Consider the following 288,358-nt stretch of genomic DNA (forward strand, 5'->3'; position numbering starts at 1 on the left):
CTGGACGGTTGGTTTAAGTGACACTCCGCTTCTCCTGGGAGGGACGTGCCACTCCAATGCCAGCTGGTAAGTAGAACTCCAAGTGGTAAGGTGGGCATGTGAGTAAAAATAAAAGGGAGATAACAATTTTTTTTTAAAGTTCCTTTTATCGTGTCTCACTCTGTGAACTGAGTGATTTTGACATTTGTGAACCACCAGAAGCCAGGAATTGCTTTCCCCCTGAACCATACATTCCAGGAATCCCCAAGAAGATAGTCTCTTTTAGAGTATCATTCGGGCCAATCTGTGTCACTTTCTGTGAAAAATCTTTTTCACAGTCTGTGAAAAAATTGAGCCTAGAAAGTAAACCACTTGCCCAACAATGTGTTACTTTTTATTTTCAGAGTAGAAAGTAGGATATAGGTGTTCTGACTCAACCATCCTGGGCCTCTTTTTAAAAAATAATTATATTGAATTTTAAGCATCTCTAAACCTTCGTTTTTCCTAGACAAGAATAATAAATACTTAACTTTATCTCAAATTTGCGGAAGTGAAGCCTAATCCTTAAAAAATGTTAATAACTGAGATAAACTTGACTAACGATGTGAAAGCATCCGTGACAGTGATGTGCATATACTTGGCTTTTAATACCTGTCTATTCTATTAGTCTTTGAATTATAATTCAGATCTTTACCTGAAAGTTCATCCATTTCCGTTGTTGCATAACTAAGGGTATTGGCTTTGGAGTGATTTGAATCTTGGCCCTGCCATACACCGTGTGATTTTGTTCATAATTGTTTAATTTCCCTAAGCCTTGGTTTCTCTGTGTACAAAATAGGAATAATAATACCTTGCATGATTGCTCTGAAGAGTAAATGTACTGGTGCTTGAAAGTGTTTAGCGCAATGCCAGACATTTGGTAAGTTCTCAATGAATATGTTATTTTATGATCTGTCCCCTCTCCTAAAAAAGCAGTAATGGACAGAGAGTGGCACCTGAGCCACCTATTGGAGTTTGAATCTTGGACCCATCACTTAACTACTTGTGCGGCCTTGGAAATGTTATTTAACTGCTCCATGCCTCAGTTCATATCCCCGTACATATGAAGACGCTCTACCTGATTTGCAGGGTCACTATGGGGAATGAATGAGTTAATACATGAAAAGTGCTTGGTACAGTGCTTGGCACAGCATAAATACTCAATAAATATTAGCTTAATATATTAGTATATTTCTTTCTATACTTAATGGCCTTACGATTTTTCTGACTTTGACGAGGAGATCCTTTCCTTTTGCTAAGGTTCAACTTTCCTTTTTGTCTATTTCTGTGTTGAGTTTGCATCTGATAACTATACCTCCAAGTCTGTCATTTCATCCCTTCCTTTCTTCTTAAGGTTAGAGGAGCCCTTTACTCAACAGTCAGAAATTAACCAATTACGCATGAAAGACATGATCAATAGTAAAGGAACAAGAAGAGTGCTGGTAATATATTAGATGTTTAGAGCAATTCTGGAAAAACAACAACAACAAAAAACTAGAGGAAATTTTAGGGGATATTAAAAAAAAAGAGTTAATGATCTAGACAGAATAGAAACTATGCTAAAATCCCTTGAAAATAGCCCAATTTTCCTGGTATAAAAAAGAAGGAATAATATAGCATCTTTCTGTTTGCCAAAAATAAGTTCTTTTATTTGTTCCTTTCTACTTTCTGTATTTTCAACAAGTAGGTCTAAAAATGCTCAGTTTGGTGTATTTCCTACTTACCCAGTCCTGTTGGTGTTAGTCCTTTGCGTCAAGTTTCCAGAGCATTGCCACCTCCCTGTCTTTGTGTGTACTGTACTCTGCTCATGGCCCTTCCCCAATTCTGCCTTGGGCAGGATGCTAGCTCTACAGAGATGTTCACCCCTCCTCTGAGGATCCCAGAGAAGAGGGGCTCTATCCCCAGCTCTGGGAATCAATCCTGACTTGCATAAGCCCAATTTGGTGCTCTCATTGTCTGCCAGTGATTGGTTTAGGCCTGGGCACATATCTTAAGTCTGGCAAGTGAAACATGAAAGGAAGTCTGCTGGGGACCCCTAGGAAATGTATCCTTGTTCTTAAAAATAAATTCAGGGAAAGAAGCAGTGCCTATTCTTTCCTGCAACCATAAGGTTTACCTAAGATTAGGAGGGCAGACAGTAGAGATGAAGATCGGTGATGTTCTAGAGCAAGAGGTTAATGCTGAAGCCACCTTACTTTGGGAATTCTTGTTATATAAGAGAACCAGATTTCCTTAATACATGATTGAGAAAAAGTAGATTTACAGTTGTACTAGAAATAAATAATACAAAAATCAATAAATAAGAAAACGAGAATAAACTCTGTTTCACGTACTTACAACTATAAACCTACTTTTTGACCACCCCCGTATTTAAGCCAAGCTGAGTTGCATGTCATCTCAGCTCTTATATGTAGCTGGAAACATCCTAGATAATATACAAGCCCTCATTCTGCTTAGACAAAGACTGAGGCCTCATACCGGCAAGTTCTACTACCTCTGTGAAGCTGCCCAGAAAGTCCCAGCTCAGAATTAGGATCTAAGAGTCCTCTCCTTTGAACTACTTTATTCACTCAATTCGCCACCCCACCCCCCGCCTCTTTCTGTAAATGCAAGACCCTATGATAACTTTTGCTATTCCCAATTTCTTAGACGCCATCTGAAAAACACAAGCACTTTGCTCTGTTGTCAGTGGTACTAGTGGGGAGGGAAAGAGAACAATTTTGGCCTTTACAGTCTGCCTGCCCATTGCTTTATATGCATATGCATGATTGGTGGTATGTTTTAATGTAAGGAGTGTAGGTTTGTTGAGTGCATTACTTACTAACTGCAGGTTTTGTGCAACTTGCTTAACCTCTCTCAACATCTGTTTTCTCTTACGCAAAATATGGTCAGTAACACCTTGGAACATTATTTTGAGGATTAAGTGGAGCAATGAGTGTAAAATGTCCAGTACATAGTAGATATTCAATGATATCATGTATGCTAGCTATCAGCATGTGTCTAGATACACAATTTTCCTTAATTTGTTTGGGATTGATGAAGAAGAATTTCATGCAGAGAGGACAGTCAGCAGTGGGCAATGGAAAAAGTAAAGAAGTAGAAAATATTTAGATGTCATCTCACTAATATTCTCATTGTTCAAATGAGGAAACAGAAGCCCAGAAACGTTCTAAGACTCACCCAGTTTTACTGCTCTTTGATGCATTTCAATGTACACAAATGAGCTTCTCACCCCAGGACATGTGATTTTGATGATTAGGGTACATCTCTTCCCCCACTTTTTCCCTTCTGCTTGCACTGAGATTTGGATCAGGTGACAAAGAGGTAGATGTCAATGTGAAATACTTTCAACATCAGCCCAAGTGAAAATGGGTAAGAGAGTAACTGCCAGGGGGATCTACAAAAAAATTACACATCAATCTATTTGAAAGACACAACATGAACACTGGGAATGTAAACTATTAGCCAAAGAGAAGACGAGAAATGGGGACCATCTCTATTCTTAGACACTATGGTAGATGTTATTAACCTCAGCAATTTGATTAATCTCATGTTCCTCATCTATAAATGGTTTTGCTCTCTACATCACATTTCCTCTGTCCTATTTGAAAAATCCTAATAAACAGGAGAGGAATTATGGAAGCAAGGAAAATAAGAATGTGAAATGTCTTGGTCACTACTAAATTAACCTTAAATCAAACACCAGCATCCCACAGGACTCTTGACTTGCTCAAGTTCATCAAACTATTGAAATTTGCTCAGAGGAATGATCATTGCTCTTTTGCAATCCAGGTGTAGATAGATATGCAGAGGAAACAATGATTAGATTTTAGTTGTGGAAACATATTCAGTCTCCTCATCCAAGGACATCTACTGTCCCCAAACTCAGAAATCATGATGTGAACTTACATCATGAGGCCAATCATTGCTAGAGTGGGGAAGGAGACCCAAGTAGGTCCTCAGTTTCCAGAGCACAAGTAGGAGTCATGACAGTTGATGTGCCTCCTTGTAAGAGAAAGGGAAGGCTGTTACTGTTGAATGAGTGAGTTGTGATACACGATAAGGCAGGTGAGCCAAGGACATGACAAAATAAAACAGTATATATACTTTAGTTAAGAAATTGGTTTCAGAAGTCAACCATGAATCTTGCCAATCTTTCATCTTCTTACTTCTCACTATCCACACCTCAGAAATACCAAAAGAAAAATGGGTGTTCCTATAATTCAGCCAATTTTCCCCGTGCTCTTTCCTGTCTTGTACTCTCCCGACTCCCATCTATATTGATGATTCTATTATCTTCCATTTTTAAAAAATATACTTTTTTTTTTCCATTTAAAACTCAACCATTTAAATTCTTCTATTTATCTAACTTTTTTTACATTTTTGCTGAATTTATTGGGGTGACGTTGGTTAATAAAATTGTATAGTTTTCAGGTGTGCAATTCCAACTTTTTCTTTACTCTTTCTTCCTGTCTTACGTAGTAGAGGTCAGAGTTCATCTATTTTGTTACAAGGAGAATTTCTCATTTAAAATGTCCTTGATAATTATAATTGCTATTACTAAGGCTTATGAGACTAAACAGATATTCACAGAGCAGCATTCAAAAATGTTTATGACAATACATTTACGAGCAAAGAATTGGAGGCAATCTGGACATCCAGCAAGGGGGAAATGGGGAAGTAAATGCTGGGAATGCTATCAGCAGTACACTGGATGTCCATGGCCCACCGTGTGTAGATCTTCAAAAGGATGGAGAAACAGGATAAACTCTAGACACAATACCATTTATGTTAATGAAATGAGTGCACCCAGAAAGATATGTATTTTATAAGGAAATATACAAATAAAATGATGCATGTCAAATAATAAAATGGGTGCATATTTGGAGGGAAGGCAATGGCAGTGGAGAAAGGGGGGAAAGGAATACATTGGTATAAAAATCAAGAGAAGATATTTGCATTTATTAGTGATGATAATGTGCCATAAATGGGACAATAATGCCGTAAGGATGGATTAACTCAACTCTATACACTTGAAGCTCCTAATAAATATATAAATAAATAGCAAAAGCAGGATTATCTATAATAAGATAATTGAGAGAGCTGAGAGATGTTTTGACCGGGTTGGTATGAATCAGAGATGCTGTTTCCATAAAGAGGCAAATGATGTGTCCTAGGAATCATACTATCTAAAGTTGGGCAAATGACAGCCCTGTGGGATGCTGGTGTTTCAGTTACTGGGTAAATTGATGTGATTGCCAACCTGATTGTCTTGCTGGCAGGGATAACTACGGAAAACCATGCAATTTGCATCATTGTAGATAGAGAGTAAATATAAGGTGTCCCCAAAATATGTATACACTTACTTTAAATATTGTAAAGGCAGTGTTTATTAAAATACATTTCATTTATAAAATTGGGCTATCAGCTGTTAAAGTGTGTATACATTTTGGGGGGACACCCTGTATGTATATCTAAGGCAAATTTTCAGCATTCTGTTAGAAATAATAATGCCTTGAATTTGTATGATATTTTATGATTTGTAAACTCAAAGCACTTCTGAGTTTACAGTCCCATTTGATTCTTTTGAAGGGGAGTGAGATGTTGTTATACATTTCACAGATGGTGACTCTGAAACACAGAGGCTCGGTTATGTCCCAGGTCACACCGTTGGTAGAAGACCTGACCTAGAAACCATGTCCTGAGAAGCTGGTATACTTCTGTTCTTTCTCCTGGTGACGCTACATAGCTGACTGGGGCCTACCCCTTTTTGCTTTGATTTCCAGGAATTTCAGAGTCAGATTTGAAGGTCTTCTGAAAGGATGATACCTGCTCTTATCATCTGCATATCTGTGGTCTTTTTTCCTTGGTCTTGAACTCCCCCCCCCCTCATTTTTTCTTATCACAATTCCTTATTGCTTAATCTTTATATTTTATCTTTATTTTATTCTATAGCCACTATAGACTACACTAAATCATTTGTTTAAAAAGTAGGAATATAAATAAATGCATGAATGTAAAAAGGGGGGACCCCCACAGCACTAAAATAAGGTGTATTTTCCTGGAAAGATCAAATGGCTGTCACTAATGAGACTGGCCACATTCAGCAAACCCCTGTGTTTGGATTATATGTATTATTTGATTGGCATTTAAAAAAAAAACTATAGTTAATAAGAGGACAACATCTACAACACTGAATTAACAAAAAGATTCTAGGTTTTGAAACTTAGTAAATCAAAGGGACCCTAGCTCAGTATTCCCTATTGCTCCCTGGATCAAGAATGGCCATCCAATGAAATCACCCGCTCTAGAGGGGTCCAGTTTCTGAGCATCAACTTAGGATAATGGGTTTGTGACTTCTGTCCTCCAATCATTATTTAGATTGCTTTTCATACTGGGTCATCTGTCCTCGACCTACTTGTCTAGCTCTATTTCCTCATTACCCCCACTTCCCACCTGGCACCTAATACAAACTTCCTTGCTGATACTCACACTGGGTCCTTTGATGGATTTCCCTTTACTATTTCTCTTTAAAGGTCCAATTTATGTCACCTCCCTAAAAAAACTCCCCTTGATTTGGGCTCCTTGTTGGTCCCATCACTCAAGCAGAAGTTCCTTCTTTATGTTTCATAGCATTTTGAGTATGCTATCATATTATAATAATTATTTATTTGTCTCTCCTGCTAGATTGCTAACTCCTTAAGTCAAGATCTATTTCATGGTCATCTAGGCCTTCCTGTGGCCTACTGTAGCACTTGGCACATAGCAGGTACTGTTTGGCTATGCAAATCAGTGCAGCTGGTTGAAAGGATGTCCAATACGTTGCCACATGCATAGGCCAACAAGACATTCTGCCAAGTCACAGCCACAGCCTGTTCAAGTGTGCCTTCCTTTGGCCTGATCTCATTCCTGTGCCAGTCGCAGCAGCTCCTTGCCTTTCTTCTTGGTCTTACTTTGGTTCTCTTTATTCTCAATTTTCCTAATGGTGAAGCTTAGCTTATCTCAAAGCCTAGATGCCTTGTTTTAAAAGTTCATTTAATTGTCACTATTTAATCAAAAACATACCATTTTTTTATCTGGCAAAAAGATGTGAATGTCAATGTGTTTATTGTACTAAAAATATTTATGTTTTTAAAAAATAAAAATATTTACACTTTATGAAATATGTCTGTGTGTACATATACACACATGTATATACAGGTGCATATATGTACATATACACACATACACACAGATATATGTATGCATATGGTATAAAATATGGTTTCTATGTTCAGCTCCTAAGTGTCCAAATTGGGCTTTGGCTGGACTTTGAAATTTCGCTCTCACAATCTGAAATAAGTTTGAACCATTTATAGAAAACCTAGAGGTAAAATCTGCTTTTAAAAATAAAGTTTATGCTTGTAATTATGCATGAGGCATTCCTTCATTGTGCAGACATTTATCAAATCCAGGAGCGGGGTAAAGCGCTGGAATGAAAAATAAATGAGACGGTGCGTGTCCTCCCAAGGCTGGCAGGGGCACGCAGGGCTGCGGCTGGATGGGGACTGAGGCCGCCCGCAGGGCTGCGCGCAGCAGGCTGAGGAGTCGGCGCTTTTCCTGCCACCAGCTGGGAGTCACTAAAGGCTTTAAAGCAGGATACGGACACAATCCCCTCTCTATTTGCACTTTAAAATCTCTCTTTCCTTCTCTGAGAAAAATGGAATAGTGGAGACATAAGCACATAGATTATTGTTAGAGCCTAGGAGTGAGGCAGTGAGGGCTTAAACTATGCCGGTGGACTAGGGATGGAGAGAAGAGAATGGATTCCATAGCTAAGAGGTAAGTCAACAAAATGGTCACTTTCATTGGGGAAGATGGAAAGGCAAAGGGCACCTGTGGGCTTCAGGCTTGGGCAGCGTTTATGGGGACAGGAACACGGGAGATCAACAGGAAATAGGAATCCAGATGCAAAAGTAACTCTCTCCTGGAAATGGTTACATTTGAAAGTTAAGGTCATTTTAGTGATGATTTAAAGGCAAGATCCTGAAAACAGCACTTTAAGCTGCACTTCTAACTGGTCAGCAAGAGAACGCATCACATTTCTGTGGTCGGGCTGCGATTTCCATAGTGAGATCCTTGGGCGTGAGGCCCAGACCAGCAGCAGTGCCTCGCAGAGCAGGCGGCGCACCCACCGCCCTGGGGCTGACCGGCGCTTGCATGCATTGCGTTTTGGGGAAGAAAGCTGTGAGTTGTTTGGAAAGAATATACATTTGCTACAGATCAGGGGGGCGGAGAAAGTGAAGCGGGGCAGTTTTATGATAGGAGCGCAGTCTGTAAGGAAGAAATATTTACTCCTTTTGATTGGTGAGGGTCAACAGTCCTGAAAGGTCATACACAGGATGTGTAAGTCTAGTGGTTGGCCCACGGAAGCCCGGAGATTGATTTAAAGCTCCAACGTGTATCCACGGCAATTAACTACTTGGTTATTCTTGTGTTCCTCACTCTGTAATTTAATTGAGAACATCTCAGAATTTTTCTCTTGTCAATAGTAATAGCTAAAATGTGTTGAGCACATTAATCATCACAACAGCTCATGGAGGTAAAAACTACTGTATGACTATGACCATTTTGCAGATAAGGAGACTGAGTCACAAGTTTCCCAAGGCCATTTGCTAGTAAGTGGTTCAAGACTGAGAACAGATCCTTACCCATTATACTCAATGTAGTAAATAGGACACCCTAATGAAAATTAAAAAGGCAAAATATATCCTGATGGACAGTGGCTCATTATTTTATTATTAAAAATTCAAGGAAAGAAAAACTCAGCATATGTTGGGCAAGAGGCAACAAGTAAGTGGCAAGCACAGCTAGTTACAGAACTATGTCATTTATACAAATTCCAACATCTCTTTGATAATTCCAGGATCGTTCATCGAACCACAGCATTTTCAAGCTTGAGGGAACTGATTGCTTTAATTACAGCCAGTTTAATTAATATTTGTCCATTTGGGGAATAGTTTGTGTTTCACTGAAGGTTACAGTATTACATATAAAGGTTGTGGATCTGCTGCCTGCTATCCATTCATGATGAGAACCAGGGATAAGTTCAGGCAGGAGCTCCAATAAACTAAAATAAATGCCCCATAAATCACACCTTTGGATAATGAAGCGTGCCCTCAGGCCCTTACTCTGAAATAACTTCTGGCTCACATAACCTCCCCTGGATCCACGCTGGGCACAAAGTATAGGCAATTAGGGTTACCAGTGGTCCTGGTTTGCCAAAGACCTGGTTTTAGTACTGAAAGTGTTATGTCCTGGGAAACCTCTCAGTACTGGGCAATGCCTTGGACCTGAGCACCTGGCTGGTTGGTGTCCCTTGCATCATAGCTTGATGTGACCCTACAGATAAAGGTGAGCCGAGTTCTGGTGAAATGCTAGGAAATATTTCTTTGGGGCCTTTGCTTTGTATTTACTGTTCTTCAGTGTTTAATTCTCATTTTCCCCTCAGCTTCCTTTGTTCTGTCTAGTTTCTGAGGCTCCCCCTCAATTCAGAGATCTGAGATCATTATTTACATTTCAAAACTCATTCATACTAGCATGTTAATTTTCCCCGTTTTGGCTTTAAACCCTTTATTCTCAATTCTGCAAGACATTTCAGGGAATGAGGGCAGGTGTGTTAGGTAATTTTGTAAGGGTAGGAATGCCCTTATGCGTGCACTCACACCAGAGTAGCACTTGATTCTTTTACGACTCTTAAGGAAGAAGAGGTTCAGAGCAGACAGGACACACCCAGCTGCCTCTCTACAGCTCTTCCTGGTCTTCACCCACCATTCCCACTCCATTCTTTCCATGCCCTGGACCCTCCTTTATGCATTATAACTACAGGCCAAGAGAGGTGCTCTCAGCCTTAAGACATGCAATCAGTGAGAACCGAAAAGGACTGAAAACTCAAGACATGAAGACCCCTATTCCTACGCACTGAGAGTTGAAGCAACAAGGCAAAATTAGTCTTGAAGGTACAGAATCAAGGAATCTCTCACACGATCAAAGACTCTTCTTGTTTCTAGTGCTGTCTGGGTGCCTTTAGAACTTTAGTTACCTCCTTGCTCTCCGAGTCTCAGAACTGAGAGTCAGGAGGAGGCAGAGTAGAGAGGACAAATGGTCCAGAATCCTGAAAAGAGTGCGTCCAAGGAGACTGACTAGATAGGAATGTGGAAGAGGGTCCTGGGGAATTTAAATTAAGAGGAAGGTGGGGAAAGTCAAAAGTTTTGGAATTCTAGCTATGAGGGTGTAGGCTATGTGGTGTTTGAAATGTGCGCTTGTAATGAAGATGATGATAGACATGGGGTATCAGACTATAACTGAAATTAGATGAGCAAAACTGTAAAGTAGGTTCAGTATATGAAAGAATCCGAAAGATAATCACTTGTGTGAGGTGCTTCTAGTTTTAAGGAAAAATGGAATATGACTATGCAGCATAGTAATCTCTGTATCAAGTTAACCTGGTTGTTTTTGTGTGATTAGAACAGTAAATTCTATTTGTGTGTGCTCTCCGTGAATTTTTATTTATGTATCATGGCCCTCTACTCACCACTTGAAGCAGCACAGTAGAAATTCCTTAGAATTTATTTTAAATACAATATATCTGTAATGCTGAGCACTTTACAAGTATGAGCTTATTTAATCCTGATGACAATCCTCTGATGTGCTATTATGAAACCCATTTTACATGTCAGAAAATGAGACAGAGGGAGGCTAAATAACATAGACAAAGTGAAACAATGAATAAATGGTGGCAGACATGGGATTTGAATGCAGGCAGTTTGTCTCCACCATCTGTGCTGTGCCCTTAATTGTGCCTATTCTAGTACTTCGTATAAATGGAATCATGCTGTGTGTCATTAATAATTGATTTTAAAATGTAATTTTACTTTTAATAGTTTGAGCTTTTCCTTGAAAATCTTCTAAATAAATTATCTGTTCAATAAATTACCATCAGAGTAACATCCAATAGAGAAGCGCCTCTCAATTGCCTTAGCAATTTCTTATTTATGTATGTATGCTTGTGTTTCATTATTTAGCCTTTTAATTGCATTTTCTTTCCTTTAAAAGTTACTTAAAATTCAAGAATGATCCTTTGAAAATGCCTCATGCGACCTGGTGTCCCACTAGGACCTAGCTCTGGCCTTACACCCAGTAGGTGCTCAATAAATACAGGGTAAGTAAATACATAATTAAATCAAACTGCCATTTGCCAACAATCCCCACTGCTTGAGTGATCAAGGATTCGGTCGGTGGTCCTGCCTACCCGTGCTGCATTTTGTCATTCCCGCTTTCTAACCTGTAACGCATAACACAGCCACGGAGCAGTGGGTGTCTGGCAGCCCGGCGCTCCCCGCGGCCGTCCCCCCGGGCCGCGGAGCGCGCACGGCAGGCCCCGGCAGGGCGAGAAAGCGTCCGGCAGGCGGAGGGGCCCTCGCCGGGCCGCGCGCCGCGTTTTTCTTACCGCACCCGCATCCCGAAGCGCTGCGGCTCGGGAGCTCCGGGGGGGCCGGAGACAGACCTGCAGCAGAGACAGGCGCGGCCGGGGGCCGGACGCCGTTTGGAAGCCGAAGGGCAGAGGCAGGAGCGCCCTCCCCGAAATCGCGGGGGTCTTATTAGCGGGAAGCTTGTCGGGGGAGGGGAGGAGAGGGTGGTCCTTTGTTTGGGGCTAGACCCTCAGTGAGGCAGAAATGGGGGACGGCGGCCTCCCCAGGCCGTGGAGCTCGTTGCGTCTCGGCCCCTGTGCGCAGAGCTGGTGCAAGTGGCACAGGGTCTGTGTCAGCTGAAGATTTGTGTAGAGGGACGCAGCAGAGGAGAAAGTATAAAAGGAAGGGACACAGGAAAAAAGGACACTGGAGGAGAAATACTCAAGAAGGGAATGGAAATAAGGAAATGGAGTTGGTGGAATTAGGCAGCAGTTCCGACAAGAGCCCAATGAGCCCTTAGCCGCGCGGCTGCTGCGCCCGTGGGACACAGGGGTGGACGACGTAGCCCTTAGTGGCCAAGAAATGAAAATGCCGCGGGGCCGGCCCTGGTGAAGCGGCGGCGCAGGGGGCGCCTGCGCGCGGGGCTCCCGACCTCCGCCTGCCGGCAGCCAAGTCCGAGGCAGAGATGGCTGCCGGGGCGGGGTCCCCGGCGGCCCCCGAGCCCGTGGCAGCGGCCGCGCCCGGGCAGGGCGGCCCTGGGGCCAGGGTGAGCGGCCGTGGCTGTGAGGAGCGGGGCCCCCGGATAAAGCGGAACTGGCCGGCGCCGGGTCCTGACCAGAGGCTCCGGGACCCCGGCGCGCAGCCCAGGAAGCGGCTGTGTGTGGCGGAGGCGGAGGGAGGCGGAGGCGGCGGCCGCGGGCAGTGCTCCCTGCACCTGCCCAAGGCCTCCGGGTACCAGGGCACTAATGGTCACTCGCTGTGCACTGCTTTATCCACCCACTAGCAGGTGCCGGGCTGCAGGAGGAGCAGGCCGGCGCCGCGGGCTCACGAAGGGATGCTGCGGGCTGTGCCTCAGCGCGCCTCCCGCTTGCACCGCTCCTGCTCCAACGCCCCCGGGCTCGGAGCCTGGGGCCCTGAGGGGGCGTGCAGCCTGGCAGCGGCCGCGACGGACGGGCGGCGTGCGCTGCTCCGCCTGCGCGCCGAGGCCGTGCGCTCCCAGGTGCTGTGCGCCGCGGAGGCCCAGGGACCCGGGGCCCAGAGGGCGGGGCCCGACAGCCGAGTGGAGCGCGCGGCCTCGCGGGCGCGCCCAGGAGGTGCACGCGGAGCGGACAGTGGCTGCGGCGCCCAGGGAGGCGTGTGCGCGCTGCTGCGCCTGCGCGCCGAGGCCGTGCGCGCGCCGAGAGGAGCTCGCGGGGGTGCGCGCCGGAGAGGCGCTGGCGCGGGGCCTGCGGCTGAGCGCACCGGTGTGGGCTCCTGCTGAGAATGCACGCGCGGCGCAAGACCGGGAGAGGCGGGGCTCACAGCGGCGCGGAGCGCGAGGCTGGAGCCTGGAGCTGGTGCGGTGCGATGCCAGCTCCGCCCCTGGCGCAGGGGCGCGCGTTCCTGGGGGCCTAGGTGCTGCTGGGCACCAGTGTTGCCAGCCAGTAAGACGTTGGCCTGTATTTCGCCAGATGGGCGGGATTTACCGTTACTGGTGCCCCTAACCTCTCTCTCTCTTCCCCCTTAGTCTGGTATGGACCAATACCCTGGTGGATTTGGGTCACACCGTGGCGACTGTCTCCAACCAATCAGCCTGGAGTCAGGATAGAGTCTGATCTGGGACTGTGGATGTCAGCATCCCCTGAATGGCTTAAGGGGCGCAGCAGCTGATCCCCTTGAGACTGCCCTGGAGACTGAGGCCCGGGACAACGCTGAGCCCTCTGGCTCAGAAGAAGAGTCCGACGATGCCCCCGTGGAGGGGGAGAACTATATTCCTGGCCCTAGTGGGCAATGGCCAGGGCCCCAGCTTGAAGAAAGGTTGGGGCATGTGAATGGTGCGCCACCTTGACTTCTGGTTGGCACACCGCTTTAGTAATATGTTTTACTATTGCCTGTACCCTTTTGGTCGACTGTTGTAGTCTCTATTGTGGCACATGGATGCAGTGTTCCCTCACTCCTCTCACAGGGCCCCCTGCGGAAGATGGCATTCCCGGAGACTGCATCAGCCTAGGATCCAGGAGACTGAGGTTCCATTCCCGGTCAGGGCACATGCCTTGATTGCAGGCTCCATCCCCAGTCAGGGCATGCAGAAGGCAGCTGATCGATCAATGACTCTCTCATCATTGATGTTTCTATCTCTCTCTCCCCCTCACCCTTCCTCTCTCTGAAATCAATATAGATATATTAAAAAAAAAAATACGATGGGGCCATGCCAAAAAAGACAAAAGAGCCAACCTGAAGGGGCTCCCACTGGCTAACTCTGGTACAACTGAAACAACACAATTAATGATGATAGTAATGAATTATAACCAATGAATAAAATAAGAATCAATGGGTCCATGCTGATATAAGTAAATCATTGAATAAACAATTAAATGAAGGGTAAGAAAAAGATATTTATTAAAGTAGAATCTAAGTAATAAGTATAGAAAGAATGATGGAAATAGAAAAATCATATTTGGCAAAAACCACAGTAATAATTGTTTTAGGCAAGAATCATCAATAGATGCCAAAATTAGCACATGACGGTATTTATATCATCTGAAAGTATCTTCCCATGAGATAATTATTAGTTACAAAAAGAAAAATAATAACATTACAGTACTAAAATCTGGCAGAAACCACTTTAACCAAGAGACCAAAGTTAGCCTCAACATTAAAGGGACAAATTGATACCATGTGCCTTCGTGATAACTCCCATGAGGTGGACACAAAATCATTTCTGCAACATTCTCACCAAAAAAAATGCATAATCTGAATTTAATCATGGGAAAACATCAATCAAACCCAAATTGAGGGATATCCTTCAAAACATAGGCCTACACTTCAAAAGTGTCAAGGTCTTAAACAAGTGGAAGGTATATAGAAATTCTTTGTACAACTTCTGCAACTTTGTGTATGTCTAAAATGATTTTGAAATAAAATGTTTAAAAAAATGCTCCCCCCTTTTTTTGTCCTTCATAAGCTTAATATTGCATAGGTAATCGGGTTGAAGATGTGTTAGCAAAGAGTGCCTGGGCTATGAATGACTAGAGAAGCTACATCAATCTGAATTGCTCCCTGAATCATGAGGAAAATTCCATTAACCTTCAACATTACAGAACAAACTTCAACCCGTGGGTGAAAAATTGATTTCAAGTTCTACCCAGATGGAATAAAGTGTAAGAGGCATTCTCTCTGAATTTAGAGGGGAAAAAATTATTGTCAACCAATTGGCCTCAATACAACTCCTTGTTAAGAGATATACTGCCTGCGAGGAGCTTGCGTGGGCACGAGTACTTGACTGGCTTAAAGTCTTCTATTTAAGTTTTCTCTATGACCATTTGTTCTTATTGTTACTGTGAATTCTGCTCGATTGTAAGGAAATCTCCGGACTGCCAGCTTGTGTCTTTGTAAGGCCCAAGGAGGTGCTCTTGGACCACGTGAGGCTGTGGCTGGTTGTATTCAGGAGTGGGGAAGGTTTTCAGCTTCCAGTACACCCCATTCCCTGTGGACCTCTCAATAATTGAGTACTGTGCTCCTTTCTCACCTCTCCCTATAGAAGAAAAAAAAGAGTCATTCTAAGTTCCTTTCTGTACTACCCTAAGCCTTATTAAGCCATCGCAGTATTGTTTTTCTGGGGGAAAAATCATTCAGTGATTTATCCATTTTAAGCAAATAGCTTCAGCAACTTCTAATCCCCCACAAGTTTCAAAGTACTTATTTTATATTTTATTTTATTTTTAAGAAACAGAGCAATGAACATTTTTTCCCTCTGTGCAACTTTTCACTTTTAGTTTGCACTTGAAATTTCACCATGATGTCTCAGGCCTGGTACTTAGGCCTGTCTTAGGCACCAAATTCAAGGAAAACCTCTCCTGAGTGGAAATGAAGCTCTTGCCCTACTGCCACTTGCTTTCTTCTCATGATCATGCTGTATGGGTGACCTGAGACCAAGTTTCAGCTCTCCTGAAGTTTTATGATCAGGGATAGAAAAGAAGAGGAATGGGCAGAAGTCACACCTACTCCAGAATTGGATCAGAGGGATAAGTTGGGGAACTCTGGTGAAGTCCTTAGAAGCATATTCTACCCACCACAATCTTGTCCCTATAGGATGATTTCTATGGTGCAAATTTTCCCTCATCCTCACTGTTCTCACATTAATGAGAGGTGAGCTTCAGCATCCCCACTGCCTAGGTGAGGAAACCAAGCTTGAGGGTGAATGACTTGCCCAGGCTACACAGCTTGTTCATATTTAGCTCGTTTTTAAAAAATCAAAGATTACAGGTAGTATGCTAGGCGCCCTGTCATCAATACCAAACCAGGTCCCAGACCTTCGCAGCTTTAATCGTATGATTGAAGTCTTTTCAATCATACCCTCCAGTTTTCTAATTTCCCTTTCACACAAATCACCCCCCCCCCACACACACACACACACTTCAAAGACTTGGGAAATGTCTAGCATCCTTGAGTCCTTTCTTACACATTTCACATCTTCTCCCATTCTAGTCTCACTCATCTAAGGGTGTCTTTGGAACGAAAATCATCCTGCCATCTCGCTAAGGGAAGAGGATTCATTGGAGGGGAGCAGAGGTAACCTTTAACTCCAGGAGTAGGCGTTTTTGTTTGGAGAACTGGCTGGCTGACTGCCTGGCATCTCTGCCAGCTGATGATACCAATCACCAATTATAAGCCCTAGAAGCTGCCAGAAACAGCGCACAGTTGGAACCTCTGCCTTGCTGGACTTGAGCACACACTCAGGGCTCACCTGGGGTTACTATATGGCACTTTAGAAACTTTCCTCAAGATTCATTTTTTCCATTAATTTAAAATTTAAAGAATCAGTGTAGGAATTGAAAATTTTGTTGGGTGATAATGGCAATGCGGTTATGTAAGAAAATATGAATGTTTTTAAAATTTTAAAAATGAATGAAGCAGGTGGGTAAAATCTTGACAATTGTTGAATCTGGGTCATGGGTAAATGGGTGTTCGTAGGACCATAGCTCCAGTACTTTTAAGTGCAGTCTTAAAATTTTTCATAACAACAATTTAGAAGAAAATAAAAAGGGGTGGCTCTTCCTTCCTTCTTTCCTTCCTTCTTTCCTTTCTTCTTTCCTTCCTTCTTTCCTTCCTTCTTTCCTTCTTTCCTTCTTTCCTTCTTTCCTTCCTTCCTTCCTTCCTTCCTTCCTTCCTTCCTTCCTTCCTTCCTTCCTTCCTTCCTTCCTTCCTTCCTTCCTTTCTTTCTTTCTTTCTTTCTTTCAGAACCAAGAGACACCCTTATTGAATGAGGGAAAGAGAGTTTTTCAGTGCAGAGACTGGTCACAGAATCTCATGTTTCCAGAGAGACTGGAAGGGCCCAAAGGCATCCATTGGCCTTAACAAGAGAGTGGTTACTAGGACCCTGGGGAGCAACGGAGGGGTGGTAGGCTGATGGTGTGTTTGGTTGGGATATGGGGGTTAGTGGGATTATATCTGGATGGAGCAGGTGGGTGGGGGCTTCTGGGAAAAGGGGGATTTTCTCATGAAGGCTGGCTCTTGGACTGAGCAGAGGGAATAAAGGAGAAGTGCCTGAGATTACACAGCAAGGAACTAGGACTGGAATCCTCAGAGATTTACAGAAATGTATGGGTTCCCCAGACAGGGTCATAATTTGTCCCTCATTCGAATGATACTTATTCCACATGCACTAGGTGAGGTCAAGGGCTGAGTGGGGGAAGAGCTAAGAAGGGAGCTTTAAGACGCATGGTCTGGCCTCTCCTCTAGGTGCTAGGCAATTTCGCTCTGGCCTCAAATGTGCACTCTATGCACACATGGCAAAGGGAGAGGCCAGCAGCAAGCTGGGCAACTACCCCAGAAGGTGACTGAAGAATTAACCAGCGGTTGCTACTCAAACATTTCCCTTTGAAGTCTCACGCCAGGCCCCAAGTAGATTATCAGTGTATTCCTCCCAGCCACACACTTCCACTTCCTAAGAGGAACACTGCAAAAGGGGTGATTCTTAAAGAAGATGTGCAGAGAAGGAAAAGTATGCTCTCCCAGGCTCCCAGGTTACTTCCCTGAGCAAGGCTGCTTTATACTGAAGACAATGGAGCCCCTTGCTCTGCTCCTGTGAGCTGAGGTAGGCTACTAACCTCTCTGAGCCTCAATTTTAATTCATCACTTGTTATTAAGTCACTTCAATTTTTAGGAAGTGCCCCAAATCTCATGAAATTCAACAAACAATGAGAAGGAGTGCAATTCCTAAAAGACTGGAAGTCTCAGTTAGGTCTCCGCCCTATTTCCTAGAACAGATATTCAACCATATCTTAAGCATTAGATGAAAAGCTGATTTTTAGGTAAAAAATGAAAAAATGTAAGAAATGTGTTGGTATTTATTATAAACAATATAATAAACAGTGACATAATATGTAATGTGGTACAATATATGACAACGTAACAATAAACTAGTATTATTATAAATAGTATTATTCTCATAGATTGTCATAATTATTAATTATAAATAAACATGTAAAATAAATATTGGTGCCCCACTACCATGATACTATTGATACCTCTGTGCACACTTAAAGAAACAGCATTTGGTAATGTGACACTCAGCCTTCCATCAGCTATTGTACTAGAACAGGCTGGGCTATGCTGTGGGAACAAATCTTACTTGCTTAATCAAGCTGTCCATCTTCCACGTCTTTCATGCCACAAGGTCTTGTGAAATGGACATCTAAAGGCATAGTTGTCAGCTTGTCACCCAAAGGGAAGAGAAACGGAAGGGTCATTTGGCTCAGACATAGAATATGTCCCTTCTACACATTAGTCCATTGTCTAGAACTAGTTACAAGTTTCCACCATGCTGCAAGGAGGGTGGGAGTGAGACTTGCCCACCCGTGAGCAGTACATTTTTCTGACACAGGTGGGTATATGGCAAAGATAGCTCCAACCTAGATCTGAATGCGAGGTCACACTGCTGGGGAAGATTAAAAAAGGCTTGGGAAAGAAGCATTGTTTTGGTTGGATCTTCTAGAACAAATAGTCTCTGGAGCAGTAGCAGGGAGTGGGGCGTGGGGAGGCACCACCCTGCAGATAAAGGAATAGCACGGAAATAATAAAGTACTAAATGTTTTAGAGATCTATTGTGCTAGAAAGGACAGGCCCTCTATCTTAATCCAATTGGAATTTTGATATATAATTTTCAACTTAAGTTTAATTAACTTAAAATTTTAATTTAAATTTTCATGTCAAAATATCTTTTGTTGGAAAACCCATCCTTTTCTTACTGATTTGAAATACCACATGTATCACATATTACCTTTTGTATACGCCTGGGAATATTTATAAATTGTCCTTTCTGTCCGTGAATCTTTCTGGCTGTGCCTTGGCCTATCCCACCCCGTTGTAGGCAGTGTTGGGCTGCACAGGATGATCGTTATGGACAGCTTAGGAAAGGTCAGGCATTGGGTTCGGGCTGAGGGTTTGAATCCAGGCTACATCCCTTGCAGATGTATGTCCATAAGGAAGTGAATTGACCCTGAGCCTCAGCTTATTCATTAAAGAGAGATAAGAATTGTCCCTAACTAACAGAATGCTCCAGAGACTAGGGAAAATACTTGTAAAGCACATACCACTCTTTAGAGCACAGCAGACCCTCAAAGAGGAGAGTTGCAATGACCATTGGGTGATAGTGGAAAGAGCAAGATCTGTAAGAGACAGAAGTAGAAGCCTAAGGACAGGGCTTTGAAGGATGCTTACGTTTAGAAGGGTGGAAGGAGAGAGAGGAACCTCTGAAGGTAATGACCCAGTGGTAGAGGAAAGGGAAGTGGCAGACCAAAGGAGGAAACGATGATTAGTCAAAGTATAAATGTTTTTTTATCAGTCTAGAAAGGTGAGTGCTGAGAAGCAGCTAGGGGTTAACATGCCACTTTTTACTTCCTTCAAGCTGACAGTTTTAGGGATATGTTTGTGCAGAAGCCAACTATATATGAGGAAGAGTGTCATCATGGTTAGCCTCGGCTGCTTGTTATGGACCTGTTTCTTTTAACTGAAACTGTGTGACATCTTCATTTGCTATGACTGCTTGCGAGAGGCCAAGGTCAATTCAAGGTCAGCAGTTGTCAATTTGAGAATCTGCCTGTTTTGTTTAACTGGAGTAGCTTAGTATCCTTTGGTTTGAATAAACTGCTTTATAACATCAATTTTAAAAAGCCGTATCATTGCAAATATAACTATATAATATTTTTCATATAAATGCTTAAAATTATTTTAAATGCTAAAACTACTGATCGAGCCCACCCACTTCTTAAAGAGCTAGATTTTCTGCCACTTCACAGCTTTTACCAGAATGAGTTTCATTGCTTACTTATCTCCATTGAGCACTATGTTTATCCCTCTGAAGAAAATGAGATCCTCTCCAGAACAATTCCACCAGCCAACCTTCTGAAGGTAGTCTGACACAGCAACATCATTGGTGGTAACTGACCAGCCCTCACGCTCACTGCATGTGCAGTTTTACTTGTGAGTTAGCTGCACTGAGGGGGGCGATGAGGCTGGAGAATCCTTTGCCATGGCTGAGAGTTTCCTTTGTGGAATGAGATTTTTGACAAAGCTAAAAATCTTTTGAGATGTGAAGCGTGAGACACCGTCTTCAAGAGTGTCATTGTGATCACGTGTAGAAAAAATTTTCCATGACAAAGAGACTTACAAGGTCACCTACTAAAGAAACAGTTAAAGATCCCATCACTTTCCTTCAGGATTCGTGGGCCCTGTCTCCCTTTGGAGTCTAGCAGACTTACAGCAGTTTCTTCAAATTAGAGGTTAAACTGGTTAAACGGGGTGGTGAAACCCAGATCCCCACTTGGCTGGCCTCCTGCCTGCCTCCAGAGCTAGCGGAACTTAGTTTGAAGATTAGCATACTTGATAATGTCTTATTTCTCTAATATTTTATGATTCTTTTAAACAAAAGAATTCCCTGCTTTGAGTTTATTAAAGCTTGAGAGAATTGTGAAGATGGAAACTAAGCCAGTGGAAAGTTTTCTATATTCAAGGCCCTATTTCTGTGCCACTACCTTCATATAGCTCTTCTTGACCTTTGGCTAAAATAAATCTCCAATATTTAATTTTCAACCTTTACACCACAGTCACCTAATGAGGCTGTTAAACATGCAATGTGAATTCCCGGGCTCTATCCCCGGAGGAACTACTGAATTGGTAGGTCTGGAGAAGAGTCTGGGATTCCGCATCTAAACTTGCATCCTAGTTGCTGCTGCTGTAATTAGGAACCACACAGAAACACTGCCATACTCTTTAAGGATGTTATTTCTTTTTTCTCTCTCTCTTTTTTTTTTTTAAATTTATCTTTATTGTTGAAAGTATTACAGATGTCCCCTTTTAGGGTGTTATTTCTTTCTAGTTCACATTACATACTACGTGAGTTGCATAATGGTCTCTGGAATGGCTAGTCTCTATCTGTCCTAGCTTACACATGTTTCCAATGAATGGACATTTCTGTGCACCAAGATTTTTTAAATTGGAAAAGGAGGTCTATGTTGATGGTGCACCACACACCAAGAAGGAAGTAGCAATAACTGTCCATCTCCCTATCCTCTCATCCCAAGGACCCAGGACAGGACCTTCTCAAGGTCCAGGATCACTTCTCCTTCAGGGTGACAGACATTGGTGACAACTCGAGCCACACGGTTAGTCATAGCATCATATGTTCCTACCAGCCATAGAGCCAGTGGAATGGCGGATGGTCTTGAGGTTGGGCGAGCCAGTCCAGAAATTATTCTACAACATGATTTATTTACTTCAGAGATTGAGACTTTCAATGCAATGATTTGTTTCTGGATTACATATTAGTCCCCACATAGAATTCAATAAATATTTGTTAAATGAATGAGAGAATAAATAAATGTCACTTTGGTCTGGGAAATCAGGCATATGAAAACTCTGAAACCAATTCCAAAATGAGTTTGGAGGGAATGACTGATTAAATGATTTATCCCCATATGTGCTGTGTTCTTTTATTTGTAAATAGAATATTGTGATGACTTTCTAGTATATATAAATTTTTTAAACCACAAAGTATTTTAAGACTCTTTGATATAAACATTATATGAACATTTTGCATTAATATCTATGCTATACATCCACATGCAAGCTCATAAAGCATAATAAGCTTGAAGATTGCTTCATTTTTTTTGGAAAAGTGTTACTTTAGCTATTAATTCATATTTCTTTAGAGGAATTAAGAACCATGTAACATACTTTTTAAAAAATATATGTCTTTTTTAAGAAATTGATTTCAGAGAGAGGTAGGGAGAGGGATAGAGATAGAAACATCGATGAGAGGGAAACATCTGTGGGCTGCCTCCTGCCCACCCCTTGCTGGGGATCGAGCCCACAACCCGGGCATGTGCCCTGACCACCTCCTGGCACATGGGACGACACTCAACCAACCAAGCCACACAGACCACGCAGTGTAACATAATTTTTAAAGCTATTTGCATCCAGCCTTGGTTTGAACCCCATTTTCACCCTAAGCTTGTTTCCTCATCTAGAAACTAAAGTTAATATCTACTTCCTAGGAGAGTTAAGGATAAAAGAATGTGTAATATTTGGGACTTGGCCTGTTATTACTTTAAGAAGCAAAGGCAGACAGACTGAAATGCCAAAATAAAATTGCTACCAAAAGATGAACTAATAAAGTCATTTTGAAATTGCTTTCGAAATTTGAATCTTAACCTTTCACGAACATACATATATACAGTGTACAAATCGTTGCACAATTGTATTCTGAAGAGCGTTACAAAGTGGAGGTAATTTTTATTGTCTCCTGCCACCTGGTGTCTTGACCAAGTTACTACAACCCATAATTGTAAAAATTGTTAAAAAACGCACAACAAGGCTTGTATTTATTAAGTATTTTTTCTGAGCCAGGCACTGTATTAAACCTTTTATACATGCTAATTATATAATAAATTAATTAAACAAATATTTACTGAGCAACTTCTATGTACCAGTAACTATTATGTATTATGTGATTTTATCATCATGACACCCGTCTAGGTAAGTTTTAATGTTCTCCACATGAGACTCAGAGACATCGTGACACACCCAAGGTCACACATACAGTCAGAGATGGAAGAATTGGCATTTAAGTCAATTTCTCTCACCGCCTCTATGGTATATAATAGTTAATCTACTCTAATTTATTTATGTAGCCATTTTTCTTTTACAAGAGGATGATGAAGAGGCTTCCAATATGACAACTTTATCAATCAATCTTTATCACCACCTACTTAGACTTTACTATCAAAACCCTTCGTGCACCGGGCAGGGTCCTTGAGCAGTATCCTCCCACTCGCGCCCCCTTTCTTTGCAGAACTGTCGCCATACATTTTACATCTAAATATATCACCCCCCCCCCCCCCGCCATACAGTGTTACAAGTTTTACTTTAAACAACCTTTTGCCTTTTGATAGAATTAAGAAGTGGAAAAAGGTGATACTTTTGTATTTACTCACCTACTTACTTTTTTTTTTTAACTCTCTTCATTCCTTCTATCTGCATTTTCTTTCTTTCATTTCTGATTCTAGTAATTTGATTCTTGCCTTTTCCCCCCCTTGGTTGCTGTAGTTAAAGGTTCATTAATTTTCTTGACCTTTAAAAAACAAACACGTTTTTGTTTTATTGATTTTCCCTACTGTTTCTTATATCTTCCTTTTCATGAATGTCCATTCTGTCTTTATTATTTCCTCCTTCTTGCTTGCTTTAGGTTTAGTTTAGTCTATTTTACGGTGTTTTAAAGTGGGAGACTAGGTCGTTGATAAGACCATTTTTGTTTTTCTAACATAGGTATTTACAGATGTGAATTTTGCTATAAGCACCACTCTAGCTCTAGCTCATAAATCTGATATATCATCTTCATTTTCACTCCTCTCCAAGTGCTTTCTAATTTCCCTTCTGATTTTTTTGACCCATTGGTTATCTGAGAGTGTTATTTGATTTCGCATACTTGTAAGTATCCCAAATTTCTTTGCTATTGATTTCTATTTTCACTCCATACTTTGTGTTATTTTTATTCTTTTGAGTGTATATTTTATGACCTAACACCTGGTGTATCCCGGGGAATGTTCCCTGTGCACTTGAGAGAATGCATCGTCTGCTGTGCTGCTGGGTGGAGAGGTCAGAGGTGTCAGGCTAGCTGGTTTATGGTATGTTCCAGTTGTGTATTTCCTTGCTAATTTTCTGCCTAGTTGTTCCATCCGTTACTGAAAGTAGAGTATTGAAGTCTTCAATTGTTATTGTTTTTGTTTTTTTAAATATCTTTATTGATTTCAGAGAGAGGAAGGGAGAGGGAGAGAGAGAGAAACATCAGTGATGAGTCATTGACCGGCTGCCTCCTGCACGCCCCTGACTGGGGGTCGAGCCCACAACCCGGGCCTGTGCCCTGACCGGGAATCCAACGGCGATCTCCTGGATCCTAGGTCGATGCTCAACCGCTGAGCCACGCCCGGCGGGGCTTCAATTGTTATTGTTGAATCGCCTGCTTCTCCCCTCTTTTCTGTCAGGTTCTGCTGTGTGTGTCTCTGTGCTCTGTTGTTGGGTTGCATATATTTCTCTGATGGATCGACCCTTTAATCACTATTGAATGTCTCTGTTTATCTCTAGCAACTATTTTTGTTTTAAAGTCTATTTATCTGATATTAGTGTAGCCACTTTACCTTTCTTACGGTGACTGTTTGCATGTTATATCTTTTCCTATCCTCTTTAATATCTTTGAATCTAATGTGTGTCTCATGTACACAGCACTTAGTTGGGCCTTATATTTTTAACTCAGTCTGACAACCTCTGCTTTTTATTTTTATTTTTACTTATTTTTTAATCCTCACTCGAGGATATTTTTTCCATTGCTTTTCAGAGAGAGAGGAAGGGAGAGAGGGAGAGAGCGAGATTGAGAGAGAGAGAGCGACATCAATGTGAGGGAGACACATCAATGTGAGGGAGACACATTAATTGGTTGCCCCCCCCCCCCCCCCGCACATGCAGCAACTGGGGCTGGGGAGGGGCCTGCAACTGAGGTACATGCCTTTGGCCGGAACTGACCCAGGGACCCTTCAGTCCGAGGGCCAATACCCCAACCACTGAGCACAACCGCCCAGGGAAACCTCTGCCTTTTAATTGTCTATCTTTTTATGCTTCTATTGAAATGATCACAGTTTTTGTTTTTTTGTTTGTTGATATGGTGAATTGCACCGATTCATTTTCAAATGTTAAACTAAACTTGCGTTTCCATGTTTAACTCCATTTGGTCATGATGTACTATCTTTCTCAATGTATCACTTTAGTATGTTTTCTAGAATTTTGTTGAGTATTTTGTGTTCATAAAGAGTATTTGTAGTCTTCCTTTCTTATAATGTCTTTATCTGATTTTAATATGAGGGTAACGCTGTCATCATACAATGAGTTGGAAAGTATTACCTTAGCTTCTGTATCTTGGTAATTTTTTAATAGAATTGGCAATATTTATTCCTTAAATATTTGGTAGAGTTCACCAGTAAAGCCACCTGAACCTGGAGTTTTCTCTGTGGGAACATTTTTAAAGTATCAATTTAATTTCTTCAATAGGTATAGGACTGTTCAGATTATCTTCTTGCTCTAAACAGAGAGTTTTCTAAACTCCTTTCACCTCTGTGAGCCTAATGCCAAGTTTGTTTATTCTTCACTTACACATAAATTTGGAGTTTGTAGACTTCTGTGTGTCATAACTATGCTGCAGATATAAACTGTCTGATTTAATTTGCTTTCCCTTTTACTCTGTTTATTTTTAAAGAGATGAGGCAGGGGATTCAGATAGATGAGGCCACTATCATCCTGCCAAAATTCAGAAGCACATTAGTCTCCTAGTGACAATGTTTCGGTCTATGTTGAAGGAGCCAGAGGAAGGGCTTTCATGGTGAAATTTTGTAACAGGAGGGACCAGACATGCACCTCCCAGGCAGGATGACTGTAGGGTCATCAGGTTTTCTTTCTGCTTCCAAGCACGAATTACCCCTTTGGTTGGGAGCAGCTCCTTGGTTTACGCGAGGGTGATCTTCTCTTTTACTTTGTTTACAGTTGTGGTTTCTAAGATATCCTTTTTCTTCCTCACTCAAGGGAAAGCAAGGGGCTCATCTGAGCTAACCAGATTCTCTGCCCCAGGAACTGCATCAGGAACAGAATCACTCAAAGAGACACAGTCAGTCGAGTCAACTTATCTGAGGGGTCTCAGTATCCCCATAAGTTGCTAAATTACCTCCTGTTCCTGGGCTTCTGGGTCTGCTTTGGTTTCTGTTGTTTCTGAGCTGTTTATTTCTTCAGTTTCTGCAGGCCATCCCATGTCTCCTAAAGTGATTATACTTCTGCTTGAATTAACCAGAGGTGATTTCAGTAGCTTGTACCCAAGCAACCCCGACTGAAAAACATGTGAGTGGGTTGAGGCGGTGGCTGTTCTTGTCTAGACGGAGGACACAGAGTACAGAAAGACTACATGGTATTTGTAAGGCTTGTCTATGCGATATGTACACCAGTTTATCAAAGATACTGGGCGGGGGAGCTTACTAAAAATGCAGATGCTCTACCCTAGGCCTAATGAATAAGAATTTCTCAGTGTAGGGTCTAGGAAATCTGAAATTTGAACACATTTCTCAGGGATTATTCTACAAAATACATTTGAGAAACATGGTATAATGGCACAGGTTTTTAAATTTGAAAAACATGAATCGGAATTATTTAAGATGTTTAAACTGAAGTTGGTCATGTAATTTCTCTGATCCTGTTTTCTCACCCACATAATGAGGGTTGTAAGACCTTGTTCATGAAACTGTTTTGAAATATTGAAATATGTATGTAAAGAATTTTCATGTTGCCTCAATAGAGAAAGTTGCATCATTTGTAGGTGTTTAGATTTCAAAATCTAATATGTCTAAGGTAAAATTTGTGTGTAGCCAAACTGTGATTGAAAATAATTTAATAATTTAATACACAATAACATATGGCCACATTTAAACATCATGTTGTGGATAAATACACTGTCTTTCAGTAAGCACACAACTGAGAATTTCCCTGATGAGTGAGAACAGGTTAGAATAGCTGAACACCATGCAATGTAGTTGGCTTGCATTTAGAAGTCTTGTTTTACAAACATACACACACAACTTTACACTCTCCTTGTTTCTCACACATGCTCTATGTCAAACAGGGGTGGATGGGTGGTAGTGTCACCCCAGAACAGGCTGATGACTGCTCTAGTGTCTGGAATATTGCTAGTTGGTGAGGCAGAGGAAGACTACATAAAGAACAGGCCCACTAGCTCTTAAATTCTACCACCCGGTAGTAGCTGCCTACACTGGTGCTCAAATTCATTGGCAAAGCAAGTCACATTGCCATGCCTAATTTCAGGTGGCTGGGGACATGCAATCTGCCTGAGTTCTTAGAAGCAGAGGGAATGAAAATACTTGTGAGTGTCGCTAGTGGTTACCACACGGGGGCCTGAACATCAATATATTTTGAAAGCTCCCTAAGTGATTTTAATATGAGTCAAAGTTGTGTACCACTGGCCTAGGGCTTATATTTTTCAACGGAAGGGAAGGAAGACTCACCTGCTCTCCGTTAGTCTCATATTAATTCGTGCAGGTTAAATGGGTGCACCATGTGACGTAAGTGGAGTTCTGTTTTACCTGTGCCTCGGGGTGGCTTTACATAGTGCAGAGAACAAATGGTCATGGGTCATTGGTGATGACCGCTGCTCACCTGAGAGGCCAGAGAGAAGTTGCCTGGATGCTTGGGAAGCAGGGAAAGGGGTAATTCACATGCTGGATGGTACAGGGAACAGATCCATGGGTTGGCTTAAAACAGTGTTCGCTAAAACAGTGCCTCGCGCATTCAAGGCTCTCAGAACACACTAGTGAACAGTAGGATCAGATTCTTAAAATTAGAAATATCCTAAACAACTCCCAAGTGAAGCATAAATCCTCTCAAAAGGGTGCTCCGATAGTGTTCATGCGCCTTGCACTTGACCGGCTCCAACGACAGAGAATTCATTGCTTACCACGACAGTCTCCTTCGTGAGACGCTCTCTATACTGAGTTGGAATTTGCTTCTTCTGTTTCTTGTTCTTTTCTCTGGAGCCAAATAGCAAATTTAATCCTTGCTCTACAAGAGAGCCCATCAAACATTTAAAGAGAATTAATATGTTACTTTAAAAATCTCATGTAGACCAAGTACCTTGTTTATTTAACTCTTCCCCAAATCATAGAATATCCTATCGAAAGAAGTCTATTAGACAATATATAACAACTCCTGAACAATGAGAGCGTCTCCAGAAAGTTCATCAAAAGCATCGGGCTTGTGTTCTGCCACCAAGCCGCTGTCTGCTACACTTTGGATTGTCTCCTTCCCTCAAAAGGTATGCGAAATCTAAGCCCCAGCCCCTGACAACTAGCGCCTCGGAATGTGGCCTTATTTGGAAACAGAGTTGTGTATGTAATCAGCTAAGTTAGGGTGAGATCATATAGGAGCAGGCTGGGCTCCTAACTCAACGAGACTGAGGCCCTCGTGAGAAGACAGCCATGTGAAGACACCAGAGACAAGACAGGAGGAAGAGTAAGAACATCATGAGATGTTCTTAGCAGAGACCGAGCTGAGGCAGCGAGCCAAAGAGAACCAAAGATCGCCCACAAACCACCAGGAGGCAGGGAGGGGCAGGGAGGGGCAGGTTTCAGAGGCAGCGTGGCTCTGCCAGCACTCTCACTTTGGACTTCCAGCCTCTAGAACTTGGACTTTCTTTCCGGAAGGAACCCACGGGATCATTCCGTGTAGTAACCAGCAAGGCAAGGGAAACCATGGAGTTCTTCCATCTAAGTATCGCCAGTCCTAAACTGAAGCCAATTTCAAACAGTCTGTGAACTAGCATGCATGCGGTCAAACACATGCTGTAGGGGATAAAGCTCGTAATCCACATATTTAGGTGTACAAATGTAACTTCCTTATCTGTCCATAACTTGATTTTTAAACAGTAGCTTTGCTGAGATATAATTTTTATGGCATTAAATTTACTTTTAGTTTTTTTTAGTTTTTTTTTTTAATCATTTTCACAAAGTTGTGCAACCATCACCATTAATTTTAGACTTTCCTCACTGCCCCCCAAAACTCCATATCCAATAACAGTCACTCCCCATTACCTCTTTACCCCAGCCCCTGGCAACCACTAATCTGCTTTCTGTTTCCATTGATTTGACTATTTGGGACATTTTATATAAATGTAATTGTGTAATAAGTGGTCTTTTGTGACTGGCTTCTTTCACTTAGTGTAATGTTTTCAAGGCTCATTCATGTAACATCTCGTTTGTTTATTTATTGTTAAGTAATATTCCATTGTATGGATATACTGTGCTTTGTTCATCCACATCAGTTGATGGACATTGAATTGCTTCCACCTTTTGGCTACCATGAACGATGCTGCTATGAACATTTGTGCACAGGTTTTTGTGTGTACATGGTTTTCATTTCTCTCGGGTGTGTGCTTAGGAATGGAATTTCTGGGTCATGTGATAAATCTGTTTAGCATCCTGAGGAGTGATAAGCTCTTTTCCACAGCAGATGCACCATTTTACATTCTCACCAGCAAAGTACAAGGGTTCCAACTGCTCCTTATTCTAACCAACCCTTGTTACAGATGTCTTATTTTAGCCATCCTCGTGGATGTGAAGTGGCATCTCATTGTGGTTTTGATTTGCATTTCTCTAATAATGTTGGATACTTTTTCATGTATTTATTGGCCATTTATTTGTATATTTTCTTTGGAGAAATGTCCATTCAAAGTCTTTGTCCATTTAAAAAACAGACTTTAGGCCCGGCCGGGTGTGGCTCAGCGGTTAAGCGTCGACCTAGGATCCAGGCGATCAGGGTTCGATTCCCGGTCAGGGCACATGCCCGGGTTTCGGGCTGCAGCTGATCAGTGACTCTCTCATCATTGATGTTTCTCTCTCTCTCTCTCTCTCTCTCTCTCTCTCTCTCCTTTCCTCTCTCTGAAATCAATAAAGATATATTTAAAAAAAAATAGACTTTATTTTTAGAGCAGCTTTAGGTTCACAAAAAAATTCAGTAGACAGTCCACAGAATTCGTGTACACTCCTTCTCCTCGCACAAACACAGACTTTCCCACTAACATCATCCTACACCAGAGTGGCACTTCTGTTACAGTCAATGAACCCACACACCTCATTATCACCCAAAGTCCACAGCTTACATTAGGGTTTGTTCTTGTTGTTTTACAGACTGTGGGTCTTTACAAATGTATAATGACATATATGTCTCATTATAGTGTCATACAGAATAGCTGCACTGCCCTTAAAATTTTTTGGTGCTCTATTGCCCCCTCCCTCCCTCCCCCTCCTGAACCCCTGGCAAACACTGATAGTACATTCTCAATAGTTTTTGCTTTTCCAGGATGTTGTATAGTTGGGATCATACATTATGCAGCCTTTTCAGAGTGGCTTCTTTCACTTAGTAATATGCATTTAAGGTTCTCCATGTTTTTTCATGACTTGATAGATCAAGCGCTGAATAGCATTCCATTGCCTGGGTGTAATTCATCCAATCGCTTTCTGAAGGAGGACGTCTTGGTTGCTGCCCCAATTTTGGCAATTATGAATAGAGCTGCCATAAACGTTTGCGGGTTTTTGTGTGGGCATAGGTTTTTAACTCCTTTGGGTAAGTAATAAGGAGCATGATTACTGGATCACATAGTAAGAGTATATTTAGTTTTGTAAGAAACTACCAACGGCCTTCCAGAGTGGCTGTACCAGTTTGCATTACCACCACCAATGAAAGGGAGCCTTTGCATATTTGTTAATCGGGCAATTTACCTTTTTATTGTTACGTTTAAGAGTTTTAAAAAGGTATATTCTGGATACAAGTCCTTTATCATTCTGACTGCTGGGCCTCCTCAAGTTTCCTAAACCTTGATACCATATCTGCATTTCTCTTGGCATCTGAGGGAAGCTTTCTCCTGTTCCAGATGCTATGCCACAGTCATGAGTTGGAGGAGCCTGTGATACTCTTCCAGGACCATATACAAAGATACCTACAGTTCTTTGTGTTCTGTGGCTCCACTTTTTTGGAAGGTGGGAAAAACTGGCTCTTAAATTAGCATGCTCTTTATAATCTTTTGATTAAGTCATAAATTTAGTGCCTTAAGTCATTCAGGTTCTTGAAGTTTAATACTCAGAAACCAGTCTTTAAAGGTCAAAGTCTTTTCTCCAACAATTGTCTCTGCCATTGGCTTAAAAATCTGTTTTATAATTTAAAAGCAAGAATTTGACTCCTTTGCTACTTGCTTCTTTGATGCTTCCAGTTGAGTTTGAATGGGAGCTGGTAATAGGATATAAGGATAAAATATTACAAGATATTATGTTGCTATATAGGAGGGGTATCCAAAAGCTCAGTCTAAACAGGTACAGACTGCACAGGTAACGAAGCTCAGTGACAGAAAGGGAGCCAAGTGTCATTCTGAAAAATGAATAGCAACTTTGCCTATCTTTCTAAATTACACTTCCAAAATTCCCAGAAAATGACAGTTTCTCAACTTAATATCAATGAAATGTGGCCACGGTGGGTCCCACTTTAATAACAGACATTTCCATGGCTACCAGGCAGGTGGTGTGGTGGGGACAGGGAAAATTATTTTAAAAAGTGATTTGCTGGGCAGGCAAATCTGTTGGTGCTCTCTTCGTTGTTCCTGACTGCATATAGTTGGAAGTTCAAACTTTTTAACCAGCATATGAAGGCCTTCAACATTTTGGGCCAGTCCTTTCTCACCCTCCTGTCTTCATCTGATGGAAACACTTTCACTCTTGTTTCTGTCATATTTTACTATGATCTGTAAATTCATGGACAAGAGAAGGTATCCTCTTAAACATTTGGATTTTTACAAAGAAAATTTACAAAACTGATTATTTTAAATATAAATTAATGACTCAAATTCTCCAGGTTTCCAGGCTAATTAGAATAAACCAGTCATTTTCCCTGCACCTGGGCAAAAATGCTTCGAATATCTATCAATTGGATTTGCAGGATGAAATCTAAGTTTCTCTCTTTCACTGTCATCTAAATTTTAAAAAAAATCAATATTCTATATAGACTTATTAAGCATTCAAAGTGGATCTGAATAAAGAGGGGAGGTTTTGAGCGATTCGTGAAGTTTTCAGAAACTCAAAAACCAATAACCACTGTCGATCAGTAACCTTTCCACCCCTTACTTACAGTATGCAGCGGTAAAGAATAGGAGAGGATTAAAAAGGGTTACATTTCAAAACGAAAGTATAAATATTAAAATGAAAAAGCCATCGAAACTGACGATGTAGATGACACTGGGAAAGAACGAATCCGGGCAGAGCAAGGAACCTGCGGAACCCTGCGGAACCCTGCGGAACCGCGTCGGGGACCCGGCCCGCTCCGCCGACTCCGGGACGGTCCACCTCCAGGAACAATTTCATTGGAGCTCCTCTGCCCACTAGCCGGCCGGCAGACCCTCTTCCGCATGCGCACGACGTGCCAACCCCGCTTGGCATTTCTCCTTGCCGGTCCCACCCCCGAATTCCAAGTTCCGATTGGTTCGTTTCACGGGACCGCCCCTTCGGCCGAGCCAATGTGGAAGCTGCCTTGGTGCTCCGCCCTCTCCTCGGGCAGCGTGCGGCGGCGCAGCTCGCGGGTCGCGGCGGCGGACGGGGATGGCTGCTGTGGCGGCGGCCGCGGGCCGGCTGTTGAGGCTCCGTGCGGCCAGGGCCGAGGGACACTGGCGTCGGCTGGGCGGCGCGGGGCGGGTGCGGGGCTTCCTGCTGCCCGCCTCGGCCGGCGGGGATGCGGCCCCGAGGCGACAGGTGGCTCACTTCACTTTCCTGCCGGACCCGGAGCCCCAGGAGTACGGTGAGCTAGGGGCTGCTCGGTGCGCTCCGCTGCACCCCGGGCACCCTCCGCGCCCTGTCTCTGGAGCCTCGCCCCGCCTTAGGGTCCGACTGTGCTTTCCTCCTGGCTTCTGTTTGGTGACTGTTTAAACTCCCCTCTGCACCATCGACGTGGGTGACAGGACACCCAGAAGTCGGCTAGGGCCCGAGGGTGCGCAGGTGGTGCGGAGGGGACGCCTCCCGCCCGCTCGCCGGCCTCCCTTCCCCAGCCCTGGCCTTAGGTGGTGCCCCAGCTTGCCCGGGGCTGGACCCCGAACTGTAGGCCGCGGTGTTTAAAAGAAAGATTTTTCTTGTTCCTTTTCTCCTTTGGCACATTAGAGAAGACGGAGGAAGTAATGGAACTGATTTTTCCCAAGGTCACAGAATAGATTCTTTGTAGAGATGGGAAAGAATCCGGGCTTCGTGCTGAGCTTGTGCGGGCGAGGCTGCGGCTTAGCCAAGGAGGGGTAATCTGGGGAAGCCGTCTAGTACCTGGGGCACGCCTCACCGGGTGACAGTTACCTGACTCACACGATCTCTTCTGCAAGTTTCATGTAATTTTCAAATGTCCAGTATCGGTTATCAGAACATCGGCAACAGAGAAAGCGGTTACTTTTTCTTTGTCTAAAAACTTCTCTCCTGCTAGAGCTGAAGTGTGTCTTTACTTGTGAATAATGAAGAATGAACATTTATTGAGGGCTTGCCCCCGGGTCAGGCACTGTGCTGAGAAGTTTATGTTCATTATCTCATTTGATGCTTAGGACAACCCAAAAGAGGTCGGTAATGTTTTAATTCCCATTTTTCAGTTAGGTTAATTGAGGTCTTGAGATAGTTTGTCCAAGGTTACACAGAGAAGATAGTGGAATTAAAATTTCCTGTAATTGTAGTTTTAATACAAATACAATCTGCGTTAATCAAAAGCACCTCCCCTATTGTATAGTTTTTATAACCTTCTTTAGAAGACATGTCCTGTGGAGTAGAAACACTATAATTGAACGGTTAAAATCTTGGCTCTAGAATCAGATTGTCCTAGGTTCTGTCTTGGCCCTGCTACCATCACTTATCCTCTGTAAGTCTCAATTTCTTCATAAGTAAGGAGTTAATAATAATACTTACTTCAGAGGGTTTTTTTATGAGGACCAAATAGAGATAATGTATATGGTATACTTAACAGTCTCTCACTACACTCAGCAATAAATGGAAACTTTAAATGATTACCATTATGCTTTAGTTATTACAGTTTTGCAGTGTTATAAGTAATGCAGATAGAAACATTTCATGCGTCTTTTTTTTTGTTTTTTTTTTTAATAAATCTTCACCCGAGGGTATTTTTTTCCCATTGCTTTTCAGAGAGAGTGGAAGGGAGAGAGAGAAACATGAATGTGAAAGAGACACATCGATTGGTTGCCTCCCTCAAGAGGCCTCACCAGGGCCGGGGATCGAGCCTGCAATTGAGGTACACTGTCCTTCGCCCGAATGGAACCCTTCAGTCCGTAGGCCGATGCTCTAACCACTGAGCAAAACTGGCTAAGGCTCATGTGTCTTTTGTGATCTGAGATTATTTCTTTAGAATGAAGTCCCAGGGATGATATTTCTGACTTGAAGAAATGGACACTTTAATGGATTGTAATGCTAGCTCAGATTTCCATTTTATACTCCCATCTGTGTGTACAAAAGCGGGATTATTGGGTGTCATGCTAAAATCACAGGTGTTCCATGACTTTGTGATTTATATTAAAAAATACATATTTAATCTTTGTTCCATTTCTGGCACAGAGCTCCTAAAACCCTTGAAATTTACTGATGGGAGCAATAAAAGTGTCTTGTTATGTTAATTTTAATTTTGCAAAGCCCCTAAGTCACTTATGGATGGGGGCTGGTCACTGGAGAAACCTACCTTGTAATTAGAGAGTGGGAACTCTTACTCCTACCTACCTGACCTCTGGGGAGGGAGAGGGACTGGAGATAGAATGAATTGTCAGAGGCCCATGATTTAATCAATTATGCTTTTGTAATGAAGCCTCCATAAACAACCCAAAGGACAGAGTTCAGAGAGCTTCAGGTTGGTGAACAGGTGGAGATTTGGGGAGAGTGGTGTGCTCAGGGAGAATGGAAGCTCCTTTTCCCTTCCTTATACCTTTCTTTATACACCTCTTCCATCTGGCTGTTCCTGAGTTCTATCCTTTTATAATAAACCAGCAATCTAGTAAGTAAACTGTTTCTCTGAGTTATGTGAGCTGCTTTAATAAATTAATTGAACCCAAGAAGGGGGTTATTTGAACCTCTGATCTTTAGCAGGGTCAGTCAGAAGCACAGGTGACAATCTGGACGTGCCATTGGCATCTGAATTGTCGAGTGGAGCAGGCTTCATTTTTAAGTAGTTTGGCTCAGTGTGGCTCCAAGAGGCTGTGCTCCTAAGTACTCTGCTCTGCTGTGTTTTGCATTTTCTTGCACATGCTTCCGTTTCTCCACCTAATACTTGGCTCCCTCTTAACCCTAGCTCAAACCTTGCTTTCTGCAAATATGCTGCTTCTTTTACGTCTCATTTGAGCAGAGTGCTAGCCTTCTCTCTCTTTTTTTTTTTAATATATTTTTATTGATTTCATAGAGAGGAAAGGAGAGGGAGAGAGAGAAACATCAATGATGAGAGAGTCATGGATCGGCTGCCTCCTGCACGCCCCTGACTGGGGATCGAGCCCGCAACCTAGGCATGTGCCCTGACCGGGAATCGAACCCCGATCGCCTGGATCCTAGGTTGACGCTCAACCGCTGAGCCACGCCCGGCCGGGCTAGCCTTCTCTTTCATTGTAATTTACCCGCCTTCAAGTTTCTTCTCTATTCACTTTTATGCGGGAACTTGATTCATAGTTTTCTCATCCCATTTTTGCCATCATTGTGGAAGATTATAGAACTTTAGAGGCAATATTGAAAAGAAGCTAAGAGTTGGGGTTCTTGAGTTGGACATGCTGAAGTCTGAGCCCCACTTTACAACTTAGCATTGTGACATCACCCAAGTTTATTAGTCTTCATAAGCTTTCTTCTCCTCATCTGTACTGCCTCAGATGTTGCTGTGAGGACTCAGTGAGATAATCCATGTAATTACCAGTGCCTGGCACCTGCCAGTCTCCCTAATTAGGGGAAATGGAAGGTAACCAGCATGGAGTAGATGCTTCATAAATATTGAACATTTGATAGTAATCGCCTCACTGAATTCTCACAGTAGCTCTGTACATTAGATATTATCTTTGTGTCATAGAGGAGGAAGCTGAATGCCAGTGGTTAAGTACCTTTCCCAAAGTCACACAGTATTAATGGCATCACAGACTCCAGGCCAGGTCTGCCTCCTGCCAGTGTGTTTGCTCCCTTCCTCACCCGGCGTTGCTCTCCAGGAACAGCACACCTGGGCCTCTTGCTGCCTCTGATTTCAGGCATTGTGTGTATGTGTAGGCTTGTGTATTTTTTTTATTCATTCATTCTACACACTTTAATTTTCTCCTGGACACCAAAGTCTATGCTAGGTGCTTAGGGATATGGAAATGAGCCTGTCTAGTAGAGGAGATGGACAAAAAGTAGCAAACAAATGCCTACTTATATCATTCCCAGTCATGATACATGAAATGTTCAGGTGCTAGGAAAAAGAATAAGAGAGACCTGGTAGGCCCCCAAGAAGAGGTAACAGTTTAACCAAGCTCTAAGCTATCAGAAAGGCTTATTCAAGGAGGTGTGGAGGGGGTGCCAGGCAGAGGGATCAACATGGGAAAAGGTCCAGAGGTGGAGGGGAACTTGGTTTGGTAGAACTGAGAAAAGACTTGAGTGGTGAACCTTGGGACAAGGGTGCAAAATGGGACTATTGAGGTGGGCAGTGATGAGATCAAGAAGGGCCTTGTGGACATGGTGAGAAATGGGCTTCTTTCGGGTACAGTCAGAGGCTTTGAAGGGTTTTGAGCAGAGGAGTAATATGACCTGCATTGCTTTTTAGGACTCTCATTATAGCAGCTTTTTCATGAATGATTTGGAGGGATGAAAAAGTACAAGTGAGAAAGCAGTACTGTGGACTGAATATTTGTGCCCCCGCCTTCATGTGTTGAAGCCCTGATCCCCTATGTGATGGTATTTGGAGATAGGGACACTAGGATGTAATTAAGTAATGAGGGTGGAGCCTTCATAAATGGGATTAGAGCCCTTATAAGAAGAGAGTTTATCTCTTTCTCCAACACGTGAGGATACAGCAAGAAGATGGCCTTCTGCAAACCAGGAAGAAGACCCTCACCAGGAACTCACCTTGGTCTGGACTTCCCAACCTCCATAACTGTGAGAAATAAATTTCTGTTGTTTAAGCCACCCAGTCTATGGTATTTTGTTATAGTATCTGGAGCTAACTAAGACAGGCTGTTAGGAGGTGGTTTTTAAGAACAGAAAAGAGATGGTGGGTTTTGGAAATAGAACACTGTAGTGCCACATTTCAAGCTATGTTTTGGAAGTAATTTATTTGGAAGTAGGATTTGATGGATTGGATGCCAGTAAGGAATAAGAGGAAGACATTCAAGGATACCTCCTCAGTTTCTGGCTCGGGCACCTGGGGAGATAGTGCTGTTTTCTAAAATGGGGAAAGTAGCATTGTGGCCATAGATATTAAGAGTTCAGTTTTGTGCTTGTTGAGTTAAAAAAGTCCAAGACACCTAAGCGGAAAACTGCTGACTGTTGGATATGTTGATGTAAGAACATCCAAGCCTGTAGATAATTTTTAATAAAAATTTATTTGATCCAAACAGGATACACCTGGAAACAAGATCTCTATAGACTGAGATAAATGCTTTGGAGAATAACAGTTTGCAGTTGCTTTTATGCATTTGAGATTAAAGAGGGAACTAAGGAAGGTTACATAAAGGTGGAGAAAACAAGATGATGATGGAAATTACAGGAGAGTTAAGACTGTGTGCTCTCTTTTGTGCTTTATAACAGCGATTTTCAACCTTTTTCATCTCATGGAACACACAAACTAATTATTAAAATTCTGTGGTGCACCAAAAATACATTATATTTTTTGCTTATCTGACAAATAATAGGTATAATTTTGATTAATTCACACCAGACAGCTATTGTCATTTTTTAAATTTCACCATGTAAGGGAAAAGAGGTCAGTGCCCCTGACTAAACAGTCAGCTATTGAATGTTTTAAAAGTTCTTGAGGAACACCAGTTGAAAATTGCTGCTTTAGAAGGAGGGGTTTGAAAGGGTAGTATTAGAAGGAGGGGGCTGAAAGGGCATTTCAAAGGTGTGTGAACCTAGGTGCAAAGAAGCAATGGACAGGACTTGCTTAAGGCAAAGATAAGCCTTTTAGTAAAGAAGTTGTAATGCCTGGGGTGTGACTACCCACCATGACCTGTCCAGTTAGGAATTTATGATCAGATTACCCTGTGAGGTTACTTTCCACAGAACCCCTTTTATTTGTCCACAGATATTAAGGTCAAGAGCTCAGAGGAGAGGTCTGGATTGTAGATATCCATTTGGGAGCCACAAGCACGTAGATGGGTTTAAAAACCATTTCGAGATTGAGTAGAGGAGGAGCCAGCAAAAGGAGGGAAGCATCATCGATTGTCATACCATGACTGAAGTTACCAGGTGTCCTGAGAGGGGCAACCTAGGGACCCTGGTCACAGTCTCTTCCACTTGAAGGGTTTCTTAGGGCCTCCCCATTTGGTTACCCCCTTGCCCTTCCTCCCCCCAGCCCTAGTACTATTTACTGTCTTCCTTTTCCTGGATATGCAATATACACTGGCACCTTAAAAAGGCATTTGTGTTTATAGATTCTTCATTTACATTTTAATACTAAATATTCTGTCCCTGATATTTGGACTCTCTGAAATTTACTACACGGGGTAGAGATTGCAACACCCCTTAATAAAGCTTAGACTAGGGTAGAGGTACATACCGGGCACATAGAAAGGGATTCCTGGAGAGTAGGGTATCTGGAGAGGTGAAAGGTTTTGTTGGGGGAAAATTTCACAGTGTGGTTAGTGGCAGTTTACACCACTGAAATAGTCCTTCATCATGCTTCCACAGGCATATACTGATGGTCACGTATGTGGTAGGTGCTATGCTAAATGCTGAGCTTTCTAAGGAATAGGATGAGGCAGTGTTGCAATACACAGGTCTCCAGCAGGGACCAGGCAGCTCAAAAGAGGTGCAGTGCTGCGCATTGGCAGAACCTTCGCTTTTCTGAAAGTAGAACCTAATTTTCCATATCATAGCTGTGTATTTATGTTTGTTCAGGGTCTAACTGCAAATACACTTCCTGTTGACATGCCCTGCTGTTGACCTTATTTATTTCTGGAGACTGCTCCTTGGGACCCGTTTGCCCCTTTTTTCTCAAGTGGCCTGGCTCTGTGGAAGGCTTCTCTCCCCCTTTAACACTACTGCCTACTGAAGAGTTATTCAGAATAACTGAATACTCCATCAGACTGTTATTGCAGTCCTCCCCCTCTCCTGCAGTCTCTTTGAATTGTGACTTTGGTATATTTTTTTCCTACTCCATTCCTTTCTCTTTAAGTGGTTGATTAACAATTTGCATATATTTATTTGTCTAGTCATTCATTCAACAAATATTTACTGAGCACCTCCTACGTCCATCCAACACTGAGCATATAGCTCCAATCAAAGGAAATAAGAATCCCTGCCCTCTTAGAGCTTACTGTGTCCCTCCACTCTGCCCACATGCCACTTTATCTTTGCAGCAGTGATGATCGCTATTCATGATGCTGTGAATAACTTTTTTAGTGGTGTTCATAGACCACCTTTTTTCTTTTTCTTTTTGAAGGTATTACCAGTGGCACAGTTTTGGTTAGATGTGCTATAGGTGTGCTTTTCTTATCATGAGGGAACACAGGCATATTTTAGCAATCGTCTTCTGTGTAACCTACAGGAGAATAAGTAGTTATAAGGAAATTAAATATTTAAAATGATCTTACCTGTGAATAACTTGTGATTTCTTCTTGACCCACTGACAAAGCATGCTACAACTTTAAAAAGAACTGAAAGTAGATGTTGCTCTATTAAAAATTGCCATTTAAGAACATGTTGATGGTTGCCAGATGGGAAGGGGGTTGGAGAGGTTGGGTGGAAAAGGTGAAGGGGTTAAGCAGTTCAAATTGGTAGTTTCAAAATAGTCATGTAGATGTAACATAAGATAGGGAATATAGTCAATAATATTGTAATAACTATATATGGTGCCGGGTAGGTACTAGAAATATTGGGCTGATTACTTAAGTTATGTAAATGTCTAATCTGGGTTGCGTACCTGAAACTAATATAATATTGTACATCAACTATAATTGAAAAATAAACTATTTCAAAATTTAAAAATGTCTGTCCTGTCTGGGTAGCTGAGTTGGTTAGAGTGTCATCCTGATACTCCAAGGTTGTTGCGGGTTCAATCCTTGGTCAGGGAACATATAAGAATCAACCACTGAATGCATAAGTTAGTGGAACAACAAGTTGCTGTTTCTCTCTCAGAAAATAAAAAAATTCAAAAAATTCTTATTTAATATTTTTAAAGCATCTAGTAGAATAGCAGTTAACCCCAAACCCTAGAAATTTGAATTTATTTGAAAAAAGTATTCAGGAGTGAAAGTTTATGTGCTCACATGGAAATATAACCTTTAAGTAGCCTTGTAAATTATTTCCATACAAGATGAGCAAATTCTTTGTGGTTATCAAGCAGTACTTTCCAAATTTACATGGTATGATTTTTATTATTCAAGTATTTGCTTTCTTCCAACTGGAAATCTGCTGAGCAGCAATTTGATAAGATATCTTGGAAACATTCAGTATTAATTTTAGTGGTCATCAGACTAGAAATAAATAACAGCTTAGATGTTTGGGCATTTTTCATCTTCCTAGGTTCTTAGCTATGAAAATCCTAATTGACAAAAATATTACTTTAGGAAATGTATGAAATAGGAGAAAGAGTGGGCATGTCATGGTGGTTGGGAAAAAATTTTACCCTAAGCCATTATCATCTGATCCTGGGCCCTAATAAACACTTTAAAGAGTTTTTATAGGCTAGAGAAGGATTTAAGGAAAGTATCTATTAAATACATCCTTAGCCTGAAGAAAAATAAATTATGAAGTGACCATGGACAGGCAGTGTAATTGTGTTTCCTTTGACACAGTTGATATAACAATATTTTCTTTAAAATATTCCTATTATCCCTACCAGGAATAAGAGTAGAAATAGGCCTTTTTTTCTGGGCAGGAGGACAACAGGGCAGATTTGATTGGGCACTGCCAAGACCTGAAGTCTTGGCATTTAGCAGTGTTGACAGGGTTAGAGAGACATCTAAGGCCAGAGCAGACAGAGAAACAGTAGGCCATGTGTCAGTACATAATGGAAGATTCAAGATATCATAGGTCAGAACCTGCCATGGAGTCTTGGAAAGAAGATGGGTTTCCAGGAAAGAAAAATGAGTGACCAGTGTCTCATGGCCAGAGGGCTGAAGGCAATAGCAGTATCTGCTGTGTCCCACCCTGGGATTAGACCTTGGATTTTGGAACACACCAGCTACTGAGGAGCACAAAGGTTAGGTGGGGCATTGGTCGGGGTAGGCAGCAGGTGTTGAAGGGACTTGACATCAGCATGACTATATGTTAAATGAAGACTGGGCCTGTGGATCAGAGAAGATTCAGGCAGAAGCCTTTCTCTGCTCTGAATAGTGGTTTTCGAGAGGAGTGGACCCAAAGTTCTAGGATGATTGTGGGCACTGGGCAGCATCAAGGCTTAAATCATAGCTCTGAAGTCATATTTTTGAATTTCAACATTTGGAACTTCATCAAATAAAGCTTAATACCTTTTAGAATAATGCCCAGGTTGAGATGAAGGACATGGACAAAGTCCAGAATCTAATAATAAATAGGTAATATTTATTCAGCACTTGCTGTGTCAGGCATTATTCTAAGTGCTTTACATGTACTAATCCATTTAACCCATTTAGGGAGATGGAGGTTGGCTTGCAGAGTTTCTGACTGGAGTAGTAAGATGATAGGAAAATCCAAGTCTCATGTATTTAGGCATGGGATTCCTGTATTCTCCAAACACCAGCAGTGCTGAGTACTAAAGTTTATTGTTAGCCTTCCTCATTGTTTTATGGTCCATGACCATTTGCTTTCATTGGCATATTTAACACATGCCACTGTGGTCACATGCATTCCTATGGCTTGTGTTCCTAACACCCCTTAGGGTATCTTCCTAGTCCACTCTCACTCTGGCTGGTAACCTTTCCTGACTTTGCGTAGCCTTTATTTATTTTCTACACATATTTGGCAACTTGATTTTATTCCTTCTTCCTTTTTTATACCTGTTTTTTAATTGTTTAATATGTGTAAAATTTGCCTGTTCAACAACCTTCTTGAAATCTGCTGCTTTTATGTCTTCCATAGAGCCATCATCACTGTAAATAATCCAATAAATTCATGTAATGTGTTCTCTATATTCCTTTCTACCTTGATTTTAATCAAGTTATAATCAACTGTTAAATGAATTATTTTTATATATTTTACTATGTATAAAATGTGACTTAAATTTTTTATTTTTACAGGACAAACTCAGAAAATGAACCTTTTCCAGGCAATAACAAGTGCCTTGGATAACTCATTGGCCAAAGATCCTACTGCAGGTAAGCTTCCTTTGTGCTTGCTTGTGGTCGCTGTGTTACTTTCGAATTGAAGATTTGGAAATGTTGGAAGTATTAGAAAAATTGGAAATATTTGTCTGGAGTTCAGTGGTTAATATATATACCTGACATTTATAAAAGACCTGACCAAATGGTTAAGGTTCAATAATCCATTTATGGTATTAACACATTTTTAATCCGCTCATTATCAGTTAGTTCTAAATGACCTCTAACATCATCAAATTAACTTTCTCCCATAGTATGTATGGTCCTGATATTATATAAACATCTTCTGGATTAATACCTACTGTGTACTCCTGTTTCTCTAGCATATAGAAAAAATGGAAAATACCACTTTGTTCAGCTATCAATTTATAAAATCAAGATTTTATTCTGTGCTTTCCTTTAGGTTATATTGTCATTCAACTTGTAAGATTTTTTTGGGGAATAACTTTATGAGTGACTTAGTCTGTATCTTATCAAGTTAAATTATTAACATAAAAAGAGTTGTTCTTCTGCTGTATGTTTTCTAAATTTGATTGGCTGAACTTCATACCTTGGACTTCCACTTGAGAATCCCTGGTTTTAAGATCAAGTAAAAAACAGGTTATTTTTTAGGAGGAAGTGAGAGCTAGGCCTTTGGACCTTGCTTTGTTTTGAATGCTATCCGAGAACGATTGATCTAGATGAATAGAGATAGGCAAGTTATTTTCCTGAAGTCCACAAAGCTGTTTAGGTGCATTCATGTGACTAGAATTTAGCACTATGCCTTCCCATTATTTTATTTTCCTTGCTTTACTACAAGCTTCTCTCAATTTACACCTGTAATATCTCTTTCTTGCACACTATGCCTCACTGTACTTGCCTCCTTTCCGTTTCACACAGTCTAAGTCACTTTCCTATTTGTGTCTGTTCTCTCAGCTTGGAATGCTTTGCCTTCCGCTCTTCTGATCCCTGACTCTCATTGTATAATATACCATGTATAAAAACACCAATGGCCAGGGACTCAGGAGCCTGGAGTGTGAGTCATAGTTCTACCTCTTGCTTTCTGACTTGGCAAGTTACTTTACTACTTATATGGATGGCCTCAATTTCTTCATTGTAAAATAAGATGAGATTTTAGAATAGTGGTTTTTTCTTAACTGGAGCTATTTTAATCCCCCTTCCTCTTCTTACATGTAATAATGCCTAGAGAGACTTTTGGCTGTTACAACTGTGTGTGTGTAGGAGGGCAACTATCATCCACTGGGTGGAGATGAGAAATATGACATGCTGCTGTATGTCTATAATTCACAGGATGGGCTGCTACAACAAAAGAATTATCCAGTCCAAAATGTTCATAATGTTGCCCTGCCAGGCGTGGCTCAGCGGTTGAGCGTTGACCTAGGATCCGGGCGATCGGGGTTCTATTCCCGGTCAGGGCACATGCCTGGGTTGTGGGCTCGAGCAACGACTCTCTCATCATTGATGCTTCCATCTCTCTCTCTCTCCCTCTCCTTTCCTCTTTCTGAAATCAATAAAGATATATTTAAAAAAACACACAAAATGTTCATAATGTCAAAATTCAGAAACTTTGATTTAGATCTATAGTCCATTTCTCTTTTCTCATTTAAAATGTAAACATTTAAATTACTTATTTCTCATTGTTACTATAATGTAGGGATTATTAAATAAAATGTGTTCTTTAAACATTGTTTTTCAGTAATATTTGGTGAAGATGTTGCCTTTGGTGGAGTCTTTAGATGTACCGTTGGCTTGCGAGACAAATATGGTAAGTTAATATTTTTATATATGAACAGTATTCATGTAGTACTTTTACTTAAAGATCTTGAGAATACAAAATATACCTGTTATATTATTGCCATATCCTTATTGTATGAATGGGCTTCTTTTCATTTCCACAGCCACTCACAGAATCCTTTGGCCTAGATTTCTCCAAATGTGCTCTAACTATAGGATCCCATTGACCTAGTTCATATTACACATATTATAGATTTCAAAATAATCTTCATTAAATGTATTGTTTATCATGTCATTCCTGGACATTTACCATGTCCAGGAATCTTTGCTGTTAATGCTACCTGCCTTAGACAATTTCGTTCCATTGCCTCTAAGTTTAAGAATCTGCCCTATTGGACTCTGTTAATAGATCTCATCTTTTATTACCTGCATTGGTCAGGGCTCTTCAGAAAATAGAAGCATTAGGCTATATCTTTATCTTTGTGTGTGTATGTATATATAGGGTGTCCCCCCAAAAATATATACACACAATGTCTGTAGATTCTGTTATTTTGAAAATGAAATGCATTTTAATAAATTCTGCCTTTATAATTACTCAAAGTGTGTGTAAAGTTTTTTGGGACACCCTGTATATGTGTGTATATATCTATATCTATCTAGAAAGAGAATAAGAGAGATGCATATGGTAAGGCACTGGCTCATGTTGCAGGAGCTGGCAAGTCTGAAATCTATAGGGCAAACCAGCAAGCTGGAAACCGGGGCACAGTTTCTATATTGTAGTCTGGAGGCTGAATTTCTTCTGTGGGAAACCTCAGTCTTTTCTCCTAAGGCCTTCATGTGGTTGGATGAAGCCCAGCCACATTATGAAGGGTAATCCTCTCTACTTAAAGTGTACTGATTTAAATGTTAATCACTTCTAAAAAATGCCTTCACAGCAATATCTAGACTGGCATTTGATTAAACAACTGGGCACCATTGCCTCACCAAGCGGATCCATGAAATGAACCATTGCATTACCTTTCTACATTTTTTATCCTGGCTGATGGGTATTTTTTGCCTGGCATGTGATCAATTCATGCCTCTTGCATTCACTCATTGTATTTGACTCAGGCTATCAGAAAGCACTGTCGCCCTTCTCATCCTTTCCACTCCCGACTTTTTATGTAGGGAATGTTTCACCCCCCTACTGTGAGGAATGCTTTGCGGTACTTTTGACCATTTATTACTTCTCTCAGTTTTATCTAATCTGGCAAAGCAGTTAAGGTTAGCGGGGAGTTGACATCTGTTCTTCTTACCTTTCACACTGCCCTGTAATGCTCCAGCGGGCTAGCAGAGTAATTGTTCCTTCTTGTTCCATTCTTCTCTGAAGAAACCGTGGCATGGTCCATCTCGCTTACCAGTTGTTCTTCTCTCTTCTCTTTAATAACAGGTTGATTTCCTGGGTCCTGTCACCCACTTTGCTTAGTTGTCTATTTCTAACAGCTGTTTAGAGTTTGAGCTAGTTGGGCCAGTCTCAACTATCTCAAACTATTTCAATTAATTCCAGCTAATTTAGATTCCTATAAACTTTAGATCTTAAAAAAATATAAAAGCCTTTATACACTTGATTTCAAAAGTTATGCATATGCATTATCTATATCTGATGTAGCTACATTGCTGAGCAATCTCTAGCCTTCACTGTTTCACCCTCCTGAGCAGGTGTGGGGTAGCAGCCATATGCTTGTTTAAGCTGGTGAGTTCTGTTGGCTTCCTGCCCAGGTTCTCTTCCTTGGTGCTCTTCTCACTGTATCCATTCTGTCTGGGGTGTTTCATCCATGTCACCTTCAGCTCACATACTAGCGACTTTGAATTTCTATCTCCAGAGCTTCAGATCTGTATATTCAGTTCTGTATATAACTGCACATCTCCACCTCAATGTTCTAGTCACTTCCAACTCAGCATTTCCAAACTCATATTTTCAAATTCATCTGAATTCATTATATCCACCCAGCAAACCCATGCCTCCCAGTACATTTTCTATCTCAGTCAGTCTACCACCATTCATTGAGTTACCTCAGCCAGAAACCAGGAGATCCTAGTCTCTTCCTTTTTTCTCATTCCCCACATCCAGTCATGTCCTACCTACAGTTTTATTTTCATAGTTTTGTCTGGAATATGGCCTGGTTTTTCTGTTTTCACTGCCCTGGAATTGCACTTTAGATTCTGTATCATTTCTGCTTGGACAGTTTCATCACTATTCTTAGTAATTACCCTCCCACCAATCCATTCTTGCCAGTGTGATCATTTGGAAACACACATTTCTTGGTGGGATATATGAAAGACTTTGCAATCTGCCCTCTGCCTACCTACCTGGCCTTATTCACTTTATTCTTAATACTTACTTCCTGGGTGTTTTCCCTAAGCCCATTGTTTCCCATCTCTCTTCCTTTCCACTTGCCATTTGAATCTCTCTCATCTGAATACCTGGTAAACTGTTTCACCTTGAGATGGGTCCTCTATAAAGCTTTCTGACCTTCAGGAAGACTCAGGCACTACTTAATCACTGCTCAGATTTTACATCTTGCAAGTTATATTGTAGTTGTCTTTCCACCAAATCTGTGCACCAGACACCTTCTTAAAGGCAACAGGTATTTAAATCATCTGTGCACTCCTAGCTCTTAACATGGTGTCGGTGACTGTGGAGTGACCCTCTGCTGTCTCACCAAGACAGTGACTTTTGGTCTCAGAAAGAGGATTGCTTATCTCCCTTTAATGATTTTTGGTTGGTCTGATTCTCTTTCTTAAAAATAAATTAAGAAATGGAGAAACTAAGTCTCTCTTGAAAAAGTCCACTGCTCTTAGAGGGTACTGCAGACTTATGTTTATATGACGGGCCTGAGCCAATGATTGGCTCTTCTGGCTGTATTGTCAGCAACTGCTGTGAATTTTCACATCAGCTTTAGGACTGTGATTCCAGGTTGATCAACAGGAACAATTGAGTCGCCACTACTGTCTCTAATGAGAGGGGTGAAGTTCAGTTTTCAGAAGCGAAGGATAAAGAAAATGGCGAAGGGAAATACATTATTAAAATAGAACTTTCTGCATATTTAAAAATAGCACTGGCTTTTAAAAAATAATCCTCTGCCCTTTTGAGTGGGAATTTTTAGCTATATGGAAACATCGTTTAGTATTTTTTTCAAAGTTAAAATAGATAATTAAAAGGTTATGCCGATATAGTTGAATACATTTCATGAGATGACATAACGAAGACATCATTAAATGACATAGCAAAGACAACGTTTTATGTGGGAGGCAAAGCGTTGAGTGCGAACGGATCACAGTCAGTAGGTGGCAGCCTACACTTTGAAATGAGACTCCCTATTGGCATTTTACCAATGTTCGGAACGGAGGAGAAGCGGTCTAAATTCCATCAGAAGGGAGAATTTGAAGACTGTGGGTTACTGACCAAATACTGTAAAGCTGAACACCACCTAATATAAAAAAGGAGTTATGAACAGGGACAGTGCTATAAAAGAGGGAGACAGAATCATACTGTGTTTCAGATAATCCAGGTGAGTGGTAAGTGTGGGGTTAGCACCACTGAACTGCTTTTCTTCTTCTTTGTCCTTTGATAGAACAAAGTAATAGGAGTGCTTTGAAAACTGAAACTGAATAGTAAAACCTCATCAACACATTGCATATCAAATGGCACTTTTAAACTTTTTAGGCAAGGAGATCCCATGATGAGGAGCAACAACTGGAACTCAGAGAATTCTAGGGAAGCAGGGGGTAGAAGAGGGCAGTCAGAGGTAGTTGATTTTAGGGTGGGTGTGATTTTTATGTTGAATACCACACATTCCTTCTTTATGTTATGAGACATGTTCCACATGTCATATACAAAACCTGTCCTCATTATTGTAATTCTCAGCACAGTAAAGTGTGCTTGTGTTTTAGTCAAATAAGACTTTGATAGGTCAGGTTCAGGGTATTTAAAAAAAAAAAATCTTTATTGATTTCAGAGAGAAGAAGGGACAGGGAGATAGAAACATCAATGATGAGAGAGTCATTGATTGGCTGCCTCCTGCACGCCCCCAACTGGGGATCGAGCCCGCAACCTGGGCCTGTGCCCTGATCGGGAATCGAACCACAATCTCCTGGGTCCTAGGTTGACGCTCAACCACTGATCCACGCCCGGCTGGGCAGGTTCAGGGTATGTTTCTATATAACATTCTGTGCTGTTAGGAACGTTGCTGGGATGTGGTTCCTAAGGCTATACTTTGGTCCACTCATTGGAGGAGACATAGGTGAGAAAAGGAATAGCAGAGGGCTTACTGAATTAGTCTCCAGGCCTAACATCCTCCTTTTCATGGATTTGATGTTTTTCCATTACTGTATCCATTCCCCTACACCACAGCTGCAGGCTGTCGTAGCAGCTTGGGAAAATGAGTATAACCACTTCTTATGCAAACATAGAAATTGTATAACCAGATACTTTAATACACTGCATTCAGGAAGGGAAACTAGGACAGGCGTGTGGAGAGGGCAAGGCTTCGTCTATAATATGCCAATATTTGGGAGTTGACTCAGCCTTGGTGTCCTCATCAGTAAAGTGACAGGAAAGGGCCAGGTGGTCCTCATGGACACACATCTAGAAAATCTTTGTGCTTTTATTTCTTTCTTAAAGTGAAACACATTTGCTTTATGCTTTGATTTCCTTTACATTTAGAGGTTTTGTAATTATAACAGCTGTTATACCATCTTAGAACCCTGGGCAACCTTAGGCATGTAATTAAATTTTCTCTTAAGACGTTTCTTTTCCAGTATAATTTGTAAGCAAAATCCTTTGACAGGTTTCTTATACTTTTACATGAATTATGAAATAACATCAACAGAAAGTAACCTTTTATTATATGTTCTGGCTGCGAAGAAAAGGTTACTTGGGTGATAATCGTGCTCTTGGGTTCAGTGTCAGGGTTCCATTGAAGAATGGCAACCTGTGACATGGGGTTTGGCCTCTGAGCAGTTGAAACTAACTTTACTGAAGAAAAAACTTATAAATTAATGACAGTTCTTCAGGGAAATAGAATACATGGTTTATTCCCCCTGTTGAATATATGCATTTATGACTTCAGAGAAGATTGAATACCGGTTATAGGTTGTAGGATATCTAACTGTTCCATAAACTAGAAGTGGAAACAGGTACCAATAAGATGGTGTAAACTTTTTTTTTCTAATATGCCTCTTAAAAAATATTTTTGAAGGGTTGCTAGTAGCTTTAGATGTTTTTCTACTTCCCCAAAGTCGAACACTTTAAATTGCTCCTGATGTTACAAGGCCCATTTGTTTTCTAAAAAGTACACAGGTGGTGTAGTTAAAGAACATGTTTAGTGTGCCCTTCTCTTTATCTCTTCTTTTTTATCTAGTTGAAGGAGTTACCCTAGAGAATGGGATAAAAACATTGGCATGTACTTCATCTATGTTAGTCCCTTATATATTACTTTGATGTCCTTTCATCAATTTTTATTCCAAAAAAACGATTTTAGAATCTACTAAAATTAGAGTTGGTATAAGTGGTCACTCTATTTAAATTTCTTTGAACATTAAAATGGTTATGCTAAGTGAAATAAGCCAGGCAGAGAAAGACAAACATCACATGATCTCCCTTATATGTGGAATTTAAAGAACTTAATAAACTGATGAACAGAATAGACTCAATGACATGGAAGCATAGATCAGACTGACAAATGTCAGAGGGATGGAGGAAGGTGGGTGGGTGGAGGGGGAGAGAGTAACCAAAGAATTTATATGCATATATGCACAACCCAAGGACACGGACAATGGTGGGAAGAGGGATGGGGAGAGGGATGGGACAGGATGGAATGGGTCATTGGGGAGAAAAAGGGACATCTGTAATATTTTAAACAAAAAAAATAAAATAAAATAAAATGAGTATCATCATAGTTGGCATGTTGATCAATAGCTTAACAAATAACATTTAAGAAAATAAGATATTTAACATATTTTGTAGAATATCAGAACTGGAGAGAAATTGAGTGGTTGTTAGCTAGGGGTGATTTGGCCCTCCTGGGAACATCTGGCTATGTCTAGAGAGAATTCTGGTTGTCATAGCTGGGGATTGCCATTTGACATGTAGTGGATACAGTCAGGGATACTGATGCAGGATGCATAGGGCAGACCTCTCCCACCAAAGAATTATCTGGTCCATAATGTCAACAGTGCCAGGGTTGAGAAACCCTGATGTAGTCTCTCTCCATGGGATGTGGAAACTGAAGTTCTGAGAGGTTAAATGTTACTAGTTTGCCCAGTGGGTAAGCCAGTTCCCGAGCTTAAGCTTCCTACTCACAGTTCTGAGCTTTTTGAACTACATTGTTTTTCCCTCTTCTATATAAATGAGCAACTCATCTATATAAAAACATGAGATATGTAAGGAATATATAGGAATTTTAATAAAACTCAAGGGTTTTGATTATTCATGGAGTAAGAAGAAGCTAGTCATCAATAAGCATATTAAAGTTTTAAAAATTCTCTTTTTGTGATTCTTTTGTGAACAAGTTTTTTGATTAGGGCACTAAGTTGTTTGGGGTAGCAGCTGCTGCTTTGACAACGTTTTTTTCCTTAGTTGATTAAGCAATAAACGTTAGAGATCTCAACAGGTGTTCTCTCTTACGTTTTAAGCATCAGTGTAATGCCCTCAATTCAGTTTTTCTCAACTTTATTTGACAATGGAAGACTTTTAGAATTATTAAATGTGTGCAGCAAGGGCTTAGGAGATAGGCTAGTATTAAAGTACACCAAGAAAAATGGGATTATAGGTCAGTATTGTCAGAAAGTATAAAACTGACTGTCGGAGGAGGGGAGCTTGCAAGGGGTGTTTCGGAGGTGAGATCCCCAGCGTAAAGAAGGCCCGCGGAGCTGACATTGAGAGAATGATTTCTTCCTTTATAGTATACAGTGCTGGTTATGTGGACCATAGCAAGCAGTGCACAGTAGCATTCTGCTGGATCATCATTACATAAGGTTACCATCGTGCAGGATGGTCGGGGTCATGGATGGGACACCGAGACCTATCAGCTCTTACCCGACACACCTAACACTGACTCATTTATTTTTTTAAACATCACAATTAAGAATTAGAAACATGAAATTATATTTTATTAAGAAAAATATATATTGAGAGAGAGTAAAAGATCTTTTGTTTCACGTTTTCACTGTCAAGTATGATATGTATCATATGTCCATTTAATATTAGGTATGATAATGCTAAGTTAGCTTCCCAAATCTGGTGCCAAGTCATATGAAAATTCTCTTTCAGACTGGTACATTTTAAAAATTTTTATTGATTTTCAGAGAGAGAAGAAGGGAGGAGGAGAGAGAGAAAAAAACATTGATGTGAGAGCAAAACATCTATTGGCTTCCTCCTGCATGCCCCCTAATGGGGATCAAGTCCACAACCAGAATATGTGCCTTGACCAGGAATTGAACCGCAACCTTTCCATGCCCGGGATGACGCCCAGCCAACTAAGCCACACTGGCCAGGGCCAGCCAGACTGGTACTTTTAATGAGGGAAGAACACACTTTTTTTCATTAGAACTTAGTTATTTCTCAACTTAAAATGTATTAGATATATTTAATTGTTTTATTTTAGACAGCTCATTTTATAGTTTTTTTCATATTGAAGCCAGTGATTTCTTTCTTTATTTTTAAAAAAATACTTTTTCTGTATTTAGAGTTGCTTATTTGATTCAAATATAATTTTGATTAAGAGGCTTTTCTTTTTAGATTTCAGAAATTATCAGAACTGGAAGGGGATCAGTGTAACAACTTTTATATAGACAGTTCAGATTGCTCGGTATCTGAATCCCTGGATTCTCCCATCCTGTTTCGTTCATCTAGAGGAAACATCACACAGTCCATTAAATTACAACTAAAGATGCTGTTCCTTCTAGAAATTGCATGCCTGATGGCCGTGGCAGCTGTCTAGTAGCTTTATGTTGACATCGTGTTCAGATATTGAGCAGATGTTGTCACTTACCTGAAATCACTTACCTGTCTCAGTGATACATATAGGTTTACATCTATATGTGTAGGTTATTACAAGCTAGACATTCTTTGCTTTAATTCTAACTTGGAATTCCACTGGGTAGCACCTTCAATATAGTTATAAAGTCACTTGATAATTGAGTTCACCAGGAAAAATGACTTCCAGTCAAATTGCGAGTAGCCAGTAAAAACAGCCTTGCATGGAAGATGGCATTCATGCCATTTGCCAGATATTTGTTGAGCGAGTCCTATGTAAAGTCTTAGAGGATTGGAGCACAGGACTTTTGTTTTCTGTTCCCGTTTAGCATGGATGAGGTTTCTCAGTTGCTTTGATTGGCAGAGGCGATGAGGGATGAGTTAGGTAAAGGCTGGCAAATGTCATGTGCTAAGGAATCACTTGGGAAGCCTGTTGGGCAAAAAATTTTCAGTTTCATAGTGAGCAGCTACACCCAAAGGCAGCTTTAGCAATGAAGTGCTTGACCTTCTGCAGTGGCATCCTGCCATCCCTCTCCCCCTGAGGTCCTCTGGCCATCAGCTAGAAGGGGTGGCATCTGGCCAACCTTAAATTAGCCAAAAGATTCCTTTTCTGTAGTTTTGGCTCCCAGACCTTCAAGCATCATTGCTAATAAAGGATTTCTCTTCATCTCAGTTTCTGGGCAGGTCGTTCATTTAACCTCATCTTTTCCTCTTCTGGTGTCTGCCGGCTTGGAGTCCAGCACAAACAAAGATAGTTGTTTCTAAGCCACAAACAAACACACACAAACACAATATTACATTCTTAATTAATCAAGATCCTATAGACTCTGAATTTGAGTATTTCGTTCTTGAAAAAGAGGAGGTTTCCTCAAAACTCAAAAGTAAACTTATATCACTTTAGGAACAAATTAATTCTTAAAAAAAGAAAGGAATACATTAAATGTCTTAAATCCATTACATCTATTTAAATCTAAATTTAACAGTGATAGAATAGACAAAAAGTTCCACAGCATTTTTAACAAATTCCTCAGTCCAATAGGTCACCTGGGTCATTTGCCTGAAGAAGGCACCTTTTCTTTTGTCAAGTAAAGGGTCTGTGGAATTTATGTCCATGGATCATTTGGCCATTCAGCTTTTAGTTATTATATATATTATATATATGTTATATATATATTTACAACTCTGCTCATAATGTTTAAGTCTTTATATAAAAAGAGAGAAGTTAGGTATCATGGAATACAATTATTGTATGAATTCTGTTTGATTAAATGGCTTCATTCACCTGGCAGTCTGCTGAAAGTGAATCAGGAGGGCAGCCAGGATCCACTGTGTGCCCCAACCTATCCAGGCAATCTGCTGAAAGTGAATCAGGAGGGCAGCCAGGATCCACTGTGTGCCCCAACCTATCCAGGCAATCTGCTGAAAGTGAATCAGGAGGCAGCCAGGATCCACTGTGTGCCCCAACCTATCCAGGCAATCTGCTGAAAGTGAATCAGGAGGGCAGCCAGGATCCACTGTGTGCCCCAACCTATCCAGGCAATCTGCTGAAAGTGAATCAGGAGGGCAGCCAGGATCCACTGTGTGCCCCAACCTATCCAGGCAGTCTGCTGAAAGTGAATTAGGAGGGCAGCCAGGATCCACTGTGTGCCCCAACCTCCCCAGGCAGTCTGCTGAAAGTAAATCAGGAGGGCAGCCAGGATCCACTGTGTGCCCCAACCTACCCAGCCTCTCCTGATTCAGATACTTGTCAGCAGAATTTGAGCCAAATAGCCTCAATGAAGCGTCTCCCTCATTCACTTCTTGCCAAATTACATTTATTTGCCCTCATATCTAGTTCACTCTATTTCTTCAGGCTTGGGGCACCTCACCACTCAAGCTTTAGTGCCCATTTCACCTAAAAATTTCAGTGAAGTAACATTTCAGTAAAATGTGTTTTCTAGGCTAGGTGATCCTTGGCTGTCAATATTCATTTTCCTCAGGGAGCAACAGCCGAGTTATAGCACTATCCTTCACTGTTTAAATTTTCTTATAGTAGTATAGTGCTGCTACTGCTGTCACTTATTTCCACCCTACATCCCATTTCTCTCAGAATAACCTGTGTTCCAGGGAATTACAGGATCAGAGGACAGACAGTGTTCTTTTTGAGAGTTGTAGATAGGTCCACGGCTTTCAGAGGGAAGGAGAGTCTAACATATCAGGATTTCCTGCTTTGTATTGTTTTCGCAGGTACCCTCTGATACTACTTTATATTTGTAGTCTCTAATAGGGCCTTTGTTTAACAGCTTGAACCTTTCCTCCCTAATTTCTGGTGGACTGCTAAAAGATTAAGTCCAATTGTTAGCATTTGATGTATTTTCTCCCTTCCAGACCACATGGTATCTATTTTTCCCTTGTGGGTCCCTTTTGTGGAAGCTTTAGGGCTTTAGCAACTTGTCACTGTTTCTCCTTGGCTGTCCTCTTCTTGCCATCATTGTGCGTGCAGCCTTAAGTGGTCTGGTGTCCATCCTCTAGAGAACAGCCAAAGGTGAGGGGTGTGGGGGCGGGGAGAAGGAAATCAAGAGGCCTGTATTAATGGTACAGTGACATGAGAATCTATGGACCCTGCCTTTTTTAACATTGTGGTATCTGGTGCTCAAGGAAACTTTAATTTTCATCAGTTCCCCCAAACCACCTCATGCATCCATAATATCTAAATAAAAACAATGGGCTAGCTATGAAAATGTAAGATTAAGACAAGCCATCTGGCTTTAGTCTCCAACTAGAGTGCTTCTCTTAAGCTCCTCTTACATATATATATTCTGGAGTTTCTGCTGCCTGGCAACTCCATCAGTTTCTGTTTGGGTCATTTTTTATAGTTTCTGTAGAACTGGAAGGTGGCCACTCAAAATAGTCCTGGGTCCATTTAAGCATGTGATATGACTGCTAGGCCAACTGCTGCAAGTGACAAAGGGATATGAAGTCAGCTATGGGTTGAGGTGCTCTCAATAGAGAAAGACTGGCATTGACTGTAACTATCGCCACATTGACCAGTGGACACAGGAAGTAGGTGATTAATATTGAAGTGTAATCTGACAGGCAGAAAAAACATCCCTGAACTTCATCTTGGGGTAAGGCACTTCTTTAGTATGTCCTGGGATTACTCAGGTTATTTTCCCTGTAACAGAGACCAATTTACTAGGCCTGGGTGCTTGCTGGAGATACTATAAGGGAAGATAGATGCCTTTCAGTTGTGTGTGTACATATGCAGGATAAGTGTTTGAAATAGGTCTCTAGACAGCGACACCAGGATTCACTTCATAGCACTGCTTTTCACCCTTGCCTGTATGTTACAGTACTGATGCTTAGGTCTCCCCTCAGAGACTCTGAGTTACTGGTCTGGGGTGTGTCCAGGTGTTGGAGTTTTAGAAGGTCCCCAGGTGATTCACATATGCAGCCAATTTTGAGAACTGCTCTAGAAGGTACTAAAATTTTTAAGATGTGGTCCCTGCCTTTAAGGAAATCCCAGTACACTTGATAGGCCAAAGCATAATTACATGGTAAGTAAAATAACAGTGTAAGAATGAAATAACATAGAACTATGTAAGAAGTGCCTGTAACTTTGCTTCTTTTATTTAGGCCAGAATTTAAATGACGGGGTGGACTAAATTGTGCACTGAGAGTTTTGATAAAAAACGACATCTGAGATTTGTGGAAAAAGAGACAATTGAACATACACATCTACTTTTCTCCAAAAACTCCACCAAAATGTCAAGGGATTTTCTTTTTGTAAAGGCTTAAATCCACAAGGATGGGAGAATGGGACTGGAGGCAACATGAACCAAGTGCTGGAAGCTGGAAGGCAAAGGGCTTAGGCTTGGAAAAATAGAACCTGGAATGGGCAGGGGGTCAGCCAAGAACCCCTGGTTTACGTCACAGAATTACCCAAAGGATCAGGAGTTGGCAACACCAAGTACCTCTGGGAATAGGGGTGAAGAGGGTTGGGGCTCTAGAATAAGGAGAATTTGTTGAAAGTCTATTTAAGAAGCCCTCAGATCTCCAACTTTTTTCTATCACCTGGCAGAATCCTGTAAGTTAATTCTTCATGGAGAGGGCAGATGTTAACCCATTTAGAGGTAAGGGGGTGCTGGGAAATGTAGCCCTTATTCTGTGTGGATATGTGCTCAGCTAAAACTTATAGTACAAGAGAGAATGAATAATGGGGGATAATTAGCAGTGAGTACTGTGCTTACGTATACAGGAATTTGCTACGTTAGTATAATAATATTAGTAACAATAATGATGTTAATGATAATAGTAGCAGCAAACTCTTACAGTGCTTTCTACATGCCCAACACACTTCTAGGAACTTTATGTGTATTAACTCCCCTAATCCTCAGAATCTTGTGACACTGGTTCTTTTATCCCATTTTGTAGATGTAGAAAGGGAGGCACTAAGGAGATACGTAACTTCTTCAAGGTTTCACACCAGAACCAGGCCTAAGACTTCATCTTTCTATGATTAAACCTGACATTGTGATTAAGTTTCAGAAAAACCTGATTTCTAATTAAAGTTGTTTAATATGTTGGCTTTGTGTTCTCTTTGGAAAAAATGATTATACTGATATATGTGCTTGGTAAATGTAAGGGATTATTACTAGTTTTATAAAGCTATTTTGTTTGTACAAATTCAAGTAACAATACAAATAATTTAACATTTGAAGTGTATTGATTTTTTTTCTCTTTAAAATGGGTTCATATACTTTTTTTTTTTTTTAAAATATATCTTTATTGATTTCCGAGAGAGGAAAGGAGAGGGAGGGAGAGAGAGAGTTAGAAACATCAGTGGTGAGAGAGTCATTGATCGAGCCCGCAACCTGGGCATGTGCCCTGACCGGGAATCGAACCCCGATCACCTGGATCCTAGGTCGACGCTCAACCGCTGAGCCACGCCCGGCTGGGCCAAATACTATTTTGAATACTGTTATAGAAGGTGGCAAATGACATAATTAAATTGGTAATTTAGAACATAACTCTGGCATGTGAGACTAAAGGCAGGGAGACCAGGATGGAGATGATTGTTGAGTCTAGAGGTTCTTAAACTTGAGCACCCATCAGAATCACCTGGAAGGCTTGCTCAATCAAAGAATCTGATTCAGTCGGTCTAAGGTGAGGGCCAAGAATTTTCACTTCTAACAAGTTTTCAGGTCTTGTTGCTGCTGGTGGTCCAAGGACCACAGTTTCAGAACCACTCTATTCTTCAGAAAGGTAAGAAGAATTTAAACCGTGGCAGTGGAGGAAAGGTGGAGCCAGGAAGAGGTAAATAGACAATCAGGGAGAACTGATAGGCTTTGTGATTCTTTGGAAGTTGAGGCAAATGGAGAGGAAAGGACCTAGGGCAATTGTCAGGAGTTAAACACTGAGTGAAAGACAGACTGAAAAGTTTCTGCTAGGTATGCAATTAGAAGGCCATTAGTGACTCGCTGACCTAAATAGAAGCATTTTCATAGAAAAGCGGGGTCAGAAATAGATTAGATGATTAAAGCTTCAAGGGAATCTGATTATCCTGTAATAGCATATAGAATATGGATGTCTTTAATTTTTTAAAAAAATTTATCTTTATTGTTGAAAGTATTACAGATATCCCCTTTTTCCCCCCATTGATCCTCTCCACCCCACATCCCCCCCCCCCACCTTCACCACACTATTGTCTGTGTCCATGGGTTATGCATATATGCATATAAGTCCTTTGATTAATCTCTCCCCACCCACTCCCCCACCACCACCTTACCACTGAGATTCATAAGTCTGTTCCACACTTCTGTGTCTCTGGATCTATTTTGTTCCTCAGTCTATTCTGTTTATTAGATTCCACATATGAGTGAGATCATGTAAAACTGAATCAGGAAGAATCAGAAAACCTCAATAGGCTAATAACAACCGATAAAATTGAAGCAGTGATAAAAAAAAACTCCCAGCAAACAAAAGCCCTGGTCCAGACGGGAGCTTTCAAATTCTTTAAGTTGTAGTGTTAGATAGTTTATTAAAAATTTTTCTTGCTTTTTGAAGTAACCTGCAGTGCTATGAACTTCCCTCTTAGGACTGCTTTCACTGTGCCCCATAGATTTTGGGTTGTTGTGTGTTCATTTTCTTTGTTTCCAAGAAGTTTTTGATTTCTTTCTTGATCTTATTGGTAACTCACTCATTGTTTAATAACATGTTATTTAGCCTCCATGTGTTTGAATGTTTTTGAGTGTTTTTACTGTAGTTGATTTCTAGTTTCATGCCCTTGTGATCTGAGATGCTTGATATCATTTCACTCTTCTTGAACTTGTAGAGACTTGTTTTGTGTCCTAACATGTGGTCTGTCTTTGAGCATGACCTATGTGCACTTGAGAGGAATGTATATTTTGCAGCTTTAGGGTGAAATGTTCTGTAAATATCAATTAAATCCATCTGATCTAGTGTGCCATTTAGTCACCATTTCTGTGTTGACTTTTTGTTTAGAAGATCTATCCAGTGAAGTCAGTGGGGTGTTAAAGTCCATGACTATGACTGTATTGCTGTTGATCTCTCCCTTAAAGTCCTTAAGGTTATTATTGATAGGTCCTTATTTATTGCCATTTTAATTCTTTATGCCTATGTTTTTCTGTTTCTTCTGATTATTACAGCAGCCCCTTTTACATTTCTTGAAATGCGTCTATTTCTACTTCTAATTACAGCAGTCCCTTTAACATTTCCTGCAGTGCTGGTTTGGTGGTGATAAACTCCTTTACCCTTTTTTTTTTTTAAATCTGGGAAGCTCTTTATTTCACCATCTTGAATGACAGCCTTTCTGGATAGAGTAGTCTTAGTTCCAGATCCTTGTTTTGCATTACCTTGAAGACTTCATGCCATTCCCTTCTCGCCTGCAGAGTTTCTGATGAGAAGTAGGCTGACAGCTTTATGGGAGCTCCTTTATAGGTAACAGATTGCTTTTCTCTTGTTGCCTTTAATATTCTCTCTTTGTCTTGAATTTTTGGCATTTTAATTATGATGTGTCTGGGCATGTACTTTGGATTCTTCTTGCTTGGAATTCTCTGTGCCTCCTGAACTCGTGTGACTTTTTCTTTCACCAGGTTTGGGCAGTTTTCTGCCATTATTTCCTCAAACAGGTTCTCTAACCTTCCCTTACTTTTGATCTCTTCTGGCATTCCTATGAGGCAAATATTGTTACCTTTCATGTTGTCCCACAGCTCCCTTAGACTCTCCTCCTATTTTTTAATTGTTTTTTCTTTTTGGATCTCTGATTGAGTGATTTTTTTTCTACCCTGTGTTCTAATTCACTGATTCGATCCTCAGCTTCCTCTGATCTGCTGTGTATTCCTTCCAATGTATTCTTTATTTCTGCTATGTCATTCTTAATTTTCTTCATAGTTTCCATATCTTTTTTCATGCTGCTGAGAATCCTTACAGTCAGTATTCTGAACTCTATATCTGATAGATTGCTTATCTCCATTTCATTTAGCTCTTTTTCTGGAGACTTTTCTTGTTCTTTCATGTGGGGCTTGTTTTTTTGTCTCCCTATTTTGACTGCCTGTTTGGGTTTGTTTCTATGTATTAGGTAGATCTGCTAGGACTCTCAGTGTTTTTGGAGGATCTCTGGTACAGGCCAATGTCAGATGCTATTTGTGACTGGCCTTGAGTACCTGGTTTGGAGCTATCAACAACCCATGGCTTGAGGTCCCTCTTTTGGGCCTGGGTGCAATTGGACTGGACCAAGCTGCACACCAAAGTCTGTTTTTCCAAGGCCCGGGTCCAGAAGCAAATCAGGCAAAGACTCAAAGCACTCTGAGGTCTGCTTCTGCCTGCAGGCTGATTAATCTGATTCTCTTAATGAGCGTCAGGCTGTAGAACCTCCTTGGGGTAGGGTGAGAGGTTTTCCAACAGGGTGAGGCAATTGCTTCCCCCTCAGGCAAAAGCTACTTGGAAGGTGTTTTCCTCTGCAGTATGGGAGAATGACTTGGCACAGGAATACAGAGGGATGCCCCCTGAGCTCTATCTCCAGAGCCCACAACCCTAGATTCTCCTCACACAGCTCCAGTCTACTCTGCCCTCCCTCTTCTGGTGCCAGAGGTGAGTAGCTGCACATGAAACTTTATGCGTTGGCTCTTTAAGAGGGTGCCTGCAGTTCCAGCTGTGTCTCCCTGGCAGACAGAAATCTGGCTGCTTTTCACAGCCAGATGTTATGTGGGCACCTTTCTCAGTTCTGGTGCTCTTGGCTGGGAAACCCATCCTGGGGTTTAGGCCCCAGAGTCCTCAGTGGGAACCCCCCACAGCTGAGATACCCCTCTGGACCTTCAGCTGCTGCCTGTGGGAGCCCAGACAGCTTTCTTGTGACTTCGCACTTCCTACAAGTCTCCACGTGGTCTCCCACTTTTCCTCCTTGGTTAGAAGGGTGCTCTCTAGCTCGTCTTCAGTTGCATTTGATTATTTAGGATGGTTTTGCTATATTTTAGTTATAATTCCAGTTTGTTCCTGGGAGAGTATCAGTGTAGCTTCCACTTAATCCAGTACCATCTTTAATCTCTCGCATTTTTAAGATTTTGAAACACTAGGTTATACTCTGTACCATTGCTCATTTTAGCTGGCTACCTGGGTTGGATCAGACTAAAGGGTTCATGCTATGCATTGTGATACCTTCTGGCTTTTCCCTTGACCGTTGGTTTAAAAGTGGATCTGACATTTAAAAACGTTTCTATATCCAGTTTATCTCAAGTGGAACTCATCCTTCTGCATATATGTATTAGTTTTACATCCATGTAGAAACCGTTTTCCTTGCATTTTGTTATGTATGGTGGCTTTCAAAGCCCTTTCTGACTGTTCGATCCTACTTATGGATGCGCAAGACAACTCAGACTTAAAACTTCAGAGTTGTCAAGTTCTTTTGGATTTACCTTGGGGTTTCTCTCACTGCTGTTCCTACTGTCACTATTATAGTTCATGTCCTCAATGCTTTTGTCCTGAATGATTATCATATTTGTGAAAAGAGTCTTTGTTCTCACTCCTTCTTACTCTAGTTCGCACTATGCATCTGAGATTAATTTTCTTGGAATACAGCTCCTGATCACAGTACTTACTTGTTTAAAACCTTCCCCATGTTTAATAGTAAAGTTCAGTTTTCTTAGCATTTAAGATCTTAGGTGAACTGGCTTTCACTTTTCTTTCCAACTTTAGTTTTTAACCCCATCTTTTGTGCTTCATCCACACTACTCACTGGTTGCACCAAAGCTTCCCTGCCTTTCTGTTTTTCTTACAGCTTCTGCCCCTCAGAACATCCTCCCTTTCCTCTCACTTGTTCTTGTCCATTTCCATATAGTGCTACATCTATAACTCATTATATTTATTCTGTCCCATATTTTACTTACATATAAAATTCATCTTCATACCTCCCACGATGCCCATATTAATCCCAGACACAGAAATTGATTGAATGAATGGAAGAATGGGAAGCTGGTTGTCTTGATTTAGTGAAAATAAAGTGATGATTCATTTAAGTGTCACAGTAAGAGTATTGTGAATCAGTGAATAACTTCTAATGGAATTTGCTAATGCTGCTGTGAGTGAGGCATTAAGGGACCTCTTCTAAGTATAGTCTATCAACTTTGTCATATCTCTTTTGATTGTTCAGAAATCTTTTTATTTTAACTTCTTTGTATTTGATTATGTCTTAGATATTTCAGTGAGCTGAATATATCCTGATTGTGAGATGTCACTATTATATTATGCTGTTTATGAGAAGCTTGTTAAGCATCGCTTGGATGACGTGTATAAGTATACATATACACACAGATATGAATTCACCCATATTTTACCTGAGCTTCATATGGTGGACAGCTGTGCTTACTCACACAGTGGTTATTAGTTAGATCTTATGAATGGATGCACTAGCCAGATTAATGATCTGTACCAGTTATTTTCTGCCTTTTGATAAATTCCATTGATGTGTTTTCTGATTCTGCTTTAGTTACTCATTGGAGTGTGAGCTGGAAAAGTTCCAGTAATGAGTCTATGGAAGTGATGCATAGGATTTGTTGGTTGTAATTGAATTTAGAGGAAGAATCATCTAACTCCAGCGTAAGAAATTATAGTACTATAAGTTATAAATATTATAAAACATTTCAAATTTAGAACAGAATGATACAATTGAATTTTCAAAACTAACTTGTTTTCTTTTTGGCCAAGCATCAATAATTTGGGGCCTTTAGACTCTGTTACTTTTAGGACTATTTAAGAATTATAGTTATGGTATTTGTGTTTAGCTCTGCCTATACGTGGGCCTTGAATTTGTTCATATATCAGTGAGACTCACAGCTATTCTAAAAAGAGCAGATACAGTTAGTGAATGATGTTTATTTTCTGGTTAAAACAGTTTTTTTTATTCATTTGAGCTTTATTTTATTAATAGCTCTTCAATTGGGACTTAGAATTGGTTTACTGTTAAATTTTTCCTGTTTACAAAGGGGAGAGCTCATTTATTTTTCATACTTTGTCATGTTGTTCCCTTTGCTTCTGAGAAAAGGGCAACAAGCTATTTAGATAGGGAAGTTTAGGCTATTTATAAAGCTAGGCAGGTTAATTTAAATTGACAGCTTGGTAATGTCCTCCTTGGTGAATGACGCACATGGGTTTTAGATGATGTTGGCGTGCTGTTTTCACTTATAGTTAGGAATTAGCTGGAGGAATTTGTGTGCTTTGGGCTTTGGTTGACGTAGGTACTTGGTACAGATACGTTTTAGGAAACATCTCATTTCCATATAAATAAAAGAGGATTAAAAAATATTTAGATGGCTTGCCCTTAAATTCCAGCTGGTATAAGGATGATGAAAATATTTCTTTTGACTTTCTGGAAAGACAACTTTGGTTATGTTTAAGCAAAGTGAAGTCATTGCAGGTTTATTCAGAAATACTTTTCATTTTTTTGGAATCATTTTTTAGTATCACCTATATGTACATTTATTTAAAGATTACATTTTTAGTGCACATTTCTCTAAACTCCAACTAATCTCTTAGTAAGTTTTATAGATAGCTTCACTTAAGAAATTTTTAAAATCACATCAATAACCTTGTCAATTTGATTTCAATGAAAGACGAGCCAAAGAGGTCATCTACCGTGACAGAACTGTGGTTCTCTTTTTAAAAGACAGTAAATATCAGTTTGATTGAAATGGTTTGTTTTTTTTAAAATATCTTTTTATTGATTTCAGAGACAGGGAGGGAGGGATAGGGAGATAGAAACATCATCAATGAGAGAGAGTCATTGATCAGTTGCTTCCTGCATCCTTCCTACAGGGGATTGAACCTGCAACCCTGGCATGTGTCCTGACTGGGAATGGAACTGGAGACCTCCTGGTACATGGGATGACACTCAGCCAACTGAGCCACACTGTCCACACTGGCTGATTGAAATGGATTTCTGTGTGTGTTTTTTTATTTTTGAGTGTCGCTTACTTCCACTCCCTCATGAAATGGGCTTTTGTTTTCTCCCTCCCTCCTACTTTGCAGACAGTGTTATGTTAAGGTCACCAGTTATCACATTTTCAGCCGTCATCTCACTTTCTATTGGTAGCATACAGCACAACTCCATTGCACTCCCTCTTAGAAATACTTTCTTCATTTGGCTTCTAGGCCAGCACATTTTCCTAGTTTTCCTGCAAACTCTTTGGCTTTTTTCTTCTTCTCAATATTGCTGATTTATTTCTCACCTCTTGTCTTTGTAACATTGGATTTTTTCTCTATGTACTCATTTAACCTCACCTAGTCCCATGTTTTTTAATGCCGTCTCTATGCGTAAGACTTTCACATATCAAAGTCAAATTAATAGCTTTATCTTAATGTCTGAAGGCATCTCAAACTTAATATCTTCAAAACTGAACTCCTGGTATCTCAACACACTTCTTTGTGGTTTTCCCTTTTTTAGTTAATGGCAACTGTCTCCTTCAAGTTGCTCAGGGCAAAAGCCTTTGAATCATCTTTAGCGTTTCTTTGACTCATACTCCACATCCATTTCATTGGCAAATCCTTTTGACTATCTTTAGACTATGTCCAAAGCCTCACACCTTTTATGCTACTATGATTCATCATCTCTTACTGGGATTATTGCGGTATCCTGTAATCAATCTTGCTGTGTCCACTCTTGCCTATTTATAGGCTGTTCATCAAATAGCAGCCAGAGGGATCCTGTTGAAATGCAATTTCAGAGAAGGGCATGATTTTGCTTATTGGCTTCCTGTCAAGTCACCTACTTGACTCATTCTCACAGTAAACCTCAGAGTGCTTACAGTGACCTACAAGGCCTTGTCCGATCTGTGCCATCTCCCCATCCCTTCCTCTTAGTTCTTCAACTTTGTCTCCTATCACTGTTTCTCTTACCCCAGACCAGATATTCTGAACTGTTTGTCTTTCCCCTGATGTGCTTAACATGTTCATACCCCAGGACCTTTGCACTAGCTGGTCCCTCTGCCTGGAACATATATTCCCTTGCCTGTATGCATGGTACACTTCCTCGCTTCCTTCAACTCTTCCTTTAAATGTCACATCTCAGTGGGTGTTTCCCCATCTTCCTATTTAAAATCACAGTAGCCCCACCTGCTCCCCTAGTCACCTAATCTCTGCTTTACTATTCTCCATAGCACCTGACATCATTTAACACACTCTCTATTTTACTAATTTATTTTGTTTTTATCTTTTTCCTGAGTGGAATGTAAGTTCCATAAGGATAGGATTTTTTTTTTTTCTTTCTTCTGTATCCTCTGCATCTAGAATAGTGTCCACACAGTATTGGGTACTTTGTGTTTGAATAAGTATGAATTTTTAGTCTTTTCAGTATCATAATTCTTCTGATACAGATAGAAAGTGAGCCTTAGGAGTTTAGTAATTTGTGGAGATGGCACTTGAACCCATATCTGTCTTGGCTATTAGTGCAATCACTGTATGTATCATTAATTTACCATTGGGTACTGTGTGTATGAACTTTACATCAGGTTAATTGCATTGTAACAGAGGAAGTCATCAGTATTATACATTCTATGTGTGCTCTTACCCTCAATCATTACCTGTTTGAGAGAAACTAGAAACAGATTTTTAATATTTAATTCATGTTGAAGCAGCTTTTCTAGATCATAGAAACATGAAGAGAGAAGTTATTTCCTCAAGCTAAGCATCTTTTGGAGTAAGAATTCTGAGAAACTCAATTCTTCTGCTTTCTAGCAGCAAAATTCTATATTTACTGAGATGAAAAATATCTGAATCCAGGGAACTAGAAGCAGCAAGGAATAAATAAGAACACTTCCTCTGGTTCAGGTATTCCATGGGTATGGATGCCAAGGTGGCAGCTGGAATATGTGTTCATTTTCTACCAGTGAATTGTTCTTCATTCAATGGAATCATAAATTTCCAGAAGTTATCAAGCAACTCACAGTCAAATAGGGAACTGATGAGGGATAGAGGTCACAGTCAGAAGGTAGTCACAGATCGTGATGAGTATGAATCATGCTTTAAGTTTTTGCAGCTGCTTTTGGAGTGCAAACTGTAGGATGTGTCTAGTTGGCATTTCCTAGCACCTGCCCTATTCGTGGTTCATATTGAAAAGGACTGATTGAGCTGAAAGTAAATTCTACGTGCCAAGAAGAACTGGTACCCCTGGATTATGGAACTGAAATATGCATCCCAGATCTGTCCTCAAACTTTAGGTCAGCTGGCCGGACTGTGGCTATTGCAGTGTCCATTCATCGAGGACCCTTAAATTAGAATTTTTCATGAAATGCTGATATTGGTTGAGAGGTGGAAAGATTTCAGATGAGAATTTAGTTATATGCTAATAACATTATGCCTTGTGGTTTCACTGGAAAGCCTGAGGTGTTTGTTTGTTTATTAGGAACAGAGGTAAACCGAATATTTGAACAGAGTCAATGCACAGATTTTGCCTTTCTTTTAGGAGCTTAGTTTCTCAATTTCTAGCCACTAGCAGCTCCAGGCTCCATTCTCTGACACCTCAGGCCAATAAGACTGTCTGTCTGTCTGAATTCTAGCTGTCTCATGTCACAGAGACTGGGGAGTCTTCTCAGAGGATTTGCCTTATAAATGTCGTGTTCCTCCATGGTGATTCATTTCCTCCAAGTGTCCAATCTCTTTCAGTTTAGGCCTTTTTGTTTAGCCTCTCCAATGCCTTTAAGTAGTTGTTTGTTATATTTTGTTCAGAGTTTATAATCATTAGATGTAGGAGGGTTACTCTGTCATTATTAAAATTAGAACCTCAATAAGTTGGGATATGTAGAGTTTTCATTATCATTTAGGTCAAAATACTCTCTAATTTTTAGTATAATTTCTTACTTGAATCATGAGTCACTTAGACATATATTCAAAATTTTTTTCTAACATAAGGATTTTCTAGTTATCTTTTTGTTAATTTTAGCTTAATTCCACCATGGTCAGAGAATATACTCTGTATGATTTTAATTCTTCAAAAATCATTGAGATTAGATTTATAACCCAGTCTATAGTTAATTAATGCCAGTGTTCTCTGTTCACCTGATTTGTATTCCTAGCTGTGAGGTGTAGTAGCTATCAATTTAGTCATGTTTATTAATGGTGTTCAAATCTTACATAGTTTTTATTTTTTTATTTTGGTGTGCTCTGTCAGTTACTGAGATTGGTATGTTAAAATTTCCCACTATATTGGGAATTTATCCATTTCTTCTTTTAATTCTGTGTTTTTTCCTATTTATTTGGAGCCCATGTTGTTATGAGTTTAAATTATGTCTTCCTTGTGAATTGAACCCTTCAAAGAATGAATTTTCCCTCTTTATCTCTGGCAATGCCTTTTCCTTTAAAGTCTACTTTGTCAGCTATTAATGTAGTGACAAGTTTCTTTGGATTGGTTTTTCATTGTATATTTTTTTCTTTCTTTTACTTACAACTTTCTGATATCTTTATTGTTTATTTTGTTTTAAGTAGTTGGGTTTTTTTTTTTAAATCCCAGTGTGACAATCTGTCTTTGAATTGTAACATTTAGATTACTTACAGTTAATATAATTATTGTTTGCATTTAAGTCAGCCATCATACTATTTTCTATTTCCTTCACCTGTCCTATGCTTTTTTCCTCCATCTCACCATTACCAGCTCATTGACTTTTTCAGTTGTACTCTGCATGACATTCTTCTCATTTCATAGTAGGATGACTTTACTTTCTTTTTTTTTTAGGAAAAGATAGAGTTTTTAATACCCCATTGTGTGAACAAGGAATTGTTGGATTTGGGATTGGAATTGCAGTCACTGGTGCCACTGCCATTGCAGAAATTCAGTTTGCAGATTATATTTACCCTGCTTTTGATCAGGTAGGAAGATTGCATTTTACTGTAATTGATCATTTTTAAGGTTAAGTCTGTGAAGTATTGAAGTCTTGCCTCCACTCTCCTACCCCCTATCATAGGAACTTTTTATTATTTTTGAGCCAGTGCATTGCAAGTTATGTTGTTATGGGCATATATTTAAAGATCTAATAAAATGGTTGAAGAAAATGGAAGGGAATGAAGGACTCATTGTGACATGTCTCTCTCTTTGCCCTCCTCAGATTGTTAATGAAGCCGCCAAGTATCGATATCGCTCTGGGGATCTTTTTAATTGTGGAAGCCTCACCATCCGTTCCCCTTGGGGCTGTGTTGGCCACGGGGCTCTCTATCATTCTCAGAGTCCTGAAGCTTTTTTTGCCCACTGCCCAGGAATCAAGGTATCCTCATTTATGCACTTTTTGATGTTTCCATTTTGGTTCATTTGGTTAATATTAACTAATACGCTTATCTAGAGGAAAGCAAACAGGATTTTTGGAATTTACATAAACTTTTTTAAAAGAGAGCTTAGTATTTTGTTTTAGATCCACTAATCCATTGCTCAGGTTTGTAGAATATTTTTTTTGAAGCAGCACCTGGCTTGACCCTGACATTAATTTCCGGCTTCCAAGAATAAGACTGAGAGCATGGTTTATTTTTCCTCTCTTTCAAAGCTCTGTTTCTTTTTACCTTAACAGATTCTGGGGTAAATTAATAAATCTACTGTTTAATTCATAGAGGGATAAGACTTTTGCTTTTAGTTTGTTTCTTTTTAAAGAAACTAAAAAAAGACTTTGTTACCTAGGTGTGCTTTTCAGTCCAGGTAAGGTAGTATTTGCTCAAACAATTAACTTTCAAGAATCTTTCTTTTATAGCCTTTCACAACAGTCTTTGGTTTCTGTAATAAGTTAGGTCTTTTACTAAAAACATTTTGCATATATTAAGTCTTAATTTTTTTTATATTATCTTCTTTTCTAGTTCTATTACTGAAGAGTTTTCTAGGGAATAATTATAAAAATTCATAGATATGTCCACCCAGGGCTGTGTGTCTGTTTTTTGATAACATGAACTGGTTGTGAACATGTATTTATGTTTTATTTTTATTTGTTTTTCTTTCTACTAGAGCAAAGTCATTAAGTTTTCTCAGTAGTGTACAGGTTGCATAATTTTTCAATGTAAACTGGGAGTAGTAAGTTGAGACAGAAGCCACATTTGATGCAACAGTTATTTTTGTGCTTAGCTGAACATTGATTTACATTTAATGTTTATGTTACCCAGTATTTTTAAGAACAGATCTTTCTTCTCAGTCCTCTACTTTCTCTACTCCCCTCCTCTTTCTCTTTTTTAATCCCAAATGAAAATGTACATATAGTACAAAATGCTAAAAATAAATACATGAATAAAGCAGATGAAGAAAATATAAGTAGTAATACAAGAGAAAGACATTGTGTTGTGCTAAGCAATGTGTTCAGCATTCTATTTACAGAAAATGAAATAGTGTCCTTCAATAAAAATGGTATGAAAATGATTTTGAAAGCCAAATACAGCTTGTTTCAAGGGAGCTTAGTTAAGCTTTTGTGATAAATTCAGGTTCGTTTTAATGGTAACTCTTTCTATGTAACTCTTGTCTTTATGCATTTATTTAACAATCATTAAAAATTACACCCAAGTTTGTGATTTGAGGCAAAATGGTGTAGAAGTTAAGAGCTTGAGCTGTGGTCCTAGTCAGAACTGGGCGAGAACCCTGGTCTAGCAAGAGACATAACCTTGGACAAGCTATTTGATCTCTTTTTTAGCTTTAGTCTGCATTTCTAAATTGGGGAAAATAATAATAGCTACCTTGTGGGGTTGCTATGAACAGCATATGAATTAGTCCCCATAGAGTTCTTAGCCCAGTTAACACATGTGCTAGTTGCTGTCATTATTATCTTCCTTATGATCACCCTCATTCTCAAGAAGACCCTGGAGCCCTTTCATGTCGACTGGAAGTGTGCAGTATCCACACTTTTCTTAAGCTTTGCAATAACTGGACATTACAGTGCCTGATCATAAATTTCAGTGGATTACTTTTTCACATAGGAAATGCAGACCATGTTTTTCATGGAAGAGGAGATTTTGATATTTAAAATTGGAGAAGAGTGTTGCACACCCTTTGAAATTAGCAGTAGAATATTAGTAGAAAATATTTCTTTATAGATAAATACAGAAAGATATTGAGAACTTTACTTTTTTGTTTTGATGAATGCTCTTTGCATAACCCTGTTATTATTATTTTTTTAATATATCTTTATTGACTTCAGAGAGAGGAAAGGAGAGGGAGAGAGAGAGATAGAAACATCAATGATGAGAGAGTCATTGATTGAGCCGGCAACCAGGGCATGTGCCCTGACAGGGAATCGAACCCCGTTCGCCTGGATCCTAGGTCGACGCTCAACCGCTGCGCCACACCCGGCCGGGCAACCCTGTTATTTTTTATGTATGTGCAAGTTTATAAGAGAAGAGCAGTTTTAGTCACCAGAATATGATAGACAGCTAATAAATGTTGAACAAGTGGAATATTTTGGGACAGTCTGTAAATTTTTATAAAAAATTCTCATTGTGCTAAAAATGCCAGATTTCTGTTTTTAAATAGTAACAATTGGTTACTTAAATATCAACCCTTCTTATAAAGTGAGTTTCCTAGGATATATTTTTACTAAAACTGTCTTTAAATAAATCTGTTTCTGCAGGTGGCTGTGCCCAGAAGCCCTTTCCAGGCCAAGGGACTTCTTTTGTCATGCATAGAGGATAAGAATCCGTGTATATTTTTTGAACCTAAAATACTTTACAGGGCAGCAGGTAAAGGTTTTCTTTATTTTATATTTGTGAATATCCTTATATTTTTGTTTTTATTTTTTTACTTGTGACTTTGGTTTATATTTACTTTGTAGAAAAAATTCTGATTTGTTCCATATTTAGTTTGTTCTCAGGTGTATATTTTATGTTAAGTTTAGGGAAAATCCATCTAGCCATTTTATATTTTGATTGTGGAAAAAAGAAGCAATGTGAATTATTTGAGAACGTAGGGACTATGGTCATTTACGTAGTAGATGCTTAGTAAATATGGGTTGAATGAAAAAGTGAATGAGCTCATTGTACTAAATGACATTAAATGCCCTTATAGCTGAAGTGTCTATATAGGTCTTCATCTAAATTAGAACACTTTTGGTAGTGAAGGAGGCACTATTGCTGTGTCATCAGGACCACATTGGGATGACGGTCTAAGGAAAACTGTGGTGTTCAGTCACCCTCCTTTTAGCTTAAAATCATGATTCTGTAAACATTCATCTGTGACTGTTTATTTATCAGTTGAAATCGGAATTTTGACATCAAATAATTTGCTTTGTCTAAAGTATATGTTGAATTCAGGAAACATGGCTTTGGCAAAGAATTATTTTCTTTGACTAGTTAAGATTAAAAATATTTTGTTTTATTGCAATGTGATTTACATACAATAAAATGCTTAGATATTAAGTGTTCAATTTGATCAATTTTTGACAGTCTTATACATCCATGTAACCACTGTGCAAAACAAGTCATAGAACATTTTCATCACTCCAGGAATGATGAATCCATTCATCTTCCCTGCCAATCCATTCTCCCTGTCCCAAACTTAGCCACTTTCTGATTGCTATTACGCTAGATTAGTTGCACATTTGGGGGCTTTATATAAATGGAATCACACTGTGTATGTTCTCTGTGTTTGGCTTCTTTTGCTCAACATAATGTTTTTGAAATTCATTCAGGTTGGTGCTTATATCAGTAGTTTATTCCTTTTTCATTGCTAAGTAGCATTCCATTGAATGAATAGATCACAGTTTGTCAGATTTTGCCTATTTTGTACAAGGTTGCTAGGGACATTGTGTGTGTGTAGCCTGTCTCAAGTCTCAGAGTTTGAGTTAAGCATGGGACATTTTTGTACATATGCTTTTGTGAATATGCTTTTATTTCTTTTGGGTAATAATTATCCAGGAATGGAGTCAGTGTGTCACAAGGTAGATGTAGATTTAGCTTTAAAGAACCTGCTGAAGAGAATTTTTCAAAGAGAGTTTTTCAAAGCTTTAAAGAACCTGCTGAAGAGTTTTCAAAGAGTTTTTCAAAGTGATTGAGCCATTTTACACTTTCATTAGAAATTTATCAGAGTTCCAGTTGCTCTTAATTTAAATATATTTTAAATTGAATCTCTATATTTTTTTAGGAACTGTATTGTGATCTGTATCCTATTATGGGATAAAAAATAATGTAAGAATTTAAAATTTTGAGGCAAATAGAAAGCATTGATGGTATGTATATACTGAGTAGCTATTTCATTTCTAATAGTTTGGATACCCTTATGGGAATTATATTTGTAAGGCCAACCAGCTGTTATAGCTAATCAATTAATGCATATTTTTTCAGTATTTAATAAATGGAGACTACATTGGAAACATTTGGAAAAATAATATTCACTTTGTTGAAATTTTGAAGTCAGGATTGGTAAGGGAAATGTTTAATGTTATAGGATTCCAGCTAAGCTAATGAGCTTGAGAAATTTGCTATAGGCTTGGTTGGGGGAAGATGAAAGTCTCTGATGAGGATCATGGTTCAGAAGTTTTTCAGAAGTTTTCCCATGATTGATTATGTGCTATTTCAAAGACTCTCACTGTGAATCTTTTCTGGACCCCCAGTGTCTCTATAAAGACCAAAAAGGTGCTAGCTTTTCCACAACTAGAGAGCTTCTCTGCAGAAGAAAGGAAAAAGAGTTAGCCACCAAAGTCTTCATATGAATGTTCTCTAGGAGGTTATCAAAGTTGATCACAGGGCCAGCAGCATGAGATTCAATTTAGAAATTAGAAATGAAAATTGTCAGTCTTCCTTCAAGACCTACTGAATTAGAACCTCTGGGAGGAAGGCCCACTTGCCTCTGTGTTAGCTCTCCTGGTAATTCTGACTCATACTAAATTTTGAGAATCACTGCTTAAGGTCAGTTCTGAAGCAATAATTGAAGTTGCTTATTTCCATTTACTTTATTTTATTATTGGTTCTTATACAGAATTTGGGATGCTTTTAAGCCATGGCTTTCTTTGATTTGGCCTCTGGTTAGAATCAGTATCTTGCAGCTGAACATATTCTGGTTTCTGCTTTTTTTGGGGGGGGGTAGAGGGGAGCTCTGACTGGTCTGACTGATTCTTCAGTTGCTGCCTACATACAGCCATCTCTTCTCTAGCTCTCTGTTAATCTCTCAGGTCTGTGTCATACTGGTGAAGTAAATGCCAAACTTCCACTTGTTTGGAATGACATGAAAAGAAATGGAACATTTTGATTCAGGTATCTGAGGGACCTTGTAGAAGACATGTCTGAATTGATGATCAAGTGGATCTAAAAAAAAAGGTGCTTTCATTTCAATGACCAGAGTAGTCTGACGATTTCTAAGTGGTGGCAATGGAAAGGCTTTTGGTATCCATAAATAATCATTTAGTGGACATTTTACTTACATTCTTTCTTCTTGAATTTCCAGCATATATTTGGGAACAGTCAAAACAAAGTGGATTAAAGATATGGACCTTTACGTTTAGATTTAAAAAAAAAGAGTTGATATTGTGAAGGTTCATAGAGTAATAAATATAGATATATATTATATTATAAATACCAGGCTGACCATTCTTTGTAAAAATAATTGGGAGTGGTGTTCATTACATATTAGCTCATAATTATCCAGTAATGTTAACTAGATGGAAAATAGTTGAGTATAAGTAAAGAGAACTTTTGAGTAGTCTAAGGAAATGTTCATAAAATTGATGCATTTAAGTCCCTGGAATGATAGAATAAATAGAGATATTCATGAATAAGACAATTTCAAAACAGTTAGATATATTACTTAGGCTTACCCCATTATTTATTTCCATAAATAATGGAAATTTATTTCTCTCACACAAATATTCAAATTGCTGGTCCAGGGCTGTGTGGTGGCTCCTCAGTTGGCAGAGTACCAGCGCTCTTCTGTCTATAAAAGAAAAATATAAGTGAAAGAAAAAAAAAATCTCTGATAGTTTAACCAGAAATTTTAAACAGATAAAGTAAGAATTAGTAAACTAGAAGATAAGGCCAAAGAAATGACCAGAATATAGTCTAGAGAAATAAAGAGAAGGAAAATACGGAAGAGACTTTGCTTGTGGAAGGGAATGAGTAAATACACCTAAGGAACAAGTGAGTGCATTTTCTAATAATGTTCATGAACAGGGCTTTGCTGACAGAAGAGGAATTCCCTGGCATATTTTTTCCATTCTCCTTTATCAGAACTAGATCGATACAGTAGGAAATATTTTAGGAAAGCATCAACTATTGATCATCAACTATTACTTTGCATCAACTATTACCTGCTTTTCCCTCCTGTAGCATCACTGAGGTAAGATGTGGTTTTCCCAAATCTAGAGTTGATTCTATACATAATTCCTAAAACAAAAGGGTGCCAGGTAAAGAGTTCCTTCGGAAGCTAAAGTATAAGGCATCTATAAAAGTTAACATGCCAACTCAAAGAACTTCCCTTTAATGTGTAATTTTTATCTATGCCTGTATAATTTGCATCACTAAATCCTGTTCAAGGTTGATTCAGTTATAGTTATTCAAGGCTTTAGCTTATAGTGTGGTGCACATCTCTCTTTCTTCTTAGTTAATATTTTAGCATCTATTGGTCTGTTATTTTCCTTGTAGGACATATTCTTCCCATGGCCACTACTCTTACCCTACTCCATGTGGTTTTTAAGGGATCGCCAGTGCCAGTCATTCTATCTGACCTCCATGATCTCAGGTGGTGGACATGTGACTCAAGCCCAGCTATATGACTTCTTCTGTGGGACTTCTATGTGTGGTTTGCCTGGGGTGACATGAGACTGGGGCCAAGTCCCCTGTCACTTAGTGAATGAGAGTTTGTAGTAGATTGTGAGGCCAAGCAGACATGTTCACTGGAGATGGGAGGGATAGTAATAGAAATCAGAAGTGAAAATCTTCACCATTTCATTGGGTTAGCTCTTAAGGTTCCTTGAGTTGCTCTTTGACTTTTAATCTTCCTTTGATAAATGGAAGGATCTGGGGGAAGCTTGTTAATCACATTTTAGATTTATCTTCCTTTGAGTTTCAGTCCCCTTAGACTTTACTAAATATAATAGATAATCTCAGCTGATATAATACATCATCTTGGTTAGAGCAAAGATGCTTCTCTTTTAAGATGAAAATATCCCATTTGATTAGCACAATAAACGGCAGCCTTTTGTAAACACGACAAATGCTGTTTGTCCTAATGGCTGCAGTAAGAATCCCATCCACTTACACATAATAGTACTTAAGGACATGGTGGTCCGCATAGGCTGTTGAGGGGACTGAGGTGATCCATTTGTGTAGCCTCATCTCTAAGCACTTTTTGGACACTTAGGGGCTAGGTACAGTGCTCTAGTGCATAGACAATTGCGCTATTTTATTTAATCCTCACAGCAGCCTTATCAGACAGATTCTGTCCTGTCATCATAGGAACCTGAGCACTAGGGCAGTTAGGCAACTTGCTCAAAGCTCCTTTTCAAATCCAGGAATTGGGCATTTATGGTGCAAATTGTGCCATTCATTCTTCACAAAGGTCTTATGAGGTGGTGGTACCCTGAGACTGAAGTTTAGAGAGTTTAAGAAACTTGCTCACAGAGAAATAGGTGATAGAGTTAGGTTTAAAGGAATATGTTCTTACCCAAAGCTGCTCTCTTTCTAACATTACCCTATTTTGCAACCCACTTAAACATTATTGAATGGAGTGCATAAATGAAACAAATTTTTCCAGTGTTCTAGTTTCATGCCAAGACATATGCTGTCTATTTTATTCCCCCACAATTAAAATGATCTACTTTTTAATTGAATGGAAAGATATAATGTCAATAGCTCTTCATTAAGGCAGTATATCCCTTATATTATAGTGTATTGTCCAAGGTTTGAATATGTACTGCATTAATCTCTCCATTGGCATAGGATTAATTCACTTCTTTGAGAGTTACAAAAACTATGCATGTCACAAGTCCAGTGTGATAACAGATGGAATTTGGAAACATCTGCTCCATGCTGCTTTAAGGGACGTAGTCACATGTCCCCATCTGGAGGCAAAGGTAGCTGAGAAATGTAGCCTGCCTACATTTTCGAGAGAGGGGATGAAACTGTTTGGTGAATGCATTGTATTGTCCATCACAATTGTTCTCAACCTCTTTGACCCCCACATTTTTGGACCTAGTCTCCATATACTGTTCTGTGTTCAAACATCTGTGCTATGGTGATTCTCACATGTCTGGTCTACAACACATTGAAGTAACTTCTTTTAGTTCAGCCATTAACTTTATAAACTATAAAGACGAAAGTAAAAATAGGTAATACATTCTTTATGCAGTGGTTTTCTTTCTACTTATTTGAATATATAGTAGGTATAAAATTTATCTTCTAAATTTAGAAGGAATATAACTAACAGTTCTGGATTATTTATACTTATGACATTTAAATACAAATAAGCTTAAAAAAAGGCAGAGGGACATTCAGTAAAGGTAGGTAAGGAAGAGAAACTAGACGGTGTCAAAGTGTACAAAATGGTTGTGACTCAAAAGTGAGCCAGTGAGACACTGTGAGATATAGGTGTCATGTGGAGAAGCTCTTCTTGCATGTCTTAAACTTTATGATTTTATTTAATTCAATGATTGATGACATCTATGATATCAAAGTAAATATAGTTTTTATCTATGGTTATTCTAGTGAGAAAAAAAGTAAGACTAAAAGCTGCTTTATTTCCAGGATTCCAGTGATCATTTCAGGCAAAAATAGGTCATAATGATACTGAGTACTTTTTTTTTTTTTTTAGCTAATTCACTAATTATGTATAATTTGTAGGAGACTTTGAAGATATTTTTGCGTGATATCAGTGTACACAAAAGAGAGGAATTAGTATTTCGCATTTTAAATTTGTTTTGGTTGGCATCATTAAGCAGATTATTTTTATGCAGGCTACTACATTTAGTACTAGGTACACTTACTGACAAGAATTGTTGGATCCAGTAATGAGAGAGAATTTAATTTATTTCTTAGATTTTTGAATTAGTTTTTAAATTGAAATAATACTTATACAGATTTTAAACAGCCAAATAATATATTTTGTAACAAAAATAGCAGTTCTTTACCTCCTCTTTCACCAAGTCCATTCTTCTGCTCATAGGCAGTCCTTTTCAACTCTTTCAGTAGTTTCTTTTGGTAACTTATTATTATATTTGTAAATACTATGCTTAAACTGCTTGTTAACATTTTAAGCATTATTTTAACTTCCCGCTAGAATTTAGTTATTTTATCCCACCTTTTCCCCAGCAGCTGCTTTGCCTCCCAAGCTTTCTCCAGTGTCTTTCTATAGTTACAGTGTAATTTTTTAGATCATTATTTATTATTTACATTGCTATTACAGTATCAGTATGATTCACAGCTGAGCCAAATTAAATAAATAAAGCATTCTTTCATTTCCTCTTTGATATGCAACTGTTTTCTCTGAATACAATGCTTTTTTGTCTGCTTTTATTTGCTTAATTTCACATGTCTCTATTACTACACGTGGTTCCTAATTTCCTTAATATTATCTATTTTTATTATGTTTGGACACATGAGGTGGCCAATCAGCTCTTTTTTCTGTCAACATCCCTTCTGTCCTCAGTCTAGTAAAGTGGTTAAGAGTGTGGATTCTGGATCCTGACTGCCTGAGTTTGAAGTACTGCTCTGCTAGTTACTAGCTGGTCACTCTGGTAAGCAACTTAACCTTTCTGTTTCAGCTTTCTCACCTGTACAGTGAGGACAATGACAGTACCTAGCTCATCAAGTTGATTTAAAGTTGAAATGGATGAATGAATGAGTAGATCTAAAGGTGCTGAGGATACAACCTGGCAGAGAAAGTTCTTGGTGCCGGTGGTGGTTGATGTGATTATTCTTTCCAGGGATCGGGTAGTTCTATCATTAGTCTTTGGTATGGAATTAAAACAAATCTAGTCACACACAGGTTCTTTTATCCATATATGTAAGGGCAGTGACAAGGTTTGCTAAAAGTGAACTTGAATCCTTAACTGTAAAGTAGTGCCATTGCACTATTAAGCTAATTTATTTTTTCAATTAAAAAGTTATACGCCTCCCGGCCGGGTGTGGCTCAGCGGTTGAGCATCGACCTAGGATCCAGGAGATCGCAATTTATCTCCTAGTCAGGACACATACGCAGGTTGTGGGCTCGATCCTCAGTCAGGGGCATGCAGGAGGCAGCCGATCAATGACTCTCTCATCACTGATGTTTCTCTCTCTCTCTCTCTCTCCCTCTCCCTTCCTCTCTGAAATCAATAAAGATATATTAAAAAAAAAAAGATACACACCTGAAAATAAGATATTTTAATATTGTGGGGTAAACAGTGTTATAATTAGAAATTAACAATGCCTTATGTTATTTTCTTAAAAACACTTATTTTTGTTATTGTAAAAGTCATATTCTATCAGCAAGCTATTGATGCTTAATAAGCCCTAAAATTTTCTGGCTTAATTCATCAACTTTTTTACATAGCTCATGTGCAGGTCAGCAATTTAGTTTAGGCTGAGCTCAGCTGGGAGTTCAGCTTTCATCTACGCCCCTCAGAGATCTGTTGTCAATGGCACGTCAGGTGCCGTTGGGATTTGTTGGTTTTAGTTGAGCTATCTCACATATCAGGGTCTGTGGCTGGTAAAGATGTGGTCTACTTGTCTCTAATCCTCCAGCAGACTAGCTTGGTCTTGTTCATATGATGGAAGCAGAGGTTTCAAGGAGGCAAGTAGCTGCATGCAAAGTTTTTGAAACTAGCACCCATTATTTCTCTTAATAGTGTGTTGGCCAAAGCAAGTCACAAGGTTCAGCCCAAGTTCAAGAGATGGGCAAATGGACTCTGTCTCTTCATGGGAACAGCTGAAATGTCACGTTGTAAAGGTTGAGATTACAAGGAGGGTTAAAGAATTATGGCTATTTTTCAACCTTTTGTATATGCTTATTGAAACTCCTGAAAAGTACAAAAGAGAAGATTAAAAAGAGCTCACAAATCTATCCCCTAACTACTGTTGACTTTTTGTTGTATATACTGCCAGACTTTTATCTATACATTTTTAAAATATGTTTTTTAATTGATTTCAGAGAAAGGAAGGTAGAGAGAGAGAGGGATAGAAACATCAATGATGAGAGAGAATCATTGATTGGCTGCCTCCTGCACGCCCCCTACTGGGTATTGAGCCGGAAACCCAGGCATGTGCCCTGACTGGGAATTGAACTGTAACCTCCAGGTTCATGGGTCAGTGCTCAACCACTGAGCCACACTGATTGGGCTATACTTTTAAACATATATTATTACTGTCAATTTATTTGTTTTCATTTATTTGATTACAGACCTTTTACAGTTCATGTTTTCTTATTTCATATTTGTTTGTTCTTTGACTTCTAAGTTTACATTGTACATGTAAACTTCTATCTTAACCTTGTGGAGTAGCCTTTATTATAAACCTAAAACAAGAAGGGAATGCTGCTAATAGGTTATTATTCTATTTTGTGATGAGAAGGCCTGATTCTTCTAGTAGCAAGAAGAATCAAAAGGTTTTCAATCAACTTGAAGTGCAGAATTACCTTGGAATTTGTTTATGTATCTTCTGTGATTGACCTGATAGACTGAAATATTTGTGGAATATGACCCAGTGGAATTTTTGTGTGTTTCTGGCATAGTCTTTATATTATTCACATTCACTTTCAGACTAATTTTGGACATTAGACAGATGTCTATATTTGATTGTTGTCTTAATTTAACTGGGTACATTCTCTTTTTTTAAAATTTATTTATTTATTTATTATTTACTTTTATGTTCAAAATATTACAGATGTCCCCGTTTTCCCCCATTGACCCCTTTTACCCCAAATCCACTCCCCTCCCCAGTCCCTCACCACACTATTGTTTGTGTCCTTGGGTTGTGCATATATGCATATAAATTCTTTGGTTAGTGTCTCCCCCTCCATCCACCTGCCCCCCTCCATCCCTCTGAGATTCGTCAGTCTGATCTATGCTTCCATGTCATTGAATCATTTCTGTTCATCAGTTTATTAAGTTCTTTAGATTCCACGTATAAGTGAGATCATGTGATGTTTGTCTTTCCCTGCCTGGCTTATTTCGCTTAGCATAATATTCTCCAGGTCCTTCCATACTGTCCCAAATGGTACGAGATCCTTCTTCTTTACAGCTGCGTAGTATTCCGTGGTTGTAAATGTCCCACAGCTTTTTTATGGATACATTCTCAATGACTAAGCATACATTACATGAAAAAGTGATTTATGTTTTGTTTTTAATAAAATTTAATGTCATGAATCATATGCACTCTTTGTAAAAAGTTCAAGTATCATAGAACTATAAAATGCAAAGTGAAAGTTCCTTTTCTCTATTCAACTCCTTTTCTCAGACCTTTTCCATGCATTTGCATTGATATACCTATGTAAATATATAGAACACATTTACATGCAAACTGAGTTACATAAAGTCATACTATAAACATTATTTTGTAACTTGCTTTTCTTACCAGTTTATTTTGGATATATTTCAATATCAGTTCACAAAGAGTTAGCTCATAAAATTTTGAGGGGTGTACCATAATTTATCCTTTCCCCTGTTATGGAATTTTGAGTTACTTCTGAATTTTGCCAATTCTAAGCTATATTGAAGTAAACATCCCTATTTATATATATTTGGGCATGTGGAGGGAGAAAATTATAAGTCTCTGTTTCTTACAGTAAAACTATAAAACCTATATTTCTTAATTCAGTTCTTGCTTCCTGTTCTTTGATTAAGCCCTACACAATAAATGACTGATGAAGCCAGACACTGCAAGTCTCTAAATGGCGGTCAGTGGAAAACTGGAAGGATAGGGTATTATTGACGCAGTTACTATGCAGAGACAAGACTCAGTATGTAACTACTTATAGCCTACAAGCTAAAAATGAAAGCTGGAAATATTTGTAAGACATTTCACTTGGGAATACTAAGCATAAAAGTCTGGCATTTTTATTCTCATGTGTATCAGAATTTTACCTGTTCTTGTATTTTTCTTCTTTTTTTAATGATTTCAGAGAGAGGAAGAGAGAGAGGGATAGAAATATCAATGATGAGGGCGTCGTTGATCGGCTGCCTCCTGTACCCTCCTAATGGAGATCAAGCCTGAATCCCGGGCATGTGCCCTGACTGGGAATCGAACGGTGACCTCCTAGTTCATAGGTCTACGCTCAACCACTGAGCCATGCTGCCAGGCTCTTGTGTTTTTCAAACATTTTTTTTCTGTATTCTGTCATAAAGGTCTTTCGCAGTATGTTTAATAGAAGTTCACCTTGAAACTACTGGATCTCAACAATTTAATGTTACCTTCCAGAAAATGTCACGATTATATCTGTGCCCATGCACTGGTTGTTATTGAGAGCAGCATTTAACCTATTTGTATAAATATAAATATACACACAAACATATAGTGTTTAAAGTTGTTTTTTTTTCTATTTTTGCATCTTCACTGTAATGATACTTTATTTCTAAGATCATGGTTGTCTCCATTTATTCAAACTTCTTTTATGTCCATGGTTAACTTGTGTAGGTATTTCCATTAGGTTTGACACACTTGTTGTTAAGGTTGTTACTAGATGTTTCATGTTTTGTTTTGTTTTCTATATGGATAGGATATTTTTTATTACAGTTTTCTAATTGATTATTACTGGTTTACAGAAAAGCTTTTAATTTTGTATGTTAATATTGCATTTGGAGGCCTTATGCAATTTTCTAATAATATTTAAGTTAATTATCTTAGATGTTCTAGGTAGAAAATCTTACCTTCTATAGCTAATGATAATTATACCTCTTTTTCCCCCCAAGAATTGATGAGACATTGTACTTTTTTTCCTTTGTTAGGAATGTCTCATCTTTTTTTAAGTTAGACCCTGATGAGTAGTTTTTATCAAGTTAAGGAAATTCTCTTTGATTTTAACTTAGAGGCCCCTTCCTCCCACTTCTCCTAAGGTGTTGAATTTTACCAAATTGGTTTTAGGTATCTGGTGAAATGATTGTATGATTTTTCTTCTTTGATCTCTTGATGAGATGAATTGCATTAACGTAGTTTCTGATGTTGTAATGTGTAATTCTTTTATTTCTGGGATAAATTCTGCTTGATCATGATGTATTATTCTTTCAACATATTGCTGGATAGAATTAGAAGATTTAAAAGGACCTTTATGTTCATAAATAAAATGAGACTATAGTTATCTCTCTTTACTTGTATGAACATGAATATGTATTTATATATAAAATGGTCTGTAGTGTATCCTTTCTTCACCGTCCTGGTCTGGTTTCAAACTCAGAGTTACATATGAACTGGACTCATTTCTTTTTCTCTGCTCCGGATGTGATTAGGTACCTAGGAATTATGTGTTATATAAGGTTTTTGCTTATAAAATTGTCTGGTTCTCATGCCTTTTGGGAAAAATTTTTGACTTTCTTTTTAATCTTTTTTGGTTGTTGAGTAAATGTTAGTCACTTATATCTTTGTATAATATTATATTTTCTCCTGATGTTCAAATTTAGTAGTATAAAATTTTCTCCATAGTATTGATTAAATATAGTTATAAAATATTTAGTTAGTGCTAGATACATAATAAATGCTCAATAAATGTAAGTAATGTATTAAAATGTTTCTGTTATTTAAAAATCTCCAGTGATTTCCCTTCAGCATGAGTCTTTATTTAGAATGTTGCGCCTTGAGCACAACTCAGAGGGGTGTTCTAATCCAGGGGAGAGGAAGGGGGAAAGATTTTGTAGAACTTTAGCAAGAGAGGTCAGCCAACATTCAGCCAGGAAAAGTTGCTGGTCTTTGGTAATATGAGGGGCACTGTGGGACCTTTTTAGTCTATCAGGGACTCTTGCAAAGATTATTTAAGATTTACAACATAGCGTAGCATATTTGGATGTACATTGTGCCATAAGTCAAGCCAGAGTCTTCTTTTTGATAATAAGCAGTACCTAATGTTTTTCTCAAAATGTATACAATGTCAGATATCTGAAAGTCAAAGATTGACTTATATTTAATAAACGGAGTTCTATATCCAGACAGATAAAAAATAATACTGCCAATTAAGCCTTACCTTTAGCTGTTGTTGTCAATGACATAGTTACCAACACCTTAAGTCCCTTGTTATCCATGCAGCATGTGTTCCAAGACCCTCGGTGGATGGCTGAAACCACGGAGAGCACGGAACCCCATGTACAGTACTACTTTTTGCCCCTGTGCATAGAAAACTTTTCACTGAAAGGAAGCACTTTATAGCTTCTCTTGGGCATATCTGAATTACCAGCCTCACTACTATTGTGCTTTGGGACTATTATTAACTTAAACAAATGCTTAAAATAAAATTTCTGAGATATCAGAGAACTACTCTTTTAACAATGAGGTTCCAAATGGTTGTGATGGGTGGAAGGGTGGGGAAAGTTGAGAACACAGTAATTTAACAATCTTTGGAGGCAGAAGTCAAAAGTTGGCTGTTTCTAAATAGTGTGCTTGCTTGAGAGCTTAGCACCAATATTTTAATTCCTTTATGGTTCCATTTAAAAAGTGCTGCATCACCGATATGCTTGATATGCTTGGTGTCAAAGAAAGAGGATATTCTATGGAGAAACATGGGCACTGACAATTATAAGTCAAAAGGTGAGGGAGAAGAATTAGATTCTGAATGTCACAGAGGTTTAGGACTAGCTTAACCAACTTATTTTGCTTACATTTTGATCTTATGTATGTATGAGGTGTTAAAATAAAAGCCATGTCCAATTAATATAAAATTTTTTCTTTCAGTAAGATTAAAATAACTCTAAACAGTGTGTCAGTTTAATTGGCAGTATTTTCATTTGGAGTGGTTCATAAAATAACGGTATATCTGACAATTGACAGTGAAAATGAATATATTTTCCATTTCAACTTAATTATTTTAGATTTTTTTCCCCCCCTTTTAAACTGTCCATGTGCTGATAGAGAATGACTTTAAAATAGTGCCTTTTAATTCAGCACTGAATTTTCTTTCCCAGTTTGCCAGTTTACCTTGTTAGAATCTATTTATGTGAATGAAGTTCACCCATATATAGCTTCTTACTGCAGAAAATGTATTGAAAAATATTTACTAAAGAAATTTTAATATATTAAACATGAAAGATGGACAATTACTGGTAAAATTGTTGAGGAGAGAACTTTTGCCAAATTATTAAATTCTGTACACTAGAGAGCACATGAAAAAAATGCTAAGAAAAATTGCAAAGAGTGAACAAGATATATTGCAAATATGGTTAAATTTTAGTATATAAAGTATGCTGATGCATATTATACAAAAATATCAATCTCATAAAATTTATTTTTATTACATTAAGTGACAGAAAATATGAAGTTAATATTGAAGTTGTGTAAGGAATGCAATGGCTGTTTTATCATAGATTTGCTTTTATGATATATGTTTGCGAACTATTTTGAAAAGAAATCTGATTTGTCTCATGCAAAAGAACTAGAAATGTGGGGTTTTCAAGTTAATTAACTAATTTATCAAAGAAAAGGAATTTGAATGCATTTGAGTTGAAATGGGTCCAGGACTTTTTCTGTTTCAAGTCAGTATTGCTATTCAGTTGAAAAATAGGTGAGTTTTCTTATTTTTCAGTGATATTTTAGTGATAAAATGACCTTCTGACACTAGTGATCTTAAGATTTTAAATGTTTTTATGTTTTTTATTTAAAAGTATCTCAGTGTGAGAAATCTCCTGGTTACATGCAAGATATTTGCTGATTCTGACTTGATGTTGTATTTATATAGACAGTTTGACTGGTTACTGGTTTTTATTTAGTGCTCGAGTGTCTAGCAACAAGCTGACGGGCATGAACAGATATTGGACTTATGTCTTCACGTATTCCTGTCACTGTATAATCAGACACTGTTAAATTCATCCAGGTAGATGAGGTCACAAATGCAACACCAAATGTGACTGCGCTTCTTTTACAGCTGGATAGCTTTAGTAATCCTCCTTTTCTCTATCTATACTGAAACTTCAGAAAACAGAGCTTGTTTTCCAAGGCTGTATCAATCTGCATTGCCTCTGTCATGCCTTGTATTTAGCTCAGTTGTCTATAGTTGGTTTTCAGTCATGTTCATAATTTGGTATACTTTTCCATTATATCACACCTTATTTTTCCCAAATCTGTGGGAGACTTGCTAAGGTGGGCCAGACTCCTTTTTAAAAATTTGATATTAAAAAAATTGTTAAACTTTTTATTTTGAAATATGCTCAAGTGGAAAGGTTACCAGAATAGTACAAAGAATTCTTATGTACTTGCTCTCCCCTCAGCTTCCCCAGATGTTAACTTCATATGTTACGTAGCCATAATGATCAAAACCAGGATATTAACAGTGATACAATACTGTTAACTCTTTGAGACACCTAATTCAGATTTTATTAGTAGTCCTACTAGTGTCCTTTTCTAAAATCCAAATCCAATCCAAAATCTTCACTTACTGTTTTCTCTCCTTAGCCTTCTTTATTTTGGGTAGACAGTTTCTGTCTTTTTGTCTGCCATTATCTCCACATTTGGTCCACTCTTACACAGAATATCCCTCAGTTTGTCTGCTGTTTCTTTGTGATTAAATTCAGGTTGTGTATATATTTTGGCAAGAATACCATAGCAGCGATGCCGTGCCCTTTCCAATGCACTGTGTAAGATGGCGTGCTTTTCTTAGCTTGCTTGTTTAGGCTTTTCTGTTATTCATATATGGTACCCGACTGCCTTGAATGCCAGCTTTTTGCCTTTGTGCACCTAATTTTATTCATTCTTCATGATCTACCTTTTTTGTGGTTTTCTTTGTTTGCTCCAGTTCATCTGCTTCCTCACTTCTCTGCAATCCTTTTGCCCTAATTCTCAGTAAAACCTTGACATGCTTATGGTATGAAGGCCTAGGTTATGATATGGTTGTGACCCTCAACTGCTGTCAATCCCAGGAGACCTCTGGTTTACTCTCCCCCATGGTATTGAGACTTAATATACCAGTTTATGCTGTCCATGCATCCTCCCAGTAATCACCATGAGCTAAATAGTATCAAAGTTTAGCACTTAATTATTCTTACTTATGGAAAGTTAATTTAGTCTTCTAATTCGACAGTGATATTAATATAACAACTATTATAATGACAGATATTATAGACAAATAAACATAATATTAACAGTATGTTGATATGATTTTTCTAATACAGACTGTTAATCTTTAAATTTTCAGTTATTTGAAGCAAAGAGGTGAGGGGAAGATTGAGTACAGTTATATTTGAAGAATAGTTTAAAAGTAACTACTAGAAGAAATTGCACTTAGTTTTCTTGTTTGTATACTTTTTAACATGAGTGTTAAAAGTAATTGTTGGTATAGAAGTGAAAATTATAAAAATATGATCATGATTAATAACCTCAAATCTGAAAGAAGATTACTCAGAAAAACACACACAACTGTAATATAGTTTAAGGTTAAATGTCAGTTTTATACAGCAGATAGTAATAGGAGTCAGAGTAACTTTCTAGAATGAAAACTTTCCATTACAGTTTTAATGACTGTATCATTGAATTATTTTAAATTGGGAAGCTGGTCTTCTAAGAACTGAAACGATGTCTACAATGATTATTTTAGTAAGTCCTCATTCTGTCCCTATGGTATGGCAGATGGACACGTGCTGCTTTCACAGTTTACAGGTGGGACACTGGGGCACAAAAGCAATAGTATACTTTGTCAGAGATCACCAAATTAATTAGATACAGAGATACAGAGCCAGAGCCAGGACTGGGCTTTTGATTGGGTGGATTTACCTGCCCCTCTCCTGTTGCACTGTAAATTCTGACAAGTAAGATAGACTTTCTCAGGAATGGAGACTTTGACTATACTGTTCGTAATCAGGCAGCATGAAGTAATGTATATTTTAGAAATATACCCTTTTTAAAAGAACATTTATGTTTGATCACTTCATCATGTATAATGCAACATGAATAAAGGCCTACGGAGTTTCACATTCAGGAGCATTAATGGTAGATTAGTGCCAGGGCAGAGAAATGACCCTATTATCTCTGTAATGGTAAGATTGTGCCTCACAGGGGAACTTACATCGTTAAGAATGAATTGTTCTCTTGCAGGTGCTTTCTGCATTAGTTATTAATGTATGAAATCAGAAGGAATTGGAAAGTTCTTTCTCGGGACTTGGAAGTATAATTTAAAAGTTTCAGTATTCACCTTTACTTGAAACATCATGTAAACCTGTGTTTACATGTGTTTGTAGATGTAATCACACACACACACAGACACAGTTTCACACCTCCATATCTTTGTGAACATCTTTTGTTTCTACATGGAATACCTTTTAAATTTTCTCTTTCTCTCGAAGACCCCTATCACTCGTGCCCTCCTTGGTGGCAAAGCCTCTTTGATCCCTTTAACCAGGTTGTTGCTTCCCTCTGTGTTCCGAGATCCGTGTGTCCCTGCTGCTATATCATGTTTTTGTTTGTTTTCTGTTCACCTCTTTCCATCTTTGTGCTCCAGTTGAGTGTGTGTTTGTCAAAGGGACTGCCTCTTACAATTTCGTAGTCTGGCATTTTGCATAATGGCTGCATATGTTGGTTATGAAATAACTATTAAATGAATAAATGTGTATAATAGTATTTATATTTATACACTCTACCTTATTTTACAAATATGTTTAAGACGTCAAAAGAATACAACTTAGAGGGAAATTAGAAGGAAAAAGGAGGAGGATGGGAAATAAAATGGGACCAAGCATGAACTAATTCATGCCATGAGTCTATAAGTGTATATGTAATATGAATATAAGTGCATTTGCAATTACAGAGGGAGCATATATATGGAACTTACAATATGCATTAAAAACTATGTCTGATAGTTGAGTGAAAGGTTGCATCTTCTTTATTTTGACCTTGGAAAGATTTTTTTATTTATTAGTTTTAGATAGATAGCTATATATAGAGAGAGAAGCAACAATTTGTCATTCCACTTATTTGTGCATTCATTGGTTGATTCTTGTATGTGCTCTGACTGGGGATCGTACCCGCAACCTTGGTGTATCGTGATGACTCTCTAACCAGCTGGGCTACCCAGCCAGGGCTTTATTTCTTATTTTTCTAAGTTACATTTTTGTCAACATATACCTGATGCCAAAAGATTTCTCTGTGGACTGCTCATTAGTGCATGGATTAAGACGTAATCAGCATGTGGTTAAAAGAAGTGGTCTCAGTCCCACTGCTATGAAAACAGGAACCTGTAATATGACTGTATAGGGTACTCTTTGGTTCCTGAAGTTTCATGCTCCAACATCTCTCAACTGCTCTCTTTCAAAAAGCACATAGCTGTGGGACAGGAATGCAAGAATGCTGATTTGAAATAATAACCTTCCTTTAGAATAAATGTCTTTTAAATTAATGAAACTAAAAAGTACCTGTGACTTATAGCTTGCTCTCTAGGTTCCTTTCCTGTTTGTGAAGTTTAAGTAAATGAACATATTAAAATTCTTTCTCTCCTCTCAGGATTAAATTTATGCAAATCTTAAGAGATTTTTGGGTTGTTTTTTACTGGAGACTCTTCTTGAATCTAATTCTCTGCATGATACATTTTTTTTGATGGAGGATTAAGCTTTGTTTGCCATGTTGTTCCTTATTTAATTGATAAAGTAATGAGGTCTTACTATTCGGGGTAATTTAATACTTTGAAACACTCTTTCATTGGCAACTTTTCAAAGGAGGTGGCATACAAAACTTTTTGTGTGTGCCAGCTCATAGAGTTGTGTGTTCCAGGGGTTTGCTAATCACCAGCTGACAACTGATTTACAAAGCGGGAAACACAGGACTCTTGAATGATTGCCACTGACTTATCAGTAAGACCCAGTGTGTACTGGCTTCCAGCGTTGTTTATTGGCTTACAGATCTTGCTGCTGGGGAAAGACTTGCGATGTCAAAGAGCCTGTGTGCTGCCTTTGGCAGATGCCATCAGTGTTGTTCTTGACCCTCACTTTGGTTTAGCCACTGAGGACTGTTATGTAGAATATACTACAGTCAAATGTTTGTCTTTCTGTTTGTCTGTTCCTTTGTTTGTCTGTACATCCATCCATGTACCCATCCAACATCTACCCATCCATGTGGCCATCGGTCTGTCCATCCACCTAATATTGTATTTAAGCTATCAATTAATGGGTTGAAATTAACTTCTGAAAGCATGTTTAGAATTAAGGTTGACAAATGTTTTCTGTAAAGGGACAGATATTAGTATTTTAGGCTTGTAGGCCATGCTGTCTCTTGTAACTACTCAGCTTTGTTGTTGTAGGGCAAAAACAGCCATAGACAATATGTAAATGAATGGGTGTGCTGTGTTTTATTGGAAAACATTGTTTACAAAAAATTACAGGCTATGGGTTGCCCACCCCTGTTGTAGTATCTGACTCAACATAGTTTGTGTGCTAAACTTTAAAATATGCTTTTAATGCTTATACTTTTCTAACACAGCTTAACTCACAGGATGGTTAGCTTACCTGTCATCTACTTTGATGTTTACTCACAAAAGTAGTGTTATAGGTTTTATCATTTTGTTATTTTATTTAAACATATTGGTGATTTAAAAAATACTCAGCCTACTCTGGCACTGGTTATAGAAATGTCATTGGATTGAAAAATATACAAAAATACTAGGAATAAAATTTTCCACCATGTCACTGATAACAGCACCATTGAATTTCATAGTTTTTACTTATAAATATGATTTAAAAATAACTATGTTTTTGACCTGAAAACATGGCCAAGATATATTGCTAAATGGAGAAAAAAGGGAGTTTGCAGAAGGGTTCTTAATTTATAGAAGGGTTCTTAATAGTGAGTACAATGTGATTCCATGAAAAGAAAAAAAAATTGCCTATGTCTTTGTATGTACCTGAGAATCTGGCTTAGAGGCTGTATATGTATCTAGAAGCAAATGCCCAAAATTCCACTGCATAATTGGTCCTGCAAATATTCTCTAGCAGTTGTCAGTGGACATGGAAATACAAACTGAATCATTAATACCTCTGTGTCTGGATACTGGTCTGCTTCCACTGTTACCAGTACTCTGGAATAGATTCTGGACACTTGCTGTTCTTGTGTGTCATCAGCTCCCAATTCAGAGCCTGGCATGGGTGCATTTAGTTGGCAGAGTCCATGTTTTGTGCCCTAGCTGCAAGGGAAGCTGGGAAAGTGATTATGTGGACCTCATTTTTGTAGTGGAGAAAAGGACCTGCCTTATAAGCTGGAGCATTTCCCAAATGTAGGATAGGATTAAAAAATCTGGATGCCACAAAGAAATAGCTGTCTACTGCAAACACCCAGGAAATTGTTGGCATTGATTACTTTTGGCTAATGGAGTTGGAAGGGTTGGCTGGGGAGCAGAGGGAACCTTTTATTTTACTCTTTTGTGTTCTTTGAATTAAAAAAAAGTAGCAATGATAGTATGACCATGGGGGAAATGAACTAAAGGGAGTATTTTTGCCCCCACCAGTTCCACTATAATGCTCTCACATAGAAATTCAAGAAGGCCTCCCAATATAGTGGGATAATTCTATTAACTTCCTACTCAATTTCATTTAAAGATTTGCCTTATGATTTCCTCTCAAATTCAGTCAGCTCTATATTGCTTATACTTGGTTGGGCAGAGAAATCATGAAATGGTTTTCTCTGGGATGCCAGTGGCTATCCTTCATTTTGGCCTGGTGGAGCTGATTCAGTTTCTCTTTTTGAGTTCTACAGGATTTGGCCTTGAAACCTAAGGTGTTGTCAGCTGCTATGGTTGATAAAGTGTTCATAGATGCAAAGTGCAAAAATAAAATATGCTTAAAATTTTGGCCCTGCTATGTGGTTTTATTTTTCCCGAAACTTTTGTAAATTTGCTCCTTGATAGAAAACTTTTCTGGGAACTTAATTCAGTCCAATAAAATTTTAGCAGATATATTTTTAAACTTTCTTTTTCAGAACAGTTTTAGATTTACAAAAAAATAGTGAAGGTAGTACAGAGAGTTTCCATACACCCCACACCCAATTTCCTCTGTGCTGACTGGCTATTTTGAGCCAGAACTCACCTGTGCAGCCAGCTACTTTGGTCAACAAGGTGTTTAAAATTACTTAAATTATTTGTAATTGCAGACACGAGTTATCTCGTGGCCAGTCAGCAACATTTGGACATGTAAACACATGTATGCTCGTGACTGGTCAACAGGGTGTTCATATCTTTCATTAGTATGGTACAGTTTGATACATTATTATTGACTAAAGCCTACACTTTATTGTCTTAGTTTTTACCTAACATCTTTTTTCTGTTCCAGGAGAGCTGATCTATTTCATACATTATATTGTAGATTTTCTTTTTTCTTTTTATTCTATTTTTAATTTTTTTAAAAATATATCTTTATTGATTTCAGAGAGAGGAAGAGAGAGGGAGAGAGAGAGATAGAAACATCAATGATGAGAGAGTCATTGATCGGCTGCCTCCTGCATGCCCCCGACTGGGGATCGAGCCTGCAACCCGGGCATGTTCCCTGATCGGGAATCGAACCCCGACTGCCTGTATCCTAGGTCGATGCCCAACTGCTGAGCCACGCCCGGCCAGGCTGTATTGTACTTTTTAATCTGTGTAGTATTGTCATGAAGCTGTATGGTAAATGTTATTTTTGTTATAAATAACTGGAATTTATGGAAGAATAAGTAAAGCTTTGCCACAATGAGGTTCTTATTTTCTTTTATGCACAAGTGTCACATAACAGAAAATAATTAACCTTTCATTTTTTCCCTGTTTTATATTCAGTGGAACAGGTTCCTGTGGAACCATACAACATCCCCCTGTCCCAGGCCGAGGTCATACAGGAAGGGAGTGATGTCACTCTAGTTGCCTGGGGCACTCAGGTCAGTAACATTTACACCATCTGGTAAGGTTCATGTTCTTGGAAGCTGTTACTTTTAATCCTGATACTGTGAAGAATTGAAAACAATGCTTTCCTTATTTTTTTATTTTTATTTTTTAAATATATCTTTATTGATTTCAGAGAGAGGAGAGGAGAGGGAGAGAGAGAGATAGAAACATCAATGATGAGAGAGTCATTGATCGGCCGCAGCCCGCAACCCGGGCATGTGCCCTGACTGGGAATCGAACCCCGATCGCCTGGATCCTAGGTCGATGCTTAACCACTGAGCCACGCCCGGCCGGGCACAATGCTTTCCTTTTATCTCTACTATTGATTGCTCTAAGAACATCTTTCCAACTGATTTCTAGATATCTATATTTTAAAAATTATTTTGGTAGAATATGAGCTTCAACATGTCTAAAACAATTTTTTAAATTTTCTATGAAGATCAGTTCTTTTGACTTTAAATACTACTTCTATTAATGATGTCAGAACTCAGTTAATGTTTTAGGCCTGAATTTCTGTAGTCATTGTCTGCATATTTTTCTCCTTATTTCAGGTTCATGTGATCCGAGAGGTGGCTTCCATGGCTCAAGAAAAGCTTGGAGTGTCTTGTGAAGTCATTGATCTGAGGACTATAATACCTTGGGATGTGGATACAGTTTGCAAGGTATGAATATAGTGTTGATAGAGTATCATTCCCTTACAATATTGGGCAAAATTTGTTGGATATTTGCAAAGAATTGTTTTGAAATTTTGAGTTTTATGAGCATTTTAGATTGATTTAAAATTTAAAAAATTTATATCACGAAAGAAATGTATGCTATATAATAAGCCAAATGCTCATGAAACAAATTGCTTAGGTTTTTTTCCTTCCATAGTTCTCTATGTTGATTTGAGAATATTACAAAACTGTGTCCTTCATATGCCAACTTGGGCTGAGTTGTGTGAGTAATGGAGTACTGCAAATAAGCACAGGGAGGTAATCTGAGTTGTTAACTTCTGACTGGTTATGATTTAATAAGCTAGGTTTAATATAGACAGAGACGGTTTGGCTGAATTTTCTTTTGTCTCTTCTCCAGAAGAAGTGGAGATGGATTATTTAAAAAAAACGAGCTCTTTATATAGCCTTAATACTATGGATCATTGTTTGAATTTATGTTGTGGGATTCTGGCTGCTCTGATTTATAGTTTCCTATAAGCTTCCTCTTGAACTTTGGCCTGATTACATTGATCTTGTTGCTTACTATTAATATAATTCACATAGTCAGCTCTCAAGTATACAGTTTAGTCCTCACTCACTTACTAACCAATGGCACCTCTTCCCATTTTGTTATATAAGTAAGGTTAAACTCTTTTTTGTGATGGTTTTATCTACTGAAGTTTAGGTAACATTGCATGTGTGTTTTTTCCCTCCTTGATTTATTGCTATAGCAAATGAGTCCTAAGACCTTAGGGTATTTTACATTTACTATTTTTAAGGACTTTGGCATTCTCATAGCTTTACAGACTGTTTCATAGGTTAGTTACATGAAAATAATCTGCAGTTACTCCTGCTATAAAAGTGTAGCATAGAGTGTTTTTAGGTGAAGATTATGATGCATGTATAAGAACTTTATACAGAAAAATCACAAAATATTATTTAGAGAAAATAGAGAAGATCCAAACTAACTGAAGCACATACCATGTTAATGATTGTAAGGCCAAGCCAGTTTGGAAGAATAAAGCTGGAGAACTTAATTGTCAAGTGTCAAAATATGTTATAAGGCTTTAGTAATTACAACATTGTATTGGTGTAAAGATAGACAAATAGACCAATGGAATAGAATAAAGAGTCCAGAAATAGACTTTTGGGTCATCTCATTCAGGAAAAAGGTGAAATTGCATCCAGAGAAGAAAAGGTGGTTTTTAAAATAAATGATGCTGGTTTAGTTGGATACCATGGAAAGAATCACACAAATGTCAACTCCAATGGAGTTCCAATTCTGATTGTCAAAGAAAAAAATGATGAAGCTCTTGGGAGAAAGCATAGGTGAATATCTCTATGATCTTGTGCAAAGATTTCTTAAATAGAACAAAAAGAAAAGAAAAACCCAGAAACACTGGCATTTTAAAAGGATGATAAAATTTGGCTTCATCAAAATTTAAAAAATTTGCCCTAGCCAGTTTGGCTCAGTGGATAGAGCGTCCGCCCTCAGACTGAAGGGTCCTGGGATCGATTCCAGCTGAGGGCATGGACCTCGGTTGCTGGCTCAATCCCTCTGCTCATGCAGGAGGAATCCAGTCCTTGTGTCTCTCACATCTATGTTTCTCTCTCTCTCTCTCTCTCTTTTCTATTCTCTCTGAAAGGCAATGGAAAAATATCCTTGGGTGAGGATTAAAAAAAAAATTTTTTTTAAATTTATTCCTCAAGAATTCCCATGGAACAGACTGATGAATCTCAGAGGGAAGGCAGGGGTGGGTGGGTGGGAAGAGATTAACCAAAGAACGTATGTGCCTGTCTGCACAACGCATGGACACAGACAATAGTGTGGGGAAGTCCTGGGGCCGGGGGCAGGGTGGGGTGGGAGGGGCCAATGGGAAAAGAGGACATCTGTAACACTTTCAACAATAAAGATACATTTAAAAAAAGAAAAAAAGAGAGTGGACAACCCACAGATTTGGGGAAACATCAAAATTTATGTTTAGAAATATAAAATACTCTTACAATTAAAAAAAAAAAAGGACATCCCAGTAGAATCATGGGCAAACATCTTGAAAAGGCCCTTCACTAAGGAAGATAGCCAAATGGCTAGTAAAACTATGAAAAAATGTTCAGTTTCTTTCGTCCTCAGGACATAGTAATTAAAAAATCACAATATGATACCACTAAGGACATCACTCAGACTAAAATGAAAAATACCCAAATATCAAGCATTGCTGAGGATGTGGATCAACCTCTCTCATATACTACTGTTGGGAATATAAATTGGTACAACCATTTAAAAAAATTGTTTGGCATTATCTACCTGAATCCTGTAACCCCAGCAATTAGCACTCCTGTGTATATACCCAACAGAAATGTACAAGAGATAAGTTCAAGTATGTTCCTAGAAGCACTATTTCTAATAGTCTCACACTATAAACTACCTGAAGGACCATCAGCCAGAGAACGGAAAAATAAATAAATAGAATATTGTTTGGCAAGGAGAATGAACCAAAAATTTAACAGAACAATGTGTTTTTATCTCACAAACACAATTTGACTTTAAAAAGCCAGATTCAAATGAGTACATAGTGTATGATCCAATTTATATAAAGTTCAAAACTAGACAAGGCTGACCTGTGGTGTTAGGTGTCACCAGTGTTTCCATATGGTGGTTAATCGTTGGAAGAGGGCATGAGGGCCGGTATGTGATGCTGGTAACAGTTTCTTGTTCTGAGTGCTGTTATATAGGTTCAATTTTTGAAAATTGAGCAGAACACTCATTTTGTGCTCTTTTTTTGTATAGTGTTGTATAACAAAAAAGAAAATAACAGAAAGTTAAAAAAAAAAGAAGAAAAAAAAAGAACCACTCTCCTGTTGATTAGTTTTCTTGGATTCTTATTATAGTGGGCCTTTTTATAGGTTCTGGGAGAGCCTTGGTGTGCTCTGACCTGCAGGAGTTTCTTTTGTCATTCAACTCTGCCCACGTCCCTTGTTCCATTTTTCATAACCCAGCTCAGCTGTCACACTGATGGAAAATAGGAACTCATAAGTGGAGCTGTCCTTCCAGAGTCTTTCTAGGAGTAAGAACAGTGGTTAAGAGTTGTGGGCTTGAATGGGCTTTCCTGCTGAGACACAGACCACAATCAAAATGAGTTAAAAAGTGAGCTACAATGTTAACAAAGTGGCCAGGCAGAGTTGGGTCTTGAGGTGCTGCCTAGCTTGAAAAGATCTTTTTTTTTTTTTTAAATAAGTAGAAATCCAGAGAAGCTGCCTATGGAAAATAGGAACTTGATTTTGGCAGGAGAATGACAGGCTTTGAAAGAAACTCAGGATTTCAAGAATCATGTTGTTATTCAACTTAGAATCAACTACATACAATACTGAAAAAAAAGAAAAGAAAAAAATGACAGTTTACAAGTTGATTTTCACATTTATAGAGAAAATTGACACAATTTTGACATGCTTACATTTTAATTGAAGATTAAATTATGCTAATTATTGAAATAAATAAGAGTTTGCCTTTCCACCATGGAGTCTTTTGATTTCTCTCCTCTCGTGCTCTGCCTTCCCACATTCAATTCCAAAACAGACCTTGCTGGCATTGCCTACACAGTATGTGCAGAATCGGACCACCTCTACTGCTGTTACCTTTGATCCTGGTCAGGCCACTCGCCTTTCTCACCTGGGTTTTGACCAGAGCCTCCTAACTACTGTCTATGCCCTAGGCAGTTGATCCTTTCAAATGTGAGTCGCACTGTATCTTTTCCAGTCTTGAAAGGCCTCAATGGTTTCTCATTAAAGCTAGTGGGAAAGTCAAATTCCCACTGGGATGTACCTGACCTCACCGAATTTCACACCCCAACACCCAGCTACTCCTTATGAAATGCTCTTGGTTGACTCTGTTAGGTCACTACTCAAATACTGTTTTGTCAGTGAGGCCTTCCCTGACCAGCTTATTTAATATCTAATCCCATCCCTCCTACTGGGACCCACTTTTACTTCTTTCTTTTTCTCTGGAGAGATCAACACGATCTAAAATATTATGTTATTTTATTATTTATATTGTTGATCTCTCTTACCCTATTAGAATATAAGTTATCTGAGGGCAGGGATTGTTTGTTGGTCCAGTACTGAATTCTCAGTTCCTGAAACAATGCCGAAAAATTATGATGAATATCAACAAGAGAAAAGTTTGATAATATGTTATGAAAACTTATAATATTGAAACATTTTGGTGCATTTTCATATTTCTTGTTGCTTATACAAAGGTTTAAAAAGTAACTCTAGAATATTGCTATGAATAAGCCTACTAACTTATTCTAAGTTGAAACATTTAAAAGTCTTTTTAGTTTGACCTTGTGTTTTTGTTTTTCTTAACAGTTGTCCATTTTTTATAATGGTATATAAAAATTAATTTGAATTCTCATTAGAATAGGGCCAATTTATCTATTTTATAAAACAAGCTGAAATTAACTAGCCAACTTTAGCTATCTATAATTTTTGAGAAACAAGTTATTCTGATAATTCCATTTTCTGCACAGACAAGAGTTACTATTCAGCTTTAAATACTTCTTAACCTTTTGAATGTCAGTATTTCCAGAACCTTCTATATATAATTTTATCTTTTTAAAGTAATCCAAATAAATATGGATTGTTGTACTGTGTTAAGACATTTACATTTACTTCATTGGTACATTTCTGTACATAACTTTTGTGGTTTTAAGCCAATTTAAATTTTACCTTACTTCTTGCTGTCACATTATTGCCAGATGTGCATGGAATCCAGATGACCAAATTTTATAACTGAGACATGTACATTGGCCAAGGAGGGCCTGTAATGTTTTCATATGAATCAAGAACAAACGCTTTAACCTTCAACTTTAACCTTTAACCTTATAATAACAATTTGGGGCTTTACAGAACCTTTCTCCTCTCATTTCCTTGTCTGAAATGCAGGTAGATCATTGTCATGGAATTTAGAGTTGGAAGAGGTCAGCCTGGGATTGTTCCCTTTGACCTTCTTACTGGTCCCAGGAGTGACCCTTGACTTTTTTATCCATCACAGCTCTTGTGTAGTGCTTCTTATCAGGATTTTTATCTATTCCAACACACTATGGTACAAGATATTGTCTCAAAGCCCCTTCCCCAGAAGTAATCTACTTTTTTTGAGGTACTTGGGAGGTGGTTTAAAAAAAATTTTTTTTTAACAAAGTTAGGAAATGACATAAAAAGGATCTTCTCTTTACTCCCTCCACTCTTCTCTCCACCTTGTCCTCTTGCTTCCCCTCTCCTTTATCTTTAAAACCTAAGTTATGTGGCAAAAGATGCTGTGCCCATAGATGCAAATGGTTGTTCTTTGGCTACATATTGAGGTCTTGGAGTATTTTGAGGGGGTGGGTAGGCTATCACTGGAGCAGGGCAAGGCCTCAGCAATGTGGGACAGGGCTGGGAATAATTCATCTGTGGGATGAGAGAGTGAAGATAGTGGGGAGCAAGGGTTCAGTGTTCCTAGATTTAATATCCTTCTGCCCTTGCACCCCAGCTGTTTCCATTCTTGCTTCAAAAGACTTCATTGAGGCCCTGGGTAAAGAAGGCAGCTTCTAAAGCTGGCAGGGTGGGGTCCGTGTGTGGTGGTTCTGGAAGCAGAGAGGCCTTCAGTAAAAATGGGAAGGAGTATTGTAGGAGTGGAACTGGAAAAGAGTTACGCCTTAGTCGTCTGAACGTGGGTAATCATTTATATATAAAGAACCTTGGATTTGCACCTGGTATTAGTGTTAAGTATTTGTGAATAGTGCAAAACATGTTTAGAAGACCCATAGTGCAACTGAAGATAAACGTAAAATGTGTGTGTTATATTTGATGACTTGAATTAGAATTTGTAGACTTTAAGCTTGTTTTTTATTTTCATAGAGTTTTTTAGACTACCATAGATTTTATTTTTATTAAGATTGCTAACACTAGCAAGGTAACATTTAGGGTCTGTATTTTACCAAATGTCTCTAAAGTGATTTTATGTGGGAAGTTGGAGAACTTACCTTTAGAGAATCCATAATGGTTTAATGCTACCAGTTATATACATTTTTTAGTTGATTTCTGGGACTTAATTGAATAATTCAGTGATAGAATACTAACTATTTTGCTAAGACTTTTAATTGGTGAGGGGGAGGGGGGAGAATGAATGAAAGAATGAGAACAAGAGCTTTACCAGAAAGCGGAGGTTGGTGGTGGGAAGGGGAGCTAGTAACTGCTAATGACCACTAGAGGCCTCTCTTAAGCCAAGTTTCATGGTTAATATCACCAGGTTTCCAGTGGGGTCTGGCTGTGTCGATGTAAATCAAGCATATTTTATGTTAAGTAGCATGAAACTACTTTTTTCTAGAGAATATATTATAATGTAACCCAAATGTTTTCTTTAATGTATACATCTGAATAACTGATTATCTATTGGACTGAAAACAAATTGGAAATCTCTGCTCTCTATTCTCCTTCTCTAAATAAACTTTTAGTAAAAACATGTAATCAGGAATATGGCCAGATGAAAATTATTGTCTCTTTGACAATACAGGAATATTTGGTTTTAAAATTATTACTGATTTAACATGTGTTTATCACTGAGAATAGTTTATATTTTTCTGATGGTAAACTGTAAGTAAAGTTATTTTAAATTGTATATTAAAAATTGTGTATTTCACTCATGATTATGTTAAGCTTCTAATATAGAAAACCTATTTAAGAAATGAGTCAAAATTCTTTTTAACTTAATATTATCTGGGGTAAAATGAAACACTTTGTTAGGAGTGATGAAAATAAGTCTCATTTTTAGTTTGGGATTACTTTAGATGAAGATTGACTTTGCTGAGACAGCAGGCAGGCAGGGCAAGGTCATCCTGTCTGATAAGAAAGTTGTATTGTTCCATACCAGGAAAGCAGACTTGGTTCTACCTTTGCCAAGTCATTGTTCCCATAGGATTTTTTGTCATTACCACAACTAGTTAGTTGTACTAATTAGAACAAGTTCTAGGCTCTCAGATGCTGTATTTGCCATGTGACTGTACATTTATTGCCATGTGTGGTGACCCTGGGCCAGTTCCTCTGAATTTCATGAGGACAGAGCGTTTTGTGTATTTGTATTGTGGTATCCCTAAGAGTCTTGAAGATGTCCAATATGTAGAAGATACTCATAAATATTTGTTGAATGATCTTATTGAATTTCAAAAATAATATGTAATAGTAATTTGGTTTTTAAGTGAAAGAAATTATAGGAGAAACTGATAATTCCTGTAGGAAAAAATATATACTTAACTGAGTGTGTCACTCCTGCCCCCTGGTCTATTTTTGGTATGACTTACACTTTAGATATGTTTTGAAGATTAAAATAATGGGTTCTGATCTAATTTTGTGTAATATATTTTATATAACAAAGCTTAGCATAGTGCCTGGTAAATGGTAAGTAAAAAAAGTTAAAATGACATGTTTTATGCATATCTCCTGTAGTTTTCACAGCTGTTCTTTTAATTAGACATCTGTACCATTATTTTGTAGATGAGAAAGCTGAGGTTTAGAGAAGGTAGAGTAACTTGCTCCAGGCCACACAGCTCACAGAGCTGGCTCTATCCAGATCGCTGGACTCCAGAACTTTTGCTTTTTTATTTTATTGCTTTTATTGAGAAGCATGCAGCTTCTCAAGTAGGGTTTGAGCACGATTTATAAATAATTTTCAGATGTGATTTAATAACTGGGACTTATGATATGATTTGAATGTAATTTGAAAGTGTAAAAGATATTGGCAATAGAAATGTCTTTATAGGGAGGGATACTACTTTTTAGCTCATGTTTATTTTGTGTAGGGCTATCTGTCACACTATATGTGTTCTGGTTTAATCCTTTCAGTTGCCCTGTGTGCTGAGAGTTATTACTCCCAATTTAGAGATGAGAAAACCAAGTCTTGTAAAGATTAGGAACTTCCCTAAGTCCCTCAGCTAATAAGTGGCAGAACTGCAGTTCAATCTCAGGTCTTAAATTCTTGAACCCTGATGTTTTCCTTGTACAACAGAGCCTCATGTTAGGTTATTTTATAGTTAACTAACTTCATGCCTTAATAATTATCATGAGTTTTGCTGATAATATGCTTCTAAATTTGAGCTTGCAATATATTTTATAACATTTCAGGAATTTTCTTTCACATTTGCCAACCTGTAGAATACCTTTAAAAAATATATAATATTCCTAAATACTGTACACACGTTGTAAATCATACTCTCATGTTTCATTTCATTTGGCTTTTTTCCCTTTCTACATGGAACTAGAGAGAGCAAGATTACATTATATAATTATGTTTTTCTGTTTCTACTCCTTTTTGATGTGCCCCCTTATACACTTAAATTATTTGAGTTTCACTCAAGATTTCCCTTTTGTTTAAACTATTTGCTTCTACTATTAGGAACAGTGGTGAAAAGAAAGAAATCATTACCTCATTTCATGGCGAAAAAAGATCATAGGTACTTTGTGTTCCTAGTTTAACATTTTAGGTGTAAAGTAAGAAATCTACATTTGTTGACTTTCTGTTCTTCTGTTTTTGCCTTTTCTATTATAAAACCACAGTTTTATAGTATCTAGCTGTTGTAATTTAACTTAAAAATGTATTGAAACTGTGGTCTAAAAAGGTTTTTAAAAAACAAAAGTAGGAAATATACCATTTTACTCCTCTTAATTTATCTACCCCAAAATTTCAGTACTCTTATCAATCACAGGTAATCAGCCCTTGCAAACACATACACTCCCTGTCACTTCTGTTGCTGTTTCTTCCACGAACTTGATTTTCTCTGTGCTTGCTTATCTTTTTTCTTTTACATCTTTAATTAAATTGTATAGTTTCTTACATAGCTGTTCCACATCTCAAGTTAATTTTTTCAACATTTTATGTATTTTTGTTGATATTGTGAACAGTATCTTTATTGTAGTTCTCCCCCTTCCCATCTTTTTTCTTTTCTATATGTGGCATAGAAGAGACTTTAAAAATTAGAGTAATACGCCAGCATGCGGACAACATATAGAGTTTAGCAGAGCTTATGATGCAAAGCAACAGTTTTTGCCCCTGTCCCTAGGCTCACTCCCCAAACATATTCACTTTCAACTATTTTTCTATTTTGTTTTCCTGATGGCTATTTCTGTACCTCTGAGTAAAACATTGTACAGGTATTTTGGCTGTAAGACAGTTTTTTCGCTTTTGCAGAGTCCTGCATTCTACACAAATACTCACTAAAACAAACGGTTTATAGAAAATATAGAAAAAATAGGTTGGGCAGAGCTCTTAAAACCTATACAACTCTGTAAGGGTTTGCAATTAGAGTCAGGAAGGATTGAACCTGCTGAGTTATGGAGTTAAGGGCAAAATGCATAAAAGTTGGGAGAATCACGTAATAAACACTTCTGAATCGGAGCAGATGGGCCAGCCTGAGCCAAAAGGCACAGTGTGCGGAACTGAGTTTCTCTAAGGCTCTCAGCTCTGTTATGCCTTGCCTTTTACTGTTTCTTAGAGACGTAAAACATTAATGTGCTGGGGCAAGTAGCATACACGCCAATGCGATTAGTTTGTTGCTGCTTCCTCTGACCTTAAAACACATTTTACCCCTTGTGACAAAAAAATGGACTCCCCTTGCCCAGTCCATTCACTCACGTGACTCAATGCTGATTTAGGCTTGATTGACAACGCTTAGGTTACACCTTTATTTTAGCTATGATAGAGACTGGAAAACGGAGTTTTTTGCATTCTACCTTGAGAAAGTGGGATTAATAATTAGGGAAACTATGAAAATGTGGAGAATGTATTAAAATGTTCTGTGTTATTCAGGAATAAGAGGTCCAACACACATGCACATATGTGATACATGTTTGTGTATCAGTGTACATATATCTTCATTTATCAGATTTAAATGTTATTTATTCCCCACATTGACAATGAAGACTCAGTGTGCTTGCATTACTTGTTAGCTTCACCTCTTCTTTTACCCAATTTTGAATTATTTTATTTCCTCTAACGGATTGCCTTTTGATTTTCAATGATTTAATTCTCTATTAGCTTTTCTCAGTATGTCTCAACCTTTCAGTAGAGGAAGGTGACATTAATGCCCTCTGATCCTCCTACCTTCACTCCCTTTTTTCCCTTCCCATTTTCTATGCCAACTGATAACATTAAACTTTGTTCCATAATCACATTTAAATCCTCTAGCCTTTTTTCTATAGGTTGATTCTAAAAGTTAAAAACCAAAGACACTCTTGATATTATTATGGTAAAATAAATACTTTTCACCACTGAGATGACCAAGGGGGTAAAATTTTATTTATTTTTTACTTTAGACCATGTGTATCTGCCCATGGGCCCCTTAAAGGAGATGTTCTTGGCATCCAGATAAAATGGTTTGTTTTTTCTTATAGTACATCAATTCCATAAAATCTTGTCACATTTTAGATGCTTCATATTTGGGCCATGGCATTCTTTTAGATTCTTTTGGATTTAGAGTTTCTAATAACCTTTCCTTTTCTCCTTGAAAAAACATAACCCGCCTTTAACATATCTTGAAGATTAATATGATTGCCTGGAATCCACTTTTCTTTTGCGCCTTCAGGAACCTGACCTCCTGTTCTAGCCTTGACTACTATTCTCTAAATCTCCTGCACAAAAGTCTTCCAGGATGCTTCTCCATTTCACTCTTGAAGACGTTTTCTGGGTCCTGTGACCGTGACTTTCTCTTTCCTGGTTTTCTCCCTTATTTCGATGAGGGATGTACATAACTTTTTCAAGCAACAGGTGTATAGATGAGAGAGGTTTTCAACACTTGTATTTGAAAAAAGTGTTATTTATTTTGCCCTCACACTTTATTGATATTTGACTGGATACAGAATTCTAGGTTCACAGTAATTTCACTTAGGACTTTGAAGATAATGATACACGTGTGATGCTGGGGGAAAAAGTTTGATATCGGTGTGATTCTCATTCTTTTGTAAGTGATCTCTCTGTTTTTCTGGAAACTTTGATGATTTTTTTTTTTTTTTTTTTTGCCCTTTTATGCTGAAATGCCACAGGTGTGGGTCTAAATCCAAGTCTGTTTCACTCATCTTGTGTCTTGTGACTTTCCTCTAGGAACTTATTACTGATTTAAAAATAATTATATCCTTTCTCTTTTGTTTATTTTTTAAAATACTCATCCTAGTTGGATAATAGACCTAGATTGATTCATTCTCTGTGTTTCACATCTTTTCTGTGTTCGTTGTTGTCCAGTTGTGTTCTTGCAATGTTTGGGACATTTTTTCTATTTTATCTTTTCATTCTTATTTTGAATATTTTAATTTCAGCAATCAACTTTCTTCTTTATGCTCAGTTCTTTTTGTAGCATGCTGTTTGTTTTATGCCATGTCTTCTTCAATTGTTCTGGGTATGCCAATATAATATAAATTATACTTATATATATTATAAAATAAAACAACAATAATTTTAAAAAGTTCTGTTCTATAAATTATCTCTGTTTCTTCAATAGTTTGTTTCTTTTGTGATACTTTTTGTTGATTATTCTGGATAGTTGACTGGTGCAGTTTTCCTGTAAAGTCTCTTTCCACAGTAGGCATCTGTTCATGGGAATAGTTGAGTAGATCTGTGCATATGGGTGAGACTTTGTTCTAGGGTGAGTGAATCTGTCCTTAGGCAGGAGGGGCTGTCTCTGGATGTGCAGATGAGCTGGGCTTGCCTCTTTGATATCAGCCCTCGCGGTATAGGCCTATCTTGGTAGGCAATTTGAATGGTTTTATCAGCGGCTAGTTTCTTTGCTTGGATTGTCCGTGGGGTCAGGGTTAGATAGATGTTTCATTGGGGTAAGTGGGGCAATTGGTACAGCTGCTTTATTTAATTTCCCTGTTTTCATTCCCAATTTTTATACCCACTTTTCACACCTGCTGATGTGCCCATCTGGGGTCTCTGGGGAGATTAGCTTCCTCTTTCCCTGTGCACCCCCCTTTCCCACCCTCCTGTGTCTGGGCTTTAGGTTCCTCTCTTTATCTACATTTTCGTCAAACATCCACAGGAGACTTGTCTTAGTCTCTTCTGTCTAATAATCACTACCCCTCTCCAACTTAAGATGTTTTGGCTGTTCTAGGTTTTTCCCCCTTTTCTGTTCACTTCCTATCTTGGGAAAGCAGGGGAGACAAAAGCATATATTTTCAGCCCATCATCTTGAGTTGGAAAGCTTCTCTATTACATATTTTTATTTTTTAACAGGAAGCATGATGATTTGTGTATTTCCATCTATGTATTGTCATTTCACCAACATTTTCCTTATTTTAATAGTTTCTTAGTTGATTTTCTCAGATTTCTAGGTTGGTAATCTTATTCTGCAAGTAAGACCAATTTTGTCTTTTACTCTATAGACTTATTTTTTATTTCTCATTTGGTGGGAACCACTGAACATGTTAAATGACAGCAATGATAGTAGACATTGAATGTGATATTTTTTAAGCTCTATCTCGAACCGATTGAAATATTAAGTAGAAAATGGAAAGTACATTATATGGGTTTCTGGCTCGTTGAGAAAGGTATCAGAAATTTTCTGCACAGGTAGTGTTTTTGAGTGAATGGATTTGGCACTTACAGCTTGAATATCTCTTATACTTCTTATGCCAGTAACCACAATTCAGAATTGGAGATGGGAAAGAAGGGAAAGTTGACTTTTGTAAAATAATAAATCCTCTCAGTAGAGTTTACCAAATTTTAGATGATTCAGTTGGTAAGCCTGTATTGGGCAGTGAAATTAACTCTACTTTTTGACAGTAAATCGAGAAAAACAAGTTACTTAACTGGCAGTTATAATGGATCTTCTACCTTGGAGTCAATAAATACCTGGTGAAACAACCATCACTGGAGAGATACCTGCATGTGATAAATAAAGCCCACCTGACTGACAGCTAAACAATGGGTCATTGCAAGGACAAAAAGATCTGGTTATTGGTTTCATGTAGAAGAAAATTAACTTATTGATTTACTTTTATTTTTTAAAGGTGCTTTAAGAATTGCCTGTAGATATTAAAACAGATTCATGATGTGGAACTCCTGCGTATAGTATTTGGAAATGCTTAGTGGAAGTTGCAGGGAAGTGACTTTATGTCAAAGAAAAAGATTATATATCAGTTTTTCTGTAAAGGGACTTTAAATCAGTTGGAACTGTCACAAAATGAAATAAGTTGCCTCTTGTGGTCATGAGACTCTCAGTAATGGGACAGACTCACCTGGCAGAGATGTTAAGAGAAGGACTGGGGAGGGCAGCCTACGCAGTGTCTTCTACATCAAAGATTGTGTGAAATAAAGGAAAATGATCCTTTAGCATTTTGGAATATAATAAGTATTACATCTCAAAACTAAATAATGTAATAAAGTACTACAGCTATTATAAGAAGTTATTAATTTACTGTTTATATTTTATACAGGACTTGTCTTTCATATTTCTGATAAAATACCTTGCATCTTTAAACTTTTGCTAGCTTTATCTTCTTTTTTTCAAATGGTAAATAAGCTCCAGTTTTGTAAGTAGAACAGACATCCATTACCCAGTAACATCTCTGGCATTTCCTTTTTAACTTTCCATAGTTGCTACAATCTGCCCACATCCCCCCAGGTTTAGACCCACTTTGACTTACCCTGGACCTCCTGCAGCACCTCTTGAACCATGTGTTCCTTTCCATTCTCATCGCCTTATTCAAGCCATAATAATTACTTAGGGCATAGTGTCCTCTTGCTCCTTTTAAGCCCTTCCTTCTTGCCAGAGTAGTTTTTTAGAAACTGAAGAAGTGCTTGGATTCCTACCCTTACAGCTCAGTTCTGTTGATGGTTTGGGGTTGCCGTCAAGACACAATGTAAATACTTATTATTATATATTTGGTTCTCCATTTTCTGGCTCACGTCTACTCATATCATTTTCTGCCATTTTCTCCACGCATATCTGATAGTCCAGCTATACAACATTGTTTGTAGTTCCCAGAAAACATCCATTCTTTGGTACTGCAGTGCCTAGGCACGTGCTGTCTCCTCTGTCCCTGGATGACTGAGATCTGTGGAGCCTTTCAGCACTCAGCTTACAGTATTTCCCTCCTAGAAGCTTTCTCTGACCTGCCTTCTAAGTCTGCACTGTGTTGTCTTCTCGGTGTTCGCAGGGTGCTTTGCACCCAGCGCGCTCAGAGCAGGTTTCCCTTCATGCTGTCCTTTCTGTCCTGGTCTGGTTTTCTCAGTAGACTCTGCCTTTTGTATCTGTATCTTCACAACTACTGGTATGTGTAGTGGCATATAGTAGACATGAAATAAAAATTTATTTCTTGTCCTATAATATATGAACTTCCCACTTATCAGAGATTAGGTTTCTTAGAATCTCATTTTTTCCAGGCTATGGCTAAGAATATTGAAGTAGGTAGAAAAGACTTCTCAGTAGCTGAGGTGGTTGCTGTAAAACCCATGTGTAAAAGCACACAAGCATGAATTCTGTAGGAGAGTCTCCAAGGCCCTTAATCCTATCTCTTCAACTTTTACTTTACATAGATTTCTAACAAACTTCTTTACTTAGTGTCATAGCTCACATTAGATTTAGAAGCAACACATTAGAAGATGGAGAAAAGTTATGTTGACAGAGATAAGCATATTGGCAACACTAAAGCTGATCTATTGATGTCCTGAGAACAAGGCACTCTATAGGAAGAGAAAAAAACAATAAAAACTATATAAGAATAATTTTTAAAAATTACAGCAGTTTGTAGTCATTTAACGTAGGAACAAGGTAGGCATCTGCCATGATCCCATGATATTATAATTGAGGCTCCAAATTCTACTTGCCATCATGAATAGATTAATTTCTGTTCTATATTCTTTGTTTGAAATACAATATTATTGCTTAAAGGTATGAGTGGGGTGAACTCTCAAATACGTTGAATAACTCAGCCCCTGCAGTGCTAAATAAATGAGTTCTTGCTGAGTTTCTTTCTAAAAGCTGCAGGGCACTGGTGCTTTGTTTCTAATCATTAATTTCCCTTTAGTTATATTCACATTACTAGTAAAGTTATGTAGCAATTTTTCATTAGGGCATTTTCTATTCATTTCTGATTTCTCATGCCATATTTGGAAACTAATAAAATGATCCTTCTCTCTTGGCTCTTCTTATTCTTTAGTTCTTTTAATCATGGGACTGATACTATTTTATATTAACTCCTGGTGACATTTTCCCAACTTTAAGCGGATTGGTGGGGAGGAAAATGGGGAGAGGGTAATCCTCCATTTCTGTAGATCGAGACATTGAGGTGTGACACATCACGTGTAGTAACAATAGTGCAAGTCCCTGTGCTGGGGCTTGGAGCTATTAATCTTCCTGGTGTAAATCACAGGAGACTGTTCTTATGTCTCAGTGTGGTTACACTCCTCCAGGGGAGGTTGGGCTGGTGGTGCCAAAGGGTGGAGTGGGTGTTGACTAATCCTTTAAGTAGTCTTTTATCTGAGAGTCTAGTTTCTCTTTAGTGTTTCTGACCAAAAGGGAAATGGTTGAAAATACGGATTTTTGTTTTCAATTAGTCTCTCTGGGGATGAGAGGCTTATTTTTGAAGAATGGAATTTTAAGGAAGCCTGACAAGCTCACTTCCCATGTGACTGAAAAAATTGGCAGTTGAAAAGCTTTCACAACTAGGAATTAGAGCCAGCTTTTCTGGTGGCTAAGCTGCTCTTTGGGAGTTATACTCATGGGTAACCTGCTCCCCTGCTTTCAGATTCCAGCGGTTCCCTGAGGGTGCTGCTCATGGGACTTTTATGCTCTTGCTTCCCTAGTGGCTGCAAAGGCGTTCACGGGGGTTTAGCCTCCCATCGTGTGCGTTATAAAGGTCTCCACTACTCTTCTGTTTCACATGCATTGTAATCAGATCAGTCCATATCTACCACAGGCAGAGGGCTGCTTAGTGCTTCATTATCTCTCCTCTCTTATACCACCATAAAATTATAATGCTACTGTATTACCACAGTTTTACAACTTGAGAGGTGGAGAGATTGACCGTTTTGCTCGAGGTCCTGTAGGGAAATAGAGATGTAACCAGAAGTGAACAGACTTTGGAAGCCACCGAGTTTGGCTCCCTGAGCACTGTCTTGTAACACCCCGACAGACGGTCATCGAGCTCCTACCAGGTGCTTCCTGGGAAATGGGGCAGCCAGTTCTCACACTGTGCTCTTCTGTTGTTAGAAAGACTTTAGCTGAAATGTGCTTTTCTGTAACTTCCGCCTTTTGATTCTTACTCTTTTCTTTTAAAAGACCATGCTTGTATCTCTTGTATCTGCTTCTACACAACTTGTCTTCAAATGTTTCAACACCTTCTGATACTATTTTGCATGAACTCCCTCTAACATTTTCCAAACTTTAAGTGGGTTGGTGGGGAGGGAAAAAGGGAGAGAGATTAATCCTCCATTCTTGTGGATCGAGACATTGAGGTGTGACATATCACTTGTGGTAACAATACTACAATCCCTTTGCTGAGGCTTGGAACTATTAATCTCCGTGTGAGTCACTTAGATGTGTTTTTTGTGTCTTCTCATCTCTAGGATGAATATTCTATTCAGCTTTTTCAGCTGTTACTTAAATCTTCTGGTTTCCAAATTTCTCATCATACTCACTGTTATTCTCTGGACATATTCTCAATGGCCAGTGACCCTTTTAATTTCAAATGACTTAAAATGATTCTTGAGATAGTGCTGGTCTAGTTGAATGCTCAGTAGGACTTGTTTTCTCCTCAGGCCTGACTTTTGCATACAGCACTTTAGTTTTTTCCACATTGTTTGTTTATTTTGTGTCGAGTCAATATTTGGGACAACACAACTAGTTACAAACTTTAAAAAAAAACCTTATTATCGTTACTAGCATTGTTTTATCCATTACCAATTACTTAGCCATTTCCTTTGCCAGGATAATGTTAACTGTGTTTTATTAGATTTTCTCAGCCATTTATGAATGACATTTTTGTAAGTGCAGTATTGTTTACTCTTAATCCAAAAATTAAGTTATTGAAATATATATTGACCTTACTATAAATTCAGGCTGTGTAGCTAATAGATTTTGCCAAGTTATGGCAGTGACAGTTTTTGTGGAGTCTGTTTTAGGACAAGTAATTATTTAGTGACTATGATAGCAACATTCCACTTTATAGTCTTATTTATCTTTTTCCATGGAGTAATTTTTAAAATGTGTGGTTGTTGTGAGATATTTAGTCCAATAATATGTTGCATATAAAGATTCAATGAGAGGGTTCTTGTGTTACAAGGAAAGGATATTAAAAACCAAAATCTCTCAAGTAAATTGTGGCCTGTAACAGTTCCACCCTTGGGGAAGGGAGGCTTGTTGAAACTTCCACGACTATTAATCTTGAGAAAGAACATGTATCATCTTGTTGGACCGAAGCCGCTAGCCATCTTATCAAGCCAGGGCTACAAAAGTAAGGTCAATTTAAATCTCTTTTTGGCCCGGTAATATGAAAATGGTAGGTGTACGTGGATGGTGTGTTGGGTCTTTTGACAAATAAGTGTAGGGTGTGAGTCATGAATATTCTCCTTTTCTTGATTTTACCAATTGTCTCCCCAATGACACTCACCAGAAATATACAGTAAGAAGTTGCATTTGCTTGGCTCACTTAACTTGTTTTGGAGAATGGTTGAGAAAGACTTCCAGCTGGAACTGTGAGTTTTTTCCTATAGCAGGCGCCTGCCTTTAGCCTTTTGTAAGGATAACCCAATACACTCCTTCCTTATTTTGCTACCAGGAAGTGTACCATACTGGCTTTTGTAGCTCCCAGGCTGTAAGGCCAACTGCCTGGTCCGGCTAGTACACAGTGGCATGAGGAGGGAGGGATCTCAGGCCCTGGTTTTCCACTGGTTGCTGGATGTCCTTGGGCAAGTGAGTCAGCCTCTTCTCTGTTTTCTTTCCTAGCTTTATAAAATTGAGAATTTCTTTTTCTCCTTACTCTTTAAAAAAATGTTTACAACAACTAAAGTAAAGGTAATAAGAGTTTCTTGAGTGAATTAACACCTATCTCGATACTTTAATAAAATGATACTTGAGATATCGCTGGTCTAGTTGAATGTTCAGTAGGACTTGTTTTCTCCTCAGGCCTGACTTTTGCATACAGGGTGACTTTTCAGATTATTAGAATAAATTAAACAAAATGTCCCAAATGTGTTCAATATGTATTCCAGATTGTCTATGTGAAATAAAAGATGTAAATTTAGTTTAATTTGTATAAGTAATTTCAGTTTCTTGAGGAAAAGCAATGTAGTTATTTATGTTGTCCATGTAAATTGTATTATAGCATTAAAGAACTTCACAGGACACTGTAGGTTTTGGTCATTTAAACTCTTAAAGCCCCTTCAGGGAGTCTCATTGTGGACATTCATGTGGACCCTTCGAAATCATCTAGTTAACCAAAATGTTAAATTTCACCAGGATTATTTTAGCTCTTTAGTGTTCTCACTTTTTGATTTAATTTTGCTGTGTTTTGTTTGTTTGTTTGCTTTTATAAAACAGTGGATGAAATATGCTCATCCTGAAAAAATATTTGGGTTCCAGTTTATGTAAGTTTAATTTCAGTTTTTGTCTCCTAGAAGTCTATTTCTGTTATGCCTTGAAAATCCTATTAGCTCATTAACACTGCACTTCTCATCTTTGGGTGCTCTGTAAACCAACAGACGTCAGTAACCCAAGCTGTAATCTGCAGTTACTAATGCATCTTTCTTTTAGGTGTATGACCATAAAACTTGTTGAAGTAAATCTGTTTATGGACCTAAAAGTGTTGTACTTGAGGTAAGGTAACAGGCTAAAGCATAATGTGAGAAGGTTCTGAAAACTCTAAGTCACTCTACTAATGGTAGAACTGTTGTCTATAAGAGTAAGTCTGTGACTCCTTGTAGCTTCCCTTGCTTTTTATTCTCATGAGCCACTGAAGTAACACACTGTCGGGGGTTGGAAATAGTCTTTCTTCTGCCTGTGGGATGACATGGTGGTTGCTTTTTCCAACCACCATATGTGGTGATTCTGCTCTTTGGAATGACATGGGGTTCTTTCCGAACAAACAGCGACAGCGTTCCAAGGAACGTACAATAAATAAAGAATGTAAGACATTTTCCCTCGCCAGATATAATGTTTAGTAGTAGAGGAATAAATTTAAAATGACCTCCTACAGGAAAATTTGGGAAATGCCTAGATGGATAGGAAAGCAGTCATGCTGTTAGAAATAAGCAAACTCCTTTCCCATTTTCAGGTGAGAATATATGATTTAAATATACATTTAAATTTTGTTTTCATGATTCCTGGAATTATTTAGAAAATGCATTGATTTGGTAAAACTTAAAAACTTTAGTGAACTAATAGTCTATTTGAGCTGTTTTAGAGTCTTTGTTTCCAATATTCAAAAACATTTAAGCAGGTAGTGCACTTGGGTGCGGTTCATTTTCTTGAATGTTTAGTAATGGATTAAATTTTGTAAATTAAATTGTATTTTACATACAGTGGAGTGAAATCCAGTTCCTAAGGGAATTCTGGAAAGGTGGCATCTAAGCCTGGGCCTTGGAGATCCCATTCAGTCACCCAAACAGCAGCTTCAGAATTTCTAGGAGAAGGAACTTGGGGTTAAGGAGGGGACTACTAGAGGACTTGCTCTAAAACGATGTTTTCTTTGATACACACAGTGTTTTTCCAGGGTTTTCTGTTTATTTGGGTGGGCTTGGGGTAGAGGGCTCTACACCTGTCATAGCCAGCCTTTGGTGCCTCCACTGCTTTTCAGATCAGACCCAAGCCAGAACAGGCACGTGTGCAGAGATTCCCAGTGCTCTCCTGCCTCAGGCAGTGACCAGCCTGGGCTCTCAGAAGGCTTCCGAACTCTATTCTCCTCTCTGCAGGATGGGAGGGGAAAATCGAGCAGTGAAGAGACCTAGTGTGAGTACCTGGACCTCAAAGCTGCCTGGGAGCCTGAGAACTACTCAGGGGAGCCTGGCACCTGCCCTGTAGTCCTGGCATCTACCAAGGACTCTTCACTAAAATACTATAGAAGACATCATGTCAGACTAGGATATGCTAAAGGCTCGTTGAAATTGTATATTCATTAAGTTTATTTCTTGGACAAGTATTCATTGAGCACCTTCTAGGACTTTATAGGTGTGCTGGAAATGGAGGCAGAGCAGCAAAGGAGACAGATAATATTTTGTCCTATTGGAGCTTAGAGTCTACTGGGCAGGCAACCAGCAAATCTATGTCCGTATCTATCTCTGTATCCATGTCAGGCCACAGTATGTTTTATGAAGAATGATGAAGTTTAACTGGATAGCGAGGTGAAAGGAGGTGCTGTGTTACATGGTTGGCCAGGGATGACCACTCAGGTGGCTTTTTTTGAGAAGATACTTAAGCAAAGAAGAAATCTATGTAAATGTAGATATATATCGGAGATATTACGCATTTGGTTCCATACCACAACAATAAAGCAAGTGTTAATCTTTTTGCTGGCGGAAGGCCTTGCCTTCAATTTGTAAAAAAAAATGCAACATCTGTAAAGCACAATAAAGAGAAGAGCAAAAGCCTGGCCGGGTGTAGCTCAGGGGTTGAGCATCGCCGACCTAGGATCCTAGGAGATCACGGTTCGATTCCCGGCCGGGGCACAAGCCGGGGTTGCCAGCTCGGTCCCCAGTCAGGGCGTGCAGGAGGCAGCTGATCAATGACGACTCTCTCATCATTGATGTTTCTCTCTCTCCCTTCCTCTCTCTGAAATCAATGAAGATATATTAAAAAAAAAGAAAAGAAGAGAGAAGAGAAGAGCAATAAAACAAGGTGTGCCGTATCTGGGGAGGAAGAGTAGGCAGCAGCAATAGCATGTGCAAAGGGCTAAGGTAGGAAACATGCTTGGCTTGCTGGAGTAACAGGAACAAGGCTGGTGTGGCTGTAGGAGATGAGGTCATTGAAGTAACCAGCAGCCAGGTCAGAAACAAGATAGGGAAGAATCCCTGCTCTCACCATTATTTTCAACACTTTTCTGTAGACTCCTCTAAATAATGATATAAGACTAGAAAATTTAAAAATTGTAAATATAGAAATGAAAACATAAAATTATTTGTATTTTAGATGGCATTTTTGTACAGTGAATCCCATGAGACTTTACGTAAACAGTTGGGAATTGATAAAAGAATTGAGAAAGGAAGCTTGAGATACAGAGAATATTTTAAAAATCCATAGATTTTTTTCCTATACTATTGATAAATAGCCAGAAATGGAAAATGACCAAAAGATCCTATTCATGATCCAAACAAATAAACTATAAAATATTTAGGAATACATTTTATAAGAAAGATAGTGAATGTCTGCAGAAAATAATAAAATCTTATGGAACGCCTTAAAACAAGACTTGAACATACTGCGTTCTTGGATGGCAAAGCACTATCACATAAACACCATTCAATACAATCCCAGTTTCAATCATAATGGAATTTCAAAGTTTCTATCTATGTAAAGAACAATGGATGTCCAAAAATAGCCAAGAAAGAACAGTGAAAGGGATTTTCTATTAGCTGAAACTAAAACTCACTTCAAAGTCATGTTAACAATCTATGGTTAGCAATTAATGTAGGTCAGGGGTTAGCAAACTTTTTCTAAATGTAAGGGTCTGATAGTAAATATTTGCACTTTGTGGGCCACATGGTCTCTTGTCTTGATTACTCAACTCTGGCTTTGCAGCATGAAAGCAACTATATGGATATGATGGATTTACTTTTCAAACTAGTTTGCCAATCAGTGATATAGATGGTAAAATAGTGCTCAGAAATAGATAACAATATGTGACAAAGGTAATATTTCAAGTTACTCGGAAAAGACAGTTTATTTAATAAAAAGTCCTGACAAAGTTTATATTAATTTGAAAAAAAATAACATTAAATTCCTATCTAATACCTAAAAATAAATTCTTGGCATATAAAAATTTAAATGTAAAAACAACAATAAAATAATACAAGAAAACTTAAGAGAATATTGTGTAATCTAGGACTGGAGGATATATTTTTAAACAAGACAGAAAATATAGAAGGTATAAGGAAAGGAGAGAGATATTTGACTATACATGACATTTTATTTATGGCAAAGTTACAAAATTTGATAACTTATGGACAAAATTTGACAGTAGAGAAACAAAAATGGCAGTTTGTGACAAATACATATAACATATGTGAAGAAAAGAACTAATATCCTTAATATGCAAAGTGCCCCTACAGTGCCCCAGTAGGAAACAGGGCAAAAAGGAGAGTTCTTGAAAAGAGAAATCAAATAGCCAGTGGCTGTTGGTAAAGATGCTGGAACTGAATTCTTCTGTGAAACAGGATAATTAGACTGTAGTACCCACCTCATAGTACAGTTGGCAGGATTAAAAGAGGTAGTACAAATAAGGTATTACAGTGCTTTGCGCATAGTATGTGCTCATTAAATGTTAGTTTATTACCCTGTAGAAATAAAAGCATGAGTAGACAAGGGTTACAGTGAAAAGATACCTATTGCAGTATTGTTTGTAGCTGAGAGTACCTGGAAACTGAATGGCCCATAAATAGGAAATAATTGAATAAATTGTTGTGTATCATTACTATGGAATTTTGTGCAGTTGTTAAAAATAGTTTAAATTATATCCATAGGTAAAGAAACTGGTTTATGTTGTATTATTCAGGAGAAAAACAGATTTTAGAGTAATATAGAAAGTATGGTTTCAGTTTTGTAGAATGACAGGGCATATATCCTTTAAAATGTTTTTATATCATGCTGAAATATTAAACTTCTACATTAAAAACCACCATTTTGAGGCACAACGTTCTAAAACCACACTATATATGTCACTGCCTTCTTTTAATACACCTTTCAATATTGATCTCTCTCTCTTTTTAAGCTCAGGGTCATTACAGCGTAAATTTTTGTTCTAGGTTAAAATACCAGAATGTTTCCAGAGAATTAAAGTGTATAGGTATTTTCCAGTGACTCCCTAGCTTTGTGATACTCCCTGCTTTTTTTTCTTAAGATTTTATTTTTTTAGAGCAGTTTTAGGTTTACCAAAAACTGAGAGGAATGGACAGAGATTTCTCATATACTTCCTGCCCCTACACATGCATAGCTTCCCCCATTATCAACATTCTCCATCAGAAAGGTCCTTTAAAAAAAAAAAAAAAAAATCAAGGATGGACTCCATTGATACATTACATCACCTGAAGTCCATAGTTTACCTTAGGATTCACTCTTGGTATTATACATTCTGTGAATTTGGACAAATATATAATGATATATATCTATCATCATAGCGTTATAGAGAGCAGCGATTTCCAACCTTTTCCATCTCATGGCACATATAAACTGATTACTAAAATTCTGCGGCACACCAAAAAATATATTTTCTGCTGATCTGACAAGAAAAAGGTATCATTTTGATCCATTCACACCAGACGGCTATTGTGTTGGCTGTTGTCTTTTTATTTGACAGTCTAAAGAAAAGAGGTCAGGTATTGCATGTTTTAAAAATTCTCGTGGAACACCAGTGAAAATCGCTGATACAGAGAATTATCACTCTCCTAGAAATACTCTGTGCTCAATTTATTCATCCCTTCTCCCACTCCCATAACCACTGGCAAACACTGACAGTTTTACTTTTTCTATAGTTTTGCCTTTCCCAGAGTGTTAGATAGTTGGAATCATACATTATGTAAACTTTTTAGGTTGGCTGTTTTCACTTGATAATATGCATTAAGTCTTTTCATGGCTTCATAGCTCATTTCTTTTGAGTTCCAAATATCCCATTGTCTGGATATACCACAGTTGATTTATACATTTACCTACTGGAGGACATCTTGGTTGCTTCCAATTTTGGCATTATGAATTAAGCTGCTATAAGCCTCTGTGTGTAGGTTTTCTTGTGGGCATAAGTTTTCAGCTCCTTTGGATAAATTCCAAGGAGCTTGAATATTGGATTGTATGATAAGAGTAGGTTTAGTTTTATAAGAAACTGCCCTCTTCCAAAGTGTTTGTACCATTCCTGTCAGCAATGAATCAGTTACTGTTGCTCCAAGTCTTCATCAGCATTTGGTGTTGTCAGTTCATGGATTTTGGCCATTCTAATAGGTGCTTAGTGGTATCTTATTGTTGTTTTAATTTGCATTTCCCTGAGGACCTGATGTGGAACATCTTTTCATATGCTTATTTTGCATTTGCATATCTTTTTGGTGTCTGTTAAGATCTTTGACCCATTTTAATTGGATTATTTGTTTCTTATTGTTGAGTTTTAAGAGTTCTTTGTATATATTGGATAACAGTCCTTTATCAGATGTACCTTTTATAAATATTTTCTCCATTTGTGGCTTGTCTTCTCATTCTCTTGATACACTGTCTTGCAGAAGTTTTAATATTAATGAAGTCCAGCTTATCAATTATTTCTTTCATGGATAGCATCTTTGGTGTTATATCTACAAGGCCACCAAGGTCTCTGCACAACTCCCCACCTCCTAGGTGCCTAGCAGCTGGTTTGGAACTGGTGCAGACTAGAGGAATCTGACAGCTTAATTAACACAAAGCACCCTAAATGTCCGAGCTGCATGTTGACACTGTGATTTCTGCCTGGTACCCTGAGTGTCAAAGTGCAGAAATTCAGTGAAGTATAGGTAAAATGCTTTTTATACTGGTCTGTTTTCTTCCTTGCTATCAGGCGATATCTCTTTCTCACTATATCTCTTTCTTTCTCTACCTTTGTATTTCTGCTTCTAATTAGGAAAGAGAGAGCTGGAGTTGGTGTTGTGTACAAATTGAGATCCCATAGGTCTGACAGAAGAGGACTTTTGTAAGAGTAATGTGACTGACCTTTAGAATATGGACATTGTAATATCTTTTGGCTAGAATATATTCAATATTTTTCCTCTACAATCATTTGTGTTCTGTATAACTGAGAATCCTTAAGGAGTGGAAGGAAGATAATACTAATTGTGAACATTCCATGCTCTTTATTAACTTTATAATTTAAGATATTACAGTTTGAATACATAATATGAATTACTCATTTGTTTAGTCAACAACAGATATATATTGTGAACCTACTATGTTCTAGGCACCTGGCCAATGGGGATACAGTGGTAAGCAGAATAAACATGACTTTTGCCTTCACAGAGATTATAGACTAATGAAAGAGTCATTGGTAGAACCAAACAAAATATCATAGGAAAGTAAATTTATAATGGGGACAAAACTATATAGCTATTTTCATGATCACTTAAGGAATCTTAAAAACCTTGAGAGTAATGCAAAGTAAAACAGTAATTTAGTTCAACTAAAATTTTTATTTAATTGCAAATCAGTGACATGACACTTTTTATACCTCAGGAAGAGACAAAATATTTTCTAGTATCTAGCACAGTTCTTATCCATAACATGCACCCAAATATTGGAACATTTAACTAGAAATAAATATAACTAGAATCATAACTATTACTGCACTTCAAAAGCATATTTTTTATTGAGTTGCCACACTGTTAGCACACTATTAACATGTGCAGTGAAGGTTTTTTATACCCTTACATTAACCCAAGATTTTACATCATAGTGGTGACTAGTTCTATTGAACTGTCAACAGAGAGAAAAGTAGGCATTCCTTACAACTAACAAACTAATTGTGATTCTGCAGTAGATGTGTTTAATAGATCTAGATATTTGCTTATCATGATTTTCCCAAAGGTCTGTTCTTTTATTAAAGAATTTACTCTGGGGCTCCTATAAACAGAATTTTTCTGTGATATACATAAATATTTATATTCTCTCTGTAACATACATATATATGTATGTATATATATTTTATGTAAATACATATAAATGTATTCTCTCTCTTACTCTTACTTTATGGCAAGCACATTAAAATACAACAAAAATCCAAGACAAAAATTGCCCAGGAGCTCATCCCTTAAGTCATTATCACCATTTTTCATATCACCCTATGAATGTATAATTTGCATAGTAATATATAACAACAATACCTTAGGAATAATTTAATGTTTTATATTTTCATTTAATGCTTTGCTACTGTCTTTCACTTGTAAAATTCTTTTCTTCTGATCACCCACCCTCCGACTAATATATTCAACAGTAATAGCTTATTATTTTATGTTTTTAAGTACTTCTTTGGAATTAATCAGTTTCTGTTTTTGCGTAATCTTTGTTCTTATCTCATTGTCCTTAGCAAGCCTAAAATGTCCTAATTCCAATAACAAATAAAACTTCTATTCCATTTTATTTTCAAATGTTCTGATTTTTACTGTAATCCATTAAGATGGCTCATAATGCTTATCAACCTAGCTGTATCCAGGGCAATGGCCTTTTCAAATCAATTTAATATGACTTTTACAAAATGGAATTCTAATTATACAATGAAATCTACTCGGTGTCATTAACTGGGAATCCAAATAAGTGACTCTTATCCAAACATTTATATGCTTTTATGTCTTGGAGGAGGCCATTGCTATTCTTACCTGACTCTGGATTATTTCTCTGTGGATTGGTAGTTTCCAACTATTTTCAGAACATAGTGTTCATTACTGTGAACCAGTCTTCTCAATTAGGCTCCCTTAGATCAGAGGAATTATTTAGAATTTCTTTATGTCAATACCATATCTGTTTGTAAGTCTTAATTTCTTCATTTTATCTACTTTGCTTGTCAAATGTCCAGTGAAATGGAGTACTGTGGGGCCTCAGTTCGTTAGACCGCCTCCTTTTTCATGATATTCTATATGTACACCTAGAAAAGATCAGTGTAGGTGATTTCTAGTGAAGCTTATGCTCATTAATCCCAGTGGTTGTAGGAAGTAATACCTGTCACAAAGCTATTCATAGTATCAAGCTCATGAAAAATCATTCATGAAATTTAGTAGTAATTGTTGCTCACGTTTCCTTAGTGTTTATCCTGTGTCAGGCATTTCGTTAAGCACCTTGTATTTATTACCTTACTTACTCTTCACAGTAGCCCTCTAGGGTAAGTAGTATTACAAGTCATTACAGGCACCTCCTGCTTTTTGAAAGTTTGAATTATGCCACTTCACTTTTATGAAATTAGTACCTGTTTTTGCTAACCGAAAGAAATCCAAAGAGGCTTTTTCAATTTTACAAAAAGGGAAAAGCAAAAATAGCATTGAGAGCATGTTTTGCAATGGGCCCTGTTATAGGGGTAGCTTGCATCCAGAGCTACAGGAGTGTGCCGCCAAGCTCCTTCCCGGGACCACACTAAGCATCAGTCACTGTAGTTTTGAACTTTGTGAGCATCTGTGCTTTAGCTTGATTTATTTTGTGTAGCTGTTAGCAAGCTGTGCACTGAGGTATCAGAAGAGCTTAAGAGAGCTCATAAAGGTATTATACTTAGTGTAAAACTGAATGTAATTAAGAGTATTTTGTATGATTTGGGAACATGAAAATTTTTTCATATAAATTATGGTAATTGCTTCTTCCCTTTACACCATTTCAGCTTACAAAAGTTTCATAGCAACACTCTCCTTTCAGATATGGATGGAAACCTATGTTGTCTGTCCCCATTTTATAGGTGAGAGGTTAAATAACTTGCCCTTATTCACATAAGCCAGTAAATTGGCATAGCCAAGGCTTGAGATTAAGGCTTTCATACTCTGAAACTCGTCTGCCTAACAACAACACAACCTTTCAACTTCCTAGCCCAGACCAGAAATTGAAAATCAAGATAATTAGTAAGGTAAAGTCCTCAGAATATGTTGCCTTTTATTGTTTACATCAGGAGAAAAGGTTCGGATCATCACCATCAATTGGAGGAGACTGTTATAAGGAAAGGAAGGACTAAAATAGAAAGAAGAATGGGGGAAAGGAAGGAAATTATTAGGTAGAAACCATTTTATATCTAGGTGAAGTATGTTATAAAACTTAAATGTATTTTTTAAAGTTCTATTTTGGCTGGTATGATTTTATAAAACTTACTATTTTTTAAAACAAGCAATGGGTGTTGACATTATCTCTAAATTATTCAGTAAATAACAGGTAATTATTGAGCACCTTTGAGAAAGGAAATTGGTTCCTCTGTGGTGAACATGCAGTCCTGGATGTTGATGTCAGCGTGTAGAGGTAGTATACATCTCCAAATGTCACTCTCGGGGGAAGAGTGCTCCACACAGAGGGAAAAATCAGTGCAGGCACCGTAAGGCAGAAGTGTGCCTGGTATTCTTAGGAAATGCCAAAGAAGTTCATGTGACTGGAGCAGTGATGATGACAGCAAGTGTAGTCAGAGGTGAGGGAGGAGAGTGGAGTGTTAGTACTTTGGCTTCTACTCTGAGAGAAATGCGGGCTCTTGTGGAGTGAAATGATGTAAGATTGCAAAAGGCTTGATCACGTTGTTGTGTTGGAATACATTGAGCAGAGTCAGGGAGATCAATTAGGAGACTACTGCGGCAATTTGGAAGAGATGATTGCAGCTTGGACCAAGGTGGGTAACAGTAGAGGTGGTGAGAGAAGTGGTCATATTCTGGGTGGTTTAGTGTTTTTTTCAAGTCAGAGACAATGAGATTCACTGACAGATTGGATGACTGGGAAAGAGGAGTGAAGGATGACTCAGATTTTTTGACCAAAGCTGTTGGAGGGTGGAGTTGTTGCCAATTGAGATGAGATGACTGCAAGGATATGCTTTGTGGAGGGAAGATCAGGAACTGAGTTTTGACTGTGTTGTGTTTCATATGTCTTATATGAATCTGAAGTTTGAGAAAGGGTTCTGAGCTGGGAATATACATTTGAGATGAGAGTCATAAGCATATAGATGGTATAATCCATGAGACTGGATAAAATCACCAAGGGATTAAGTGTAGATAGAGGACAGAGAGAGACAACCTTGGGACCCTCCAACCTATAGGGAACAGTGGTAAGGGAAGGCACCAGCAGAGGAGACTGAGGAGTGATCAGCGAGGTAGGACACACAAGGCAATATGAAATTCAGGGAATATTTTTGTTTGTGTTTCCTTGTGCATATATGCACTATTTCTTTCTTATAGACACCTGGAAATGAATCTTCATGGCCATATTTTATCTGTATTTTCAATTGTAATAGATATTTTCAAATGTTATACAATGTGATGGTATCATTTACACACTTAGCAGTATGTGAAATGTCCTGTCGTGATGAAACTGATTGTGTGAAATGATATTCTACTGGGTTCAGATTGGCATTTCTGTAATTACTAATGAGGTTGAACATCTATTCCAAAGTGTATTAGCCATTCTAGATGCTCTTCTATAAATTCTCTCCCATTTTTCTTTTGGGGAAAGATAAAAAATTTTAAATTAATTTGTGGAGTTCTTTATATTTTCTTGATAATAAATTTTTATGAGTTATGTATATTATAAGTATCCTTTCTCAGTCTGTTAAATTTTCAATTTTATAATGGAATCTTTTAATGTACAATAATTTTAAATTTTGTTGTGGTTAGAGTCATTCAACTTTTTATTTATAGTTTGTGATTCTTTTGTCTCATATCCTTTCTTATCACATGTTTAAAGATATTCTTTTATATTTTTTGAACAGTTTTAAAGGTTTACCTTTCAAACTTAGGTTTCTAATCACCTTTAATCACATGATATTTTTAATGGGCTTTACAGTAGGAATCCTGTTTTATTTTTGACCCTGCACCATTTTTTGAATAGTCTGTTCTTTTTCATGGGTTTCTGATGCATCTTCTGTCAGTAACTAATTTTCATGTATGACGGGTTTGTTTATGGGCTCTTTATTTGTTTCTTTGCATCTCTTTAAAGTCTTCACTAATACCTTGCTGTCTTAACAACATAGCCTTATAATAAATATAGATGTCTGGTAGGACAAATTTCCCCAGCTTGCTCTCTTTTGCACATTTTCTTGGCTATCTTTGGTCCTTGTATTTTCTACAGGAACTTGAAGATTAACTTGTCAATTATATACACACGCACAGACACATATGCACTTACTGACATTTTGATGGGAATTGCATTTAATTTGTAGATGGTTTGGGGAATGTGACATCTTGGCAATATTGATTCTTCCTTTCTATGAATATGTTTTATCTGTTCATTTATTCAAGCCTTTCTGTGTTCTCTAATAACCTTTTGTATGTTTCGCCACACACTCCTTGCTCATGTTTGGTTTGATTTATTCATAGACCCCTGAAGGTTTAATTACTGTGATGAATAGGATCTATATTTTCCTATTCTATTTTCTTTCCCTATTATTGGTCCAGAGGAACATTATCATTGAATCCTGAGCTATCTAGAGGTTGAGGGGATTAGTAATGGAAAGGGCAGTTTGGAGGAGGCAGAGGCTCCTAAAATGGAGAGAGCATACTGAGGGACTGAACTAAATAGCATCAGTAAGAATGGAGAAGAGAGCCTTGTTTTATAGCTGTCTGAGGCAGGTCCCAGAATTTGGTGACTGAGGGAAGGGAAGGGAGGGGAGTGGAGGGGAGGGGAGGAGAGGGGAGGGGAGGGGAGGGGAACGGACGGGAGGGGAGGGGAGGGGAGTAGTGAAGTGAAGGAAAAGAGGCCGGCACAGCGATATTTAGACGATGGTCCTGTTAAAGGGGGGTGGGTGCTTTAGAGGGAGTGTTCCAGAAAGACAGTCGAAAGTTCATTTGAGGACCACATTTTATTCAGTCAGCTTTGATTGTACGAACTAGAATTCATGAGAGCTAGCTCAGTAGTGGTCTAGATAGCACTGCGTGGACCAAATGGGGAATCTGGGGGAGTCCAGCCAGGTCTCAGGGCTCTTTGTCAGGCTGATTTTGATCCTTGCTGATGTTTGTTTGTTTTTCCATTTTCCACTTGCTATCTTCTTATCCATTCTGGTTTCTTTGACTCTGATTCAACTATATATCTTATTTTAAATTGCAGATTGTCATGTTGATCCAATCATTTTCCTAATCAGCCTCAAAGGTTACAGGTTGATGGCCAGCCTACAAATTAGCTTTTAAAAAAAATATTGGTCAAGTGCTCACTGTTGGTTCAGTCCTCTATAGAATAGCTGCACATCCAGTTTGCCCAGCGTAATTGTTGTTCCAGAATAATTATTAATAATACTCCTTTTCTTCTCAAAACTATCTCAATCTAGACAGTGCAGTACTTGATTTCACTGCTCGATAGTCACCCAGTGCTACAAAACATGACTACTTATTCTGAAAGCAGAGATTATGGGAGAGGAATGTGGTGATGATTAGTAGCTAGGCTAGGAGGTAATGCCTTTAGTAGATTTAAGGTATAGTGACTGTACACTTGAAGAATCTGTGTGATGTCCAGACATAGTCCACTGGTAATGAGATCTCAAATGGAAGAGAACACATAAAGTATGCCATTTGGTTAGGTGTCCTGTCCAGAGACCCAAGTCAAACAGGGATAAAGGTAGGTCTGTAGTCTGAGTACTCAGCTAGTGGCCAGAGTAGAGAATGGTTTGGCAGGTGGTAGAGATTGGCATCTTTTAAAAAATGTATTGATTTGAGAGAAAGGGAGAGAGAGAACATCGATTTGTTGTTCCATTTATTGATGACATTCATTGGTTGATTCTTCTATGTGCCCTGACCAGGGTTTGAACGTGCAACATTGGCATATTGCGACAATACTCTAACCAACTGAGGTACCTGGCCAGGGCCGAGATTGGCATCTCTATAACAGGCAAAGCGTTCTATCTCTTGATCAGGGGTTAAGGGGAAAGGACTCAGGCATGGAACATCAGGGCTATAATGCCATATACTCTAGTCATAGACTAACTGGGTAGGGTCTAGTCACTAAAAGACTGGATAACAGGATAAAATATAGCTATGAAGAGACAAAGCAAAAAGGAGCATGACCTAGCACTGAGACCCAACTAGAAATACAGGGATATTAGAATGACACTGAGCCTGCTGAGTACCAGGCAAAAGTTACTATGTTTTGTTCTTCAGTATGAACATGAAGGCTGGAATGTCAGTGGATATAATCCCAAAGGCAGGAGTATCACACTTGGGAAGGGGGAAGGAGTTGGGAGCCCCATTCATGACAAACTTTGCTCATTGATGAGATGATAGGAGCTGAATCTGTATGTATCTGATTGGGAAGATTCAGGGTTCATAGAGAAAATATTTTAAACCCATGCCTGGATATCACCAGAGTAAATTAAGCATTGTTTATCAACTGCTATCAATTAATGAGACAGTTCCTTAAGTGTGTGTATTTTTAAAATTCGTACTTTAAATGGATCTCAATGTAAGTATAGGAAATTAGAATTATGAAGCATATGTATATTTGCCTGTTTTGATAAATTTTTATAAGAACAAATGACCAACCTTTTCTCAGTATATTATGATAGTAAGAAGTTATAGGCTCTAAATACAAGCAAAGTGTCTATGAAAAAATAACACTATTTTCTGACTGGGTCTATCAACCTGAGTCTTTAAAATGACAGAAGCTACCAGGTGTTTATGTTGGGGAAACTGCAACTGGGAAACACATGTGAAGCACTGATATTTGGGGAAGGCTGAGTTGTTTTATGACAGATGAAAGTGAAGGCTGGAGAGATGTAGGGAGGGAAGGGCAGAGTTTTGAGGTTATTTTGGTGTGTGTGTAATTTTATATACATATATATGTATATATGTATATATATCTTAAACCATGCAATAGCATAACTAAAGGTATGTGTTATGGTAGGAAGAAATAGCTAGGCAATGAGTGGTTTCAAAAACATGTTTGAAAATTAAGCTTCCTTTTGAGGTAATATCCCATAGCGATTCTAAAAGGGGTTGCTCATAAATCAAATCCTGAAGGTCTCCAACATAATTATAAAAAAATAGCGCTGTTAAAATTACCATTAAAAGAATTAGGCATAAATCTTTTTGTTTTGTTATTATCTAAATAGAGAACAGATTTGTCTTTGTTCTGAGGGATAAGTGGGTAAAGGCGTTTTGTTTGTGTGGTTTGTACTTGATGTGTGTGCATCGACTATAATAGTAACAGATAATGTCTTTTAGCAGCTCATGGAAAGAATTAGTTTCTTTTCTACCAAAAAGCTAGCCTTGTGGAAGCTGACAAAAGTCATTATATTATTATGAGTTTTGGCTCAAGAAAATAATGATATCTTGGAAAAAGTGAAGGAGTATGGCAATGGAAGAAAGACATCTGTACTACAACAGACAAATTATTTAAACAAAAGATACAGTGTTTCTTTAATTGGATTCTCATGGACTACTAAATGTGCTGACCAAAGGCAGTAACTGCAAGACAGGAACTTTGAATTTCTGAATCATAGTTTTTCCAGCTTGGGTTCAATTTAACCTAACAAACTTCATTGAGCATCTACTTCGGATTCAAATAGCCCAAGTTTGATTCTCAGTTCTGTTCTACCTCTCTGTGCATCCATTTCCTCATTTCTGAAATGGAGATAATAACAGTCCTTATCCTCTGTGATTATTTTAAGGTTGAACTGAATATTAATGTATGTAAAGTACTTAGAACCGTGCTTGCCACTTGAACACAGAAGGTCACTGCATTAGAGTCTGGGGATTTAAAGATGCTAACACTGCCTTGGTGGGAAAGACAGGAAAGGGACCCAACAGTTTCAGTATTTTCTGATGATGCCAAGAAAACGTTTATCAAAAGTTGCTGTGGTGACACAGAGATGGAACAAATAATAATTTTAGGGGGATGGTTTTTCTGGAGTAAAATTCAAGAACAGTTTTCTGTAGGAAAGGAGAAAATACTCCTCCAAAAGTCCAGTAAACAAAATGAAGATGAAGCCAGAGGCTGGGACACACTCATTTGTAGCATTTTGAGCTTCCTTTCTTGCTGGGCCTAGCAGTGCATGTAATCACCATTTAGATACTCAGTAAAAACATGATGGAGATCATTTTAAGTTCTGATTCTCTTTTTATTTGTACTATCAATTACAGAGTCTAGTTGAGTCTGATAGAATTGGAATAATTAGAATGGCAAATGACTTCTCCCTAGTGTAGAGTTCTCTGTACTACTGGACAAAATATTGACTTCTGGGGTGGGTTAGAAGAAGCCATGAAGATGAGCAACACTTTCATGTCATGGTCCTTCTCTGTCAGTTGTAACGAATTAAGATGAAGATAGGTGAGTGAGTATATCTTGTTGAGAATAAAAGAAAGGAAGACATTTTAAAGTCAACATGTGGGAATCATGCTTTAAGATAATTTTGATATTAAAACAATTTGTGATTCCCTGACCTGTGAAAACTGTAAACTGTTAAGCAGTATAAAATCTGTGCATTTGTGGATGTGCAGAATTGTGACTTTATTTCTTTGTAACTGAACTCAATTTAGCCCTAGAACCCACCTTTTCTGCTGGTACTGAGGAAACATGTAATATTGCTACTTCAAGTTAACATCTCTCTAGCAGTTGGTAAATATTCAGTCAAACTTAAGATGTAAGTAGCAATCTTCAAAATTCATAGTCATTCTTAGGGCTGTTGCCATTCTGTGGTTCTCTGTCCATCCCTACCCTCACCCCCACTGCAGCATGGAGTCTCAGTGTTGGGGAAGCATTGGGAGATGGGATGTGTCCATGTAACCCACTGTTCCCTGGGCCTCCCTGGTCTTTCCTGTGTGTATCATCCTGCTTGGGCTTTGGCCTTTGGCCTTTGCCTCCATCGTATTCCCTATTGCTATACCAAAAACAGGCATCTTATTGTGATTTTTGGGGGGTAAGATAAAATGTTGACTGCTTGCTGATCCATTGACTGACCCCATAGTTCTCCCTGCTCAGAGTTCCCCTCCCCTCCCCACACTGCTGCAAGAAAAACTTTATCAGACCTCCCTTGAAAGGGCCATGGGAATGTGTTTGGATTTCTTTGACATCCCACTGGAGCCATGAAGACAGGGAGGCTCAGAGCTCTCAATCCTGTTCTGCCTGGCAAACTTCACCATCTTTGCTGTCCTGTGGTATCTCCCCAACACTGACTTGAAGGACCCATCAAAATGGTTCTCCCAGAGAGTTTAATAGGAAGCTGAGCACAAGCCCCTAATATTTGTGGATACCTTCAGTCCATCTAAATTTTTTGCCAGCTTACTACCCCATCTCCTGTTCTTCCCGCTCCATACTCACACTTGCATATATGCCTTCAAGGACCACACAATGCCTAAACTCTAGTTAGCTGCTTTGGTCCTTACATCTTTCTATCAGCCAATCAGACTTTTGTCTCTTGTCTTAATGCCAGGAAAACTGCTCTAATATATTGTGCTGTTGCCATTATCTGAGTAACTTGCATATAAACTCTCAATTCTAAATGTTCCAAGCCAAATGCTTTTGGAACATCGAAACATACCATCTCTCTCTCAAACTCTTGCAATAGAGAGTGTGGGTTTTAAGACAATTGGTTCTGCTGATCTCATTTTAAAAATTCTATTTGGAAAGTTAGAACTGAACAACAGAGCCTTTGTTCTTGGTTGCATCTGCCTGTCTGCCAAAGCAGAAGCTGTCTCAGTTGGAATGAAAAGTAAACCAGAAAATATTTCAGAAATACTATTCTTGAACCGTATTGCCTAGACCCGAGTTGTTACACCACAGGAGAGGAGTACTCAGTCATTTACAGCCCTAACTGTGATAATGAGTCAGGCTATTAGCCATGAGTATTTATAAACATAATTGTTACAGGTAAGCTGATGTTAGATGTAGAGGGGAAACTATAGGTCAGAGTTTAAATTCTGGCTCCTCTCTGATTCACTTGGATATCTTTACTTTTATTAAACCTTCTGGAATCTTATCTCAAACAGACAGAATGACTCACTTAGAACAATATTATCTGTTTATTTGGAGGCTCTGTGGAAGGATATCAGCAGCCGACCAAATTCTATTGTTAGACATTTAAGATGACTACAAATGGCTCTTGAAGTGACCCCTGTTCAGTTCCTGAAATAGCAGCTCTTGGGTAATCACCATTGTGGATTGCTGCTCACGGCTCTTAGTGGAAGTCTGGGGTGATGAGGACCACTTGAACACTGGCCGTGACAGGGTGGTTTTGATGCTTTCTGCTACTTATCATTCAGAATGATCCACAGCTCTTTCTAAATTGCTATTAAAAACCCCTGTGTTTTATCAGTGGGAGTTCCAAGTATCATTGCTCAGTAATTATAAGACCTACTTGCCTCAAAGTTTTTCAAAGAATAAAATGAGATAAAATATAGAAACATTGCAAACTTCAATTCTATGCAAGTGTTAGACTGTTGTTATTAATTTTTATTAACTGTCCCACTGAACGATATTTTTCTTTCTTTTCAATGCTTTGGGATAGTCTTGCCTGTAAAGGTTGATTTTTAAAGAAGGTAATCTTTTGTCCGAATCAGCACCCTAGTTAGTCAGTGTCATTGTTATCTCAGCATGCTTTTCACTGTGTAAGTCATGTCCTGGGGCTTTGGCTCTTTTGGGGCCTGTGATTTTTTTTTTGAACATGGGATACATTTAGAAATATGCTGCTTTTTAAAATACTGCACTACATTCTCTGCTGCATGGTGGGGTTTTTTTGTTTTTTTTTTACTCTAGTCTTCTTTGGGCTTATCACTTACAAATTGGTTTGAAAAAGATTAATTCATATTTAACATTTGGATCAAGTGCCATTTATGTGCAAAATATAGTGATAGTACTGGGGAGAGGGATGAGCCTAGGGACTTAGGCTTCTCCTTTGAGTACCAGTCAATGGTGGTGCATTCACCAAAGCTGGGAATACAAGAGATGGTGTGGAGAAGGAGGGCAGATTGGGGCAGAGCTGGGGTGATGAGAGATTGCTGTTAGCTTTGGATATGGGGAAAGCATGAGGTGTCCACGGTGTAATACCTGGGAGAGGCTCTGACTCCAAGTGGTAGATCTGGTTGTCATTAGCATAAAGACTGTTATTGAAAGAAGGGAGTGAATGAAAGAAAATAGAGATAAATTTCCTACTGGGGAATTTGGTTATTATTCTGTAAACAGATATCCTGGTGGGGGAGGACCCCTCAAATAGCTGTGGCAACGTTGAGGCAATTACATGCTGATAGGCTTTTTGAAAACCACAGTTTTAGCAATCAGTGACACTCTTAGACTAGAGTGTCTCAACCTCAGCACTGTTTGTATTTTATTTCAGATAATTCTTTGTTTTGGGAGCTGTGCTGTGCATTATAGATTGTTTAGCAGCATCTCTGGTCTCTACTAGATGGTAATAGCATTCCATTCCCTACCCCTCCCACCCCAGTTGTGTCAGCCAAAACTGTCTGCAGACATTGCTAAGTGTCCCATGGGCTAGATAATGCCACCAGAGCAAGTTCTTCTCTGTTTATGTAAAGCATTTTGAGAGGAACTGTGTTAGTTTTTTTGTTTCAAAATAGCCAAAAAATACATTTACTTCTGCAACTTACTCATTTGGGAGGATTGATTAAGTAATTTTACAGTTGGAAAAAAATCTACTGCACATAAAATCACAGATTGTTGCTAGTTTCAAGTAAAATCTGTTTCCTCTCTGTGTGTCATATGTAAATGAAGGGATGGAAGCCCTTTCATAGGAATTGCTGTCAGTTCTTTGTGTGTGAAACGTTTTAAGGCAGAACATGCAAAAGGGTTACCTGAGAATACTCTTAGGGATGTAGGTAAGAGGGTGGGGTTCAAGTCAAGTAAACATGAACCTTGTTATAGTAATTTGTAAAAATAAATAAATGAACACAAGAATTAGTACTTAATATTTTAAAATTTACACTTTTAAAAATAGTTCATAAAGAAAAAGAATATAAGAAAGTAACTTAAAGTAACTTAAGAAATTACCTGCCATGGTAGCTGAGTTAACTTACAGCTTGAAACATTGCTCTTAGCATTAGTTACTCAAGTTTATAGAAACATTTATAAGGTGCATTACCTGCAAGCACAGGCCTGTGTGTGTAGCTCTGAAATGATGCTATTAATTGCTCTACGAGAGTATAAGCTCTGTGAGGGCCAGGGTTTTGTTTCCTTTTTTTCTTTCCTTTTGTTCACGTCCCACACTTACCTCCATGGTACAGGTCAGAGCAGTGCAGTGCACAGATTGGCTCAGAGAGCAACCTCAGAGGGTATTTAGTATCTTGTTTTTTGGCTCCGTTTCTGACCACTGGTTCCCTGCCTCACAGCTAGTATTCTTGACACTCCATCTGGGAGAGCTGAGGCTAGACGTTTAGATCATGGTGGTGTCAACTTTCCTCACAGATCTTCCAGCATTTCTTTATAAGCTCTCATAAAACTGTGGCTATTGACTTCCAGCCCCAATCTTAATCTTGTTCTACCAATGAAGGAAAGAAAAAAGAAAAAAAAAGGATTCTAGCCTTTGCAACATGTATTCAGCTCTTATTCAGAGGCCCATACCTACCTTCTCAAAGTCTGATCACAGCCCTTGATTAACAGAAATGGGAGGAAAGGGGAGAAGGGGAGGGAATACCAGAGTTTGGAGGTCTCTATACCGCTTTTCATCCTAGAGACAGGAAGAGTGGTATTTGGACAGCTAAGGAAGGTGAGGACCTTTCTGTATAATACTGCTGCTGTCATTTGATTGGAATGAGTAAGTACCTTGGAACTATATTTTATCATTTGAAGCAGAATTGGAATCGGATTTGGGTTCATCAAGTCTTTACAGTACAGGGAAGATGGAGTGAATACAGTATGGTAACCATGAATCTCTCCCACAAGAGTCTATGTGGGGCAGTGGATAGAGTGTGCTTACCAAAGAGGAATTACTGGCTCCCTGTGTTAAGCTGGGTGACTTAACCTCTCTGGTCCTGACTCCTCAGTGATAAAGCCCACTTAGAGTTGTGAGGGTTTGATGTGATCATTGTGTAAAGCCGTAGTAGCTGTAGCAGCATTTTTTTGTTTTAAATGGTGAATGTGTAAGTTGTTTATTTGCTCAGGAATTATGTAATAACTAAGAATTGTTTTCTGGTTGTTGAAGGAGATTAGGTTTCTTGTTTTGGCTTCACTACTAACTAGGTAGTATCCTTGGTTAAGTCATTTAAACTAAAAACCTAAAAAAACCTAGCTCTCCCTTTTGTTAAAAATGTATCTATCAACTGATTTGAGTTTGACTTATCTGCTAGATTTAAACAGCCATTGCAACTGTGAGTCTTTTTACAAATAACCCTGCCATTTTTCAGGTAAGATGTGCAAATAGAACAAATAGCTTAATTGATAATTTACAACTTAATTATGTATCAGTGTGTCCTATGCAAGGTTAAGGGATAGTATAAACTTATTTAAAATGTCTCCAGAACACCCAGCCTGTCACAGGGACATATGACAAAGGCAAAATTCTATTAAGATAATATTTGTAACCAAATGCTCATAATTTCCAAGCAATCTGTTGTTGTAGGGAGGTGAGCCATGTGTCCTTTTTGTGTTTGGATTTTTCTCCTTCTGCCATATGTTTATTGTATAAACCAAAGATATTATGTACAATTAAGAGACAACAACTCTCACTCCAGGACTTAGTTTTCAAGCATCACTCACATTCTCTATTCTCATGGAAAACTACTCTTAGTGTCTCAAAGACCATCTTTTTCTTTCATGTAGTTCTGTTTGTTTATAGTGTTTGCAGCAACCAACATCAACAGACAGTTGGTTCTCTCATGTATAATTTTTTTGGATAATGATAGGGAGTTATTAAAGCTTCAAATCTAACCCACAAAAATACTTTCAACATAAGCTGTGCACAGGATATTGATTGAGTTATTAATTTATTGGACTCTGTTGCTAAAAAAAGGGAGTGGAGACATAATATAAATATTTAAAAACTAATATGTAAAAAGAATATGAATTGACATAGAACTAAAACTCATTTTATGCTATAGTGATAGTTAAATTAAAAATAGTAGAGCCCGGCTAGGCGTGGCTCAGCAGTTGAGCATTGACCTAGGATCCAGGCGATCGGGGTTCGATTCCCAGTCAGGGAACATGCCCGGGTTGCGGGCTGATCAATGACTCTCTCATCATTGATATTTCTACCTCTCTCTCTCCCTTGCCTTTCCTCTCTCTGAAATCAATAAAGATATATTAAAAAAAAATAGTAGAATGCTTACTGTGGTGCTAGGCATTATGTTAAAAAAACTTCACATGCATTATTAAATTTAAATATCCCAACAATATCCCAAGGCAGGTGTTGTCACTCCATCCATTTTATAGACAAAAAATGAGGTTCAGGTTAAGAAACTTGCCCATGTTCTGCCTTTGCAGGTTTGGCTCAGTGGTCAGAGTGCTGGCCGGTGGACTGAAGGGTCTCAGGTTTGGTTCTGGTCAAGGGCATGTACCTCAGCAAGGTACATGCTGATTACATTAATCCCTATCAGAACTGGATGGGTAGTGTACAATAGATTCCAAAACATCAATATATATACTTACTAGAAGTGAATTTATGTTTAGTAAAGGTAAACCCCCAATCTGAGCACTATTTCTGAATTTAGTTCAGACATGCCAAGTTGGGGGGCGCATACCTCTGGGAAGGTGGGAGTAGTGATGGTGAAGCAATAGGTACCCATCATCTTGAGCCGGTATCATGCCTCTGTGAGGAGAACGTCATAGTGGCATCCTCATTACTCACATCTTTGGATTTTCCAGCCCCCTTTCTGTGTGGGTCCTGAAATAAGCCTGGTTATTTTCCTGATGCGACCTTATTCTCTTCCTCTGCTTGAAGCTATTGGCTATGGAGTCTGTGCTTCCTTTTCATACCTGTTCCTTGTGATGAAGACAGACACTCTCACTGCTGTTGGCCTGGCCCAGCTCCCAATGCTGATGGCCAAAAGTAGCAATTTACACTTCTAAAAATTCGTGGTGGTGGTGGTTTGTGTGTGTGGGGGTAGGAGGGTAATAAAAAATAATTCTGTAGTTTCCCTTTTATGTAAAAGAATTTTCTAGAAAATTATATTTCTGGTAGAATTAAAACTTTTTTATCAATAAAAATGCATCTCATCTATTGCAGATATTCTTGGTGCTCTGTATTTTCCTCTGAAGGACTAGAAATAATTGGCAAGCTGATTTTCACTTTCACTAGGGTGTAAACACATTGGAGACCTCCTGGGAGGACTGGAAGGGCACTGAATGCTTCAGGAGTGCAGTGCTGAGCCAGAGTTTCAGAGCTGTAGGCTACTTTTCCTCCTGTACATTTAAAATTTCAAATGCTGTAATTTCCACTTATGATGTCATTTTGGAACATACAGCAGGACTACTGAGAACTTTAAGCTATCTTGGATAGCTTATTGTTTTTCTGGGTTTTAGAAACGTGGTGAAGAAATGGCTCAAGTGTCTTTCTTTTGAAACACTGGGTCTGCTCTGCTAAATGTAACGTTCAATGAAATGGATGTTTATATTGGTAAATATCCGCAAAATGTTTGGGAAGGCCAGAATGGAAAATGCCTAATGCAGTGTATAATTATGTGGGTAGAGATAACATGGCAGAAAGTACATCTTGATATTTCAATGAAAGTATTGTTTCGCCAGAAAGATGTTTCCTTAAAGTATAGGTTGCAAAGTCTTGGGCAGAATCCAGACTGGAGACATATTTTGCTTGGCTTTCACAATACTTAAAAAAAAAAGAGTTTGCCCACCTCGGTCAGAGACTGTTCCCTGGTTGCCCCGCGCACATGACTGCGGGCGCGGACGCGTGCGCTTCGTGCCGCGTGTCGGGGAAGCTGCTGGGAGGCGGCCCCTGCTGTGCGCGCCTCGCCCGTTAAGCTGCTGTCAGGCTGAGGGGAGGAATCGCTTTTCCTTCCTTCTTTTCCTTCTCCTGTTTCCCGTCCTACTTTGGGAAATACCGGTTCCCTGGCCCACGTCAAACAAGGGAAACGGAAGAAGCGGGGAGGCCTGTCCTTGCTTCCCCCAGGGGCCCTCGGGTGCTGAGGGGAGGCGGGCGCCTGGGGAGGCCCCACTGCCGCTGCGACCCGGAGAGGGGACACGCTCGCCTTTCCGTCCGCTCGCCGCTGGCCCGTTTTTCTGACGCGGGCGGGGAGGCCGGTTTACCGCGCCCGTTCCGTCGGGACAGCGGGGAGGCCGGCGTACCGCGCCCGTCCCCAGGGGACAGCGGGGAGGCCGGCGTACCGCGCCCGTCCCCTCGGGACAGCGGGAGGCCCGCCGGAGGGAAGCCGCGGCGTGGCCGGCGGAGCGGGAGGGGAGGGCTACAGGCTCGCAGGTGCGGCCGCTGTGGGCTTGCGCTGTGCAGTGCGGTTTGTGTCTGCGTGAGACCTTCGGGCCCCGTCTGTCCTTTCTCATCACCCTATGGTCTCGTTAGAGGCCTTCTTCCTATCGCAGAGGTTACATCTTGAATCCTGTTGAGAAGGCTCCGTAGTTGCTTAACCGCTTCACCTGGATCTTGAGTAGATCCTGCTCAGAGGCTTTCCTTTGCAGGGTCAGGATCGTTAATTCCCAGCACTCTTCCCTGGAGGTTGGATGGGTTACTCTGTCGCTTGCTTCCTGTACTCAGTTTTGAACAGAGTGGTATCAGTTTTGTCCGGGCTCCTTGCCAGTAAGCACGGGGTGGGGATTCCCTTCGGTGCCCCGCTCCGTGTGCGCCGGGGGCGCCTTTCTCGCAGTCCGCCGGGGGCTAGGCGCAGCTCCCGGCCTGCCCGTCCGCGGCGGGCCCGCTTGCGGGGAGGGGCCGCCCTGCTGCCTGCCTCTGCCGCTGGGCCGGGGCGGCTCGGACGCGGGGGTGAGGCGGGGCGAGAAGGTCACGCACGCCCGTGGTGCCGGGCCGCACGCAGTGCGTGGTGGCTGCGGAAGGCGCTGAAGCGCAATGATTTCTAAAGTGCTTTGCCCTTTTAAACAGAATTTGCCTATGAGCCAAGTATGGTATTTAAGTCTTTAGTGTGAGGGCCTGGTTCTAAAACAGTGTTTCTTACTTTTTAAAATTTTGCAACTTTTTTGACCCAGTATAGACACACATACACACACACACACACACACACACACACACACGACTTTAAACCAGAAGTCCAGCATTTTACATCTTTTCGATCCTTCTATGAAAATAAATCTTGGACTTGTGGTTGCTTATTCTAGGAATTGAAGCATTTAGTAGCTTTTGATAAATATATTCCCAAAATATTTCTCAAAAGATTTATGTTAATTTACTTTGCATAGGCAATGGAAGGAAAGTTTTACTATACCCTTGCCAGAATTTAAATTTAAGTTATCTTGTGACTTTAATGAATGAGGTGCCATTTTGTTCTTATATTTTACTTATAAATTTTTAAAATTATTAGAGGGATGGAACATTTTCATTGGTTAGTAATATTTTCTTATTTATAATAATCATTTTATTCATGAAGGATATAGCAAAATGACCAAGTTCTTATGATAAAGTAAGTCAATAAGCACAAAATCTTGGATCCCTCCTCAAAAAAGTGATTTTTTATTATTTACAATCTAAGATATTATAGTTATGTCTCACTACTTGTGGTATAATGGCCACAGTCACCTTACTCGATTTTATTTGTTCTTGTCAATAAAAAGTTGCAGAATATAGAATTGTAAGTCTAACAGGAATGGGTTATTAATATTTTTGTGGTTTATAAGGAAAGAAAATTTCAGAGCTTTTCCCTGGATAAGAAAGGAGGGGTTTAACTGTAAATATAAATTGAATTTTAAATATTGAATTATATTTCTGGTCAACTAATACTATTGCATCTTAACTCATCACTACTGTGATTCTCGACCCTGAGATTTCTATCGCTCTGCCCCTCACTGTCTATCACATAATCAACGAATGTTTTGTGACAAATTTCTTTCTGCTAAAGGAGTTCTTTTCCTGAAACCACCTATCATATAAATAATTTCTCCTCATCACCTTGGTTTTAATGAGAAGAAGAAATTTATGTACTTTCTCTCTATGCTATCTTAGTTATATGTACTGAAAAACATAAGTGTAACTTGTGCTGAAACATCTTTTGAGTTTCACTATACCTCTTTTTTGAGTCAGATCTAACAAAGTCCAAAAAGATTTTAAGTTTTGCCCATGTATTATGAACTACACATAATTTTTTGTTTCATAATGGACTAAAAATCCATTTACTCTGATAGAATTGGACCAAGTTTTAGAAAATAAAAGCATTTATCCATGGTGATGCCGCAGTGTAGCAGTGTTTATACTTTTGATCATTCCTTAGAGAGGAATTACCTTGGTAGACAACCAGCTGGCTTCAGGCAAAATTGTACCCTTGATATGTGCTTAAAACAGCAGTGTAAAATGTAACTGCTGACAATCTTGGTTGTGGTTAAAGTCACTTTCTTATTACACAGTATGCTGGAAGCACAGGGGATGATGTCAGTTTCTACCCTTTAGAACTCTTGTGATGGCCAGACATAGTATTTCCCTCTGTTGTCAACACTTGAGAAAAATTTGCCAAATAGAGACTCACGATTAGAGAAGGAGAGAATATTAGTAATTATTTAAGAAAATAAAAATTCATTTTTTTCAGTATTATTTGGAAAAAACCTCAGGAGTTAAAATTTATAATTCTAAAAAACACCCATTGTTTTTAAAAAATATAACTTGTTTTTTTTTTTATACTTTTAAAAAATTGATTTGTTTGAGAGAGACAGACAGACATAGATTCGCTGCCTCCCACATGGGCCCCGACTGGAGATCCAGCCCACAACCTGGGTATGTGCCCTGACCAGGAATCAACCCTACCACGTCACTACCTTTGCTGTGGAGGACAATGCTTCAAGCAACTGAGCCACACCAGCCAGGGCTTTTTATTTTTCAATATTTTAAAAAGAACTGATTTGAGAGAGAGGGAGAGAGAAATTTGATTCTTAATTCCTGTATTCTGCCTTAATAATCTTAAAATTGCTTTTCTTCTTTTTGAATATGCTTTGCCCTAGGCTTGTGGGAACCCATGTTACAATCCTTTAAAGAACCTTGTTAACTCACCTTTGTTTCCCCAAGATTGGCACATGTGAGTGGTTCAAGAAATTGGTTTTGATATGAACCAATGACCTCTGGAACTTATACAACATTAAAAATCTATTGGGAAATAGCATGTAATACTCAAATAAGACGATGAAGGTGATTGTCTGGTTTGTACTCATGTTCCACAGTATTTTTGTTGACGTTATTCTATCCTAATTGTGGGCAGTGTATGAATGGAACAAAGATAAAAGGCTCAGAAGGTTCTGCAGTGTGTAACTGGACTCCATGGTTTCCTGGGGCAGTGGACTGCACTGCTGTTACTGTTTATAACTTATCTTTGTGATTCTGGCTAGCTGATTTACTATTGAAGACTTCTCAGGAGAGGAGTGCTGTCTTAGATAATCAATTTGGCAAAGGATCTATGTGACATTAGTGATCTTTTGAAGAAATGTCCTTGTGTCTGTTTTGGAATGGAGGATGGTGAGGAAACCAGATGAGAAGCTTTTTTCAGGAAGGAAGACATGGTGAACCATTGAGTTTGATTATATTTTTTCCCATATGGAATATCATTTTCTGAAAAGATGTTATTTCCAGTCCCCAAAGATACCAATTTAAGAAATTAGGTGCATTAGTGCTCTTAAAACACTCTTTGTATAACAACAAAATATAAAGAGCCTGATTACAAATTGAAAAGAAAAAGATTATAAAATGATTAGTAATTACACATCAATAATCTTTAGGGAAATGCAAATCAAAATCAAAACCACAAGATACTACACCACACCCATTAGGATGTCTACTATTAAAAAAACAGAAAATAACAAGTGTTGGTGAGGCTATAGAGAAATGGGAACCCCTGTGCATTGGTGGTGGGAATTCAAAATGATGCAGATGCTGTGGAAATGGTATGGCTATTTCAAAAAAATTTAAACATAGTATTGCCAAGAGATCAGCAATTCCACTTCTGGGTATATACCCAAAAGAAGTGAAAGCAGAGACTCAAAATGATATTTATACACTGAGGTTCATAGCAGCTTTATTCACAATAGCCAAAAGGCACAAGTAATCCACATGTTCAAGAGACGAATGGATAAACAAAATGTTGCATATGCATGCAATGGGATATTATTCAGCCTTAAGGAGAAACATTTTGACAGATTCTACAACAAGGATGACCCTTGAAGACATTATGCTAAGTGAAATAAGTCACAAAAAGACAAACACTGATGATTCCACTTATAGGAAGTTCCTAGAGTAGTCAAATTTATAGAGACAAAGTGGAATGATGATGGTTGCCAGGGGCTGGGGAGTTATTGTTTAATTGGTGTAACATTCAGAAAGATGTCCACTTCTAGTTTTTGCAAAAGTCGTTTTTCATAGGCTCTTCCGTGTTTCAGCTCTGATCATACAAATAATTCAGGCAAGTGGGGCTCCGTGAGGATGGCTGAACCCCCACATTTCGTGCCTTCCGGGCACTGTTTGCTCATTCTCCTGCTGACGTCATTCAGTTCTCTGTGTCACTTGCCCCCTTACCTACGTGTTGCATATGGGTGATGGAGCACTGAGGACTTAGGTTTACTCAGCTCGCACCACTTCCCTGCAATACCAAAATATTTGTAACTCCATCACTAATATCCCTGCCAAAATGGACTTTTCCGAACTTTCTCTGGACTTCATGACTGCGCTTTCTCTTTGATCATTGGCATCTCTCCAGTAGAATATCAGCTCGTGGTGATTGTGTGTGAAGATCATGCTGGTTGATAATAGTCACTAGGCATATATTAATACATTTGTTAGCCTGGGATTAATTGTGAGGTTTTTCTGGTTAATTTTTTTTAATGCATTTGGCTACTAAACAAGAAAACATTTCAAAAACTTAATTCATTTGCAGTGAATTTGAAGCTAATTAAAATCATGTCTTTAATGATTGTAAGTTGTGCACATAAATATTAATTAGTGTATTTGATTAATGAAACACAAGTGTATGATTTTACTATTATTTCTGCTCATATGTATTTATAAGCAGCTTTGATTTCAAAAGGGAAGTGGAAAACGTCAGTTGTGATTTTCTTTGCTTTTCATTAGCTTTGTATTTAGCAGAAAATGTTAAAGAGCTATAAATTGCCTATCCAAAGTGTTAGTTTCCTACTTACAGCAGTCAGAAAGGGTGGCCGAACTTGGTGTTGGTCAGGTTGAGTTGCTTCATAGGGAAAAAAAATCTTGCTATAGATTTTGAGTGAGCAATAAATAATATGTATCTATATATTTGCTTTTTGAATGTCACTGTTACACTTTCAGTCATATGCAAGCTTAATGGTCTGCCTGTCTCTTTTATTTTTCTCCTGGAATGACAGTTTAACAGTTTTCCTGGTTGGATTGTGTTAAAATCTTTAGAGGCTACATTCACTAAAACATATGTCCAATGTTTGGACAGCCAAAACCTGTGCAATCATTTTAATGGAGTATAACTTAGCAACTCTGCTATTATCACAGATATCTTATTGTTAAAGCTACATTAAAATATTCTCAATTTGGAGTCTATTTTATATTTAAATTGTTCTGGGATGTGCTGAAGCATATGTTTGCACTCTTTTAAGAATGGATTTTGCCAAGAAAGCAATAGTTTCGTAAGTTAAATGAGAACATGCTTAATATAGTTTATTTTAATAGACTTTTAACTAATTAAATTTCTTGAGTGTATACCATATTCTGAGCATTGTGCTAGATATCCTGCCTAGAAAACTTGAAGCTATGACCATTAGTAATGACGTCTGGGAAGAAGATGAACAATGGGAAAGTCATGAAGTGGCCCAGTCAGGAACAAGGTATCTTCGGGGTTCTGTCAGAAGAGGGGTGTCATGATATGCGTGTTGTTGGGGATGCGGTCTTGTGTTGAGATTTTGATAGCTGCTCTTGTAATAGTATTCTGTTGCTGCTCTGGGAAAGGAGGCCACTAACCGAAATAGTGAGAAAGAGTGAGATTCCTCGGGGGAAATCCTGGGCAGACCATTGCTGACCGACTGAGCAGCCCACAGGCTGTTTTGCTCCTTGCCTTTCAGAATTGCTTTTTAAGTTTTCTTGATACATTGTCTTGAGACCCTGTAGGGAACAAAGCCCTTTTGTTTTGTGGTAGAGGACACAGAGAACAGTTATTCTCAGTCTAGTCTTTTATTGGCACAGCTTTCCCTGGTACATTTGTCCCCTCTAACTTACTGGTGCTCCGGCTGCCTATGGCCAGAGTCCTTGGAGCAGGTTTCAGTGGTAAGAAGTTGAAGCAGCAGATACTGGAAAATCCAGCCTTATGTGATCTTTCCTGCCTTTGATAAGTTCAGCTTTCGTACTGAAAAGTTGTTTAAACCTTTAAAAGTTTTTCAAGTCATGAAATACATTTATCTCAAAAGAAAATTGATTTTATAAATTTTAAAGTATTATTTGTATTTATAGCTATAGTTACTTATTTGAAAAAATTTAACAGCTGTCTCCTTTGAAAGGCACCATATTAATTTTTACTAAATACATCAAAATACTAAATTTAGCTAGAAGAATTTTCCAGCAGTTTTATAGCATTGTGCCTCAGTGTATAAAAATTAATTGCTTATTACAGTTGACAGAAATATATAGTTTAATCAAAATATCTAATTGAATAAAAAACAGAAAAAGTAACTCTCTTCAAACTTGTAGATTTGTACAATCTCATTATAGTATTAACAAAATGTTAATAATTTTCAAAATAGTAAAGGAGCCATCTTCAGAAATTTTGGTAAATTAAAATTATGAAGCACAAAAAACATAAAGCAAGTTGAATTTATATTATACCTTACAAAACCACTGAACTGTATTTATAGACTCAGTCTTTCAATGATATATGCTACTTATATTTGAGGGTGTGACTTTGAAATATCAGTGTTACTTCTAAATTTTGGCATTTTTCAGAATTTTGATATAATTTGTTTTATATATTTTAATACTTTTCAGATATCAGAGCTGATTTTAAGAAGCAAAAATGAAACTTAGGTACTTTCCAAATAAAATGAAGTGGTCAGTGTAAAATGCTGAGCTCAAAGCCTAGCACATGGCAACTCCTGCAATGATCAGTTGTTCTTGATTATGATCATCATTTCTGACTCCTCTCTTCTTGCCACACTGCCTCTCTCTTACTGGTTTGTATACTATGACAGTTCCCTCCATCTCTTAGTGTTTTAGGAATTTCTGGAATTACTTCTTTAACTGTCAGTGCATAACTCCTTTCAAGAACGTGCTTGTTTACATAGCACACATACAGAGGTGTTGAAGAACTTCACTAGGATCCAAGAGCTTGCTGGTCAAGAGATGGGCTGGATAAAGTCCTCACCTTCAGCAGATCTTACAAAGGTTGGCATGGGAAGGCCTGTTCCCTGTGTTTTTAGTTTGTCTCTTTGCTGCTGCAGTTTGGATTTTCTTGTATCTTAAACTAGTCCTAAAACACCAGAAAAACATGGTACATTTTTCTGAGGAAATTAGACTGCTACATAATACGTATTTGTTACCTTCAGCATTAATTCAGACATATTCCCCTTATTTGTATTTATTTTAGTCTTATTGAAAATACTTCAATAATATAAAAGTATTTTTTATATAATGTAAAAAACCAAAGTCCCTTCCCTGCAATTCCTTTACTGTCATCCTTCAGGAGGAGTAAGTTTTGATAGTTTGGAATGAATCCTCCTGACTCATTGTGGCTCCATATGTGTAGGACTGTGCTTGTTGGTGTTCCCACTGCTGTGGTGCTGGTTTTTCATGAGATTAAATTATTCTGTAATTTACTTATTTTGTCAAAGTTATGGGCATCATTTCACGTCCTTAGTCTTCTCAGCCTTATTGATGGCTGTGTAATACTTGACTGTATTGATATATCTTGGTTTGTTTAGCCTTTCTCCTGTGGAAAGACTCTCAAGGTCTCTGGATTTCATCTGCTTGCACCTCCTGTTGTACGAACTCCCAGGCTGGAAGCTTTTGTCCTGGGTACATCTGTGCTTAGTTTCCTCACTACACCGGATGGGCTATAGGAAGCCTAGGTTGCTTATTGGCCTTTAGGGGTCATTTGAAAAGTTGTCATTTGGATGGGTCTCAGTTCAGAGGGCTAATTCTGTTATGTGGAGTTTTAAGGTAACAGTAGCATTTTTATAGACGTTTCTCATTTCTACCTCTTAGAAATTTAAGATGCATTACCTAACTGGAGTAGATTTTAGCTGTCATCTTTAGACACTATTACATTGGCAGAGGTCTGGGTTTTTGAGCTATAAGGAAGATTTGATTGTCAAATCTGTTTTTTTAATCAATAATTCTTTAAATCAGGACATCTATTGGAGAATTCTTTGAGAATACATTTGTTTTTTCGTGATCATGAATATTTTTGTTTCTTTACTTTTCTAACCAGGTACATGAAAATTTAATTTGTGACAGCTCTGGTGGGGAGGGTGTTTAGAGGGGTGGAGTGGAGGGTTTGAGCAAAAAAGAAAAAAAAAAGAAAAAGAACTTGTGGAAAAAAATTTAATTTGTGAATGTCATAAATAGCATAACTAATCGCAGTTCTAAAAATTCAAACAGCAATATTCCAAGTTTAGCATTTCATTGGGGGTAGGTATGGTGCTCATAAAATTTTATGTTCCTCAGTCACTGTTTACTTAGTAGATACAGTAACTTGTTTTTGTCACGGCTACTGGCCATATCTTGGAGTTTAACATCTGCTAGTTTAAACTGCTGCATTCTTTTAAAATTCTAAACTCTAATTGCCTAGAATGAAGGAAAAAATTAACTTATATACATATTTTCACTTGGAAGATTTTATTTCATAATCATAAAATAGTAATGTAGAATTTAAGGAAAGTGATAAATTATTAGAAATGTAGAGGAGGAATTACCACTTCTCTTTGTAATGTGGTAATTGTTTAGCATATTTTAAGTAATAACTTGCTGTTGATTTTAGTATTTTTTTACCTTTCAACAAAGTTGGTATCCTGCTATGATGTCATAGCTATACTTTTTGATTTATTATTGCACAGAGTATGTCATGCACAGTGTGAACAACCACACTGAGCCAGCATTGAGAATACATCTTTATTATTTTTGACATTTTCTACGTTAAAATGGAGTTGAGGTTCTTAACCAGATTTTAATGCACGTGGACTGAGGGTTGTAAACCTTTTACTTTTGCAATGATTTTTTCCTTCTAGGTCTCCTTGAATATCTAGTAACATGAACTTTTCCTTTGCTATAGTTTACATGCTATTTTTGAGCTTTCCTTCCCCACAAAGCAGTATTTCCTAAGACTGTCTGTTTATATGAAACTATACCCCCAAAAGTGTTAAAAAATACTTTTATTCTTAAAGTAATATGAAGAAAAAAGATTGAGATATGAAAATGTGAAATACAGTAATTCAGTTTATAACAAAACTATTTTATAATGAAATACACTGAATTATAAGTCTCTTATTTTGTACTAGGATTAACAGGGCAAAATCAAATGACTGTCCAGTTGAAAGAGTTGTGTTGTAACATATTTGGCATAGAATTACTAATTTTTTATTATGTATTGAATTGAAATATTTTATTTTTATTGCTTAATCAAAAGTACCATCATATACTTGAAAATGGGTATTCTCTTGAACATTAAGTTTTCCTTTTCTTTTTCAGTCTGTGATCAAAACAGGGCGACTGCTAATCAGTCACGAAGCTCCCTTGACAGGAGGCTTCGCATCGGAGATCAGCTCTACAGTTCAGGTACAGTCACTTTTTGGCATTGATTTTAACATTTGTGCAATTGCACATGTCTGTTCCAAGAAGAAAATTACCTATCACAACATATAGAAGTAGGCGTGCTTGGAAATGTGCAGTTTTCATTTCACACTTCACTGTCGTTCAGTAATTGTCTAATTACATCACCTAGAAAAGAAGTCTTAAAATTTTTTTATAGGAAGAAGAAAGTTTCAAGTGAATTTAATAAACTAATGTCAGTTATATTTGCTGGGATATCAGGAAAACTTTTAAGTATGAATGTGATATTTGAATGTGATATTTCTTTCTTGATAAAACTTAAGCTTAGTATGAAATGTGTTATTACAAAATCGATCTTAGATTCTCCTGCCTTCACCTAACAAAAAAACCAAATCTGTTAAAATGTAATGTAAATTCAATAGGTAATTTCAAAATCAATCATTTACTTTATTAATTAGTCATTTTTTGTTATGCTATTGGTAACACTTTAGAAATGGTTTAAAACTTATTTCTGTTTCAAAAGTGTTCAGTTAAGATGCTGCATATCAGGAAAAATATCCTATATAACTCCTTATGGAGAATTTTTACTTAAAATTCTTATTCACATTTGTATCACAGATATGAATAAGATGATTTAAATGAGTTTCATTTTCCCTAATTTTTAAAATTAAAAATTATATAACTGTATTTTAAATGTAAAGTCTATGAATTTTACATTCAGAATATCTTTGCAGGTTGCTAACATTTTACTTTTTTTTAACGGGTGTTAAGATGAGTTTGTTGTTAAAATACATATAAATTGAGAATTCCTTTAAGAGTATATGGTTTAAAAACTTGATATATGATTGTGATATATGAGAAATGATAAGTTTTTATTTTTAAACTTTTAACCAGTAAACAATGATTTCTACAATAAACTATCTTTAAGTTGTAATTGACAACACTAAATATTTTAAAATTAGATTAAGCAAATTAAAACATAAATGTTTTTAAAGCTAGATCAAAATAATCCATAAGTACATTCAGAAACAAAATATACTGTTGTTTTTACATGTTATGCATATTGTCACTAACAAAATTAAGAAAAGCACATTGAGTTTTGTAGATTTGTTGTTTTCCTATTTATTACATAAATTAAAATTTGAAACATACTGCTTATTATATAACACATAGTACCCAGTATTTATTGTGCATTTTATTCATTGACTAGTATACTGTTCTAACTTTGTAAAAAATGAATGTTGCAGGAAAGAATTATTTCAACACCAAGATGCTATTTCAAGTTAGAGACAAAACTCAAAAAAGAAACTGGGATTTTCTGACTCCTAGTTAATATGTAGTTCACTAAACCATTTGAAATGATAGGGTTTGTTGCTAATAGAACCTTTATCCCACAACCTTGTTTTGTTTTCTCAACTGAATACCATCTCTTATTTTTATCTCAAATTCATTTGCATTTGAATATAAAAGGAAAACAAGTAGAACAGACCTAATTGCTCTTGTGAAGTTAGCTTTCTAAGTGTGCCTTTCAAACTTGATCTTCATAAATTATTAGTAAGCTGCAATAGGATGTAATTTATTTTTTGAAACTGGGAAGGAATTGGAAAGATTATATCTAATCTAGTGTCTCTTGGTGTTGAATAATATGTGGACTCATGTTGACAGAATAATGTTTCTCAGGCCCCAAGAATACAAGTATGAATTCCAATTTGAAGAACACTGTATTTTGAATGGAACACAGTCAGCGTAAAAAGCTAACACCAGCAAGATCATAAACACTGTTTCAAAATCAGATCCTGAAATTATGGGATATTAATAGGTGCTAAAAGTTGTGAAGGAGATCAACCAGAATATAATTATATTTATATCATAATATGAAGACACCTAAACAAAACAAGACACTATAATACTCTCATACTCCCAAGAATATGCCCAGAGATCTTCAGGTGTCTGCCATTTGAGAAATTCTGACAACCTAAGCCAACCATGTTCCTTTTATAGTTAAGTGTTTGTCATCTAGAGTGCTTGTGACTTACCTGGTTTAAAAAGACAGTGGAAGCTCTGCGATTGTGTGTATGCATGTACGTTCTTTATTCTGAGCCTCTCACCTCTAAGGGGAAGATAGCAGTTTTGGATTCATTATAAAATATTCTCTGTTCTCTGTCAAAATCGTTCAACCAACTAACAAGAAAATGAATTAAGGCAATAATATAAAATTTGTAGGGGGATCTGCATTTGATATTTTGGGGAATTAGAATTTTACTTATTAGTATGCAGATGAATTTGAAAATGTTTACAGTTTTTGCTTATTTCCAATTTTATTTGCACAAACGGAAAGTGTGGAAAATGAATTTTAATATAATATAACCCACATAGTATCCCCAAAAGTTTGCCTGTCAGCTTTAACGTATTGACAAGGGAGAAAACAAAATAAAGAAAGCTAAATACCCCAAGAGATTTTCTTTTTTGGTAATAGTGATTGCATATAATTTAAAGTATTCTGAATAACCAGATCTACTTTTCAGTAATTGTTTCATGCACACATTCAACTGCATGCGATGTACTGTATTGAGCATCTTCTTCATGGAAGGCCTCATTCTCTATTAAAAGTGAAACCGGTATCAAATCACCAGAGCCTTGAGTTGTTTAAACTGAAATCACGCAAGTGTGAGGTGCAGTTGCTTTCACTGCTTGGAACAAATCATATTTCTGTATTTCTTTTTGTTGTGTATACTTAGCAAGGTTAAAAAAGGTAAAATGCTTAAGATATTGAAAGCCAATTTTTTGGGATGGCAGGGAAAAAGGTACACAGAGAACTTTTCATTGTTGTCTTGGAAAAGAAGTTTGAAATTATGGATGAGAATGATCTATAAATTTGAGCACTATTGATTTAAAGACTGAATTATTCTCCTTGTATCAGTGAATAAATTTTATGTGAAAGTGAACATATACAAAATAATCTTGACAAACACTATGTGGAAAGTATCTTTGTGGAAGATATTTGTTACCTCTTTAAAAGCCAAGGCTAACCTTACAAAGTTTCTTTTTAAAATTATGTTTAATAATTATTATTTTATTATCCAATAAAGTAATATTTATAAAATAATATTTTATTTTTATCATCACATTTTAATATGATTATTAATAATGAAACTACTATTTTAAAATGCATTAAAAATCTAAGAGCATGATTTTCTGTTTTTCTAAAATTCTAAACTATTACCCATATTAAAAGTAGAAAGAATTGAAGAGATTGCAGCACTATAGAGGGTATTTGTTTAAGGTTATAATTGGTAATTTTAGATAGAAAAATTGTGATGCTATATAAAAATTGGATAGCAAATAAAGGGACTTTTTTGGTAGGTATAGGAAATATTGCTGATATTACTATTGACTATTTTTAGTAATACAGGTAAAATATGAAAGAATGAACATAAAATATATTTACATTTTAGTCACATAGGTTTTTCAACTTACAGCAGACGGCATTTCCATTATACAAGGAGTTCAGTGTCCACATCTTAAGTTTGCTCATTCCTGTTTCCTTTTTTTCATAAGCTATTTATTTTGTTGTTTTAAAAATTTTATTGTTAATAGTCTAAGTTTGAAGTAATGTTAAACTCACAAAAGTGATTAGGAGATTACTTTATATCGAATATGAAAATTTTTTACTTATAATTATCAGTAGTTTCTTCATAAAATATATGCTTACAAAAATCAAAACTAATACACTGAATCTCAGAACTGCTTTACATTCCTATTAGATTTAATTCGAAAGCCAACTGGGAAGCAGAACAAGCTGAGGTCTGGTATATTTGGCTCCCCTCAGGGGGAGATTTCTTGGTGGGTCATCCAAAGCTTCACTGTGTCTTCCCATCTAATTTTACATTCCCATCTGTTCTCATTTTGGGGTGAGGGAACTTTTTCCTTCTTTCATTTGACACACACACACACACACACTCACACACCCAAAACTTGGAGATGTGCTTTTAGGGAGTTATGCATTCCCACTGTGCACCCTGATTTGTGGAAAAGTGGAAAGACAACAGAATTTAGGAAATTCATTGACCTCATTGTATAATTTGAGCAAAGATTTTTATTATTTCAGAAAATTATATGAATTAATTTTAAGTGATATTTGTATTCCTCAGCTTTATGTGACCACAGCTGTAAAAAAACCCAACTTTATTGTGTAAAAAGAAGTATTAATATCATCTATTTTAATAGTCATCCAAATGAATTTATATGTTCTAGAATGCAATATTCAAAATAGGCATTATTTATTTAAATATTGAGACCAAGTAATTTGTGGTATTTTAACAGCTTTAAGCTTTAAATAGCATACTTTCTTTAAGCCTTGTAGAAACCAACCTTTATTATTAATTTCTAACACATTCCCATAATGAAATAAATTGTAACTCTGATAGGCTGTGATAATAAAAAAATGTTTTTTCTGGATTCAGTGCTTAATAAGAATGCCAAAAATTTTAGGGATTGGGATTGGCTTAAAGTTTTGATTTTTTTTTTTTTTTTTTAACACATGGAAGCAATAAGTCTGTAATAAAGAGTCCATTTGGAGAGGATGATAAGTTTCCATACCATTGTTTCATCCTTTCTGTGCGGTCTCTTTTCCTAGAATAAGAACGCAGAAATTGTACATACCAACATATATTTTTTAAATAAATCATATTCTAATAGCTTGAGAAGATTTTTATAGGGTTTATACAAACCATTATGTAAAAGGAAACTTTCATAATTTCAAGTAAAGGAATTTTACTTTTCTCACTCTTTCATATTAGAAAGGATTATACAAAAGGATTTTATCCAGTGAACTTAATATTACTACCAAATTTACAAGCACTCTTAAAAGCATCAATCTGAAGAAGAAGAAAAAGGTCCTAAGTGGTCTTGTTTTTATCATTGTGGAAATATTTTTAATTAAAATTACTATGTTGATAAAGTAAAAATCATCAGAGAAAACTATCAGAATAGTAATTTGACAAATGGTTTACTGCAGTTTTGTAATCTTTTTTTTTTTTAACTAATGATGGCAAAGAATTTGCCGACAACAACAGATACAATAACCAGGAAAGGTGGGCTTCTGTACTAAAACCTAGATGGAGCCAGAGCGTTAGAAAAACAGTTTATCCCCTGCCGGCCCTCCTCCTTGCCCTGACCATGCCATGTCTGTCAATGTCTCTTTCTCCTTTGCTCATTAGTGTAGGTGCCGCCAAGGTTCTGCCGTCAGCCCTTTAATTCTCCCCATTTTTTCTTGGGCAGTCTCAGTCATTTTATGGCTATTCTTGAAACTTTTCAATTAGAAACTTTCAAGATTTGCTCTTGAGTGTTAGACTCAAAGTGCTAACTTCATGCTAAGTTTGGTAGTGATAAGAAAATTGTATGATAAAATAGTTTATAAGGAAGGATTTTAACATGAGACAGTGGGAAAAGGTAGATACCAGCACATGGCTGGCTATCTCCCAGTTTCTAGGAATCAGCTTATATCAAAATGAGCTCTATTTCTCCTCAACTTTTTTGGTACCTTTTAAGTTGTCTTCTTTAGCCTCTCACATCTCATCACATTACTATTCATTATTTTCTTAAAATACACATCAAATTTTGTCCATTCTCTGTTTGAAAACCTTCAGTAGATCTTCTTTGGCTATAGAAATAGATCTTTATGTCACCATTCAAGATCCTCATCTGTCCAAACCAAGGTTTCCAGTGTTATTTCTCACGTCCTTTTAGGACTCCAGTATGCTGATCACACTCACTCTTCCAACCAATCTTTATTGGGCACAGGCTTAATTTGGGCATTTCATTCAAGAAATAGAGTCCTTGTTTTATACATACTTAATAGTTTAGTAGAAGAAATAGATGCTAAAAAGATAATGATCCTATGTTAGGATAGAGAAATATTCATTCAGAAGACTGAAATTATAAAATACTTAATCATCTAACCCAGATTTGACAGCAAGTTAACTCTGGGAGGATAAGTATGATCCTGTGAGTGAAGGTGGGTGGGGATTCTAGGCGAAAGGAACAGTATGAATAAAGAAGGCAAAAAAAATATTTGATATTCTAGGAATTAAGAAGGGTTTGGTACAATTGAAGAATAGCATGTGAAGCTTGTAGCACAAGGTAAGGGTCAACAAGTAGGTAGGAATTAAATCTTAAATAATCTTATATGTAATACTAAGGAATTTGTTTTTATATGGAGGAAGTAGACATGACAGCAGAGCCAGCAATATATCCAGGTCTTCCATTTTTAAATATATTAGATATAATGCATTTAAAGTACATTTTATAAAGTTCCTGGCAAGTAGGGAATAGTAGAAACTTGAAAAACTTGAAAAAATGGTCACAGTATTTCTTATTTAAGGCAAAAGGGTGTAACTAAAGGATTTAAGCAGGAGAATAACACTGAAAGATTTACAACTTAGAAAAACTCAGGCACTGCATTGAGGATGCGTTCATTGGGAGGCGTGAGGCAGGAAGTTCTAGAGATTAATTAAGAAACTATTTGAGTAATTTAGGCGAGAGATTGAAGGGTCTTTTGAACCGAGGACATGGGAGGGGGTGGAGAGAAAGGAGAATTTTAGAGAGGAGGGGGAACCTGAAAGACTCCTGGCTGCTTAGGTAGGAGTGGGTGAGAAGAGGCAGGCTGGGTGCAGAGCAGGGCTCAGCTTGTGCCCGGGCTGGGCGATTGGTGGCTGGAGGCCACTTTCACTGAGCTGGGGTATCCGTGGAGGACAGACTGAAGCGCCCCTTTTATGGAAGGTGGTGGAGTCATTTTAGACTCGTAGGATTTGAAATGAGGATGAAAACGTGTCTGCAGCTCAGGGGAGAGCCTAAGGGCAGGAGAGGATTAAGGAGTTATCCTGTGGCGGCTGAGGCCTCGGGGATGCCTGTGTCCCTGGGAAAAGCCCCGTCTGCAGAATGGAAGTTTCTGAAGTCCCCAGGCAGGCCCACGCTGAGAAAGGGGAAGGAGAGCGGGAAGGGAGAGTGCGGGAGCGGCGGCGGAGGGGGGCGGGGGGGAGGGGGCAGAGGAGGAGAAGGGGGGCAGAGGAGGAGAAGGGGGGCAGAGGAGGAGGGGGGCAGAGGAGGAGGGGGGCAGAGGAGGAGGGGGGCAGAGGAGGGGGGGCAGAGGAGGAGGGGGGCAGAGGAGGAGAAGAGAGGCAGAGGACGAGAAGGGGGGCAGAGGACGAGAAGGGGGGCAGAGGACGAGAAGGGGGGCAGAGGAGGAGGGGGCCAGATAACGAGAAGAGAGGCAGAGGAGGAGGGGGGCAGAGGAGGAGGGGGCCAGATAACGAGAAGGGGGGCAGAGGAGGGGGCAGAGGACGAGAAGGGGGGCAGAGGACGAGGGGGGCAGAGGACGAGGGGGGGCAGAGGACGAGAAGGGGGGCAGAGGACGAGAAGAGGGGCAGAGGAGGAGGGGGGGCAGAGGACGAGAAGGGGGGCAGAGGACGAGAAGGGGGGCAGAGGACGAGAAGGGGGGCAGAGGAGGAGGGGGGGCAGAGGAGGAGCGGCAGGCGGCGGTCTCGGAGGCAGGCGGGCGTTCTACCATGGCATATGGGCGACAGTATTAAATGCGTCCGGGCTTTGTTGGCTACACTGGCGGCTGTGCCTTGAAAGCAGCGACTGGAAGACAGTGGTGGCTTTGATGAGAGCAGAGGAGGAGCCAGGTTGGGAGCCACATTGGATCTGGGCTGGCCAGTGAATGAAAGGCGAATATTAGAAACAAGGAAAATAGACTGGTTTGAAGAAGCATGACCTTTAAGGAAAGGGGGGGGAGTAGAGTAGTCAGAATGCGTTCAGGCTGGTCATGCTGTTTGCCAGCATGGAATGCCGTTTTCTGTTTGAACCCCTGGTTGGTAGCCCCCCTGGTTGTCCCCATCTCCCAGCACCATCCCCTGCCCTGGGCCTCCAGCCCAGCTAGCAGCTGGGCTTCAAATATCCCCCAAATCTGTCCTTTGCTTTCCATTCCCCTGGTGAACTGAAAACAAGAAAAAGAAAAAAACCCAACCACAAAATCTAAAAGAAAAATGTAGCAAATAACTGATGTTGAGGTAGGTAAGAAATTTTTGAGCAAAAAATTTTAAAAAAGCAACAGGATCAGTCATATTGTTACAGATGAATATATTTACATAAAATGAAAAGTTTTGCGTGACAAAAAGCACAATTGATAGAATAACACCTGGGAAAGTGCTGGACCACATGACAAAAGATTAATATGTGCATTATATTAACATTATTAAATACCAATAAGAAATTAATAGCTCCTTTAGTTAAAAGATCAGTCAGATTATTTTTTTAGAACTATTATGGCCAGTAAACATGAAACCATATGACATTTAATAAGACCAAAAATGCAAATTTCAAAAATGCAATATTAGTATCATTTGTTACCCATAAGAGTGACTGCTTAAAACTTAATTATATTTAGCATTGAGGTGGTGCAGAGTGAATGTAGAAGTTGATTCCTTTTTTCAAGAAATCAGTTTGGGATGTGTATCAATACTTCTCTGATTCAGGAATTCTAGCAATCATCATGTTGGCATAGCACACAAAAAATGTATAAGGGCATTTTCTCAGTGTCGTTCATTTGATAGGAAAATATTTGAAACAATATTAATGACAACAAGGATATAGTTGAATAAATTATGAATGTTGTGGATTTACTAAAGCCATTAAAAGAGTAGTCAACAACACTGTAACATTTGTATGCATATACTATTAAGTTAAAAACTCACTCTGCAAGCCTACAGGTGTTTCACTTATCCAATTTTGTGAAAAGGAAAAAACATATATACATGGGTATGTTTTTTTCCTGTGCCTAGGGAAAAAATAAGACTTCTTTTGGTTTATATTTTCTTTCTAATTATTTATTTTCTATGTACATGTGACATAATAATTAAAAGCTTTATTATAATTAGATGTCTCTCCCAAATGGCATAAGTCTTGTATTTCTTCCTAAATTGTTTTAAATATGAGAGCCCATTTTGCTCATAAAATTGATTTAAAAAATTTTGTATTTTGTTTTGACATGGTTTCTTAATCATATACATTTGAGTTTTGAGAATTGTCATTCATAGTGATACTAGTTACTCAGGTTTGTGATGCGGGATAGCTTCAACACCAGTGGAACCCCATTGCATAGATCTGGTCATTCTTCAGGTTAGTGCTGTCCCCGACACACATGGTATATTTGATTCATTGCTCTCATTGTAAAAGTGAAAACAGCATTATATTGCAACAGTCAGATTACTTACTTTTCCTGTGTTAACTGGTCAGTGGTACTGAGATCGACATTACCAGCATGTAATGATACAAACATTGGATCCCCTACTTATTTTCCCTCCCTCCTTTTGGTATTAGCTTTATTTATTTATTTTTAATATGTTTTTACTGATTTTAGAGAGAAGGGAGAGGGATAGAGAGATAGAAACATTGATGAGAGAGAAATATCGATTGGCTGCCTCCTGCACACCCCTGCTGGGGTTCGATCCGGCAGCCTGGGCATGTGCCCTGCCCGGGAATCGAATCGGTGACCTCCTGGTTCATGGGTTGACGCTCAGCCACTGAGCCGCGTCAGCCAAATGGCATTAGCTTTATGACGGATGTCCATGATTCTTTCTGAAGTTTCTCTGGACATAATCCAGTCAGAAAAAAAATCGTCCACATTTCATCTCTCTGGGTAATGATAAAGCGTCCCCATTTCTCTCACACAATCCTTGATATTTTTCTAGTCAGTTGTAGCCCCCTTTGAATTCAAAGGTGCATTCATGCTAAACCTCCCTCTTTTTTCTCCCTTTCTTTGTAACCTCTGGTCAGCGTTTTGTTATGTCCCTTTGGTGATGTCCCAAGACCACTCCTGTCCATCTCACTTAAGACTGACTGACCTGCCAGTTGGATGGGAAAATGAACTTTGCTGGAATGTTTGACAGGAAATGTGCTCTGCTGAAAGGCTATGCTGGGAGAATGTGGCCTTTCAGCACGCGGCGGCGGGGGGATGTGGGTTCTCCCCGTTTGAAACCTGTTTGAAATAGCACCTCCCCAGAAAGCTCTCCTTGATGCCCCCTCCGCCCCAGGGCCTTCCTTCTCACATGACTGTCGAACTGTCCTCACAGCCCTTGAAATGTCTGCAGGCGTCTTGTCCGTTTAGTGTCCTGCGTCCCCCAACAGAAGGCGAGCTTTGTGAGCTCGGACCGAGCCTGGCTTGTTCACTCCTGCAATCCTGGGGCCCAGAACCAGGCCTGGCACTAAGCGGGCGCTGAGTAATTTAAATGAATCGTTTGTCCCCCAAGCATCGCTGATGTCAGCCATTTCTTGGAAGGAGAGTGATATTCTTGCTGGTTTATATTGTATATAGGTGCTTCTAGTCATCAAGACTGATAGGTTGAATTGCGGCCCTTTATACACCACTGCTCTAATTTGTTGACCAAAAAGCAAAAAGATTTGCCTTGGCGAAGTTACTGATACTATACGCTATTATCCTCCACATTTCTACCCTGTGTCCTTTCGACAAAGTGATATTTCTTTCCAGTAGCCTGGTGGTGCTTTGTTCCTCCTTTTGATTCTTTAGTGAGGCTAAAGCAGACACGGACACTCACATAGGTACCAGTGAAGCTTCATAGAATGAATAGACTGTAAATGAGTAAAATGGACTCTCTGAAGGAAAATAACACTTTCTTTAAAAAGTTAGCAAGTTCTGTAATTTGATACTTTAAATTGTATTTTAGTACCTGAAGAGTTATAGTTTCCTCTCAGAGCAATAGTTCTTGAACATCTGGTTGTATCCTCAAAGAAAATTAGTATAATTAGTTTAAAAATATTTCATTTACTTATTTGGTGTGAAATATTTCAAAATACTTTTTTAAATGTACAATGTTGTCTTAAAGGTTTTCAAAGTATAATAAGGTAATTTAAAATTTTGTAAATGAGAGAGCCTGTATCCATGACCAGGCCAATCCTCTTGACCACCTTGTAGTACACCTGAAGCAAATATGGAGAAGCATATTAAATTTGTAAAGAAATGATAGGCATGTATTGTCAGTGTTGTCTTCCTAATCAGCGAGGGACTGGGTTGGCTGCTTAGAGAGAGAGTTAAATTTGTCAGCTAGTTTGTCGTGCATCTATCTTGGTGGGCAGTGAAGTTGCTGCTGTTGAAAGCACATTTTATTTTCATCATTTAGTGTAATTAAATTTGTAGCACAAATTAGTTTATGTTTTGTTAAAGGATCATCATCTCTTTTCATGAATGAGTTCACAGATCACCAAAACATTGTTGAGTTGAAAACAGACATTCAAATAGAGATTAACTCCTACTAATGAATTTTCTGCTCCATTTGAATCTGAACACTTATGGAAATTAAGACAAGTTACAATCAGCACTTACTGCAAAAACAAGCAGTTGAAAAGAAAGCTATAAGCAGAAGTCATCTAGTTTATAATTGTTTTGGTTTTTAAAATCTATTAATATTAATGAAAGTGTTCAAGGTGTTTTAATGTGCAGAAATGCCTGAAAATTTGCATTTGATTGGAGAAGTGTTGAATATTTGATTTCCTTTCAAATTAATGTTAAAGAAGTCACTTTATTTTTAATTCTTGATCCATTTGAAGACTTTTATGTTTCAGTCCTTGAGAGGATCATATAATATTTATTATTAAGATAGTTCTATATTGCTAATGGCACCAATAATCTATTTGTCTTTATCAAAACTATTAGGTGAAAAAATAATTCATGACTATTCTTTTAAGAGTATCTAAATATTTATGTTTCAAGAGGTGCCTTGAGATGACTAACATTTCAAAATTCACATTTGTATCATCCACAATTACAGTTGTGTCATTGGTTAAAACAAGGCCTGATTATTTCCTATCTCTTGAAAGGATTAGTTTGCCCTTTTCATAGATACATTTCTGCATTTCTTTCTTGGATTGATTTTAAATTCACATCTTAGAATATGAATAGTATAAAATACTCACCATGCCTATATCGTTTGGTGCTTTCTGAACCAGTCAGACAGAATCTCAATTTTCCCTGAGATGACTTGTATTTTACATGTTCTAGCACCATTTTTTCCCTTTATTCCACACGTCTTTTAAAAATACCAATAGTTAGCTCTATATTAGCAGTTAAATCGAAACTTACTCTTACCTTTACAGCTCCTTACTGAAGAATCTCCTGTCTCTGCATCCTGACAATAAATTTATGCATTATTTTTTTAACCATGAACTTTTCTGGGCATAGATTCCTACCTAAATATGCATAGCAGACCAAATTGAATGTATTTTGTGAATAATATTCTAACATGACATAATCTTATAATTTATTAAAACCAGCTTTCCTGTGGCAATTCCAAAAACATAGCTCAGATACAGTAAAGTAATGAAGTACTCTATACAGTTGTTGGTAAAATAGTCTTTTAATATGATGCAATGCTTTATTATGTATGCAGCTATTATTGTACCTAATAAATTAAGTTCAGTATTTATTTTAGTAACACTCATGTATTTACAAAACTAGGACCTTGACTAACCTGTGTTGACACTGAACCCTGGGAGCCACAGTAGCTTAGGTGAAGCTAAGCCCTCCTGTTAGCGAACATGCTGCTTGGATACCTTCTTAGCTTTAGAGAACCACGGTATCTTGTTTTCCCTCCTTTCCTTCCTCACTTTTCTCCCTCTCTTCCTTTCCCTTTGCCTTTCTTGATGCTTTTCTCTGTGCAAGCCTCAGCAAACATGTGGATTTTGGCAGCAAAACTGTACTTCTCTCACCATGGACAGACTAAGCATTATTCTAGGCAGCCTGTGTTTCTAAAAGGCCTCTCATTCTAGCAGGCAAGAGTCAGAAGTGCCCTGTGATACTGGAAGAAGGTAAAGGAATGAGGTTGGGTGTAGGCCAATATTTTCATTTTCACATGGTTAATCAGAAACATTTATAGAATTACCTAGTACAATTTGGAAAGTATTTTTAAAGTGAATCATTTATCAGTATGAAATGTGTGTGTTCGTGTTTTCCTCTAAAGAATACTATATGAATTAGCTTTTTTACTGATGGTTTTTCAAAATGGCATAATAGGATAGGGTGTTATATGTGGAACTTCTGCTCGGCTGTTTATTCCTTCCAAGGTTCTCAGGGCTAACTGTGGTTTTAATGGTGCTGTTAGAGGATAATTTGCTCAAGTTGAAAAGAGAGGTATTATTATGACACATAATTAAGAAAGACATCCTTCTCCAAATCTGAAATGAAGGCAGAAAACAAGTGGGGGGTCCCTAAGACAGTTTAAAATGATTTCCCCTTAGAGTGAGCCCAATTTTCATTTTTTCCTTCAGAGTAAATGTCCTGGGGGAAAAATCCCATTTTGAAATGTTGGTTATGCTATTTGAAGAAACTTGCTAGGTACTTGACAAGTTTATTTTGTATGACTTTACTACTTGCTTTGTTAATTAAAATTGGAACAAAATATTATTTTTTCATCAATGAAGAAGCATTTAGTTCATAGTCTGAAACAGTTATCTCTTAACATCATCATTGTGTTACCTCTATTAAAAGGGTTATTTAAGAACCAAAGCTTGGCTCACTTGCTGCCAGCTAATGAATTTGTTTTCCTTGGGGACACTTAGCGTCTAACGTAATGTTTTCTGAGAGGATAGAACTTCATGTTACAAATAGAGGTGCTTCCCTTGAGATATTGGGAAGGGTAAGTGGTGGACCCATCAGTGAATACTAGTTTGTTTGTTGAAAGACTTTTTCCTTACAACTGTGAAACCAACAGTCTCTCTACTCTCTATAACATTTTAAAACTAATAACTATTTCATAGATGAAATCTAACATCCATATTTATTAGTGAAGGTTTATTTTGCTTTTTGCTGTCATAGAGGTAGATATGTTCACATTTTGAGTGTAATGTCATATTTGCATTGGTTTTCTTGAAGCTTTTGATCATCTGTATGTCAAATAGAGCTGACACCTATATTAAAATAGAAGAAATGTTCAGATACAATAGTAGGTGACCTAGAGTTTCAGCTTCCATGTCTGGCTAAGGAGAAGTGACCTAGTTGGGAGGAGGAACTTAGACCAACTTTGTTGTCCAAATGTTAGGAAAAGTTATTTCCATTTTGACCAATTCCCATTACCTAGGGCCAAAATAGGAAGCTTGTCATAAAGACAGAGAGAACTTATTTTTGAGAACAAATCCTAGAGTTTTTCCTATGAGTTTTGTAAATGATGTCTTGTGAATGCCAAAAACTTATTACACACCTTTTATTTTGCAAAATATTTAGTTCTGTAATCATGATATAATCACCATGATACATGTTGAGGACTAGATGTTTGAAATGCTGACTTTTCTGCCAAACACACATGTTGTCAAGTAGGTGATAGAAGCATTTTCCCCTACAGCCAGCTAACACTAAGCATCTTTTATATGTCAGTGCAAACCTATTTGAATTTTCTAGCTAGTCAGACCCTGAAAACAACTAGTTCATTAATTGTGCTTTTATATTTGTTTAGCTTTAAACGATATTGTAGATTTGTTGTTTTCAGTTACAGTATAAAGGAATAATGGAAAATAGATGAAGTTGTGCTGAAACAAAATTTTGGAATAAAGTGAAATATGAGCTATGCTGTGAAATAAACATTACTGTAATGGGAACATATGGAACGAAGCAGCCTTTGTTAGAAAAAACATCTGTCGGGTGGCAGCACTACTTATGTTTGAGACTCACAGATATCAGTGTCAGTGTCAATGGCATGACGATGCTTAAGAAAGGCCAGGATTTCTAGTGTGTATGACAAGAAATGAAGATAGGACTTTATTTTATTAAAACTAGGAGGTACAAATCATACAGGGAAAAGTCTCCAATGATATTACCTAAACTCAGAGGGGAATTCTGCTGTATCCTATGGCTTCAGTTAGTGGGATTTACATAATCCTATGTCAAGATCCTCTAATGTTGAGGTAATGCTCCTGTAATAAATCTAGCAGACAGATGGAGAAAAGAAAGCATTTTCAATTCTAGCTAAGTCCACTTACGAGTTATAACTGGATAAGCCTGGTAAAAATAGATGATAGAGAGACAAAAGAAACTAAAAATTAGGGCTGAACATATGAAATTACAAAGAAAAAAGTCAGAGAATGTCCAACCCAACTTTCTACATCCTGCTCTCTGGTGTGCCCAGGAGGGCGCCACACAAACCCACTGTGGAGCGGACGCCGGCTTCCTCATGAGGATCAGCAAGGCCTCCAGCAGGTTAAGAAAAGACTCCACAGAGGTAAACTCTGCCGGTGTCAGGATCTCTTTTTCAAAAACTAGCCCAGGATAAAATGAGAACAGTGAGTCCGATCTCTCTCCTCTCCCCCGCTGCCCCCTCCTCCTGCCTCTCCCCTTTCTTACTATGGAAGTAGAAACTCTTCAAATAGCCATGTCTTCCTTGGGAAGGTAGTTCCTGCATTCTGTAATCTTGTTCATCTTCTTTTATTCACGTTACATACCTTTTTCTCTTATCAACTGATATGCTCATTGGCTTTTGTTTTAATGTTTTTGTTAATAAGTCAACCTGATGTCCAGCACCCCTTTCTTTGCTTTTGTTTAAGAAATTGCACCACTTCATAAGATGGTGCTGTGGACCAATTCTTTCATTATCATGCTGACATTTTACCTTCTTAGAGCTATGTCTCTATTTTGTCTCTGCTTTTTATTACACAGATAACAGGTCCACTTAACTGGGTCTTCAAGAAAATATTAATAAGAGCAGCCTATCCCAAAAGGAGTGTTCCAAGAATGTTCAAATTCTTCAGTAATTTAAAAAAAATCTTACACATTTCAGGGTTTTAAAAATGTTGTAGTTAAGTAATCAAGGAATTCAATTACAGGTAATATTGGGCCAATGAAGTCTGTATTAGGTAATTAATTTGAAAGATATATTTTTTTCTAAAGATGTCCCCCCTCCCCCCTGGCTCATTTTTTAACCATGTGTTACTAATCTTTGGGTATTGTGTTTAAGGAAAATGGGGAACATAAAAAGTGAAAATACGGTACAGGACATATAGCCAACATTTATTATGCCAGGCACCATTCTAAGATCTTTATCTGGGTTATTTAATTTACATATTGATATGTTAACAAATATTTACTGTTAACACAAAACTATTAACAAAGAATGATGCTATAAAATAGGAACCATGGTTGTCTATATTTTCCAGATGAAGGAACTGAGGCACAGAAAAGTTTAGCAACTTGTTCAAGATCACACAGTTAGTAGGTAGTAGATTTGAACCTTGGCCATCTGTTTCCAGACTAAGTTTTTCTAACATTTGTTTGTGATAGAAAAACAGATAAATTATCTCTAGTAAAAGTTGAAGACACTTCTATTAAATATTTGTGAGAGCCCTTAAATATTTGTGAGAGCCCTGCCAGTGTGGCTCAGTTGGTTGAGCCTTGTCCCATGCTCCGAGAGGTCACTGGTTTGATTCCTGGTCAGGGTACATGCCTGGGTTGGGGGCTCAATCCTCAATAGACAGCATGCAGGAAGCAGCCAATTGATGTTTCTTTCTCATCAATGTTTCTCTCTCTCTTCCTTTCCCTTCCCCTCTCTCTCTCTAAAAAAATAATATCATTAAAAATTGTGAGAATGTTTAGGGAAGAATTGGGACCATTGGAATTATTCTTACAATTTCTTTTTAGTTTGTTTTAGTACATGACTGATACAAGTTTTACTGATAGAAAAACAAATACTATAAGTAACCCCTAGTTGAATAATGATTTCTTTTTGTTTTTATTTTTGTTTCTAAACAGCAGGATAATTTTGCAAGCTTTATAAAATTATCAAATTGTGCCGTATTTTATTTGTCATAAATTTTGGCCAGTTTTTAAAACACAAGTAGGCATTATTTATAACATTCTATTTGTGATATTTTTGTTTTTGTTCTTAAAGAACTAGAGGATTTAATTCTATATAATTTTAAAAGGTAAGTAAGTAAAAGGTAATATAAGTTTTCAAATACCAGTAAACTTCTATATTACTCATAGAAAATGTTTGGCAAGCAAGATCTTAGTTTATAGTTCTTTAAAGAATATATAGGTAACTAATTGTTAGATGATATGTCTGCATGTGGTGAGTTTTGAGTGTGTTTATTTTGATCTTTAATTTGATCTTCAACTTGTACTGCTATTTCCCAGCACTGGTTAATAACTTTATTTTATTTTAAATATGTTTTTTATTGATTTATTTAGAGACAGAGGAAGTGTGAGGGAGAGAGAGAGAAACATCAATGAGAGACAAACATCAACATCAGCTTCTTCCTGCATGGCCCTTACTGGGGATCGAGCTCGAAACCCGGGCATGTATGTACTCAGACCAGGAACTGAACCTGCAACTTCTCTCTGCATGGGACGGTGCTCAACCAACTGAGCCACACTGGCCAGGACAATAAGCTTATTTTATAAGGTGACCAGATCTTCATTTAAAAAACAGGAACATAACTGAAGAAACCTTTTCTATATTTTAATGTCCTTTAAAAATTTTATTTTACTATGCTCTGGATGAATGAACAAGCATGAATTTAAAAATCAACATTAAATATAGAAAGTGAAATATATAGCAAGTTAATCATATACCACTTCTTTTTAAAAATTGTTTTTACATTATCAACAAACATGAACAAAAGCTACCAGACAGATAAGATTCATTGTGATGATATAAATAATTTGGAAAGGAATATAGATTTTTTTTTTTTTTTTTTGCTTTAGTTGATTCAGTTAAAAGTACGTAGTTAAAAAATAACAGCATTTAGCCTGGCTGGTGTGGCTCAGTGGTTGAGCATCCATCCATGAACCAGGAGGTTATGGTTTGATTCCCAGTCAGGGCACATGCCTGGGTTGCAGGCTGGATCCCCAGTAGGGGGCATGCAGGAGGCAGCTGATCAATGATTCTCTCTCATCACTAATGTTTCTGTCCCTCTCTCCCTCTCCCTTCCTCCCTCTGAAATCAATAAAAACATATATTAAGCAATCAAACAAAGAACAGACAGCATTCAGAGGACACAACTGCCTATTCTGTGCCAAGTAGTTTCTAGTCACTGATTTCTCTGGACTCATTATGTGCCTGATTTTAGTTTTGGTAGTGTGTATTTTATTTGAATGAATTGTTGAATACGTTTGAAGTATTCATAAAACTGTTAGTAAAATTGCATCTCACTTTGTTTGGGGCACTGTAGTATTTGAGGTTGGTAATTTGCAGGCCTAGGCAGAGTTTACAACGTCAGCCCTCAGGAAAGGATCCTGTTACAGCCTGGAGCTGTAAATTCCCCTCTAGGCATGGGAGAAGGTCGTCAGCTTTTCACTTCTGGTCTGTTTTACTCTCAGCTTTATTTTTAGCTTCCCATTGCCCTAAACCTCTTGTTATTGTACCATCTTTGTATTTTCTGTTAATTGTGCTTATTTAAGTGGAGAGAAGAAAGTGTGGAAATAGTGGTTCTTAGGTTAGGTTGTTTGCCTGGGCTGATGTTTTAGGGATATCAGCTAAGCCTGTTTTCTACCTACATCATGATGAAGGTTGCAGGAATATCTAAAATGTCCGAGTGAGAAAATTGGACATGACCCCCTAACAGCTCAAGAAAAATTGGATGAAGTTTAACACCATCTGCAAATGCTTTTGAGACTCGGTCATATTTTCTTTCTTTACCATTCTTCCTCCTTGCTCCTGATTCAAGATCTCTCTCCCAACAATGCTTTCCTATCTGCAGCCTTCTACACATTTACTTTTCTCCTATATGCCTTTAAAATGTAATTATTTTATAGGCCATAGTTAAGCATCATTTTGGGGGCTTCTTAGTTGCCTGTAGAAGTTTGGGAGCACAATGTGACCACCGACTGGATTTATCTTGGTTTAAAGATGAGCAGATGTCACTTCTTAAAGAAAGCTATTGTTGTCTGAAAACGTTGAGTACATTTTAGAGGGCTTTTAGAAAATACAACTTTTATCTTCCAAATTCCTTATGGTGTTTTAGAAAACATAGCAAGCAGTAATTTTTTCTTCCCAGTTTCTAACTGAGTCTTTAGGTAACAGATCGATTCTCTAGTGTGAAACTGAGCGGGGAGGGAGTTAATTGGAGGTGTCATGAGCAGTGCTGTGTAAAATTTTTAACCCACAAGCTCCTCAGGTGAAGGTCTATTTACTCTACCCCACCTCTCTTCAAGAATTCGAAGGAGGAAATGATGTCACTAAAGCAGATCAGACACATATATTATGGATTTATCATTTTGTTTCTGATTGACATTTGGAAAAACCTAATGCTCAATTTCAGAATAACCAAACTTTACTTAGTGTCATAGTTTCAGGCAATTTGATTAACATCTTCTTTAAGTTGGAATAATAACAGGGGAAAAGTAAAAAATGGAACCATACTGAAGATTGTTTTATATGAATACAAAGGAATATTAGAAAGTTTAGAAAACAGTCTAAAATTTGCTAAAGGCAAGGAAAGCTATAGTAATAATAAGTGATTAATTTATAAGTAGTTACCATTCTGGTAAGATCAAATACTTTAAGTTGGATTTGTGACTCATCAAGAGTATAAGAAGGTGAACATGTTAGCATTGCCCTGGTGTTTTCTTAGGTTCTTCATTCAGAAGGAGCTTTTGGCAGGTCTGGGTTTTTGTTGTTTTTGGTGGGTCAAGATTGTTGGTATTTTTTTTTTTTTTTTTACCATTGCTGCATTTTGTATTTTGTATTTCTGGATCTGATTTAGTGGGTTTGCTATAAATTTTTGTTCTCTAATATCTCCCCAAACTTCTTAATTTAATTTTGTAAATGTTAATTAATTGTGCAGTTCTGACTTTTCTAGAACAATCAAAATGACCAAAGTTAACCCAGGAAGACTAGGAAAACAAAAATCTTCCTATAAAAGAAATTAAACCAGTAACTTATCTTTTCTTAAAGAAGCATCAGGCCCAATTTATTTTACAGGTAAGTTTTTCTGGAGTTCAATGTTTTATATATAAACCAGAAGAGAGAACCTGGCCCATCTCATTTTATGAAGTTAGTATAACTTCAAAACCAGACAAGGGCAACTCAAGAACAGAAAACTGTAGGCCAACCTCACTCATAAACTTAGACGCAAAGTCCTTAAGGCAAACTGAATCCAGAAACATTCAAGACCAAGTAGAGTTTATTTTAGGAATGGCAGTTTAACAATGGACAGTCTATTAATGTAATTTATTACGTTAGTCGAGTAAAAGAAGGAAAACTACAGAATCATTTCAGTGGATGCAGAAAGAACATTCAATAGTTTTTAGTACCTGCTTATCATTAAAAGAAAAAAAAAAATTCTTAGCAAATTAGTAACTTTCTTTCCCTGATAAAGGTTATCTACCAAAAGCCTACAACAAACGTGATATTTAATGGTAAATGTTGGAAGCATTACTTTTAAAATCAGAAACCAGGAAACCCACTGTAACTAATTATATTTATTGCTGTACTGCATGTCTAGCACAATAAGACAAGATATGTGGGAATAATCTTTAAAAATCATTGGAGACCTTTATGGGAAAATTGCAAAACTTAAAATCATTTAAAAAACAAAATTTTAAATGATATTTTTAAAAAAGACTACATTCATAGATAGGGAGATTCACTACAACAGTAAGTTGCTGTCCAATTGATCTATAGATTCAGTCCAACTTTAAACAGAGGCCAAGCAGGTTTTTTTCTTGAACCGTGACAAGCTGATTCTAAGATGTTATAGAAAAGTAAGGGCTCAAAGTACTTGAAACAGGAGGCGCAGGTGAGGGATAGTGTGCTACCTGCTGGCGCAGCAGGAGCAGCCCGGCGCAGGGAGTGTCGGCATCGGTTGTCTGTGTCCGTCACCAAGCACTCAGACACGCAGCGCTGATCACGCCTGCCCTGCTGCTCGCTCACCTCAGAGCCCAGGGACCAGACCCAGTCGGTTCAACTTGACCTGTCCTCGTAGTATATTCCTCCTGTCTTACAGAACTGCTCTCGGGTAAAATGAAAAGAAATCACTAACACAGGGAGGGCTTTGACCGGCAGGGTTAAGAGAAACTAGTTTAGAGGCAGACTGTCTGGATTCGAATCCCAGCTCCACCTCTTATTTGCTGTATGATCCCAGATGGTTATTTAATATTCCTCTGCTTCAGCTTTCTCATCTGGAAAATGGGGGACATCGTAGCACATTCTGCAAAATGTTATTGTGCAGATTAAATGAATTAATACATGTAAAACTAGCACACAGTACTTAGGAAGTATTAGCTATTACTGTTTTTATTTTTTTATACTGTTATTCTTCTTCTGAAAATGCTCTTATCCTTGTGTCATCTTTTGAAAATACTTTGTGTTAGGTTTAACTCAATGTTAAATTGCTGGTATCAATATATGCCTTATGTGATAAAATCAACAAATAGCAGGTTTAATTAACAAATGAATACTGCACCTACTGTACTATAAGCCTGGGTTTAAGGAACTATCAGGTCAAAGGTGTCGCTTTAGTGGGAAGGTACATTTGTTAATGAACAATATGATTACTGAGACACCAGTAAAATGGGAATAGGTGCAGAATACAATCTAAACATAGAGAAAAGGTGCCTGATCCTAAGAAAATCAATCTGGAAGGCTCATGAAGAATGTAGGGTTTCCTCTGAGGTCTGAAGGATGAGTAAAAGTGTCTTCAGGATGTAAGCAGATATGCCAGCCAGGGCCTATATGACCAGAATTCTATTCATAGGAAGAAGCTACTTAATAACCTTTGTAAGGTTGTGGCAACAGGATGTGTGTTGATGGAGACACCATCAGATGCAGATAAAGAATTTAGCTTAATGGAAATGATACAGAAACTCATGGAAACAAGTGGATCAGGCGATGACACAGTGTGCTCTCATGTGGAAGTATAGCTTTGCATTTCCCATGGAGTCATGCAGCTGTGGATCAATAGCAGGCACGAGTGCTCCCTTTGTCCTGACCCCAGCTTCCTCTCAGGAGCTGGCTCCATACCTACTGGAGATTCTTCTGGAGACTGGCTCCAAGTCTGCCTGCTAATCAGAGTGAGTGGCTGGTACGGTAAACTGCATCACACTCCTGGGTGGTGTTTACCGTGAGACTCCGTGAGGTGAAGGTCAGTTTCCAGAAGCATCCCTCATCAGGCCAAGCTCCACCCATCCAAGATCTGTTCATGAAACAACATCTCCACCCTTGAAGCAGAACCTTGGTCTTCAAGCCTCTCCTGTCATTTAAGTTATGTAACTAGCAGCTTATACTGAGACTGGCTTCTCAGTCCTTCAACTAGTCTTCACCACCAACTTTTCTTTCCCAAGAGGCATAATGGTGGCCTTGGAGAAAAATACTTTAGACAGACTGGAGTTAGACTCTACTATGTAATAGCTGTGTTTACTTAGGAAAGTTATTTTCCTTTTAAAACTCAATTTCCTTATCTGTAAAATGGGGATGGCAATCTAACATATAGGGTTACGTGAGACAATATATGCAAAGTGCCTAGTGCATTGCCAAATACATTATAGGAATGCAGCACATTGTTTATTTTCTCTTTTCCATATTCTAAAATTGGACTATATCAATATTAAATGCCCCTATACCCTTTCTGTAGTGTTCTGCCCTAGTGACTTTCTCTTACATTTTTTCACACACTTCACAAAGGGAGCATACCTCTTTTAAATTTTCAGTAAAATGAAACTCAAGTCTCCGGTTGTGTCCATTAATGACTACAAAAGTACCTTTTAATGAAAAATGTCAATATCATACTTGAAAAGGTAATAAAACTACAAAATATATAATTTAGAAAATTTATAAATTATTTGTATTCACCTTAGATGTATTTTAATACAGAGCATGATCTAAATGTCCAAGCTGACATGTGTTAGTTTTTATTGTCTCATTCTTTTAACAAAATGTGAAGCACATACTTTACAATGGAGTCAATTTTTCAAATTAGGATATAGACCCATTTAAGGAGAAAATTTACTGAAAGCAGAGATACTCCATTTGAATAGAATTGTGTCCAGATGTATTTTAGACTATATAACACTGTAAATGTGACTTCAAAAAACTAAAAATGTGGACGCGATTCCCAAAGTAAAATCATAGACTACCTTACACTTCATTCAATTTAGTCTAGCAAAAATGTTCGAATGCAAATACAGCAAAGATCTCTGCGACTGCAACTAAGGGATGGTCCCTGGACCCCAAAAGCTTACAGTCTAATGAGAAATGAAATAAATATACAAATTAAAATATAAAATAGAATAAGATGAGTAAAATTTGAAAAATAAAAAGTTACACTAAAACTATAAGGTTCATTAAACAGTGGCTATTTCTTATCATATTTGCCCCTGTGTACTTAAGTGTATATGTGTATCATTTTACTTCTACACTTTTACATTTATGCTTTGTGTGTGTGTGTGTGTTTCCTGCTTTTTTTCATTTAGTGTTATACCATGAGCATTGTCTCATATCGTTAACTATATTCAAAAATATTGTGTCATGGCCATCATATGCCAGTAGTTTAAATATTCTTCTATTGCTTACCATTTAGTTTGTGTACTCACTGCTTCAAGCCTCGGCAAAAAATGAAAGAGCAAAATATCACTAACATTGTTTTTTTAACATGGAATGTATTTAAATATATTTTTTTACTATATGCATCAATGTTAATACCAGATCATTATATTGTACTGTTTAACTTTGTATATATAAATGTTAAAGAGTACTATTCAAATTAAATGAAAAAAGATTTTTATTTTCCAATTTAGCTTGCCATTCACATATATATAATATATAAACACGATTTTCATAATTTTACCCAAATTAACATAATTTATTGTGTACCTGCTATTATTTGCCGTAGTATTATTTAAAAAAATATTTCTTTTGTTCTACATTAAAAATGTAGATTATTGATAGTAAATTTGAATATCAAGAATGCATTTAATCGATTTTTGTCTCATGCTTTCTTTAGCTTCATTAATTTTATTAAAATATATTTTAAACAATATTTACTTGTTCTGTAATTTGATTTTAGTTATTTTAGTTAGAGAGGAAGTAGTAGTATTCTTTATTTTGGCCTTTTTTTAAATCTATAAAATGCAGCTCATTGTATTTTACTGGGATGATACAAAGAGTAAACTCCTTGAAAATATGGGAGGCACCTAACACAGTCCCTGACATAACGCAGGTGCAGTAAATGACCACGTCCTTCTCTTTTTCCTTTGCGTAGGTTAGAGCCTAACCTGGTCTGTAGAAGATTCTAAGGAAAACGAAATGAAAAATGAAAGTTTCTGTCAGGGAGATCACTCCCATCAGGCAAGCTGTTAGACTAGGGTGACTTTTAGGTTTTAGTTCCCTTCTGCAACTTCAAGATTCTGAAACAGTGAAAGTAACCGGTAGGCTTGGTTGGCCAGTACAGCGTCAAGTTAGGATAATTTAGTTTGACAGTTAGATTGTAAAACAGATGTTAAAACATTTACAAACCTCAGTGAGCTATTTTTTAATTGAGTTCAATCATCTTAAGAACATAAGCTATATTTGTTGTAGATTTTCCTTGAATCATAATGATTTAATTTGTATATAAAAAGTAATTTTAGTTTTGTATCACTATGTGACAAATATTCAGTAAAATTCTAACACAAACTGGTTTGGTTTTGTTTTTTCATTTTACATCAGTCTTTTTTCCAAATTACATGGTCATTATTCTAATTCTTTTACAAGGATAGACGTATGCTCCTTTCCATCAGAACTTTCCTTTCCAATAACAACTAGGTTTAAACCCTATGACCGTAGGCTGTGTAACAACATTAGCTAAAATGTTTATGATGTCTATTTGTCCTTTAATTTAACTCCACTCTTAATTAATGGAGAAAAATTTGAAATCAAGATACTTCCCACAACGAGTTCTTAAAATGTAGTGCTTCATACCACTAACTTTTGTCTTGTTATTTCTGCTTTCTTTGCCTAGAAGTACTGGCAGTCACGAGAGGAAAGTGATCTTATTTGTGCCAACCTCTCAGTGGCTAGCGCTTGTTTCCCTGCAGCCCAGGTGGGAACTTTGTTAGAAAATGCTTTGTAGGCTGCCTCCCTGTCTCCAGCACAGACTACTCTCGACCTTGGCTTGCAATCCAGGGCAGATACCATTTAGGAGCACCGAACACTGTGGCTTTTATTCTGTTTGCCTTTATACATTCTAAGGTAGCTCAAATTAGGCTTCCCAGAAGAGAATCTTGAGGCAGGGTTTAGAAATTAGAGCAACTTTTCTCCAAAGATAAACAAGATTTACCGTATCAACCTTTTACATCAGGCATTCTCTCTAGGTGTGCTCTAATTCTTTCAAAATTGTCCTTCCATTCTGTTCAGTCTTCCTTGAGCTGTCAGGGTCAGATGTAACTTTCTTCTCTGCCTGGGCTTGTACGTACACACACACACACACACACACACACACACACACACACACACACACACGGTACCTCTTCAGTTTTTTCCCCTCATCCCCGGGGCAGAATTGATTTATAATTCAAAGTTCCCTGTGTTACTTTTCTATTGCTGCCATAACAGTAGTGGCTTAACACAGCGCAGATGTATTATTTTACAGTTCTGTAGGTCTGGAGCCTCACACATGTCATACTGGGCTGAAATCAAGGTGTCCTTAGGGCCGAGTTCCTTTCTGGAGGACTCTCTAGGGGATCTTGCTAGCCTTTTCCAGCTTCTAGAGGCAGCTTACATTCCTTGATTCATGGTGCCTCGTCTGTCTTCAAAGCCAGCAATCCTGCATCTCTCTGTCTCCTTCCACGGTCCCATCTCCCTTTTGCTGACCACCTCTGGGGAACTTCCAAATTGAATGGTTCATGTAATTAGATTGGGCCCACCTGGATAATCCTGGGTAATTTTCCCATTTTAAGGTTCTTAATCTTAATCTGCAAAGTCCCTTTTGCCATGAAAGGTAACATATTCACAGTTTCTGGGAATTAGGACATAGGTGTTTTTCAGGGCAGTTATTTTTCCTACGACAATCTCCTCTTTTGAGTGGAGGTTTTTTTTCTGTTATTCTGAGAACTTGGAGGAGCCCACCATCTCTCTTCCTCTACAGGATATAGTGGGCCCAGGATATAGTCATTTTAAAAGCATAGAACCCAGTGCCTCTGGCTCCAGACCAGGGCTTCTCATCCTGACCGTTTCCCTTCCATTCAATAGACTGGATGTTTGCCTGTCTCTCCGTCTACTTTCCTCCAGCAACTCCGGGACTTATTTTGAAATGTTTGATACACTGAGTCTTCAGTCAGCCAGCCAGTGTCCTTTGTGCAACTTTCCTTACCTCCCCATGTCAGGGCATACACTGTACTTTGTAGAATTGGCAGTCAAATCCCAACAGTTGTGGGTGTTTGGACAGTAATCCACCAGCCCGTAACCCCCTACTCCTTCCCATTGCAGCTTTTCTTTGTACAGAGCAGTTTGGGACTCCTAAAACCAGACCAGAAATTTAATTAATCATTTAAATGTACAAGGTGTAAGGATAATCAGATAAAAAGATATGGCCCTTGCTCTCAAGAAGCTAGCAGTGTAATAGGGAGTCAAACATGTAGTATGATCATTGCTGTGTACATGATGGATATGTGTCTAGGTGTGTATGTTTATATATCTACGTGTGTGTTATAATGGGAGTACAGGAAAGATAGCCCTCAGGTCTTCCTGGGGGGATTCAGGTGGAGTTGTCCAGAGGCTCTGGGTCTGGGCAGCAGATTAGATTAGCACGCTAATCTGAGAACCCTTCTGCTTTCACTCAGACTCTGTGGAAAGAGCTGTGCTTGTGGAATTTTTTTATGTGGAAAAGAATTATGTGTCACAGCCACATAATTTTCTTCTTCTTTCTCACTCCTTGCTTTTAAAAGGAACCGATAGGAATCAGAATAGTGGCTGACACCTCCCCAAGAGTGTGAGCTTGCACACATTTCTTATCTCTATCCTCACTTTTTCCTTCAGTGGCACCCAACTCCCAACCAGTGTGAGGTTTGCATGAGCTAATAATGTTAAACTTTTAGAATGGCATGCAGCATACAGAAAACATTTAATAATGTTGTAATGCATCACTGTCACCATTTATCATCATGATCTGTCTGGCATTACTCATCACGTTTATGCCATCATTATATGCAACAAATGTCTTGATTCAGGCTGGCTTTCCTCTCATTTATGGTTCTGGAGTTGCCTCTAGTTGTTGAAGGAATCTTGTAGTCTTCTGGTGCTATTGTGTATGTGGGTGTGTGGTAAAGCCATGAGGATACAACTTCCCAGTGAGGGAATGTGTTTAATTTAGATTTAGGAACTGTCAGTTTCCTACAAGAGAATTTATAATGTTTAACTTATATTAGGAAGATGATCTCATTTTTTAAATTATGTATTGTTTATAAATTTAGTGAGATAACATGGAGGATGATAATTTAAAACAAATTTTTACTCTGATTAAGCTATATAATTATAATTTTAAATAAAAGTGGACTCTTCTACATAGCTTCTTTTAAAATATTAATAGGCAGATTGTCAAATCACTTCTTTTTGAGGCTGGGTTATCAGCCACATGTTATATTTGTTTATGAATCTTTAATGAAATAGGAAACATTATACAAATTGCTAAATATATGTATTGCTAAATTTAAAATGTACTAGATATGAGCACTTTCTCCTTAGTCTCAAATGAGCAAAATGAAATCAAGGTCATATCAAAGTGAACACACTTTTGTTTGTTTGTTAAATAGAGAAAGCATGAATTCAGCTTTTATAAAGCCATTATAAAAATTAAGGTTTTTTCTACCAAATTTGGTAGAGTATGTTTACATTTTTAAATTTGTTTTACACTTCAACATAGCTTTTTTTAAAATATTAATTATAGCCCGGCCGGGCGTGGCTCAGCGGTTGAGCGTCGACCTGGGATCCAGACGATTGGGGTTCGATTCCCTATCAGGGCACATGCCCCGTTGCGGGCTCAATCAATGACTCTCTCATCATTGATGTTTCTATCTCTCTCTCTCCCTCTCCTTTCCTCTCTCTGAAATCAATAAAGATATATTTAAAAAAATAAAAATAAAATAAAATATTAATTATAGTATCATATTTGAATAGTAACAACTATGTCCTCAGGTCATTTTCTTCCATCTTCTTGCTTTATAATGTACATAAACAAATATTTTCTTGTAACATTTATACATATGCAACATTACCATATTTTTGAAATGTAAACAAATGTAACACCTTCTGAGATATTTGCTTTTTAAAAAATTTATCTTTATTGTTGAAAGTATTACAGATATTCCTCTTGTTTTTCCCCATTGATCCTCTCCACCCCACATCTGCCCCCCCATTCCCGCACCCCAGGCCTTTACCACACTATTGTCTGTGTCCATGGGTTATGCATATATGCATATATATTCTTTGATTAATCTCTCCCCACCCACTCCCCCACACCTGCCTTCTCACTGAGATGTATCAGTCTGTTCCATGCTTCTTTGTCTCTGGATCTATTTTGTTCCTCAGTCTATTTTATTAGATTCCACATATGAGTGAGATCATATAAAACTGAATCAGGAAGAATCAGAAAACCTGAACAGGCCAATAAAAAACCTCCCAGCAAACAAAAGCCCTGGTCCGGATGGCTTCACAGGGGAGCTTTCTAATTCTTTAAGTTGTAGGGTTAGGTAGTTTACTAAAAATTTTTCTTGCTTTTTAAGGTAGGCCTGCAGTGCTATATACTTCCCTCTTAGGACTGCTTTCACTGTGTCCCATAGATTTTGGGTTGTTGTGTGTTCATTTTCATTTGTTTCCAGGAAGTTTTTGATTTCTTTCTTGATCTTGGTAACCCATTCGTTGTTTAATAACATGCTATTTAGCCTCTATGTGTTTGAATGTTTTTGAGTGTTTTTACTGTAGTTGATTTCTAATTTCATGCGTTTGTGATTCTGAGATGCTTGATATGATTTCACTCTTCTTGAACTTGTAGAGACTTGTTTTGTGTCCTAACGTGGTCTGTCTTTGAGCATGACCCATGTGCACTTGAGAGGAATGTATATTCTGCAGCTTTGGGGTAAAATGTTCTGTAAATGTCAACTAAATCCATCTGATCTAGTGTGCCATTTAGAGTCACTGTATCTGTGTTGACTTTTTGTCTAGAAGATCTATCTAGTGAAGACAGTGGAGTGTTACAGTTCATGACTATGACTCTATTGCTGTTGATCTCTTGCTTAAAGTCCTTAAGGTTATTATTGATAGGTCCTTATTTATTGCCATTTTAAATCTTTATGCCTATGTTTCTCTCTCTTTCTTCTTATTATTATAGCAGTCCTTTTAACATTTCTTTCAGTGCTGGTTTGGTGGTAATAAACTCCTTTAGCCTTTTTTTGTCTGGGGAGCTCTTTATTTCACCATCTGATTTGAAAGATAGCCTTGCTGGATAGAGTAGTCTTGGTTTCAGATCCTTATTTTGCATTACCTTGAAGACTTCATGCCATTCCCTTCTGGCTTGTAGAGTTTCTGATGAGAAATCAGCTGACAGCCTTATGGGAGCTCCTTTGTAGGTAACAGATTGCTTTTCTCTTGCTACCTTTAATATTCTCTCTTTGTCTTGAATTTTTGGCATTTTAATTATGATATGTCTGGGTGTGGGCCTCTTTGGATTCTTTTTGCTTGGGACTCTCTGTGCCTCCTGAACTTGTGTGACTTTTTCCTTCAGCAGGTTAGGGCAGTTTTCTGCCATTATTTCCTCAAACAGGTTCTCTAACCCTTGCTTACTTTTTACCTCTTCTGGCACTCCTATGAGACAAATATTGTTACATTTCATGTTGTCCCACAGATCCCTTAGACTCTCCTCCTATTTTTTAATTGTTTTTTCTTTTTGGATCTCTGGTTGAGTGATTTTTTTTCTACCCTGTGTTCTAATTCATTGATTTGATCCTCAGCTTCCTCTAATCTGGTGTTTATTCCTTCCAATGTATTCTTTATTTCTGCTATGTCATTCTTAATTTTCTTCATAGTTTCCATATCTTTTTTCATGCTGCTGAGAATCCTTACAGTCAGTATTCTGAACTCTATATCTGATAGATTGCTTATCTCCATTTCATTTAGCTCTTTTTCTGGAGACTTTTCTTGTTCTTTCATGTGGGGCTTGTTTTTTTGTCTCCCTATTTTGGCTGCCTGTTTGGGTTTGTTTCTATGTATTAGGTAGATCTGCTAAGACTCTCAGTCTTTTTGGAGGGTCTCTGGTACAGGCCAATGTTAGATCCAGTTTGTGACTGGCCCTGAGTGCCCTGTTTGGAGCTATCAATAAGAGTTTAAAAAGTGAGTTTACACTTTAGTGCATAGCCCATTTTAAACTGTTCTGCAATAGGGAGGAATTTGTTGACAAATTTTGTATACAGTGATTTCTCCCTTTTCTCTTTTAGTATTTCCCTAACATAAAATTTCTCAAATAGTATTTGCTTTCCTTAAAATTTTCACACTTTAGCCATCACAACTCACTTCCATATTGCTAGACCTCTATTCTGTACAATGATTTTGCTACTCTTCTTTTTCCAGCATTACTAGAGAATTACTAGTGAGAAAAATATTATTTTTTGTATTTGGTGACTGTTTTCCCCATTATTTCAGCTTTAGGTATAGATAGTTGAGAACAATTCATTGACTTCCGTGAATCAAAGGTCATTTGTAGCAGCTGTTTAGTGGTGTACTGGTTCTCAGCCCTGGTTGTACATTAGAATCTCTTAGAGTTTTAAAAAAACCTGATGACTTGACCATACCCTAGAATAATTAAATCAGAGCATTTGGGTCTGGGGTGGATAGTGGGACCAAGACATCAGTGACAATAGTGATAGTATTTCTCTGAGCATTAAATATTTTAGAAAAATATCATCTTTCTGTGGTGTTTTAAATATGTGATATATATCAGATAATAATTTTAATTAAGAAAATAATTTATTTAGGTAAGCACTGAAGTTATAGCAATCTGCTTCATGTCTTACTTATTCTTTTTGTGAAAACTTGTTACTTCACAACATTACTCTTGTGGCAGAATCTAGCCTCTTATCATTGTGTTTCTGGAAAATTTCAGGCAAATACATTGCTGTCCTTTCTCTGGTTACTATTTTATGGAAAAATGTGGTTCCTGGGTGTATCATTTCTGTGGGATGAATGCCCAAGAGTGTGAAATTGCTGGGTCATATGGTACATGCATGTTTAGTTTTATAAGAAACTGCTAAGCTATTTTCCAAAGTAACTGTACCATTTTACATTCCCTCCACTGATGTGTGTGGCATCTCCACGCTTTCTCCTGAGCTTGGTGTTGTCACTATCATTATTTTTCTCTTCAATAGGTATGTAGTGCCATCTCATTGTGGTTTTAATTGTCATTTCCTTAATAGCTAATGGTATTGAACATCTTTTCATGTACTTGTCATCTATCTCCTCTTTGGTAAAATATCTGTTTCAGTCTTTTGCCTACTTCCTAAATTAGATCATTTCTTTTTTTAACTGTTGAGTTTTGAGAATTGTTTACATATGTTGTGACTCATGATCTGTCAGATACGTAGTTTACAAATATTTGCTTCCAGTCTGTCCTTTGCTGCCTTTACTAATTCTGTAAATCTTACTATTTCCTAGAAGTTCTGATTTCCTTTGAAAAGATGGTTTTTACCTTTTAACCCCAGAAGTCAGACTTTCTGAGTTCTTATTACAAAATAAATAGTGTTTTTCCACCTTTACTCCCTGTTAGAGGATTGTCACACTTCCTTTTGGGGATGTCTTTTCCCACCCATTCTGTTTATGGTGATTAGATTATTTTCACCAATATAGCCAGCTCTCATGTACTTTTTTAAATGTTCTCTGTATCTATGAGTCTGTTTATGTCCTACTTGTTCATTAATTTTCCTTTTAGATTCAGTTGTTGATAGATATGTACTTATTGCCATTTTATTGTTCATATTTTTCATCTCTTTTTTTCTTTTTCTTCTTAAAGAGGACCCTTTAACATTTTATATAATACTGGTTTGATAGTGATGAACTCCTTTAACTTTTTCTTGTCTGGGAAGCTATTATTTGTCCTTCAGTTCTAAATTATAGCTTTGATGGGTAGAGTAATCTTGGCTGTAGGTCCTTGCTTTTCATCACTTTGAATATTTCTTACCTTTCTGGCCTGCAAAGTTTCTGCTGAGAAACCAGCTGACAGTCTTATGGGAGATCCCTTGTAGGTAACTAACTGCTTTTCTCTAGCTGTTTTAAGATTCTCTCTTTGTCTTTAACCTTTTGCATTTTAATTGTGATGTGTCTTGGTGTGTGCTTTTTTCATTTCATCTTGTTTGGGACTCTCCCCTTTCAGAACTTGTACATCTATTTCTTTCACAATGTTAGGGAAATTTTCTGTCATTATTTTTTTCAAATAGTTTTTCGATTTCTTGCTCTCTTTCTCCTCCTTCTGGCATCCCCATAATGTGAATGTTGGTATGCTTGAAGTTGTCCTAGAGGCTTCTTATACTACCTTTATTTTGGGGGGGGTTCTTTTTCTTTTTTGCTGTTTTTTGCTTTCTTATATCCCAAATCACTGATTTGAGTCTTGGCTTCATCTACTCTACTGTTGATTGCCTGTAAATTATTCTTCATTTCAGTTAGTGCGTCCTTCATTTCTGACTGGTTCTTTTTTATGGTTTCCAAGTCCTTTTTTTACTGTTGAAGTTCTCATTAAGTTCAATGAGCATCCTTATAACCAATGTTTTGAACTCTGCATCTAGTAGATTGCTTGTCTCTATTTTGTTAAGTTCTTTTTCTGGAGTTTTGTTCTGTTCTTTCATTTGGGACATTTCTTTGTCTCCTCATTTTGGCAGCTTCCCTGTGTTAGTTTCTATATATTAGGTAGAGCTGCTACATCTCCTGGGCTTGATAGAGTGGCCTTATGTAGTAGGTGTACTGTAGGGTCCAGTGGACACAGCCTCCCTCATCACCCAAGCTGGGTACTCCAAGTCCCCGCCACCTCCCTCCTCTGCCTGTGTGGGCTGGGTACACCCTCCTGTTGTAGTTGAGCCTTGATTGCTGTTGGCACCTCAATGGGAAGGATTTATCCCCAGGCTGATAGGCTGCAAAGAGTGCCTATGACCATGGACCCCTGTGGAGGATCAGCTATGCAGGAACTCACCCCACAGAGCAAAACTTACTTCAGTAGGGCTCTGGTTCCCTCTGAGTCTACCCCTTGAATGTATCACTTGTGGAGGTTGTTGGTTGGTGCTTTGCTGTGATCTGAAGCTGTCCACTGGGTGTGGTGGCTCTGAGGCCTCCCGGGAGGTGCAGGCCAAAGTCAGCCGCTACTTTTGTTCTGCCCAGAGCCACTAAACATGAGCTACAAAGCCATGTGTAGATGGCTGCTACTTGTGTTGGACTTGTAGGTGCCCAAGCAAGGCCAAACTGCCAGCCAGAGTTAGCTGCTGCTAGTGCCAGGGCTGCAGCCACTTAGCAAGAGGTATGGGGCTCACTGAGGCCAGGTGCTGCTTATTTGAGAGATTTTAGGAAAGTCCGAAGCATGAGCCAAGACAGGCCTTTCATATAGAAAAGCCACTGGAAACAGCTTGGGTGGGCCTGCAAGTTGGGTGAGGTAGGGTCTCAGGGAATCACCAGGAAGGCGCAAACAGTATGGGCCAGGTTGATGGAGACTCAGATATGGCACCTACCTGCCCGCTATGTGGAGGGAGTTCTCACAAAAGGAACAGTGGCATCTGCCAGTGCTTTTGTCTGGTAGAAAGCTGCCCCCCAGTTCTTGCCTGGATGCCAGACAATTCAGTTCCTCCCCTTACGTCCCTGGTACCTTTTGAGCTGCTGCCCCAGTGCTGGAGGTAAGACACAGTGAATCTGAGTAAGTCCATGTGTGAGCCCTTTAAGAGTAACTGCCTGGGACTCCAGTAGCCCTCCGACTCCTTCGGCCTCAATCCCTGCTGGTTTTTATAGCCAGAAGTTATGGGGACCTTATTCCCAGGACTGGAACCATGGGCTGGGGAGCCTGGTATGGGGCTCGGACCCCTCGTTCCTCAGGGGGGACCTCCACAGACGAGCTATCCCTCCTGGTTTTTATCCCCCACATGTATGTTTGGGCCCAGCCCTTTCCGAGTCTCTGTCCCTCCTACCAGTCTCAATGTGGCTTCTTCTTTAATTCCCTTGTTGTAGGACTTCCATTCAGTTTGATTTCAGGCAGTTCTGAATGATGGTGGTTCTGTAGTTTAGTGTAATTTTGATGTGGTTGTGGGAGGAGAATATTTGATGTGGTTGTGGGAAGAGGCGAGTACCGCATTTACCTACACCACCAAGACCGGAAGTCTCGTGTACTTTTTGATCTCATGACTATGAAGTTAGCCCCTTTCAGTATTTATTCAGAATTAACCTTAAACAAAAAGCATTTTGTGACTTTTTAAGGTCCTTGGGTTTCTGGTTTCTTTCTTTTTGTTGTTGTTGTTTGTTTGTTTTTGTTATTGTGAGTTTGTTTTGTTTTGGTTCTGTGGCCATCTATATTTTGTCATTTTTTTGCCATTTGTGTGTCAAAATGGTCAACTGACAGCTTCCTAAGTTTATACTTTGTCAGGAATTCAGGGGTAATATACTTTTTGTTCAAAATCTGCTGGCTTTTGTTATCAGTATTGATGGATAAGACTCTCAGGCCCTTGCCTTCCTCCCAGCTTGAGAGAGATGAAGATAAATGAAAACTGGAAGTGTTCAGGTCAACTTCAGATGTACTGCTGTGTGCCAGACCTTGTGTGCTTGGATGACTTCTGTTTGAGGGAATCAGGAGGCATTTATTCTTTCAGCAATGGGAGTTTGGTTTCTTTCTTTATCAGATTGAGTGGAAGCTAGAGCCACACTGTCCTGTCACTTACCCAGCTGGTAACAGATTCAGGACAAGGACCCAAGTCCTCTACTTTCTAGTACAATATGAACCTGAATACCAAAGAAATTGAGATGTGTTATCATTCTTTAGTTCACAAAGGAAACATTTTTCACAGCATGAAAAAAATAACTAATTGGAATTTTCTTAAACTGTCTAAGAAATTAGTTTGTACATAGATTCCAGTTAATAATTCCACATAACAGAATTTTCAAACAATCCGAATTTTTATAAATCCAAATTAAATACTAAGCAAATACATTCTTCTGAATTTTGTATAGTTGGGTACACGGAACATTTTCTAGTTATATTTTGCCTTCATTTTTAGATTACTCTGAGAATCACTCCGAGTTGCTGGGTAGCAAAATTATTATGGGACTAGCCCAGCCTATATTGCAGCTCAGTTGCTATATTATAATCAACCTTGGTAACTGACAACACAGAGAGGACATGATTTGGGGAGAGAGGGGAGGTTTTTCTCTACTGCCCCTAGATAAAGCATATGGAAGCCTGTTTTTATCTGCAGTGAATTCCTACTCCTTACCAAAGGAACAAAAGATATCATTTATAAAAATACTATCTTTATGCACGTTGCTAGGTTACTCAATCTTGAGCCTTTTTCTTTACAGTCCATAATCATAAACACCACTGAGAGAGATACAGAGATAGGAAATAAGAAGAGGAAATCAGTAGTGTGAATATGTGGGAAATTGATATTATCATTAAGACACTGGATATGGTAATAAATAGATTACTAGAAGAGAAAAGACATTTGAAAACTAGACAAGAAAGGATTCCAGTTAGCCACAAACTATAGTAAAGTACTTCCAATTTTAAATCTTGTATTTTTCCTAACTTCCTCAGAAGTGGATATTTCATTGTTGATCCTTAAAACATTTTGTACTAAATGAAATGATAATTTCCCCTAAATTACACAAAAAGCGATCCACTCATATGGTATACCTTGTTGATTTACTACCCTCACCCCTGTATTGTTTCACGTCTTACTGAGATTCTCAGCAACCCTGGCATTCATCTCTAATTATATATCGGATTTCCTATAAATGAGCCCTGAGTTTACCTGGAGAATCTTGCAGCTCCCTGTAGGTACTTCTTGCATGTGCTGTGTAACATACACATATATAAAATCTGAAAACCATCTGTCACTGTCGGGGCTAATCTGTTGACCATCGGGCCACCTGTTTGTCCCCTCCTTTCCTTCCTTTGCTCTGTTGTTGCTCCTTCATGGTCCACTCCCCCCTCCTGCCTTTGCTGAGGTCCCAGGGCTCCCTCTCAACCTCTGGATCACACCAGGCTCTTTTCTGCCTCCATGTGTTTGTACTTATTTTGTCACCTGGCCAAGCCACCTTCTTAAGAAAGCCCTTCCCTGAGCACTCTATACAACTTAGAGCTCTGCTAAGTCTGCCACAAACCTCTGTGGATGTCCTTTCTAGACACCCCTCACTAGGATATAAAACTCTATGAAGGTAGGGACATTATGGGCTCTGAAATACTTGATTGACAAATGATTGAATAAATGAGTTAAAAAATCAGCATCAAAGTCCTGAAGGCTTCTGGAAAAGGGCATTTGAGCTAAATTTGAAAAGTAGACTATGTCAAGATAGCAGGGGATAGAAAAATCAGAGATTTTGAAGAGAGAGGTTTATGTTATAAAATAGCAAGCTTTGCAGTGGAGGTAGGCCTGTGCATTTCTGTACTGGGTTGTAGGGAAATAGGGATAAATAAAGAGTAAGCTTTGGGGAGCCAGGAAAAACTTCTAACTAGGGGAGGGACATGATCACAACGGTAGCAGTGTGGCGTCTGGTAGGTGAGTAAGACTGCGTGCAGTAATTGCTGAGTAGTAAAAGTCTCCACACCCCACTTTCTGTCTTGCTGATTCTTCCCCTCACCAGTGACCAAGCTCATTAATGCCCCAGAGTGAGCTAGAACAGAAGTCAAAACTGGAGTTGTTTGGTCAGCAATTACTGATGCCTCCTCTGTGTCAGGCATTGTGTCTCTAATACAGTAGGCTGTGGAAACCAGTGTACGTGACACTTTGCAGTGTTGGTTTTACACACCGAAATTAAGACACAATTCAAAGATGTGCCTATTGATACTTGACCCAATGAAGGCAAAGCTGGCAAATGCCATCCTAAATAGGAGGGAGATGTGTTTAATTTAATAGATATAATCAATGTATTTATTACTCTGCACAGTAATACTTAAACAACCACAGATAAGAAATATAAGCATTGAAAATGTGCTGCTGTTAAGAAACTCCAAGAGCTGCGTGGAAGTATATGTTGTTTTCTTGTCAGTTTTGCTTCTTATGTGTCATTTGCTCCCTGGAGATAGATTTTCTTCTTCTGCCTGGACTTGCACACATGACCTCCTTTGGCTTAACATTTTTAGGTTACTTACGTCACAAATTTTCCCGTTTTGAAACTAGAGTATGATGGCTGATTTCAATAATTTTGCATTTATTATAAAGGGGAATTCTAGTGAAGTAATTCAGTTAGCAAAGATATTGTTTGTTTTGCACAAAAAAGTGGTATATTTTAGTCTTGAAACTAGTTCATACTGTTATCCCCACAGAAAGCGAAACCTTTTTTCCCCCCAGAATATTAGTGCTCAGAGCTGTTGCTTATTGATAGGAAAAGGGTAGTTGCCATAGCAATCTAACAGCCTCCAAGGGACTGCGGTCATGGCCTTAAGCTCCAGCAACCCACCCCATTTGGAGAGCCCCTCTGAAAAGAATTTCCTTCCATGGAAACTGAGTTACTGAAATAAAAGTAGTTTAATTTCTGTAGCGCAGATTTGTCCATAGGTTTGTTTTGCACACTTATCTTCTATAATGAAAAGAAAAGCATGTATAAAAAACATAGTATATGTGGTTCTCTTCAGGAATGATGTTAAATATATTGCATGTTAATTATTTCATAAATATGTTCTCAAACACTCAAATACCTTTACTCTTTTTTCATGTGGGCTATAGACTTGAAAACCAATTCAGCAAGACACTGATCAAATGTGTTTATCAATATTTGGGATTTTCAGAGTTTCAGTGAGTGTGTGAGGTGTAGGAAAATCGTGGCATTATAGAAATCTGCACAAGCCGTGCTAAGTGACTTAATACTCGTGTATGATAATTGTACAACAGTAACATAAACCTGCCATCGGTAGTTCTGAACCCACAATTGCTCGCAGGCAGCTCGATGTGTGAACACTGTGTTTACTGGACCAGGACTGCACATTTGCTCTGCAGCTGTGTTTAACAGTATCAGTTTGGCGCTCAGCGTGATTGTTTTGGAGGGAGAATACACACTTCAGATCCCCTTTGGCAATTCTGAGGTAACCGAAGTGCCTACTGCTGAAGTGAATCATATGTACTTAATTAGATTTGCTACATAATTAGTATTTGAGGAAACCTAAGGAAAATCCTTGTGGGTTGGTGAGTTGTTATATCGAATGTATGCATGCTTACTTAGGGAACTGGGAATTGAAAATGATGAAATTCTAATGCATCGTAACCTAGATATATTACATGTTTTTTCAATCGAGCTTTTAAAAGTGATACTTTCCCAGGGATGACTGAAATGCTTGTCTGGACAACTGGGACCCGTCTGCTTCCATGCGTGGGGATGGCCCCATCTGCACACAGCCACAGCTACTCGACCCCACTTATATGTGTGTAACTAGCTTTGTACCTATAATGTGAGAGCCCACAGCTATTAATAAACACCCCCATTCAGCTGTGGAGACTGTGCCAATAACCACTAATCGAAGCTGGCAAGCATAGTCTGAGACAGGGAAATCTATACCGCACTTAAATATACATTTTAATTTAAGATAAATTTAATTGCAGTATCTTATCTGTTGTCTGTTGTTTTAATTGCACACAAAAATTTTTATTCTTAAGAGACATTTCTTTAAATACTTCAGAAATTTTCTTCTGTAGTTTTAGAGTTCTACAAAGTAGTTTAACTGTGGGGAATAGCTATAAAGTATTTACTGTGAGGAGAGGATTACATTTCATATTCCAATTTAAGTCAAGGCTACGATAAAACTTGTAACCTATGTTTATTTAAAATATTTTTCTAATCTATCAAAAAGCTGTCACATTCTTATCAAATTACATTGCTGCCTAAGTTCATGTAGATTCTATCAGAGATAAGGAAATAAATGAAAGGAAGCAAATTTAATTTCCTGATGGAGCACTTTACTGATTTTTTTAATTTAAACTTACAGCCTACTGTAGGTTGAACACCCAGTTTTCCCAAGAATTCACAGCTTCAGGACTCAGAGTGACAGCTCATGCCCTGCACTCCAGCAAGTTGTTAGTAATTAAACAGAAGCAAGTCCACTCATGTGCCCTCCTCCCCTCATTTTTGCATCTTCTCCCCAGCAAGTATCTAAAAGGAACAAACATGTAAACCAGAGCCTAACCTACTGTAACTAATTTAAAAGGCCCATCTATATTCCACTCCCCCCAAAAAGAGGCACTAAACTGTTTAGCTTTTTTTTCCTTTCAGTTTTTGACCCTGCCCCTTCTAGAAACTGCACAGCAGAGAAAGGGAGAGCTCCATGGCTCTTGTGAAATAAGACAAAGAAGCCTAGAAATATTTTTAAAGCTATGTTACTTTGACCTAAGTTTTCCTAATCCATGCCTTGTGGAAGATGAGAATAGTAAGTCATATTTTTATATGATTGTTCGAAGGCAAGGGTTAGCAAATTCTGGCCCATGGGCCACATTTAGCCCACCCCTCCTTTTTGTACAGCCTGCAAGCTATTTCTAGTCCAGCCTACCAGGCACACAGCATAACCAGTAATGTGGCAAAAATTTTAAAGTGTTTTATTAAAGTTAAAAATATCTTGATTGGACTGACAAAAACAAGCAGACAGTTCCACCAGTTTTTCTTTCACAGGTGTAATGATAGCACTAGACACAAATATTACCTTGTATCCAAGGAAGACTCTTTGGCCCACTATTTAATCTTAATTTTTTTCTCAGTACACTCGAGATTAACCAGGAGAGCTGGTTTAAATATCAACAAAACTGCAAGCACCGTTGTGATCTTTGTCCCTCCTTAAGCTTGGCCAACCTCAGCTCCTCACTTACCACCATGTAGAGTTGTTGAAAGGACTGAGACTAGACAAATAATTACACTTGTTTATTACTAAATAAGAGCATCTCCTTGGTTACTGTGTAGTGAATGTCTGGCTTTTCTGTTCTCCGAATGCATGTCCATATTCCTTCTTCTAAACCGACAGGCATATGGACAAACATTTCTTTTCCTGTAGGCTGCCATGTGGTTTCTCCGGATATTGGCCGGAATGTGTTGATTAAACACAGGATTGTTTGTTTGTGTCCATGTGTGCTATGTACATCATTATGTGTGATATATGACATACAGGGAAACTTCTGCGATCGCTTCCTCAGAGGCAGTGTAATACGTGTTAGCTCTGATTCCTAACTGAGGCACCTGATTGAATTGATTATAGTTCATTCAGTCTCAAGTAAGTAGATAAAAAATAGTAAGTCAGTGCTTTGGTCTGTCTAAATAAATTATGTGAACATTATCATTTTATATGAACTATGTAAATTTAGTTCACCTAAATTTATTAATAAACAGTAACTTTGGGCAATTCTGATATTATATTTTTACACTTAACTATAAAAGTATCCAGAGCTAGATCCCAGTCCCTAACCACCCCTTACTAGTGTATCTGTGGTTTTATCAGGCTTGTTAGAAATTTGTCCATACACAGCATGCAATTCGTGCAGACTTGGGTTCCTCTTATCAGCATACAATATACCCAATATTGGGAGCAAAGAAGGAGGCATCTATCCTTAATTCTGAAACATCTCTCCATTCTTGAAATTCTAATATGAAAATGTATGTGTGCAAATGCATAGACATTCAACCTGAACGACTTCTTTGTAGGAAATATTAACTAGCTTTACAGGTAGAAACATAGATACGTAAGTACAGTGAAGAGGAAATTATATTTGGGATTCTGCATTTTATTCTAATTTGATGCTGACAGTTACAATCGCAAGGTTTAACGAATTGGTCAATTTCATTATGTTAGTGAGCGCCACGCTCGTGTGAATAATGAGGGTGTTTACCAGCCGGTCCTTCCTCGGTCGCAGACTGCGCAGAAACTTGTTTGCATTGTTAATTTGTTCCATTATTAAACTTTGGAAGTGCAACTACTACTGGGATCCAATTAACGAGTGTTTGACCACATCTCCCTAATTATTGGTGATAGCCTAGAACATTTATTTCTGCTGTGCTTTTCCTAGTAAAATTGCAGTGATCCAGTGACCAGAATTAAATTGCTGAAAAATAACTTGGTGTGATTTATTCATTTAGCAAACTTTAACCAAGCTTAAAGAGTGTGTTGCTATGACACCCAAGATTAACTTTAAAAAAATTTAATTTCAGTGAAAACATTGACACATCTCTTGGCATTATGTCGATAAAGTTGATTTTTCCCTTTTCCTTGCCTTATTTAACAAGTCGTTTTAGCACTCTTTTAAACATAAACTAAAAGACAAACTAGAAATCCCAACATTTTTAAATAGAAGGAAAAAGCAATAAATAAACCGCTCTATATTGTAATAAAAGAGCAACATTGGTAAAATAGAAAATATTTTAGCATTATTTTTTAAATCCAGCCTCTCTGCCTGATAGGGGGAAATCACTATTCTGGTAGTTTCATTTTGTAATTAGTCTTGAATCTTAAAACTAATTACAAAACAAAACCGACAGAAATTTTTTTAGTGCAGGTTCATTCCCCCAGATTCTGAGAGAATATGTTTTCCATGTCACGAGAGAAAGGAATCCTCAGATTGCTTTAGCCAGGATTCGTTTCTCCTTTCCGAGCACCATTAGTGGTGCTGGAATGCTGTATGAAGAATTTTGTGGAAAAAACAAGCAGAAAAAGTGAATGCTTTATAGGATCCTCAAATTTTGCTCTACTGGAGTATTTTGAATTTCCTGGGGCCAAGCCAAGAAAAAGTCCTACCTTACAGAGAAGGATTTGTTCCTGAGATGACTCGGCTGCAGGCCCTTATGTTTATCGTTACGCACCCGCCTTCTAAAGCAGTTCCACCTTCCAACTTCGCTGCCGTTCACGCTGTTTTCTATAGGAAGAATATTGAACTGTAAAACTCAAGAAGCTCCAGGGTCTGTGGAAATTTGAGTGCATTGCATTTTTTCCCTCTGCTATTGAATATAAATTGTTTTAACAAAAGCAATGTAGCCACGGTACATTTTAAATGTCAAAATTTGCACATAGTATATCTCAAAAGAATTTAAAGTTTAGACTTTGAACTTTTAAAACCTCAGAGCATTGTTGGAGACCGACTGCAGCAAATAAACAGAATGTGTTGCAGGAAGATTTAATGAAGAAATTGGTTTTTAGCCGTTGTTTCTCACAGTGCTCTTCAGGTGAAAATGGTAAGGCAGCTTTGGGTCAGAGCTCAAGGCTGTATCTAGGGGAAGCTTTGAAAGCAGAACCAAACTTTTACAGGTTATACATGGAAAACCACAGTGGTTTGGATGGGATGATGGTTTTACCTTTGTGATTGCTAATTTAGTTTTCATGAAAATTAAAATGAATTAATATTTATAAAATACTTAGTATCATCCCTGGACCATAATGAGCACTATTACTTTTTTTTAAAAGTGATTTCAGATAAGGTAAAATCTAGGAATTTGTCATTTGCTTTCATTTATTTCTGATTTTAAAATTAGTTAAATTTATAAAACTATCATTTTGAAAAGAAAGCAATCTGTATTATATAGTAAATTACTGATTTTAATGTTAAATTTTGATATTGAAATTTGTCCTACTTCAATTTAAACAGTTAATGTATCAAGATTAATAGATAAGTCTACATTAACATGCTTGTATTCTGATATGACAATTGAATTTGAATGCATTTCTACACATATTTTAATATTATTCTCCTCCAACTTTGTTTTAGGTAGCTAGACTGTATCCAGGGAAACCTGCTTCGATCAGAAATAGTATTTCTAGCTTCAGAAAATAAGTTTCCATTTTAAAAATGGAATTGAAATTTAAATGAAAATCTTAGTTTATAATTCAGTTTCATTCTTTAAGTAGCTGAAAAAAATCTTAGGAAACAAAAATTGTACCAAATTGCCAGTAATTTGCATTAAAGAGGAAGAAATGGGATTAAAAAAAAAAAGTCAGCAGGCATTGAATGCATTCCAGTGAAGTAGTAGAGATGTCAGCTTTTAATTTAGTCATGATTATGATTTTACATGGAAGTTTTGCTGAAGTAGTTGGGCTTGACTGTAATGTTTCAGGTGTTATACACCTGGATAAAATAATAATATTTATATGCTATTTCATTTAGTTATATAGAGTCAATTGTGTTTTAAAAGTGAGAGACTTCATATCAACAAGTGTTTGTTGAATGTATCTCATGTGAGTGGTATTAGAAAATAAATTAAACATAGATCTAATGTTTGGGGAGTATTCTCTTAGTCTGAGGGTAGGTCAGGGACTTTGCTGTTTGAAGAATTAGTTTCATAGATTTGTGCTTTATAGAAAATTGGTACAGATTAATGTATGTTTTAAGCTGTTTCAAAAATATTATACATAATATTTAAATCATTAGCTTAAATAAAAAATATTTTACATTAACAAAATTGTATTTATTTAATTCAATAATGAAAATAATTTGGAATTGCTGGCATAGTGCGTTTACAGGTTTCTTTGACTTCTTTCCTGAGAAAGTATGATTTAAGACACCAGAATCATTTTTTTTCCTCATCTGCTAAAACTTATGTTTAGGCTATGTGCAAGTTTTCATGGCAGATTTAAAACCAATTTAAAACAAATATTCTCTGATAAAATTTGGAAGCTGGGAAAAGTCTAACTTTACATAAATAATTAGTACTAATCAACTTATAAAAAATAAGTTTCTAAGTTCATGGACTTTAATGCTATCAAATGTATATCATTTTGGTATATTAGTTTAGTGTTTGTGATATTTTTAGAGTTTAACTCTTAGAGTGCTCATTATGACATCTGGACAAGTAATTGCATTTAGAAGCAAAGTCTCCATTGTTTTATTATTAATAATAATAGACAAGGAACAAATGATATTGGAATTTGTTTAAAACTAAACACATTCACAAATCATTTAAAGCTCTTTCTTAATGTTTTCTCCTAGAGAAGAAATAGCTTTGTGATCTATGTGGTGAATGCTCATTACATTTATAGCTTAATTTACCCTCCCACACCCCCCTCTTGAAACAAAAATATATTCTCATAGTTTAAATGTTACAGTGGTATAATAACGATTATGTGATATAACTTGGATCTTTTTGTTTGAAAAGTACTTTAAAAGTCAGTGTTTTTGAGTTATTACTTTATTAGTAAGTTGTGGACGGATGCTTCTCATCGTTCCAAGGAGGAACACAGTTCTGATTTATCCGATAATCTCGTAGGCAGTGCGTGTCTGTTTTTACTTGTGATGTGCTTCTCATTACAGTGTCCTGCTTTTCTGACTTTCCACTAAATGTTTAGAAAAATTAGTTGATAGTTTTTCATGAAAATGAAAGGAATTTCATCCGCCAACTTCAGCTCTAAGAAAGTAGGAACATGTATAAAAGACCTAAATTTTTCTTATCACTTTAAACTTCATAACTTTCCAACTCAAGATAATATGTATGTATTCTTGCACAGTGGGCTATGGCCAACTTTCTGTCATTAGAAGACCTGAATAAAAATTATTCCAAAGTTGTTCTTAGAAAGAATCTGAGCCTGGAATTGCCTTGAATTAAAATACAAAAGCCAAATGATTGTTTTTAAAATAAATCAGTGGTATTGTATGGTCTTTATTTTCAACTGTTTTTTGAAGTATATATTCCTTGATTATATTCATTTATCTATGTTTATTTGTAACCTTCCAGTAGCTTACTGAGAGGCTACTTTTCTATAGTAGCACTGCTTGGAAATTATGTTCTTTTTGGAGGAAATTTCTAAACCATTTCCATGGCCCTTGACTATAGCCTTAGGAACTGGCAATTAGTGTCTAGGTCCCTGCTCCCCACCAGGGGTCAGCACTGGGCCTGGGTGCCGCCCTGCAGACTCCCTCTCAGTGGTCTCCACCCTCCTTCTCCTTCCTTCTTCCTACAGCACTTAAACTTAGTTTTGGTATTTCCTTACATTTTTTTAAGGCTTAGTAAGTGTCCAATAAATGGTAGCTGTTCAGGCTCTGTGCTATCAGGGATATTACTTCTCACTGTTAACTCTTCTGTGCACCAGAATCTTGTCTTCAATGATGATTTGGTCTATCATTTCAGATACCTTGTGTTTATTATAACTTGGTAAATCTTAAGAGGAAAACAGAAACCTCGCAGTAATTGAGCGCTATGATGTGTCAGGCGCAAAACTTCTACACAGGCTACTTCACAATCTAGGGAAGCAAACAGGCATGTAAAAATAGTGTTGCAAAACAATAGGAAGATACTAGAGCAGAATTTTTAATACTTCTGTTTTGCTGTTGAGTAATCAGAGGTTAGGAGTGGTTAAATCATAATAGAACATAGATTCCCTTCAGAAAGAATTCCAAATCCCATGCGGTATCAATTTTATTATCAGCCCTGCCATAAAAATGACAAAAAGATTTGTTGAGGGTGACTGAAACCACAGTGTGGAATGCCTGAGACTGATTTTAGTGATGTAACTCCTGTGATGTGGTGACAGGAGAATTTAGGGTTGATGTACTTAAAACTTTAATGGGGAAATGGGGTTAAGTGTTGAGTGATCTTGAGTGATCCCACGGAAGCTATATATGTATGCATTTACATGCATATACATATGTAGCCTACATTACATTCACCAAAACATAGGAATAATTGCAGTGCAATTAATTTCTAAAAACCTATCTATAATATTTTATTTATCTTAAAACAATAAAGGATCATATTTTATTTTTACTTATCTTCTCTACCTGCTAGAATATTTACGGGATCTCTGGTCCTCCATAATTTCAACAAGACAGGAATATATTTGTTTTGTTTTGTTACAGAAAATAGGCAAATAAAGAATTCATTTTGCCCAAGTCTATGATTTTTATGATTTGAAATTATCATTCCACATTGCCTGCTTCCTTTTCTGGTTATAATATGCACAGCAAACCAGATGGCTAATGTATAAACAATTTGAGGTGCGCTTATTTAGCATAGCCTCGGAGGTTCCTGAGACCCAGGACCCCCTGCTTACTGCTCGGGCCTTCATGTTGAAGTGTGTGCTTTCAGCTTCTTCACATCTTGGCCTCTGCCTGCCCTATAGGTACGCAAGGGACTTCTCAGACTGAACTTAGGTTCTATTGTAAAACCTTAATCCCAGCCTGCCTTCCATTTCACTGTTTTTATCTATCCCTGTTTTATTTTATTTCTCTTGTTATTGCTGTTGTCAACAGTAGTGCTCTAAAACTGCCGAAGGGTGACTAAGAACATGGGCTTTGTTGGAATCTTACTTGGCTGGGTATGTACTTAGTTGACCTTGGGCAAGTCCCTTCACCTTGGTTTCCTTATCTGTGAAATGGAATGTAATACCTACCTCATGGATTTGTAAAATGACTAAATAAGATAAAATAGAACTCATTTAGCACCATGCCTGCTATATCATAAGTACTGGTCACTATTCTTATTAACATACTTTAGAAAGAAAATTCTCATAGTTACGGAAAGACATAGTCAGAAATAAACTCAAATACCATATATAGAATTTTGTGCAAGGGTCTCATGGAAGGAATATCTATTTTTCATTAAATACCTGAGTATTTATGTGAAAGCACACACCACAGCAAAATATATGTAGGTGTTACTACATGACTGGTTTAGGGTTCATTTTCAGACATTTTAACTGGATTCAGGTTGCAACTTTGAACCATAAATAGCTGGAGAGAAGTTTCTGTGGGCACCTGTCTGGGTTCTCTTCTGTTGCCTGGTTACCTATTGCACTAGGATCTGCTTTGGAACCTCCCAGTCACATGTCATTGTTTCCATGTCAAGCTCCCCAGGGAGAGAAACCAGTAACTGACACTACCTGTAATCCTCACAATGACCCAGTGGGCTAGGTAATTATTCCTTCCTAGTTTTCTGTGGATTACTATTTCTGAATCAAAAGTCATCAAACACAGTTTTTAAAATATGAGTGTGCTTGTGGAATACAAAGAACATGATCGGTGGAAAAGAAGACATGATTAATCTGGATTGCTTGGAAACTTTAGGACACATAGTTTCTATAGTTATGGTGACACACTGTGGTATATAACAAGAGTGAGAGACTTTGTGGAGAGTTAATTGGGTGCATTGATCTAAAAATCTACCAATGAGATTCAATATTTTTCTAAGAGTGGGCGTAGTGCATGTGTATGTGTGTGCTTGTGTGTGTGTATTTGTGTGTGTACAGCTTCTGTATGAAGAAGAAAACCGATGCAGAGCAAGATGCCTGTTTGGTGGCTGCCCAAACAAACAATACCTCAGACAGAAATCATTTGTACATGAACCAGTTCAGTGGGAAGTAACTCTGTGTGGCTGCTTATTTCCAAACATCTTATTTCCAACTGCTTTAACGGAATTTTTAACACAAGTCCATGGAAAAAATAATTGAAATGTCCTTAATACACTTTAGTTAGCAAAGTGTTAAATTTTCAAACTGTTTCATTTGGTCAGGGAATAGCCTTATAAAATTAATGATAGTCTTCTGTATCCTTGAAATACCGTCCATGATTTTTATAATAAATTTCACATATTATATATAGTATGTTATAATCATTTAATTCCACATAATTTACAGTAATTGTTTTCAAATTAAGGAAGTGCTACATATAAAATAACAAATTTGTGTTTGTTAATTACATAAAATAGGAACTGTTACTCACATAAGAAGATAATTATTCACTTTACTTTCCCTTTATTTTAGTGCCGTTTAATTACAAAAATAATACTGTGTCATAAAAACTCAAACAATACTCATGAAGTCCAAAGTGGACTCCTTCCTCACCTCCTGCCCTTCCCGGTGGCGAAGGGCCACCACTGTTTACAGTTCCTGGGACCTTGCAGGCCTTTCTCTGTGCTGGGCAAACAGATGGACTCTCGTAAAAAGTGATTCTCACTCTGGAGGAATTAGAAGCTTTGCTATTTGAAAAATTTACGGTTTGGTGATTTTAGCCATTTTTGTTAAAAGAAGTGATTTTCACAAATACTGACATTATTTTGTTGTAGGCCAGCTTTCCAGGACTAGTTCGAAAGAGTAATATTTTATAACTAGTGTAAAATCAAAGACATTTAGTGAAGTTTTTTGCCCTTGATTTTCCGTATTTTGCAGCGTCCCTGGATAGTTAGTTCGTGTGTGAAAAATGCAGCGTTCAGGGAAGATGGAAAAACAGCTCGTGTCAACGAATGTAATAAAACAGAGTTAATCCCAAATGGACAGTTTAAATCCCTTTAAAATTACTTGTTTCATTCAAGAAATAATCCACTCAATCTGTCATTTCTTTTAAGCTTATTAGTAGTGGAATTTCTTAGGTGACTCTTTAAATCATATGTATTCGAGGTTCTCGGGCTGATACTGAGACTTCTTGTTGCTAGGAAAATGAACACTTATTTGGTGTTGGATACTGTAAGTCACAGTGGCTCCTGGGGGCAGGGAGAGGTGTGTAAATGGCCAGCTGGTGCCCTTTGGAGCTAATTTGCCCTGTTTCTGTGCCCTTTCTGCTCCGATATACTTGTCACTAGAAAAAATAAGCACAGAGGGTAGGGATTAAACACCAGGCATCAGTATTCCTTCATGTGAAAATTTTCCCTCAAATGTAGATGTAAAAATACAGATAGTAAAATATGTAAGAAAATGTGAATCTCCTCAAATCCTTTGTGAAGCAAAGCAATGTAGAAATCGAGTGTATAAAAAAAACACCAAAGGTTTTATTTCAGGTAATTGCTATGAATGAGAAAATTAATATATTTCTAAGAACATTTAATCATATATCTCTCTTTTTAGATTTTTTTTAACTCTCTAAAAATTATGTTTTCAAATTTGAATTTGTCAGCAGAATAACATGTTGTTTTTTTCCCCTGAAGATAATTTACTACAGGATTTTTCTGTAGTTGAGGTTTTCCATTTTTACGCCAGGTCTCTAGCCTCATGGAGCCCACGGTCTCAGGGGAGACAGATAGTTGAGCACCTACAGTGGGCTATGCTGAGTCCAGTGCTGTGGGAACTCAGGGCAGGAGCCCTTCCTCTGCTGGTGGTGGTGCAGGACTGAGGAGGTGTCAAAAAGACTTCCCAGCAGAGGCGACTCCTAAAGTGATACCTGAGAATGTGCACACGTTAGTCAGGCGAAGAGCGGTGGTCCCAGGGGATCAGTGGCCCAGGCACCACGGGCATCTACAGAAGCCCGGTGATGAGAGGGACCCGGACATCATCGAGTGACTGGGAGAAGTTTAGTGTGGCTGTGTAGAGTACTTACAAACATTTATTATGATAATATTATGATGTTTATTGTATATAGAACTTGAAAATTACAGGAAACGAGAAAACATCCCATCACTAATTTCAAGCTGCAGAGTTTACTGTGAACATCTTGTTATGCCTTATATTTATATTTGCACAACAGCATGTCTGGTATAATCTGGGTTTGGCTTAGCAAACATGCATATAGGCATAAAATGCATATACAGATATGAAAACGTATTTTAAGTAAAACTGGGATCATGCTGAACATGTTGTTTGTTACCTGCTTTTTTTACCTGCTTTTTTCACATTACAATAGACTTATTTGAATGCCCTTGAATGCAATTGTATTTTAAGTTGAAATGTTTCAGCGCTGTATTCTTACCTGTAGGAGGAATGCTTCCTGCACCTGGAGGCCCCCATATCCAGGGTGTGTGGGTATGACACACCGTTCCCTCACATCTTCGAGCCGTTTTACATCCCAGACAAGTGGAAGTGCTACGATGCGCTTCGAAAGATGATTAACTATTGACCATGCGGGTAAGTCTGCCCTGGGATGGGAAGGCTAGTGTGACCCAGGGAGCCCCGACACCAGTGCGTTGTGTTTTGGTAAATGGCAAGTTCCAGAACACAATGCGGACTTCAGAAAAAAAGTTAAATTCATAGGCATATTTGCATTTAATAGAAACATAGTAAGCATGTGTATTGTCTGATTTCTCTCAGATGTGTGCATTGGTTAACGTTGAATAATCACTAGATGAGGGTGTTCTCTGCCGTGGTTTAATTGCAAATACACCCTTTGCTGTTGTTCCAGCTTTTACCCTCATTTCTGTACATTTTATCAGCTATTTAAACTCTTCACCAATAGGGGTAATTTCTATTATTTAAAAATGGCCCTTTAAGCGCCGTTAATTTGGACTCCAGTGATTTCCGCTCTGCGATGACCCATATATAGCATTCTGAAATTTGACTTTATATTATCTGAAAGAATAGGTTTGTTGAACAGGAAACCTATCAATTGTATATAAGGGAAATTTTCACTTTAAAAACCCCAACAACAACAAAATATCCAGCACCACCATTTCAGGAATCTTTTTGGCAAGTGAATGTTTTTAAATTGTAAATGATATTTATTCATTATGATTTTCTAAGTCGTGCTTAGTATATGCCCCTTCAGCCTGTTAGTTTAGCAACAACGAAGACCATTAAACATTGCTAAGATAGTTTTTAGGGTTTTAATACTATAGAAGTTTTTATCACTGACACACTGATTTATCTTTGTCATTTTTTAAATGATTCCATATGTGTAGATAGGAATTAAGTGCTGTAATAACACAGCCATACTTTTAAAGATAGAAATCCTGTATTCCCGTATTCTGTGAATGGGTAGTAAAGATAGCTCACCTAAAACCAGAGAGAGAGGCCTTTAAATTTGTGCAGATAGAGAAAATATTGCCCCCCTTTTGCCCTTCTGATCTCCACACCAAAGTATTTGTAGTTCTGCTCTGAGAACACTGTGAAGTTAGGGCCATTAGTCCACATATCCTTCGTCTTCTCCCAGACATGCATTATTCCTGATGTCCCCTTAATGCCTGTGAAAGCCGCTGGCCTCTACGGTAAGTTGCGTGAGGACTGGTTAGGGGGCCTCCTCATGTCTTTCTCCATCGCGTTCCCTCCCAAGGACCATCCTAGTGGAGAGTTGAGGTAATAATGTGGCCACATGCCTTGTTGCTATTCTGAAAGTAGTATTTAGGTACTGGTTTTAAAATTTGTTATGTATTTCCTCTTAAACAAAAAATTAGCCTATTATGAAAATATGATAAAATATACTAAAAGTTTTCTATACTAAAAGTTAAATATGGCATGTCATGCAGTTAAGAAAAATCTGTATTTAATTCACAGTGACCAGAATGTCTATAATTGTTGTCAATTTCTTTTACAGAATGACTGGAGCATTATGACTAGATACGGAAATATTTTTCTGAAATTTTTTACATTTTTTCAGATTTATCTCTTCTTGGAAATAGAATTTTTATGAAATGAAGCATGATGAATATTGGCTGAAAAATTATAAATTAGTTATTGTATTAACACACATGAATTGATTTCCAGTAAGAGTGTTTCAGATTAACTTTTTAAAATGTTCCATTCTGCTTAATTAATTTGTAAATATTGGGTGTGGGATAGTATTCAATAAAGCAAAACCAGATTGGTCTTCAGGTTGTGTGTCTTTTTTTTCATTAGTGAAAAGAATTTTTGTTGCAGAAGAAGGGAACCAAAATTCTGCCACCCTGAAGCTACTCTTTTGAGATATGGATTTTAAGCTGTTTATTAAGAAACCAGACTCAGAGGGAGCCTTTAACCCTCCCCAGTTCTCCTTCCTCCTGCCCAAGAGATTCAGGCAGAGAAACCTGCTTCAGGAAAGAGACCTTGGGATGCTCGCCTTAGCCTCGTTTGAGCTAATATGGTGAACAAGAGGGCTTCAGGCCAGCCTGCCTTGTATGTTTCCCTCTTCCTCAGCTCCCTGCAAATCGTCTGTTCTCACTTCTGAAATCTAAGACCCAGGTCCTCTGCTTTCTCCTCTGTCCAGAAATGTCTTATATAGACCCAATTTGGCCACCCTGTCTTTGGAATTTTCACGGAATCTTCATGCTGATGTGAATTTCCCATGCACATGTATTAAAACTGATTTTTTCCTGTTAATTTGTTTCTATTCATTTGATTATTAGCCCAGCGAGAAGAATTTATAAGGTGGGAGAAAAAATATTAGTATTTTTTTAGCCCTCACACAGACTACTTGTTAACCTGTTAATTAGATCTGAGTAAAATGAAATGTTTAGAAATGCTGAATTTTCAACTTTATTATATTTTGTTTAGTTTTTTGTGGTTAAGATGGGTGGTTGTACATTGATAAAACTCCTGGAATGTTTTTCCTCATTCTTCCTTCTTGCCCAAACCAGGCGATGATAGATGTGCTCAGGCAGTGTCCCCCTGCCCCCAGTACGGTGGCAGTGTCATCCTTGCTGCCTCTCTTCATGAACAGCGCGAGCCTGTCTTTAGTTTTAAAGGTGCCACGCTTTTGCTGTAGTAGTATTTTTTTTTTCCCATGATATTACAAAGGAAATATTCCCCCCCTGTTCTTTATGTTATTATGTCGATAAAAAGGCAAACATTAGCAGCAAACTGCTCAAACAGGAGGAAGGCTCCTTGTTGGGGACATTACCAGGGCCTCTTGTTTCTTACTTTGCCTCTACCACCCTTCACCATAGTTTTAGACATGCCTGACTGCCAAGGAGTCCCTTTCCAGAACCCCTCAGCCCTGCCTGCCCTTAGGGGTGGTGCTGTTAGATCGCCCCCACTCCCACAGGTCCAGTAGAGTTACTTCCCGACGGGTCCTGCAGAAAGCTCCCCCCCCCCCCACCAAAAGAAGCAGAGAAAAACAGGATGGTATTTTTTTTTCTCTTATAAATACTGAAAAAAAATGGACATTTTCTTGGGATTACAAATATATATGTTACATTAAAACTACAATTTAAAAGGTGTGTCCTGTTTATTTTTATCAGATATTTAGAGGAAGATACAGAAAGTAACATTTGTCGGTTGCCAGAAACTTGGAGGTAAAGGGAAGGCACATAATCTCAGAATGCGGATAGCAGGGGCTGAAATAAAGAACCAGAGCATTTGTTAGGGGTTAAAACACAATAGAAACACCTGTACAGTATAGGATGGAAAAGATGTACTTGTCAGAAACGAGTTGGGGAAAGATTTAGGGAACCCAGTTGGCTTACTGTCCAGGATTTTCTGAGGTCAAGACGCCAAAGCTCAGTATGGATTTTGGCTTGGATCCTGGTTCTCCACAGAAGGCTCCAGGCATCCTCGCTGGGAAGCCCGCACTCACGCGGTCAGTCTGGCAGAGCAGAAGATGTGCGGTCCTCAGCCACATCTTGGCCTACAGTGGGCTCTGTTTGAACATGTTTGTTTTAGTTGAACTTATTTTGTTTTCAGTGGATATTATTTATGATTTTAGTTGAAGTTACTTATTTTAAGTTATATTGCTTTTGGTAACTTTTTAATACTATTTTTTTCTACTCATTTGGTATTGTAAAACTTTCCTATAGCTATTTTAATTTTGTTTTAACTTTGTTTTTGAAACAACAAGCATGAGGACAGCTGTGGGGAGAATCTATGCAGTAATTGCCTGAGTTGGAAAGCCTTTCCCCCTCCAGTTAGCCCTGCAGCCCCCACCAGCAAATACTCCTTCCATTCCGGTTAATACTGAGCTCAGTTTATAGCACAAGATGTACATATACACGGAAGTAACTGTGTTACATACATTTATTTACTTGAAACAAATGTCCCATGTTGTGAAAATAAAAAAATGGTGAGGAGAAGACACATAGAGATGTTAAATCAATGCCAAAGCCAGAATCCCCCACACTCAGCCTCAGCTGAGTAGTAGGTCTGCCCCCTGTGACAACTTGGATACATAAGTGAATGCAATCTTCCATAGTTCAAGTTATCCATTTTTGTTTGGAAAAAATACAGCATCCACATTCTGTACAACTGATAGGTATTATCCAAGAGGAGTAAACAGACCCGTGTACATTAGCAAAATAAATGAGGCACAAGATCCAGAAATGACCTCAATCCAGTCCCTTAGGTTTAAGTCACATAACTACAAACTCTTGGTGAGAATCCCATAGACATTCCATTCAGTTTAGTGAAATCCCTTTCCCATCAGCTTGCCTGTGGTGGACACGTGTGGTCTCTGGCTGCCTGGCATTCCTGCCCCCACCTTCTAGTAACAGCACTCCCATTTGTTTAGAGAACCCCCTCTCCCCACCGCATGTGGCTCTGGAGGGGCTGCCAGCCCTGTTGCCGACCAGCGCTGCCCACAGGGATGGCCCTGGCCCAGGCCCGACCGAGGACCTCAGAATAGAAAGTCAGGTTGCCGGTGCAGAAACAAGACATAGCCTCAGCCTTGTCAGCGACACTAAATTCTAAAAGACTGGGGGTCAAACTTTACCTGTTTCAAGTACACCTGAGGGTACAACTGATAGTTGTTAACCAGCTAATCACACGGCATTACCTGTAGCAGAAATTCTTCGGGATCAGGAACATGACCCCAAAGCTGACATGCCAGAATTTCCAGAGAGACGTGAGGCTTGGAGACTCTGATATGCTTCCTTAGTCCATCTAGTTTGGAAAGAAATAGAAAACATTCATATGTGGGCAAAGATTTCAAAACCTTGATATCTGATACCTCCCTGAATATGGTAATTAAAGATATTTGCCTGGAAAATAAGAAATAAAATTAGAACAAGGCTGAGGAAATCACAGCTGGAAAGGACGGGAGGTAAGAATGAAAACAAAAACATACATCTAAATAATTGTCTTAAATACAACTTTTATGTAACAAATGGTCCACATTTGACAAAGAAATATTATCCCAGTTAAATTATGTTGTAAATGCATAATAGTGAAATGTAAGCAAAAACTTATGAATACAGAAGATATGTGCAGAACAGTTGTACAAGGCTTTGCCACCTTGCTTTCAATTTGACAATCCTAAGTAGTAGGGTTAGGTCAATAGAAATGTATTTTAAACTTTACGCCTCTATAAACATAGAATAACCACCTTTTAAAGTATGCACGAGCAGTTAAAAAAATGATCATATATTAAGGCCCCCAAAAATAACATAAATTCCTCAAAGAGTATTAAAAGGCATGTTTTCTGACCACATCCCAAATTAATGACAAATATCCCAACGACTTAAAAGTAAAAAAAAAGCACCCGGCTTAATAATTGTGGAACCACGGAGGAAATGTAAAGCAATTACAGAATATTTAGAGCATAAGATCACTGATGTGCTTCTGCCAGGGTTTTACTCAGAGGTAAATTCAGAAACTTCAACTTTAAATCTTGTAAAAAGAAAAACGGAAGGTACAAGAATGTAAGAATAAAGAGGAGGAAGCGTAAGAAGAAAGAAAAATAATAATAAAGTGAAAAGCAGAAAGTTCCAGATGAGAAAAAGCTGTAAGATCGAAGTTATTTTTTTTTAAAAATGAAAGCTTTTCTTTTCTGACGTCTGTGCCCTGTGAGGATGGAGCTGTGCTTTTATGTAATCATGGTACCGCCACACAAAGGCCCCGAAATGGCTGTGCCTCTGTCGGCTAATGCTGTGAGGGTCCTTTTGAAGGGAGGAAATTTTTTAGCAAAACCTAATCATTTACCAGAAGTATTGATAAGCAAAGGTCTTTATTATTAGGATATTTTATTCCATTATTTTAAGAAACTATCAAGGTCTTGTTTTGCTAAAAATCCTTCGGTTTCTTGCTGAGGCTTACTAGGCTACTCGAAGTATTTTATTTACTATGAATTTTCATAAGATACGGTGACTATAAAGAATTAGGGTAATAATTTTTTTAAATGTTATGTTGATCACCTAGATCATCTACCTAGCTGTTATTATCCCAAAATTGTTTTCCCTTCATTCACAATTTTCACTGATTCCACAAAGGCAGGGGGTTTTGGTCTGTTTGCTATTATTTCTGCAGAGCCTGGAACAGTGCCTGGTCCACAGAGGCTTCCCATACGCTGAACAAACAGGTGAAAGGAAATGCAGCCCTTTACTTAAATCAGACCTTGCACCAGAAAAGCACTTAGGTGGAGCCCACTTTGTAGATATTTAAAGTGATATTTTGATAGTAATTTTATCAAGAATAGAAACAGCCCTTTATATAGGGCTAGACCTCCAAGGGTTCCCAAGAGATGAGCATTGTTTCTGTATTTTTAGGCCTGTTTCTTCAAATAGATTTCAAAACCATGTATTTTTTAAGTGGCTCTATGACGGTATTGTACATTAAAATATGTATATGCAAGTGGACAAACCAGACTAGAATGCTCCTTCAAAACTGTTCATTTAAGGGTGCTGCGATTGTCAGCCATTTGTCTTTATTTTCCTAATCTCTGTTCTTAGCCTGGCTCAAAGTAACCTCCCAGTGGCCCTATCTGTGCTGTTTCCTCCTGATTGGTAGAATCTGCAGACTTGAGAGTGGGCCAGAGGGAGGGCACCATCCCCTTGGACACAAAGACTGCTTGAGGGAAGAAGGTGACCAAAATTGGATCAGTCAGAGCCCTTCTTCAGGATTTTTTAAACAAGTATTTTTAAGAAAATGCTATTGTGGAGGGAGCTATGGCCACCTTCCCTACAGAGAAAGGCCATCTTTTTCTGAAAAGGAACATAACGTGTGTATGAGGAACACTGAAGTGCAACGGGGACTCGGTCCCGGCCAGGTTCCAGTCTCCAGAGTCAGTCACCCCAAACCAGCTTCACTTCTGACACAGGCACCCTCAACCGTCCCATTCTTCTTTTCGTTCTCCGAGGAACCCTCCCAGGATCCTTCCAATACACTGCCTTTTTCTTTGTCCAAGTTGAATTTCTGTTGCTTACAACCCATAGCATCCTGATTCAGTTCTTCTAAATGCTTATGAATATATTCAGTTTGAAACAAGAAAGTCCACTTGTTTTTAATATACTTGAGGAAAACCCTTCACCTTTGAGACTGGCCTATGAATTGTGCTTGATTTTTTTTCCTATCTATGACACTGCAGATATTGTGGGGTTAATATCAACTATCTTAGCCATCAAAGAAATGAATTCAGACTTTGCGCCTGAATGCTGGCAGCCTTCTCCTAGGGCAGGAAATGGGCAGTTCCACAGCATCTGTTTTTTAGAAGCCTGCCTCTCTGGGGGCTTGTGCATATAAAGTTCTTGACTGAAGTCCTGAGACCTTACAACTGTTGTTAAACTTCCCCATGTAGCTGAAAAACAGCCCTTGGGAGTTTTCTTTTTCAAAGAAGTGTAATATGCCTGTTGTCAGCCTAATAGCAATTTTTTTCTTTGAGAATACTATGAGTAAATTCCCTATATTTACCCTCCTTCTTTTGAAGCATACGTTTACTTCACCCCTTATTTCATCTTTCATGTGAACTGTTGCAAAGAGGTTAGAGAACAATGTGAATGTGTACTTTTCACCTAACGAACGTTGTGACATACAATTTATTTTTCCTAAGCTACCCTCACCCAGAGGAAAAGCTCCATTAATAGTAACAAGTAGTGTTTCTTGAAAAAAAATTCTGTCCCAGGTGCTAGACAGCCTCATGGGGTCTTCCTAATGACTTGGGGGAATTGCTGGAGGGTTTTTTGTTTTGTTATTTTTAAAAATTTTATCTTTATTGTTGAAAGTATTACAGATGTCCCCCTTTTCCCCCCCATTGACCCCTCTACCCCCTGCCCCCCTCACCCCAGACCATCACACTATTGTCTGTGTCCGTGGATTATGCATATATGCATATAAATTCTTGATTAATCCCCCCTACCCCCCGGCCTTCCCTCTGAGATTCCTCAGTCTGTTTCGTGCTTCTAGGAGGGTTGTTTTTGAACAGCAACCACACGAATTCTATTGATGCTGCTTGTCATTGGGCCCCTGGAGCAGTGATGGGGCTCTGTGTTCTCCCTGGGAGCAGGAAATCTTTATCTTCCATTGAGATCCATGGATGCCCAAATAGTGTGGCTGTGTGCCCCCAACATCTCTTGGTGAAACAGGCCATAGTGACAGAAAAATTGTACTTAGAACCTCTGTCCCTGTCTGGGGCTCAAACATTGTTTTTGGTCTGAGCCAGGGTCCCCAGCTCCGTCTCTGAGATGGCTTCTCCACAGCCTCCTGTCTTTCTCAGCACACAGACCACTGGCCCACTCACCCGCCAATCCTGCAGGCCAGTCTAATCTTAGGGCAAACATACTTTAGTCCTAACCTGGTTTACTCTTCCAAGGAAAGACCTCATGGCTGTCAGGTTTTTTGGATGTTATTTTGTGCACAGTAACAATTTTCATAAAGATTCTGGTAAAATTGCCCAGGAGAAAATGGCACAACAGTGGTTTGTAATTAATGGTGCATCTGTATGATCAGATACAATGTAGAATTTGCAAGGAATGATTATGAAAATTATGTAGCATCATGGAAGCATGATCATTATATACTTTTAAGTGGAAAAATCAGGATGCAAAATTATATGTATATGATTACAACTATTATTACTGATGACTTTCTTGCACAGGAATAGAGACTATGACAGCAGTGTTAGAGAGAGGGTCATGAGGTATATTATAATAAAAGAATGTCTTTTTTAGCATGTTTTTATGCAAAGTAATAAAGCACTAAATATATACTTACTGTTAGCAAGTGTTAAGCATTGCGTAACCTGCCTATTCTTTAAAACTCGGCCCCTAAGCACCAGTACTAAAGAATCTTTTTGTCTGTCTGCAAGAACCCCAAATAAAATACATTTCTTTCTTTCTCCCTCTTAAACTCTTCCCCCATACCCCTTCTTCCCACTCCTCCCTTGCCACCCCCTCTCTCTCTTCACACACACATGCCCCACGAATAATTTGTTAGACAATCTCAGAAGGGAAGACGAAAAAAGAAATAATTCACCTTCTACGGCACTATACTAATGCCTTTGTAAAAGTTTGACTTTCTGTTAAGACTTATGCATATATTAGGGTCACAGCAGAAAAAAACATGTCATATTTAAAGGTTTTCATTGAATGAAGTGTAATAAAGAGACAAGGTACAAAGGTGTGGGCAAATGTAGGGAACCGGGAAGGAAGGGTGAAGCACCTAGGAACTGGCACCTGTGGGAATTCAGTGGCTACCCCTCGCCCAAAGGAGCAAGGGGGGAGGTTTGACCTTGGAGCCTGGTGAGAGCCATAGCCACGGAGGAGAGGCTGCCTGACAAGAGCTGCGGCCACAGAGAAACAGAGCCGTGGCTGAAACAGAGGAGGGAGAGGTCCTGTATCCTGGTCTCTGTCTCCTACCCCCTGATGATGGCCCACTGACCAAACCAGGTAGCCTGGTGATGCAGTCCCTAGAAGTCAGCCTCTCCGGAGATGGAGCAGGGCAAAGAAGGGTGGAGAATGGATATGGAGGAGCGAGGGGAGCGTAACCGGCACAGGGAGCCCCATGTCATGGTAGACTGCCAGGTAGATGCTTGTTTAACTGCTAGCTTACTATTTTTTAAGCTGGTGCAAAGTGTAGATACCTTTTGGCCATGCCACCTTTTCCTGGGCAGGCCTGAGCTTCTGATGCCTGTGTTCTGCTGGTGGAAATTCATGGCAGGGCATCTGCGCCCTTGATTTGCAGATGCTGTGCGGGTCCTCAGCCTTCCCGCGAAAAGCTGGGCTGGCCGCGCGCTGAGCCTGCGGCCCAGCGGCCATGCGGCAGCTCTTCTGTGCCGTTTGCCAGCTTCCATCTCTTTCCCGGATCCATGCTTTTCCCTTTCTTCTTTTATTACGTTGGAGCACATCCTCCAGAAGATTACTTAGAAGATCTTCATAGGATGCTTGTTTTCTGAGTCCTTTCATGTCAGAAAATGGCCTTACTCTAACCCTTGACTAATAGCTTGGCTGAGTGTAAACTTTTAGGCTAAGAAACATTTTTGTCTCAGGATAGTTAAGGCATTGCATAATTTCCTTTTCACGCTTGTTTCTTATTATTTCTCTCAAAATTTGTCTCTTTGTCAGACTTCTTGGGGTATTTCCTTAACTTTATTTTATAATCTTTTATATGTTATTTTTATTTTGGTCATCTTTAAAAAAAAACTTTGTTCTTTTCTCAAATAATTGTTTTCTTAATTTAAGGCTGATGTTATATATGTGTGAGTGTGTGTGTGTATATACACATGTATATAAATATATATACGTGTGTGTGTATTTTTTAAATCTCCCAGGATGCTTTCTGAATTATATTGTTTCCTCCAGTTTCCATTTTTATATTAAATTTTTTTTGGTCTGGTATGAGATGGTTGCTAGTTTTTTCCCCCAGGATTGATTTGGATTGTAGTATGTACATACAGTGGAATATTATTCAACCATAAAAATGAATGAATGAATATATGTATGCTGTAACGTAAGGACGCTCCAAAACATTATGCTGAGAGAGGCCAGATTCATACAAAAGGTCACATATTGTATGAATCCATTTATATGAAACGCCCAGAATAGATAAATCCATGGAGACTGAATGCAGATTGGTGGCTGCCAGGGGCTGGGGAGGGGAGAATGGGGAGAAGGTGCTTAGGGGGTAAGGGGTTTGACTCTGGAGTGATGGGGATGTTTTGGACCTAGACAGAGGTGGTGGTTACACAACATTGTGACTGTGCTAAGTGCCACTGAATTAAAACTTAATTTTATGTCATATGAGTATCACCTCAATAAATTATTTTTTTAAAGCTGACCAGGAGAGCTCCGGATGTGTCTGTGGGTCTGGCCTTCATTTCTGGGTGACCAGCAGGGAGCTGCCACTCTGGGAAGGCCCAGCTTTGTTAGTACAGAATATGACTTCCTCTGGGGCTTTGGCCACGAAAAATGTTCTAACCTCCCACCTAAAGGGTGGCAGCCTGATTTATTCAGTGCTGCTTGGACTTAGGGACTGGATGCAACACTAAATTCCATTTTCCACCTTCTGCATCATCCTATTGCCCTGAACCAGGTTTTCCTGATCCCAAAGGCTCTCCCTCAACTTCTCCAGGGGCTGAACCTCTGATCTCCAGGTAGATACCTGGTTCTCCTCATGGGAATGAGGGGAGGGGCGCCTGGTTTTCTTCCCCTGCCTCAGCCCTGCTGCGAGGCACCTCCGAGGGCCTTGTCACAGCCAGCCAGCCTCTTCCTGTGGATGGTTCTTCCCTCGCTGACCCTCCTCCGGGAGCCGGGCTTCCTCCTCTGCACAGCTCCTTCCTCTCACTCACTCCGTTCTTCTGACAATGTGTCCATGTCCCCTCTTCTGTTGTCTTTGTCATTAGAATTTATACTTTAAGAAAATTATTTTAAAAATTATTTTAATGCCATCTCAGGAAGGAGAGGAGATAAACCTGTTTGCTGTTCAATAGGTGGGTTTAACCAGAGGCCTGTACACTTCCTTTGAAAACTTATCAGGGGAGCCCGGCCGGTGTGGCTCAGCGGTTGAGCATCGACCTGGGATCGAGGAGATCACGGTTTGATTCCCGGTCAGGGCACATGCCCGGGTTGCGGGCTCGATCCCCAGTAGGGGGTGTGCAGGGGGCAGCTGATCAATGACTCATCATTGATGTTTCTATCTCCCTCTCCCTTCCTCTCTCTGAAATCAATAAAAATATATTTTTAAAAAGTGGAAACTTATCAGGAACTATTACCTCAGGATGAAAAGAATGCTGCCCAATGGTCAGCTCTAAAGGAAGCTCTGTTCTCAGACAAGTTCACCAAATACCCAAACTTTCCTTGTGCCTGTTTTTTAACTGCCAAAGTGGTGATGGAGAGGGTGAGGCATGACCCGACATGGAGGGACCTGCATTTATTAAATGCCAGTCAGGTGTCCAGAGAACAGCACTTTACCTCCTCAGGTGCAAATGACTGAAATTAAACTAATGCTTACCTGTCTTGTGTGATTGTTTGTGCAAAGTAACAATTTTCACAACTCTCTTTGAAGTAGGTGAATATTAAATAAGTGGCTATCTCTGGAGCCCCAGAGCACCAGCCAGTGCCTCTATTACCGGCTCCCCACAGGCACTGTCGTTGTTTCTTTACACCTTTGCCCCCCAGCAGGAAGAATCCTGCCTCACTTGTCACCATGCAGTGAGCAGCTCAGTGGGTTATTGTACAATACATGGCATTCCCATTATAGGAATAATGACTTAAATGGAAGAAAATAAGTTGATAAATGTAAAGTGATCTTAGAATTCAATATCACTTAGAATTCAATATCACTAAAACTAAGAGCCTATGTTCACAGATTGCTATCTTAGTGACACTATTTTTGTTTTAAGAAATCCACTGGTGCATGTCCATTTTGTTGCAAGGACCAGAGATCTACTCATTGATTCATGTGAGGTGGAATTAATTCCAATCAATCTAATTGCAGGGAGAATTCCAGGACTTACGATTAGAAAATTATCATACAGTTTTTGTATATATATTTTTAATATCCCCACCTCTCTCTCCATCTCTCCCTGGGGCCTTTGGTACCTCCTCTCTCCTGCCTGCCAGCTTCATTCTTTGCTCCCTGCTGACCTTCCCAAGGCAGATGCCACCTTATTCTTCAAATGGCAGCCTCTACCTGGCTCCTTGGCTTGACATAATTAACAAACTCAATATCTGTTACTCCTAATTCCAGGTTTCTCGAAGGGGGACTCATTGGCCCAGCTGGAGTCAGGTGTCCCCTCTGGTCCCACAGCTGGGTCAGGGCAGGCAGATGCAGTACATGTGGAGGGTGGGGCAAAGACCAGCGTGCGCTTGACGGGCCCCCTCTCGGAAGGAGCTGGTTATTGTTGTTATTTCTTCATAACTAAGGCATTTTATCTAGAGCTTGGCAGATGAACTGTGAATGGACATGTTCTTTAGAAGATTTTGTGTAGCAGAGGAGCACCTGGGGGTGCGGGTAGGGTAGGGGGTTCTTTCAGGAAGTCCTTTCTGGTGCTGTTCTTACTGTGATCAACTAGGGGTACCCACCCCCCACAAGAAATAAAACATTTCTCTACTTCAGCCAAATTTCTCAAGTGTCCATCCAGACACTGGCAGCTGATAAAGGAATTGGCACAGCACATGGTTTAGGGAAATGGAGCCTCAGTGGCACCATGGCTTGGAAGCCACACATGGACAGAAGTTAGTAAGTTTCTGTCTCTTTGATTCTCTAAATGCCGTCTTTGCACACAGAGGTCATACATTGCAGATCGAAAAGGGGCTAGAGGAAAAGGCGGGTTCTGAGAGAAAACTGGCCTGGCAAACAGCTAGAGAACTGGTTCAAGGGCTAAAGGTCACGTTTTGCATACAAACAGTGGTCCTGACAGTTCCACACTTAAAGCGATCGTTTATGTATTGTGTCATTATATTACCAAGCGGGTGCTGGGCTGTCTCTGGGAAATACTGATCAGTTGCAAGGATAGGCACAGACTGGAACTGGGAGCCAGTCTGGCTCTGAGGCCGCATGGGACATGGACTTCCTATTTCTTCCTTGTGGCCGTCAGCTCAGTCTTGGTTCTCTCCTTGGTAATTTTCTCTCTTATGTTCAATCCCCTAGATCAAGGGAATCTGACCTTATTTAAACCCAGAGTGACTCTTGGGCCCCCAGTCCCTGGTTCAATCAATTCTCTGCACCAGGATAGAACTTGTTTTTATAGAAGGGGCACTGATGCTTACCTAGGAGAGGGGCCGTAGAGGTCAGCCGTAGAGGTTAGGCATGATAGTGCCTGATGACTTCCCAGTGTAATCAGAGGCTGACACTGATGTTTTTGGTTCTCTAACAAGCCAGCAAGCTTCCCAGAGTGCCCCCCCTGGTGCCAGGATAGTGCTGGCTCACTATTGTACCTTCTCGGGGATGACCAGGGATAAGGCCACCAAGGACTGTCACAGGACCTGCCAAGCTCTGTATAGAAGAACATTGTCTCTTGGAATGCTCCCTAGAAGAGAAAGTTTGCAGTGGAGTCTGGAACCTAAAATGGGTATTTATACTGTGGAAGAGAGCAGAAAAGCCTTTATAGGTAAGGGCACACGCAAGATTTGATGTGAAAAAATATCAAGTTGGCTTCATGGTTTTGCTTTATTTTTGGCTTCATAGTTTTAAAGGATTTGCCAAAGAAAGAAAGAAAAAAGAAAGAAAAAAAGAAGTGGCCCTAAAACCTTAAAAACTTGCAACCTGCTTGAATTTTAAGCTTAATAAATGTTCTGTCAGCTCCCTGACTTGAAATAAAAGTTGCATTAACCAAAGACGTGCCGTTAGTTGTTTAAATAAAGCACCTCTAAAGAAGAAGAAAATTCTATGTAATTTTACATAATTAAATGTAGCTATTTTGTCATACTACAATTTTCCGCTTTGCTCCTTATGTCTACAATTTTGATGTTCGTCATAGATTTGGATGGTTTATTTCAGTGCAAGCTTGCCCACATTTGTAGGGTGCAGATGGTAATTACTCTCTACCCAAAACCAGACAAGATACACCAAGTTCTCAGTTTGATGACACTCGGAAAATTTTTAGCAGAGAAAATAGGGAATGCTTGTCAAATCTGGGCACAAACAGTGAAGGCAAAAGGCCACTTTGATTTCTGCTTCTGACCCACCTTTTCCACTTCTCTGTCCTTTACATCAGTGAGAATTTGATTTGAGAATATTATCATGAGCCTTCCTAAAAAGGCTGAGACTACCACACAATTCCAAGGGCTAATATGTTTTTGATTACAAAAAACTGTTTTTTCAAGAGCCTATCTTTAGGAGACATTTATTTTCTTGTCTCTTTGAATAAAAGATCATGCAGCAAGTCAACATCTAAAGTCCTATGAGTCTTGTGTGTGATTTTTCCCCCATTCCCTTTCCATCACACATGGAAATTAATATTTTGAATTTTCTGTGCTTTGTGTGTAGAAATTTATTCATGTGCTGAATTCCTTGAAGTTAGAAAAGCTGACCTCATTTCCGAGCATTGTTGAACAAGCTGTGTTATTATAAGCACAGCACAGGGCTGCAGGCCAAGGAGATTACAGGAGAAATATAGGATCAAGTTCATGCTCCCCACAACATATAACCCAGTTAAGCAGAAGGAGTGTTGCAGTCTTTTAAAGTTTTCTCTAAAAGTCTGAGAAGACCGACATAAAAATATGAAGAGATTCAGAGTACAAAGAGTGTGTTGATATACGGCAGTTCTGTAGTGGCTTGTAGGTGACTAACATTTGGGCAACTCTAAGCTTATTTATAGTCTTACAGCTTCATAGTGAGCACTGGGCTCCCACCCAGGACAACAGAATCCTTGTTATTTGTGCCACTGACTCTCGGATATTTGAGGCAGTGAGGTAGAAGTTACAAATAATTCAGATACTTCCGACCAGCCCACAACGCCCTTTCTTCCTTATGAAGTTTGGAATGACTAACAATAGTCCTACAGTGAAATCTGTAGCTTCTTCCTCTTTAATTTTGTGTATGCGAATCATGTGGACTTAGAGAGTGTTTATCATTCAGATTTTTGTATTTTTGCTATGAACTCAAACATGCAATTACCCCAACCTGAAATGAATAGGACCAACTGAGGAAAGAAAGAACAGCTAGCTAGCATCCTCAAGACACACCACAAATGATCAGGGCTCTGAAATGGTGTACTGGCCCCTGTGAGGCTTGCAGAGACATGCAGATGTGACTGGAGTAGGTATTGCTATTGAGTCTGAAGAGGGTATTTGATGGATAGTGGGAGGAAGGAGATCCAGGTCTTTTTCTATCTTTCATGTGGGGTGGGGAGGTCCTGAGCCATGAAATGGTGGTGAGAGGACAGCCCTACTCCTTGATTGTTCAAAGAAATTTTCAGACAGGTAGTATTCTAAACATAAAATGTATTTACCAATTTATTTCAGAGGTTAGTAGAGCCTCTTTTCCCTCATGTTTTCTTCAAGACTTTGTTATGGCCACTTATACCCAAGTGTGAGTGAGCCTCAAGCTCTTTGTTTCTGGGCTGAGATTAAAACCCAAACTTGTTCACGCTGTAAAAACAGATTTGTGATAACAGGAACAAGTGTTGGCAATTCGTAGGAAGATAGATTTGCTCCTACTTTGGCTTTCCCTGTACAATCATTGGACCTGTTGAAAACATACTTGGGGCCAGGAATTCGTTCTGAGCAGGAGGCTAGAATATGACACTTTTGGAACTATTTGAAAAAGCAAACAACCTCACTACAATTGGTATTAGTCTTTCAAGTATAATCACTCAAAGTAGCCTTACGGTGTATGAGTTTGTGTTTTTGTAAGTACGGGGTGTGTTTCAATTTTCTGCAGGCCATTTTCAGTCTCTAGACCGATGCCATACCCTTGAACCTGGAATAATCAAAGCAAGGAATTTCCCTGTTTGGCATTGAGCTCTACTTATTAGCTGTTAATGAGGCAGAAGTTGTAGAGCCAACTCCCAAGTGGGGCAGTTGGCTTCGTATAGAGAGAATCATCTTTCAAAGACACAGATTGAATTCCCATCTCTAGGCAACACCAGGCAGATGCCTATCATGGGACACAATTCAATCTTGAGAGAAGAGTGTAGATGTTTAGCATACTATAGCCCATACTTATCACCGGGGAAAAGGTGCCAAATGGGCCTAATGTCTAGAACAGCCCTAGTATCCTGTTCAGACATAGCACCCTTTTCTTTTAGTGGTGAGATTAAAAAAAAAAAAAAAAGTTACCTATATGTGAAAGCATAATTTTGACTTATAATTCAAGTACTCTATTGACCTAAAGGTATATTTTGTTCTGCATAGAATGTTTTACACAGTATTTTCAGTGTTGCTCTTGGTTCTTATATATCTTATTAACATCTCCCATTTTCCCATTTCATAATATATTGCGCAATCTATAAAGAGTAGAAAGGGCCTGGCAGGGCGTGGCTCAGCGGTTGAGCATCGACCTAGGATCCAGGCCATCGGGGTTCGATTCCCGGTCAGGGCACATGCCTGGGTTGCGGGCTTGATCCCCAGTTCGGGGCGTGCAGGAGGCAGCTGATCAAGGACTCTCTCATCATTGATGTTTCTATCTCTCTCTCTCCCTCTCTTTTCCTCTCTCTGAAATCAATAAAGGTATATTAAAAAAAAAAATAAAGAGTAGAAGGAAGGTACATAAGTCAATTTATCTATCCTTCCATTTATCCATCCACCCACCCCCCATCCATTTATCCGTCTAGATTTCTAATACACTTCTGAAGTATAATTTATCTTTGCTGCAATTATGTTCTCTTTGCTGACTCCTTAATCCTTTGATATCTGGCTTTCAGTCTAGTGAATCTCCCCATATTCCTCTCTCAAAGGTCACCAGGTTAACCTCCATGTTCAATGTCTATTTTCAGTCCTCAGCCTGGGGACAGGAGGGAAGAAAGGCAGATTTCAGAGGTGAGCCATCTCCCTGGAGCCCTCGTCTGTGCCAGCTAGGAGGTGAGACATGGAATCTTGTCCCCTCCCCACCTGCCAGCAGGAGGGCTGTTCCAAGGCCATATTTGAGCAAATAACCAAATATTCTCTCCCCTAAATACTTCTTTGTCTTCCTGACTCTGATTATCCTGGTTCCACTTCAGTCTAATGATCCTCTCAGGTACGGCCCAATGCAAAATTAAAATGTGGGTTCCCTTGTTCAAAACCAAGGAAGAAGTACCATTAAAGATACTCACATAAAGGTTTTTCATTTCTCTTGCTGTTCCTCTCTTCACTGTGATGCTATTTATCTATTTGCTATTTAATGTCATTCTAAGTAAAACAAATGAAAAATTTAGATTGTTAGTGTGAGTTTTGCCATTTGTCTTCGTACTGTATGATACTAATTTTAAGTACAAAGTGAAGAGCATTTAGTTTATATGTAGAATTAACTGAAATGACAATCGGTATTTTGTGGCTCAATATGCATATGTATTTCATTCTTACCAGAATAGTGGAGTCACTGCCCAAAACACACTTTGAAAATTTCGTTTCTTGAAATGCACACATCCTCCAAACACTCTCTACTGTGGGCTACTGATGAGTAAGGGAGAACTGAAAGGGAAAGGAACTGTGGGTTCCCCCCCCTTTTTTTTTTTTTTTTTTTGGTTAATCCTCACCAAAGGACATTTTCTCCATTGATTTTTTTTTTAGAAAGAATGGAAGGAAGGGGGGGAGAGAGAGAGAAACATCGATGTGAGAGAGACACGTTGATAGGTTTCCTTGACCAGAATTGAACCCACAACCCTTCGGTCTGTGGCCCAGCGCTCTAACCACTGAGCCAAACCAGTAGGGCTGTGAGTTGCCCTTTTTTGTTTCCTTCTGGGTCATCATTTTCAGTATAAGAGGCTGGTTAATACAGGGAAGAAGCTAAGAAAGAAAGGACACAAGAGGGTTTTTGTGGTCATTTTATGTTTCTTAGAATGCCACTGATTTCTTTCAAACAGCAGATTCTGGCTGGAACAGAACCCGTGGCCTGCGGGGGCTCCAGGCTTCCCCACTCCCCGAGCTGAGGGTGGAGCACGCGCCGCCGGGCCCACCTGGAGTCGCTGAGCTCGCGGGAGACGCTGCTCGCTGCCTGTGCCGGGGAGGCAAGCACGCCCCGCGCATCGCACGCATTTCCTCTGCTCACACACATGTCCCATCCAGCTTTAGTTACAAAACACAAGCTCAGAGGGAAACTTCCTAAGAATTTTAGACTGTTTCAATAAAGCATTTCATTAGGCTTGGAGACCTTCTGAGCATGGGGTCCTGCGAGGCTGCATGGGTCACACACGCGTGAAGCTGGCCCTAGACTCTGGTTTCTCCGTTTCATCCAGTCCACTTGGTAAGTGTCATATGTAGTTCTGCCATCATCTTCTTCTCCTTCTAGGTTATACTCACCTTAGTCCCTCAACACCTGTTTCTAGCTCCCAGCTTTCCCCCAGGCTCTGAATAGCCAAGTGCCTGCTGAATACACCTCAACATGAAACAAGGCTAAGATAAGATCCATCATTTTCTTCCCTGGTCAGTTACTGGAACCAAAACTCTCAGTCACTTGGTCTCCAGTCTGTACAAGGCTGAGAGCATGGTAGTTGCTCAATATATACCGATTTATTACTCATATTGAAAATCTGCCTCCAGTTACAACTTTGTAAGGCTCAGTCTCAGTCATTCAGAAGTTGGTTGTAGATGACCCATATCTTTATTTCTTTTCCTTTTAAGATTATTCTTACAGGATACCTTCAAGGCATTGTACAGAAGCAGGGAATTAATATGAATTTTAACCACCCATTTTTACTTAACATTAAGGAAACTTTTTAGCAGGAAAGGCATTGATATTAATAGTTAAAGTGGATACTGGAATTTGGAGTGGATTTCACTTACGTATGCTCACACCTTTGCCTTTTAATCACTCCCAAATAGGCAGTTTCATTTCTTCTTTTCTATTTCCAGATTTATATATATGTGTACTTTTTAAAAACTCTGCCAGTGGGCCTCAGACTTAGTCCCTTTCAGAGCCACATTGGCTACTGTCTTGTTATGTGAATTCCTCTTTGTTGAAAGAATTGTAATTGGATGGACTTTAATTATGGTGTCTTGATGTTTCCAGTGCTTCCCACTCTGGTTAGGCCATAAATACAATCACAGTATTTTTGTTGTTTTTCTGGCACTTTCAGTTCAGACTGGAAACCCAGGAGAGGTTGAAGGGTACCAAAAACACCACCACCATCAACAAAAAAAGACGGACAGAACTAATAAGGAAAGATGGGGGTTTGGATTATTTCAAACCTCATTATGGTATTTGGTTTATATTTAAGTGAGGTTCAAGCCAGTTCCTGTTTTTTTGGGACTCTTCAAGCCAGTTCCCAGCCATCTTTGCTTTAGGTTTGGCATGTGGAAAGACCAAACTGCCTTTTGCCTGACTGGGGCTCATCCAGTCATTAACTGCCTGCAACACCAAGGTAGAATTTTTACTTATTTCAGATGGCCCAGGAACTGGAAATAATGTGTTACTTGTATAACAAATCCAAAGAAATGCCAAAATAACATGTGGCTTCCAAAAGTGGCCCACAGAGCTGTTAGGCACAAGAAATAGGAACCAGCTTAGAATCGAGGATCAACCTCTCCATCTAAATCTCCATTCTGGGAGAAATTACAGTGCTGGTTATTTGTGAAATTTGAAAGTAAGATTTTTAAATAAGACTTACTTCTAGGTTGTTCTAAGAGATATTTTATTTATGGTACATTACAGTAATACATTAGTTTGGAGGTACCCCCGACAATTTTAAACGATTCACTTAAACAGTCTTAATAGTTCTGCGACATTTTGTTTTTCAACATCAGAGCCAACAAAGCAAAAATATCAATCAATCAAAAACCACTGATTGATTTTTTGATGCATCCAGCACCGTTGTAAAACAGCAGTAAGATGAGTAACTCCTACCTTCAAAAAATGAATTTTTTGAGGTGCCTGTAACATAGGTATATGAATAATTAGAGGAGAGCACAATATAGTGTTTAGTTCTCTTAAAGAAAATGGTCCAAAGAGGAAGAAACTACATCCCTATGGGAATTGTCACTCTGAAAATTGGTGAGGACCAAAGAGGGCATCTTCAGAGGACTTGTGAAAAACAAAATTCATAATGGGTTTTATTTTAATTTTTTAAATTTTATTTTTGTTTAAAATATTACAGATGTCCCTTTTTCTCCCCAATGACTTGTTCCACCCCATCCCACCCCCCTCCCCAGTCCCTCTCCCCACCATTGTCTGTGTCCTTGGGCTGTGCATATATACATATAAATTCTTGGGTTACTCTCTCCCCCTCTGTTCCGTTCCATTGATCTATATGCCTGTTGTTGTACCAATACCAGGCCGTTTTGATTACAGTGGCTTTGTAATACAGTTTGAAGTCCAGTAATGTGATCCCTCCCACTCTGTTCTTTTTTCTCAAGATGGCTGCAGCTATTCAGGGTATTTTTTGGTTCCATATAAATTTTCGAAATGTTTGTTCTAGGTCTGTGAAATATGCTCTTGGTATTTTAATAGTAATTGCATTGAATTTATAAATTGCTTTGGGTAGTATGGACATTTAATGATATTAATTCTTCCAATCCATGAGCATGGTATATTCTTCCACTTGTTTAAACCTTCCTCTATTTCTTTTTTCAGTGTCACGTAGTTTTCCGAGTACAGGTCTTTTACGTCCTTGGTTAAGTTTATTCCTAGGTATCTTATTTTTTTAGTTGCAATGGTAAATGGTATTGCTTTTTTAGTTTCTCTCTCTGAAAGTTCACTGTTGGTGTATAAGAATGCCATTGATTTCTGGATGTTGATTTTGTATACCGCTACCTTTCAAAATTCGTTTATCAAATCTAGTAGTACTTTGATGGAGTCTTTAGGGTTTTCTATGTACAATATCATGTCATCTGCAAATAGTGACAGTTTTACTTCCTTGTTTCCAATTTGGATACCTTTTATGTTTTCTTCCTGTCTGATGGCTATGGCGAGGAATTCCAGTACTATGTTGAATAAGAGTGGTGAAAGTGGACATCCCTGTCTTGTTCCTGTTTTTAATGGAAATGGTTTTAGTTTTTGCCCATTGAGTATGATGTTGGCTGTAGGTCTGTCATATATGGCCTTTATTAGGTTGAGGTATGATCCCTCTGTTCCCACTTTGCTGAGAGTTTTTATCAGAAATGGGTGCTGGATTTTGTTGAATGCTTTTTCTGCGTCTATTGATATGATCATATGATTTTTGTCCTTCATTTTGTTAATGTGATGTATCACATTTATTGATTTGCGGATGTTGTACCAGCCTTGCATTCCCAGAATAAGTCCCACTTGGTCATGATGTATGATCTTTTTAATGTATTGCTGGATCCGGTTTGCTAGTATTTCAGTGAGGATTTTAGCATCTATGTTCATCAGGGATATTGGCCTGTAATTTTCTTTCTTTGTAGTATCTTTATCTGGTTTTGGGATTAGGATGATGCTGGCCTCATAAAAAGAGTTTGGGAGTTTTGCTTCCTCTTGAATTTTTGGAATAGTTTGAGTAGATAGGTGTTAATTCTTCTTTGAATGTTTGGTAAAACTCCTGTAAATCCATCTGGTCCAGGACTTTTGTTTGCTAGGAGTTTTTTTTATTACTGCTTCAATTTCATTAGTTGTTATCGGCCTATTCAGGTTTTCTGCCTCTTCCTGATTCAGCTTTGGAATGTTGTATGTTTCTAGGAATTTGTCCATTTCCTCCATGTTGTCCAATTTGTTGGCATATAGTTGCTCATAGTATTTCTTACAATCCTTTGTATTTCTGTTGGGTTGGTTGTTATATCACCTCTTTCATTTCTGATTTTACTTATTTGGGACCTCTCTCTTTGTTTCTTAGTGAGTCTGGCTAAAGGTGCATCTTATTTACCCTTTCAAAGAACCAGCTCTTGGTTTCATTGATTTTTTGTATTGTTTTTTTAGTCTCTATGTCATTAATTTCTGCTCTGATTTTTATTATTTCCTTCCTTCTACTTCCTTGGGGCTTTTCTTGCTGTTCTCGTTCTAGTTCTTTTAGTTGTTGTGTTAGATGGTTCATTAGACCTTTTTCTTGTTTCTTGAGATAGGCCTGTAATGCTATGAATTTTCCTCTCAGGACTGCTTTCGCTGTGTCCCATAGATTTTGGTTTGTTGTCTGTTCATTTTCGTTACTTTCCATGAAGTGTTTGATTTCTTCCTTGATCTCATTGGTAACCCACTTATTGTTTAACAACATGTTATTTAGCCTCCATGTGTTTGAATATTTTGAGTTTTTTTTTACAGTGGTTGATTTCTAGTTTCATGGCATTGTGATCCGAGAAGGTGCTTGATATGACTCCAATCTTCTTATATTTGTAGAGACTTGCCTTATGCCCTAACATGTGTTCTATTTTTGAGAATGTTCCATGTGCACTTGAGAAGAATGTGTATTCTGCTTCTTTGGGGTGAAATGTTCTGTGAATGTCAATTAAATCCATTAGGTCTAGTGAATCATTTAAGGTCTGCGTTTCCCTGTTTTTGTCTTGATGATCTGTCCAATGTTGACAGTGGGGTGTTAAAGCCCCCCACTATGATTGTGTTGCTGTCAATCTCCTCTTTAATGTCCCCCGAGAAATTTTTTATATATTTAGGTGCTCCTATATGGGGTGCATAAATGTTTATAAGGGTTATCTCCTCCTGTTGGATTGATCCCTTTACTATTATGTAGTGACCATCTTTGTCTCTTGTTATGGTCTTTATTTGGAAGTCTGTTTTGTCAGAAATAAGAATCGCTACTCCAGCTATCTTTTTCTTTCTATTTGCATGGAATATTTTACTCCATACCTTCACTTTTAGCCTGTGTGAGTCTTTTGCTCTCAGATGGGTCTCTTGTAGACAGCATATATTTGGGTCCTGTTTTCTTATTCATTCAGCTACCCTATGTCTTTTGATTGGACCATTTATTCCATTTACATTTATAGTTACTATTGATATAAACTTGTTTAATGACATTTCCCTCTTTATGCTGATGTACCTTTCTCTCACTATTCTTTTTCTTAAAGCAGTCCTTTTAGCATTTCTTGCAATGCTGGTTTGGTGGTACTGAACTCTATTAGCCTTTATTTGTCTAGGAAGCTCTTCATTTCACCTTCAATTTTAAATGATAGCCTTGCTGGATAAAGCAATCTTGGTTGCATGTTCTTGCTTTTCATTACTTGCAGAACTTCATGACACTCCCTTCTGGCCTGAAGAGTCTCTTTTGAGAAATCCGCTGCCAGCCTTATGGGGGTTCCCTTGTACGTCACTGCTTGTCTCTCTGTCTTGAAGCTCTTAATATTTTCTCTTTGTCCTTGACATTTGCCATTTTAATTATGATGTGTCTTGGAGTGGGTCTCTTTGGGTCCCTCTTGTTTGGAACCCTCTGTGCTTCCTGAACTTGTGTGGCTTTCTCCTTAGCCTAGGGAAGTTTTCTATCATTATTTCCTCCACCAAGTTCTCTATCCCTTGCTCTCTTTCCTCCCCCTCTGGCTCTCCTATAATGCAAATGTTGTTTCGCTTCATGTTGTCCCAAAGCTCCCTTAGACTGTCCTCATGCTTTTTAAGTGTTTTTTCTTTTTGCTGCTCTGATTGTGTGATTTTTTTCTACCTTGTCTTCTAAGTCACTTATTCTGTCCTCTGCTTCACTGAGCCTGCTTTTAATTCCTTCCAGTGCATTCTTGATATCAGATACAGCATTCTTTATCTCTGTCTGAGTTATGTTTATGGTATGTATCTCTTTTTTCACGTCTTCACTAAGGTCTTCGATCTTATCATCTAGTGTCTTCTTAAGTTCCTTGAACGTCTTCATAATCAATACTCTGAACTCTGTTTCTGATAACTTGCTTAACTCCATCTCATCAGTCTTTTTCTGGCGATTTTTTCTTTTCTTTAATTTGGGGGTTGTTTCTTTTTCTCCCCATTTTGGTAGGTCTTAGTGTTTGTATCTATATATTAGATATATTTGCTCTCTCCCGGTCTTGTGGGATGGGATTTTGTCTTGTGGGTCCAGTGGAGCCCAGAGGTGTGTTTTCCTTATACTTCTGAGCTCTTTGCTCTAGGTGTGTCTCTCTTGTGGATGTCCCTTTTGTGATTTCTTTATGTTCTCCTATTGTGGTTGTGTCTAGATTGTTGTTGATCAGTCCTGGGAGGACCCTCCTCCCAGGTTGGCTAACTGTGTCTCAGCCCCAACCTCGACGTGTAAGATGTTGTACGGGTGCTGGCAAGGCAGGACAATACACAACTAAACTTCCAAGAAACAAGAGGTATCTTACAAAATATCTTGACAGTCACAATGAAAACAACCCACGTGAAAATAGAACTGGGAGAGTGAAGGGAGAACACACACACACACACACACACGTTTGAAAAAAGAGAGAAAGAAAAGTAATGCTTAGAGAGAGAGATGTATATTGTTTTTAATACTGGTGAAAATTTAGAAAATAAAAATAAACTAAAATGTAAAAAATAGAGAAGCTACTGGGAGATAACAGAAGCAGAGAAAAGACTCTGAAAGAAGGGCCATCAAAAAATTAAGGGAGAGAATAGGGATAGGATAATAGTTGAAAATGAGAAAACAAAAATACAATAAAGAGAATAAGAGAAACTAACAATTGAACAAAAGGACAGGAAGACAGAAGGGAAGATAACAAAAGAACGAAAGAAAAGTAGAAAAAGGAAAAAGAAAAAGAAAAAAATGTTATGCCAATGGGTAGAGAGGAGAGAAAGAGATATAGCCCAGTCTGGTAAGAGATTTGGTGGAAACTATAGAGGAAAGCAGTAAAGTTGGTTATAATGATAAAGTCCCAGTTGTTCAGCAGGGATATCAAGAAAGTCTTGATAGTAGAAGCAAAGATAAAACAAAACAAAGCAAATAACCAAAACAAAACTAAAAAGAAGCTAAGCAAGACAAAATTTTTTTATAAAAAAGAGAAAAAAATTTAGTTAAAAAATGTTTTTAAAAAATTAAAAAAAAATTATTATAAAATTTAAAAACGAAGAAAAAACAAATTTTCTCCCTTCTCTTCTTCCTAAGGAAAAAAGAGAAAAAACAAACAAACACACAAACAAAAAACAAACAAAAAAACAAAACAAAAAAAAGGAAGAAAAAAAGATAGTCAATCAGGTGGGTTTCTTCTGGGCAACTTATGTGTCTGAGGCTCACTGTTTTGTGGGCTGATTTCCATTCTCCTGGGAGGTCTTGTGTATCAGCCAATGTGAGGAGCCGTCTAGGTTTGGCTCTGGTGTCCTTAGGTAGATGTTTGGTCTGAGGCTCTCCGTGGACCACCTCCTCTTGTCAGCTATTTTGCAACCTTGTAGTTGCCTGGTCTTACTCCAGAGTCTTCTGTAGAGTCTTTAGGGTGCAGGGTGGCTAGTGTAGCTCAGGGTATCGCTCCCCCTAGAGGTATCATTGTCAGGTGGTCACTCTGTGGGAGTTAGTCTCTGCTCCACCGCCAGCTCCTCAGTCCCTACCTTGTCCTCTGATTCTAGTTCCCCAGGCTCTGTCCTGCTGCAGCTTCAGATTGATTTCAGCCTGTTGCCTTTTCTGTATGGGCTGTTTCAACAGCCTGGGCCCAGTGGGTTCAATTAAAAAAACATTCTGGTGAGCCCTTTGCCCAGCCCCCAGCAGGGGTTTCAGCGTTTCCTCCAGTTCCCAAACAACAGTCCCTGAGAGTCTTATTCTTGAAAAGTCCTCCTGTGAGCTGCTCTCCCTTCCCCCTCCGGACTGTGCCCTGTGGGTGTGCCTGGGGCCTCAGTGAGCAGGACCCGCCCCTTTCCTGTTGGGGGCGGTGCTCCCGGCTGCAGGAGAGTCCAGCGGGCTCCGCCCCTCCGCTCAGCTCTGGTTGGCTGGTCGCACCAGGCCCGCCCCTCAGACCGTCTACTGTGGAGCCCCCAATCCCAGCCTCCGCTGGTCTGTGCGCAGTGCACGCTGGGAAGGAGGGAGCCGTTCCTCTATCAGACTCATAAAAGCACAAAGCAGCACACAGGCAGAGAGTCCGCCCTGCAAGGTCCTGCTGCTGGCGCATCAAGGCACCAGGGGGAGGGGACCCAAAGTCAGCTCCACGCAGCTCCCCGCACTGCTGGTCTCAGCAAAGTTGGGGCGGCTTCATGAGCCACCACGGCGCCCCTCAGGGCTGGTCACCAATCCCAGCCTCCCGGCACCTGGAGCTCAGGGCGGGAGGGCTCCTCCCCTCCCCCAAGCCATGTGGATTCAGCGCTTTCTGGGGCTCAGCACAATGCCCCACAGGGAGGCAGAGGGTCCTGTGTGTGGCTGCTCAGCGCAGTCCTCTGGTCCCTTACCACTCGGGTGCCACACACTTTGGGACAGCCTTCCCTATGGTCGGCACCCCGAGCACTAGACGCCGGTTGCAGCCGCCACTCGAGGCTTAGTTTCACTAGGAAGGCGCCGTCCGCCATTAGAAGCTTTGTTTCCTCGGAAGGCACCAAGCCCTCCGGGATTCACTGCTCCTCGGGATGCCTCTGCCCTGTGTGCGGGGCGCTCCTTCCCCTCTCGTCGCTCCGGGTGTGGGGTCCTCGCTTTTGGAGGCCGGTCCGCACTCCCGAGGGGAGGGAGCTTTCAGCCTCCAAGCCTCGGGGCTCGGAGCCCAGCACAGGCTTCAGGGAGGGTCCCCCTTCCAACGCCCCCCTTACCGGACTCCGGGATGTGTCTTCGGTGCTCCCCACTCGCTCTCCGTCCACTCAGGTATGTGTCTCTGGTTTTTCCCAGCTGGCTCCGTAGGATTTTAGGAGTAAAGCGAGTCCGTGGCTGGGAGCGGGGGCGCTGCTGTTTCTCACAGGGCCGCCATCTTCCCCTCCATGTCCCATAATGGGTTTTAGACATTGGTAGATGCTCATGATAATTTGAGTTTCTTTAGCTATGAAAGGACATGAAATTTCTGAAGACTGAGCAGTATGGCATATTGAAGAGTTGAGGTGCGATTATGGAGAAATTTAAGAACTTGAAAGATTAGCTTGTCTTGATAGAATAAAAAATTATTAATGGGAGTAGGGTGGTGGAGGGACATAAGAAAGGCCTATTCAGATTCTTTGTCCATTTTTTAATTGGGTTGTCTTTAATATTGAATTGGAGGAGTTCTCTATATATTCTAGATATATAGAATTCCTTTATCAGAGATATGATTTGCAAATCAGATGGCTCCCATTTTGTGGATTATCTTTTCACGTTTTTTATTATGTCCTATGTAGCACAAAAGTTTGTAATTTTGAAGTCAGTTTATCTTTTCTTTTGTTGCTCATGCTTTTGATGTCATACTAATAATCATTTGACAAATCCAAAGTCACAAAGATTTACTCCTATGTTTTCTTCTAAGAGTTTTATAGTTTTAGTTCTTACATTTAAGTTTGATCTATTTTGAGTTAATTTTTGTACGTGGTGTGAAGAGTTCAACTTCATTCTTTTACATATGGCTGCCCGTTTGTCTCTGCCGTGTGTTGTGAAGATTATTTTTTTGCCATTGGATAGTTTGACACCCTTCTCAAACAACAGTTGACCAGCCCTGGCCAGTGTGGCTCAGTTGGCTGGAGGGTTGTCCCATATGCCGAAAGTTCGAAGGTTCAATTCCCTGTCAGGGCCCATATCCAGGTTGCCTGTTCAGTCTTGGTCAGGGTGTGTATGTGAGGCAACCGATCAATGTTTCTCTCTCACATCAATATTTCTTTTTCTCTCTCTCCCTCTCCCTTCCACTTTCTCTAAAATCAATTAAAACAAATAAACATATCCTTGTGTGAGGATTAAAACAACAAACAACAAACAAAAATAGTTGACCATGGATTATGGGTTTATTTCTGGACACTCAATTCTATTCCATTGGTCTCTATGTCTGTTCTTATACCAGTACCGCGCTGTTTTGATTACTTATGCTTTGTAGTAAGTTTTGAAATGGAAAAGTGTGATTCTTCCTACATTGCTCTTCTTTTCTAGATTGTTTTGGCTATTCTGAGTCACTTGACAATACATGTGAATTTTAGAATCAGTTTGTCCATTTCTACAAAGAAATCAGCTGGAATTCTTATAGGGGTTTTAGATCATTTTGGGGAGAAATGCCATCTTAACAACATGAAGTCTTTAGATGTATGGACATGGGATTTTTTTTTTCCCATTTGTTTAGATCTTTAACTTTTTGACAACGTTTTATTGTTTTTCAGAATATAAGTTTTGCACTTCTTTTGATAAATTTATTCCTAAGTATTTTGCTATTTTTGATGATGCTACTGTGAATGGAATTATTTTCTTAATTTCATTTTTGGACTGTTTCTTGTATAGGAAGACAAAAGGCTTTTGTCTATTGATCTTATATCTTGCAACCTAACACAGACCCAGAATGTGGATCATGCCAGGTATTCAATACAGGGGTGGAAGAAGTAGGTTTACAGTTGTGAGTATTTGAAATACAGTTTATTCTTGTACTAATATTTATCAATTATTGTATTATTTTCTACTTGAACAATTGTAAACCTACCTTTTCCCACCTTGTATATTAGGTCCCTACTTTCTTATGTTGAAATTAAATACATTTTGCCTTTCACCCATAACCTATATAGTTACCAGCAGAAGAAAGTCTTATGCCTCGTGGTTTTTTCTCACCACCTGTTAATTAACAGTTACACATTGTTTGTTGTTCATTTTCCTCTCAGTCCATCACATTTAAATATTAAAAAATTTTCCGTTATCTTCATTGAGATACGTCCTGTGTCTCATTCTTTCAGTGGCATATTACCAATTTTTACGTCTAAAACATTTCAGTAAATTATGCTTCTGATGTTATTTTTGATAACTAATATAAGTAAATTCTGCATCCCTTCTATGTTTAAGGGCATTTCTAACCACCAGCAATAAGGCTGATTCTTCATTTCACAGAGATGCAAAATAGCCTTGTAATTTCCACAACATCTACTTTGTTAACAACCCTAAAACCAATGGCTATGTTCTTGGAAAAGGTGTTTCATATTTTGCATATTCAGTGTAATCCTCTGAGGCTTGGAGAAATTCCTAACATCTGATTAAATAAGGTAAACATGTCATGTTTATATATATATTTAATTATATATATGTTTATTATATATATATACATATATATGTGTATATATATATATATGTTGTGTTTTTATTTAGTGCAATATAACTTGTGGTCAATTGGAACCCATGCAGTAAAGATCCCATTTAATGGCCAATAAATTCATTTGGATGATAATGATGATATTTCAGGAAGAGGAAAAAAATATTTAACATGTTTACCATTGCCCAGCCGGGTGCGGCTCAGTGGTTGAACATTGACCTAGGATCCAGGAGATCGAGGTTCAGTTCCCAGTCAGGGCACGTGCCTGGCTTGCGGGCTCGATCCCCAGTAGAGGGAGTGCAGGAGGCAGCTGATCAATGATGTCTCTCTCATCATTGATGTTTCTCTCTCTCTCCCTCTCTCTGAAATCAATAAAGATATATTTAAAATAAAATAAAATAAAATGTTTACTATCATTCTTGATGCATTTTTAATAGTCATGGGCTCCAGATTGTAAAGTACCTCTTTTTTTATTCCATTCAACCATCAAATCTATTTAATAAGATTTGGAAGATGCAGTATTAGTTTATAGTACTCAAAGTTCTAGAAATATCAAACCATAAGTAGTGGCTTATCAGTTTTGGTTCCGATAAAGTTGTGTAAGAAAGAAAATTGTAAGAAAGTTATTCAAGTAGCATTGAGATAACAAATGGCATTTAAAATCCCTTTTCACCTAGAGAGTTATAATTCTAATTGTATGGATGCATATAAGACCTATTTCTGGATAATGAAATGTGGGGGGGAGAATGCTAGAGTTTTTCTATAGAGAAAATTTCCTCACCCCTACTGAAGAGTAATCCTTTCTTCTGTGGCCTTTACTCTTGGAAAGGCTCAGCTATCTTTGAACATGAAACTCAACAGTATTAGGGCCAACTTAACACACTGGGAACTAAACAATGGGGAGATGAAAATAATTTGGGTTCTTAATATTGTGTTTGAGATACTGATTGTACCCAACTTAGAGTCTACCACATCTCTGACTTACGGTTATATAAGAAAAACAATTTATGTTGTTTAAACTAGTGATGTATGTATGGGGCTTACTACTTAGGGAAAATGGCCTGAGAGTGCCCTTTAACATATTCTAGCCAATACTGACAAATTTCTCTATGATCTCACCAGCAGTATATAAGAGTGCCCATTTTATAACACTGTTTTATAATGTACACTAGTCTGACAGGCTAAAAATGGTATCTTTTTACTTAGGCGTATCTTTAATTTAAAATGTGGTCAACTGATTTCCACAAGTTCCTGTTCATTTTTTTTCCTTAATGAATTGTTTTTTCTTTTCCTTCACTAACTCTTCTAAAAGAATATTAGATATTTGTCTCACTGATTTGTTACGAGTTCCTGTCATATAATAAAAATATTAGCACTATATTCCATAATCTTTATAAACATTTTCCTAGTTTGCTTTCAATTGCAATTTGTTTTTTAGGTACATATAAAACTTAATCTTTTTATATAACCAGTTATATAAATTATATATAAATACTTCATTCTTCAAATGACTATATTGTTCAAATCCCCTTGTGCAAAATAAAATTAGTTAATTCACTAATAACTTTCAAGTGTTTCATAGTTTCTAATTTTCCATTTAATTATTCAACTCACTTAAAATTTGTCTTTATGATATGAGGTGAAGATCCTTTTTTCAAAATATTCATAAAGAATTTTTAAAAAATTCTAATGATTTTTGGATGGGTAGTACACTCATAGGGTTTAAAATTCAAAAGGTATGAAATAATATGGGCTTAATGTAGAGAAATTATATTTTCTATCTTGAAAATTATTTTTCTATATTTACTTGAATAAGTATATAGATTTTGAACAATTATTTAGAAAATCATATTTTATCTGCTAACACTTTTATATCATAGTTTTCTCATTCATGAACTTGTGATTTTATTCCCTTAGTCAACTGGATGATATTTACACATCATAGGTTTGGCATTGGTATCTTTCAGTTTCATTTACCTAGACATGGTTGGTTGTCCATAGCTGCACATTTGGGTCTCTTGTTTTGAAAATTTTTCTTCAGTTATGTCTACTCTTTGTTCTGGTTACTTCTTTAGGAGTATCTCCAAGTCTGAGTTTAAAATTTTTGTTCTCATTCTCTGCCCTTCATATATCTATTATATTCTTTTAGTATTTTCAGATCCTTTTCTTTTCTTCCGTGTTCAGGCAAGGCTTCATAAGTTTGTTCCATATCCTGCCATTTCTGTTTTGCGCTTTGCTTCCTGACCTGGGTTTTATTTCTGTTATTGCCCTGTTATTTCCACATGACCCTTCCTTATCTCACCTAGTCCTCTATCCACCTTGAGTTCTTATATGTGCATTTCATTCTGTAGGATTTTTGTAGTCACGGTGCTAGAAACTAACTAGCTGTTCACCTAACCTGCTTCGCCTCTCTCCTGGCATCCACTAAAACATTCCTCAGCTCCTCTGGAAGTTAGATATGTTTCTATGATCAAATTTAGCCAGTGGAATACATGAAGAACTGATCCAAACTGCTTCCAGATCTGGCCCATAAAAGCTCCCACATGCAATCTTCCATGCTATTTCCCGTTCCATGGCAACCTTAAAAGCCATGTGTTGAAGATGATGGAGCCACATGGTAGCAAGATCCTGGTTCCCTGAATTGCCGACAAGAGAAGAGCCATCTGCTAATCAGGGACATATGTTTTGGACTTCACATTCTAGAGAAATAAACTGATTTTCTTGATCCACTGAAATGTGGGGTCTTTATTTTCCAGAGCAGTAAATATTTTCTTAACTAGTACTCATAGCCTGCTTGTTCATTCTGCTTATTTTTTGCCTCTCTTTTGTAAGTCGTATCTTTGATATCCTTTTAGAGAATGGCCAGCTTTTTTGAATTCTCTGAGTATCATCTGAGTCTTCATGCGATGTTCTCATTCCCTTCATTGTCATATTAATCAGTTCCATGTTCATTTTTGTCTCTGTACTCATTCTTTAAAATGTAATGATTTTTGCAAAATTTAGATTGTCAAAAGACTATCGGTGTGATTTTTTACTTGGCTCTGCTAACTCTATACTTATTTTTATGGAGGAATCTCTTTCTGGAATCCTTAGTTATTGGAAGGTTTTCATTATCTGGTCAGCATCCATATAGAGCTACTTCGATGCATCAAGGTGCAATTCTATTCTATTGGTCCCTTAATACCATGAACCAAAAAAGTGCCGTAAAAGCCAGTCTCCCAGCATGCACTGCTGCCAGGGGTGTCCTGTTTCTGCTGCAATTCCAACATTTTACCTCTGCGTAGAAAACTGAGTCACTCATCCACCTCCACACATGTGTATTTCTTCTTGACTCGCTTCCTGTTTAAGTTGTAAACACAACTGGCTGCAAGTATATTGGATGTGCTGTAGAGATTGGTATCAGATTCAGATCATCCCACAAACATTCCTTTTTAGGAGGGACAGTTCTACAATTACTTTTTTTTTAAGGGATGTTTTATTTTATTTTTAATATATCTTTATTGATTTCAGAAAGAGAAAGGGAGAGGGGATAAGGAGAGAGAAATAGAAACATCAATGATGAGAGTCATTGATCAGCTGCCTCTTGCACGCCCCCTGCTGGGGATTGAGCCCACAACCCGGGCATGTGCCCTGACTGGGAATCCAACCTCAATCTCCTGGATCCTAGGTCGATGCTCAACTGTTGAGCCACACCCGGTGGGGCCTACAATTACTTTTTGATAAGAATGTAGGCCTTTGGTTTTCTTAAGACACAGATTCCTAGGCCCCACTATGGAAATTGTGATTCAGCAGTTCTGGGGTTAAATCCAGGACTCTGTAGTTTTAAAAACTCCTAGGTGATTTTGACATGTAGCTAAGAACCTAATCGAAAAGGAAAATAACACTATAGCAAGTAATTAAAAAATAATTTTTCTTACAACTTAAATTTCCATCAATAGATGATAAACAAAATGTGCTATTTATATACAATGGAATATTATTCAGCTTTTAAAAAGGAAGGGATTTCTGATGCATACTAAAACATGAATGAACCTTGAAGACATTATGCTAAGTAAAAGAAACTGATCAAAAAAGGACAAATACTGTATTATTTTGCCTATATGAGATACCTAAAGTAGTCAGATTCATAGAGACAGAAAGTAGAATGGTGTTTGCAAGGGACTGGGGCAGAGAAAAATGGACAGTTATTGTTCAATGAATGCAGAGTTTTCGTTTTGGAAGACAAAACAAGTTCTGGGGTGGATGATGGTGATGGTAATGTAGATGTGCTTAATCCTTGAAATGTATACTTAAACCCTGCCTGGTGTGACTTGGCAGTTGAGCATTGACCTGGGATCCAGGAGATCTTGGTTCAATTCCAGGTCCCGGCGCATGCTCAGTCCCGGGTTGGGGGAGTGTGGGAGGCGGCGGATCAGTGACGACTCTCTCATCATTGATGTTTCTCTCTCTCCCTCTCCCTTCTTCTCTCTGAAATCAATAAAGATATATATTTAAAAAAATAATAATAATTGAAGTGGTATATTTTGTTATGGAAATTTTACTGATTTAAAACAGAGAATAAATAGAAAATAATTAACTTATCTCCTTATTCTACCCCTTGAATATTTATAGCATTAAGATTATAGACTTTGAGAGCCAGGAATATCATTAGAGATGTGAGACCCTAAGAGATAGAGAGATTTACATAGAGCCAGCAAGTTAGTGAGTAACAGAGATCTACAAGCTATAAATCTTGGTTGTATTTACCAGAACACCATATTTTAAGTATTGAGAGGCCTTTTTACTGACTGTTGGTATGAAAGATTAGTTCTGGAAATTCCATTGTGACTTCTGCCAGTCTTCTTGAGACAGGAGGTATCTTCCATTGGAAGGAAGTGATATGGTTAACATTATTTCTAGTAAGTCTAATAAAGATCTCGGACTATTGGAAGTGATGAGGATTTTTATGATCGGGTGTATCTGGGGGGCATTTCTAGGATTGTCAGGAGGACTCAGGAGTTGATGTCATGGTTGGATCCCTAACATGGAGAGCCATGGGCTCTGGAGTGGAGAGTGTAAAGGAGTTCAAAGAAGGTTTGTCATTGTCTTTCTGGCTTTGAAGCCTCTGAGTGGGCCAGCATGGACCCCTCTGTGGTGTATTATGACTAATTAAATTGCACTTATGCAAAGAAGAGTAATAGCCAAAATTTCTGTCTGGAAAACACTTTTCTCAGACTAAAGAAGTGGAACAACTCACTGATCAAGAATTTAATGAATTACAGCTTGGAAGAAGCCAAACAAGGATGAGTTTACATTTATTTGCCACACAAAAAACATTCTCCAAATATACAGGGGATCATGACTAAGCCCGGTGTAAGGACTTAACTGGGTTGTAAGTACACCGCAGCTCTGGAAAAAGAGACTGCTAGCATTCCTCAGGCCACACTGGAATTCAAGACCAAAATACTTAATTCCTCCAATGGTTGAGTATAATTGTGCAACCACTGAGCTGCCAGAGTTTCCTCTGGTTATGACTTGTTACAGATACAACTGTCACATGTCACTGAGATTGTAGCAGCTTGGTCATGTCAACTGAGAAAATATGGATTCAAAGAATTTGCTCTTTACAGCATTTTCAAAATAAACCACTGTGTGGTCAGCGAAGGGACTACATCTGGAGTGTCTGAAAGTATAAGTTATTTCAAAAGCAGTATTAAGTGGAAGGACTTAAAATAGCATGTGTGAGGATAGTTTAATTTATTCCCAAGAAAGCACTGACAATGTTGGACACGTAGGTACCACAGCAGCGATGACAATGAAACCTAAGAAGGCTAATCATTTTAACATGATTCTGCAAGGGTCTTACTCCTACCATCTCAGGTATTCACCTTCCAGTAAATTTTTAAAATGTCCACAATACTGTGTGTTGTAAGTGGAAAAGGGGACAGTGTTGTGAGTTGAAATTTCTTTTTCTTGGTTTGAAAATCCAATGAGACAAATGTAATATCCAAGTTGTATTCAAAGCAAGAGGATTTCTTTTTACACTTAGAGCCCGAGGGGCATGTCTTCTTCAACTCTGTATCTGAGAAAAACAAAACCTACTTTTCTGTTCCATTTTAGGTCTTCCTGGCAAGGACTTACTATGGACATGGGTCTGGTACAGGCTGCCTCGTACCATTTTCTCCCAGGTTATACTTTAGCAGAGTAGTAGTCCTCTTTTTTAACTTTATTTTTATTGTTGACACTGTTACAGATGTCCCCATTTCACTCCCCTTTGGCCATCTGTACCCCAGCCCCACTGCCCCCGCCCTCTGGCTATTGTCACATTGTTGCCTGTGTCTGTGGGTTATGCAGTACCCTAAATACAGAATAATCACCCCACTTTGATACCAGGCAAGGTAAAGAGGCTAGTTATATCTGTGCCAGATTTTCTGGAGAACAGGAAGAAAAATGTTTTTTAATAACAAGGAGAAACATGTTGTCTGCCTGGGACTGAGGATTTTTCTGTAATTCGTGACAATGTTTGTGTATGAAGATGATTTGATACTGCATCCTATAATCTGTTGAATTCATTTTGCCTCCTTGGATGGGCACAATCATTTCTAAAAACTAGTTTAATTTCTTTTTTTTTCTTTATTGTTTTTCTTTGGTTTTCCCTTTATTCCTTTTCCCTTCTGTTTAATTTGGGTTTAATTTGCTCTCCTAGCTTATTAAGGGGAAAGTTCAGATCATTGATTTGAGAACTTCTTCTGTAATATAATCATATAATGCTATAAATTATCCTGTGAACATTGCTTTAGTATGTTATATTTTAATTTTCATTAAGTTCAAAATGTTTTTAAATTTTCCATGGGATGTCTTCTTTGACCCTTGGATTACTTAGAAGCATATTTTTAAATTTCCAAAAATTTGGGAGAATTTTCAAGTATCTTTCTGTTTTGAATTTCTAGTTTGCTTATCTTGTAGCCAAAGAACATATTTTATAAGACTTCTTTTTTAAAAAATTTATTGAGATTTTATGGCCTGGAATATATTCTATTTTGTAAATGTGCACCTGAAAAAAAAAGCATATTCTTCTGTTGTTAGAAGATAATTCTATGAATATCAATTGGGTCAAGTTGGTTGATAGTGTTACTCATGTTTTTTATATCTTATTGGTTTTCTGTCTAATTGTTCTATGTTACTGCAAGAAAAATTTTGAAATCTTTTAGCTATAATTTTGGATAGTTTATTTCTCTTTTAAGTTTTCTCAATATTTGATTTATATTTTTTAAAGTTTAAAATGTATTTAACATTGTTCTGCCCTCTAGATGAATTGATCCCATATTGATTATAAAGTATTCCCCTTTATTCCTGGTAACATTACTTGTACTGAAGTCTACTTTACCTGAAATTAATATAGCCATTCCAACTTTATTATGCTTAGTGTTTGTATGGCATATTTTATTCTGTTCTCTTATTTTTAACTTATTTAAAGTGGCCTTCTTCTAGACAGCATAAAATTGGGTGGCACTTTTAAATTTAGTCCGACAACCTCTGACTTTTAAAATAGTGTTTAGCCATTTACATAGAATTTATATCTATGATCTTGATATTTTTTTTCTGTTTGTCCCATCTGTTCTTTTGTGTTGTTTTTTTTTTTTTTTTTTTAAATATATATTGATTTCAGAGAGAGGAAGGGAGAGGGGGAGAGAGAGATAGAAACATCAATGATGAGAGAGAGTCATTGATCGGCTACCTCCTGCATGCCCCTGACTGGGGACTGAGCCCGCAGCCCGGGCATGTGCCCTGACCGGGAATCAAACCGCGATCTCCTGAATCCCAGGTTGATGCTCAATTACTGAGCCACGCCCAGCAGGGCCCATCTGTTCTTTGATACTTATTCCCATTTTCTGCCTTCATTTAAATTAAGTACTTTATGGTTCCATTTAACTTCTTTATGGGTTTATTGACCCTACCTCTTAGTTTTGTCTTTCTTGGTGGTTGCTTTTGGGTTTAGAGTGCATGTCTTTATCTTATCGCAGTCTACTTTTAAATAATGTTACACCACTTCATGGATGGCATAAGAATCTTACCATAGTATACTTTCATTTTTCTCCTTCTGACCTTTTTCTATCAAAGTGATCCATTTCATTTTTACATGTTCATCCATTTACTTCTACATTTGTAAACCCTTAAATACATTATTATTTTTGCTTTAATGAATTATTTTTAAAGAGATTTACAATGAGAACAGAACAGTTTTTAAAGGATTTTACATTTACCCACATTATACCATTTTCAGCATTCTTTATTCTTTCGGTAGATTTTAGTTTTCATCTGTTAACATTTTCCTTCTGCTCAAGCACTTTCTTTAATATTTGTTTGTGTGCATCTCTCTTCTTCTGTTTTGAAAACAGATCTTTATTATGCCTTCATTTTGCAAAATATTTTTCTAACTATAGAACTTTCCAGTTCTTCAAAGATGTTATGCGATTTTGTTCTGGCTTGTGTATTTCTTGACAAAAAGTCTGTTGTCATTCATATCTTTGTTCTTTGGTACATATGTGTTTTCTCCACCATGGCTGATTTTAAGGTTTTCTTCATTATCACTGGTTTTCAGCAATTTTTGTATGATATGAAGTTGTGTGTTTTTTATTTAATTTAATTTTAATTTTAAATTTTATATATTTTATTTCATTGCTTTGGGTTCATTTAACTTCTTGGCTATCTGGGTTAATAAGTTTTATTTAATTTGGAAACATTTCAGCCATTATTTCTCTAAATATTTTCTCCCTTACCCCTTACAATATCTGAGATCCCAGCTACACATATGCTAAACAACTTGGTATTATTTCCCAGGTCACTGATTTTTTTTGAGGGGGGGGTGGTGTCTTTTTTAGTGTTTACCTTTCTGTGCTTCATTTAGAATGGTTCATAGTCCTATGTTTTGGGTTCACTGATCCTTTCTTCTGCCTTGTTATCTATTCTTAATCATATCCAATATATTTTTTCAGTTTCAAATATTACTGCTTTCTTCTCACAAACTTCGATTTGAGTCTGTTTCCCTGGCTTTGGATAATTTCTTCTTTTACATTCACAGATCTGTACTCAGCTACAGACTCAAGGGACTTTTCTATAGATCTTTGGAGCTTTCTGCTGTGCAGTTCTTTCCTCTGCAGTACTCTGTTCTACAAATTCCAGTAATCTCATCCTTCTTGAACTCTAATCCCAAACTTGGGAAACTTCTAGGCTCTGTTTGGGTTTCCCCATTCTGCACTGTAGGCTGGAAACTTCTGGGCGACGAGTTGGAGCACTTGCAGTTTTCCTCGTGTGTTTCCCTTCTCTCAGGAATCCAGGACTATGCTGTCCGTTATCTAATATTTTAAAGACATTGCTTCATATGTAGCTCTTTCATGGCTAGCAACAGGATTCTCCAGCTGGGCATAGTCTGATTCTGTCATATCATTTCTCAACTTTTATTTCTCATTTTATTTTTTTATATTTAGGAGCCAGTATAGAGTAATGAGAAAGAATCAGGCCATGGAAACAGACGACCCAGACCCGATTCATATTCTATTTAAATATGCATTAATTTAATTATTTAATTTATTCATGACCTCATTCTTTTATCTTTATAATATTTATTGAATATCTACTTTGTGCCAGGCACTGTGCTATATTCCAGCATTAGTTCATCATCTATAAAAAAGGGAGAAATAACACCTACCTCATCGTGGTACATTGCAAAAATGGGCACAAGTTCCTCCACATTTTTTTCATGATCTTGCCATGTGAAGTTGCCGCTTCTCCTATTAAGAAGTAGGCTCATCTCCTTTACTCATTACATCTGGGCTGGCCTTGTGACTCACTTTGATGTATATACTGTGGTGGAAATGATATTCATGAATTCTGAGCCTGGATCTTAAGAGACTTTGCAGGTGTCCACTTTCCTTCTTGAAACCTTGTGCTTGCCAAGTAAAAAGGCCTGAACTGGCATGCTGAAGAATGAGAGACTAAGAGGAAAGAAATATCAGTTATCCCAGACCTGCTAGTCAAGGTCATTGTAAACCAGTCAGCCCCCGCCTACCCACCAGCCTATTATCTACCAGGTACTATGCTATATTCTAGCCTCAGCTTATTGATTTAAGTGAACCCAGATAAGATCTTCTGAGCCTGGTTCAGACCAGAAGAAACACATTCTTAAGCCCAATCTAAATTGTCAAATTGCAGAATTGAGAGTTAAATTAGTGTCTGTTGTTTTAAGTCACTACATCACCCCACTATTTTAGGGTACTTTGTTAATGCAGAAAAAGCTAACAGGTAAGCTATATAAGATTATGGTGCAGATTAAAAAGTAATATGCAAAAAGTTCTTAACACAGTGCCTGATATGTAGTAGGCACTCAATAAGTGTTTAAAATTGTTATTCTTAACATCATAGTTATTATTTTAACATCATTAGCATGTCAGATTGGTGGGTAGAATTTATTTGAGACCTCTGAATGCTCTCTTATTCTGAACTCTTTACATGTGTAGCTTCAACTGGACAGTTGATATATATATATATGTATGTATATATACACATAACAGATACACATACTCTTACATCTATACATACATATTAACAACTCTTAAATAACAAAACTGATATGATAATTCAGTATAATGTACAAGCTGGTTAAGAAATAGGGTGGACTAACAATAATGCAAATATCATGTAGTCTACATATGAATAAAACTTTTTTTAAAGTTTTCAACATTAAGATACAGTAGGCATTAAAACTATATTAGCCAAGTATGATTCAAGTTTTGGTAATCCAGAAAGCACTGAAGGTTCTTTTCTCCTCCAGGATTATGACTATAAATTTTAACAATTACTGTGTAATATTTGTGAATATACAAGTGAGTTGATGTTTTTGACTGGCTGAATGGAAGATAGGAAGCTACACAGTCGTGCACAGCTGTTTTTGAATGAATAAGTAGCGCTTTAAGTTTCAGCTTAGAAGTCATTTTCTCAGGGAAACTTTTCTGACATTGACTACTCTGAGTAATTATATTTTCCAAAGTATATGCTCTTAGTACATATTACATTTGTTCGTCTATTAGTCAACTATAATCAAATGATTATTTCTGTAACTGTTTAATTTTCAACTCATCTATTTCATATAAGCTTCATGTCAACACTTCTTACTGGCATTTAATGCAATGCCTGGCACTTAGTAGGTATTTGGTAAATATTGTTTGGATGTATGAGTAAGAGATAAAGTGGGTTAAGGACTGAGAAAGGTCACTTAGATTTAATAGCAAAGGAGTCATTAACACACATGTTGACAGCAATTTCAGTAGCTTGATGGGAAAAGACATGAGACACCCAGGTGAGTGAATATTGCGAAGAAGCATCGAGAAAGCAAAAAAGAAACCCAAGTCTAAGTCACAAACTTTATTTTAACATCACAAGTTCCTTTAATCTTGATCATATTTTTTCTTTTAAATTACAAAAAGTAAATCTAAAGTGTCTGGTAAAACAATTACAAAATTATTTTTATTAATTTGGCCATTACTATGTCTCTGAGAATGAGCGCACAGAAGACCTGTATTAGTGGCAGGTGTTCTTGTGATATTAACCTGTTTCAGTTTTACTTGTGCACTTGTTTCAAGTGCCCCAGAATTTGACAGTTAATAGGACACACACATAGAGAAAAAGGCAGTATGTTCAATTTGGTTTCTATGGACTAATTGAAGAGGTTCCATGGAAACTATAATTTGGATATTGGAATAAAACTCCCATTAAAATTGGGTGAAGATTTATCTTTCAGGACCCTCTATGTATATTTCCTTTACTTCTCTCGTGGCAGAAATGACATATCTTTGTGAGTTTACCCTCTACTTTTGAAAGTGATTTCATTATTTTGTGTCAGTTTTAATCAACACATACCGGTAAAGACAAGAATTGAATGACCTTTAGTTTCAGTGCCATAAATATTTCAAAGGAACCAGACCTTTCCAGTCCAGGAAAGGGTGTGTGAGCTGAACAGATGTCACCACAGGTTAATGTGTTGTCTTTCACCACCAGCCATCTGTACCGTAATTTGGCTTGGGTCACACATGTGCATAAGATTGGCCATCTCACTCCTGACTCTCTTGGAACTGTCTCCCTATTAGAAAGCCATCAAACAAATAATCCACTTTGAACCCTGTCGTCAGTTTTCTAAAGAGAGATTGAGGTTGAGATGGCAAGAAAATTAAAGTCAGTCCCTCGAACAGGTAGTTGGCCTGGGCACAGTTTTCTTTATATATATTTTTTCCCATTAAGTTGCTAATGAGTCCTTAGCCATGGGTGAGTGGTGTTCAACTGAAAGGAGAGCAACAACTAATGAAGGAAAGTCTGAGGGACACATTTTGGAAAAGGAAAATCTACCGAGCTAAAAACAAAAGTAAAATATATGTTTAGGTCACAAGCATGGGCATGTGGGATGTTTATGAGCATGGAGGAGACTGATCAGTGTCATCTAAATGGGGCACAGATTGAGGTGTGACCTTCTCCAGAAAAATGAGCAAAGTTTCTTTAAAACATTAGAAATCTTGTAAAATGCACATGCTAAAAAAAAAACACCTGTCCATCCATTCTCTTCCTTTGATTCTTGTTATATATATTACATTCACTTATTATTTATGATGTGCTTAAAGAAGCCATCTGGTAAAGTGAACGGTAAACTACCTGCTCTTCTGTTTTATGTCGAGTACTTAGTCATTGTATCACCTTTTATACAGCCTTTGGCTCACACGAACATTCCAGAGAATACCTTATTTATGAGGTCAGAATGGAGTAGGCTGCAGGCTCAAGTCCTGAAGTTACCTTTATTGGTATTTAATGATAGACTCCCTTCTCCTCTAACAGCAAGCTGCTTGGCTCAGTAGAGAGTGACAGCACATCAGACGTTATGGTAACATCTCCAGCTGTAAATCTTGATCACAACATGCATCTTATATTGCTGTCATTACTGTATTTCCAAAGTGCCCTTTTCACATGGCCATTTTATTGCTCTCTCTGAGTTGCCAAAGTTCCCCGACTCCATTATCCAGTGCCAAAAAAGACATTAAACTATTCAGCTGGTCTTATTATCTTCCAGAAAACAATAAAGGCCCCTTTGTATGCATTTAGTTAAATGTGTTCATTGTACCAGCAAGACAGGAGTTAAGCATGTTCTCCAGTGTGGGCTGAAGTCCAAGTAGAGGGGTTTACAGCTTCCTCCATTCTGTCTCAGGCTCAGCACTGGAATTGACTTCTTGCTGTAGAGCATACATTTGGTGAATTTTATTCTAGACACCAAATTCTCTTTAGGCTTATTTGTGTAAGCTTTCAAAATGTTATTACAAATTTATGTTAGTCTAGCCTCTCGGAAAGTGGCCCATAATTGAACAGTCACGAGATGAAATTGCCACAAATTGAAGAAAGAAACGTAACAAGTGGGGTGTCCTGGGAACTTTGTTCTAAGTCATGGCAATTTTTGTAGGACATTTCTGCAGATAAAGAGAAAGGATGAGTTACCTGAGATGGTCTAGATGGACCAAATCAGAGTAAACACTTTAAAAAGCCATCATTGGAGGGAAATTTCTCTGTAATTTAAAGCACATGTATGTAAAAACATTGCCTTTTGGATATAGCAATTCTATCTGGATTTGACTTTAGGAAATGCCATCTCCTTCATTAAGTTCAGTTACTTGAATGGTTACTATGATATTTGGGGGTTTAGGAAGTGTGACAAGACTCATAATTTTACTGAATCTGTTCTCTCCTTATGTTATGAAAATAGAGTTGTGGTTGAGTCCGAGCCTCTTAGTTAGACCTTTCTTGCAGTTGGTACTGTGTCTGGGTCTAGAAATTAAAACTCGGGAAAGACTTCTCCAGACTCTTGCTGGATGTGGTAGAGCTATAGCTTCTTTTGTGTTCCAGAGGATGAAAAACCAATTTGGTGGCAGGAGCTTGGCCTCTAAATGACCACATGTGGCAGATCTGTACTACTCAGCTAAACGATTCATTTCAGTTCTGTGACACGAGGAAGAAATTTCTATATCCTGTAAGCCACTGTATTTTGGATCCTCTTTATTAGAGGAACTCATCCTTTACTATAACTAACACAGTTATAGCTCCATTTAATCAGAAAATGATGTGTGCTGTTATGTTAAAGTTTATGTGTGGCTTTAAAATTTAAAAAACAAATAGGCTTCAAAAATGTTTCTTCTCTGATTAGAGATACAAACACCAATGTATATTTTTCATAAATTTATTTTTCCATACACACATAATAAGGATTTCCCTATTATCCAGTGTTGATGAGGGTGTAAGGAATCTTGGACTTTTATACAAAAAGTGGAATGTAATTGTTATGGTCTTTTGGAAGCTATTTGGTGGTATTGATCGGAAACAAAAATATGCATCACTTTGGGTTCCACTTCTGGAAACCTGCCTTCCAGAAATAATGAGGAACGATTGAGTGTACACAGGAAGATGATGAGGAAGAAGTAAGATAAATGTGTCGCAGAACAGTGCGGTGTATTAGACACCACATAAGTAAAAACGCTTGTGCATGCATGTGCTTCTGAGTGTGTGTGATCAGAGGAAGAGAGCAAGGCAGAGATAGCGCAGTTGGCCTTTGTGCTCCTTCATTTTCTGCAGCATCCAACATATAATAGAAGCCAGATGTTGACCTATGTATAACGAGCTTCACCCTTGCTATCATCCAAAGTGTAAAAAGCTGCATCCACATGAGCAAATACATTTGTGGGCTGCACAGGAAAAGCATAGGAAGACAATGCGTCAAGATTACCTCTTGCAAGGCAAGGGGGATTTGCGGCGTAGATTGGAATGCACAGGGGAGCTATCACTATTCCATTCTATATACTTCTCTATTCTTTGACTTTTTAAATATGTTCCACGGTGGCTCCTTGACTCCAATATAGCATAGCATTAAAAACCACAAAATATGTAAAGCGTTTGGTGAAAATGTATGCACCATAGGAGCTCTTTAAAGTGTTCGATGCTAATGCTGCCGTGGGATTTGATATCTCCAAACCACGAGCTTCTAAGAAATTAGCCCATTGAAGAGAAAGGCTCTGGGTCGGAAAAAAATAAAAATAAAAATGGAAAGTATGACTTATATTGGAGCTCTTCAAGCAGTTTTTGGCCTTTTCTTTGAGAACACTGTAGCTTCCCTGCGGGTGAATTTGGGAATAATGGGGAAAGCCTCCTGGGCCGTGAGCTTCGAGGCCGAGTGTGTAACTGCAGCTGGGAGCTGGTTGTTCCAAAGAGAGCTGAAGACAACACCAGGTCAACAAGCAGGCAAGCCCTCTAATTGTGGCTTTAAAACGGTTTGAAACGTAAGGCCTTCTGCAGAAAGGGAGGTGGATACACATCTCTGGTTAGGTTTTCAAAGAACAGATAATACTTTGAAGCTTCTTTTTCAGAAACAGAAATTAAAGTGTAACACCTTGGACTAGTTTTAACTGCTTAGGGATTTTATTTTATTTTATTATTATTTTTTTTTACTGAACTTTGTGGTGGTTTTAAATATTTCATCCTGGACCAGCTATAGTATGAGCACTTGGATAGGTCTCAACTTCTGAGACAAGTAAGAGTCAGAAGTTTAGAAATTCAAACTCAGTTATATCAAATCAAATATTATTTTAAATGCTCTTAACCACTAAGTAAAATAAAACAATCCCCAGATCTTCCTTTTCTCATCTAATAGTGTTATGAGTGGGTATGTTAAAATAATTTAAATAAGCAAAAATGAAGCTTGCATCCAAAGGGTATTCCACAAACCCCTCTGGGAAATGCCAGTGCTTGGCAGGAGTGGTTCCGGAATGATCTGCCAAAGCATCCAGTAGAGTAGTGATGATGGACCTGCAGTTTGCATTGCCCCAGTACTTAAAAGTAAAATATCTTAGAAAAAGCAACCATGCTATCAGGCATTCATTTCAACATGTATTCATGGATCCCTACATGGGTTTAGAGAGAGAAAGTTAAGTAAGCTGTAGGTTTCCCTTAAAGGGAAAGAGAGTATTAATCAAATACTTATAATGTGAAAGCACTATAAATAACACTATCAAAATACTTGGGGTCCCAAGTAAGGACAGAAAACCCCCTCTAAGTTGTTAATGGTTTCACAAAGGAGGCAACATATGAAAGAGTCTTTAAGGATGCCTAGGATTATCTCCAAATATGGAGAGGGGCAGTGACAAAAAGACAAGAGCATGTGCATGTCGCCTGTCTTACATACATAGCTGTAGGGCTGAACATGACCTTTACTATAGGGCAGCATTTTGAAAAATAAGATTTTTACCAAAAGAATTAAATAAAGTTAATATTCAGCTTTAGACATTCAAAAAATAATTCTGCCAACTCGCAGTAGGTTTGAGAGAATAAGGATTTTTAGAATTATCTTTTCATTTAACATGAAGGACTGAGCTTGATGGATATCATTGGTTTCTCTCTGTGCACAAGAGATAATGTTGACCATGATTTAAATTAGCCCTGAGAGTGGACTTTGGAAGATGAAAGATGTGGCCTGGAGGAAGGAAGAAAGTGTCTTAACTTTTTTGACTACAGGCAAGCACTTTGAGAGTGAGAAGATAGAGAACAAAGACAAAGGTTGGAAGATACTAGGGTCCCTCTACCATACTCCACCATGGGCAGCAAGGGCTTGAAAAAGGGAATGCTTGGGAGAATGTTCAGGAAATGGTGAATGTGCAGCGTGAACCATGTGTAAGGTGTGCAGAGAGCCCAAGAACAAGCTTTTTTTGGGAAAATGGATTATGTGGCATTTCAGTGGCTGTGGTTGCACCAGAGTCAAGGAGGCCCTAGGAGTGAAAACCATCTGTGGAATTAGTAGCATAAAAGGTGACTGTTAAAGAAATGAACATGAACTCATTCCTCCCACATCCACTGTAAGTGAAAGGACCACTACCTATATAGATTAGGGCAGTTGAGATGGATCATTAAGGCCACACTGCATGAGAAGTTGACTCTGTGGCTCAGCCTGAAACTGCGTGCGCGCGTGTGTGCGGGCGTTGTCCGATGTGGCAGCAGAACTGGGCTCTGCACCGCAGCCCTCGCTGAGAAGATACATACACATTTTACATGGCTTCCTGCGTTTGTAAAGCAGCATACTGGCAGAAGGACAACAGAGCTGCTCTGCTTAAAGGAATTGTGTGGCCCCGGTAGGCAGCACTCAGCTGGGCCCTTGGAACTGGAGCACCAGCTTTGTGCCGAGAGGCAGTCTGCCAGGTATCATCAGGCCCAGCACCTCCCATCCCAGGAATGAGCAGGCCTGAGAGTAAGGGAGGAGTAGGGGTGATGAGTCTTGCAAACTTGGGTGAAGATCATTGCAGGTGTGCAAGAATAAAAGCCAGGTTTTTCTGGGTGTGGCTGGCTGTCCATTGAAAGTCCAAGAGTCATCTTTCTGACCTCTCTTTTCATGCCTTGATTTTTCTCATCTGCCAAAGAGGGGCAAAAGTTCTGCCATATAAACATACTGTTATTGTGAGGATCAGATGCATGAAATATGTGAAACAAATAGATGGCATTTATTAAACATCTACAGTGCACCAGGAACTGGACCAGGCACTTGTTTATTACCTCTTTTAACCCTTACAAGAACCCTCTAAGGCAAATATTGTCATCTTCATTTTACAGATGTGGGAACAAGTTTGACAAGGTTAACATAACTTGTTATGTTCATTCATTTGTGTGTTTCACACATTTGTACTGAACACCTAATATGTGCCAACATGGTAATAGAACCTGGGAATAGAGTGGTTAATCGGCTCTACAAGGTTCCTGTGCTATTCGAGCTTATATTTCCCAGGGGCAGATGGATAGTGAAAATAAACAAATAGAACTTAATAATATTAATTAATACAAAAAACTAGGATAAGGCTATATCAAATGGAATCTACTTGTTCTCTATTCCCCATATTCTATAAACTTACCTATATCTAAAGGCTTGATTAGATTTGGGTTCATTTTTCTGGCAAAAATCCTTCATCAGTGTTGTGTGGACCTCATTTACACCACATCAGGGGGCTCATCATATCTAGTTGTTCCACCTTTAGAGATCATGACATGGACAGCCTGACCCCTCCAGGGTAAAGCTGTAGTTTTCTTTATCACTATCCATACAGTAATGATTTGTTATCCTGCAAATATACAGCTCCCATCAATCTTTCACCAAATGGTTTTAGAATCTGTTGATATTCATTTCCTGAAGTCATGATTTCATTAGGGGTTGTAAAATTATAATTGTATAATATTAATATATAATCATTTATCCAGTATTTATTCCCTGAAATTCTTCTGTAAAGAAGAAATTTTCCTCATCAACCAGTACTATTTGTTTTACTGGAAAACAGTTCATACAGTTCTTGTTGAAATATTTAAGCATTTTATTTTTCCCATTAATTTCCAATAGGAAGTTGGTGCCAAAACTATCTCAGTGATGACTAGTGAGTTTATTTTTGGCTTTCCTTTTTTGGTGTATTATAATGAGCTTGTGGATTTTAATAATAATAATGTATTTCAAGCTATTGCAGTCAGTAGTCTTTCTGAGTTCAAGTTGGTTAACAAGAATCTGAGTGGGATGTAAGGGGAAAATTACCTGTGTCAGAAGTAGCTGAAGAGGGGAAACATTGCTGGAGGGTGTTTCACGTTGGCGATGGTGAAGCAGTTCATAAAGTGGCAGGTCTACTTGATACCAAAGGCCCTGCTCCTCCCACTACTTCCCGCTCTTTCTAAAGCTAAATGTAAAAGTATTTTAAAAGTTAAGCATATTACTCTTTAGTAATATCCTGCTTAGAATGTATATTAATCAGCTTTTGCTGTGATAGCAGACAATCCCCAAATCTTAGTGGATTAAAACAACAAATATTTGTTCCTTGCTCATAATATGGTGTTTGGCTACAAATTGGTTATGGCTGCTGGGCACCTGCTCAGCTTTACTCCAGGTACCTTTTCCTTCTGGAACCCAGGCTGCAGGAATAGTCGCTATTTAGTACAGTCTGGTGATAGCAGTGAAAGAATGCAAGAGTTGGAGAAAAATGATAAAGTCTCTCAAATCTTCCAGCTGTGGTTTATACCACATCTGCTCATGTTTCATTGGTGGAAACAAGTCATATAGTCAAGCCCCATTTCAACGGTGTAGGGATGTATATTTCTCCAATAGGAGGCACTGCAAACCCGAAGGCAAAGGCAAGGAATTATTTAGTAATCTTCACAATAGGGCTAGAGACATGAATATGGCATGCAAACATATTTTCTAAATAGTCAAGATCATACAGGGGATGTAAGAATCAAAAGTGGTCACAAATGTAAAAGTGCTTAATATGCCAGAAATAATTATGAATTGTTAATTTTATTATTTCTGAATGTTTATATGTGATACCTTATTTATTGACAAAGGTGTCCTTATTCAAAATCTAATTGCTTTTAATTTACTCACAATTCTAAGAAACATATTAGAAGTAGAAAGTTGTAGCTTGTGGCGGGCATGGAGCACACTGAAGGCAAGCAGTGACCAAAGGAAGGAGGGACAGTGGGTAGCAAAGGAAGTCATAAGAGTAACTAAGTCAAGTAGAAATGCAATCTCAGGAACTAGAACTATTTAGGATCACTTAGAGACAAACAGTTTTGTACAACTTAATATCCTTTAGCATACAACAAGCTATCTCTTTTACTGTCAGTGCTCTGTCTTTTTATTTTATCTCAAAGTACATTTCCTTCCCCACAAGACACATACACAGACGTACACAGAAACATACACCTATAGTCTTGATACATGAAAATCACATCCATTTTGCTCCTGTTTTTAGAAAAATCACTATTATAATACATATGTATATCAGTTTGGATAGGCCAAGCTAGGCTGCAGTAACAACTCCAAACATTTTGGTGGATGAAAATAACAGTTTTATTTCTTTTTCATGCTTTATCACCCAAGGGGAAGAATTAGAAATAGTATTTAGTGAATGTTGTTAGTAACCAACACAATAAGGTACTATGTGTCTGCGCCTGCTGGAAATATATAACAGAGTTGAAGAAAGATGCATGGCCTGAGGAAATGGGACACTGGGCTGGTGGGTTTGATGGGGCATGACAGAGGAAAAGGAAGCTGGAGGACTGCCTTGGACTTGGGGACAGAGCAAGTCCCCAAAGTGTCAAAGATTTTAGTGTATTCAAATATTTTCTAAATCTCTCCCTGTTCTTCCTGCTTTATCCTGAGATTTAGGTACTCTGATCTCCCCCTTTCCCATCATTCCCATTCTCTTTCAATGCTGTCTGGATTAATTAGCTCCTCACTCTGACACATCACTGCCTGGTTTATCCACAAGCAGAAGTCTGAGGAAGGCTCTGCTGAGCATTTCATCCTTTCTTTTTCTGAAGCGCTGTGATGTGAGGATTTGGCTTCTCTTAGATGAGCATGAATCTATGTGGTATGAACTCCTAAAGGAGTCTGCTTCACACACTCTACCTGACCAATTTCCGCTTAACTTGGGGAAGGGTGGCTTTGAGATCAGAATTGGGTACAAGGGTGACCTAGAGGCCAACACTGTGAACATAGGAAGGGAAAGAACAGTTCTGCAAACACAGAGGACAATTCAAGAAGCAGAGCCCCTGGTGACAAGCTCCTGACTCCCCAGAAGCCTAACCCAATGAGGAGGTTGGAAGTACGTTCTGTCTCTTTACAGCAAAACCTCACAGTCAGCTCTGGTCCTCCACAAAGGGCGTTTCTGGATCATTATTCTTTCCAACTGCAATTAGTCACACTTTTTCCCATGGTGGCCTGACAGAGAGAAGTATTGGCCACACACTACTGCGGTTCATGATCTTGCAGAGCTTGAGGCCACTGCTGCTCACATGCACAACCCACTCCACTCTTGAGAATCTACACTTTGTTTAATGAAGCAGTGAGGTTGTGGGAATCTGAGGCATGAAACATTTGTGGGATAATAGGCTGAGTGTTGGTAAATCTCTTAAATAAGAGACATCAGGACTGCAGACCTCACAGCCTCTGATCATCCATAGAGACCTGGATGGAGCTGAGTATTGTTCGCAAGACACTGGATGCATAACTATCTTTCCAGATGGGACCTCAGGAGATTAAGACCCAGAAGACCCTTGGAGTGTGTATCTGGATTTGTCTGCAAGACCACACACTGCGTCGGCAGCCCCATTCCACACGTCTCCAGCCTTATCCGGCCAGGTCTTCCAAGGTTGACTCAGACCTTTCCATGCATTTTAGAGGCATTTGAAGTTCATTCTGCAATCTCGTCCTGGCTTCTCCTTCCTCGTTTGTGCCCAAATTGTCCTTAAACCACTGTGGTCTGAGCGTTTCTGTTTTGCTTATACATTATCCCCTCAATTTCAATAGAACATTCTGATCCTAGTTGTTTTTTAAGATTGAGCTCTGACCTCACTTTGTCCATGAACCCTCCCTAATCACTCCTGCTCAAGTGGAAGGCCTTTTGCCTCTTATTTCTTATATTACACATAGACCAGAACTCTCATCACCTCCCACCCACCCCCATTTATCTCACGCACATAGAGCCATCTTGAATTTAATATTGTGAATGTATCTTACACTCCTAAGAATAATATTTTTAAAGACCAGGGTTATATGTGTAGAAAGTAGGAGGGAAAGTGTAGAGATGAAAAGATATCTTATATTCTTTCATGTATCTTGGTTGTCAGCTGGGGTTACTCCACTTACTGAAACATATAAAATTGTTTCACATCCTCTGTGAAGTTCAGGGCCTCCCCTATGATTTCTACCAATTATGGGAGGTGTATAGCCTCATTGTCATAATTAGTTACTCTCATTCTCACTCCCTATTTGTCTGAATCTCCCATAATTCTTATCTCCCAGAAACCTTTTCTTATCAGTTCTGCCCCAACCTATACTTGGAAATGGCTCCTTTGCTTTGATTTCCTTGATAGTATCGCTCCTATAAAGCATGTGTAGTAACAGATTATATTGAAGTCACAGTAGTATCTAGACTCCTTTTGACACCACGTAGTAAACATGGGATATTTGATACTGCTTTTCCTCAGCATCATTTCTTCGACTGAGGCATTTCTTATGAGCTAACGTTTCTCCACAAGACCTTCCCTGTGCAATGGGATGGTCCCCACACACTTTTCCTCTCCGCATGTCTCCAGTGTCACAGAAATCCTTGGCCCCCCCCCCCCAAATTCTCCTTAATTTTGTGTCAAACTAATTTAGCTATCTATTTTCTTACCAGCACATTTCTAAGCACATGCTAGGTGCCTCATCCGTCACCCAAAGCAAAGTAGCTGGTCAAGGTGGCAAGCTAAAGAGAAGATCACCTACACTGGAGAGCAGGCATGCTTCTTACTCTCTTAGGGGCAGGAGCAGCTCAAGTTAATTATTATTTAAGTTTTCTGTTAATCCCGATATAATTATATCCAACTTTTTTTGGTTTGTCTTGGTATCCTTTTGGACCACCAAGCATAGTGCTTTTCACAAAGCAGATATTTGACATTTGTAGGTTGAATGTAAGGATAATGAAAACAACAAAAAGCCTGAGGTCCTTCCCTGCTCAGGTAAAAGGCTGTGGCTCTGACAAAGTTTCGGGTCTCTCTTACCTGCCTCATCATTCCCACTTTCTTTCCTAACCTCCATATTCCTGTCTGTAGCCTGTTAGCTGATTGCCATTTTAATCTCTTCATTAAAAGGTTAAAAGATTTAATCTCTTAAAAGATTATAAAATCTATTTTATATTAAGATACTGTATAAAAGACTATTTTGTAATGGCTCAAGTCATGTCTACCACTCCCTTTCACTTCTGCATTCCCTACCAGAAAACAGAATTGTCTTCAGAATTCAAAGTAATGCAGCTAAGCACTTAAGTATAGAGATAACATTTGGGTAGAAGGTCCTGACAAAGATCCCTTAAATGCCACCTCCTTAGTGGCCCCGTACACTGTAAGACAGCATTTTTCCAAGTGGATTCTCAGACCTGTATGAAAATCACTTGAGGTACTTGTTAAAAATACTGTATCTTATTGAATCAGAATCTATGAAGGATCTTACTGCCTTAAAAATAAGTCTCCTGGGGGATTCTTATACTTAAAACTGTGGAAGCTGTAGTGTAAATGCGTTATCTTCTTACCTGTGTGTTGGAGAGAAAAGAAGTCTTCCCTTCTTAGGCCAAGTGCCTCTTTCATCAGGATCCACCTGCCTTCCCATGGGGAAAGAATGGGTTCATTATGCTGTGTTGACAGCCATACACCTTCCTGTTTTATTTCCATGTTGGCCACGATAAACTGTTTTAATTTTCCTTGAGAATAATTAAATTAGATTTATTCATTAAAAACAGATGACTGGACACACCTCTTGTACTGTAAACTTATCCAACACACTCCTCTTTCAAACAAGTAGCTAGAGAGCAAACATGAAGCATATGGATGCATTTCGTGGCATTTTAAACCACAGGAGGAAATGAGCCAGGAAGAAGTAACCTCAGCTGGAACATGGTTTACAGCCAGAGGTATATGAATATGGTGCACCTGTGTGAATTTGGGACATGCGAGTTGGTCATTCAATGACCTGCCACCTCTGCTGGACTTCAGCCTTATGCCTTCTTTGGAAGCAAGCCCCTGGACCCTCAGAACTGTGGGAATTAGTGCTGGCACCATTAGGAAAAATCCCACCCACCCAGTCACTCACAGCTACTGCCTGACTCTGGAGAACTCACTTCTTATGCAGATCCTGACCCTGTTGAGCATGTGAGCACTGGCACAGCGTCCAGGCTGAATTGGCACACACTCCCTCCTGTCTGTTTGGGTGACTCACTGAGTGTTCAGAGCACATTTTCCCTTTCCTGGCTGCCAGCTGTAGCTATTGGCTCACTCATTCTCTCTTTGGAACAACTCAGCACTCCTGTGCTAATGCGGTTGCTTGGACTGATGTGCAATTGTGTAGAGTCCCGCAGAAAAGCATAAAATGCTCTTTACCACCAGGCTGAAGGCTGGTAATCTGTTACATCTCTCGGAACATCAGACATGGACCCTTATCACTTTCTACCTGTTGCTACTTATTAGTTTTATTTGTGGCCCTCTTATGGCTTCCCAGTGTACAGAAATCTCACACATTGCAAAGACTAGAAAGTCCCCGTGGTCAGGAGATCAAAAGCAAATGTATCCCCTTTCATCTGAGTCTTAAGATGAGAAATGAAGGGCTTGTGTGTCTGAAAATATGAGCAGTCTCCCCCCTCTCTGCTATCCTCGGCACTTACCTGTAGTCTGGAGTGTATTATCTGGGACTTGTATATGGATATAGATCTGATTTAAGTTAATTATCTTCCCAGGTAGGCGGCATTCTTTATTAAGAGCAAGGGTCCAGTCTCCAGACTCTTTTCTGACTGCCCTGGAGCCTAGTTTCGGGTTGACTTGAATGCAGCCTTAGAGACGAGGCTTGCTGAAAGAATGAATGGGGCACACTCCCATGGAAAAGCCAAGTCTGTTGAAGGAAGGACTGTTTTGCCAGTTGTATTAATTTTTTCCACACACTTTCTACACCATCAAAGGAAAGCATCTCTTATTCTTGGATAGGAAAAAATGCATAGTAAATCAGTCTGCAGTAACCTAATTTCACCTCATGGGTCAAGCAAATGGCCAGAATGAAGTTTTGAAGAAAAAGTATTTGTAGGCATCTGGGCACACAGCAGAGGCTGGGCATTTTAAGCGAATTTGTACATGTGAATGAATGTCTACATTTTCCAGCTGTTGTTTAGTGGATAGAAGAGGCATCGGGGGCTCTGTAAGTACAGGCAGTGTGTACAGTGGTTAAAATCTTGGGCTCTGGAGTCAGAGATTGAATCCTGGCTAAGCCACATATTAGCGAAGTGAGTATGTATGATGTCAGTTAACCTCTTTAAGCTTCAGGCACTTCCTTTATCATTGTGTGCAACTGAAATTCCCTCCTAGAGTTGTGGTTAGAATTAAATGAGATTATTAATGTCAAGTGCCTAACCAGGTAACTGATATGATCAATAAACACCCAGTAAATGATGGCTGTTATTATTAATGGTGCTTGATTAAATTCGGGCTTTGAAGGATGGGACAGTTAAGGCTGATACCTATCTTTCAGTTTGTTCCTAATGTATGTTCACTCTGAGGGAAAAAGGAAAAATTACCAAACTCATGAAAAACAAAAGGAAACTAAATGGAAGTGTTTGGTGCACTCTTACTGGCCTGTTGTTAACGCTTTACCTCGTGGAAAGCTGGCTGCCTGAGGACTTTGTGGAAGACAGAATTGTTCCATCACTTTTATTTCCAAATATGTAACTAGTGTTCCTACTTTTTCAAAGGTTGAATTTCAAGTTTATGTAACTGCATGGAATTATCTGGTGTCTTGAGTGATTCCAATTCATTGTGACAACTTGGACCCATAAGCTATTTCCCAAGCCATCCCAAACAGATAAAGATCATCTACTGTCAATAGAACTGGGATTTAAGTTCAAAAAAATTAGAAGAAGATATGTTTTTCATGTGTTCCCACAGTTTTTGAAGGCTGTTCTGTACTGAGCTCTCAGAGAACAATGATTTTACCCCAGTGGCTTCATATTAGATGTATGAAATACACTCACCACTTACACATTTTAAGTCTTCAAAGTTAGCTAAGTGATGGGGAGATATTTATAGCAAGAAGTTTTGAACTTTCTGGAAAAAAATGTTTTATTTCTTTAATTGAAATAGCACAAATAGTAGTATGTATTATACAGTCTGAATCAGTGATCACATGTTTTAACAAATAATAAAATTGCCCATAATATCCTTTAAGAGCAAACTTAGAGAAGAGTTTTCTTCATTAAAAATGAATATTTCCAGACCAAATCAAATGCTTATGTTGATGCACTGTTTAATTTATATTTCCCATAAACTCTATTTGACTTTCACTTCAAGGACACACAGCAGGAATGCTGCCTGGAATACCCCACACTAAACAGAGGGTAAATTTAGTACATCCTTGCGTGAAGACCACGTAATTACTGGCTCACTACTTGATAGAGGAAGAAAAAGAAAAACACTCCCAAACCATTTTCTTTAGGAAAAGTTCAGCTTTCAGGTTTATCCTCAATACATTGAAGCTGAAGGAACTTGGAGCTCTGTGTCTCAGGGGTATATTTCATCTGTGAATAATAAGAAATATAAAGAATTGGTTGCTGCCCTGGCAGGTTTGGCTTAGTGGTTGGAGCATCGGCCGGCGGACTGAGGGGTCCCGGGTTCGATTCTGGCTGAGGGTGCATACCTTGGTTGCAGGCTTGCTCCCCGGCTGGAGGCACATGTAGGAGGCAACCAATAGATGTGTCTCTCTCACATTCGCTGTTTCTCTCTCTCTCCCCCCTTCTGATCTCTCTGAAAAGCAATGGAAAGAATGTCCTCGGGTGAGAATAAAAATAAAATTTAAAAAAAGAGAATTGATTGCTATTGTAAAAAAGCTGTTGAGCTGTAAGACAGAGTGAATCAAAACTCTGCTGGGATACTACTTTTGGACCGAGCCTTCTTGGCTTGAAATTAAACCAAGTCATATGGACACTTTTCAGGTTTATCATCGTTGACCTCTCCATAACTTTTGATGTCATTCACTGGAATCTCCTACATGACACACTCTTCCTTGGCTCCTGTGACCCTTTGTTCTCAGGGAGGTTTTCCGTTCTGCCTGGCAATAGCTCTTCTCTCTTGGTTGATCCCTCAACAGTTGGTCTTCCTGTGATATTTGTTAGGATCTTGCTACATTTCATAACACATGCACAGTCCCTGGTGATGTCATTTTTTATGATCTGTTCCTCTGACACCCCAAACTTAACTTGTTATTTTCTGCCCTGCTTCTTCTGTTCTTCCAATCTCAGTGAGCACTGTGACCTCGTTGCCTAATTTAAAATCCTAGGCGTCATCTTTGGCCCCTCTGCTCCCACCATTCCCCACAAATAATCAATCTCCAAGATCTGTTGTATCTATAAATACTCATCTCTCATGTTTATCTATTTCTGTCCACACTCACTGCTAATGCCTCTGTTCAGGATCCTGTCATTGATTCCTTGAACACAGACTGACTCCTGACTGATTTTCCCTGACTCCTTCCTCTATGCTCCAGAGTTTTCTAAAGTGTTACAAAGAAGACATTGGATCATTTTTTCTCCCGATTAAATCCCTTCAAAAATTTACCATAGTCCTTATGATAAAGTTCAAACTTGTAAGCTTTAGCAAAAATATTACGTGTGCTCTGACTCCCCCCCCTTTTGTTTTTACCTCGCTAGCTTCAGCTATTTAGATTTGCCCTCTTATACTGTACACTATAGCCATGTTAAAGTTCTTTTTTTCAATTTCAACTTTTACTATTTTCAGTTGCAATTGACATTCAATATTATATTAGTTTCAGGTGTATTGCATAGTGGTTAGACCTTTATGCAACTTATGAGGTGATCCCCGATATGGCTAGTACCCACCTGGTACCATACATAATTATTATAATATTATTGACTATATTCCCTATGCTGTACTGAATATCCCTGTGACTATTTCGTAACTACCAATTTGTACTTCTTGATCTCTTCACATTTTTTATCCAATCTTCCAAACCCCTTTAATCTTAGCTACACTGGAGTTCTCAAAGTTTCTGAATGGGTCATTTTCTATCTTTCCTCTGTTTTGTTTTTTTAAAATATATATATCTTTATTGATTTCAAAGAGAGGAAGGGAGAGGTAGAGAGAGAGATAGAAACATCAGTGATGAGAGAGTCATTGATTGGCTACCTCCTGCATGCCCCTAGCTGGGAATCAAACCTGCAACCCAGGCATGTGCCCTGACTGGGAATTGAACCACAATCTCCTGAATCATAGGTAGACACTCAACTGCTGAGCCACGTCAGCTGGGCTTTCCTCTGGGTTTTTGCATATGTTTTCCGGTCTGCCTGGAACAATTTTTCCTTATTTGGCTGACACCCACCCATCTTTTCAGTCGAGAGGGCATTTCATCTGGAAAACCTTCCCTGATCCTCTTTGCAATTCCAGATCTGAGTTAGAGGCCCCTCCTCTACAATACCTAATACATTCACATTTCATGGCACTTACCAAAAAATAAAATAAAAAATAAAATAAAATAAAATATTGTCAATGCCTATTTACTTATCTCTTTCCTCCATGAGCTTTTTGAGGTCAGGAGCTATATCTTTTCAACATTGTATCCCTAATGCCTTGCCAGTACTTGGTTTATACTAGGCACTCAGTCGATATGTATTAGAACTAACTACTTAATTGTTGAATTGCAACTCAAGGAGAAGAAAGTGACTTCAAAGGCTGCCTTATTGTGCAGCGACTGAGCGTCAGATAGGGCCCTCTGGGCAGCTCTCCATAGATGATGTACCCTCCATTCACAGTCTAGACACAAAAGCACTAACGGGATAATTAACAACTGAATTAAAGCTCCAGTAGCCTGCAAATGCACTCCAAGTTCATAAGTAGAATTCCAGGAGTCTTCTCTATGCCCTTTGAAAGAAGCAAAAGAGAGACCTTTCACTGTTCTTAACGGCATTATGTGCCCCACGGTTTTCGAGGCCAGAGAAATAGTCAACTCTACATTCATGTTTTTTGGGAACTCATGTGGAATCCAGAACTTTGGACCTGATGCTCCATGAGTCTGTGGGAATCAAATCAAGATTGTCAGTGACTACAGCCAAGAGGGCTTGATATTTCCATAAAGTTTTCTTCTTCCAAATGAACCCTGAGATTATTTGTCTATAGTTCTGCCAGAGGCCTCTCCAGACTGTGATTCGTTGGGAACAGTCACCATGAACATGTTCTCAGGTCTCCCTCTTCCTGCCATTGCATGAGAAATGGAACTTATCAAACACGTCGTGGAGCCAAACTTTCTGAATTCTACAGGACTGTTTGGAGGACTCAGAATGACACACACCCACAATTAAGACTAAAAAGAAGGTTGAGTAAGTGAGGAACTGAGAATCACATATTTTTCTAAATTAGATTTATCTGTAAGATTTAAATATGTGCAAACATATTTTGAATGATCTGGTATGAATTATGTGTTGTTGTTTTTTTATTAAAAAGCCATTTTGCTTTGTCCTTATGTGTGAAGCAAAAAGAGGCTTGCTTTGCTGGATTTTTCTCTTTGGTAAGTATTGAATTTTGAGGGAATACTAGTCTTTTTAGCCAAATTGAAAAATTGCTCTGAATTTAAAGGATACTCCATCTGAATTCAAGCTGTGTTTGGGTTTGGCAACATATTTTTCTTTGGCAATGAAAAGGATGTTTGATTCTTATGACTTGGTAGACCTCAAACAGGCTCACACACAAACTGTAAATCCTTGCGATGTAGATGTGGAGGAAACCAATAGACGAGAGCAAAGTTTGCCTCAAAATGAAACAAATGGTGATTTAAAAGACAGAGAAGAATTGTGTTTAATCAAAATCTTTGAGATTTTAAACTTCTCGTCTTTTGATTTTCAGTATTTTTTTAAATTCTGAAATTTACTGGGTTTTCTCCACTCTTGCTGTTTGTTTCAAGTTCTTCATAAATAGTAGAAAGACAGCAGTTTGGCTATTTTCAAGGCTTAAAAGAAAAACAGCTACTACCTATGAGCATCTGTTATACGCCATAACATTGGACACACAGTGTCACATTGATGTTCACATCTTCCCTACACGACAGTACTATTTTCCCCACTTTACAGATGGGAACAATGAGGCTCAGAGAGGTGAAGTGATGTGCTCAAGCACATGCAATTAGTAAATCTCAAGCCCTTTCCAACTGTTTTTTTTTTCAGTACCTAAAACACTCCGTCCAGTACTCCTTGGTCTCATTGCCTCCCCTAGAAATGTCGCACCTTCTCTACTTTATCTGGGCAATTCTTATGTCTTTTAAAGCTCAGCTCTTTCAGGAACCTTTTCTGGTTCACTACCCACCACCTCAGCCTTAGACAAGTGCCCTCTTGGGTTCTTCCAGGCTGTGAACCTGCCTCTTCAAGCATTTATTAGGAGTGTACTGAGTCTCTCTTTAGTCAGTCTCATCATCTGGATGTGAACTCCAGTTCACAGATGGAACTATGTCATCTGTATATCTTCAGTGATTCATTTAACCCTAAAACAATTTCTAATGTGGTATCTAAAAATACATACACACATACATACAGACATAGCTCCCTTAGGATTTCTACAAATAATCACACCATAGCCTTATCTTAAAGACAAAAACAACAAAAAAAACCCCACCCCTCAATATCTAACAAAAAATTCCTCTCCCAGCCCTGTCCAATGGAAACCATTCATTGCAGGAGAGAAAGGAGACCTCTTGCTCTTTGTTTCCCACACTGCTTTCATAGTGCTCTTCCAAAATAATCACTAGATTTCACTTCAGAAGAAAGGCTACACTGTTTACCACACTGCTCCTTGTCTTTGCATTATGTCTGGGTTCCATGTTCTAGGACAGAGACTAGAAAGCTTCAGATGTGGATTTAGTGCTAGCACCTGATTTGGGAGTTAAATCCCAGGACAGTGAGCGTGAGGGGAAAGGGAAGCAATGCAGGGACGAATGGGAAGTCAGGAAGGTATAGCTGACTCCTCCGGTTACTTCTTCACAGTGAGCTACAAAGAAACACTGCTGTTTGCCAGGTGCCTACACTTGGTCACACCCAACATCTTCAGGCAGGCTGATTGGAGGGAGTAAGAGAAGAAATTGATCAGTTATTTTTCCTGCCTCCTTTTGGCCAATGTGGCACTATGAAGAGTTAAGTACCTTGCATGACAAGATGGGTCATCCAGCCCCTTTGGTAGCCCCTTGGGAACAGATGTAGTCCCTGTGGCAGCATTTCCCCAAGTCTAGAAGAGATGGGAGGAGCCAGGAACTGCAGGCATGAAGTAGTTGCTTTTAAAAGATGGATGATGTGGCTTGCATGCTTTGCAGTGCATAGGATGTATTTGCAATGGAAGTTGAGTAAACAGCTGAAGATCCCAGAACTGGTAAGGCTGAGAGACTCAGAAGAGGCATATAGGTCTCACACAGGTGCATTTCCACCTTGTACATTCAATTCATTTCTCCCTTTACACTGCTTTCTGTCATGAATCCCACTGCTTTCTGAAACTATGGTAGAGGTGGTCCAAATGTCCAAATGTCTTCTATCTGGGCAATACACTGGCAACTCAAGCACAGCAGAGGTCTAAAACGAAATTCAGTAATACTGTGCTATCAAAACATTTCCCTTTCTTGATTTTCATCATTTCTCTTCACTGACACTTATTGTCACAAAGTTCGAAACTTCAGTTAACTCTGGTTTCATTCTCGTATAGGTAGGGCCCATAATGTAAATAAACATATCAGCAATTCCCCAGCAGTAATAAGGACACTCCCAGGCACAAATTACACATTCTGCAAGTGTATAAATAAAATGAATGGATGTCTTTGCTTTTTAGTTTGTATTTGTGCAGAAAATGCTGTTTGTTGATGGAGAAGGAGGAGAGGAAATAGAGGAATCAATAAACCAGGTAGAGTTTTGCAATAAACCAGTCACATCCAACACAGAAGCTTTTGCTGGGAGACTGAGGAGCTGAGGTGCATCAGGTCTCCATTGCTTCCTGCTGCCACTGTGCCATGACCAGCCACTGTGTTCGAAATATCAGCATATAAGGAAATGAACCAGGAGGGTTTTTAAAAAAGAATAGTAGATGTATTAATTTGTCATAATTACCTGCTTTTGATGGAAGAATCTCAGAGGTAGTTAAGTTGCTGGACCTTCTGTAAAGTGCCAAGTTCCTGAAAAGTTTCTTAAGTACTTGCTAGGTAATTTATGCTTCTTGGATAAAGCAGGAGACAAGTTCTAGGAGGAAGTCAAGTATGTCTCTTACAAGGCTCACCTTCTGTTTCTTCTCCTTACATATATTATTAACAACAGAATTCCAGAAGATTGTGGAAATAAGACATGTAGCTATTTGGAATTTTATGAGAAAGTGCACGTCAGATTTGGGAGTTCGAAAGTTTTAGACATGTTGTCAAAAATGGTGAGGGAAATCTGTCACCCTTGAACACAATAAAAAGGGCTCTGTGTTCCAGCTGTCAAACCTGGTGATCAGGGGCTGGGTCTGAAGGAGTCAGTACCCCATCATACTGTTATGGAATCTCCCCTCTATAGAATGACTGCCTTCAGTGAAGAAGAAATTAGACTCCAAAAGCGATATTCTGCCAGCAACATCCTCAATGGCCTTTTCATCTGCCTAATGAACTCACTGTAACTATGGAAATTCTCATTTCCTAGCTTGGGTCAGCTTCAGAAATGTGCTTCAAATGGACTTATCAACTAATAAACCAAGAAATTATTATTTTTGGCTGTGTTTAAATCTATCTCGCTCAGATGTTAAAGATCAGGGCATTTTAGGGTCAGGTTTGCTCCATACTTTTTCTATGTAACATATTCATTTCTCATTAAAATCCAATTTTCTCTACCAAGAAGGTGTTAGGCTTCTGGTCTCTCATGGAAATTGTACTTCGCATGAGTATTACCTCATCCAAATGTATGTTCCCAGCACACCTGTCATCAAGCAGACTTGATGCCTTAATTTTTTCTTTTGTAGTGAGATGCCTAACTGGTTACTTATAGAGGCCTTGTTAGTGAAATTAGGGAGAGTAGGGGGGAGAAAATGTATGGCAGTAATGAGCATTAGAACTGAGCCCAGCATCTGATGCTGAGATTTTAGAGGAAGCCAAGTTGTTTTTTCAGAATCAAAATCAGCGTAGTTGGACTCAATTCATTTATTCAACACTTGAGTCAAGTACATGAACTCTAGAGTTACAAAGATAGCTGTGCCATTTGCTCTGAAGGATGCTAAAACATGTCCATAGTTTGTCCATTCAACAAACACTTTCTGAGCATGTTTCATCTACTGAGGTAGGCTCTGGAGATACAATGGTACATGGCACAAATCCTTGCAAGTGTTGAATACAAGGCCTGATATAAAGTAATAGGCTGTGAATGAGGTGCAGTAATGCATTGTGGGTATTCACAGGATATGGTAGCTACAAGCATGTGGATGGAAATTAGGATTCATGAAGGGGGCAGCATTTGCTCTGGGCCTTGAAGGATGGGCAAGATTGGAAATGTCCGGATACTGAGAAGACTGTTCTCAATAAAGAGAACGTCATAACTGAGGGTCCCTCAAACTAATGTTCTTTAGTTATGTGATTTCAAGTTCACAGTGATGTAAGAAAACAAGTCAGTGATGTAAGAAATCTTAGAAAAGATCAACCCCAACGAGAGTCTAAGGTGCTTTTATGGGTGTGTCATGTTAGGCCAGGTTTTCTCAACAAAGTTTCCTCAGACTCACTAGCTAAATATTTTTGGACTTAGAATCTAGGTTCAGAGACTTTTACAGATAACTGGATAAAATAAAAGGTACCTTTTACTGCACACATTGTTTAGGAAGCAGGTAGTCTCCATTATCAGAAAGTTCTGAAAGGTGACTCCTTGTTCAGCAGCCGACAATACTTTTGCTTACATTTTCAATGTTCCTTCAATTCTGTTTACTTCTGTTGCCCTAATTTACTATCTAGGTACTTTAACCAACTAGGATACAAAGTAATCTGCGATTGCCCTAATTTAAATGCATCACTTTGAGCAGATTTAAATTTGCATCAGCATTGCCTTTCTAACTAGACTGTCACCTCCTTGAGACCAATATGATGTTATCTATTTTTTAAAAAAAATAGAATCTCACCTGGCCAGCCATAGCTCAGTGGTTGAGCGTAGACCTAGGATCCAAGAGATAGGGGTTCGATTCCCGATTGGGGCACATGCCCGGGTTTTGGGCTAGGTGGCCGATTGGTGACTCGCTCATAATTGATGTTTCTATCTCTCTCTCCCTCTCCTTTCCTCTCTCTAGAATCAATAAAGATATATTTAAAAAAAAATAGAATCTCACAGTTCTGCGTAAGTAGGGAGAGCGCAAATGTTGGTTAAATTGAACAGAGGTAGCACAGATCTGAAGTTTCTTTCTCTAAGAACTTGAATTTCAGAGAGTAGGTTCAGGGAGTAAATGTTCCCTCATGGTTCAAGCAAAAGAGGTGGTTTGTATTTTTTTTTCTTCTTTGCCTGTTAGGCCTACAGGCATCTGCCAAGGGGAATTTACAAACCCTGCTCAGTCTTGCCCAATGTCTCCTTTGAGGATCAGGATGAATTTGTTTACTTGAGACTTTATAGAAGTCAAGGATACATTAATCCTGCAATGAATGGATAACTTTTCCCTTTTTATTCTTGGCCTCCATCGAAATTATCACCATCTTGTTGAATTTTGGAGGCTTATTGTTTTACTGTTTCTTATAAAGAAATTTAAATTATACCACATTGTAATACAATTGTAAACTTTATAGTCTCTTAAAATATATCTTGATCATTTTTCCATGTTATTAAATATTCTTCTACAGCACAACTTTAATAACTATGTGTATTCTATTATATGACTATATTATACTTTTTAAATCTTTATTGTTGAAAGTATTACAGATGTCCCCTTCCCGCCCCCCCGTTGACTCCCTCTACCCCACAGTATCATACTTTTTAACCCTCAATATGAATACATTATCATTGTAAAATATGCTTGCAATATACAAATTAATATATATGGCTTGCTTCACTCACTAACTCTCACTGTTCTCAGAGTTAATCAGCATCTATGTCTTGAATTCACTGGTTTGGCATTTTTTATGCAGTTGCATCTGTATGTATTAAAAAAAAGTTTACTATTTAAAAAAATATAAACATTGAATATTGAATAGATTTAATTACATAGAAACATATATTTTAAAAATATATATACAGGGTACAATGCTATGAAACCTGCAGACCCAACCAGCCAGCTTCAGACCTAGAACATGTCTGATACCTTAGAAACCACCTCTAGTCTTCCCCAACTGGATTCTCCACCCTAGTTCCCAATAGTCAGACTAGCTGAAATCATCTTTAAATCATTCACAGGCTTTGATTTATAATTTTTAGACATACATTTAGGCCTTGAAAGTGTATTTTCAAGTTGTATATGGTTTCAAACACTGTGGAGGTGGAGACATGCTTTCTAAGTGTTCTAGATTAAAATCTTGACTTTCACGAGCAACAATGTCTCAACAGCAGCAATGCCAGGGACAGCCAGCATGAGCCCTTCCCAGGTCCTCTTCTGAACTCCAATGTCAATGCCACCTCTTTTCCTTTGGAGGATGTACTGTTCCATTTGAACGTCGAGGTTGGTGCCACCTAAGTGGTTTCCTGGTGCAAGGATTGTGAGCTCACTCTTCTTCATTTAAGATGTCAAGTGCTTTGGACGTTGTGAACTTCCCTTAAATTATGACAGAAACCCAGGGCAATGTTGCATGGACTCCTCTCTAGGGGTGTGTGTCTTTCCTTTTTTCATCAGCCTTGCCCAAAACTTAATTGGTTTTATTACTGTTTTTTGAAGAACTGTCTTCTGACTTGGTTGAATTTTTACATTGTATGTATATTTAATAATCCATTCATTTCTACACATACCTTTATTTTTTCCTTCATTATTTTGTTGGGAAAGGGGTTCTGTTTTTTTATCCTAACACCTTAAGGTGAATGCTTAGCTGATTAAGCATGAGGAAAATGGCTAACTAATAGAAGGCACTTTTGTCTTGGCCCTTACAATGTCAAGAAAAGTCCTGCCTTTTCTCTCAACTCTGCCATTAAATGCAGAGGATCCCATAGGCTCAATAGAATTCTAATTGACTGTAGATTCAATGCCTCAAAACAGATTGCGTCATAACTCCCGAATCCTTGGTGACTGTGATGGAAGGAGAAACAAACTTGTATTGTGTTGTCATGGAGGCTTCAAGATAGACCTGTTTGGGCACCGTAACGAAGTGTAGCCTGGTCAGGACAGCGCTGTTGAAGTCTTCTGTGTCTGCAATGACATTTTGTCTGTTTAATCCAGCAATTACTGAAAAAAATATGTTAAAATATTCCAATCTGATAGTGGATTTTGTGAATTTCTGCCTGTGTTTCTGTTTTTCTTTTTATATTTCTGTTGTCTTTTTATATTATTAGGTACATACAAGTTTAGAATAATTTTCCTGCTAAATTTAATCTTTTATTGTAGAGTGACTTTTTATTTTCAATAATGCTCTTGCCTTAGACTTAGAGTCTATAATTTTTTATTTAAATATATTTATTCCCACTTTATTTAGTATTTGGCTATGATATCTTTTTCTGTGCTGTAGCTTTTATTTATTCTATGTCTATATCTTTTAGATGTGTCTCTTCAGCATACAGATGCATTTAAAAAATCTAGTAAACTATTTTTATCTAAATGGTACATTTAATAAACACACTTGTTTACTATGGTTTAATATTAATTTGTATTTATTTACAGTACCTTAATTTTTCTTTTAATGTATTTCCCTTTTTTTGAGTTTTTATTTTATTTTTTTCCTTTTTCTAAAATTTTAATAAATTCTTTAATGTCTTTAAAAATAGACTAAATGTTTCTTCTCAGCCAACTTCTTTTAATTTCTAAAGAACATCACTTTTCTTTTGCCTATAATACATCCTTCAGAATTTTCTTTAAGGAAGGTCTTTTAGAATAAATGCTCTCAGATTTGCTTTTTAGAATTTTTAAAAAATTGTTTTAAAAGTATACTTTTGTTGGGTATACAATTCAAGATTGAAGCTTCTGTTTCTAAGAATTATGGATTAGATTGTAACAGACCAATCTTTTCTCTGAGAATAACTAAAAAAGCTGAGTAAATGTGAAACACCTATTTGAAGGCTTTGGCAAAGTCTGGAGCAGCCATAATGAGTGTGGTCAGGATCCTGAAGAGAATGGAATTGAAAAACAGGTGAGCCAGACGTTACTCACTGCTTTTCTTCCCAACGCATTTGCTCACTCTTAATGCTTCCAGGCTGAGAGGTTGATCATAGACTTTGTTTATCTATTGGGATACAAAAATTGCATACCTTAAGGTATTTATTAAAATAATAGTAAATAGCCTGGCTGGCGTGGCTCAGTGGTTGAGCATCGCTCTATGATCCAGGAGATCATGGTTCGATTCCCAGTCAGGGCACATGCCCAGGTTGGGGGCTTGATCCCTAGTAGGGCGTGCAGGAGGCAGCCAATCAATAACTCTCTCATCATTGATGTTTCTATCTCTCCCTCTCCTTTCCTCTCTCTGAAATCAATAAAGACATATTTTTTAAAAAAAGAATAGTAAATAAATGTGTTACAAAGATGCTAACAGAGGAAGGGAAATGAACTGTATTTTATTAATCCAAAGAGGTGAGAAAGAAATAAAAGAGGAACACAAAACAGGATGAAAAAAAATAGCATGTTGGGTTTAAAATAAAACATAGCAGCATTTATATTAAGTATTCCAATTAATGGATAAATAATAGCATTCAGGAGAGTATAAAAACAAAATTCAACTCTTTGCTGTTTTAAAAAATTATGCCTTAAATATGAAAACAGAAAGGTAGAAGGTGAAGGGATAAAAGTAATATAACATGTATACACCAATGATTCTAAGTTGACATTTATTTTCTGTCAGCCCAATGACATTATTTTATTCTCTTCCAATTTTCACTTTTGCTTTTGAGAAATCAGCTGTCAATATAATTGTCATTCATTTAAGGATCATCTGTATTTCTCCACTGGCTGATTTTAAAACTTTTGTTTTTGGTACACAGTTTTGCCATGGTGTGCCTAGATGTGGTCTTCGTTTTACTTATCTTGAGATTCATTAGCCTTTTGGTAGCTATTAAATAATTATTAGTTGTGTAAATTTCATACCCATTCTGGTAGCTACTAACTAGCTATTAGTTGTGTAAATTTCATACCCATTATTCCTTCAAATGTTTCTTCTAATTTTCTATCTCTTTTTTCATTAACATTTAAATGGATGTTGGACCTTCCTACCTTATTCTCCTTGTCTCTTATCCACTTTATCACATTTTCCATTTGTCTATAGAAAATTTCACATAGTCTGGTTAATTAATTTCATTTATGGCTGTGTCTAATGTGTTGTATGACTATGTGAAAGTGGTTTTTATTTCCAAACAAGTTTTATGTTTTCATTTCTCAAGATAGGCTCCTCCATTTTTAATAATCTCTTATGCTCTAGTCATATATTAAATTCCACATTTTATTTCTTTAAACATATTACACATATTTATGTTATATGTTTAAATTGATAATTCTAGTACCTGAGGTCTTTCTGGGTCTCAGCAACCTTGTATTAAGTTAAATTGTGACCCCCCCCCCCAAATCATATGTTCTTTCCTAGAACCTCAGAAAGTGATTATTGGGAAATAAGGTCTTTGCAGATGTAATTATTTAAGATGAGGTCGAACTGGAGTAGGTTGGGATCTAAATACAATGTAATTGGTGTCTTTATAAGAAAAGAAGAAACAGAAACACATGCAAAGAGAAAAGATGAACACAGACACGTGGAAAATGCCATGTGAAGACAGAGGCAGAGTTTAGAGTGATGCATCTACAAGTCAAGGAATGCCAAGGATTTCTAGCAACCACAAGAAGCTAGGAGAGAGTCATGGAAAAGACCCTCCCCAAGAACCTTCAGAGAAACCCGACTCTTCTGCCACCTTGATTCCAACTTCTAGCCTTGAAAACTATAAAAGATTGAATTTTTGTTACTTTAAGCCACCAAGTTTATGGTATTTTGTTATAGCAGCCCTAGGAAACTAATGCAAACCTTACCTGTAAAATGGATAAAACAAAGATATAAGGTGGGGATTGAATGAGATCATGCATGATAAAATATTTGCTGTGCCTGATCCCGAATAAGTGTTCAATAAATGTTATCTTTCTGGATTTGATTTTCAAATACCTCATCTCTGTGACAGTCTTGGATATTTGTTTAAGAGTGTGCACATATATATATATATGCAACCCACATATGGTATCTGCATGTTCACATCATATATATCTACATACAACTGATTCCAATTCTCCTCACTCCGATCTCATCCAGGTCTTTCCATATGATCCTAGCTATGAATCCCTTACGGATTTCTCATATTTTTAAAAACTGCATATATCTGAGAGTTTCTCAATTTCAAACCATATTTCATGCAATGGAACATTAAATTTTCCCCTTCAAATAAGAAAAAAGCATTCTTTGCATAGTAAAGATCTAGAAACAGTGAGTTGTGTTATAGGAAAAAATTTCATTAATAGTTAGTGTCTTCTTGGTTAGTTTTCATTAGTCAGAAAAACCTTGCACAAAACTGTTTTTCAGAATTAAAAAAAAAAGTCATGATGGCTCCAGTGGTTTGCATTGTGGTGCTGCTCACTTAGGATAAACCTGAAAGTGACAATCTCACTTTATGTCAGGAGTTTAACCAGTAGTTTAGCTTAGCCAGTTGAGCCAAAACCTTGAAATAAGGGGTGGAGTACTATGAGAAATGTTACATTTAATCTTCCGAGTCTCAACATATTAAAGTTCCTGTGAATCAGAATTAAAGAGTGCTTTGAAATAAATTCTACTGAATTAACAGAATGAATGGACATTTGTACTGAATGATGCTATTTTTAGAAAGTGGCTTTTTTTTTTCTTTCTTCCAGTTGTCTCCTGGAAGGAGAGCAATGACAAAAATAGCTATGTTGTCATGGGATATAAGCATACATGTACCACCTCTTTTAATATGTTTTGATACTCTGAGGATAATCCTAGGCGTAGTATATGAATAAAAAATGAAATCCTGGGTTGGGCAATAGTGTCTTAATTCAAAGACAGATTGTTTAACTCTAGACATCAACTAGGAAAACTAGAATTGTCCTTTTAGTTATGTTCTCTATATCAGGAGAAGACTTTTCTCCTTTCCTTAAGGGCTCAGTTAATGATGTGATTACATAGTATAGTTATCTCCTGTAGCTCAGTTTACATAGTGATATCACTTTATGAAATGAGGTTAATTAAGAAAAAATGTTTTGATCATACTTTAAAGTATCAGATCAACTAATACTCATAAAGAATCTTTTAAAAGATAGTGGAATAAAGACTCTTTACTTGTAAACGTGTAAGACTCCCAGAAATCCACTCATTCATTTGTTCATTCACGTTTATTCAAAAATCTTAGCCATGTGTTTATTCAAAAATATTTCCTGCTGAAAATAGAACCTATACTAGGTACAGGAATATAGATTGGATGAAAGATAATATACAAATAAGTAGGTAACGTGTAGCATGTTAGATAGTGATGAGTAATTTGGAGGAAAATAGATTTGAGGGGGAAGATGGAGAGTGAAGGAGTATGTTGCAATTTTTAAAAGGGTGGTCAGGGAAGGCCTGAGAAGGTGCCAACTGAGCTAACAACTGAAGGAAGGGAAGACATATTAAAGTGAAGTTGTTGAGGAGGAACGAGCATTTGGAAATCTGACTTAAAAGGAACCATCTGAGCTGAAGAAAGCTTACATAAATGTGTTTAGAGAAACTTTTTAGGGTATCTTAAACTGTTTTTAAGAGTTTCATATTTATTTACAGGAGATACCAAACTCTAGACCAAAAGTAAAAAGTTTTTAGTTTATTCTGAAGCACTATCTCTGCCAGCATCTATTTGTTCTAGAACCGGTTCCAGTGATTTAGCCCAGGGCTTTGATCACAGGCCATTTAGATATATTAGGGTAAGTGTGCCCTCAGCTGTCAGCTGTATGACTGTGTTGTGGCTTGAGGTGTAGTCTACATTTCACAGCCTTGGAAACACTGTGTAATGCTCTGGTCCACTCAGCATGGCAGGAACCTTCAGCAAAGCACTTGCTTCTACCTGCTACTTCAGAATCTCCATTCGCAAAGTAAAAAGATCAGACCAGATGGCTTTTTAAAAGACATCTTTGGTTCTCGCATTCCATGATTATATATTTGCTTTGATTTCTATGTGGAGCATTTTAATGAACACGTTGCCTAGGTCAGAGCGTTTTCCATAAAGAATTTCCTTTGCTCTTGTTGGTAATGATTATTCCTCATGTGCTTTACTCACAGGGCTTCTCTCATTGAGAAAACTTATTTACAAATTTGACTCTGAACTGAGGGAAAAAAGGCTTCTGTAAGAGATGACCTTAGAATATTTATTTCATAAGGTGCTTATGAGATTTTCTGTCTTATTCCCCATGAGATTTAAAGTGGAATTAATGCAAACCTAATCTATTTTTGGATTCTAGACATTCATTAAATTTAGAGAGATTTTAAGCTTTTGAGGTCTTGAAAAGAAGTATTATCTTCTGGTTTATTTTTATTTTTTCATTGTTGACGTAGTCATCACTTTGCCAGTTAGGCTTTTGAGATCTTGAAAGGAAGTATTATATTCTAGTTTATTTTGGTTTTTATCATTGTTGATGAAGTCATTGCTTTGCCAACTCCTTAAGTCCCATTAGAAGACTAATCTTTCTGCTTTGCCTATTTCTCTTTTCCCTCATCAGTTTTACTTGCTTAGCTTTGGAAGTGTAGTTTGCTTTATTAGTTTCTGGTTATTGCTTTTTTTTTTTTTTTTTTTGAATTGTTATCATTAATAAATCAATTGAATGGTGAAATTCTTTTCTCTCTAAAAAGGACTACATACCACTGATTGAATCAGGAGAAGCAAAGTTTAGGGGAACATAACTGACTCGGTTAGTATTGAGGCTGCCAGCCACATACTTTAAAGCCACTCAGGAAATTGATAATCCAGAAAGGGTTGAAAACAAGGAGAGATGTCCCATAAAACATTAATGAAAGCAGGTGAAAGTAGAGAGCTCATAGTAGTGAGCACAGGTTGGCACGTAGTGAGTACTCAATAAGTACTGGATGAAATAAATAACACTATATATACATATATATAGTGTTTTATATATATATAAATTTACTCTCTGATAAAAAGTGTCAGGACAGACTTTTAAAATTTATTTATATTGCTTGTGATTCTATTGACCATATTTTAGTAGAAGGGTGTGATTATTATTTATTCAAAACTTTGTGCTCACAGAGCCCCAGGGACATGTTTCCTGCAGAATAAACTGAGATATGGAACAAATCAGGTGGACTCTCATTTTACTTAAAACCTCATGAACTGAAATGGAGAGGTGGAGACACTCAGGTTTAAGCAATCTTTTGGGGTTTTGCAACTAAGATAGACTTGAAATAAGAATAAGAACAAGAATGAAAACATTGTAGATCCCTGTGTTGTGATGTGTGTTCTTGAGCAGAAACAGGAGAAAACAAAGAAATATAAAGGCACCGTGAGATGATGATGGTAAACATGGGAACCAGTGCTTGCTAAATGCTGATTACGTTCCAGGCACTAGATTAAACACTTTCCATAGATTATTTAATTTAATCTCACAACAAGTTTGTACCATGAATATCCTCTTTTATTTTTATTTTTTTAAGGGATTTATATGAGTTGGGACTCCTGCTACCATAAGCCTGATTATAACAGAGAATCAGTTATAGTAGGGAAAGAGGAAGAAAGGATAACCCTAGAGATGTCTACATTGTCCTCTTTTCAATGAGGTTTTGAAATATAAAACACTTTTCTCATGTTATATAGCCAGGAAGTGGTAGAACTGGGATTAAGATACATGCAGTATGATTCTAGAACCTTTATGCATGCCCACTGTAGTATAGCGAGATTATATGAATTAAAACTTGCATTGGAGAAAAATAGAATTGATAATATTAAAAATTTGATCCAGTAATGTGGAGGACTCCTTGAAGCTATTACCACAAAACACAAGGAAAAAATACTGAGACATAATGTCAGATGCAGAGGACACATAGTGGAGATCCAGCCTGAGAATTATATGCACTTCTAAAGAAGAAATCATGATCGAGACAGAACATAATGAAAGATATATCTGAGGCAGACTTTTTTTAAGTGTAGAAAAATCTAGAGATGCAAATTAAGAGGGCTTGCTGATTTCCAGGGAGAAAAAAATTGGCCTTATTCCACCCTTGTAACATTGTGAATTGACAAAGATTAGCGCGCGTGCGCACACACACACACACACACACACACACACACACACACAGAGCTCCTGTAAGCATCTTTTTTTCCCCCCAATCTTCACCCAACGGTATGTTGTTCATTGATTTTAGAGATAGAGGAAGGGAGAGGGAGAGGCAGGGAGAAACAACAATCGGTTGACTCTCTTATGCATCTCTACAGAGGACCGAACCCATAACCTGCGTATGTGTCTTGACTGGGAATCAAACCTGTGACCCTTTGGTGCATGGGACGATGCTCTAACCACAGAGTCACACTGGCCAGGGCTTCTGTAAGCATCTTGGTATAAAACTCAGGCTGACATCAAAATTCATCACTGCAACAATAAACATCAGAAAATCATGGAACAATCTCTACAGAGTCATTCATGTGTGAAGGAAACAGAAAAACATTGTTAGATACTGATAGGCTCAAAAGACATAATGAAAAGATCCTCTTGAAAAGTTGCTTGAAAACCTACAAAATTATATGTACTCAGAATTACATTAACTCATCAATGTAAGATTTTAAGACTGATAAAGTCATGGCGTGAATGTATAGGCATTTTTTTCTCCCTTCTAGAAATCTACTCAAAGAAAATAAATAACAATGTAGAAAATAGTATGTTTGAAAATATGTTCCCTACGATTTATATATTTTAATAAAAAATTGAAAACAACCAAAGGTTTCCATTAGAAGACTATGAAATGTCATTTAGTCATTAAAAATTATCAACAAAAAAAAGATTTAAATGATGCAGAAAAACCATCTCACAGTTTTCATTTTGTATGATCTCAGTTATGGAAGAACCGATGCATTGACAGTTATTAGAGGGAAGTAGTTCATTTTAGCTATGTCTAGAGAGGAAGGATTATGGATAATGTTTGTCTGATTTTTTCATATTTTCTCCATTCTTTATAAACATTTTGTGATAAACATATAAGACTTTTTATAACAATAAAAAAAAATAAAAGAGTAGGGATTTATACCTTCAAAATCCAGTTTGGGGTTAATCTTAGGAAACCAGAATGTGTAGCTTGTCCAGACTTTGTAGCCAGACACAGCATAGAGCCTTTCTGGTCACCTTGGAAAAGTATAAGTAGTGTAGGTAAACCACAGGCACAGGCCACAGGTCACGTGCCTGAGTGATCTTTGGAGCCAAGTGACTTTGGCCATAAGCTTGGAAGAAAATGTTCTTCTTTTGAAATATTTGCTATTTTCCCTCTTTCATGCTTTATTTTTTTCCCTTCTACTTCTAACAGAATTGGAACTTTCACTACAGTTTCCTTCAACCTTGCAAATTCTTCAAAACATTTGGATGCTAACCTCTCAAATAGTAGGGAGATTCCCAATAGTTAACTTCCTAGTAACTTTCTCAAAGGTTATTTCTCCAAAGTTATCGGAATTGCTTCACTTTCCCCAGAAATCTCTCCTTTAAGTTGTATTTACACAACATAAAAATCTGCTGTCCTATGCAGAAATATTTTTCAAATGGACAATTTTTTATTCCTGTTCCTAAAATACTTATTCAAAAAATTTATCATTTTAACAAAGTATGCCAGCATATCGGCTTTTCCCAAGAATGCTGAAAAGGGTTTGTTACAATGATGCGCTGTCATTCCAATCCCACTTTATATACCAAAAGACCGTAAAACATAATGACTGGGCGGAGGTCAGCAGCAGAAAAAAACAAGTATTTCATAGACATTTAGTGACATTTCATAGATTTATAGTGCCTTTAAACCTATATATGATTAAACACAGCAAATTCTGTAATAAAAAGCAAACTACTTTCTACATACTTTAAAATAATAGCTCAAGTTTCTATTATTTCTCTGAACTTTCTTCACTATATTTCTTTCCTCATAGTATCTTTGCCATGCATAGCTTTTTCTCTTTCTTACGTGCATTGAAGGAAGTGTCTGGTTTTAAACTTCACTGGTAAATGTGAAATTTCTCCTCTGTTGTTCTCTTGACCGCACATCTTTCCTTCCCTCCCCACCCCAGTGATCCCAACACCAAGCAGCTAATAGAAACACTAAAATAGGTTACTTGATGATTTAACAAAGCACCACCTTGACGCAGTCTCAAGGCAATTCATTTGTGGCCCTCTGCAATTTGTTTGCACAGATGCCATATCAAGACAAAAACAAAACACAAAACTGAAGTAACATATGAAAGTCTTTTTTGAGGGACCAGAAGCACTTATTTTTAAGTACTTGCTTTATTGTCCATGAAAGTAATAAATTGATACCAGTTGTTTTTGGCGGTTTTTCAGACCAAAAAAATCTAAATATTATTACCAGTTGTAGAAGTCCTGTGATTTGTATAAACCTGAGACTTGAAATGGATAGTGAGGTAATTTTCTTTTAAGAGGTAATACAGCACAGGGGCTAAATTCATGGACACAGGAGACAGATTGCCTGGGTTTGAATCAAACTTTTCTCTGCCACTTTCTAGCTGTGTGAACTTGAGCCAGTTATTTACTACTCTGTGGTTATTTCTTCAGTTAAAATTGAAGATAATAATAGCATGCATTTCATGGTTAATTAATGAAAAGCACTTAGAAGAGTTCCTGGCACATGGTAAGTTGTATGTGTTCAATGTCATTAACATTTAAGTTACTATTTTTAAAATTAGGGTTTTCCTAGAACGCTTCTCATCCTATGTATAAATGTATAGAATAGTTGACATAGTAGATTACTCTTTTTCCTTTCATAAGAATGGTATTAAAAATTAAATCGTCTGCTTTGAACATGTATCTATTTCATAATTTTTATACTATTTAAGTTTATTTTTCTTGTTTTGATTACCCTGCACCTTAATTGGAAGTATCTGTATACTCTTATCACATTTGTGTTTTGTCACTAAAATCTTTTTTAAAGTTAAGATATGAGAATTATTTAATCTATTTAAGGAGAGAGAATATTTTTACCTACAAGATCTAGCAATGTGGGAAAAAAAGAGAGAGAAAGAGAAAAATTTGGAAAGGGATGGAGATGGATGTTAAGGAAAATAGAACTGAAAATTCCTCCATAAGTGGCCCCGTCTTCGTTAATGCAACCATTATTTTTTTAAACACTGTTAAGGAAATGACTTGTAAACACTACTTCCTGTCCTCAAGGTGTGTGTTGCTGAATTACAACTCATGCAGTAACTGTAACTGTGGCATATGGTACACTCTATCAGAAATAGGTCAGAACCAGTGATTGATACCATTTTGTGATTTATGCTTCTTGTTTCAAAATAAGCTATATTAATAGAAAGTGTAAGGTATAGTAAAACCAACAGATCGGGAGATGATTCCTATTGAAAATATGGTTGATTATGCTGTACCCTACCAAGAGAAGGAGGCAGGCCGTTCCAGTGGGGGCCACACAGGGCAGTGCTGGAGTTGGTTACAAGGCAGAAGGAGAGGGAGGAACTTTGGGCAAGAACTTTTATTGTGGTTTCTATGAGAAAAATGAGCAAGGCAGGGTAAACAGGATTAGGATTGGCTAATTTGAATAATTTCAATAGGCTCTGGAGTATAGGGGCTGTCCCCATTGCCTGGTACCCAGCCGTGGTTATTACAGAAGATGAACAGTGGTCCAGAGTGTGAAGTCCCAATAAAGGAGATGGTTTAGGTGTAAGCTCTGTATTTGAAAAGCACACTCACAGGCAGGTTGTTTACTATCACTAAGGATGGGCTACGCTGGGAAGGACTGTCCCTCTAGGGTCAGCAAGGCCCCATATATCAAAGCATCAGAATACAGAATGTGTTCACAATTGGGGGCAATTTGGTTCCCCAATGGGACATTAGGCAATGTTTGGAGACTGAGGGAGATGCTAGTGGCATCTAGTCTGTAGGGACCAAGGATGATTCTAAACATCCTACAATGTTTAGAATAATGCCTGCAACAATAATTATCTGGCTCAAAATGTCAATAGTGCTGAGGCTGAGAAACCCTGATATGATATAGTGATTCAGAATTCACCTTCTATTTTCTCACCATCTTCTTAACTTGCATATGTAGAGATTTGTTATGACATTAAAGAATAAAGCATAAACTTGAAAAATGACTCTGGATTCTGAATTTTCCCTTGCTGTTCATGTCCTCCCTGCTCCTTGACTGATTTCGAAGATAGAATTCAACTCCATGTAATTTCAATTCCTGTATTTAGAACTTAGATTACTATTTTTCAAGCCTATGTTATAATTGCTAAATTATATTAAAAAGGGCCCTTTAATTTGTTTACATACTAGTTGAAAAAAGTGAGAAAAAGTGGATGGAAAAGGTCATTACATGGAAATGCTTAGCTATTCTGCATTCAGTCAATAAATCTTTGCTGCATGAGAACTTAGCTTGATAAACTTACAGCATTGAGAAGTGAGGGTGTTATTTTACCAGAAGCTTTATTTTCAGTCATATCCAGACTGAATTAAAAGGTGATACCATTTGTATGGTTCTCCAGTCTCTTTTTGTATGTCAGTCAAATAGGGGTTAAAAGTGAAACACAGAGGTTACTGAGAACAAGAAAAAAATCATATCAATTGAAGGAAAGTGGGACTGTTAAAAGAGGAGAGGATCTAGAATCTGGAAACTCCAGCAAAACAAAATGTCAGCTTCATATGTCTACATTTTCCACATGCTCCCTGAGAGTTGAGGGATTATTGTGCCCAGCAAACTATGAGACTGGCCAAAAGTTTTTCAACCCAGTACCTTGAGGAACTTTCATTTCTTATAGTTCCGAATCTCCAAATTTACAAAGCAAATCAATAAGAAAATTACGTAAATGTGTTTGTATGTGTAAGCATAATTTTATAATATGATTTATTTTAAAAAGTTGTATAAACTTGGGCTAATCACTTGAACATTTTAGTTCTCACATTTATAAAATGATATAAATCTACACATATTGAATATTTTTATAACTAGGTTATATGGGTACATATGTGAATATGTTCCACATAGGAATTCATGGTGATGAAAATAACAAGGAACATATTTATTAAAAAGCAGTGATTCTCACCCCTGGAGTTCCATCCCTAGAGTTACTGATTGAATAAGTCTGGGGTGGGGCCTGAGAACTTGCATTTTTAATAAGCTGTTGCTGAAACTGCTGGTGCAGGACTTCACTTTGAGAACTACTGATCTGTAAATTTAGAGGTTCCCCATCCATGATGTTATTTACTCTTGACCACAATCCTGACTAATAGGTATTGTTATTCTCATTTTATACAAGTGGACGCTGAGGCTCAGAGGATTAAATAGTTTACCCAAACTCACCCAAATGATGTGAGAAGGAAGGACAGAAGTGAATTCTGTTCTGGTACCCTTCTTTAGTATCTGATATTCTCCTAATACTATATTTGATAGTGCTTTATTTCTGAAGAAGGAGGCTTGGGCTACATATTTCTTCCAGTACTTACAGCAGGTGCTTTATTTATGTCTGACCTAAGTATTTTCATTTTTTCTTCATGAATGAGACACCATCTGTGAATTGAATAAAAGTCTTAAATGCATAATAGGCAGAATCCTAGCTTCAGAGAGGGTGTAGATGACATTTTTATGACTTATTTTAGTGGTATGTGGCCTGCTGTCCCATGTTCAGTTATTACTGCACTCTCTTTATTACCAGCTTTGGACCTGAATTTCAGAGGTTGAAATAAAAGAAATCTGGAGGGTGGAAGTAAATTAACTTTTACTTAATGTTAATTAAATAATTTAAGCTGAACACTTTTTTAATCCCATTATTTCACTTGCTTTCAATAAGTAGGACCAAGGGAAGTTGGGATATCCAGATATCCTGGATAACTAACTTATCCAGGATATGGATAAGCAGGCAAAATTAAAGTATTCTATATGAAGAATAAACTTCCTAACAAACTAAGGAGAATTTTAGGATTCTTAAAGATGTTAATATTTTATAATTTGGATTCAAATTAAGTAGCAAAGGATCCATGCTTTCTGCAATACCAACTTGCAAGGTAAAATTATGCCAGGTGACTCCTGTTTCCAAAGTTTGGGGCTTTATATTTTTCAAGCCTATAGTTTTAAAGGTTTAAAATTTTATGTATATATAAAAATATGTATGTATGTATTTCCAGGCACTCTGCCTACTTTGTTCTGGTGTTTCCATTTTCCCCCCCTTTTCCTTTCCTTCACTGCTCAAGTCCAACACAAACGGTTCCCTTTCAACACAGAGTTCTGCTCATTATTTAAGATGGAAATAAGGCTAGAAAGACATGTTCTCATGTTATTTCCAGAACACCTCAGACTGAGCTTTGCCTCTAGGCCAGTGCCTATGGAAAACCCAACTGAAAACTTCTGGAAAACCTAACCAGTGTCATCAGCAAAAGAAGCTTTAGGTTCAATGGGCCATTCACGAGCTTCTTCAGTGACTAACAAATTGGTTGGGCGGTATTGCCATTATGAGACTGTCAGAGCAGTAAATTTTATGGACTAACTCAACCATAATTACAAAGAAAAACCAACATAGCAATAAAGCAATTTTGAAGGGTATCTCTCATTTAGACCAAATTTTCTATTCTCGGAAAATGGTCATCCTAAACCCATGAAGGGTCGGCATGTGAGAGGCAAACAACAGACTGCTGATGTGTTCCTTAAAAAGCACCTCTCTTCACACGAGGGCTTGGATTTTAGGCTATAAAAGTGCACCCTCAAATTTTATGGGAACAAAAATGTCTCCAGAGCAGTAAGGGTATAGATTATGTTCTCACAGGAAGGATCTTTCTGAAGTATAAATGTATGATTGCTCTTTATATGCAAGGTCTCCGCTTGCCTAGCAAAGGCTTATAGTTTGCATACAGACACTGAAAACATAAGGTTCACCATTAAAGCTGGAACTTTAGTCTCCAAATAGCTTAATTTGCCCTCTGTTTGGTCTGGCAAGGGAGCAAAGCAAGTGTGTTGGCCTCTTTTTCTTTCATTATTGGTTTGTCCAGAGTTCATGACTAATTGCTTAAAAAAATAATCAATCACCTTTTAAATGCCTTTGCCTATTTTTCCTCTTTATTTTTCTGATAACCCTTTATTAAACACCTTCTTTGTATACAGTTCACACTATTAACATTTTTAAAAATCTATTGTTGGAAGTATTACAGATGTCCCCTTTTCCCCCCATTGACCCCTTCCACCCTGCACTCACCATCCCCCTTCAGGCCCTCACTGCACTATTGCCTGTGTCCATGGGTTATGGATATAAGAATATAAGTTCTTTGGTTAATCTCTTTCCACCCCCCACCTCTGTTTCCCTCTGAGAATCATCAGTCTGTTTTTTTTCATTTTCATAACAACAGCATGATAATGAAACTTACAGTTGAAATTTCATTGCCTCCATTAACTTTAAAATAAACTCATATTGGCTTCTTGATGTAATACTCACTTGATGTTTTGACTTGGCAATTCATCATATATTGAAAGTTACTGATTCATGTAAAAAAAAAATCTGCAGCCCAGCCAGGCATGGCTCAGCGGTTGAGCGTCGACCTAGGATCCAGGAGATCACGGTTCGATTCCCTGTCAGGGCACATGCCTGGGTTGAGGGCTTGATCCTCAGCTGGGGGCGTGCAGGAGGCAGCCGATTAATGATTCTCATCATTGATGTTTCAAACCTCTATCTCCCTTTCCCTTCCTCTCTCTGAAATCAATCCATACATTTTTTTAAAAGAAGTCTGCATTTTAATGTTTTATCACAAAACTATGGTGGAGATGCAGAGGTGAGTATATTTGTTCTAGCAACATAAAAAACAAAACTGGACTTGAGGCTTCTGTATGTATTTTTCTGGTGCTTCATAATTATTACCCAGACTGTGCAAGGGTAAATCAAAGGTCCATTTTGGGTTCTCTGGCCTTGGGACCTGTACTCTTTGCACCAATCTCCAAACTTCTCAACATTGAGGCCCCTGGGGTTAGAGAAGTGGGAAGAGCAGTGTAGCTTGGTGGTTAAAGGCATGGGTTATAGTGCCCAGCAGAATATTGGCTGAAATCCATTATTCTTTAGCTCCTTAGTTATGTGACCCTTAAATTGTTATTTACCCTCAGTTGCCTTATTTTTTAAAATGAGATTATATATTATTGTTATTTACCCTCAGTTGCCTTATTTTTTAAAATGAGATTATATATTTTCCCACTCAAAGTATCCTTTTGAATATTAAACAGGAAAATATGGATGAAACATCAGGTAAAATAACTGGCATAGAGCAAGCTCTCAATGTAGAGTGGCCCTCTGTTGTGAATAGGTTACCTGGTTCAGCGGCAGTGTTGTTTTAACATATATTATTAACATCTGTTGTGGTCAGAATCGTTCTAACACCATCCTACTTCTGCCTTGGTGTGTTTATTTCTCCAAGCTTCTGAAGTATTTCTTCCATGACTCAATTTGACAAGTAACTAACTTGATGATGGCTGGGGAGGGAGGAAGGCAGTTTCTAAGTCTTCCCGGGTACTTGGGTCCTCTGCAGAACTTGTCCCTACTTTGTTCTGAAGGAATGCTGTAGGGAAAGCTGGGTTTGACCACCAACTATAAAAATTTTAGGAGATGGGTTAGGTTTAGTGCACACATATTATGTAAATGACACTTCTGCTTCTCTCGCTGCTTAGGAGCCATCTATATAGAAACCATTGAGCAGTCCTCCCAAGTTGTTGATCTAGCTGTTCTTTGAGCAGAGGACTGCATTCTTTCCTCTTTAGGGGGCACTTAGTTTGCAGGCTGTGAAAACATTTCAGGGCACAAAAATATTAAGGGAACTTTGCCACTTTCCTGAGCCAATGTTCTATAAATATCTGGACAGTGTGTGTGTGTGGGGGGGAGGGGCAGACTAGTGATTGGGAAAGTGGAGAGGTGTTTTTCTGGTTCTCCAAACCTCCCTGACTCTTAGGGCTCCTCCTTTATAGATCTATCCCTCTTGCATATTAAACCTGAGGTTTCCTGGGTTCCTTCTCCACAGGAGTGCTCTTCTCACTTCACACACTCTGGAATGCTCTCATCTACTCTTGGGATCTCGATTCTCACTATATGTCCCTGTCAGATGTTTCCCCTGACACTCAGATTCTTGGTTCTGACTGCTGGTTGAATATATTCTTCATTGAGTTACGTGGACTTCCCAATTTCAGTGCATGTGACAGTAAAACCTTCATGGAACCAACTCTACCAGCTCTTCTCGCTGTCACTGGCAGATACTCTGTCTTATCACTGTCTACCTATTACCCAACTTAAAGACCTGGGAGTCACCTGTGGGTCCTTCCTTCCTTTCAGCACCCACATCCACTAGGACTTGACAATTTTATTTCTTATTCATTCTTCACTCTATTCTTCAATCTGTGTCCTATTGCAGTGCTTTGTTTATTTACTCATTTATTTTCAATTTTTGCAGATCTAGCCTCCACACAGCCACCTGAGTGATGGATCTGAGATATAAAACCGATTGTTCTTCCACCCATGGGATAAAGTCCAGACCCTTAAGGTGACACAAAAAGGCTTTCATGACTTGGCACTGACTAGGCACTCACTGTCCATACTTGATGGTCCAGCAATATGGAGAGGCTAGTGGATCTCTGCATACAACAGACTGCCTCTGTCTCCGTGGTTTTCTTTTTTTTTTTTAGTTGCATCCTTGGCCTTTTATGCTGTCTCTTATCTTTCTACCTGCTTAATTCTCACACAATCTCTAAGTCTCAGGTGAAATGGCCATTTCTCCTCCGAGGACTTCATTGAATTGATTTCCCATTTGGGTTAGATTGCCATTTGTCTTAATTTGGGTTATCTAGAGTCAGACCCAGAGAGAAATAGTCATATGAAAGGGTTAAAGAGCCTTCCCAGGAAACACTGTCTGGGGAGTGGGGAAGTGGGACCTGTAAGGGAAAAGAATCAGACAGGTGAAGTCTTACCAAGGATAACTTTGGCTCCATCTCACAGGGGAGCTCTGAAAAGGGCATCATGCCTCAGAGTTGTTTTGATTGGTGTGAGGGAGAAGTGGTTACAGTTCTGCATCTTTCCACTATTATTCAGGGTTTTCCTAGAGGAGAATGTAAATTCTCAGGCATTTTAAGTTCTTTGTGCAAACAACCAGGTGTGGCTGGCTGCTGGGAGTGAAAGCACACTCCAAGAGTGGGCACAAAGTCAGTAAAGGGATCTAGAAGACAGTGGAGCATGTGCTTCTGGATTCCATTCTGGGTGGTCCCATGATACCAGCACATCCAGAAAGGGTGGGGTTTTTATTTGTTTTGTTTTTCAGCTTGCTGCAGCAAAGGGAACACATTTTAGAGGGACTTTGGGACATTTCAGTAAGAGAGAATGGGGAGGGTTTGTGCTGAATGATTCTCAGGAGGCATCAGGGCAGTGGACATCAGCTGTCAAGGGACTGGACAGTTCAGCAATGGGCATCTCAGAGATTTTGTGCAGGAGGCAAGAGGAGTGGAGTGGGGCTGCTGCTGTCATAGGGGAAGGAGCAGTTGTCCCAGAAGAAGGTGCTAGTCATTTCGCAGCTACAGCATGGCTTTGGAGATGTCATTTTATTTTATTTTATTTATTTATTTATTTATTTAAAAACATATCTTTATTGATTTCAGAGAGAGGAAAGGAGGAGAGAAAGAGAGATAGAAACATCAATGATGAGAGAGTCATTGATTGAGCCCGCAACCCGGGCATGTCCCCTGACTGGGAATTGAACCCTGATCGCCTGGATCCCAGGTTGACAATAACCGCTGAGCCAAGCCCGGCCGGGCTGGAGATGTCATTTTAGAAATATTGTTTTCTATTGACCTTGTCCACATCTAGTTGAAAACACTGTTGATATTCTATTAGAAATATCATGGTTTAATTATTATTCACTTTTTCACCAATCATCACCTTCGTGAGTTAGTCCATAACCTACCACATAGAGAAGACTGATCAAGTAACATATTATTAATTTTAGGTGTTTGTGGGTTATAGTAATTTCCTCTAAAACAGTGTTATAGGCAAGCTTGTAATATATCACAACCATTTTATTGGGTGCAGATAAAACACCCCAGTTTGTATTAGGTGGTTCCCATCAGGAGATTTTGGGCAGAGTGTTGGGATTGACAATCTGGTTGATGCAACAGCCTAGTACTCACTTAACACCTACTGGAGCTTGGGGAGGATGGGGAGGGAGCAAACCAAATGTTTCTCCTCCTAAGATGCAGCAGATTTCCAAAGTGATTATTACTTGTTCATTGGAACTCTATTATCAGTCAAGGTTCCTGCACAAAACAGATGACACACTCAGACTGGGTAATTTCAAGAGAGTGTAATAAAGGTGTCATTGAAAAAGATGGGGGTAGTGTACAAGGAAACCATAAGGCTAATCTAAGAAACAGAGCTAGTGGAGACTCTCTAACTACTCTTGTGCCTGAAGGGGTGAGGGGAGGCTAGAGACACAGAAGACTGTGTGGAAAGGGAAACTAAAAAGCACATGACCTTCGTTCAAGGGATTCAGCAAACTGGGGTGATCCTCCTCTTGAAGGACCTAGGGGAAATGTGCCCAGAATTCATTCTCCAATATCTTACTGGTGTTCCCACTGAACAGCACAATAGGAAGGCAGAGAGCAGGGGAGCCCTTTGATAAGGCCCATTCAAATCAGCCACCCGAGACACAGAGCAGGGTGGATCAGGGTGGATCGTGGATCTGAAGGGATGGTTGGAACCCATCGAGAGGTGTTTGAATTTGCCTTCATCAGAATTGTCATATCTATGTCAACATAGAGAAATGCGAACCAAATTGACTCGGGAATGTTTGCAGTGGATAGCAATATTCTTCTAAAGATGAGTGGAATGGCTTTTGCCAGATTACAATGTCTCCAATTATAGGTACAACAATAGACTTTGTAAAAAAAATAAAAAGGAGAAACCTGCACTGTAGTCATCCATGAATATGATTGCAAGTATCCCCTTGCCTTCCGTCTAGTTATCTCAGGAATGTTTGCACTTGGGTCATTTCACAGTTGTTTGTGAATATGACAAAGGATTGTTCTTCAGGTAATTCACTTGTATCATGGCATGTGGACTTTAAAGTTTTTCAATAAACTTTAATATATCTAGGTAGAATCAGGACCCCTGTAAAAAACACCACCACCACAAACACTTCTGCACTGCGTATAGAATTTAGAGAATGCAGTTTTGAATCAAGAGCTATCAGAATGTGAAAACATTTGAAGATAAAACACTTAGCAGTTTTCTCATGGGCAGTTTTTATTGTCAAGGTCTCAAAAGTAGTTGAGAACAGGGCGATGGTGTTTGTTGGGGATAAGATGAGGAATAACAATGAGAACAGCTTTTCAGAAGACCAGTGGCAGGTAAATTAGGATCAGGCAGGATATGTCTACTTAAAGGAAAACTGTCCATATTGAAATCTGTGTTATCTCCTTCACCTATAGAGCAAAAGAGCAAAGATTATAAATATTACAAATGGTGATATAATAAATATAAAATGACTCAGGCAAAGGGTTTTCTTGGGAATGGAGGAAATTTGTTTGGCATCTGAGAACATGTATAGTTAACTAAATTTCTATGAAATGAGTAAGATTAAATTAGTGCATATAAAAGCACCTTTAGGGAGAATATATTAGATTGATGATAGATATGAATGAAAATAGAAGAATAAAGGGAAGATTGAAATCAGTTTAGAGATGCCAAGACTAATGAGAAAAATAAATGTGACCAATATGAGAAATAACACAGAAGCTGATAAATAAATATTACTAAGAATTAAATGGTACATCTGGATCTTCTTTTTAGAAAAATGTAGTACATGAAGTATGTTTTGGAGGCATGACCAAAGAATGAAAAAGCTTTTAACTACAGTTGCACATCTCAGCCTCTGAATGTCCCTATGATCAGAGCAAGTCTCTCTATCTGATGTCAATTCCTTATCTGTGAAGAACAGAGTCGACACTGGTAATCTTGCAAGATTTTTCAAATACTAAATTTACATTATATTAAATAACCCTGTATCCTACAGACAGTAACCCTTATTCATTTGTTTGATGAGTTGTAACTGACACATAGTAAGTTTGTATGTACACAAATCTTAGCTGTAGAGCTCAGTGAATTTTTATGTGCATCTGTAATCACCACCCAAATCAAGGCATAGAATATTTCTAGCATCTCAGAAGGCTCCCTTGAGCTCTTCCCTAGTCAACATCCTCTTGTCTTAAGGTAGTCATCTAGCCTGACATTTATTTCAGTAGGTTAGATTTGCCTGGTTTTGAACTTCACAAACATGGAATCATACATTATTCAAAATATCATTATTTAACTTAGCTAATAGTGTTATTCAAAATCGATAACCTTAACTATAATTGGTATTAATTGCCTCAGTATGGTGTTATACAACTTTATGTGCCCTTTTTGTTTTATGCAACTAAGGTGATTCATGTAATTTTATTTATTGTATGGAAAGCTACTTGAGTAGTTTTCTTCCAGGTATGAATATGCTCCCTTCTCATATGTGACTGTCCAATTCTCACTCAATTTCAGGATCAGTTCAATTCCACTGTCTCTATGAAGCCTTTTCATAATGAACCTAGTTCATATTACTCCCCTGTTTACTGAACTCTGTTTAGTTTTCAGTTTAGAATACTTAGCATAGACATTAATGATACATGCTTCATACTATTTAAGTATTTCACATATTTGTAGTGCTTTCTTTCTAAAAAATTGCATGTTCCAATGAAAAGAGTTTCCTATTTTTTCAAATTCCAGAATAATGGAAATACCATTGATAGTAATGGTTGATAGCATGCATGTGTGTGTGTTGGTCTCTCTGTTACGTGATCACCATACAGGAATGTGGGCTCTGGAGTCAGCAGCCTCAATTTGGATTGAGGCTGCCATTTATACTCAGCGGCCTCAAAGGCAGTTTACTTAACTCTTTTAAGCTTTGATCTTACTGTCTCTAAAATGGAGATCATGGCAGAATTTAGACAGGCTTGTGAAGTGCTCATCACTTTTCATCTTGACTAGAATTTTCAGTCCTCTATTGCAAAACCATCCTTTGTATGTGGTTCTGTCATATTTTCACTAATATTGTTCTGATCTTAGAACTGAGCTAAGAAATTGTGTTTAAATACTTTTCCCTCAGAAAATTGTTTCAGAGTGACACCTTTTAGATAAACAGTTAAAAAAATAACTCTCTTTCCCATATAGTCCCCTACCTGTGGGTTTTAATCCATGCTACTGGAAGGAATTGTCACTACATCTGATGTAGCATATAATAGGCTCCTAGTAAGTGTCAGTGCTGTGATAGGGGTGTGTGTGTGTGTGTGTGTGTGTGTGTGTGTGTGTATGCAGTATTAGGTTTTCAGTAGATGACCTAAGTGCTGGGTAACATTTAATGGGAATGGTATAAAATATCACTATCCGAATATTTATAGTTCTTTCTCAGAAGTTGTTTTTTTCTAGTAAAATTTTAAAAATAATAAAATTAGACATAAAATATTAGAAAAATGTTAAACTATGTCTTTTTCCAAGTGACTTTTAGCCGCTTTTAAACTCAAGGAAATGAGATAGTATTTATTTGTATTCAAAACTTTAGTAATGAGTATGTAATTTGGCTGAAAAATTCCCAGAGGCAAATTAGGCCAGCATGTATTAAAAATTAATGGAAAGTTATTCTTTCAAGGACTATGATTGAAATTAATAATATTCTTGCTTATGTATATTCTAAAAGTATTGACCATTTTAGCCCTGGCTGGGCAGCTCAGTTGGTTAGAGCATCGTCCTGATACAACCAAGGCTATGGGTTCACTCCCTGGTCAGGGCACATACAAGAATCAGTCAACCAATGAATGCATAAATAAGTGGAACAACGAATTGATATTTCTCTCTCTCTCTTCCTCTTCCTCTTTCTCTGTAAAAAAATATCAATAAAATTTAAAAAGTTTTGAAAAATAGCCCAGACGGCCTGGTTCAGTGATTGAGCATCGACCTATGATCCAGGAGGTGGTGGTATGATTCCGTCAGGGCACATGCTTGGGTTCTATCCCCAGTAGGGGGCGTGCAAGATGCAGCCGATCAATGACTGATTATTGATGTTTCTATCCCTCTCTTCCTTCCTCTCTCTCTGAAATCAATAAAAATATATTAAAAAAAGATTTTTTAAAAATTTGGAAAATAAATAAGAGTAATGACCGTTTAAAATTAAGCCTTGAAATGTCCAGGTTGGGGGAAGGAAGGAGCACACTGCCACACACTGATGTGGTCACATATGGAGTGCAAACCTGTGCCATGTATCTTTTCCTGAATCAGCCTTATGCTCGTCAGCATATCATTGAAAAAGCAAAAACAAAAACAAAAAATGAGCGAAAAAACAAAAATAACAACAAAAGACTTTCATAGACTCCCTGATGAATATGGCTTTCCTGCCATGTTAGAACTAATTGAATTCTGACATAATACCCTCTTCTTCTCCTCTGTTCCAATTCTTAGGTATTTATATAGCAATTTTGGTCATATTTTGGTAATGATGTAGATTTATGGAAGATCATAACAGATGATTCATACAAATTTTTTTTTTTTTTTCATTTCTGGAATCCTCTTGGCATGACTTCCAAAAGTCAGCCACTAATAGAACATAAATATAGAGTGGCTATGTTTCTATTTCTAGAGAAAAGTTTAGTAACTATAGCACTGAAGACCTGGGGTGGTTGGATTTGGGTATTTCCAAATCTGCGAAACATACTTATTTGCAACTTTTTAGGGTCACATTTGTTCTGTGTTTATCTCGGTGCTTTGTAATAACATGGCTGGCTTTTGGCAATGGTGTCTGCATATATATTCTAAATTTTTAAGATTTTACAATTTATTTTTGGAGAGATTCATTTGGGTTCAAAGAACATCCTAGGAAATTTGGGAGTTAACAGGTGTAGAGCAAATATATAAGATTTTTAGATATTGTTTTTGCTAAGCTTGCTGACAAAAATTTAATACCTATTTTTCAAATCACTTGCTGCCTAGTATGTTCACTAGATCACTTGGTATTAAAATTAGAACTGGACTTCATTTTGATGTTCTTGCAATGGAAACAAATATTTTATTTTTAAGGGAAAGGAGAATCTGTCCCAGTCTGTGAAATAATTCATAGAAAAAAGACTACATCAACCTGAATATGTAAGTTCAAATTTACCATTTAAAATAGTTTATTTTCAACTTCTTATCTAAACTTGAAGATGACCAATACCAAGGTTCCTTCATGTTTGGAAAGGGAAACCAATTTACTTTAAAAAACAAAACAAAACTGAGATTTAGAATCTTTTCAACATTCACCAAATCTTTACTGGGGGCTGCTATGTGCCAGATCTTTGTTAAGACCCCGGGATTCAGTGGTGAGGAGAACAGATGTGCCCCTGTCCTGGCTTCCTGGATCTTACAAAACAGAGTCACACATTTTCTTCATGTCTTTTTTAAAAAAATTTTACAATGCAAGTTATACATTAATTACATATAACTGACTTTTCAATATAATATCTGTATACATATGTTCTTAAGTATGTCACATAAATGATGACTGATTCAAGTATGTAGTGACTTAAAATATGCTTAGCTTTTTTAAAAAACCAAATAGGGAAGAAATATAGACTTTTAAAAAACTATTTTTTATTAATTTTTAGAGAGAGAGGAAGGGAGAAAGAGAGAGAGAAACATCAATTGGCTGCATCTTGAATGCCCCCTACCAGGATCAAGCCCCAAACCTGGGCATGTGCCCTGACCACTAATTGAATCAGGAGCCTTTTGGTACAGGGGATGATGCCTAACTGAGCCACCTGGCCAGGGCATATGAGTCATTTTTTTTTTAGTTCCACATATAAGTGAAATCACACAGTATTTGTCTTTATCTGTCCAACTCTTTCACTTAGAGTAATGCCCTAAAGATCCACCCATGTTGTTGCAAATGGCAAGAGTTACCTCTTTTGTATGGTTGAATAATATTCCATTGTATAAATATACCAAATGTTCTTTATTCATTTATCTATCAGTGGATACTTAGGTCATTTATGTATCTTGGCTATTGTAAACAATGCTGTAGGAACATAGGATAGGGATGTATATATCTTTTTAAATTAGTTTTTTTCTTCAGATATACACCCAGAAGTGGAATTCTGGGTCCTATGGTAGTTCTGTTTTAACATTTTTGAGGAATCTCCACATTGTTTTCCATAGTGGCTGCACCAATTTACAATCCCATCAATAATGCTCCCAGGGGTTCCCTGGTTATTTCTTGTCTTTTTGATAATAACCATTCTAACAGGTGTGAGGTAGTGTCTCATTATGGTTTTGATTTGCATTTCCTTGATGGTTAGTGATATTGAGCATCTTTCCATGTACCTGTGGGCTATTTGTATGTGTTATTGGAAAAATGTCTATTCAGGTCCTCTGCCCACTTTTTAATCACACTGTTTTATATTTAGTTTTTATAAAATGCTTCCTTTTAGGGAAAAAGTCTGTATATTTACTCCCCATGTTCTTTAATGTTTACATTTTATTGCTATTAAATAAAGGTACAAATAATTGTTAAATAATGCTGTCTATAAATATTCATAAATGAGACAAAATGTTTTATTTAATCTAAATTGTACTTTAAGTACATACATTTTAATAAAAAGCAGACTCTAAAATGATAATTTATATGTCTGGCATTTGCACTAACAGACATTTATAGAAGGTATATTTATCAAGTTAAGCACATTTATAGTACATGTGGATGCTGGTTAATTAAAATATCTCTGCATGTGAATTTACTTTAGAAACTGACACAGGGAAATACTTTAATTTCCACATACTTTGAATAATTGTATTTTAATATCTTTTTCTTCTCAGAAATTGTTATTTCATTTATTTTTTTATGAGAATTCAATACATTTAAATTTGTTCTTTTTCTGGATATCTTAAGGAACTAGTAGATACTATAACTCGAGCTCATGCTTTATTCTCAGCCCCAAAATATTTAATCATTTTGGTATAATATTGATTGACTGGGCCTAGTTTGGATGTTATAGTCTGTAGTTTCTGTGTCACTTACTAAAAAAACAATATGCTATATTTTATCCATGTATATTATGGTAGAAGTGAGGCACTACTCAGGTCCCCCTTCTGGACAGAAATTATTCTCTTAGCTGCTGGGAGGGTGGCTTAAAGAAGGTTATCAGCTATTATTCCCCTTGGGGATTGTGTCAAATCCCTGCCTTGAGCAGTCCACAACCAACGGATGATCACCGTTGGGTATGAAGGTCCAGTTGGTTTCTGAAGGGCTTTCTGGCTCCAGAGTTTCAGTGGGGTCAGTAGTGCAGCTCAGTTTCTCTGCTATCTACTCTTCCCTTCCTCAGGGGTTGATTCCAAGGACACTCCCAAATAAACACTCCATCTCAGAGGGTGCTGCCTGGGGAACCCAAGATGTGAAATGTGCTCACTGACTCAGAAGTCAAATGTCTTAGTAGCATTGCAAATTGACAGTAAATTCTAGCAGCTATTACTACATTGAAATATAGTTTGGTTGGCCTAGCCGGTTTGGCTCAGTGGTTAGAGCTTTGGCCCAAAGACTGAAGGGTCCCCTGTTTGATTCCAGTCCAGGGCAGGTACCTTGGTTGCAGGCTCCATCCCCAGCTCCAATCATGTGGAAGGGTTCTCTCTCTCTCTCCCTTCTACTCTCTCTGAAAAGCAATGGGGAAAAAATATATAGTCTGGCCAATTAATTGATGTAAATATTAGTGAAGATACAGCATGTCGATTTACTAATATTTTCCAATTCTTTGAAACAATCAGTTTCTTCTCTTAATCTTGGTTAACTAGTAATTAAAAGCAGATGGACAATATGGCAAAATAATTGAACTCATCATAAAAATAAAACAAAATCCATAGTAATCACATTTTTCCTTTGTGAAAGTCTTTGTACTATTTTGACCTGCAGATTGAGCAGGCTATGGCCTGATTTTAAACAAAGGAAAAGATGAAAGAGACACTCGTTAATCATGCTGAAACCTCTAAAACAGCTGTTGCTATGGGAGATGTTGTCCCAGTATTTCTTTTGAATTTTACATGAGGACATTTACTCCCTCTTTGATTTAGGTAGTTATAAAACACATAACTCCCTTACCTATTTGAATGCACAGCATTGCTATTTCACATCCATTGGAAGGTAATGCCATTTCAGCAAAGCAAGGAAAAGTCTGCGAACTATAATTGCTCCCTGAAAACGTGTTTTATTATTAGCACAATTTCTCAAGAAAGCTGTAAAGGATACAAACTGTGCTTAGGGAGTTAATAAAACAATACTACTCTTTCCCTAGCCAGTTTTTCCAGGTGTAGTGCCTGCCCCTTGCAAACAAACCTACAGTTTCAGAGTAGACTGACTCGTGGGCATGTGTCAGTGGTCAAACCCAGAGAAATGGAGGCTCATCCAAGAGAAACAAGATTAAAAATTCAGCAAGAGAGAGAAATCTGGGCGTGTGCCAGGCCACTTTTCATCAGCATGTCTGTTGGAGAGGAAACATTTCCCAGTGGCCTGCCTCCTTCCTTTTTCTTTAGGAATGAGCTCAACTACCTTGTTCCCAGGTGTGGTTACAAAGGAACTGCTTTAGGTACCGAGCAGCATTATTAAATGACGCTGTTTGTTCAAAGGTAACTCAGATGCCTGCCGCCTCAAGTCAATCCCAGGGAAAAGCCAATTCCAGCGCATTTCTCTGCAGGCCACGCGGGGACTTGGTGGGAGTGATTCTCCTGATGGCGCAGGACCCGGGTCGGGAGGGCAGGGCAGACGTGGTGGGGAGGAAGAGCGCTGTTACCTATGCTTCCCTCTCCTAGGGAAATAGCAGCATTTCCGGAGCTCCTTAGAAGCTGCTCTCATTCATTTATTTTCCATTTGCTCGGCCTCCAGCTCCAGCTGCGGACGCTGAAGGCCGGACGGCAGGCGGAGTGGGCATAACGCCAGCAGAGGGCGCCCCAGCCAGCAGCGAGGCGGCTGCCACCTGTCCCCAGGAAGGCCCGCCTCCGCTTTCAGTCGCAAGGCCTGTTCTCAACTGGGTGCTGCATGGCTTTAGCTGATAAACCTCCGCTCTTAGGCAGGACCATTTGGAAGCCAGGGACACTGAAAACACACCGGGCTCAAGCGCTTTGCGCTAAGCGATGTTTACAGAGGGGGGGAAAAAAAAAAAAGCCTGGTGAGTCATCTTTTATTTTTAAATGGGAACTACCAAGAATTCATAGGTACACATTGCAACTCTATGCATTTAAATCGACCAAACATTAAATATTAATGTGTTCAGAGGATGAAGTGGGAACATAATGCTCCCTACCAAAAACCTGTAATAGAGTGATTTCAAAAGTCTCAGGAGGAAGTGGGGAATTAGGAAGATATTTTGCCTCAGCTATTTCATTTTTCTCCACCTGGGGAACGGGGATTGCTCGGCATTCAGAGGGAACAGGGACCACAAAGGCCACCATCAGCAATCATGAATTACGGCAACCCACTGCAAGTGTCAAATTGGCAATAGGCCATGACACAGGCTGTAGCCTAAAATCAAGGAAAGGAAACAGGGCTCAAGGAAAGAGCAAAAGAAGAGCCGTGATACTGGTGGGGAATTCGAGAATGGTCGTGTTATTCTCTGAATGCTCTGCCACTCTCCTTCCAGTGGGTGTGATGCTCAAATTTCTTTAAAGTTGTGTCATCGCACACCTTTGCAGAGTCCCTCAACTTGGTGTCATTAGCAAGCTGGATAAGCATGCCTCCTGCGCATTCATTCGAGTGATGTAAATACTAAACAGAAAGGAACTTATTGGCCTGTATGTAGGAATCTTCCTCTGGGGTGGCACTGTTTCATGAATCAGAATTCCTTGACGTAGTTATTAAACAAAATATCAGTCCTGCTAATTGCTTTAATCAACTCACACATGTGTTGTGTATAGGACCAAGACTTGCCAAGTGATTTTCTGAATAAAGACACTGCCGTTTTTAACGAGGCAGGAGTGTACAGTGCTTAAGCACAGACTTTCAAGCTAGCTGGCCTGGGTTTGACTCTTGGCGCAACAGCATACTATTGGCTGTATGTCCTTGAGCAAGTTACTTAACTTCTTTGTGCACTAGTTTATCAGCAAAGTGGAGATAATAATAGTGTACACCTTGTAGGGTTTCTGTGCTGATAACATGAGTCAAGGACAGGGGTGTATCCCTAGAACGGCGCTGAGTCCATAGTCAGTGATGTCCAAGTGTTCACAGTTATTATTGTCATTGTCATCTCCATGGAGCTTTCCTCCCCAACAAGTCGTGAGCCCATCATGACTTGTTGATATTTAACCTGTGGTGACACCCAAATTTCACCACACACAAAATAGGGTTTAAAAATCAATTCTAGAATTTTTCTGCAAATCATCTGTGTTGAACCATCCCTCTTAGAACACAGGTTATATACGCTTGGAAATGCTCAATGGACAAAAAAATGTATGAATAGAAGAGATCTAAACTATGTGTTTTCTCGAATATAGCATTAGTTATGCTGAAAGGTTTTTTTTCTACCAGTAGCTAAAGCTGTCACAGTTGGGGAAAAGCAAGTGGCTCTGTCACTTCACTGTATGCCCTTGAGTAGGTTATGTAACCTCTCTGAGCCTCAAGTTTAATTTTTACCTTCTCCTTATGACATAGGGATGAAAATATAAATTTAATATATTCATTTATTCATAGGCAGTACACTGATCACCTAATATGTATCTTGTATAAGTTCTAGAGCTATATTATTCAATGTGAATGAAGCAAGGTCTTTGCTGTGACAATAAGCAGATGTAAAGCATCTCATATATTAAGTAATGAAAAGTCCTATTGAAATATAAAGCAGAATAAGGGGCTAAAGAGTGATATGGAGCAAGGGGGCAGCAGATATGACAGCTTTTCTAATAGCTAATGTTCACATATTTGAACATTCTTACTGTCAATTTTTACTAGAATTGAA

General features: G+C 38.2%; 1 protein-coding gene across 1 annotated transcript; it reads left to right on the forward strand.

Annotated features, from left to right (window-relative positions):
• The first annotated feature begins 32,355 nt into the window (after positions 1-32,355).
• On the forward strand, positions 32,356-195,480 carry BCKDHB (branched chain keto acid dehydrogenase E1 subunit beta). The gene is made up of 11 exons (XM_081140032.1): positions 32,356-32,603; positions 42,214-42,291; positions 43,991-44,059; positions 67,263-67,396; positions 67,633-67,788; positions 70,117-70,225; positions 91,362-91,459; positions 92,018-92,128; positions 143,750-143,836; positions 193,653-193,801; positions 195,204-195,480. Exons 1-10 carry the CDS (start codon positions 32,408-32,410, stop codon positions 193,791-193,793), a joined length of 1,179 nt encoding a protein of 392 aa, XP_080996158.1. The 5' UTR covers positions 32,356-32,407; the 3' UTR covers positions 193,794-193,801; positions 195,204-195,480.
• Positions 195,481-288,358: the final 92,878 nt, after the last annotated feature.

This window comes from Miniopterus schreibersii (assembly GCF_964146895.1).
Source record: "Miniopterus schreibersii genome assembly, chromosome: 6".
NCBI lineage: Eukaryota > Metazoa > Chordata > Mammalia > Chiroptera > Miniopteridae > Miniopterus > Miniopterus schreibersii.

What these genes read in the sequence shown, in the direction of transcription:
- BCKDHB (XM_081140032.1), top strand. Translation starts at nt 32,408, where the DNA reads ATGGCTGCTGTGGCGGCGGCCGCGGGCCGGCTGTTGAGGCTCCGTGCG. An exon ending in TTTACCCTGCTTTTGATCAG is followed by an intron (nt 67,397 to 67,632) that starts GTAGGAAGATTG and finishes TGCCCTCCTCAG; the next exon opens with ATTGTTAATGAAGCCGCCAA. An exon ending in AATACTTTACAGGGCAGCAG is followed by an intron (nt 70,226 to 91,361) that starts GTAAAGGTTTTC and finishes TTTTATATTCAG; the next exon opens with TGGAACAGGTTCCTGTGGAA.